The 288,358-nt window shown below is 43.3% G+C and overlaps 8 protein-coding genes across 15 annotated transcripts in view; 3 read left to right on the forward strand and 5 right to left on the reverse strand.

Moving 5' to 3' along the window:
* Positions 1–2,512: 2,512 nt before the first annotated feature.
* On the reverse strand, positions 2,513–12,616 carry SRSF12 (serine and arginine rich splicing factor 12). Of its 2 annotated transcripts, none has more exons than XM_056856435.1 (5): positions 12,541–12,616; positions 7,006–7,110; positions 3,861–3,964; positions 3,546–3,687; positions 2,513–2,871 (listed from the first exon to the last, which is right to left on the reverse strand). In XM_056856435.1, the coding sequence occupies exons 1-5, from the start codon at positions 12,603–12,605 to the stop codon at positions 2,577–2,579; spliced, it is 711 nt and encodes a 236-aa protein (XP_056712413.1). In that variant the 5' UTR covers positions 12,606–12,616; the 3' UTR covers positions 2,513–2,576. The 2 variants fall into 2 exon arrangements, with proteins under 2 accessions (XP_056712413.1, XP_056712412.1); XM_056856434.1 differs by having other exon boundaries at positions 2,513–2,931.
* A 10,353-nt stretch (positions 12,617–22,969) lies between these two features.
* On the forward strand, positions 22,970–42,694 carry PM20D2 (peptidase M20 domain containing 2). The gene is made up of 7 exons (XM_056856436.1): positions 22,970–23,419; positions 25,677–25,825; positions 32,068–32,210; positions 36,504–36,658; positions 38,797–38,929; positions 40,218–40,325; positions 42,304–42,694. Exons 1-7 carry the CDS (start codon positions 22,970–22,972, stop codon positions 42,507–42,509), a joined length of 1,344 nt encoding a protein of 447 aa, XP_056712414.1. The 3' UTR covers positions 42,510–42,694.
* A 23,758-nt stretch (positions 42,695–66,452) lies between these two features.
* On the forward strand, positions 66,453–74,834 carry LOC130483433 (xaa-Arg dipeptidase-like). Its single transcript, XM_056856193.1, has 7 exons — positions 66,453–66,860; positions 68,763–68,911; positions 69,678–69,820; positions 70,173–70,327; positions 73,837–73,963; positions 74,375–74,482; positions 74,645–74,834. Exons 1-7 carry the CDS (start codon positions 66,453–66,455, stop codon positions 74,821–74,823), a joined length of 1,269 nt encoding a protein of 422 aa, XP_056712171.1. The 3' UTR covers positions 74,824–74,834.
* Positions 74,835–77,865: 3,031 nt separating this feature from the next.
* LOC130483617 (gamma-aminobutyric acid receptor subunit rho-1) lies at positions 77,866–116,701 on the reverse strand. 2 transcript variants are annotated; one of them, XM_056856428.1, is made up of 10 exons: positions 116,431–116,701; positions 95,794–95,847; positions 92,431–92,537; positions 88,064–88,131; positions 86,661–86,884; positions 83,701–83,783; positions 82,871–83,011; positions 81,920–82,072; positions 80,746–80,942; positions 77,866–78,252 (listed from the first exon to the last, which is right to left on the reverse strand). In XM_056856428.1, the coding sequence occupies exons 1-10, from the start codon at positions 116,550–116,552 to the stop codon at positions 77,965–77,967; spliced, it is 1,437 nt and encodes a 478-aa protein (XP_056712406.1). In that variant the 5' UTR covers positions 116,553–116,701; the 3' UTR covers positions 77,866–77,964. The 2 variants fall into 2 exon arrangements, with proteins under 2 accessions (XP_056712406.1, XP_056712407.1); XM_056856429.1 differs by lacking the exon at positions 116,431–116,701 and having other exon boundaries at positions 95,798–95,837.
* A 21,230-nt stretch (positions 116,702–137,931) lies between these two features.
* On the reverse strand, positions 137,932–184,033 carry LOC130483616 (gamma-aminobutyric acid receptor subunit rho-2-like). Its single transcript, XM_056856427.1, has 9 exons — positions 183,824–184,033; positions 169,928–170,034; positions 155,955–156,022; positions 151,834–152,057; positions 149,531–149,613; positions 142,593–142,733; positions 141,135–141,287; positions 140,189–140,385; positions 137,932–138,240 (listed from the first exon to the last, which is right to left on the reverse strand). Exons 1-9 carry the CDS (start codon positions 184,009–184,011, stop codon positions 137,932–137,934), a joined length of 1,470 nt encoding a protein of 489 aa, XP_056712405.1. The 5' UTR covers positions 184,012–184,033.
* A 5,311-nt stretch (positions 184,034–189,344) lies between these two features.
* UBE2J1 (ubiquitin conjugating enzyme E2 J1) lies at positions 189,345–204,718 on the reverse strand. The gene is made up of 8 exons (XM_056856431.1): positions 204,682–204,718; positions 198,429–198,502; positions 196,025–196,156; positions 194,591–194,675; positions 194,211–194,316; positions 192,805–192,934; positions 191,208–191,342; positions 189,345–189,789 (listed from the first exon to the last, which is right to left on the reverse strand). Exons 1-8 carry the CDS (start codon positions 204,710–204,712, stop codon positions 189,526–189,528), a joined length of 957 nt encoding a protein of 318 aa, XP_056712409.1. The 5' UTR covers positions 204,713–204,718; the 3' UTR covers positions 189,345–189,525.
* A 3,949-nt stretch (positions 204,719–208,667) lies between these two features.
* Positions 208,668–226,314, reverse strand: RRAGD (Ras related GTP binding D). The gene is made up of 7 exons (XM_056856430.1): positions 226,140–226,314; positions 218,107–218,402; positions 216,535–216,734; positions 215,775–215,889; positions 214,190–214,332; positions 210,650–210,798; positions 208,668–209,056 (listed from the first exon to the last, which is right to left on the reverse strand). Exons 1-7 carry the CDS (start codon positions 226,312–226,314, stop codon positions 208,905–208,907), a joined length of 1,230 nt encoding a protein of 409 aa, XP_056712408.1. The 3' UTR covers positions 208,668–208,904.
* A 40,327-nt stretch (positions 226,315–266,641) lies between these two features.
* The window catches only part of ANKRD6 (ankyrin repeat domain 6), a 40,130-nt gene continuing 18,413 nt past the window's right edge, over positions 266,642–288,358 (forward strand). For 3 of the 6 annotated variants that reach the window (XM_056856355.1, XM_056856358.1, XM_056856357.1), the window contains exons 1-3: positions 266,728–266,864; positions 285,422–285,520; positions 287,153–287,330. In XM_056856355.1, coding sequence (XP_056712333.1) covers positions 285,423–285,520; positions 287,153–287,330 — 276 coding nt within the window. In that variant the 5' untranslated portion in view covers positions 266,728–266,864; position 285,422. Of the gene's footprint in view, positions 266,865–285,421; positions 285,521–286,987; positions 287,331–288,358 lie in introns of those variants that run through there. The other 3 variants (XM_056856356.1, XM_056856360.1, XM_056856354.1) reach the window with 2 other exon arrangements.

Consider the following 288,358-nt stretch of genomic DNA (forward strand, 5'->3'; position numbering starts at 1 on the left):
TTATGGTTGAGATAGCAGACGATCTCATCCTATTAATCATTGGATCCATGTGGGTTTAATGTTGTATGGTTTTTGTAGCCTGCTGGAATTTCTGTGGGGTGCTGCCCCCGGCAAAAATGGTAAGAATATACCATCTTGCTGAAGCTGCCATCAACTGCCAAATTGCAGACTCATAACTAGTAGAGTTTCTTTTTGCTCAGGGAGTATACAAGCTTTGTCAGCTTATGAATCATTGAATATTCTGCCCATCTTTTCTGAACATCGAATAAAGAAGGTGGTAGATAGGAGGGAGAAAATTTATGGAAGAAAATTAACAGGGTGGGATTAAGAGGGAGGAGGGAGTCACAGATTTCTACTTTTGAGGTGGTAAAGATATCCTTAAATCAGAAAGGGGAAGAGAGGAAAGCATGTTAGCTGAGAAAAACATCACAACGTATGGAAATACTTCCACCCTTCTACTGGCAGATAGCCTCTTGGGATGTTATATGCCAACAAAGAAGTGGGAACATACTTAAATTAACAGGAGGAGATAACAGAACAATTCATCCCATGGGGGAAAAGGCAACAAACAATGTTGAAACGATCAACCATGTCACAGAAAGCCACAGGGGAATGATACACACGGGACTCTAAGGTAGACATGTAAAACAATGACTTGTGTAGCTTTGCAATCTCATCCTGTTTTCCGTATGCAAGAAATAATACTGGCCTACTTTTTGCAAAAGGAAACCCAGATTCTTTTTAAAAAGTGAAAGTAGGACTGTGTTTTATTGAAAATAGTTTGTTATGAAATTACAGTAGTACCACTTTCAACATAAAATTGTGTAACTGCTCATGAAGTGAAATGTGATTTTCCTGCCACTACAATTATTTAGTACAATGCAGTGTTTATGCTATCTAACAGATATCACAGCTATCATACATCTAACACACAAATAATAATTTCCAAAACATGACTATACAATACAAATATAATACACTGTCAAATGAACAAAAAAACCCAAACAATATCCTCTGTTACTAGCATTAAACAAGCTAATAATGATTTTATACTCAGATATGCAACTGTTCAATAGTTTCAGGGGCTCAGAGTTAAAAATGCTTCAAGGAGGTATCTTCTACCTTGGTCTCCTAATACAATATTTTGAAAATACAGAATATAATAAAATTAAGATTTTTTACACTACAAAGTTAACTGTTGAAGACAGGTTTACAAAAACATTCAACTACACATGAAAATCATATGCTTTAACAACTCATTAAGTATCAAAAAATGACTTATAACCCCTCTTTTTAATGTCCATTGCATACAAGACCTGTTCTTTTCATAATGATCTGAGAATCATCCAATTTGTAAGAGGCTGCTGTGCAGAATCAAAACCTGACTCGCCCCACCTCCTTTCTGGCACTGTGTCCAACCCAGAAATCCACAGACCAGTCTATGTTTTCCATCCACTTACACTGTGTTCCTGAGATGAGTTACTCCCTTCCAACTCCATTAAATTCAGTGGGTTTAAAAGGGTGTAACTCGGCTTAGCACTGTACCCTGTCAAATGAATGATTAAAGAAAGATGCTCTTCCCTAAGTGCAACTTTCTTTAATCATTCATTTGACAGGGAAATGGAGAACCACAAAAATGGATTCTGGAGCAGAATTTAATTACTTCTCCTAGTTTTCTCTATTTTAAAATAAACTAAGTCTGATAGACAGATAGATGCAAAATTCCCCTACCCTATATTATGCAAGAAATTCCCAACACTACTAAATATTTCTCTAATCTGAAACAATTATAAACCAGTTTGCATTTGGAAAGAGCACTGTAAATTCAACACCTATTAGGGTTGAATTGCATCACTCGAAGAAGACCATGATTACCTGAAGCACATACAATAACGTCCGTCTTCATATTTGGATGTTCTCACAATCCCAACAAAACAGGCACCAAATAATGCCAAGAAAACCTCCTAGTAATATGCTATCAAGAACATAGTTGTCCTCATCCAATCTAGGTCTGTATTAGCAAAACACTATTTATATCTTAACTGTAAGATCTTGAAGCACAAACTTGCTTGTACTGCAGTACTTTTAAAAAGTACCGTGATGCAAGAAAATGATAGCTAGACATCTGCTCTATCTACAATTAAGCACAAGGGGAAGCCCTTGGTACAACCTCTAATCAGTGCTGAGTTGCACTACTATTAGGGTGCAACAGCACTAGGTAGTCCCTCCCCAACCCCCCCCCCAAAAAAATCTTGATCCAGCAGCAGCTGAAACTACATCAGTGCAGGGAATGCCTCCAGCATGCATTGATATAGAGTTTCATTATGGAACCTATGCTGTAACCGAGCACAGAAATGAGCTCTAAGTAAAGGGAAGAGCATCTAGACCAGACAAATGGTTCCAGAGAATAACAGAAATTATAGCTTAAACTGTGTAGCACACTGAAGCAAGGACTGAGAGGAAAATAAAGTAAGACATTTTCTTAAACAAATTACCTTACAGTTTAGATAACCTTTGGACAATGTTTTTTCTACTTTTTTTGTGCTCATTATGTCTGTGTTAAAGAAATAGCAAAATTAATCTTCTTCAGATACTGACTGGTTACTATTTCTCTGATAGAAACTCCTAGAATGTGAACGAGAACTTGAATTAACATGCTTCCGTGGAGATTTAGACAGGGACCTGGTAGGTGAGCCCGAACGTTTAGGATGTGATCGTGACTTTGTTCTTGAATTGGACCGTCTTCGATGGGAACTCGATGGTGATTTTTCTGCGTATTTTGAGCTTCTCTGAGTTGACTTTGACCGCGATCTCCCTCTGGAACCAGAATTTCTCTGGGGTGTGACAGATCGTCTTGGTGAGCTGGAATGCCTTGGAAGAGATTTTGAACGAGACTTAGATTGGCTGTAAGAATGTCGTCTACGCCTTGACCTGCAAATCATCCAAAGCATAAGAGTAATCTCTGATGTTGCTATGTGTTGTGGAGAATGATGACCTCAAGTCTTTGTTTCATTTTCTTGTTTGAGTTGTTTCCCCAAAAAAAAAAAAACAAAGAATAGCAGTAACGAATACCTAAAGTTTCTAATAACTTTTGAACTCAGAAGAACTGAACAAGAAATGTAAGAGCTCTAATAAGGAAGATCTTAGCTCAGTATGTTCCATGAGCAACTTCCCTAGTTGGTATCTGAACAAAGCTTTATACACACTAGAATAATGAGCAATGCAATATTACCCATGCAGCGTTATCTTCTCCAACAAAGTCTGTTTCGCTTCCATAACGCTTTATTTTTCCAGACTGGTGCAATTAGTAGAATGAGGCCCAAAAGATAAATCTTACTCAGCCCTTCAAATCCAACCTAAAGATGCTCTAATCTATATGTGTTGTAGAAATATCCATGTTTTTCCTTCTGCTGCTATCACAGCTGTTTGCAAATACTCCTTTAGAACAGATTATTCATGATCATTACTCAAGGCAACAACATGTGAATGCTCAATAATAAATTAAATAGAAGATAATATAACTAAATAAGTTTTCTCAGACATACTCTTTAAAACTATCAGAGTGTCTCCTGCTCCATCCCCACGAAGAACTTCTGCTACGCGTCCTTCTTCGGCTATGACTTCGTGATCTTCTGTAATCCATTGGAGAACACTGCCGCCGTTCTTTTGATTTCATCTGATTTGGTGCTAGAATTCAAAACAGAACTGGAAGATTGCACAAGAAAGACACCCTCCTTCATATTGACCAAGCATGCAGTTACAGAACTAGTTCTTTGTGCTTACTTATTTTTCTAAATAATATGAAAGACTATGTTTTATGTTTTGCAGGATAAGTAAGTGATGTGCTTATATTCACTTACTTTTGCGATCACCTTGTGCAAACTGTATTTCAATTTGCCGGCCACATACCCACTTTCTATTGAGGTTATACAGAGCATCTTCTGCATCACGAACATCTTCAAACATGACTGTCTGTTAAGGACGCTTTAAACATGCACAAAGCAAAAAATTGTATCATATAATACAGACCAAGACTTATTTTTTTGTAAATCAAGTGATCTTTTGATAATACTACTTAAAAATGAAACTTAGAGCTGCTTTACATTTTATTTGACCAACTGATAACCCAGTGCTCACTGCAATAGATATGTCTAAGCATGAAAGACTGACACCAGAGATATGGAAAACGTTTGTCCCCACTTCTAAAGATTCACAACATATTTCACAAAATTAACAACAATGAATGGGTGCCATGCCAAAACAATATTAGCAAAGTTGGCAGTTTCAATGTTGTAATTAATGTTTTTCAGATGATTAGCCTAAGGAATTGTAAGAGAGTACATATCTGTTTATTAGTTGGGGGCGATAAAACCACAAATACATATAATAATCCAATTTTTTTAAAAGATCAATTCACCTTATAATATGTGCAAGCCAAATCAAATTCTAATTTATCCATTTCTTCTGACATGGTGGAAGAGATATTGTAATGATCAATCTGATATGGAATTAACAAGTAAGTTAAATTATGCTGTGGGAAACGTCAGTGAAACTGAGGTGCCTCAGTGACCTTCATGGAAGAAAGTTTAATGGATGAGTTGGCAACCACATCCATAGCATTTGGGGTGCTAAAGTTACAGCCCATTGCTGAAGGGGTGTGTGTAGCTGTGCTGCTCCTGGCCGCCAACAATAAACTGAAAGGCTATTTTAACGGTTAAATGGGAAAATGCCCCATTGAAAATAGTGACACTGAGCCACCAAAAAAGGTGGCATAGCCATGCCGCTGCTCGAGGGGGCATTCCCGAAGCAAAAGGGGTTTGGAAGCAAACGTCAGCTCCACCCCTTGGAACACCTTGGGAATGCCTCCCCACGCCAGTGTGGGTTTTCCTTTCTGGGAATTCCTTACTGGTGTGGCTGCACTGGTGGTGGCGGCCGGCGTAACTCCCAGATGCCAGCATGCCTGCCCCCACGCCGGCATAGGTGTCACATTATTCTGTGATCAGGTGGCACCTACGCCGGCATGGGGTCACGCCAGCTCCCTAGGAGCGTTGCCCCCCCTTCAGGATTGCAGCCTTAGCGTGTCCACAGTTTTCAGTGCCTTCAAGTTTTTTCTTAAACAATGTAAACTAAGTGCGATTTACATTGTCTTTAAATGTTTACAAGTATTAATCCAATAAAAATGACTTCCACATAAAAATAGGAACTTGTTTGAATATAACATTTAAACCACATTTGAATCCCCCCATCAGATATTTTTGTTCAAGTCATTGGTGCAATAGGAGCATAACATTAAGTACTTTTGAAACATTGTTTACTAAACACAAGTAAAAATAAACATGATAAATCACACCACTATTTAGGATATCAGATTTTTTAAAAAATATTTTCCAGAAAATCCACACAACTGAAAGACACACATCACCAGACACCTAACATGGAGCAAAGACTGGCCCCAATATCCATTATGTGGCTGGGGAAAAGGTTGGTTCCACAGAATAGCAAGCTCATTTGCCAGGGCCAAGACCTACAGAAGGGCCCAAGACCACCTGAAGAAGGCCAAAAGTGTGAAATAATTTGCTATTAGGAAACCCCTCCTCTTTCAAGTTAAGGGGACCCACTGAGGTTGCTTTGCTTTATGTCCCCAAAACGTCAGTTCCATTTAGAAGTAGGTATCCCTCTTTAAACTTCATATGTGTACTACAGTTAACTACCAGACCTGGAGAAAAATGCCCTGCCCTTTAACAGAAGCATAATGTGTCAAAATGAGGAACTGAAGCTTTTCATAGCATGGAGGTAAATAACATCCCCTGGAACATAGCATCACATAAAGCCTCTATTAAAGCGACAGGGCATTTTCCTACAGCAAGCTGGGAACTCTGTCAGTAAAACAGACACAAACCAGTGCTGCCAAGTAAAGACTGAGGTGGTGCACTATTATTTACAAACAAGATTACAATGAATGCCTTTAAAATAGAATTGTCCTCACCCAGAAGCTCATATGTACACTGAAATTCACACATACCTTCTAGGCATCATATAGACTTCCTCATCCATTTTAATGTAAGTGCTTTTCTATGTGTGCACATGGAAATGCTCCCTCCAGTAATATGAATGGCAAAGTCATGATGGTCCATATGATTTTGAAGACCCTACATCTGATTACTGAATCCGGTCATTTAAGGTATACATCTTGTTTTAAGGACCTTTAATTAAATTTGATGCATTATTTTAACAGGAAGATAACTAGATGAGAAAATAATTTGATCAATACTTCTGTTCTATGGCAAACATTGTGACATTTATCAATAAACACCTGGTTTTCCTATTTTTCCTCCCAGTATTTAAAACAGATCACTGTAAAGGCTACAAAAATTGCAGCAGAATCTCTGAATGACGGATACATTTCAGTATTCCATTAAAATTATTCCGATTCATAGAAAAATGAACAAATATTTGCATATAGTTTTCTTGTACCATTGTAAGGAAGCAATATTTTTAAAAAAACATTATAAACAAGCAAGTTCTTGACTGAATTTTAAGCGCTTGAGCGATAAGATACAAAAGGAAACTTTGGCAGTTACCTCCACATCACGTGATCTTGACCTTTACTCTTTAGAGCTTGCTAGATGGACTTGACAAGGGCCGTAGAGCCAACCAAATCAGACTTGGCTTTGACTTTGGAACTCTGAGCAAATGTCGGAAAGCCGAAGCCTTAACTTGGTGCTGTGGCTTTGTCTTTTCCTTGAAAAAGGAGTTCCCCTCTTCCAGTTTTCTTTTTATCTGTTTCCACCCTCCCTCTTTATTCCTTGAAGCTTGGACTTTAAAGGTGTCTTTTGGCTTGCCTGCTTGGACTCTATCTAACCAGGTTCATTCAAACTTTGGGGTGCTTGCCAGCCACTGTGGACTGCTTTACATTTTCTGAGACAAAGAAATAAATACATTAAGTTAGGACGCAGTAACAACAATGCACCTCAATTTTTAAAAAAACATTGAAATAAAGGATATTGTATATAAGCAAATCCTCTTGGGCGTCTTGTGTAGAAGTCAAGCGGAACGTATACGTCTACTACAGGGCCATACCGACCAAACTCACGGCGCAAATCCTCAGGCCTGAAGTGTTTCAGAAATAAGGCAAAAAAAAATGAGTGTTTCTGTATTATGGCACCAGCTTTAGCACCATCCAGCTGCAGCACCCAACAGACTTATCTTGTGTTGTATAATATTAAAGACACACAAAGTATAATCCTACTTTTTGTGCATTTATCTAAAACACAACCACTTATGAATTAATTCTTCATTTATCTGAGGAATAATGGTTCAATAGTAACCATTTTTTATACACTCAGTTTCAACAAGCAGTTTAGATGATGTTCTTGGCAACCTGATGCATTCCAGTGTTTTCTGTGGGTTTCCCCCAATCTTTTTTTTACACTTGATTTGAGTTTTTTCTACATATAGCACCAGGGTGTCCAGCATGGACAGTCAAAGAACTACTAAGCTTTCTCAAGGCTACTCTATCCTCCAGATTACTCACTTATGTCCAGTTTCTCTCAAGGTCTGCTAGTTCTCTCTCAGGGTTCATTAATAAATTTAAATTATCACCTCTTGGGGTGGAGGGGTTACTTTTTTCATGTTGTAGATAACCAAAGGCACAACTTTTAAATTTTTGATGGATGTTGCTTAATCATGCTATATTTTTTTTTATTATGAGCAGTGATTTAAGATAGCTACAAACTGAAAAGCATCATTTTCCCCAAGGCAAAAAGAACTGACAATTATCCCTTGATTCATGATTGCTGGAAATAACCTGTCACCCCCAAGAGAACAGACAGTAATTCAGGCTGAAAACAAATGGATATTTGCAGGGAGAAGCAGAACCTTTATTGAAGGGGACTTATTTCTAAGTACAAATGTAATAGGACTTATATTGTCTTGTGGATCCATCATTTTCTACTAGCAGTTGACTGTATAAAAGTAATCCTTCTGTAGTGCTAACAGATACTAACATAGAACTACCCAAAGTCATAGCACTAAATGCAGAGCCTCTGCATGAAAAGAAAAAAGAGCAATGAGCTTAACTGACTGAAAGTCCCCCCAAATCAAAAATACCCCTTCCTAGAATTACTGCTCTACTGAACTGTTGTTTGTACTATTATCTTGTCCATTTTCTTTGGCAACTTGACTGGCAGCCTGGCTCAAATATAAAGCAACTTCTGTTTTCTGATAAAACAAAAACTTGATAGCATTAGGGGTTTTAACTTAAAATAAACATCCTTTAACACAAATGTGGCAAGGATGGGATATGATCGAGCTTTGTAAAAATTTTAATTGGCGGAGAGCGTGTACACAATTTTTTTCACCCATATAATACTTTTATGTATTTTGTGCATGTAATAATATAATAAGAGCCAGCATGGTGTAGTGGTTAAGAGCAGTGGTTCGGAGCGATGGACTCTGGAGAACAAGGTTTGATTCCCCACTCCTCCACATGAGCGGCGGAGGCTAATCTGGTGAACTGGATTTGTTTCCCCACTCTAACAAAATTGATAATATTCAGAAGAAATAAAAGGAAAACTTGTTCATACAATGCATATTTCAGTCAACTGCCACAAGATGTTGTGTTTTTAATTAACCACACAAATCCAAAAAGGAGGGCTCATATAGATTCTGTGAAACGTATAGAAAAATTATTCGAAATGACCATAGCAGGAGACACTATGTGTATATCAGAGCTGCATGAGTTGCACAATGCAACAGATGTATGCAACAGCTACTAAACAGGAATTTCATAAACAGGAATGCCTACTTACAGTATAGGTCCACTCATTACTTTAGTTATTCCGTATTGCTATTTTATTATGTCAACATGTATTATTTGTTTACTATTTGTATCCCCCCTTTCTGCTCAACCCATTAACGTGGCTATTACAGAGCAGTCCTAAGGGGGGGAGAGTTGGGTTGGGGCCGGGGACAGCGCAGCCTATGAGGCTTCCCGGCCAAAAATAAAGAAGGAAAAAAAGGTGATCCACACAAAAACCCATGAAACCCCTCCATTGCATTTCACAGGGCTACGCCAGCAATTTTGCAGGCAGCTACCACAGCAACGCTACCAGTGAGGCAGTGCCGGCATCCAAGCCTCACAATGCTGCATCATTCCCCGGACCCAGTGTAAGTGGCTCTGCGCCAGCGTCTGTGCCACTTTAGACGACGCATAAGAACATAAGAAAGGCCCTGCTGGATCAGACCAAGGCCCATCAAGTCCAGCAGTCTGTTCACACAGTGGCCAACCAGGTGCCTCTAGGAAGCCACCAACAAGACGAGTGCAGCAGCACCATCCTGCCTGTGTTCCACCGCACCCAAAATAATAGGCATGCTCCTCTGATACTAGAGAGAATAGGCATGCAGCATGACTAGTATCCATTCTAACTAACAGCCATGAATACCCCTCTCCTCCATGAATATGTCCACTCCCCTCTTAAAGGCCTCCAAGCTGGCAGCCATCACCACATCCTGGGGCAGGGAGTTCCACAATTTAACTATGCCTTGTGTGAAAAAATACCGGTACTTCCTTTTATCTGTTTTGAATCTCTCACCCTCCAGCTTTAGCAGATGACCCCGTGTTCTAGTATTATGGGAGAGGGAGAAAAACCTCTCCCTGTCCACTCCCCCCAAACCATGCATAATTTTATAGACCTCTATCATGTCTCCCCTCACTGCCTTCTTTCCAAGCTAAACAGCCCTAAGCGTCTTGACCGCTCCCCATAGGAGCGCAAGTGGCACGTGCGGAGGCACTGGGGTCACACCAGATCTGGGGGCCCCTTCAGGGTTGCGTGATTAATCTAGTAGATCATGAATGATAATCAGAATCTTGCTACTCTCAGATAAGTGGTTGTGGGGTCATATTCTAGGCTTCATTCAACCAAGTATTTTAACTTGCAAGCAATATTATTGGTTGCCAACCAACAATAGTTTGAACGTTAATGCTTTTATCTAGCAAAAATGAATAAATCCAACTTTTACTCATAAACATGATAAAATATACACATTTAAAATACTTTAGGAAAATCAGTCAGAAGTATCATACTTCAAAAAGCATTGTTTTTGACATCACTGATTCAACAGTACTCTTTAGATAATACGAAATTTATTTATTTACCCATTTTGCATTCCACATTTAGACCTGGACCTACAAGTTGTCCCTGAAGTTATTTCTAAAATAAGAGGGGCATTCCAAAACAAAGGAATCTGGTATTCAATGATCTACTAAATAGATTCACACAAAGTGCTCATTCTATGCAAGGGGGTCTCACTGGTTTCTGCTTGTCCAAGACAAAAACATATTTGGTGGCCAGATGCAAAGGAGGACAGGGCTTCTGTGTTTTGTATGCTTAGGCAGAAGAGCACATTTCAGTAAGCATAGCTAATCTCATCCCTGAACTACACCCCCATCAAGCTCCTGAACTTGGATCTCAAACCAACCTGTCAACATTCATTCTGTGTGTGTGTAAAGTGCCATCAAGTTGCAGCCGACATATGGCGACCCCTTTTGGGGTTTTCATTGCAAGAGACTAACAGAGGTGGTTTGCCAGTGCCTTCCTCTGCACAGCAACCCTGGTATTCCTTGGTGGTCTCCCATTCAAATACTAACCAGCGCTGACCCTGCTTAGCTTCTGAGATCTGATGAGATCAGGCTAGCCTGGGCCATCCAGGTCAGGGCAACATTCATTCTAGCACTAAATTATAGGGGGGAAAATAAAGGGGCCCAGCTTTCATTTATATCTGGTTAACTCTAGGAGACCCTCAGTATCATTGCAAGCCCCTTCACTGCCAAACTAAAATTGTGGGAAGGGGGCTTGGAATCCATACTGTACTTTAAAGTCACAGGGAAGAAGACCCATAAAAATGGGTTGTGCAGCAGCCATTGTTTCAGTTTTTGCAGCACTCCTTGCTTCACCAGCTGTTCTAGCAAAGGTCCCAGGTTCCCCACTTTGAAGTGTCTCGGGCTGGCGGGCTTGTAGAGACCTTTTGCCCCAGAGACCTCCGACAGACACAAGCTCACAATCCTGCCGCCCTAAAAGAACCAGCAGCCATTTAACTGAGAGCAATAATAAAGCTCCCAAGCCACCTAGCGCCGCATGAGCTCGAGGCAGGCGCGTGGATGACCACACACTGCAATGCATACATTCTTCAAGAACGTTAACTGGACGAAAGAATCACTCGTGGGCAGTTGCACGATCTATGGCTGTTACCGCACTTGTATTCCCAGCGATGAATTAAGAGCTTGAAAATGTTATAAAAAATACTGTTCGCACTTTCTATATATTCCCACCGAGGTATTAAGAGTTTGAAAACGTCATAAAAAAATACCGTTCGCACTTTGTTTGGCCCCTTTAGCTGTGAAGACGTCTTCCAACCATTTATAAGCCGTGGTATCCAAAAACCCTTTTAAAGCGATGTTTTTTTACAACATTTTCAAACTCTTTAATACATCGCTGGGAATACAAAGTGCAGTAACCCCCACGGTATATGGGCCGCTCAAAGTAGGTTGGGAAGGGGGCGGGCGTTCTGTGAGCAACTCCCACATCCCCTAGCAACTGCCTGGGGACCTCTCTCCCCCGCCCAACACACACACAGCCACTGGAATAAGCAGCGACCACCATATTCTCCACAGTGGGTAGCCGTGTTAGTCTGTCTGCAGTAGTAGAAAAGGGCAAGAGTCCAGTAGCACCTTAAAGACTAACAAAAATATTTTCTGGTAGGGTAGGAGCTTCCGTGAGCCACAGCTCACTTCTTCAGATTCAGATTATCTGAAGAAGTGAGCTGTGGCTCACGAAAGCTCATACCCTACCAGAAAATATTTTTGTTAGTCTTTAAGGTGCTACTGGACTCTTGCCCTTTTCTACTACCATATCCTCCAGTAACCAAATAAATGCATTTTGCTACCGTCGTGCCCTTAGGGCAGGTCGCCCCACCCTTCCGTTATTTGCCATTTGCAGCCCTTTTTTTTTGGTACGGAAATACGACACTGGGGTGGGGGCGGGGGGAGAGAGAGAGCTTCGCTTGCTAAATCTCTAGACGCAGTGGTTCTCCAACCTTTTCGGCTCCGTTCCCCGCCTTTCCCCATTGTTCAGAATATAAATATTTATATAAATATAAATACTAATATATAAATATTTATATAAATATAATATAAATCCCCCCTTCCCAAAATAGTCAAAAAAAAAACTACAATTTTACAGATTGCACACAATCTACAGGACATCCCACTCTGCTGAAGGGGGGACCCAATTCCCCCCTCCCCGGGAACCCTAAGATCCCCCCCCCACCTTGCGAAGAACCCCTGCTCTAGGGCGTCCCTTAAAGGGCTCGTCCCCGCCAAGGCGGCACGCCTGAGAAAGAAACGCCCCCCCCCCGGTTGCTTTGTACCCGCCGGCCTTGATGCGGCCGACGCCCTCGCCCCTTCCGCCTATCTCTGCGGCCAGGCCCGCCGCCCAGGAAAAGGGAGAGGCCCGCAGGCCGCCCGCCCCTCCTCGCCCTCACCTGGTGGCATCCGCCACGTTCCTGACGAACAGCGACGTGTTGGGAGGCCGCGTGTAGCGGGACATGGCGCCCAGGCCCCCCGCGGAGCTCCCTGGCGCGGACGGCGGCGAGGAGGCCAAGGGCGCGCTCCGCCCTCCTACCGCGCAGAGCTCGCGAGGGAGGCGGAAGGGGCCGAGAAAGGCGCTGCCGCAGCTCGGAGAGGCCGGAAGTGACGGGCCAAGGGGCGGGGGCAGCAGAGAGCCGTGGGAAGGGAGAGGCGCTAGGCGGCCCCTCCCGGCCTCTCGCTCTCGCTCTGTCTCTGGCGCCGGGGAGCCGGAGCCCGGCTGCGCGCGCAGGGAGAGAATGGGGCGGCGGCGTTCTCCTGCGCGTCGCTTGCAAGCTGGCGCCTCGCAAGTCCCGGGCCCCGCTCTCTAGGCTAGTTCAAGCTCTCGGGAATGAGCAGCAAAGGATTGGTTGCCAGGAGACAAAGGAGGGCCCTCCCACAACTATAAGGCTATCCTTTAATTTTTTATAAGAAATAAATAAAAAAATTTCCAAAAGAATGCATCAGTGGGGAAAAGGTGCAATTAGAATTTTTGTGAAATAAATGTATATTTTTTAGTAAATACAGTGTACGTATGTGTACATATTACTGGTGAAGTGCCCTGGTTGTCTTACCACAACACTATCCTTTAATTTTTTATAAGAAATAAATAAAAAATTTCAAAAAATGCATCAGTGGGGAAAAGGTGCAATTAGAATTTTTGTGAAATGAATGTATATTTTTGAGTAAATACAGGGTACGTATTGCTGGTAAAGTGCCCTGGTTGTCTTACCACAACACTATCCTTTAATTTTTTATAAGGAATAAATAAAAATTTTTCAAAAAGATGCATCAGTGGGGAAAAGGTGCAATTAGAATTTTTGTGAAATAAATGTATATTTTTTAGTAAATACAGTGTACGTATGTGTACATATTGCTGGTGAAGTGCCCTGGTTGTCTTACCACAACACTATCCTTTAATTTTTTATAAGGAATAAATAAAAATTTTCAAAAAATGCATCAGTGGGGAAAAGGTACAATTAGAATTTTTGTGAAATAAATGTATATTTTTTGAGTAAATACAGTGTACATATATGTACATATTACTGGTGAAGTGCCCTGGTTGTCTTATAGAGTCCAATGAAGACAACTAGGAGGAGGTTAAAATAAGCAACAGTTCTTTATTTAGCTAAACAGAGACCCTGGGGGTGAAATAACCTACAAATAAGATGCAGAGTTACTCACCAGAGGAACAAAGGAAAGTCAGCATCATTTGTGCATTCGCATGGGGCAGGCCCATGGCTGCTGACAAGCAGATTGATACACAAAAGCACCAATGCACATTAAGCGTCTACTTCACTCTAATTAGCATCACCTATAAACATTGGCCGAAGGCGTCACTTAGTGAGTGCCTGATCTTGTGAGCTCGGTAACCAGAAACCACATTCCTAAGGATGAAGGTAATTCAGAGCTCTCTACTGGTGAAAGACCGTACCAAGCACAGAGAGCATGATTTGTTGGTTCATGGCTCCTGGATGCCAACTTCCCAAAGCTTCCATGTGTGTGCGTATGAATACCTAGTGTTCTAAACCAGCCCTTATATCTGGCCATTACACTGGCAGTATACAGCAGATACTAAATGTAAATACAGGTTGATATATGTACATATATGTACATATTACTGGCAGTATACAGTAGATACTAAATGTAAATACAGATTGTTATATGTACATATATGTACATATTACTGGCAGTAAATGTAAATACAGATTGTTATATGTACATATTACTGGCAGTATACAGTAGATACTAAATGCAAATACAGATTGTTATATGTACATATATGTACGTATTACTGGCAGTAAATGTAAATACAGATTGTTATATGTACATATTACTGGCAGTATACAGTAGATTAAATGTAAATACAGATTGTTACACTTGGATTTTTAATTTTTTTATTTTAAATAAATAATTTTAAATAAATCTATTTTATTTTCAAGCTACTAAAAGGTCATTAACATTTTTTACATGTTGTCTGACGTTTAAGGGGGCCCACTTGCCATCGGGCAAGCTGACACCCTGGCCAGTCCGCCACTGGGAATGAGGGCTGACCGAAAAGTTTGTTATTAAAATAATATGGGGGCTGCTGGTCTAATAGAGACTACCTGCTCTTAAAACGTAATGGTGTAATACTTCCAGGAAAGCAAGGGACAGCAGCTGTTGTAAGGGACTGGTGTCACAGTTCATAACTCAGATGCTGGTTGTGGAATTTGCAGAGGTTAACTCGAGAACTGAACTTGAACGGTTTGGCTAGGATTTTGTAGTTAGGGTTGCCAACTTCCAGGTGTTGGCTGGAGATCTCCTGCTATAACAACTGATCTCCAGCCGATAGAGATCAGTTGCCCTGGAGAAAATGGCCATTTTGGCAATTGGATTCTATGGCATTGAAGTCCCTCCCATCTCCAAACCCTGCCCTTCTCAGGCCCTGCCACCACCACCACCCCAAATCTCCAGGTATTTCCCAGCCTGGAGCTGACAACCCTATTTGTAGTGCCTCTCTGACTAGATTGAGATGTCATGAATCTATGCAAAGGCGGGGGGGAAGCTGCCAGAGCATTAACTCTATTTGGGGCAAGCTGGAAGGCTGATCCATAGATTGGTTCTTGACATACTCTATCAGAGGAAGCACAGGCAGACGGTCAGCCTTGCCAGAGTGGAATAATTAGATTATTTACAATGTAATAGCTCAAAGCTATCATGCATTACAATGTTTTCTGTTACAAACACAACAGAGCACAAATGGCATTCATGCTTAAATATTACAGAGCAGGTTGTCCAAAGATGTTTTGATAGCTGATACAGAATATCCTTAGATTAGCAATTAACAGTTAGCTGTCTTTTTTAAATGGCATCCAGTGTTGTTTGGCCCTGACCTGGATGGCCCAGGCTAGCCTGATCTCGCCAGACCTCAGAAGCTAAGCAGGGTCAGCCCTGGTTAGTATTTGGATGGGAGACCACCAAGGAATACCAGGGTTGCTGTGCAGAGGAAGGCACTGGCAAACCACCTCTTAGTCTCTTGCCATGAAAACCCCCCCAAAAGGGGTCGCCATAAGTCGGCTGTGACTTGAAGGCACTTTACATACACACAGTGTTGTTTGAGGCAAACATTTTCCTGTGACTCACAGTAAATATAGCCCTGATTAGGGAAAATCCTGATTTAAAGTAGAGGTTGGCAAAGAATTCAGCTGCACAAAGTCAGCTCCAGTTGCATAAAGTTCTGATTGGTAGAGGGAATGCCATGATATGAAATTCTAAACATCTTCTATTTTTTGTAAATTAAAAAAAAAAAAAAAAACTTGGCAAAGGAAGGAAGAGGCCAGCATGCTTGTACAACCAGCACAATTCCTCTCAGGCCCCCAGCTTGTTGTATGTAACTCAGAGTGAACCATTCAAAACTTTGCGTCATCCTTTTTCTTCTCTTTCATATTGATGTTATAGCAATGAGAAAAAAATTGACCTAGTGAAAAACACACCAGCTTGAATATTGATTTATTTATAGTTGTTGCTGTTGTCTTCAATGTCTGTGCTCATGGGTCTATTCTAATCATATTTTTTTGGAATTAAGAAACATTATAATTCATTAAAATTAAATATAGAATAGTCCAGCATTCTTTTCTTAGTACAATGTGATTCACATACAGTTAATGTTAAAAATAGCAAACCAGTAACCAGAAACTATAGTACTAAACTGCTAAGGTACTGAATGTAGATGTCTTAGCGTAATCACTTATTTATAGTCTGTGATGTCAATTAGTGTTTACAAAGGATGACTACTTCTTCAGTTGCAGACTCTTCAGTTGCAGACTGGGAGATGTTAGGTTGCTTTATGTGGTTGATACTAATGCCTATTTCACACTCAAATCTTAAACATATTTTAAGACAAAAACCCCATCTCAAGTATTGCTGCAGTTACATTTATGAGAAAGGAGTTTACATTACATTCAGTGAGACTTATTTTAAGTAAACAGGTTTAGTAGATATGTCTCTATATTTGGGATTCATCTACGGTTACTATTATTATCACCTTAGTCACAATTCAGCAAATGCATATGAGAGTCAGGGTTAAGGGTAATGCCATTCTGGAAGCTGCTTAGGATGGCAACTAAGCCTCACCTTGGCAAAATGCAGAATCACACTGGTGTAACGCCATGCTGGTGTAAATCTGGTGCAGCTACACTGTTAATTCAGTCCTCTTAAGTAAGAGGTTTCTATTTTTCTACAGGTTCTCACCCCAGTGGGGACATGTTTGTCAGTAGGAAGATGCAGACTCCAAAGTGTTACTGATACGAATTAAACGGTTTATTGAAAGGTGTTACTGAATAATACATTACAAAAACAAATTGCAAACTGAATCGGATGCATGATATAGGAATACATGAAAAGCCATGGATACAAAACCATTAGTCAGATGCAGATGGTTACAGGAAATAATACATGCAATTAAATAGGCAGTGCTGAAGGATGCGTAAGTAAAGGTAAAGGTCCCCTGTGCAAGCACTGGGTCATTCCTGACCCATGGGGTGACGTCACATCCAGACGTTTCCTAGGCAGACTTTGTTTACGGGGTGGTTTGCCAGTGCCTTCCCCAGTCGTCTTCCCTTTACCCCCAGCAAGCTGGGTACTCAATTTACTGACCTCGGAAGGATGGAAGGCTGAGCCAACCCTGAGCCTGCTACCTGAAACCGACGTCCGTCGGGATCGAACTCAGGTCGTGAGCAGAGCTTTTGACTGAAGGATGCGTAAATAAAGTATAATTCCAAATCAGTTCTAAACCATTAGAGGACACACTAGATAGTGGAGAACCACAAACGACACCGAGTCTAAAATCCATTTTGTTCAGAGATGGAGGCTGTAACTGGGCCAATTCAGGGCCAAAAAGGTATGAGTTTTGAAACAAAAGGTTGCAAACATGAGAGCAAATCTAAATGTTAAATCATTAATTGCCATTCTACCACCCTTCTGCCTTTCCAGTTTTAGCTCAGTTTCTTAACATGCAAGCTGATGCAGTTTCATAGCTACCTATCCAAGAATCCAGGAAAGTTGAAGAGGTACAACTCTCATAGGCTTTTGACCCTGAGAATTAGGAGGAGGGGAGCGTAAGGATAGGCCTTTGGAGGATGACCTTAAATAAAAAAAACCTGCTCTTAAATAAAAAGGTTCTCTCTAGGGAGGGGTCTTCTGTTGCAAGAAAAAACAACACAATTTGGACAAGCTTTATGCAAGTTTTGGGTAAGTTGTTCCCCTAACAAAAAACCTTTTCTCAATATTAAGAGGTGCTTTTCCAGTGTTTACAGCTACTTGTAGTTAGATGTTCCATTCTAAGGAGAGTTACACCCTTCTAGGCCCACTGAAGTCAATGGGCTTAGAAGTGGGTAACATCTTAGGATGGTGCTCTCAAGACTGCAGCCACTCACAGCATACCTAACACTAGGCAAAGACAGTGTGGTGTAGTGGTGAAAGTGGCAGGGTAGGATCTGGGAGACCCAGGTCCAAATCCCTACTCTGCCATAGGATTTTGCGGGGTGACCTTGGGCACCCACCCTAATCTACCTCACAGGGTTGTTGTGAGGTTACAGTAGAGGAGGGGAGAATGATGTAAGCCAGTTTTGGTCCTCATTGAAGGAAAAGACAGGGAATAAATGATTTAACTAAATAAATGAAATATAAACCCAAATCAGGACAGCGGTTGATAAAGCACACCTCTCTAATTTCATGTTGTTTACATTTACAGCAACATTAGTGATGGAGACTCTAGTGAGAGGGCATTTAGCACAAACAGACAAGAATGGTAATAAACATGACACACATGAAGATGCCTTATATTTAATCAGACCATCGGTTCCATCAAGGTTACTATCGTCTACTTAGACTGTCAATGGCTCACCTGGATCTCAGGCAGAAGTATTTCATATCACCTACTGCCTGATCCCATTACCTGGAGATACCAGGTATTGAAGCTGGGACCTTCTGCTTACAAAGCAGAAGCTCCTCTTACTGAGCCATCGCTCAACACTGATATACTCAGAACTCTTACCTCACAACACACACCAGCTAGATTGCTCCCCTCCTCCAACTGATACAAGGACAATACACTTCACTCAGGAAATCAAAGAAGGGGATCCCATGCCTTAAACTTTGGGTGAAAACACATGGTCACTTTAGCCTCCTTTATTCCCTGTTTCAGCCAGGATCCAGCCAGGATCAAATGCATGCGTTCGATCCTGGCTGAAACAGGGAATAAAGGAGGTGAAAGCAACCATGTGTTTTCACCCTTTGACTGTTGAAAATGTTACTCACTCTTCTCCCCCTTTGCAACATGTATCTACTTTGCATTGGTTTATCAACCCTTTCTTCCTCAATAACTGCTAACAGTATCCCCCACACATTTAAGTATATATAATGCAGAAGGAGGAATACAGAGAACACAGTCACATTTGTGGTTAACTACCAGGCAATTATTGCCCCCCATTTGGTCAAATATTCATGACCCTTTCTGTTTTGTTGGATCGAAATCCCAGAGTAGTTCAAACAGAAACTTCTGTCTTTCAAAAGGGTACGTGGTTACAGCAGGGGATTTGAGTCCCGTCCTGTAGACATCCTAAGAGTGTGGCCTACTCCAGAGCCCCGTAAAGGAGAAGGTGCATTGTTATTTGTTGTCTGCGGATGAGGGCAGGGCAATGTCATATAGAAACGCCAGATCGGCCAGCACTGTCATGCGGGGGGGGGGGTCACTTCCATATATGACTGACATGGGGATGATTGGTAGTGTTAAGAGAGAAGCCATCTTAAAGGAGTTTTCCCGTTAGTTCTGGCTGAGTTCACTGCTCTCTGATTCTCCAAAGGCCTTAGCCTTCACTGGCAGCTACTCATCAAGTCCTGTTAATTAGCTCACACAGTTCAGCTGTGAATCTGGTATGGGAGGGGGAAGTTGCTCTCCCCCAGGAAACTTCCATGGATACTGGCCAGTGTTTGGTTGAGTTGGTCAAGGGGTTATGGCCAGTGTTTCTCTATAAGTATAGCTAGAGGGATGACTCCCCATTCCCTTTACCCCCTATTACTCCTTGCTGCCAAGAAGATATTTGTATTATGCTTTGGAACTCTTTGCTTTAAGAACTAGCTACACTGTATTAGGACACCATTAAGAAAGACACTTAGTCAGTTTTGTGCATTTCACTGCCATTGGGCTATTGCCTTGTTTTTAATATCTTTTCTTACCGTTCTTCAATAAAGCCTTCTTTTGCTTTATAATGCGTATGGCTCCGGGAGTACTAAGACCAGGCCCAGGTAAAGCTTGGTTATGCTACTGCACCAAGGCAGGGCCAACCTTGACAGGTGGTTATCTGTATTGCTGTGGACCTCGCCTATATTATCAGGTCCTTGAGACTGGGTATTTTTTTAGTATTTCTTTTTCTCTACTGAGAAAGAAACAGACCCAGTAGTAATTCTGGCATCGTAGCAACATCAACAGTACACCAGCATTGTGGATCTTAGAACTAGTCTGTCATTCGAATGGAGGCCAAAGGGAAGCCACCACCCGCTCACCATCCTTCTTTCCCTTCCTCCTCCTAGTTCTGCCCAAGTGCCAGCTGTCTGCCACTGCTGCTCTGCCTCCTCTTCCACCTATTAGTCCTTCTGGGGGAGCGGGATGGGGCTGGAACTGCCTGGGCTATTGTCACTTGCAGCCACTGAAGCAGGAGAATAGGGGTTGTGGCAAAGCAGCAACAGCACCCAATCTGCTCCCACCTCATCTCAGGACGTGCAAGACAAGGCAGAGGCACCTGGTGAAGAAGCAGCAGAATATCTCCCAGCACTGAGTAGCCTCAGCCTGCCATCCTCTCATCCTCCTTCTCCCAGCCCTCCTTCCTCCCTTCACTGGCAGTGCAGAGTGACAGCGCCTCATATTGTTCTGCAAGTTGCCACATGGGACTCGGGGGGGGGGTACTTTGTACAAAAACCAGGCCTTGGCTCAGGCACACCTTGCAAGGCACTGTTTCCTTATTCAGAGGATGCATGAGTTGGTAGGGTTGCCAACCTCCAGGTACTAGCAAATCTCCTGCTATTACAACTGATCTCCAGCCGATAGAGATCAGTTGCCCTGGAGAAAATGGCCACTTTGGCAATTGGACTCTATGGCATTGAAGTCCCTCCCCTCCCCAAACCCCACTTTCCTCAGGCTCTGCCCCAAAAATCTCCAGGTATTTCCCAACATGGAGCTGGCAACCCTATGAGTTGGGGTGTTCCAAAGGCTATTTTGGAGAGTAACCAGCCAATTCCATATTCTTTAGTTCTTAGTAATGCAGCTTGACGGAGCTCCTGGGGTCCCACTTTTGAGCATTTTACACAAAACCCAGGCTTTGAACTGGATACCATTTTATGGCAACTTGTAGAGCACGGTCAATTGGCTGTTTCAATCAAGAACTGCCTGTAGTCTATTTCAATTTCAGTAGATCCAAGACCCACTTGGGAACATGAGTGATTACTTGTTTAAAAAAAAAAAACCCAAAACCCTTTTTGTTATGAACAGATTAAGCCATGCTCACTAAATACATAGTAAGACATGTGAGGGTAGTATTAAATTTGATCTGTAGACCCTGATGACCCCAACAGATGGTATTACTCGCAGACCAATGGAAAACTGTAGAACTTCTCACACCCCCAGCACAAAACTACAGATGTTTACTTGACACTATACACTTGATAAAAATACACTTGCTACCAGGAAAGTAAACCTGATCAGACGGTCACAAGAGTTGCTTCTCAGTTATTTACACCCAGGAGGCTTAAGGGGGGGGGGGAGTGGCACTGAAGATCCCAGTCCTGACAAATTGTTTATTATTTTGAACAAATACCCTAGTTGTTAAGTAGACACCTATATCATTACTCTGACTATTGAGGAGAAAGCAATATTTACTGCTCAGGCCAAGATCAGGTAAAATCCTTCTTTGGCCCATAGCTCAAGCGCCGTGCTCATCTTCCTTCCACAATTATGATGCAAAAACGCATGGGAGATTTTGCCTTGGATTTGCCGCTCTCTAGATGCACATTTTCCCCATCTGAATTCTCAAAACTCTGCACAGGGCGGGGCGGGGGTCTTATTTTTGAGTTTTGAGAATCTGGCTGGGGGGAAAGTGCATTTAGAGAGTGGCAAATCCAAGGCAAAATCGCCCATTCGTTTAGAAAAGGGCAAGAGTCTAGTAGCACCTTAAAGACTAACAAGAATATTTTCTGGTAGGGTATGAGCTTTCGTGAGCTGTGGCTCACGAAAGCTCATACCCTACCAGAAAATATTTTTGTTAGTCTTTAAGGTGCTACTAGACTCTTGCCCTTTTCTACTACTGCAGTCTTTAAGGTGCTACTGGACTCTTGCCCTTTTCTACTATTGCAGTCTTTAAGGTGCTACTGGACTCTTGCCCTTTTCTACTATTGAAGTCTTTAAGGTGCTACTGGACTCTTGCCCTTTTCTACTATTGCAGTCTTTAAGGTGCTACTGGACTCTTGCCCTTTTCTACTATTGCAGTCTTTAGGGTGCTACTGGACTCTTGCCCTTTTCTACTATTGCAGTCTTTAAGGTGCTACTGGACTCTTGCCCTTTTCTACTATTGCAGTCTTTAAGGTGCTACTGGACTCTTGCCCTTTTCTACTATTGCAGTCTTTAAGGTGCTACTGGACTCTTGCCCTTTTCTACTATTGCAGTCTTTAAGGTGCTACTGGACTCTTGCCCTTTTCTACTATTGCAGTCTTTAAGGTGCTACTGGACTCTTGCCCTTTTCTACTATTGCAGTCTTTAAGGTGCTACTGGACTCTTGCCCTTTTCTACTATTGCAGTCTTTAAGGTGCTACTGGACTCTTGCCCTTTTCTACTATTGCAGTCTTTAAGGTGCTACTGGACTCTTGCCCTTTTCTACTACTGCAGTCTTTAAGGTGCTACTGGACTCTTGCCCTTTTCTACTACTGCAGATAGAATAACACGGCTACCCACTGTGAATTATCTTCATGCGTTTAGAGTTCAGCTGCTTCGTTGGCGACGAACCGCATCGCATTGAAACCCTTTCCTCGCAGACACGAGCAGCGCGTATCGCGTGCCATTCCTCCGGCACGGCCGCGCCAACGCGCGGTGGCTTGTGGTCCTAGTGGTTCCCCTAGGAAGAATGTTGATAGAGCCCTAAGGTAAAAAGACTACATTTCCCAGCAAGCCTCAGAGCGAAAAGTCCCGGTTCGGACCTCTCACGGAAGCTATATAAGGCTCCCGGGCGGCGCGGGTTTCAGACGTTTGCCGGCTGTTACCTGAGGCGCCCCGAATCTCTCCTGTGGTTTTTCCCCCCTGCTCCTGTCTTGGCGTCACCCATGAGGCCGAACGAAGAGTCGGAGGTGCCCACCTTGGCGCAGCGCCTGGAGAAGCTGAAGCGGCGGGCGGGCGAGGGCATCGAGGCGTCGTCGTCGGCGCTGGGCGAGCTGGGCCGGGCGATCTGGAGCCGGCCGGAGCTGGCCTACGAGGAGCGGCAGGCCCACGCCGCCCTCACGCGCTTCTTCGCCGCCCGCCCGGCCTGGGCGGTGCAGCCGGCCTACAAGCTGGAGACGGCCTTCCGGGCGGACTGGGCCTGGCCCGGGCCGCCCCGCCACGGCGCCGAGCCCCCCGCCGCCCCCCTCCGCCTGGCCTTCCTGTGCGAGTACGACGCCCTGCCCGGCCTGGGCCACGCCTGCGGCCACAACCTCATCGCCCAGGTGGGCGCCGCCGCCGCCCTGGGCCTCCAGGCCGCCCTCGAGGGCCTCGCCCCGCGCGGCCCCGCCGTCCAGGTGAGGGAAGAAAGTTTGGGGGGGGGGGGAGAGAAAGAGAATGCCGCTTCTTTCTCTGGGCATTTCCCTATCCTGGCATATGTGTGTGTTAAGCGCCGTCCAGTCGCCTCCGACTCATGGCGACCCTATGAATGAAAGTCCTCCAAAATGTCCTATCTTTGACAGCCTTGCTCAGATCTTGCAAACTGAAGGCTGTGGCTTCCTTGATTGAGTCCATCCATCTCTCTCTTTTTATATATATATATATATATACACACACACACACACACACACACAAACAATATAGCAATTTCAATTGGAAGATAAACTCAGTCGAATACAGTAACGTATAACCAGCCTCAATACTGATCAAGTGCAGTATAATATACCTAAAAAAAAATGATTATAAAAATGTAAAAATCATTCAAACTATCAAACTGTTACACATTAAAAGTATATAGTGTGAAGCGTATAGAAGCCCAGAAATTACTTAGCAAATAGTTGAAACATATTAAATAAAGCATTGCCTGTTGTTCATTTTGGTGCTGGTCAGTATGCGTCATTCATTTGATTGACTAGAGGTCATGTAAGTGTAAAATGATTCCCACTTTTCATCAAATTGTTCTGTATAGTCAATCCATCTCTTGTTGGGTTTTCCTTTTTTCCTGCTGCCCTCAACTTTTCCTAGCATGACTGTCTTCTCCAGTGACTCTTTGCGTCTCATAATGTGACCAAAATACGATAGCCTCAGTTTAGTCATTTTAGCTTCTAGGGTCAGTTCAGGCTTGATTTGATCTATAGCCCACTGATTTGTTTTTTGGGGCCGTCCACGGTATCCGTAATCCTCTTGAGGCAGCAGGGTAGACTTCCCCTGACTATGGAAGATCCACTGAATTTACAATAATCTCTTTTCCTTTCTGTAAAATGTATTAGGACAGCGAGGGAATAGCTTGTTGCTGGGCAGGATATCTCTGTGTGTCTGTGTGCTAAGGAATTGGGGCAAGAGTCACGGAGGGTTACAATGAACCATAACAAGAACTGGGTGAAACTGTTACTGTACTGCCGCCTCCATGTCTGTAGTGCTATCAACCCTGAATGTTGATGGGTTGTCATATCTTGAATTTGGATAAATATCCCTTCCTCAGTATGATCGGGGCTCAGAGATTTTACTCGGTAGAGTGCTCTGGGTAGCAGCTGCTCCGAATAAATGTTTTCTTGCAAACAAGGGTCTCGGGTCTCCTTCTCCCCCATGAACCTCTGGTTTACTGCATCACTCTCCTCCAACACCACATTTCAAAGGAATCTATTTTCTTCCTATCAGCTTTCTTCACTGTCCAGCTTTCACACCCATACATAGTAATAGGGAATACGATGGCATGAATTAACTTGATCTTCAGGTTGGGGAGAGCAGGGTAGAAATGTAATAAAATAAATAAATAAATCTTGGTGGCCAATGACACATCCTTACACTTAAGAATCATTTCTGGCTCTTTCATGGCTGCCCTTCCCAATCTCAATCTCCTTCTGATTTCTTGGCTGCAGTCTCGCTTTTGGTTGATGATGAAGCCAAGGAATAGAAAGTCTTCAACAATTTCAATTTCCTTGCATAGCCGGACTATTTTGCTACTTCCTTGGGCTATAGCGGCGCACAAGTTCAGCAAGTTCTTTATTATAGTCCATGACTAGTATATAAATAAAGGAAACGTTAATTACAAAAGGGATAAAAGTAATAGGCAAAAATTCATTAATAAACACAGGATAGTCCTAATGGATACCAGCTAAAACAACACATGTCTGACAACGAATTGGGAGTTGGACACTCTCCTGGGCAAATACTAAAAATTAGGTCATTTCAGTCACGCACAATATTACAAGCCATGACGGGGCTGTCGAATAGACCGGCTTTATTGCCCTTATTTTGTAGGTCGGCCGGGTTGGATCGCCAGAATAGTAATGACTGAACAGGGGTATCTTAAGGCTCCAAGCTACACATTGTTTCTAAACACCAGCCTTGTTTAGTCCTCGCTGTTTCTTTGGGCTTTTTCCCGTCATTGCATAGCCAGACTATTTTGCTACTTCCGTGAGCTATGGTCGCGCGGGATAAACTGTCTTCTATCTTTTTGCATTCATATCCTTACAGTGTCTGTGGGTTTGTTTGGGTCCCCCATCCTCCTATTCCTCACTGAGAAAACCGATTCCCGCGTTGGCTGTTCCCTGGACCTTCTCTTTTTGTGTTGCAGTTTTAATGACTCTGGCCTCTTATTTCCTTTGCTTTCAGATCACGGTGCTGGGCACTCCTGCTGAGGAAGATGGAGGAGGTAAAATAGACTTAATCAAAGCTGGAGCGTTTGATGATCTAGATGTTGTTTTCATGGCTCACCCCTCCCAAGAAGATGCAGCTTATTTGCCTGATGTAGCAGAGCACGAGTGAGTAAACAGAGCCTGAAATGCAACCTTCCCTTTTCGTTAGTTTTTAACCTTTGAGGGCTGCTTAAAAAGCATTCCTTCTGGAGTTCTTTTGTACCATCAATGTACATGGTGCTTTATAGAGCAGCTAGCAAAAAGTGACCCTTGTTCTGAGTGAGGTTTGAGAATCCTACAGCCTAGTTAATAAGTAGTTTTGCTGAAGGGCCGTATGGAGAAGCAATTGAAGGATGGCCAGCCAGCATTTCAGTCTGCATCCTGTTGAATGATCCATCAGCAGTGTTAGCTGTCACAAAGGCCACATTGTCTATGTTTTTTTCACTTCCAGATGGGCAACTGAAGCAGGCCAGGTGGTGGCTCAAAGGCTAGATTTGGCCCTGTCATCTCTAGCTTCTAGCCTTTGTCCTGTATGTTCTAGCATTGCCTGCAACCTGTATATTCTTGCTAAAGTATTGGGTGTAATTGTGGAGGCATATGTGTACTTTATAACAAAATACAGCATATTTTACTTTCTAGGAAAATTAAGCCCCTTAAAATGAGTCTTTTTATTCCAGGGGATAGCTTTCAAGTAGCTTTCAGTTTATTTGAAAGTGGAAGTTTCAAGATTGTTGGCTAGATCTCATGAGTCAGCCAGCCTTTACAAGAATAGGGGATGCTACAGTTTAACAAATTGAAGTTCCTTTTTAATCTTGCTTTAATTTCCCAAAGGCAAATTTTTCAGGTCGTGAAATGCTTTTCTGCTAAAGCTCTTCACAATATAACTTGTATAGTTGGTTCATTATTAGTGCTAGAGGTGTTGATTTGAATGGAAGCAATCCAGTCTTGCTTCAGACGATCCTAAAAGGAGTTTATAGGTATTCTTGCTTTTTTGTTACATAACTTCCAAGAATCGTTAAGTCTGATGTTTATCTGCAACATATAACTGAAACGTCTTATGACTAAAAGGTATATAGCTGGATGTTGAAAACTTTTCATATCTGATGTCGTTAGTGTCTAGGTGACTGTCTGCAAATACAGCTTTTAGGCACAAAAATAAATAAGACAGTTTTCACCTGAATGTTTGCAACTTCATACCTTTCTCATCTCAGGTAATCTTTAGTAGTAGGGTTTTTCCTCAGAAACTAATCCCTAGAACCAGAACACAAAAATTACTATGCTGGTGTCATACAAGTGCCCTGATTATCTTAGTATTCTGTTTTCTGACTATTAACCAGGTGACAGAGAGGTCAAAACAGGAGCATGATATCAGCTTTACTAGTTTCCAGATTTTGGAAGTTAGTTGGATGATTCAGATACAGCAGCTTAGAAGCAAGATGCATTTTTGTCGAAGGCTTTCACGGTCAGAGTTCAAAGGTTCTTGTAGGTTATCCGGGCTGTGTGACTGTAGTCTTGACCAAGTCACACAGCCCGGATAACCTACAAGAACCTAAGATGCATTTTTCCTTGACCAGAAGTTTGATCTTTTCTTCCAAATTATTTTTTACTTGTCCAGCATATCTTGGAATTTTAGTACATCTATGTGTGTGTGTGTGTGTGTGTGTGTGAGAAGTGCCGTCAAGTCGCAGCTGACTTATGGTGACCCCCTTTTTGGGGTTTTCATGGCAATAGACTAACAGAGGTGGTTTGCCAGTGCCTTCCTCTGCACAGCAACCCTCGTCTTCCTTGGTGGTCTCCCATCCAAATACTAACCAGGGCTGACCCTGCTTAGCTTCTGAAATCTGACGAGATCAGGCTAGCCTGGGCCATCCAGGTCAGGGCAGTATATTTATAGGTACACATTTATGAAAGCTGTCTGTTTTTACCAACTAGTGCTTGCTAGATAAATTTCAGCTGCCTTTCCTCATCACTGCTACTCCTTATTTAATATAACAACTGTATTTAGCTTGCTGAAGTGAGCTGTCCAGCACAGGCTCATAGCCCACCTTTGTTCACTGGAACTCAAAGGCAGTACATAGAGTCCTCAGGTAGTCTCCCATCTAGACACTGACCAGACCTAAACCTGCTTACTTTCACTGAAATCCCTGTGTCATGTGCCTTCAGGATGAAAATTGCTTCCTAATTTTTGAAATGAATACTAAGAAACAAACAACTTTTTTTCCTAGCATGTGCGGAATGCATATTACCCCTTTGTATGAATTTATCACTATTTTCAAGTTGGTCTCATTTATTCTGCTTCTTTGATTAGAAGTGGGATGTTCTCAAATGTAAGAAAATAAGTCTTTGTTCAGAGTTAATTGAAGTTCTCATGTAATATTAGAACCTTGTATTAAACATGGGTTGTTTCAAAGCAATAGCCTTTTTGAAGCATATGATATGTATGTGAGCCAAGTAGGCTTTAGTTGGCCTTCTACTAATTTTGTGTTTTTCTCACATCTCATTTTGCAGGTAAAAAATACATAACCCTTTGCCCGTTATCCTCATTGGCAAACCTAACTGTTTTCTGGATACAATACATCTGATGCTTAGTTCTGTGGTTTTGCAGAAATAATTGTGGAATTTGGGAGGAAGGAGGTAGAGTGCATCTGTATACCAAGATGTTTTAGACTAAAATGCTTGCTTTTCTTTGAGAAGATCTCAACTTCTAACCAGCAGTGTTTTTCTTCCCACACATTTTGGTTTTCAAGGTTCAGGTTTGTTGCATTATTAGCTTTCCCACCAGTAAACTTGGTAGAACATACAGTAGAACATTGATTTTGCATTCACTTTTTCACACTTGTTTAAATAGTTTTGCCTTGCTTGCTGATTGGGAAGTGGCTATTGATGCATGTAGCGATAATAGACCTTTTCTTGGAAGCCCAAAGCATTTGTGATTTATGTGAGAACTCCTAGCAATACGTTTCTTAGGCGTGTTTATGACTATAAGAAGTAGGACATGTTTCTTATCCTTTTTGCAAATAATAACTTGCTTCAGTGGGAATTAAGTTTTAGGATAGCAGGCTTGGTATTGCTATGTTCACCAGCAGTAGTGACTCTCATAGCATGAAGCATATGTTACAGAAAACTGTATTACTGCCTTTTCTGACTAGTATAAACTGCATGACTACCTTCTCTGCTCGGGCATTTAAGTAGCGTCCCCTGGTGCCTGGCTAGAGTGGGAGAGTGCTTATGAACAGGCTGGTGGCAGCTATCTGCCCACCTGCCATTTGGTTATCAGTGACTGAGAGAGCAAGAAGATGAGGAGAGGAGCTTTAGCATCGGGTGTCTAAGCAGGTGTTAGGCTGACTTCTAAGTTTGGAGGTTATGCTGACATCTAGACCAGATTTACCCAGGATCAGTTGTCTGTGTGTAATGATTGAAGAATACTGGAGTTTTTAGCCTGGCAATAGGAGTAGCTGCCACTGTGAATCAGTTGGGAGAAACTGGCATCTATCACTTTTGAGTACTTTAACTTAACAGCTGTTCATGATAGTGAACTTTGTAGCCTGCTATGACCCTTACAGAAGCTGGGTGTTGGGTTGGTTTGCATGGGTGTGCCTTCACAGATTGCATTTAGTACGTTGGGGTTAATTTAGGTCATGTTGTGAGCATGCTCTCTGCTAGATGCAGCAAAGCTGCCGGATGAAAGTAGAAGTTGCTGAAAAAGTTGTGTGCGACTTTCTTTATAAATATTAGTTTGGTGTTGGAAGCTCTAATTCTTCAGATAGCATTTTTTAAAGTTGCTATTTTTGGATTGAGCTTTTTGCTATAATTTCCATTGTGTATTTGTTGTGGCTTAGGTAGTTTGTATCTGTTGTAAATCCCTAAGTGTATCAACATCTCATTGCATATTTAGCACAATGAACTTTACAAGGCACAATGAACAATTTAGCACAATGAATACTACAGTTGCAAACTTGGTTGCAGTCTGATAAGTGGTATGAGGGGAAAAAAGCAAGACTGAAGCATTACTAAGTAATATGTACTTTAGATTCATGCTGTGGAAACTGCTGTGTAGAAAGCCTGTTATATATGGGCTTTGGTGCATTTTGTGAGACTCCCAGATTCATGTTAATCCTGAACACTCTGGTTCCTTTTTCATTTCTAATACTCATGGTTCCATGAAAGCAGGGTTTCCTAAATGCTCAACACAAGTACCATTAAAATAAACTTTGAAATGTATTAATTCTCCTAAAATTATTATCTATATTTGGGATTTACTTATTCCTGTACTTGCATATTCAGAGTTACCTGGCCAAAGTCTTGTTGAACACCAGAATATAATCCTCTGGTATAGTGTTTTTATTGAAATACATTTAAATGTATTGAAATGAATTTTGAGACATCATTATACCATCTAATAAATACAATAAGTCTATGGACAATAAATGGCAGAAGTACATTAAAACAGTCAAGAAGGGCAAATATGAACACAGTAGAATTTTTGTGTAAAAATGAGGCATATCATGATCCTCTGTTACATCAGGCAGTCCATTCCTGAAGTGGGTGGATGCGCGGCAGCTGGGAGTGGCACAGCCATGGGGCCTCCACAGAGACTTCCCAGTCGCCATGGGGAAAATAAAGACAATTTAAATAGAAAAATGGGGGAAATGCCCCCATAGAAAACAGCGAGGCTACGCCACTAAAAAAGTAGCATAGCAACACTGCAATTCAAGGGGGAGTTCCTGGGGCAAAAAGGGTTGGAATGCTGTCTGAAGTCAGCCCCCCCCCCCCGAACGCCCCGGGAACACCTCCCAGGACGCTGGCGTGGGGACTTGAGCCACCGGAACACTGCCAGGAGCCAGTGCAAGCAGCGGAGCCCTGCACAGCTGTGTGGCATCCCGAGGCCGACAGGAATGCCCCTGTGCCAGCGTAAGTGCCCCTTATCGCGGGATAAATGGGCACTTACGCTAGCACAGGGTCACACCATCTCCTGTGCCGATTTTCCTCCCACTTTCAGGATTGCCATCTAAGTCTTGCAACTGTACAATTTGAATACGGAAGTACAGGAACCTACAAACCCAGAAGTAGAAGATTGATTCAGGTGTTGGATTTATGGAATCTTCAAAAACCTATGCAAAGGTTTTGTGAATGTTTTGGTTTCTTTAATTACAGCTGGTTCTAAAGTTAAAGGTCTGAAAGGTTACGGAATACTTGTTTTTAATAAATGATCCTCCTTAGTGTTCCAAATCAAAGCAGGTCAACTTATGCAGGTTCCCCATCTTCATTACACGCCAAGAATCGTGAATAGTCGCAGTGCAAAAGATCTTGTACTTTGAGAAAGGATGTGGTGGGGAGAAGCAGTACATTTACTGATGTTTTAGTCTCCGGTGCTTTTATGGGCCTGAGTTATAATAGTGTTTGATTCTATTTCTACACCACTCCACATGTTCCTTGACTTTCTTGGGCTGCCTACATTTCATTTGCTTTTAAGCATTCAGTTATCACTCAGTTATAACTAGATTTTTCTTTAAGATTATATATTGAGAATATGGGTAGCTGTTGTTCATGTATACGAACACCAAGGTACAATGATTAAAACTGTCATTGAAGTGCCACCTATGCTTCCTGCACAACTATTCATGACTGGAGTTTGCAGCTTGTTCTTGGGTCTTTTTAAAGTGAAGAAATGTAGTTGATATTGAAAATATTCCAAAAATTACCCAAATTTCACTTTTGAAGAAGAACCTAGTATTCTGTGTAAATACAGTTGCCTTGGTCCAGAATGGCTTCTCCATTTATTTCAGCATAGGAACTCAGTATAAAGACATTCTTCTGTGCACAGGGATTACCTTTCTCTATTAAGATATCGGCAGAACAGATTGGATGAGGACAGCATGTCTGGCGTTGTGGAAGGAAGCAACTGGAGATGTCAGGAAATCTTAAGTAATGTAGATGCAGCTTTAATGATTTTGGTTTTTTTCCCCCAGAAGGCAGTATAACAGTTCTCCTTTTTGTTTTAGTTGGTTGAGTACAGGGTATCTAGTCCAGTAAAGAAACTAAGGATCGGTCACTAATACATCAGATTATTTCAGTAGAGCGTAATATTTTTATTTGTTTGTATATATTTTTCTGTCTGCTGGTCCATAAAAATGTAAGGCTTTGTTTTGCAGACACTATGTTCAGCTGTGAAGATGGAAGTTCTATATCAAATGCCTTCCCACCCTCAAAATCATATTGATCTTGGTCCCCTGCCATTAGTTTATCTATATGAAGTAATCACAGCATGCACAGTTAATGCCATTAAAACAGAATTCATTAAATAAATCCAAAGGGATCTTTTTACTCAAATAAGTGTTTAAAAACAAGTGATGGCTTTTATTTCCTAGTGTGACTGTGAAATACTATGGAAAAGCTTCTCATGCTGCTGCTTACCCTTGGGAAGGAGTAAATGCATTAGATGCTGCTGTTCTTGCATACAACAATCTGTCACTTTTAAGACAGCAAATGAAACCAACCTGGAGAGTTCATGGTGAGATCTTCATTAAATCTTATGTCCAGCAAATGATACTTCAGATACTGTTTAAGCAAATATAATGCATCTGGCATGTTAACGTTAAAATACAAATGGCTGTTCATGTGTTTGTTTTTCTGACAAATGCACAGTTAGTTGGTAAAAGTAGAAATTTTTAAGTGCTACATGTTTTCCTAATAACTTATGAGTTACAATTCATAACTGAGTGTTCATGTAAGTAGTGGTCAATGTTAAGATTGATATGAATTACTGTTAACAGTTGTTTGCAATATGATATGTGTGTTTACTGCTTCATAGCCTTACTTTAGCTAGCATCTCTAAATGGGACTTTCCATTTTCTGCACTTTAGCGGTCTATTCAGCTCCCTTTAGCCAACCATCTTTGTACGCTTTAGAGCAAGGGTCCCCAACATTTTTGAGCCTGCAGGCATCTTTGGAATAATGACATAAGGTAGCGGCGGGGGCGGGGGAGTCACAGAATGGCTGTTGCAGGTGGTGGAGCCAACCACAGAATGTCAAGAAGTGAGATGTTGAACTGTTACTACTAAAGTTATGCACCATTTCAGGTTGAAACTCTGCTTAACAGGGTGCCTTTTAATCTGCACAGATAATTGGAAGGCAAAATTGGAATTGGAAGGATTTTTGCCAATTTTGGTGGGCAAAAATCCCACCTTGCCCTGCCTACCCACTTTCTAAAAACACTTGGTAGGCACCAGGAAAGGTGTTGGTGGGTACCATAGAACCCATGGACTCCCCATTGTAAATCCCTGCTTTAGAGGTACTTCCAATAATAGATGCTTCCACTGTGCCAACTTATGGTGTAGGTTCAGTCTGTAGTCTCTTTTGAGTTCTTGTGAATACAAATAAAATGTTAAGGCTCCTATGAGTATGGTACTTATATATTTAAACATAAGCTCTGCATTTCATGTAACCAGCACATGTATTTATAGAGTCCTGTCACTATTACATCCCCTAATTACATAAGAGTAGAGGGTCCTACTTTCATCTTGAACAGGCTGTGTGGGGAATGTGTGGTGCAGGTGGACAAAACCATGTGGTACAGGGTTGTAGTGTGGAGAACTGAAATCACCCTTGTCCTTTCCCCCTCAATAAGAAGCTGATAGGGTTCAAGCTCCAGTGACTAATCAAGAAAGCATTAACTGTTGATACCAGAATGGCTTTAAACAGGTGCAGTGGTATGTTAACTTCACAGAAGTTACTAACTATTGAAGAAGTGTCCTTTATAACCCCACAATAAATAACTGCTTGGCTTAAATGAACCAATTCTAAAGCAAAAATATTTCTCAGAAGGGTCTGTGGTTTGATAGTTCAGCAGAACGTTAATCTTAGGATGTCTTGGGTATAGGTGAATCCTGATGGACTATGTAGTCTAGGCATTTTTTTTATGGGCTGTGTAGTCTAGGCCTTGGTGTCATCTAGATGTTACAATAGATTCTTGGGGAAATGCTTTTTTCCTGTGGGTTTTGGGTCCAGGAGAAGACACTCGGTGTTATCCTTGCCCATGTGGTTGCAGGTCATTTTCACACAAAGTATTCGCAATGCAGGCATCAATATGCCAAACAGTGCTTAGCTGTGTTTAAACCAGTGAGTGTTAAAATATTTTTAGATTGCAGATAATTAATATCATTGAGATGGTATGTTTGGCCTTAATTGCTCTTCTGAGCAGTGGTGCCTTCTTGAGACAGTATCAGAAAACATAGCCCTGTTTAGCTGCTCACCAACCAGTCTTCCCATTATCGTGGCAGGTTTCCCAAACGGAGCTGCACAGCATTACTAGTTGCAGAAATATCCAGTAATTGTACTATGCTGGCATATTACTGGTTTTGTTGCTCTTTAGTACTCTAGATTGACTGATCACAGGATACATGGTGGTTGCATTTCAGAAGTCTTATGCATGTTAGCTTCATTGTTGCTAGAATGAGGCACAAACATGGCCACCTCCTTGGTTTAAATGTGTTATGGCTCAAGGTAATCTCTCTGCTTGTAGGAGCTTGGCTGACCTCTTAATGGAAGGCAAAGATGCAGATCAGAGGCTGTGCTGGATTGTCTCATGCTCGACATCTTGGAGCATTTCTGAATTTTTGTAAAATCAGGCTTTCCAGTTCCTGTTGCAACAGCCTTCTCTTGAGTGTTAACCTCCCATCACTATCCCAGGTAGCGGGAGAATCCTAGGTATCCACTAAAATGCTATGTTGTTGGAAACACATTTCTTAATCTATAATGGCTAGTGAGGTGTTTCGTGAAGAGTGACGTGGCTTTTTAACTTGCTGCCTGTCCCTCTTAAGAGAGCCAGCGTGGTGTAGTGGTTAAGAGCGGTGGGTTCTGATCTGGAGTACCGGGTTTGATTCCCCACTCCTCCACATGAGCTGCGGAGGCTAATCTGGTGAACTGAATTTGTTTCCCCACTCCTACACACGAAGCCAGCTGGGTGACCTAGGGCTAGTCATACTCTCTCAGCCCCACCTACCTCACTGGGTATCTGTTGTGGGGAGGGGGAGGGAAGGTGATTGTAAGCCGGTTTGATTCTTCCTTAAGTGGCAGAGAAAGTCGGCGTATAAAAAACAACTCTTCTCCTCCTCCTCTCAGAAGTCAGGCTAAATTTGGGAACTGACATGGTATGAACAACATAGTGCTACCAAATAATGCAGACAAGACTAATGAAAACAACAGTTTTAGTGATACTATTTAGTACTTCATCATACATGTTAAGTGACTTAGGTCAGGGACTTAAGTTCTAGAACAACTTGTAATAACTTGGAACAAAGATGCCCTTTTGGTCATCTTTGTGGAGGTTGTCCATAAGGGAACCATTGAATGTTATCAATCAAACAAAGGCTCTTCATTGGGACAGAATTTTAAGGCATAAATATGCCATACCCTTTTATTCTCTTTTGACTCCCCCCCGCAAATAGTGACTCATTCACCTATACCTTGCTGGTGGATTCCCAAGAAAAGGAAAATATAGTTTTATTGTTCAAAATGATATTGCAGGAAAGGTCAGATTGTATTTGGGGGAAAAGTCAGAGAAGACGTGGCCTTCTCATTTATGAGTTACAGAAGGCAGGATAAAAGTCAGGAGGACTGCAGTCTTTCTGTAAAAGCATTAGTCAAGATTGGAACAATGTTTTCAAGGCAGAGTTATATAGGTGTGATGGATAGATCCAAAGTTCTTCTTCTCTACAAAGATTGCTATTTCTTATTCAATTTAAGGTGCTGTTTTCATCAGATATCAACTGCTATGCCAGGTAACGGTACTTTGTTCCTGATTTTTCCTTTTACAGGAATACCTGATGTTTTAACTTTGATTTCTGGAATATTGTAGGTTGAACATAGTCATGCTCTCAGAAGTTTTGGTAATGGTGATAGAAAGTACCCAAGAACACACAAAAAAGGTCATCTTTACTTCCAAAATAGTTCTCAATTACAAAATGAAGGATTAGGGCGGTATAAGGCAACCTCTACCTTTTCTGAGGGTATTCCATAAGCTGTTCACCACAGAAATGCTACATTCAAACAGGTCTAATTTATTTGTTTTTATTACAGAACTTTTTTCACCAAGCAAACATTTCTTATTTGTTATATTTGATTGTGGTATTTCACTTAGATAATGCTCAGACCCCAAGCTATTTACTTTTATGTAGTCTTTCTCTATCAAAATTCTGTTTAAATTTTAAAAAGGAAAGTGTCCTAGTGGTAATTGATGGAGGGTTACTGTTAATGTTGTATGTATTATCCAGAGCTTTAAAAATATTGGGATTGTAAGAACTTTATTTTTCACAATTCATACAAAGAGTGGTTTAATCCTGGTTCCCAGAAGTTAAAGCCATCTAAGATGCCTAGTTATCCTTGTTCCTTGGTCAGCTTATGGGCTGCAGTATTGTACTGTTAAGTTGATACGCAAGTTGGTTAAGCAGAAATAGTGTGGCATCATTGCATGTTTTCTAGCACTCTGTGTGTTTTATAGTACTCGACCTAAAAGTCTGCTTACCCTGAGGTGTGTTTTCGTAACCTGAAGAGCAAACAGATAATAACGGAGGAATATGAAAACAGGTCTAGCTTTGCATTTTAAAAAAATGAAGTAAATGTTCAAGACACAACATTTTTTTCCTGGGTGAAAGCATGCTTTACTCACATTGTCCTGCTGGAGAACAGAAAGGAGTCAGATCCAGATACATAAATGTGTGTTTCGGTTTAGTTGCCTTGCCTGAAATGTCAGCAGGCTTCTTGTACAGTTCTCTTAAGTTTACTAACATGGTTCTTCTCCTGGTAGGTATAATAAAGAATGGAGGTGTGAAACCTAATATCATCCCTTCTTATGCTGAATTAGAATTTTACTTGCGTGCCCCTTCGCTAAGAGAACTCTCAGTCCTGACAGAAAAAGCAGAGAACTGTTTTAAAGCTGCTGCTCTGGCCACAGGATGTGAAGTAAGGTTCTTAAAGTTTGAGCAAGATTCCTTTGAAGGTTTAATTTTGATTTTCAAGTAAAATTTAAAATGTTGATAGCATCTTCACTATTGTACACAGGACTGAAATAAGCAATCATATGTAAACTTATCCTTTATTTCTCCATCATACTATCTAATAATAATCACAAAGTGTCTAGTCCCCATGCAGATCACAAAAGCAGTGCAGTAGGGTAAGACACAGAGGAGAGGGTGGTTAATACCTATGAGGAAGAAGTCCCAGGTATGCAGAAAAATATTTATTTCACCCTGGATCCCCGTATTGGGGGAAGGGAATCTCAGACATTGGGTTTTGAAAAGTCTGACTAAAATCTCCTGGAGTCTTTCCACAGGCAGAAGGATTTCTGCTCGTAGCATAACATAGAATCATAGAGTTGGAAGGGACCACCAGGGTCATCTAGTCCAACCCCCTGCACAATGCAGGAAATTCACAACTACCTCCACCCCACCCCCAGTGACCCCCCCCCCACTACATGCCCAGATGCCCAAGATGCGTTCCCTCTCATCATCTGCTTAAGGTTATAGAATCAGCATTGCTGACAGATGGCTATTTAACCTCTTCTTAAAACCTCCAGGGAAGGAGAGCTTACCACCTCCCGAGGAAGCCTGTTCCACTGAGGAACCGCTCTGTTAGAAAATTCTTCCTAATTTGCCTCCCCAATAGCCTGAAATGCCCTCAGTAGGAAGGAGGTGAGAAAGTTGTGCTCTTACAGTGCAAATCCTCTGCATGTGGAAAAACTCAGGGGGATCGAAGGCTCCTTGTATACACATGGCTATCACACGGCCATGAAGACCAGGCAGCATGAGGGGGAAAGACATCATTATGTTGCATTGATGGGCTGGGTGAATGTGGAGGTAATCTCTTCCGCATGGCCTGAATCTTAAAAGTAGAAAGCAATTTTGCCGACAAGGAAGGCAACACCCCACTCATTCTGTTGATGCTATAGAGATGCCTTCTGGAGAAACCTTGGCCAGAGCCCCATCAGCTCCAGGTCCCTCCAGGTTCCATACCAAAAACAGCAGCACATCTGGCTACAGAAGTAGTCCAACAGACAATTGCTTCTCTCCTCCCCCAAGCCCCAGGAGGCCTAGTATGAGAAGAAGGAGCTGCACTTGGGCCAGTATGACTGAGGGTGAGGTTTTACATTTCTCCCTTAGACTCGTCAAAATCCTCTTCTAACTTATTTCTTTTCTGTCTCAGAAATTTGTTCTTTCTCTGTCCTTTCTTTGCAAAAATCCCCCTTTAAAGAAAATACGTTGTAAGATTCCCTACATTTTTTGAAACACTACAAACTCTGTTAGCTTTAGGGGAGGCAAGAGACTTAAAAGGGTGTCCTCAGCTTCCACACACCTTGAAAAGCTTATTCCTCATATACCTGTCAGCTACACTTTGTCTATCTGCTTACTTAAATGCAGGCTTACAGAAGGGGTTCCCCTATTGTATTCTAAATTGCCCAAATCTTGATCTTGTGGAACTCATATTTCTGTATAGCAATATTTTGAACATCTGCCTTAGTATTATCTAAGGTTACAATTTTTAGTATCTCTAACATATACGTAAGTGAACATTAAATCTGTATTTAAAGGATCAGCACAAAGAGTCAGCATCAAGCTATACTCCTTACTTATCAAAAACTACATTCTTGCTAGTATTCTGTTTAGATAGATTTCTGGGGGGTTTATCATAAAGAGGAGGCAAAAGGGGGTTGTAATTTGTACCATTAGTGTACCTAGTATATAGAGCTGCACAGGTCAACAAAAAGGGTTCTTGCCTCAAAGACTTTACGGTATAAAATATGACTATACAACCCTTAAAAGCCTGCTTTGTATGAAGCTTCCTTATCTATGGTGGAGCTTACTTTCAAATATGTGTTTAGGGTTAGCATATTGAAAGAATGTTGTTTCAATTTAAATTGACTTTTTTAAATGTCTGTGGTTGACCATGGGCAGTAAACAGAGATTATATGATTCATTGTAAGCTGTTTCCTGCGATTTTGGTTACGGGTGCAGGGTAGAAATGTAGAAGAGCCGTAATCATTTACTAAACACAGACTGAATTAAGGTATTTGGTGGAGAATCAAATGTGTTTTTCTTGTCTAGGTGGAACTACAAGGTGGAGCAAATGATTATTATAATGTGCTTCCTAACAAGAGCCTTGAAAAAGCTTACATAGAGAATGGGAAGAAGCTTGGCATGGAGTTTATCTCAGATGAGAACTTGATTGGGCTGTCAGGTAATACTGGAACTCTTGCTTGCTCACACTTTTTAGATTAGCTTGACTGTTCTTGTGTTTTGCTTTGTTTTTCCCTTTCCATGAAACTTATTGTAAAGGTGAAACCAGATTTTGCAAAAGAAAATGACATGCATCTGATATGATGCCTGGATTGCAGAAATATAAAGCGCTACTAGATTTTTTAACAGTACAGATTCAGAGATGTGTTTAACTGTCATTACATATATTTTCATAGGAAGGAGATTTCCTTTTAATGTTACCCCTTTTTTCTTTCCCATTAAGATTTTTGTTTTGTTTTGTTTTCCACATGGAATAGTAAATATAACAACAAACTCCATGTAACCCTACCTCCCACCCCTCTTCCTGAACATAGGCATCAACAAAAGACGAAAGTAAGAGCAACCTAGAGTAGAGGTTTTAAAAGGGGAGGGGTGAGAACGTGGAGGTGGGAGGCAATAATATGACTCCAGACAGTCTCCAGGTGTACCAGGAATAGGCAGGTTTTTATGCTGTTGCATTAAGATCAGTCCTGTATATTAAGATGCTTAGTACTGTTGCATTAAGATCAGTCCTGTCCAGATGGTAGTAGGTTGGGCCTGTAGAAGCCTGGAGCTCAGTTAGGAGGCTCCGCCCCATCTCCTAATGTAAACACTTAGTTCAGCTTAAGCCATTAAGTAAAAAATGAGAGCCTGATCTCGTCAGATCTCAGAAGCTAAGTAGGATCGGCCCTGGTTAGTATTTGGATGGGAGACCTCCAAGGAAGTCCAGGGTTGCTGTGCAGAGGAAGGCACTGGCAAACCACCTCTGTTCGTCTCTTGCTATGAAAACCCCAAAAAGGGGTCGCCATAAGTCGGCTGCGACTTGACGGCACTTTACACACACACACAAAATGAGAAGTTGGGTTCCTCCTCTCTGCAAATTAACTCTGCCTCCAAAGTATAGCTTTCACCCCCAAATCAGTTTTAGTTACATCCTTTTCCATCCCAGTTGTGCAATTGGAATGAATTAAGTTGGTTGTGCAAAATGCATGTAACTAGCATTTTGCACCCAGTTTTTCAAATGTTTGTTTGCTAGGCCTGGCACTTTTGTTTTGTGCTATAAACAAATCTGTTTTCTTTTGACTTTTACTATGGACTTTTGTATGACAGTTCATGGCTAGGGAGTAGAGCTACTGTCTAATTCAGTAACTATACTGTGTAGTAACTATATAACTTGTGTCTTTAGTAATCTGTCCAGGGCTTTTGTTTTCAGTGTGCATTTAATACTCATAGGCTTTGTCTCTTCTTAGGTTCTACTGACTTCGGCAATGTTACGTTTGTGGTTCCTGGGATTCATCCCTATTTTTACATTGGCTCAGATGCACTGAACCATACTGAGCAGTACACAGCAGCTGCAGGTTAGTGGAAGTGAGCTGTGTTTCTTCAGAAATATACAGGTGCTTTTTACATATAAAATGGGTATCTTGTCCTTCAAGGAGCTTAGTACTGTTTTACAGTGCAACCATAAGCACATTTACACAGAAATAAACTGGGTAGTATGCTTAGGAATGCAGCCTGGCAGAGCAATTCTGAAGGAGGGGGAAGGGGATAGGAGCTGGCGTGACTCCTGCACCGGCATCAGTGCCACTTGCGCTGGCTAAACTGGCACTAATACCAGCGCAGGGACACTTATGCCGGTTCTGGGGAGCAGTGTGGCAGTGCGAGTCATGGGCACCGGCGCAGCTTCACTGCCAGCATTTCTTTGACTCAAGGGCTCATGCTGGCGTCAAAGGGGGCAGTCCAGGGGGAGCTGAATTTAGTCTGCTTCCTGAGCCCTTTCCTGAGCCATACCCACACACACACAGCCCTGTTAAATTGTATGGAGCAATTTAAAGGGGTTTTGCTAAAATGACGTTTTTGGCTTGCTGCAGTGAGGCTATGCATCCCTTTTGCTGGTGCAAGTTTGCGCCGGCAAAAGGGGGCATTCCTGGGGCGAAAGGGCTCAGGAAGCCCTTTGCTTTCTGCGCTGAGGCTCAGGAGGCAACACGGCTGCACCATCCCCAGGCCCGTCCCAACTCCCCCCCCCCCACTCAGGATTGGGCTATTTGCTTCACACAACCCTGTGAAGTAGTTTAGGTTGGGAAGGAGCTTCCTGGGCAAAGTTTTTGAACCTGGGTTCTGACATCCAAGCTGGCACTCGAGCCACTTTCTAGTAGAGTATAGGAGTCTGGAATTTGTTGACACCTTGGTAAAGAAAACCGGTAGAAATTGTGGTTACAGGCGCAATTCGGATAGTGATCCAAGTGATTTCTTGAGGTTATTTTTTTAGATATTTAGGCACATGTATGAACTTTTTGATCAGTGAGGAGAATTGACCATGCAACTACTATTTGTTTGTTTATTTATTTGACTTGCAGTCTGCCTATCTCACTGAAACTCAGGGTGGATTACACAGTATAAAACAATGCAGTCAAATAGCAAGGACTAGCATAACAAAAAGTATTACAGAAGTAGAAAACAGTGCAGTAAAAGCAGGATAATACATATCACTCATAGCGGCACATAGTCCTTTTCTTTTTATAAAACCGCCTTCCTGAACCATTCTGTAATACTATAGCCCTATTCCCTTCATAAAAATGCCCTCCTGGGCAATTCTGCGTGACATTGTTCTGTGACACATTACTATAGTAATAAATGCATCTAGGCATAAATGTGTGCTCCATTCACAGGGAACTCTTGATTTACTTTTAGTGCTTTAAATGGCACACGAAAAGAATTAATGACTTACCTGCGTTCCTGTAGTACATCTAAACTACTAATATAATTTACCGCTTGGCTGCTTCTTGAGTGTAAGTGGCAAATTGCACCTTGGATTTGAATCCGGATCTCCCAGATCCTAGTCTGACACTTTAACTACTACACCACGCTAGCTCTCTCACACATGTGCAGGGGGAATAAAATATCCTTCATTCCAAAGCATCTTGAAGTAAACTTTTTAACAAGGGAAATTCACCTTTCTGCAATTTTTTTTCAGAATTGTAGACCAGCTATACAGTAATTCTTGCTTCTTAAATGTGTTTATTACCTCTCTTGTGGCTCAAATGCTTCTGTTGATGTTCCTGATATAAAGGAATTAGACTTGTTTCAAATCCACTTCAAAAGTGATGACTGGTTGAAAATGATTTACTTGGACCTGAGGACTGTATAGGACTGACTGATTCTATACCTCTGAACTGCAATTCTGAATGGATTCACAAAGACCATTCCCTTGAAAAAGATTTCAACTTGACATGTTTTGGGAACCATCTTGCTACATGGTTGTTTTGGGGGGATTTGCTGCATCTTCATGGTAGCAGTTTTATCTGTTTTTTGTTTTTGGGCTTTAATTTATTCTAGGGTCAGAAGAAGCACAGTTCTACACCTTGCGGACAGCTAAAGCTTTGGCAATGACTGCACTGGATGTTATTTTCAAGCCAGATCTGTTGGAGAGAGTTAGAGAAGATTTCAGAATAGTTAAGCTGAATGAGGAAAGTCACATGAATGCGCCTGAACGTGGAAAAGGGTCTCTTCTTGGTATTGGAGCTGCATGTGCCTCACGTTGAATAACAGCACTTCACAACTTTAAACTCAATAGAATATCCTGAATTGTTCTACTTGAATTCTAGAGAATGTTTAATAGCTGAAAAGAGATGCTGATATTTTAAGTGGCACAACTAAATGACCTCAGTGTACTTCCAAAATATCTGTGGTCTAGTATCATGTAACTGCCCTAATTTGGCAGACAAAATTACATGATGATGTCTCTGCAGTGATTGAAAACGTGCTGAATACCTTAGTCTTGCAGATTTTTTTTGCAATATACTTTTTGAATTGCTAGTACAATTGCTGAAAAGTTGAATAACTCATAGTGAATGCTGCCTTATCAAGGAACTATGAACAAAAAACCAAATGCAAACAATCAGGAAAAACTAGTGTACTTGATACATCTATATGTGTTGAACTGAGGTTTTAAAAGAAGTTGATGCCAAAGGCTAGGTGGCTATTACTTAAGATGTGATCAGGTCAGAAATTTGTGTCTGCTTCCAGATTCTCATATTGTTTGAGACTGAGAGCTCAACATTTGAAAATACAGCATTTACTTTTTGAAGATTTGATTGTTTTTCTGAAAGACTTATCTTCTTGTAATTACTTGACATTTCACTTATAGGCAGCACTCCTATTCTGTACAATCTGTATCCTTTGTAAATCACATATATCCTACAGTAGTTGCACATAGAGAAATCAGGTTTCTTGGTTCTGATGAGCTGCAAGTATAACAGTACAGATCTTTTCCATCTTCTTCCAGCAACACCCATTTGATTGCAAAAACCTGATGCGGGGGAGGGGAGAAGAGCCTTGCAGGCAAAATGCCACAGGAGGCTTCAGAAGGGCAGGAAGCTTGGCTGAAACTGGCCCCAATTCATTTTCACTAGTGGCACTTCCACAGGTGGAAGAGCACCAGTGCAGAAGATGGAAGTGAGGCTGATCTCATCAGATTCTCTCTCCCCATGGTGGCCCTTGTGCCCCATGGTGTTTTGTCTCCCAAGGTTCTCCCATTTCCCCATCAGGTTTTAAGGGGCTGCAGTAGGAAGGTGAAAGCTCCTTCTGGTTGTAGGATCCCAAACCAACGGCGTGGTTCCCAGAGAGCTTTTCATGGGTAGAAGGATTTCTGTCCACAGTATGCAATGTTCTCACCTCCTGTTACAATCCAAAATGCTGCTTACGCAAGAAAGTTACCCTCCGTGGAAAGAAATCCTTCCACGCACAGAAACAGCGCACTGAATCCAACCCCACGTGTATAAAACAAGGTAGCCAGTGGAACCCAGTTCCTTACAAAACGCTCAAGACACCATTTACTTGGAGTTATTGCTTACCTCAGAATTCATTACATATTAAAGGTAGGTGGCTGTGTGAGTTAAAGATGCTTTTTTTGTATTTACAGAATCAAAATAACACTCTGGTAAGCTCACTGCGCCCTGACCTGGATAGCCCAGGATAGCCCGATCTCGTCAGATCTCAGAAGCTAAGCAGGGTTGGCCCTGGCTAGTATTTGGATGGAAGACCTCCAAGGAATACTAGGGTCATGACACAGAGGCAGGCAATGGCAAACGACTTCTGAATGTCCCTTGCCTTGAGAACCCTACAGGGTTGCCGTAAGTTAGCTGTGACTTGACAGCACTTTCCACCACCAAGCTCACTGCAGAAAACACCTTGCTATGCAGTCTTGTCATGCACTGGCACATCTGTAAATGGAAAAAATAATTCAGTTCCTTAATTCAGATGCAATACAGACTAGACTGTTATAAAGAACTGTATGTTGGTGTTATATAGGTGGAAGTATCCTTATGATCCCCCCCATGCAGTGGTGACTTCATATAAGCTGGGGAGTGTGGAATTTTCCATCTTTTTTCTTGTTGCACAAGGGACAGAAGTTTCATGTGTACTACCTGGGATAGCTGCAATCTCCAGTTTTTATCTCCCTCTAATTTTTTCCATATTTATGTTCATTTTTAGAAAGGAACTACCTATAACTTTGTCAGTTTGGCCTCGCTGTGAGACTACCAGCAGGGTTTTTCGAGTTTAGCAGACATCTGAAGAAAAGCCAATCCTCCCCTTCCCAAAACAATTGTATCTAACTCTGCAAGAAACACAGCAAATTTTGAGCCTAGGCTGTTGAACTACAACTGGGTAGACAACTGGGCAAAATGTTATGTTCGTTTCCATGGAAGACACAGTAGGACCTGCTACACATGAGCTTGTGCTCAAACCAGCATCTGGGCCAGAAGTGAACAACCTTTACAGTTTGCAGGTAGCTAGCCTTGTGGCTGTACCTGTCAGTAGTCTATGTTAGGTGTTCCTGTTTCACTCAGATGCTGTCGTTTGTGCCTCTTTTATTTTCTGTTGGTAATGTGGAGATATGCAGATACAATTCTATGTATTTTGTTTAAATCCCTTAGAGTAGTACAAATAAAATGACAAACTGTTGTTTAATATCATTGCCAAGTACAAAACCGATCACCTATGAGAGCTGTCCAGAAATACAGACCATGACTTGAATTACATTCTTTTTCCTAAGAAGGGCAGGTCACCAAAGAGACTGGCACGTATCCTGCTAATCCACTTTAAAAGGCTCTTCCATTGGAGGAAGGCTTCTTTTAGGCTGGAAGAATATCCAGCAGCCTATGGTTGGATACTTGCCACTACATGATATTTTTGGGTTGTGGTTTAAAGTATTGGCTCCCCTTTTCAGTCCAGAATGGATTAGTTTCTTCTGTCCTTTTGGATGCATTAAATACCTTAATTAAAACCAGTGTTCTTTCTGAGCGTCTAGGATGGTTTCCCTCCTTTGTGAAGTAAGGCTGACTTGTAAATAACTGCTCTCCTGGTGCAGAATGTCCTCCCAATCACCAGGCAAGGAATCTTCACAAAAGCTGGGGGTTTTCTTCTTAGGTTACACATGACTAGGTTAGACAGAGGTGGACAGGAGGTGGTAAAATACCTAGTAGTAACTTCTGTGAATATTTGTGAAGTTGGATTTAAGCTTTTACTTACTGCGGCATGAATTAGTATGTATGACATTATTTTCTCATGCAAGGCTAGTAATAGAAAACCTCAAGAAAGTGCTTCAGGAAAATAAAATGTGTTTTATACGCCTTTGTTATATGGCCACTGTTCATTTTGAGTTGCTTACAGGCAGCTCACTGGAAATAACTGTTTTTTCATACTGCCCCAGCAAGGGTGAATTTGCATAGCATTGAAAGTTGAATTGCTAATATGTATGTGGCTGTGTTTATATGCATGTGTATATGACATACAATCAAAGGATTTATCTTGAATGCTGGTTTCACTATGGGATTAGAGATTTCTCACCTCCACTCTGCGATTTCCTTATATAAAAAAAGGTTTCTGTAATCTTGCGCTTATAAATTTCAAACATCAGTCAGTTTACAAACACTGACTACTAGCATGTTTTGAATTATTCTTTGCATTCATGCCTTTAATTGTTTAACTTAATCTTTGTATTTAGTGTCTCTTAACCCATATTACTAAATTAAAAATAATTTATCTAATACACCACTGCTTGTGTTACATATGCTTATCACCTTACTCTCCTTAATGTGCTACATTTTTCTACAAGAAAGTACTCTCTACTCTGGTAGGTTCGTTGTGTTCTAGGAAATATGCACTTCTTTGCTGAGCACACTTGCTTGCCTAACCAGTTTCTTGGTAAAAGTCAAAAGCTTGCATTCACATCTGTTGGTCAGATAAAATGGTATATTCAAGTCCACATTCCACTGCAGTTGATAACAAACCTCTGCTAACTTTCTAGTCATCAACTATAAGGTAATTTGACAAAGCATTTTAGCAAGTCTGACTGTTTAAGCTATAGCTATTTCTGATTGATACAGATTGATATCTGAGAGAGCAACATTTTTATAAACTACTTGCAGTTGCTATTCTGAGTCACAAATTTTTTGAGCCTCATGTTTGCATGTTGGAAGTACTGGAAGCTAATATTAGGAAATTTTTAAAATTTACCTCAGAATTGAAATTTTCTATTATTTTCCTGCCATGCTAGAAGGAGATAATCATTTTTTTCTTGTTAATGTACTACAGATATTTTCCTAAATACTGTATTGTATTTTTTTTTTTTTTTGCTTGGGGGCAAAAATCAGGCAACTCTGAGCCCAGTCTTGGCCGGGGAGAGCGGGGTATTAAATCGAAACAATAAATAAATAATTATGCCTCTGTGAACAATAGGCCAATATTTAGAACTGTGTCTCAAAGTTCAACTTTTTAAAGAGTATCAACTATATCAGAAATTAATATGACCACAATGCATTTTAAATGTTTATTTGATTTGTTTTAACTGTCTTCATCCAGATAGGTAAAAATGGTTTGTGCAATAACAGTTCATCATTTCCCGAAAGGAGAGGAATCTATGGAGCAGGCTCATTCTGGGACAATGGGGTGGGGGCAGAAGCCCATCACAATCACTACCCAGACTAGCACAGCCAGGGTCGTCTATACCTCGTTGTTAAGGCTCCCCAACCTCTCTGTAAGTTATACTTCTGAATGTACCCTACATTAATACCAAAGGGGGGTGAAGTATTTCATTGAGCTCAGGTGCTTTCCTGTTTTTCTACTCAAACAACCTAGCACTACAGGTTGCCACATGGTCTGCAGAGTATTTGTTATATGTCTGTCTCATTTACACTGTTCAGAATAGACAAGGGTTTAAATTCCAGCTTGCAAGATATTAATGCATATTTATGGCTTACAAGGTAGCAACGATAATGCCATCAAGAGACGTCACAATCCATTTATTCCAGGTTACACTCAAATTTTATGGAGAACATTTTATTTAGAAAAGCTCGTTCAGTGTCTTCTGGGTAATGCCAGAGGTATTATTTTGATATTTAGCTTGTCATTATGAAATCAGTACTTTTAGAAGATGTATACATTGGGAGGAGGAGGAAGACATGTTCTGGAATACTTTCTCCTGAACAACAAAAAGCTGCTTTTACTGTAAGTTTCTGTGAAATGTTATAGACTCTTACAGCTTTCCTGGCACAATTTTTTTAATTTCATTTGCTTTGGCTGTACGTTTTATTTTCTACTTCAAAGATCTTTGAAAGATCTTTGAAAACTTACTCTTGTGGCAATAGCATTTCTATTGTTAGTACAGCACAATGTGACACGATAAAAATGATATGCCACATAGATTACATTGACCTTAAAAGAGAGGGCAGATTGCTTTAAAACTTGACTATGTCAGAAAGAAGTATAACTTAAACATGCTAATGCAGCCTTGAAAGCATTGGTCCGTTTGACCCTTGTAGCTGTCATTTTATTTTCATGACTAGCTTTGAATTCAGGGGAATTTGTGTTCAATATTAATATCAATATTAATTAACACACCTGCAGTCAATGGCCTAAGAGGACATGCTACTGGTATGCTAATAGCGTGCGAATGGACATTTTAGTACACAGGGTAAGCCCTTTTTTAAAAATGAGGCAGCAATGATGTAGACCACTTATATGTACAAGTACCTCTTCCAAGTAACACCACTAGCCCTGTTTGCATGTTACAGTGAACACACACATATCCTGCATGTACGTACCTGCTTGTAAGAAAAAGCCAACATCCATTCACCCAGGATGTTGCCTGGAACTATTGCCTGGATAAATGTGCAGTTTCAATCACATATTCAGCTGTACATGTGTTGAATGTAACACGAGAATTACCCAGTATACATATAAAGGACACTGTTACACGAATTGTATGTGCATTCATTATAACTTGTGAGAAGAGCTCCTGTGCCATGCTTAAATTAAGCCAGAGACAATATCTGAAGGGGTGAACCTTGCTTTGTCAAGAATGCTTAGTGTTTTGTTCCTGTATTGTGTACATTTTACTAGGTCATAGTATTTGTCAACACAGTGGCCTGAGATGCCCTGTCAGGTTCCACTGCACTGATTCTGGTATTGTGCAGTTGCTGGTTTCTTTTAATGTTGAGTCTTTCTACCTGAGTTCTACCTGCCCCCCATCCAGTGGTTATGCACCAATGATGTACAGACTTCTTGACACGTATACCACAAGTCCAAAGTATATTAAATTGCCACTTGTGTGCACACTGCAGAACATACACATCCTGTCCTTCCTTTGTTCTTTGTGATTGATTTGCCTCTTTAGTGTACTATCAGCACAGGCGTGCTCGCCTGGTTTCTGTGCCACAGCATGTCCAGGCCTGCTTCAGATTATGCTACCTGTGCCACTGTACACTTTGGGGTCATCTTATTTGAATTTTAGAGTGTTGCTGTAACTTCCTAAATTGACAGCAGCGAGTGTTTTCATGCTTACTAAACAGAACACAAATTCATACTAGACTGTTCTTCAATCCTGGATAACTTACAATTTCATTGTTAGGCTGTGAAACTATTGCGGTGGGGTAGTTGCTTTTTAGTGCCATGAACTATCACTTGCTCTTTATATGTCTGCAGTTTTTAAGAATGTAAACACCCAGTTAATTTAACATCATTTAAAACTTAATGAGCAACTTGATGATTTACTTGAGCATGTACAAATATATTTCAAAGCTTCTGTTCTGAAGACATCTCTGCAGGTTTGTTTTGCAGTGATAATTTCTGGTTCAGATATTTGTGGAAAAGATACATTCAGAGGCTAAAGCAGCCTGTTGTGCCATCTTTAAACAATTTTAAACACTTGAGATGTACAATCTATTGCTGTAAAGTAACTTTGGTAAGCATATTGTATTCACTAAGTGCGCCACTGTTCATGTATCATTTTGTACATTCAGCTTTAATAGTATGTTGTGTGTATGTACTTGCTGGATTGTGAATAAAATAATTGCACAATATTTCTTCATTGTAATTAAAATTATTGAGGGTGGAAAGAGAGAGCATTGTCAATAAGATGCCCCCACCCAGTTAACTGCTAGAGTCTGCTGAGCCTTTGTAATAGTTGGGAGCACCGCCTGGATCTGTATAGCTGGCTCATCTACACAAAGCGGGTCAGCTTGTGGAGCTTCTTGTGAGTTTTAAAGAGACTACAAACTGAACTACCGTAAGTGCAGTTTGTGGGCCCAACAGGTTTTAATAGCTATAATCAGGGCATAGCTTTTTGTAGTGCTGCCATATCCTTTTGGCCTTCTGTATTTCTCATCCCAACTATTAGCCCCTCTGCATTTCTCTGCCCCTTAATAATATGCACATGTTTGTGCTTTAAGTGTTTAGTGGTTTATATTTGCAGGTATAAGCCTATAAAATAGGCCATTGTAATCCACATGTTACAGACAGGTGGAACAGAACACTTTGTGGTTGAGATGAGAATCTGGAACTTTCAAGCTCACATTTAGGCACTATCTTTCCTTTCCTTTTTTGCTCCTATGACCAATAGGCCTGAGCAGTTATTTATTAGAGGAAAATCTGATGGAGAGATATTTGGCCACGGCCAGTGTTATATTTGGATCTCTACCCATCAGCAAAAAGGGGACTATTTTGTCTCGTTATGGGGATAGGAATTCTCGCCAATACGGGAGTGATCCATTTGTCTTGGTAGTGTTTAAAGAGGGTTCATTCCATCATCTTATGAGATAATGTGTCAATTTTCTTTGAATTGCATGAGCAAAATATCTTCATTTAATACTGCTTAGGGTACAGCATTAAACGGGCAAGCATAAAGACTCTTTGGAAGGAAGGGACTGTCAGGTAAAAGTATAGAGTTAGCAAAGGGGGAGGAATGCCAAAGAATTGAGTTTAGAATTTAGGCACTATCTAGCTTTCTGTTCTCTCCAGATAACCGCACTGTAAGCCTGTATTCCTAGTAATGACATTTATTTTTATTTATTTTACTTTATGACCCATCTTTCTCCCTAGGAAAGACCCAAAGCAGCTCACCTTATTCTCTCCACCATGTGATCCTCACAACAACTCTGTAAGATTGGATAGGCTGAATGTGTGTGACTAGTCAGTCACCCAGAATAAGGATTTGAACCTGGGTCACCCAAATCCTAGACCGACACCAACCACCACACCATGCTGGCTTTCTATAGGTATGCTTCTTTCCCATTAGTTGCTTTGAGAGGTTTTGCTGAGGATATTTTTAATAGTCCCTTACTAATAGGAACACTTTATCTCTCAACTGATGCCCTTAGCATTAAGCATTCTAAGTTGTATTCTGGCTCTTTAATTCAACTCAAGGTGCTCTAAATTGGTGTACCTGGAACTTTCTGCTGGTTTGAATCCACGTTCAGCTCAAGGTTCAAGTTCATCTTCACATCATCTGTGCAAGAACACTTCAACGTTGAGATTCTGCAAGTTGCACAAGGCACAGTTATTCAAAAGGGCTTTTGACACTGCCACCTATTTTTTAATTATATATGTTTGTTCGTTTAATGTATTTTAATTTTATATTGTTTTATCATTGTACTCCTCAGTGAAGAGCCCCATGGCACAGAGTGGTAAGCTGCAGTACTGCAGTCCCATCACTGCTCACGACCTGAGTTCGATCCCGACGGAAGTCGGTTTCAGGTAGCCGGCTCGAGGTTGGCTCAGCCTTCCATCCTTCTGAGGTTGATAAAATGAGTACCCAGCTTGCTGGGGGTAAAGGAAAGATGACTGGGGAAGGCACTGGCAAACCACCTTGTAAACAAAGTCTGCCTAGTAAATGGGAAGGGACGTCACCCCATGGGTCAGGAATGACTCAGTGCTTGCACAAGGGGCCCTTTACCTTTTTAATCATCAGTGAGTGGTTTTGGAAAAAGGTGGGTTAAAAATGTTGCAAATCAATGGAAATTCCAATAATGTATGATAAGAGAGTATGAGTGAAATAAAATACATACTGAAGAGGACAACTCTGCCAACTCTGCCAACTCTGCCAACTGAAGAGGTTAACTATGAATCCTTTACATGGAAAATGGTAACTGATTATAGAACTGTTCCAGGCTGTATACTAATATCAATAAATGAATATTGTAGAAGAAACTGGAGATGCAGATCTTTAAGTACATAAGAAAGGCCCTGCTGGATCAGACCAAGGCCCATCAAGTTCAGCAGGCTGTTCACACAGTGGCCAACCAGGTGCCTCTAGGAAGCCACAAACAAGAGAAGTGCAGCAGCACCATCCTGCAGAGCTAAGCATTAATTTAGGGGACTTGCTTCCAAATAATGATGCACAGGGTTAAGCTGCAACGCTGTTTTGATAAAGCCCAAGTACTTCAGTTTGTGTCATAGAAGTGGGCAGTTGAATCCTAGAGAATTTTAAAGTACAGAAATATTACAGGACAGCAAGGAAACTGGCAGAGAAAATAATGCTCTTTTGGGATTATACTTGTGATGTTGTTCTGAAGGCAACATTTAATCAGGCAAGGATGCTTGCCAAAGAAAGGGATTTGCAGTAATTTATTAAATACTCAGCAACCTCCCACATTGTGAAAGGTTAACTGCTGTCAGCCGAATAAGTCATAGCTGCTGGAAGCTCTTTGAATAGTGGTATCTCATTTATTTGGAATATTTCCACTCTGTCCTCATCTCTTGGTGCTGCTTATAATAAAACCATCAAAACATAAAATATAAATGAAAATTGTTATATTTATAGTAAGGTGTGATGAAAGCAGTAAAACCAGGCCACTCAAAGACAAGGCAAGTCTCTCCCTACTGATAAGACCCCTCAAGTATGAAGAAAAATACAAATTTGTAAACAGAAAAGAGAACATTGGTTCTTGTAGGTTATCCGGGCTGTGTAACCGTGGTCTTGGAATTTTCTTTCCTGACGTTTCGCCAGCAACTGTGGCAGGCATCTTCAGAGTAGTAACACTGAAGGACAGTGTCTCTCAGTGTCAAGGGTGTAGGAAGAGTAATATATAGTCAGAAAGGGGTTGGGTTTGAGCTGAGTATTGTCCTGCAAAAGTATTGTCCTGTAAGTATCAAGATAATGTGCTAATGAGGGTATGGTATGTTAATATGGAACCATTGTATCCTGAAGTGATCTGTTAATGTGTGTAATCCAAAGCTAATCTGTATGGCTATTGTTGAATGTTGTCTTTGTCTGGAGGTTTTTCAGGGCAGGAAGCCAAGCCTTATTCATTCTTAAACTCTCCTCTTTTCTGTTAAAGTTGTGCTGATGTTTATGAATTTCAATGGCTTCTCTGTGCAATCTGACAAAATAGTTGGTAGAATTGTCCAGTCTTTCAGTGTCTTGGAATAAGACCCTGTGTCCTGTTTGTGTCAGTCCATGTTCAGCCACTGCTGATTTCTCAGGTTGGCCAAGTCTGCAGTATCTTTCATGTTCTTTTATCCTTGTTTGTATGCTGCGTTTTGTGGTCCCGATGTAAACTTCTCCACAGCTGCAAGGTATACGATATACTCCTGCAGAGGTGAGGGGGTCTCTTTTGTCTTTTGCTGATCGTAGCATTTGTTGTATTTTCTTGGTGGGTTTAAACACTGTTTGTAGGTTATGTTTTTTCAAAAGTTTCTCCATCCTATCAGTGACTCCTTTAATAAATGGCAAGAATACCTTTCCTATGGGAGACTGTTTTTCTTGAGTTTTCTGATTTTTGTTTGGTTTAATGGCCCTTCTGATTTCATTCTTGGAGTAGCCGTTTGCTAGCAGTGCGTGATTTAGATGATTAGTTTCTTCCTTGAGAAACTGTGGTTCACAGATCCGTCTTGCACGGTCCATTAATGTTTTGATTATTCCTCTTTTCTGTCGGGGGTGGTGGTTGGAGTTTTTGTGTAAGTAGCGATCTGTGTGAGTTGGTTTCCGGTAGACCTTGTGACCTAACTGAAGGTTTGATTTACGGATGACAAGGGTATCAAGAAATGGGAGTTTACCCTCAATTTCCTTTTCCATTTCTTGATACCCTTGTCATCCGTAAAACAAACCTTCAGTTAGGTCACAAGGTCTACCGGAAACCAACTCACACAGATCGCTACTTACACAAAAACTCCAACCACCACCCCCGACAGAAAAGAGGAATAATCAAAACATTAATGGACCGTGCAAGACGGATCTGTGAACCACAGTTTCTCAAGGAAGAAACTAATCATCTAAATCACGCACTGCTAGCAAACGGCTACTCCAAGAATGAAATCAGAAGGGCCATTAAACCAAACAAAAATCAGAAAACTCAAGAAAAACAGTCTCCCATAGGAAAGGTATTCTTGCCATTTATTAAAGGAGTCACTGATAGGATGGAGAAACTTTTGAAAAAACATAACCTACAAACAGTGTTTAAACCCACCAAGAAAATACAACAAATGCTACGATCAGCAAAAGACAAAAGAGACCCCCTCACCTCTGCAGGAGTATATCGTATACCTTGCAGCTGTGGAGAAGTTTACATCGGGACCACAAAACGCAGCATACAAACAAGGATAAAAGAACATGAAAGATACTGCAGACTTGGCCAACCTGAGAAATCAGCAGTGGCTGAACATGGACTGACACAAACAGGACACAGGGTCTTATTCCAAGACACTGAAAGACTGGACAATTCTACCAACTATTTTGTCAGATTGCACAGAGAAGCCATTGAAATTCATAAACATCAGCACAACTTTAACAGAAAAGAGGAGAGTTTAAGAATGAATAAGGCTTGGCTTCCTGCCCTGAAAAACCTCCAGACAAAGACAACATTCAACAATAGCCATACAGATTAGCTTTGGATTACACACATTAACAGATCACTTCAGGATACAATGGTTCCATATTAACATACCATACCCTCATTAGCACATTATCTTGATACTTACAGGACAATACTTTTGCAGGACAATACTCAGCTCAAACCCAACCCCTTTCTGACTATATATTACTCTTCCTACACCCTTGACACTGAGAGACACTGTCCTTCAGTGTTACTACTCTGAAGATGCCTGCCACAGTTGCTGGCGAAACGTCAGGAAAGAAAATTCCAAGACCACGGTTACACAGCCCGGATAACCTACAAGAACCAATGAACTCTGACCGTGAAAGCCTTCGACAATATTTAGAAAAGAGAACACCCTCAAAAACAGCCTTATAAAGTCCAGAAAGAACAGAATACTAAGAACAGCAAAGGGGAAGGGGAAATTTGTCAGCACCAGCCCCTGAAAGATAAATTTAGACAGGTGTCAGCCCTTGGCCCACAGAACCAGAAATCACCACAAAGTCAGATAGAGTCCAAACAGATGGTTTTTACTGATCAAATAGGCATACAGCGCAAACGAATAAAATGACAGCTATGAGAGGCTCACTAGCTGGGAGATATTATAAGGCAGGAAAGGCGGGAGATTACACGCATGAATACAGTTTCCCAGGAGCTGAGTTCCCAGGCCTAGGTATGCGACCTTGGGGGGCAGACAATACAGCACAGAGACAGAGGCAATAACGAAACCGAGATAGCAGCCTGACATTCTGCTCCTCTCAAGGCCCCCTCCCAGTTCGCAAGGGGGCTGGCCTGTCCGGGTAAGCAATGTGAAAGGCGTCGACGAGGTCGGGGGCGGAGACATCCCGTGCGCGCACCCATTCGTCATAGGCAGGGGGGAAATGTTTCCAACGAACTAGATATTGCAGATTGCCATGGTGAATACGGGAGTCAAGGATCTTGGAGACTTCGAAGTGTTCTTCCCCCCCCACCATGATGGGTTGCGCAGGCGGTGGGTCCGGATGCCACCGTGGAGAAGCAACATGGGGTTTGAGGAGGCTTATGTGGAAAACAGGATGCACACGCCTCAAGGATTTGGGGAGAGCCAGTTCCACTGTGACAGGGTTTATGACCCGAGTAATGGGGAAAGGGCCAATGAATTTGGCGCTGAGCTTATGGCACGGTTGGGTGGAACGGAGATTTTTGGTGGAAAGGTAAACCAAAGCACCCACTTGCAGATCACCCCCGGGGGAGCGATGTTTGTCAGCTTGCGCTTTGTATTTACGTTTGGCCCGGTCGAGGTTGCTAACGAGCCAGGGCCAGGTGGTACGGAGGGCGTGTGCCCAGGAGGCAACGTCGGGGTTCCCCTCCCCCTCTACATCATCTGTAGGAGCGATGGGACTGAAATCTTGTCCATACACAGCAAAAAACGGGCTAAAACCTGTGGATTGATGCATGGCATTATTGTAGGCATATTCTGCTAAAGGTAACAGTTCCACCCAGTTATCCTGGTGGTAGTTAACATAACAACGTAAATAACATTCAAGTACAGCATTGACACGTTCAGTTTGACCATCAGTTTGAGGATGGTATGCACTAGACAATCCCTGTTCCACCCCCACCAACTTGAGGAAAGCTTTCCAAAACTTAGAGACGAAACCACTTCCGCGGTCACAAATTATTTTACGCGGAAACGAATGTAAACGAAAGATATGCGTCACGAAGAGGCGGGCCAGTTTTTGAGCAGAGGGGATCCCTGCGCATGGAATCAAATGTATTTGCTTAGAAAACAAATCAGTAACAACCCACAACACAGTTTTACCCCCACTGAGAGGGAGATCAGTCATGAAGTCCATAGCAATCACTTCCCAAGGTCTGCTGGGTGTTTCAAGAGGTTGTAGCAGTCCCGGGGGTTTGCCCTGCGATCGTTTCGCAGCGGCACAAACGGGACAGCTGCGGATGAAGGAGTCAATGTCGGAACGCATTCCCCCCCACCAGAACTGTCTGCGTAATAAGTGAAGGGTCTTCAGAAACCCAAAGTGCCCAGCTGTTTTGGCTCCATGAGCTAAATGTAAAACGTCCTTCCGGAGAGCTTTGGGTACATATAATTTTGAGTCTTTGTACCAGGACCCCCCTTGTTCCAAAACACCAGGAGGTAGGGTATGAGCGGAACGTTCTAAAAGGCACTGGTCCCGAAGGACAGTTAAAAAGGATTCGGAGATGGGGATTTTGGAGGGAGCCCCCCCATCGGTCATGGAGATCTGAGAAACAGTTATAGGGCTAGTGCTTACGTGCGGCGGCGCGCAGACTGCAGGCGGCTGAGCGGTCGGAGGGGTAGGAGGGGCGGGAACTCCGGTCTGTTGCGGTGGCGGCTGGGCAGCCGGTTGGGCTGGCGGAGCTTGCGAGTTAGGGAAGGTGTGCTGATGCTGGGATCGGGTTTGCACAGCCAGCATAGGTAGGGCCCCACGTTGCATAGGGGTGAACAGAGAATTGGTAGGTCTTTCGAGTTTTACCGGATATTGTGGTAAACGGGAGAGGGCATCCGCGAGAACGTTTTGCTTCCCAGGGACGTGCTTCAGGGTGAAACGGAACTGAGCAAAGAACTCCGCCCACCGTTGTTGTTTCGCCGATAGCTTATGGGACCCCGTGAGGGCAGCTAGATTTTTGTGATCGGTCCAAACTTCAAAGGGTACTTTAGACCCTTCCAAGAATTGCCGCCATAAAGTCAGTGCATGATGAACTGCAGAGGCCTCTTTCTCCCAGATGGGCCAGTTTAATTGAGCGTGCGCAAATTTTTTTGAAAAGTAAGCGCAAGGGTGAAGAAGACCGTCCGGTCCTTGCTGGAGGAGAGCCCCTCCCATGGCTACATCGGAAGCATCGACTTGCACAATGAACATTTGATTTGGGTCTGGGTGCCGTAGCACCGGCTCCGAAGTGAAGAGGCGTTTGAGGGCCAGAAAGGCGGCTTGGCATTGCTCAGTCCATAGAATTTTTGCGGAGGGCAAGGCAGCCGAGCTTACTTTTCCCTTAGTTTTCAGCAGGTCCGTAATGGGTAGAGCCACTTGGGCGAAGTTAGGGATGAATCCCCGATAGAAGTTTGCAAATCCCAGAAATTGCTGTACTTGCTTACGGTTGGTGGGGGGAGTCCAATCGAGGACGGCTTGGACTTTGGCGGGGTCCATGCGAAGACCTTGGTGGGAGATGATGTATCCCAAAAACGTGAGTTTGCTTTGGTGAAATTCACACTTAGCTAGTTTAGCGAACAGTTGATGGTTACGCAGGCGTTGTAGAACTTCCCTGACCAGAGTCACATGCTCGTCCACAGTTTTCGAATAAATGAGAATGTCATCTAAGTAGACCACCACCCCACGATATAGAAGGTCATGTAGGATTTCATTGATGAGTTGCATGAAGACCCCCGGGGCCCCTTTTAATCCGAATGGCATTACAAGGAATTCATACATTCCGAAACAGCTAGAGAAGGCAGTGAGGTGTTCATCTCCTTCGCGGATACGGACTCGGTAGTAGGCTTCCACCAAGTCTAATTTAGAGAACACACGGCCTTCCTGTAATTGTCCCAAAATATCCAATATTAATGGGATAGGATAGGCGTTGGTCTGGGTAACCGCATTGAGCTTTCTGAAGTCAATGCACAGGCGAAGGTCGCCCTCTTTTTTCCGGACGAAAAACGCGGGGGCCGAGTTTGGGGCATTCGAAGGGCGAATGAACCCTCTGGCGAGGTTTTTGTCCAAAAAGTCCCGGAGGACAGTGCGCTCGGAAGCGCTCATAGGGTAAATCTTACTTTTGGTTAATGTGCAGTCCTTTACTACTTCAATCGCACAGTCTGAGGCCCGGTGGGGGGGTAAGGCATCACATTCCCTAAGGTCGAAGACATCTTCAAAGTCCCGGTATACAGCGGGTAGAGCCGGTAGTACTGGGGCAGTAGAGGTTAATGCTGGAACGGGCGGAAATGGCAGAGCAAAGTTTTGCCGATGCTGGTCGCAGGTGGGACTAGCGAAAGAGATAGTGTTTGTTTCCCAATCAATACTGGGACTATGTCCTTTAATCCAGTTAATTCCCAAGACCACTTCAAATCGGATAGGGGCTATAGTGAAGTCTATTTGTTCCCAGTGGGAACCAATTCCCATTGCCACCCCTATGGTGCGGTGATCAACTGGACCCCCCTGGAATTGGCTCCCGTCCATTTGAGCAAATTGGACGGGGGCGGGTAAAGTCTCTGAGTCGGCTCTGAGTGCAGCAAACGTGGCTTCGCTTATGAGAGTGCGACAGCAACCGGAGTCAATTAGTGCTTTGACGGGGATTTGTGGACCTCCGTTAAGTAGTTGTAAAACTGCATCCACGTAGACGGTGGAGTCCACTTCTTTGATTTTGGTAGGAGCATTCGGTTTGATAGGAAGATCCTGAGAGGTCTGTGGAGATGCTCCATTCACCACAGACCGGAGCCGTTTTTTGACAAGTCAAGGGGAGATTCCAGGTTTAAGGCTGGAGAAATCCAAGGGTTTTCCTCATCCGAAGAGGGAAAGCTGTCCCCCAATGGGGCACTTGTAATCCGAGACCCGGCGGGGTCGTTGGAAGCAGGCAGGGAGGCTGGGTCCCCGGCATGGAGTGCAGAGGGTGTGGGTCTTCCCGGAGCTGCGCTGCGGGTGGCCGCGGTGCCTCTGCGTGATGGACGACCTCGGGCGCGGGTTGTCGTGCTGGGACGAAATAATTCCTGGCGGCGTGGGCAAACGGCTGCAAAGTGGCCCATTTCTCCGCATGTAAGACAGGCACCCCTCTGAAATCGGGCTTCACGTTCCTGGAGCGGACGTGGGGGATTTCGTGGGACGAGCAGTGGTGCCTTGGGTTGAGGCTTTTGGGTGCCCTTCTCCTTGTGCTTTTGACGGACGAGAGAAATAAAGCGGCGGCGGCTTTCGACTTCCTCGGCTAATAGGATCCAGCCTTCGAGGGTATCGGGATCGCCCCGCATGTAAGACCAGTTCAGAATGTCAGGATGCAAGGCTTCCCTGAAATGATGGATTAGGGTGGTCTCGGGCCAACCTACAATTTTACTTGCCAGTCGCTGAAATTCATCGGCAAATTCCCGAACTGTAGCAGAGCCTTGTTTTAATTGTAAGAGTTCCGTTTTGGCTCTTTCCCCCAGGAAGGGGTCCTCAAACCTCCTTCTCAGGGCAGTCATGAAGTTGTTGAGGGAACGAATCGCACGAGAGCGGGTGTCAAACTGGAGGACCATCCAGTCAGCCGCTTTGCCTGTCAGGAGGGAAGCTACGTACCGCACCCGGCTATCTTCCGTGGGGAAAAGTTGACCTTGTTCTCGCATATAACTGTCCACTTGATGCAAGAAACAAGGCAAAGTCTCAAGAGATCCGTCATACGTAGTCCTCAATTTGAGTTGCTTCCAAGGGCCGGGCGCGGGTTGACCCGGTTGCACGGGTGGTCCGGGCGGAGGAGCAACAGGAGCTCCAGGAGGCAAGGGTGGAGCAGGCACATTAGCAGGTGGTTGCACGGGTGGTCCGGGCGGAGGAGCAACGGGAGCTCCAGGAGGTAAGGGTGGAGCAGGCACATTAGCGGGTGGTTGTACGGGTACCCCCTGACCCGGTATCGGAACGGGCTGTCTCTGAGCTATCAGGGTGTGTTGTAATTGCCTGTTCTCTTGAAGCATAAGTTCCATTACTTCCTGGAGTTGATCAACACGGTCGGAGAGCTCCCGATTCTGGGCTCGTAAAAGATGAACCTCCTCACTTGGGCCACCAGTAAGATGAGGTTTACTGGTTCGGAAGCTCGTGGCCCATTGAGAGCTATCCCCATATAAATCCTCGTCTTCAGACTCATCTGAGTCTCGACGTCGGTCAGCCAAACGGCGTGCGCGTTGGGTCGCACGCGACGGGACAAACGCCGGGGAAAAAGTTAGACCTGATAGTCCCAGTACATAGTCCTTGGGGCGCGTGTCCACGTTCGCCTGATTCCTAATCCTTGCTGCAGCCGCCCTGGCTGCTTCCGCCGCCTCTCTCTCTCTTGCGACCCTAGCCGCTTCGGCGGCTTGCTGATCCGCAAGAACTTTGGCGTTCTCAAGTCTTAGGGCAGCCTCTGCCGTAATGCGCGGTAAAAGTTCTGTCTCGAGGAGCAAGAGTATGGGGTCAGGTTCCCCGCCCAGCAGAGGTTGTACTCGAACCGCCAGTGCGGATGCCTCGGCTCCAAACGTCGGGGTCAAAACTTGAGCCAAGGTGGCTACCGGGGTGTCCTTTGTACATTCCACAAGGAGAAGAGCGGTGCTAATAGCGACTCGCTTGGCCTCAGCCTGGCAGCTGGCCGCATCCGGGATCAGGGAAAAACCCTCCGGCGGGGCTCCCGCCATGGTAGAAAGAGTTTGTCGAGAAATAAGATTATCCAAGAGTCCAGTTAATATTTGTAAATCCTCAGTCGCCAATCGGGCATCGTCCAGTAATTGATCCAAGTCCTGAAGATCTAAACGAGCATCAGTATCCTCCGATGTTAACATCCAGAGACGTCCTGTAAGAGATTGCCACTGCGCCTGTACCAGGCCCCTCAAGCGGCAAACCTCTCGGGTCGTCCGGAAAAGTTCAGCGATTAAGTCTTGTAACAGAGTAGGGTCCTCTGAGAAGGGCTCCAGGGTAGTAGATCACCTGGAGAGCTGCACAGCTCCCATCCAAGTGGCAGGCGAACCCCCCTGGGCTCCAGCCTGGCTAGGAGAACGGTGAAGATGAGAGATAGCTGTCATAATGTCAGCCCTTGGCCCACAGAACCAGAAATCACCACAAAGTCAGATAGAGTCCAAACAGATGGTTTTTACTGATCAAATAGGCATACAGCGCAAACGAATAAAATGACAGCTATGAGAGGCTCACTAGCTGGGAGATATTATAAGGCAGGAAAGGCGGGAGATTACACGCATGAATACAGTTTCCCAGGAGCTGAGTTCCCAGGCCTAGGTATGCGACCTTGGGGGGCAGACAATACAGCACAGAGACAGAGGCAATAACGAAACCGAGATAGCAGCCTGACAACAGGGAGATTTGGGGGAATGTCCAAATTGTCCTTGACCCACCCCCATCTTGTTGCTAATAGTACTGCTAAGAGTCAAAATTGCAGGAAGAAGTTATCTTCAAGCAGCATCTGACAAAGTGAGCTCCAGTAGACTAAAAATTAAAGCGCCAAGAGACTGCTGTTTGTTGACGTTCCAGTTGAATTGATCAAAGCTCGCCTGTGCAAACAGGCACTGAGCAAGGGCCATCTCTTGCTGGGTCATGGTGGCAGCAGCGGCAAGGGGGGCAGTGCTTCTCGGGACCCATCCCGGACTTTTGCCCAGGACCCCAGAATCATTAAGATCACACCTGTTCATCCCCATCAATTTCCCACTCATTCCAGACTCCAACGATCCATAAGTATAGACGTCTGCATTCTACAATTTTGTGTAGCAAATTCCTACAGTCCTACAACTCCTACAGAGCCTGCGTGGTGTAGAGGTTAAGAGCGGTGGCTTGGAGCAGTGGAGTCTGTTCTGAAGAACCGAGTTTGATTCCCCACTCCTCCACCTGAGCAGCAGAGGCTAATCTGGCGAACTGGATTTGTTTCCCCACTCCTCCACACGAAGCCAGTTGGGTGACCTTGGGCTAGTCAAACTCTCTCAGCCCCACCTACCTCACAGGGTGTCTGTTGTGGGGAGGGGAAAGGAAGGTGATTGTAAGCCGGTTTGAGTCTCCCTTAAGTGGCAGGAAAAGTTGGCATATAAAAACCAACTCTTCTTATACAAGCGACAAATACTGTTGTAATAATTATAATAATTTTCTTCCTTGAACTCTTGAGAGCAATCCCAAACATCTCACTTAGAAATTAGTCCTATTAAATTTAATAAAATATAAATTAAATGCTCTGATTGAGGGAAGAGAATCCTGCTCGCTGATGCAGATTTGCATCTGGATCTCATTGAAACTGATAATTTGATAGCCAGTTTGGTGTAGGGGTTAGAGTTTCAGACTAGGATCTGGGAAACCCAGGTTCAAATCCATATTCTACCATGGAAATTCATAGGGTGACCTTGGACGTGTCACACTCTCAGCCTAACATACCTTACAGGATAAAATGGAAGAGGGGAGGAGGATGTAAACCACCTTGGGGAGAAAAGTGAGCTATAAATGAAGTAAATAGAATAAATCTAGTGGGGGGAATCCCTCCACTCATTGCTGCTACTGCCAGGCCAGCATGGCTCCAAGCCACCCCCCACCATTGTTGCTGCTGTCACCCAGCTCCCTCATTGCCAGCTTGAGGGAGGGGCAGCAAGGACTGCTACACCGTCCCACCTGACTCCCTGGTTGCTGGCTGGGCGGGGGGCTCGCATACACTCCCAATTTCCTTGATTGCTGGTTCAGCAGGCGGGTGGGGGGCTTGCTGGCTTAGTCGGGGGGGGATGGTGAGGACTCCCATACACCCTGCCCAATTCCCTCCTTGCCAGCTCAGTGGGTGGGCAGACTTGCTGGCTCAGCAGGGGGCAGGAAGGACTCCCCCCCCCAAATCCTTCATTTCTGGCTTGGCGGGGGTTGGGGCAGAAAGAACTCCCACACACACACCGCCAGCCCAGTGGGGTCCCGTGAGACACCTCATCTCCCACCTTTGAGCCCGGCTGCAGCAGCGGCCGTGTCTGGAAGCCACTCCAGGCTTGGAATGGATCCCGGTGTTAGCTGTGGCCAGGCCCAGAGTGTCTCCAGGCATTCATTGCTTACTCAACAAGGCTTCAAGCAAAGTGTAGCTGAGCCCTGCCTGTACACCAGAGTCAGAAAATGGGCCTACATACTGACTTATGTAGGTGACCTGATCCCGGTATATGAGAATCCAGATGACCGTCAAGAAGTGGTACAGGATCTCACCCGTCACGTATAGAGGTAAAGCAACTGGGCCATGTGACACACTATATCACGATCCTGATAGACAGACAAGAAGATGGAAATTATACCCTGAACTAAAGATAAAAGACACAAGAGCTTCTGAGATACATGGGAATAAAAGGTGCCAAATCTGCACCCACCCCTAGGGAAGAAATTTACATGAAGCAGGGTGATGACACAGAGCCTTTGCTAAAACCCAGTAATGAAGCTATTGGCAATCTCCTATACATTAGCACAATTACTAGGCCTGACATATCACAGGCGGGTTGTGTGTTGTGCAGAAAAACTCGGCCACTCACTAGAAAAGATTGGAATGCAGCTAAGAGACTTTTGAGGTATTTAATCAAACTACCTGCCACAAGCAACCCAAGGGTGGTGGGATATGTAGAAGCAGACTGGGCAGAAGACATCACAGACAAAGAGAGTCCACCAGTAGTTACATAATCTTCTATGGAGAGGGGGCCATAAGCTGGTCAAGCAAGATGCAGGTCACAGCTGCACTCTCATTCACTGAAAGTGGCGTATATCTCAGCGGCCCAAAGCTGTTAAGAAATAGAATGGCTGTACCAACTTCTACAATATCTAGGAATAGAGGAGTCAAAGCCTATACAAATCAAGGAAGACAATGAAAGCGGCATCAAACTTTCTGAAACAAAGGTGAATGCACATCGATGTCAAGTATCACCATGTTAGAAAGCTGTGAGCAAATAAATTAATCTAAATGGTTTATTGCTCATCAGATGAAATAATTGCAGACGCACTAACCAAACCACTTTCCAGAATTCATTTCCAGAATCTGAGAGCCAGCATGGTATTGTGGTTAAGAGTGGCGGATTCTAATCTGGCAAACCAGCTTCGATTCCCCCTTCCTCGCATGAAGCCTGCTGGGTGAGCTTGGGCCAGTTGTAGTTTTCTCAGAACTCTCTCAACCCACGCGGAAGCAGGCAAACCACCTCCAAATGTTTTCTTGCCTTGAAAACCCTATGGGGTTACCATAAGTCAGCCGTGACTTGATGGCACTTTCCACCACCACATCTGTGAGCAAAGATGAACCTTGTGTCCTAGCACACACTCCATTGAGAGGGGGTGTTGGAAGCAATGGACGGTGGAATGTCGCTTAATGCTAGCACAGACTTTTGAGACTCAAGAGAGGGCAGTAGAGAATTAGTATACGGATAATGTGCTCTCTGACCTTTACCTTCGTCCACTCCTGCTGCTGTCCCTTTGTTGCCCAGAATGCTGCACTCAGGGGTTCCTACCTTCTAGTCACTTTTCTTCTGTCTCTCTCTGTGAGTCCTGGACATGCTTTCTAGAATCTCTCTCCATTTTACCTTAGATAGCTAGAAGCCTTTACTCTGCCTTTCCTATCTAGTATGGAGTTTTCTCTCAATAAATAACTTTTCTAAGTAACAACCCTAAGTGTGAACGTATTCCTCAAGCAGCCAGACTGTAGAATTCTGCTGTGAGAGACTCAGCTCTGCTTTCACGTTTGATGTTAAATTTTCAAACGAAGGGCACAAGAAGTTTTCTTGTTCTTCAGATTAAAAACAGGTTTTACTCCTAACAATATTTGCACTGCAATCCTTAAATACCCTTCCAACCCCACGGATTTAAAAAGGAGAAACTCTCAGGTATTGTTTACTGCTTTTTGGTTGCAAACTTGCCCAGTCCGTTTGGGAAGAAACCCACAAAGCATAATTTACTTCCGCACAAGCAAGTGTAAACTCGGCCTCTACCTGGTCTCACACTGTGTCATTTGTAAAGGAATAGCCAGGTCTTTGCTTGTTCTTCCTTTGGTTGTAGCTAGGGTTGCCACTGGCAGGAGGTTATTGGGGCGGAGCCTGAGGGGGGTGGGGTTTGGGTAGGGGAGGGACTTCAATGCCATAGAGTCCAATTGCCAAAGTGGCCATTTTCTCCAGGAGAACTGATCTCTAGCGGCTGTAATAGCAGGAGATCTCCAGCTAATATCGAGAGGATGGCAACCCTAATTGTAGCATATAAAGTATGGGCGTTGGATTGGCTCTCCAGGTCTTGGACCATATAAAAATACACAGAAGTCTTGTGGCACGATAAAAACAAAACAAAAATTTCCAACTCATAATGTCTTCTGAAGAAGTAAACTTTCTAGTCCATGAAATCGTATGCTGGGATTGAGGTGCCACAAGACTCTTGCTTATTTTTGCTGCAACTGGCTAGCAAGGCAATGGCTCGAATTACCAGCTGTAGACATTATCAATCAGCGCGTTCTTATATATATTCTGAAGTAACTCTTAATTGTATATTTTGGGGCTTATTCGAACCTACGGGTGTACAGTTTCGTAGCCTCAGTTTGCCTCGCACCTTGGAAAGCACGTGACCCAGCGCGTGGATGACTGTTTAGTGCAATGCCTTGTGGGTTTAGTAGTTCTACGACCAGTTAGAAAGGCTAGGCGGAGAGTAAAAAGAAAACCTGCATTTTGTTTATTGGGAATCCCACAAGAAAAAATGGGTAGTCACGAGAGGGTCATTTGTCAATATAGTTTTGCTGCTGCAAGAATTGTAATAGCTAAAGTTTGGAAACAAGTGAATAAACCTTCAATTCGTGACTGGAGAGGGAAATTATGGATGTATATCAGGATGGCCAAATTAACAGAATTCTTACATGAAAATGATATGGACGCATTCAAAAAAAAAAAAACTTGGGCAAAGGCCATCACATATTGGGATAAAATGGCAAAAATGGATTTTACTATTTTAGTTAGTGAGTTATAGAAACAAGTTTATTTACTTTTTTATTATTACTATTAACAATGTTCAAAACTGTTTAGACACTTCTGCGGAAGTCAGGTGAAGGGCCGCTTTTTGAGGTGGGTGGAGGGTCAAAAGGGTATTTTTGCTTTGTTGAATTTTATAACTTTGTATAATTATAATTGATCCTCGTATAATTGATACTCTTTTGTACTTTCTTTTTATTTTTTGTTTGTTGTTATTGTATTTGTTTATTTTGTTTTATTTAAAAAAATAAAAAAAACCAATAAGAAAGAAAGGCAGGCAGGCAGGCAGGCAGGCAGGCAGGCAGGCAGAAAGAAAGAAAGAAAGAAAGAAAGAAAGAAAGAAAGAAGAGAGAGGAAGGAAGGAAGGAAGAAGAAGGAAGGAAGGAAGAGAAAGGAAGGAAGAAAGAATGGAGAGAGAGAGAGAGGAAGGAAGGAAGAAAGAAAAAGGAAGAGGAAGGAAGGAAGGGAGGGAGGCTAGGCGGCAAATGAACGGGACTGGGCAGAGAACTACGTTTCCCAAGATCCCAAAGGAGAGGGCGGGAGAAAACGCCCCGTGAGACGCCGTTATGAATTCACGCCGGCGGGTCTTCGAACTCCAGTCAGGCTAGGCGAGCAGGTGCGGCGGCCTACCCTGCGACGCGGGCGGGAGGAAAGGCCTAACCGTGACACGAACCGAGCTGGCGGGGATGGCGCTGCTTCTCGAAGAGCTGAAGCGTCGGGCGGGCGAGGGCATCGAGGCGTCGTCGTCGGCGCTGGGCGAGCTGGGCCGGGCGATCTGGAGCCGGCCGGAGCTGGCCTACGAGGAGCGGCAGGCCCACGCCGCCCTCACGCGCTTCTTCGCCGCCCGCCCGGCCTGGGCGGTGCAGCCGGCCTACAAGCTGGAGACGGCCTTCCGGGCGGACTGGGCCTGGGCCTGGCCCGGCGCCGAGCCCCCCGCCGCCCCCCTCCGCCTGGCCTTCCTGTGCGAGTACGACGCCCTGCCCGGCCTGGGCCACGCCTGCGGCCACAACCTCATCGCCCAGGTGGGCGCCGCCGCCGCCCTGGGCCTCCAGGCCGCCCTCGAGGGCCTCGCCCCGCGCGGCCCCGCCGTCCAGGTGAAGCGCAGGGTGGCCAGGCGCGGCTTTATTGCCCGGGGGGGGGGGGGTTCCCGCACTGGTATTCCCAGCGATGTATTAAGAGTTTGAAAACGTTGTAAAAAATACTGTTTGCACTTTCTGTGTATTCCCACCAATGTATTTAGAGTTTGGAAACGTTATCAAAAATACTGTTTGCACTTTCTATGCATTCCCACCAATGTATTTAGAGTTTGAAAACGTTATCAAAAATACTGTTCGCACTTTCTATGTATTCCCAACAATGTATTAAGAGTTTGTAAACGTTATCAAAAATACTGTTCGCACTTTCTATGTATTCCTGCCGATGTATTAAGAGTTTGAAAACGTTATAAAAAATACTGTTCGCACTTTGTTTGGCCCCTTTAGCTGTGAAGGCGTCTTCCAACCATTTATAAGCCGTGGTATCCAAAAACCCTTTTAAAGCGATGTTTTTTTACAACGTTTTCAAACTCTTAAGACGTCTCTGGGAATACAAAGTGCAGTTATTTTGCAGGTTGGCTGGGTTGGATCGCCAGAATCATAATGGCTGAGCGGGGGGTGTCTTAAGGCTCCAAGCTACGCATTGGGCGAAAACGCATGTGAAGTTTTGCCTTGGATTTGCCACTCTCTCCATCAGTGGTTCCCAAACTTTTCGGGCCACCGCCCCCTTGGTTCCGCAAACTTAACCCCAGCGCCCCCTATCCTATTAATAAATATTCAAAATAAGGGTTAGCATGGCGCACTAAAGATAATAACAATACAATTTCAAAAAAAGTAACAAGTAATTGCGCATCAATCCAAATCATATTAAAACTTTTTAGTTGAAATTTATTCAACAAAGTAGATGGACTTGATCCAGTGGTACCAGCTCTTCAACATCTGGAAAAAAATTCTGATCGTTTTCCCCAAATTTGCCAGCATGGTGCCATAGCTTGATCTATTGTAAATTAGTGAACAACACAGTTGAATGGGCCCACCTCTAGCGCCCCCTACTGCTGCCCTCTTGCCTCTTAGTGCCCCCCTAGGTAGTCCCACTGCCCCCCAAGGGGTGGTAATGCCCACTTTGGGAACCGTTGCTCTAGATGCTCGTTTTCCCCATCTGAATTCTCAGAAATCTGCATGGGGGCTTATTTTTGAGTTTTGAGAATTTGGCCGGGAAATGTGCATTTAGAGCGGCAAATCCAAGGCAAGAGCTCCCATGAGTTTTCGCCAATTTGTCTTTAAACACCAGCCTTGTTTAGTCCTCACTGTATTCACGTACGGTTCCGCCCGAGGTCTCTCCTCAAACGAGGCTGAGTGCCAAAATTGTAAGGGCTGGATGGGGTTGGGTTTGCTCCAATAACATGTAAATTGTTGTAAACTCAGCGTCAGCATTCCTGTCTTAGGGGGATCTCATGTAGCTTTCGGGAGGTTCTCCAAAGGAAGTTGTGCCCCCCCTTTAAATGATGTAATCTGCCTTGAGGCTCAGCAAGAAATGTTAAAAAATATGGCTTTATGGGCTTAAAGTGGCCTAGAGAAATTGTGTGGGGAGAAGGGAAAGTCCATGCGTCCCCTTACTAGTCCTCTACCCCGTTCCTGTCTCGGAATGAAGATCACAGGGAGAGGCCTTCCTGACTCGCCCATCAATCAAAGAAGGTCGCTTGGAAGGTACACAAGAGATGGCCTTTTCAGTGGCAGCCTTCCCTCCCCGCGATTATGAAACAACCTCCTCAGGGAGGTGATGCTGTCCCCCTCACTTTTGATCTTTAGGAAGTAGCTGGCGGCAGTTTTATTTAGGACTGCATTTGATTAAAGCAGTCCTAAATTGCATAGCTGGTAGGGTATTTGATCTAAGGAGTTCACAATGTCCTGAATTTCTGCATCCTTTTGAAATAATTGAGAAACCACTTCTCTTCTTCCTAGGTTACTGTTCTAGGTACTCCAGCAGAAGAAGTGGGAGGAGGCAAAGTGCAGCTGATTGAAACTGGTGCTTTTGACAACCTCGATGTTGTGTTCATGGCTCATCCTTTTCAGAAAGATATGCCCTATATGCCTGCTTTGGCAAATCATCAGTAAGTTTGCTGTTCCATTGCTTCCTTTGGTAGGCAGAGACTGTGTCTATCAGTCAAACCTAGCTCTAAAGACTGTTAGAAGAATGCACATATGTATACTATTCTCTGAAAAAAGAGCAATGTATGTGAAAAAAGAGCAATACATAGTACTGCATTCTTGATAGCTGATGGATAGCTACAATGGCTAATGAAACTTGTCATACAGCTTGAAGAAATTAGCTTGACACAGTTCTGGTAATCTGAGTTAAGCAATCTGTGAGTGGTTGGCTCTCTTCAGTTTAGTGGTTTTTGAATTTTTGTATTTGATATGTGTAAGCTGACAGGAAGAAAGTAGATTCTTTTGAAATGTGGAATTAGAGGAGAGTTTTACGGATACCACGGACTACCAAAAAGACAAATAAGTGGGTTCTAGAGCAAATCAAGCCTGAACTCTCCCTAGAAGCTAAAATGACTAAACTGAGGCTATAATTCTTTAGTCACTGGAAAGGCAAATAATGGTAGGAAGAGTTGAAGACAGACCCAACATGAGATAGATTGACCCTGTAAAGGAAGCCATGGCCCTCATTTTGCAGGACCTGAGCATGCCTGTTAATGATAGAACATTTTGGAGGACATTGATTCATAGTGTCACCATAGGTCGGAAATGACTTGGTGGCACTTAATACACACACATGCGTACCTCCATGATTTAACCTTGTGCTTTTCATAGCCTGTATTCTCATGTTCTAATGTTTAGGATGTATAGAGAATTTTTTTTATTTCCTAGTGTGATTGTGAAGTATTATGGAAAAGCTTCTCATGCTGCTGCATATCCTTGGGAAGGAATAAATGCTTTAGATGCTGCTGTTCTTGCATATAACAATCTGTCAGTATTAAGACAGCAGATGAAACCAGCTTGGAGAGTCCATGGTGAGCTATGTAGACAGTGCTATCTAAGTGCTATAGACCTGCACCCCTTATCAAAGTATTGGATTATACCAAATCAGTTCTCTAGTAGATTCACAAGACACAATCCCAAATTCATAAAGCACAATCTCAGAGTTTGTTCACATGCTTGGAAATGGAATGCCCTTAAATTCAAGCAACACATGAAATTTTATTTCAATCTTGCAAATTGAGAATCTGGAAATACAAAATCTGACAAATGTTAATCTTTGTGACAAAGCGGATATGTGAAGAAGTGATACTATAAAGAAGCAAATAGTAACATTTTTAGTATTGTCTATTTTTTCGCTGTTAAAAAATTGCTCTTGTTTTGCAGGTGTTATAAAACAAGGTGGTGAGATAGCAAATATTATACCCTCGTGTTCGGAGCTAGAATTTTTTTTGCGTACCCCTCTGCTGAAGGACCTCCCTGTTCTGACAGATAAAGCTGAAAGCTGCTTCAAAGCTGCCGCTCTGGCCACAGGTTGCAAAGTAAGAGGCTTTGTCCTTTTGGATATTTTTAAAATGGCGTACTAGTAGTCATTAATCTGTTTAACTACTCCTGTTAATGTACATAATGCTTTATAAGCTACAGTCATGTGCAAACTGTAGTTGACAGTTTAGTGCCATTTTCCAGGTGAAAACTGAAATGGAGAGGTACTTGCCTGAAGTCCTCCATTTAGCTGATGAAGAAGAAAAAAATCAGCAAATGTAGATGGCTTGTCATATATGCTAAATGTTAGCTTTTATAGTCATCAGTATTGCAGTCAAAGTAATTGCACAACTCAGATCACAAACGCTTCACACATAAGATCTTTTTGTGAAACCCATTAGCAGAAAAGTCAAATATAAATAACTAAAACAGCAGCTTGATCAGGTTACCTGTAGAGATCACAAACGTTTTTAATTTGTACCATTGTTCTGCATTTTAACAAGTATTATCCCTTTTCCTTCCAGTTTCAAAGGAAGAGTGCTGATCTGTTCGTTAGTTGCTATTGCTTGAGTAACTCCTCAGTCACTCACTTGCCAAGACTAATGAGATGTAATAGAACAAATATATTATCATAGAATCGGAAGGGGCCATACAGGCCATCTAGTCCAACCCCTGCTCAATGCAAGATCAGCCTAGAGCATCCCTGACAAGTGTTTGTCCAGCCTCTGCTTATAGACTGCCAGTGAGGGGGAGCTCGCCACCTCCCTGTGTAGCTGATTCCACTGTAGAACAACTCTTTACTGTAAAAAAACTTTTCCTAATATCCAGCCAGTACCTCTCTGCCTGCAATTTAAACCCATTATTGTGAGTCCTATCCTCTGCAGCAAAAAGGAACAGCTCCCTGCCCTCCTCTAAGTGACAGCCCTTCAGATACTTAAAGAGAGCAGTCATGTCTCTCCTCAACCTCCTCTTCTCCAGATGAAACATTCCCAAATCCCTCAGCCTTTCCTCATAGGGCTTGGTCTCCAGTTCCCTGATCATCCTCGTCGCTCTCCTCTGCACCCGCTCCATTCTGTCCACATCCTTTTTGAAGTGAGACCTCCAGAACTGCACACAGTACTCTATGGCCTGACCAATGCAGTGTAGAGCGGAACTATAACATCTTGTGATTTGGATGTTATGCCTCTGTTGATGCACCCCAAGATCACGTTAGCTTTTTTTGTCGCTGTGTCACACTGGCTGCTCATATTTAATTTATGGTCCACCCATACCCCAAGATCTTGTTCACACACACTGCTACCCAGAAGTATAAGTATGCATGTCCCTCATTTTTGTGACCCAGATGTAGAATTTGGCACTTATCCTTGTTGAATTGCATCCTGTTCACTCTGCTCACTTTTCCAGTGTGATCAGATCTCGTTGAATTCTATTTCTGTCTTCTGGTGTGTTTGCTGCTCCTCCCTATTTGGTGTCATCTGCAGATTTAATGAGTAGTCCCTCCACACCCTCATCCAGATCATTTATAAACATTTGAAAAGTACCGGGCCTAGAACTGAACTTTGTGGCACCCCACTGGACACCTCCCTCCATTCAGATGAAATGCCATTGACAATTACTCTTTGCATGTGGTTCTCCAACCAGCTCCCTATCCACCTAACTATTCTAGGGTCCAGTCCACAGTCCTCTAGTTTACACATCATAACATCATGGGGAACCCTGTCAAAAGCCTTACTAAAATCTAGGTGAACAACATAAACCGCATTCCCTTGATCCAGTAAGCTCCTCACTCAGTCTGGCAGGACCTGTTGGGGACGAATCCATGCTGACTTCCCAGGATCACCAAGTTGTCTTTCAGATGCTCACAGATTGATCTCTTTAATATCTGCTCCAGTAACTTCCCTGGGACAGAGGTCAAACTGACTGGCATGTAGTTTCCTGGGTTATCCCTCCTCCCTTTTTTTTGAAAATTGGGATAATGTTAGTCCTCCTCCAGTCTTGTGGCACATCTCCTGTATTCCAAGAGGTAGCCCAGATGCCATGCCTTCCCTACTATCATCTTTATATGAGCCCATTGTCTTTTTCAGGGGGGAAACTGTAGCAAAATTGGCATTGAGCCTTTCTGCTTTCTCTCTGTCCTCTTGTCAGAGTTACTCCATTTTCACCCAACAGTGGGCCTATGACCTCTTTTCCTTTGCATTTGCTCCTCAGATATCTGAAAAAGCTTTTCTTGTTGTAGTGAGCTTCTCAGGCCAGCATCAGCTTACTGTGAGCTTTGGCCTCTCTGGTGGCTGGCCTACAGTGCCTATCAACCCGCAGATACTCTTCTTTAGAGGTAAGTCCTTGCCTCAATTTCTTGAACATGTCTTTTTTCTCCCTTAGCTCCTCATGGAGTTCTCTGTTCATCCACATTGGCTTCTTGGATCTTCTACCATGTTTCCTTCTTGTTGGAAAAGTGAGGGCTTGAGCGCACAAGAGCTCTTGATTTAGGAGAGCCCACTCGTCACTTGCTCCTTTCCCTTCCAGCAGTCTTGCCCATGGAATGATTCTCATCATGCTTCTGAGTTTATTAAAATCTGCCCTACCAAAATCTAACAGACACATATGGCTACAAACATCCTTGGTCCCCCACAGCAAAAGGAATTCTAGGAAGACATGGTCACTTCCCCCTAAAGTCCCCACCACCTTCACCTCATCTACCATCCCTTGCCTGTTAGTCAATATTATGTCGAGTTTGGCTGTGCTCCTCATAGCAACCTCCACCATTTGATGAAGGAAGTTGTTGGCCAGGCAGGAGAGGAACTTGAGTGACTGTGGGCACTTTGCAAAGTTTGTCTCCCAGCACATATCAGGGAAGTTGAAATCACCCATAACTGCCAGTTCTTGTTTGTATACCCTGTCAAGGAGGGCAGCATCCACTTCCTCACCCTGATCAGGAGGTCTATAGCAGACTCCAACCACAACACTGTCCTTCCTTCCCTTATCCTCACCTCTGTCCTTTTTGTCCTTTTCAGTATATAACACATAATGGGACCTTTTTCATTATAAAGGCATGGATGTTTTCTTGACAGGTGGCATACTTAATTATTTGCTTCTTTCAGTCTTAAAACCGCACTAAGGTAGTGAAGTAGTTCTGGATGCTCTTAAAAGTCTAGTTCAGGGATCCCCAATGTGGTGCGCATGCATGCCATGGCACCTGCTGACACCTTTCCTGGTGCCCACTAAGTGTTTTTAGAAAGCGAGTGAGGGCAGAGGGTGCTCCTGCCCAGCAGAGCTTCTGGTTGAGTGTGCAGATTAAAATAACGTCGTTTCAGCTGCAACTATAGTATATGGTTTTATTCTCTCACTCCTCTTTCCCAGTGTATTTAAAAAAAAACAACACTCCTCTGGTCCCTCGCACTTAGGCTTCCTTTGTGTGCGTTTGTTGTTGTCTCTTCCTCCTATTATGGATCATTTTGTGGCCTGCTTCCCACAGCAGCCATTTCCCCACAGCACCCACAATTCTGTCAGAATTTCACAGGCTCAAAAAGGTTGGGGACCCCGGTCTAATTGGTGCGTTCTGGTTTTCTAGATAGAGTTAAAAACTGCCTGCCCGGATTATTACAATGTGCTTCCAAATAAAAGCCTGCAGCAAACTTACATGGAAAATGGAAAGAGCCTGGGAATGGAATTTTTGGACCAAATGTCTAGTTTTTCAGGTAATTTGGCATTTTTGCCGGCTAAATTTCTTGCGAGAGCAATTTTCATAGTCGGAAGAGGCGCACGACATTTTGTTATGCTTCTGCTGTGCCATTTAAGATTAAGCTTGCTTATACAAGCATTTGTTGATTTTCCTGGTTTTGAAGATGCACATCGTAGTGAAGTAACTTACTGGCTGAAAGCAAGTTAATATTTTAATAGGTTTATTGAAAATTCTTTCAATTGCCAAGCAGTATTTGTATTATAATGTCCATGAGTGAAGCTGGTACAAAAAAAGTTGTAGTGCTGAGGTGGAAACCAAAATAAAATTAAATGGATTTTGTCCTCTTATGCTTTTAGTTTATGTATTCTATATTAATTGAAAATTGCAATCTGCAACTTAAGATCTTTTTTCCTTTTAAACCTTCCAGGATCTACAGACTTTGGAAATGTTTCTCATGTTGTTCCTGGAATTCATGCTTATTTTTATATTGGCTCAGATGCTCTAAATCACACTGAGCAGTTCACAGAGGCTGCAGGTCAGTAGATACTTTTGTTTTGGCATGTTCCCGCAGTTCTTTTCTTTTTTTCTTTTTTTTAAGAGCTAGTGGCATGCAGGCCATTAAATTGCAGAAATTGTGTTTTTCATCTGTGTCGGTTTTGGTAGTTTTATTAATCTGAACATTGGTGTTTCCCTTCAGGGTCCAAAGTAGCCCAACAGTATGCCTTGCGTACAGCTAAAGCTTTGGCGATGACTGCAGTAGATGTTCTCTTTAGACCTGGCCTGCTGGAAAGAGTGAGAGAAGACTTCAGACAAGCCAAGCAAGAAGAGCAAGAGCACTACAGTGTAAAAGAGGAAGATGTGCCCTTGGGATATTGAGAAGACTTGTCCTAAAGTCCCTGGGTAGTGGACTGTATTTGGTCCGTACTGATATAATGAATCCCAGAAACCTTTTTAAATGATGGAATTTTTATCAAACATAATTCTGCACTTGCTTTTTGCGTAATTCAGGGGTGGGCGGGCACAGAGAACTTGCTTGGCAACAAAGTTCTCTTATTTTCTTACAATTGGAAAACTTATTCCAGATCCTGGAGATTTCAGCAGGCCTAAGTCACAGGTTTTTCAAACATATCTTGGCCATAAACGTTCTGTCCCAAATGCTGTACCCTCAGGAAACAATGTTACACCTAATACCATATTAAGCCCTTTTCTGCCTTCTGTAAAATGGCAGACTGGTCGTTGCAGTTTCAAACTAGCTTTTTTATTCACTCTCTCCCCTGAGGAGTCCATGCCACATTTGCGCTTGTCATGCAGAAATGTGTTGTGCCCTCAACTGGAGTGGTGCATCTGGCCAGCTCTGGGTCCTCTTCAGTTGTGACTTGCTCTCTTTAGAATGAGCTTCTTGGGGAGACCAGCCCCAATTCCATTATTAAAAGCCTTCTTTGAGCGAACCAGTTCTTTTCCCAATGTTTAATGACTTGAGTATGCTCACGGTACTGTTTGTGTTGCGTAGGCTGTAAACTGTATGTGAAGATGTGGATTTCATGTACAAGTGATGTTCAAAGCCCGAACTGGAAATAAACATCTTCCATGAGTTCAGTGGCATAGTTTGCATTTAAACATTGCACAAGAAGAGTGCTGAGGTATTCCTTACACCCCTTTTAATTAAATAAAATATTTACATTTAATACAGTTTTTGTGATTTGTATTGAACGACAGTAAAGAACCGAACACCGGTTACTTCTAAAATCTGAAACAAAATGCCAGCTTCTGCATAGGATGGAGCCCCATTTTCAAATATCTGCTCAGACCTGCCCAGGTTGGAGCCGTCCTTTGGGGCCAACTGCTGGGAAAAAAAAGTCTACCTCTGAAGATGTTTGTGTGTGCCTGCGAACAAAATGATGTGTGTGGCAGAGAAAAGGGGGGTTGTCCTTGGCTAGACACCCTGGAATAAGCCAAGCATCTCGGGGATTCACCAGCTGGTGGCCGAGCAAGTCTGGGAAGTGATGACAGGCATGAGCCGTGGTTTTTGCTTTTTCACACTCTACTGGTCCCAGCAGTGGTGCCGGTCCTTCAGCTGCTTGGGCAGAGACCTGACCTGGACTGCCAAGCAAAATGGTCTGGTGCACCGCTGACAGCACACACCAGGGGATACCTACTCTCAAACTAGTATCCTTGTACTAGTCCTCTGTTTGTGCCAAAGGATTTTGAGAGGGCAGAAGCAGTCCCTTCTGCCCGTTCTGAAGGGAGACGCCATTCCTCTCAGGCACCAGGAAGGTTAGTGACAAGATATTGTCAGTGTTTTACAAACGCAAAGGCACTGGAATGGATAATAAACCTAAAACAAAATCTAGTAATGAGCTAATGTGAGGCTGGGAGGAATAATTTGTGGGCAAAGATTAAACCATTTTGCAGTTGCCTCAATCTTAGGCCTAAATTCCCTAATGCGGCTGCTTAAAATGGAAATATATCAGTTGGTTACTTCCTGCTGTATAGAGTCTCAAGCTGTCAGAAAAGAATTTGGTTTTCTTGGCAAGCATCTGTATAAAATCTGATTCCTTTCAATAAAATATTGAAATAGGAGTGGAATAATTATATAAAGTATTGACAGTGAAAGCAATCAAAATGGTTTGTGTGGGAGGGGGGAAAAGGATTGTACAGTTAAGTAGAGCAATTGGTTTGCTGTTGTTTCTTCCAAACTTTTCAATCTGGGCTGGATCCGAATCACCATGAACAAAAAGAGCAAGACTTTCCTGCATTCCCTTACTGCTGAAGTCCACTCATTCCCCACCTCCCAATTCTGCCGGGGGGTGTCAAGGAACCCTCAAGACACCTGGCTCCGGGTTCACCCCACCCCCCCATTTCCAGGACTTCCGCAGGTTTTCAAAGTCCTGCATTGTCCCAATTTAAATGGAAGGAGCGAATCAGGCGCAGGTATTTGCTGGTGTGTTTCAGAAGTATACACCTTGCACCTTGCTTGTGACAGCAGAAAATTACACTAAATATTGTCTGGTGCTTTGAAGAAGACCTTAGCTCAAGGGTGTCGAACTCAATTGTTACGAGGGCTGGATATGACATAAATATCACTTGGTTGGGCTGGGCCATGCCTTGCCAGCCCAGATCAAGAGTGGGGTGTGTGTGGCTGCCTCTGCAGGCTTGTGGGCCAGATAAGAGCTCTCAAGGGGCCGGATCCGGCCTGTGGGCCTTATGCTTGACACCCCTGCTGTAGAGTATTAATTTTGGTGACAACTATAGACTTTATAATGCAGGTGTTCAGGGTATGGGTATGTTTTTATGAAGTTACACCATGTGGAAGTAATTTTTTAGATTGTTTAGCTTTTTCAGCGGGTGATGAAATACCACATATTGATTAATATAGGGGATTACATGCAAAAAAGTTGACTTGTATTAGTTTTAACCAAGGACTTCTGTTGTATGTGGAGTGGTGTAGTGAAAGTGTATAATATTTGAATTTGTAATCTTATGTATACAAATACTAAAATATGTAGAATACTATATGTTTTTACAAATGGAAACAAAATATACAGTCTATCCATTCAGGTTTGCTCCTAATAGTACAGATACCAAATTAGCTGGTTCACATCAGAGCAGCTCAAAAGATTTTCTTGCTTTCATAGCATATCATTAAAGTTCTGTACTTTTCAGTACATTTGCATTTTAAAGCACTGATTAATATCTTTTCTTTTTTGCATTTTCCCTCTTTTTGTTGTGCTGCAGCTGCTGTTTATGATGTCTTTGTTTGTTGTTACGGTTGTAGACCTGCACAACTGTTTATGGTTTTTTGTGCTGGTGAACTTGAGTCTTGTAGGGAGTTCCACAAGAGCGTCCGTAGAATGAATTGGGTACCGCCTTGCATAGCTTTCATGACAAAAGTAGCAGATTTTTTTTGTCAAAGCATAGAATAGTCTATTGTCATTTTATTTTGCTTGGTGGTCATTAGTTTCATACAGTTAACACATGCACCACGTGGAAACTGGCTAAAGGGGGGGGAAACTGTAATTATGAAAAAATAGACCAGTATATCAGGTTAAATAAAATGTATGCTCCGGGGAAAATTATTCTAGAATACTTGTCAATGGCATGAGTATCAATCTTCATGCTGCTATATCTCTGGCTTTTCCTCCTGTTCGAATGTCTTTCTGAACCAAGTGCCAATTGGACCATCATTCTGTCTTGTTTCTCGCCATTTTCAGATACATACTGTCCCAGTTCATTCACTTCCCCATCACTGTAAGTGCCGTCGATCATATTTTGCCTTGGCTGAGGCACAGCACAAGTACAAGGAAGCTGTAGAGAAAAGGGCAAACAATAGTTTTTCTCACAGGAGTGATCTTAATCTCTGGCTGTTTAGATCAGGAGATCTGCAGGACTGGGTAAAAACACTGGGTTGGATCAGCTTCATTGATTAAAGAGGCAAGAAGAATGGTTTGTTTGGGTTTTTTATTTTTGGCCTTCTCCCTCACAGAATCCCACAATCCAGATTTTAAAAGGGCTGTTGGGAAAGGGGGGGGGGTCCCCTGGCCATCTTACTGACAGATTAGTGGATCCAACCCATTTATGTTGAGATATGTATATACTACAGATTAAACTGGAATTGAGTGCAGGGACTATATAACTCCAGTCTTGGCCCATCTGTACTGGCTCCAATTTTGTTTCTGGGCACAATTCAAGGTGCTGGTGTTGACCTTTAAAGCACTATATGGCTTGGGACCAGTATACCTGAAGGACCACCTGCTCCCTTATGAACCTACCCAACTGCGATGGTCATCTGAGGCTCTGTTTTGGGTGCTTTCTAAGATTTGGTGGGCAGCAACCAGGGAGAAGGCCTTTTCAGTTGTGGCACCAAAACTCTGGAACTCCCCCCAGAGAGACTCATCTGTCCCCTTCTGTTGCTGTCTTCCACCAGTAGATAAATACTTTTTTGTTTCTCTTTCCTGCCCTATGATTGAACTTTAAAAAAAAAAATGTTTTCGTACGTGTATGTGCATTTTAGCTTTGGAGTTTAATAACTTTTAAGACATGTTTCAATTATGTATGTTTTTAATTTGTTATTCCCCCCACCCCCGGTGGCCCTGATGAAGGCAGAAACGCGTGGTATAAATTTTGACAATACATAAACTGTTTCTCTCTTTGCTGAGAACCAGGACTGACCGTTCTTGGCATCCTTGCTTGATATACTTTCCAGGATTCTTAGCAAAGAATCATGAAATTTGCACTGACCTAAACACAGTTGATACACCTTTGCTCAAGGCATGTCGGTCAGTTTTATTTTGTGCAAAATGTGGCAAACGTGAACCACAGCAGATTTCATCTTTAAAATGGCCATTTCAGATGGTGCTTTTTTAATTTGCTGGTATGTTGGCTGTTGTACCAAGCCAGAAGTAGGGGAAATGGTATCTCTAGAAAGAGAGACCTGCTATTGGTATTATAGCAGCCCTCTCTCTGCCATCATGCTTACTTTGCTGCTAAGTTTGGACTAGTGGTCAGCAGCAAAGGGCCTGATACTCCTAGTGCGGTTCACAGAGGTAAGATGTTGATTCACTATGCCCACAACTTCCAAGTCTATCTGGAAGCACCCTAAAAATAGTGAGCTAATCAGATCATGGGAGGAGGTACCCACTACATCAGTGATTGACCGAAGGAGGGAGGAGAGTTCTGAGGTGGTAGAAATAGTAGAACTGCTTCAGACTGCAGGATAGGGTCTTTTTTGAAGGCTCCTGAATATATATATATTTAAAATCCTGTAGACAGGAAGCTAGAACAGCAAAGAGCAGTTCTAGTCCAGCCCTCTCCCTTGTGGATGATAACAAGTCTAAATGTAGCTTTTGACAACAGCTTGCCAACCAGTGAGTGCCATCTGTTAATGCCTTCATCACATTCAATTCACCACTGCAGAAATGGAGAACATTCAAATGTGATTTCCTCACTGTAGTCTGAAACACTGGCCTGTATCCAGCCATACACTCCAAAGATTTAAGGGCCCTTACATTTCCTTAAGAAGGGGCAGGGATTTCCACTGATTCCGTCTCACACTATGGACCCCCATTTTAATCTCTAGGGTCCGCTGACCACTTTCCTTGAACAAAATGAGTGGCAGGAAGCGCCGTGGGCTGCAGTAGGACAGCGGGGATGAGCTGGGCTGCCTACCAGCTTCAGGATCCCACCTTCGTTGCCAATATTATGTACGTGTGGGTGAGACATGAGACTGGAGACGGAGTTCCAACAGCAACTGCTTTATTGAGTGAACAGGAACAGAACGGGAGAACTGTGCAACAAACCCCTGCTTATATGCCCGCTTGGCCGCTCAGGGCCACGCCCCCCAAGTCTGTGATTGGGCGGCTGCAACCCTTCCACCCAATAGGGACACACAAGTGCAGGAGCCTGAAGAGGCTCCAAGCTCAAGATGTTCCCAGCTTCCCACTGCATAGAACAGAACAGAAACATTTATTGCGGCATTACGCCAATAAAAAATTAGATTCCCACTGCATACATAACAGCTGCCCCCTCTTAAAGCGTCCTTAAATCTCTGAAACTGTGGTTGAATACAGGCCAATATAATTTGTTTTCACACCTCTGAACTCTGCCAACTCATTCTGCTTCATGCGTAGAGCCAGCCAATGTAAAAGGAACCTGATGTGCGCATATCCTGTTTTATCAGTTTTTTGTGTGTGCATGTTTTATTCTATAGAAGCTTAGTTCCTGTTGGTGTTTTTCTTTTTAATTTACAATGCACCCATTCTGGCATTTCAATTACATAGCACCGATTGACATAAAGCATACCTTGTCTCGTAGCTTCCGTTCTTTTCGTTCTTGCACTGTGGTCAGGTAGTTCACTGCCGCGTACTCTAACACCGAGAGGAAGACAAACACAAAACTGACCCAGAGGTAAATGTCCACAGCTTTGATGTAGGAAACCCGAGGCATAGAGGCATTGACACCCGTGATGATGGTAGACATGGTCAGCACCGTTGTTATCCCTAAGGCATAAAATTATTCATTTTGAGAGACTGAATTTTGAAACAAGTCAATATTGTTTACCCAAAATAATGAGCCAAGTTTTTCTTTACTAAAATCAAATGCTCAGTTGAAGGAGTGAGTCGTCTGAACCACTGGCTCATCTTTCTATAGCTATTATGGCACATGTTGATCCTGCATTTCAGCACAAAATTGAACTATATTATCATTAAGCCTGTCAAACTATATATATGAACTAATCCCCCTAGTTTCCATTATTGAGATCCTGCAATCTGTTAACACCAGCACAAGGGTGGCTACGGAAGAAGAGTGTTTTTGCTGATTACCCTCTCCCAAGCAGGCCCCCACGTTGTCCCTTGTACTGTTCCTAGGGTACCCTTGAAACCCAAAGGTAACATTTCAGGGGATTTCAGGGGCTAGAGCAGAAATGCCTTGCAGGTCAGGAGACTGCACTGAGGAGTGGGAAGGGGATGAAATCCTGTTTCTTCTATCAGCAGAACTGCACTGCGAGAAGGAGATTTCACCACCTTCTCAGTGCAACCTCCCCAAACTGCTGGAGGGAAGGAAACAAAGGAGAGATCTGGCAATCCTGGCACCCATGGATTGCCGGGTCTGACCACACACAACAATGAGGTTCACTATATAACCTTAGTAAGATACTACAGCAATAAACCTTTACCCAATTCCATCTATTAGGTTTTCCATAGGCCAGAGTAAAATACAATTGTGTGTGTGTGGGAGGGAAACACTGCCAAAAATGGTACCATAGCTATGCTTATTGTTAAGAAGTGCTAAAAATTTAGAACAGGTCAGCTAACAACCCACTATTCTAGGTGGAAGAACAGGGGTAGAAGAGACTACCAAAGACATCTCAATTATACCTGCTTTTCTGACAGATTCCCTTGGATTAGAGGTGCTAACAAATCCAAATAAATAAATAGAATAAATAGAATGTGCAGCCACATTTATATTCATTTACCTAAGGGAACTCTTGCAGGCACAGCTCTGCGGTCTATCCAGAAGGACACCCAGGATAGCATGACCATCAGAGTGGCGGGAAAATAGGTCTGGAGCAAGAAGAAGAAGATATGGCGACGTAAAGTGAAGTTAATGTAGAGACGGTTGTACCATCCTACAGGAGAAAGAAGAAAAGAGCTAATTTTCAAGGAAAAGTGCTTGTGATGCCAGAAACAGACACAGAAACACCATGGAGCAGTCCACTGTTTGCTTATAAAAGGATCATTACAAAATATTTTCCCATGGTAATAATATGAACATACAAACAGCAATTAAACTAAGAGCCCATTCCTGGAGCGGGGCCCTGAAGCTCCTTAGGAGCCAGCATGACCTCGAACCAGCATAGGTGCCACCTTATCACGGAATAAGGTGGCACCTATGCCGGTGCAGGGACAAATACACCGGCAGGGCTTTTCCCAAAAGGGAAAGCCTGTGCCCGCATGGGGGGAGGGGATTCCCAGAGTGTTCCTGGGGCAGGAGCTGCCATTAGGCAACTTCCTCACCCCTTTTGCCCCGGGAACGCCCCCTCATGCTGTGGTGGGGCTGCATCACCAAAAAAGGTGGCGCAGCCCCATTGGTAGCAATGGGGGATCCCCCCCCCTCGATTTGATTTTTAAATACCTAAAACTCCCTTTTCGGCGGCCAGGAACCCTTTGGGAAGGCGGCACAGCTGTGCCACTCCCGGCCACTGCAGATCTGCCCCCCCCCGCCCCTCGGGAAAGGATTGGGCTGCCCAGGTTGGGATTTAGGAGCACAACCTTTCTGAAGCTGCAAAGCTTTTGCGGGAAAGAAGTTGCCCAACATCATGCTGTAGCGGCCCCTCTAGTCAGTCCACTGCTAGTTTCTCCAAGCAAAGGGGAAATAGATTCTGCCTGAAAATATGAAAAGTGAGTGTTTACCAAAATGTGCTCACCTGTGCTGCTATAGAAGGCAAGTTTGGTAGTAGTGTGAAACTCTTGTATGAGGAACTGGGATAGTGATATCCTCTCATCTGTTTTTAAGGAGTCATTCCCATTCTTCCAGTACAGCATGAGATCGTCTTCCGTGTAGGCATCTGTTTTGGGGGAAAGTAACTTCTGGTTTCATTGCAATAAATAGGATGATATTCAGTACACAGTTTAGAATGTGGTGCTATTTGACTATCGGACACACACATCATATATTCTAATTAGAAGAGTGTATTTAAATTGGACTGGCAAACTGTTAATCAATTATGACAGAATACTGATTTTCTTGTATAGGCAAATAGCTCCTGTTGACTTTTATGGGAGAAAGTACATGACCTGCAACAGCTGTAAGTGCTGTCAGTAACCTGGATCCCATAGTAAATTTCCACTAATGGAAGGGGAGGGCGATTTTTGCCAATTCCCCCTTCTCACTACAGACCTCCAGATCCTCCTTCACGATGTTCCAGGGGTCTCCTGTCCCTCATGAACACACCATTCCAGGGATCATTTGGGGCTGCAGTGGGAGTTCAGAGACAAGGAAATCCTGTCTTCCATCCAAGTACAAACCAGGGATGACCATGCTTAGCTTCCAGGATCTGATGAGATCAAGCTAGTCTGGGCCATCCAGGCCAGGGCCCTCTCTGTATACAACAGTGAATTTGTGCTTTCAGATTTTTTCCTCATCCCATAGTTCTGAAAAGAACTGAAGAATCGTTCAGAAGAACTGTGAGCAACGCTTCTTCAAAGTCAAATTTGAGACAGTGTTTGTCCTTCTGTTTAAATTTTGTTTACTTACAGCTTTCAATTTCCAATGAACATGTTTGTGTATCAAGAGGAAAGCGACTGAAGTCCATATTACACATAGCTGTCACAGTGACCCTAAAAACAAAATAAGCACAATAAACATGTCATCCTAGTAAGATGGGAAAAAGGGGAAACAAATAGTACAGATTAGGTGCATGTCAAGCAAACTTTCAAGTTTTACAACAAGATTTTGCATACCTAGGTAAACAAATGGGACTACTGGTGTTTTTTTTTTAATATATATATTTTTATTTTTTTTCAATAATAACCAACATTTCATTTAGACATACATCCTCTATATCAATAAAGATAATCATTAGCAATTCATAAAATTATTAGATGTATGTCTTCAAAATACAATCAAAAATAATTGACTTCCCCACCATCTTCCTCTCTAAAATATCTAAGATCTCCATTGCATCCATGCGGGACTACTGGTGTTGATGGGTTGCCAATTTGGCTGGGAAATTCCTGGAAATATGGGGGGTGGAGCTTTGGAGAGAGGGAACTTATCAGAGATGTGATGCCATAGAGTCCACCCTCCAAAGCTGCCATTTTGTCCAGGGAACTGATCTCTATAGTCTGGCATGTACTAGATTAAAAACAACTATTTGATTTTCAGCTACATGGCTTCTTCTATGTTTATTCACACACAAAAGTGTATTCTTACTTACTATACGTCAGAAAACTGCCTAGGTCTGTAATAAAAGGCTTTTCTTGGTAGTGGCACCAAAACTTTGAAACTGCTTCCCAAGGGACATTTGTCTGTCTCCCTTTATTGGCATCTTCAGCCAGTGGGAGAAGACTTTTTTGCTTTGTTTGACATACCTCATGCCCATCCTCCCTGGTTCTGGTGTTGTTTATGTGTTTTTTATTGAATTAATTTATAATTTTAAATGTTGTTAATAACCGTTCAAATGTTTTAACATTTTTATATGCGCCGCCTTGGGGATCCTGATCAGGTGGAAAGGCAGCATTAAAATGTTTTAAATAAATAAACAAACAATAAAAAGCTACTTAAGATACCCCTAAATGCTTGGGCATGCCTAGTATAAATGTTGACTTTTTCCTTTCACAGCAGACCCCGTCCCATATCATAAACTGGTCAAATAACAGGGTGCCAGCAAGGTGTAATGGTCAGGGTGTCAGACTAGGATCTGGGAGACGTGAGTTCAAATTGCCACTATGCTACAGGAATGCAACGGGTGACTTTGGACCAGTCTCTCTCTCTCAGCCCAAACTATTTAACTAGGCTGATGAAGAATAAGTATCCACAGCAGCTATGGGTCCCCATGGGGGAGAAAAGTGAAGTATAATATCTGAATAAATAGTCTTTAAAGTCTGTATGTGGCTATATCATACATTTGTCTCTACAGTGAGTTGCCATGGGGCACAGTGGGCTGCTACTGAGAAGCGCAAGGTCAGAGCTCTCAACTAGTTGCACAGACCTTAGAGTCACAATATAATTTTTGTTGGGGTGTTTTTTTTCTAAAATACTTTGGGCACAATACAGACAGTGTTAAGAACTTTAAAGATAAATTGATTTCAACTGGAGAGTTAAGCGTATGCTAAAATCTCTCCTATTGAAACCAACGAGACTTCAAATTCCTTAACCTTGGCCAGGTATTCTTCAGTGTTTAAAATAATTAACGCTGGTCAGTGAGAAATTACTGATGTAAAAGTTGCCAAAAATAAATGCAATATTCCGGGTACAAGTGGCCATTTGATTATTTGCCTTACCGAAAAGCAGGCAATAGGAATTGGCAGACACCATACCACAAGGGGTGATTCTATTTTTGAGAGCAAAACGACCAGTTTTGTCTTCTGTCCATCCAGCTATTCCTTTCTGAGTGGGTCAAAGGTCCATCTAGTTGTCAAGGAAGCTAACTTGCAGGATTTAGCTCATAAATATTTACCTCATAAAAACTAGAAAGGGCTCCCAAGTAGTTTTAAATAGAAGGTAAGGCTGATAGTTAAGCTACTTCAAAATGCTTATGGAAGTGGACATTTCTTTACATTCCCAGCAACCCTTTTTGGCTTGTGAAACTCTGGTGCCAGAGTCAGGGGACCTGCATGGACTGAAAACTGTGTGAAATGGGGAGGCTCAGTGATAAGAGGGAATGGGCAACAGCTGTACCTCAAGGCTCTTCCGTCAGTGGTGCTTCCACTGGAGCAAGACGTCCATTGGCATAAGTGGCAGAGAGGGGTGATTTTATTTGCTTCCTCCTCACTGCAGTCACTTATACAGCATGTCTTTTCGTCCATGTGGATCCCCCAGCTGCTGAAACCAGCTTTCTGTGAGTCAAAAGCAGCCACTGAAGGAGTATAATGCAGCAAAAGTTCACTTCCATGAGCACCTTCCGTTCACAGTTTGCAAGATCCAACCCATATTGCTGATATGTACCAAGAAACTATGTTTCTGTTGAAAGGTGTACATCCGTTGCCTAGATATTATCTACATGTAGCCATCTTAACCTTAGATCTGTCCCTACATTTCTGCCAAAACTCCTCAACTATATTTCAAACAAAGTGACTCTTGATAGTAACAGAATATCCCTCTACCCTTCCCCAGTTTATTATGGCTTCTCACATACGAAATGTCCTCCACTTTATCCCACCACACATCTGAATCCCCCTTTTCAGCTTGCTCTATGCAAATAGTCAGAAGTAACTTCTGTTTAACTCACTGACTGAGTTGTAAATAAAATCCTATAGCCAGATCACTCAGTGCACCAGAATACTCTTCCTTTCCACATACCCTTATAATTTGTTCTGAATTTGATATCAGTGACACATGCTTTTAAATTCAATAATGAGAAACTTTCTGATTCACCATTTACCTAATGAGGGAGCATGCACAATAAAATATAAATGTCAGTAATGAAGTTAATTTCCTTTCAGTGTCTGAACACTCCTGGGCTAAATCAAAGATGGCTGTAAAAACCACTTTACCTCAGACTGTAAAGCACCTTTCCATCTGGCTGGACGCGAAGCATGACGTTATCAGTAGTGGTATCATGGATAAACGAGCGTTTGGAATGCACAAAGAACATGTCAGGTACCCAGATCTTTTTCACTAGCCTGCCATCAAAGGTCATACTTTGGTTATTCGTACTTGGAAATGATAACCTTTCGTCTTTCCAGTAGTGTCTAAGGTAAAGTGTCATGGTGAAGTCCTAACCAAAAATTGAGAAAGGGATAATCTTATTAACATGACCATTTATGCCTCAGAAATATTACTTGATCACATTTAACAACATACATACACACACATCATCCCGCCTTTTTCACAAGTCTGAAAAAAGGCATTTTATTGAAACTGTACGTAAGCTATGGTTAAGAAATCCTCCATCCCCAATTTTTTGGGTTTTTTTGCTCCTGTGCCATAGTTGAACAGAAAATCTTGTTCACTGGACAAAAGGATTTGAAATTAAGGTACAGTCAACATCTAAGGCTAATTAATGTTTAACTTACCAAGAGTTTGGCAGCTGTGTTTTTGGACAGCATGCACTGTTTCTTTTTAAATGTTTTACAAAGCATTAAGGATAGCAATCAATAACCACCAAAACCAACTTTTTAAATCAGAAATAGACTTTAAGTGCACTTTTATGTGAGTTCACAATATATTTTATGTTTGAGACTGGATATATAGAAGAAGAAGAAGAAGATGGTTTTTATATGCCAACTTTCTCTACCACTTAAGGGAGACTCAAACCGGCTTACAATCACCTTCCCTTCCCCTCCCCACAACAGACACTCTGTGAGGTGGGTGAGGCTGAGAGAGCATGACTTGCCCAAGGTCACCCAGCTGGCTTCGTGTGTAGGTATTCCTAGGTACTGCCAGGTAGTAGCAGGAGATCTCCTGCTAATACAACTGATCTCCAGAGATCAAATCACCTAGAGAAAAATGGCTGCTTTGGCAATTGAACTCTATGGCATTGAAGTCCCTCCCCTCCCCAAATCCCGCCCTCCTCAAGCTTTGCCCCCAAAAATCTCCCGCCGGTGGCGAAGAGGGACCTGGCAACCTTAGGTATTCCACCTGGAGCCAGCACAGTTGTTGAAGCACTGGCAGGATGTGTGCTCTCTCTCGATGGAGTCCCCATAAGGACCCACACTGCAGCATTTTGAACCAGCTGGAATTTCCTAATCAGTCTCAAGGGCAGCCCTATGTGGAGCATCTCCAGTATTCTGTCTTCACCACCAAACTGATCCCCTGGAATGCTGTTTTACTGACACTGTCTACCATTTTAGGAAAGAAAGGAGTCAAAAATATGGCTCATACATTAGTTAATACATTATATCATCCCAGAAGATGACTATGGACTTATTGTACAAGTCATCAGCCCGGCACTTACCATGTCTACCTCTGAAATACTATCCAAGCTTTCAACTTGTACATCTACTCCAACAGGAATTGCAGGGCCTAGAGAAATACGAAAACACAATAAAATCAGAAGGAATATTCAGAAAGGTTGGGAGGGAGAACAGGTTTAGGTTGCAGTGGAGCCCCTGCAGAAAAGGCGCATGACCAAACTGCCAAGCACATTTATTTTGAGCAAATGCTGCCCACCAGGAGACCACATGCAGTTACTGCCTAAAAGATGATTTACAATCCTATGTGGATTGCATATCATTTACTGCCAAGAAAGTAACCAAACAAGGCTGAGATAACTGCCCTCTTGCACCTATGGTTTGGGCTGATTCATGCATTCATTCTGATGGGAAATTTTGTGCATACAATGGGCCACATACATGGCCCATTTCATGTCGTCCTTCCCCCTCCAAAAAGCCAGAATATTGCATTAGTCAAGTGCATGTGCAAATGTAAAAGTAGCTAAGTGACAGAATTACCTTGCATCACCTCTATTCTACAACGGAGGTGTGGAATTTACCTAGCTTAACAGGTCTCAAGTCATTAGACTACAATATGTTCCACCAGACCCAACAGAAATAAGAACTTTATCATGTCTTGCTACCAGCACAGATTTGTAGCAATATGCCAGTTTAGTCCCTCTGGAAAGTAAGCCTCTTTTTTTTCTCTTTAATGGTTTCTTCATACTGAGAACTCCAGGCTTTTCTAAGTTTAGTTCTGCTATGTCTCCCGCCTATTTCCTTCTTATCTACCTTTCCCATCTGCTAAAAATGAAGACAGACTTCAATTTTGCTCCCACAGCAGTGGAGGAAGAAGTTAAGAAGAAGAAGAGTTGATTTTTATATGCTGACTTTCTCTACCACTTAAGGGAGACTCAACCCGGCTTACAATCACCTTCCCTTCCCCTCCCCACAACAGGTACCCTGTGAGGTGAGTGAGACTTGCCCAAGGTCACCCAGCTGGTAGAAGTGGGGAAACAAATCCAGTTCACCAGATTAGCCTCCACTGCTCATGTGGAGGAGAGGGGAATCAAACCAGGTTCTCTAGATCAGATTCCACCACTCCAAACCACCGCTCTTAACCACTACACCACGCTGGCTCTCTAGCAACAGGGCCTGAAAAGGAATGAGGTGGGAGACACTGATGGCATAGATTCAATTTCTGGCAAACCCAAGGGATGGTTCAACATAACCTTGAACCATGGACTGTGGCCAAACCGTGGTTTAGCATTAACATTTGAATGGACAAACCATGGTTTGCAAGTAGCCACTTTGACCAAACTGGTTTGATATTAGGTTCCATTGACAATACGTTCTCAATGGCCTGCAAGAAATGCAAAAATAAACTAAGAATAAGAACATTCTTCAAAGTTATTTCTTTAAAACATCAACCCCAGTCACAGGCTGCTTCCACGAGGGAGGTAGAGAAACCTCCCCTGCTGTGGAACCAGCAGCAAGTGGGGAGGATGGGATATGGATGATGTCTACGTCCCAGGTCTCTACTCTGCTTACTGCTGTCCCCCTGGGAGGAGGGAATAGGGAACTTAGCTCTGCCTCCCCTGGATTGGCTGTGGGTGGCCATCCAAAGGAATACTTCTCTTGCAGCCACCCCTTCACTTCCTCCTATGTACTGAAGCAAAGGAGAAAGCCTCAGTTGCCCTATGAGTTGTGAACAGAAAACACAATGTCGTCTATGAGGTCCCCCACATTTAAAAAAAATCTTTCTCTTAAAAAAAAGAACAAGAAGGGGGGGAATGTGGCACATGCTGCTTTCCATGTGTGGGGGGGGGGGCGCGGCATGGCAGACGGACATGTAGAAGTAGCCATAATACCGATGACTGATTTACACAGGGTTTACACATCCTTCAGTTTCTCATAGCTATCAAACTTATTGTGGTAACTGCCTCATTGAAAAGTTTATTTATTTATTTTATTTACTCTATAAAAAAAGACAGTAGACTACAAGGTATATGACAGTGTAGTAAAAGCTGGTGATCCCTACAATAGTCATTGCAGTGAATATCAACAAAGTTGTGTGAAATCTCAATGTGTTTAACTTGTGAGGGCTGCATTGGACATGCAAGCCACCCATCCACTCATGAACATGCATTTGTGTATGCAACCTTATAAGTGAACAGTTTATTACTTCATGATTTTTTATTTGAAGTTATAGGTCTGGATACCATGGCTCAGTTCTGCAAATGGCAGAACCTCTTGGATCAGGAGAATGCTCTTTGCACTGGGGAACTATGTCCATTAGCAGAATAGATCTGTGGGATCTAATCCAAAGTACTGGATTTTCATTTTCAATAAGGACCACTTTTAAAAACAGAAACACAGGTTCTGCTGCAACAGTTGATGCCACAATTGGAGAACAGGAGATTTGCTAATAGCCTAAATATTAATGAACAGTTCTGAAACAAAAAAACCTTTTACGACTAATTGAACAGAATTGCGTATACCAAGCAATTTAATAATAATAAACTTGCCCAATCAAGGGGTATAATAGTATTTTGGATTTGAATTACCATCTGTCAGCCATGAAAGGGTAGATAAATTGCAATATTCTTTAATCCGGGGGCTGTAAGAAAGCATGCTCTCCTAATCCTCTCGTCTAAAAGCTTGGATGTCTATGGCTCGTGACTACAATGCTGAGAGTGAAACATAATAAAGGACACTATAAATATTCTTCTAATAACAGAAAGCCCAGGAGAGCAAAATGGTGTGTTTGTTGCTTATAGGTACACACAGAAGTGGTTGCAGTTTCCTCATGAAGTCTCTGGTTTATCATTGGGAGGAGGAGTAAGAGAGGGTTTCTGCCCCTCAACGGGCCTGTGCTCCCTCATCCTTTCAGATTCTCCTTGTCTGTCCCTGTTAACCGTGGATGGATGTTAACCACTTGGCAACTGCTTGAAAAGGGGCCAGACAATGAAAAGCAACAGAAATTCTCTATCACTCATAAACGGAACTTGTTTTTCAAACTTGCATGCTCCTTGATCCATCCCACATCCAGCTATCCTGGTTTGCACTTCTATAAGGGACCATTCTGTTGACAGCATACGGTTGCCAGGTCCCTCTTTGTAACCAGTGGGAGGTTTTGGGGGCAGAGCTTGAGGAGGGCGGGGTATGAGGAGGGGAGGGACTTCAATGCCAAAGAATTCAATTGCCAAAGCAGCCATTTTCTCCAGGTGAGCTGATCTCTATTGGCTGGAGATCAGTTGTAATAGCAGGTGACCTCCAGCTAGTACCTGGTGGTTGGCAACCCTATGACAGCAGTCCACTGCTGCTGAGAAGAAGAAATGAACAGTTCCCTTTGTGAGAGCACACAGCCCATTAACAGTGGCCACCCTGCTGAATGATTCTACAAGATGCACACCTGAGCTCCCTGGGTGGGGAACTTCATAGACTTTTGCAAAGTGTCTGCCCCTTTGGGGGTGTGCTTTCCCTCTGAGTTTGGCAAGGGCGAATCATGGGCCTGTGATTTTATTTGGGATGGGGCTGTCAGAAAGAGGAGAATTAACACCTCTGATGAGTGAGAAAACTCTCTGCTAACTATATGGCTCCTGGCCCTGAGCTAAATGCCAGGGAAGATAAGCTGGGGAGCTTGCTCCCTAAACAGAGACCCAGTGAGTGGGGGAAGTCATCAACAAATGGGAAAATCATAATTATTTGTGGGATCCATGCAACCATGAGGTTCATTATAGTCATCTAGAGAGAAATGTGAACTGACCACATACAGATTTTTTAGGAAAAAGTTAAGCTTCACACCATGATTATTTATACCTGACATGTCTATTTACTTTCTTTTGCTAAGAAAATTTTTTAGGACAGGGATAGCCAGCTATTGAATTCTTGGGGGTCACTGCGTTCCTCAGAGAGTAGTCCTGGGGCCAGATGTGTTTTGGTTGTTTGTTTTGCCATGCAAAATGGCCTAATATATGGTCAGGCTGCAACAGTGTTTCATGATTCTGTGAGAAGTATAGCCTTGGCCATTGCATTAAAACAACAACAACAGAGTAGTAACATTAATTGTAGAATGCTTGTTAAACCTTGGAAACTTCTATAACTTTGGACTATACCTGCTTTAAAATATGATAGTGCCAACAGGAAGGAAGGAAGGAAGATAAATTGCTTTTGGGGCACACAAACCATCAGTTGGCTGTTTCTGCCTTACTCACTGAGGGAATTCTTTTGGTACTAAAGAAGTTCCAACATGGGCTAATGAAAATGAGAGAGCTTCCGTGTAAATGTTGACTATTCCCCATGGATTTCTAAAGAAACCAATAAAATATATTTTTATAAACTGCAGTGAGGAAAAGAAGCGTATCAATAGAGCTCTGTGCACCATTACCTCCAAAGCCAGGTCGCATGCTGAAGTCATGGTCATCTATTCTTAGAAGTTGTTCTGACTTTGTCAACGGCGATTTGGTAATATCAGGACTTCGTTTTAGTATTGGGCTATGTGAGGGAAAATCAACAATTATTGATCTGTAATCCATTCTTCCTTAAACTGGGTATGTGGGCTCTTCTAAAAAGTTACGGGACATCAAGCTGGCTAGGGTAGGGAGAAATAAACCAAATCTTTTACATGGGGGTGGTGGTGAAAGGCATATAAACAGTAAAAACTCAGCATTTCTTAAAGAATGATGATATAACCTTACTTGGTTAGGAGTGGTATATCCCTAGTCCCTGATCGTTGTAGGTCTAGTTTTCTGAGTGAGGCAGAAAAGGAAGTAACTTTGGGACAACGTATGCAGGGGGTAGCAGTAAATTAGAAAAAATAACCCCTGATGATTTTTCTAAAAACAGCCATCACAATTTGACATGAATGGTAAAATACATTTCAAATCCTGGTGTCTTTGCTATGGAAAGACAACACAGATTAAAGCATGGGCATATGTGATATCACATATATCTTTCATTGCTGAGCAAATATGGAAGAAAATTAAGGAGTCAGTTGTAAGCATGTCTAAGATAGTTTCGTGGCAGGCATTAAGGAAACAATACCCCAACTAAAAGCCTACTGGCTGCAACCCAGGGACAAAATGAATGAATTAAACCAGCAGGATTGGAGCAAAACGTACAACTTTAGAAATCGAATAAATGATCAACTTCCGTTCCACATTTCTTAAGGGAAGAAAAGGCAAAGTGAGCAGTAAAGGTGGGAGAGGGGAAGAAGCAAAACTATTACTCCCTAGCAGACTGCATGCCTCGTGGCTGACCAAGCTAAAAGCACCATATCAGCCACATATGGCAGGCGACTGGAAACTCTTGTTTTTGGCGCCTACCTGAGACAATCGAAACAAGGGGTAGTCAAGCACCTGACAAGCCACAAGCCACAACTAGTGATGGGTTAGATTTAGCCGGGTGGCTCACAAAGTAGCCTGCTTCAGAAACAAATTTACATGTGCAGCCTCTCTATACAGTGAATATTGTCAGGGTCGCCCACTCTTGTCTCTGAAGGAGAGATGAGGTAAACCACTACTCAGGCCTCATCTTTGACTCTGTGTTTACAACATGCGGATTATTTGATCTGTTGATGGTTATTATGTAAAACATACTTTAAAACAGTCCTTGGCAATATGATGTGTAAGGGTGCTCATTTAAACACTTGCCCTTGAGGAACTTTTTTTAAAAGTTCCTTCTTAGAGGGACAACGGCAGCTGAGGCAGGGGGAAGGGAATGACTGCCCCAGTGGAGAAGGACTGGTACCCAACCTTCTTTTGCTCTCACATAGTTTTGCAATGGGGACCTTGGCTATGATCTTTCAAAAGCTGTACCATTAGAGCTTTTTCCTGGCTTTGATAAACACATTAGCTATGTTTAATTAAAGTGACCAATTACACTAATGCAGGGGAAGCATGAGCTCATGTCTGGGGATTTTTTTGCTTTTAAGTACTTGCTTGTAATTTTCAACTATGAGATGGTGAAATAGTGCACAATAGGAGAATTCCTTATGAATTATCTGTGCAGAGGAAGGCAACGGTAAACCACCTCTCATCTCTTGCCTTGGACACACCCAGATGGGGTCGTCAAGAGTTGGTTGGGGCTCGACAGCACATTATTCATTCATAGAGTGTCTACTCTAGATTTAAAGTACAGGATCAGAATGCAGAAAAAAGAAACTTTCTTCAGATTTTTACAAAAGTAGACCTAAAGCAAATGCATCTGCTGCCAGGATCAGGCTTGAAAGCAAGGGTGGTTGATCAGTGTCTACAAGTAGATTCACATAGCTACAAATTGCCCCGATCTTGTAGCAATATTGCTTGTTTCACCCAGCCATACCAGTAAATGATGAACATTTGGTTACTTGTCACATGTTTGCCCCTGTTTCATGAATGACCATATATAAAATACTTTTGGTAGTTGTGTGAGGATATTTATAAGTATGTGTTTTCAAGAAAGTTTTAAATCCAAGAACTGGGCTGGGAGTTCTTTTGTCTGCTGCACAGGAACAGAAGTTCATGGCAAATCATGCTACTACAACATTAATGAACACTGTAGGAATTTCTGGGTCACTTTGCTTTCCCCTCTTTCCTCCTCTTATGCATAGCCAATAAATTAGTTACCTGGCAAATTACAGTTTCCTACTACATCTGAGCTAGCAAATTATAGTTTGTGTTTCCCATGCCAATTATGATTCCAAACAGTTCTTTTATCCATGTTTGGAATTCTTGTTTGCAGGGAACACTGTAAATAGTTCACTAGTTCAGTTATAATGGCAAACTAAGGTTTGCCATGAAAGTGGGAATAACTAATTAGTGGGCCTTTTGTGATAGGAAAAAGAAGGGAGAGGAGATTCCCTCAGACTCGTTGATGTAGTAGCAAACCATGATTAGCTGGTCCATCTGAACCATGCCACGAAGTGGAGAGACGAGTGCATGGCTAATTTGAAATAATAAAATTGAATGAAGTAGAGCTGGAAGTGTGGATCAAGCAGAACAGATTCCCCCCCACATATATGGTGGTTATGTCACATGGTTAAAACATTCTGGAAGGAAATACTGTATGGCAATATAAATTCATCGAAGATTTAAAATGTCATTAGGTTTGATAAATGATTATGTTCCATTGATGCATAGGAGTGTGATCTTTGATCTTATCAACGATAATTGATAGCCAAATGCTGGGAAAATGTACGAGGCCTAAGTAGCAATACTTGGAGAGAGATATTTGCTCATATATAAAGAGACATTCGGTCAGGCTCGCCATTCGGGTTGTCTGGCAAAATGATGAGATAGATTGAATCAGTAAGATTAAAGGAGCTGGATGTGTAAAAAAATCCCTCTTTTTTTGCCAACCTTTAAAAAAATTTTTGGAGTAAGGAGTTATATTTGCCAATTAACTTATGAATTGTGCAGTCTTTTTGTGAATTGACTGGTTATCAAATCATAATAAATAAATAGTTATCAGATCTAAGAAACAATCACTATTGATCTCTTGATGTTTACAAATAAAAAAGAATTTGAATATGATATAATTGTTATAAATGGTATAATTTAAGATTATTTATTATATTTTTGAATAGTTGTAAAAACAGAAAAGAATGAAGCAGAGTGGCTGCTGTGATTTGTGAATGCCGTACCCACATGCAGAGTCCTTTGTTTGTTTGCAATATTTTTGCTTCAGGCATTTAGCTTTGGCTGCCAATGAGTATGGGAAGCAAGAAATGAGTAAATATAGCTATCATAACACTTTGGTTTTAGCGGCGTACCTGCCTTGCTTGTGTGATTCTCCATGTGTTTCTCTTCTTTGTCTTTGAGGCCGACTATTTAAAAAAGAAGAAGACAAAATAAGGATATAAAACTTCATAATCTGACCAAATGTTGAATTTCTATCTTAAATTTAATCTGTGTATCAACCCAGAAGAAAAAGACAAGTGAAAGATCACTGTGTGTGTAAATATGCATGTAATTTTTACACTTAATTATTTTAAATCTTTATATCCTGTCTGTATGTGTGCTGTTGTCCCATGGAAGTCAGGGTTGTGAGATAACCGACCAGATGTGCCACATCCTTCATTGGACAGAGCTACAGTTTTTAAAAAAGAGACATGAAGTAAATATGAATTCCACATGTGCTTGGGGGGCTTCTGATCATAGCGCTTCTGTGATTTGACAAAAAAAAACACACTTACTGAAAACTGATTCCATAAAAATGGTTGTGAAACTGTGATTGGACTGTCTTTGGGATTGGATTGAGACACTTGGAAGAGCAGAAGGTTAAGCTAGACTAGAGGAATGCTTATGATACTGAAGTAGTTGGTAGGGTTGCCAGGTGCCCCCTGCCTACCAGCAGGCATGCACTGGGGAGGGTTGGGAGCTGGCACAAGGTTCAGGGGCTTGTCCGGTGGGGCAGGAGCTCAGCTGGGCTTTCAGCAGGCTGCCACAAAATGGCTGTTGGTGGGGAAGCTGGTGAAGGAGCCATAGGGCGAAAACGCATGGTCGCTTTATCCTCCTTTAATCCCTGTTTTAGCCAGGATCGAACGCACATTAGGCAAAACGCATGCATTCGATCCAGGCTGAATCCTGGCTGAAACAGGGATTAAAGGAGGATAAAGCGACCATGCGTTTTTGCCCATAGTGTTTCTAACTCCAGCTGGAACTTTTCCTGCCCTGCTGCATACCTTCCTGTCCTGCCCTATATTTCAAATAGGCCAATCAAGCCCTGGCTCAATAGGGGCTGATCCATATGGCAGTCTACAGACCTGAGCTTTTGCACTCAGCCCCACAAGCCAGGTATTTAAGAAACCGTCCCCCTTGCCCAGCTGAGTCTGTTTCCTGATTTGTCCCGCTCTCCCTCCCTATACTTGGACTGTTTAGTTCATCATCATCATTCCTTTATTGGCATAAAGACATAATACACAAAGGGTACAAAAGGAATGGAGATATTAAAAAGTACTCTTTATGGCATAGTTAAAAGACAGTTACATCGAACAGCGCTGTTTGTTGATACTGCCATCTAATTAACAGTTTGGCGGGCTTTGAAAACAAACTTTAAAAACTGTGCCACCGTCTCCAATGTATGGGGTGAACGATTGTTCAATAAATAGGAAACGTTAAAAGAATCTGAGACTTTCGGTCTATTAACCAACAGGGGGCTTAAAAGTTTGTTGCGAGATTCTGTGTAGAAACTACAATAAAATAAGACATGAGCAACCGTTTCAATACAATTGTTGCCACAAGGGCAAAACCTGTCAGACAGAGGGATTTTCTGAAGTCTGCCTTCTAGTAGCGCAGATGGCAAAACATTAAATCAGGCCAGAGAAATGGCTTTACGTTGAGAAGGGTAACACAGGTGAGATAAGTATGGGGAGGGCTGATAAACATCAAAAGGTACCTCTAAATTTGATGGGGAGCATGTTTTATTAGCAGCGCTGTTTAGGTCTTGAAGTCATATATTCAAGAGTCTGCATTTTATCCTTTGAAAAGCTTCTACCTCAGTAAGCATAAGCAAGGAGTTGAGGTTAAAGCCAATAGATTTAATTTTGCTCTCAATATGTTGAAGCCACGTAGAAGCATGTGACTCCATAAGCATATAGTAGATAAGGAAAGAGGAATCTGCCTTAAAATGGAGGAGGGCTGTTTAGTTGTTATGTCAACTTCGTGTAATTTATCACAACTTTTGGCGATTTTGGCATCGGGCTGGATCCAGTTTTAGGGAAAAGGCAGCCTGCATGCCCCCTTTTCCCCATTCTGGGGGCCCCAATAAGGGGATTGAGGGGAGGCCTGGAATAGGGACATACCCAGTCGGGGGCTCTCAGGGTGGTGGCCTCACGCCAAGTGGCAGGGGACCACACAGCAGGCTTCCGTCCAAGTGGGTCCCACATACTGCCATCTCAGGCTACTTCCAGCAGGCGGGCTGGGAGTAGGATGCCTCCCCAATTCGGCCCTAGGTCAGCAAATGCCTTTCAAGCGTTCCCTATAATTAGAACCCTAGATAACTTAGGCTAACTGGCTGAGGTCGCTTCTCTCAAGTTAGCTGTTGTGATAATCTTGCAGGCTCCAAGGACTCCCTGGAATCAAAGCTGCATAGTGCATTCTGGGGAAATCTAGAGCCTGGAGAGGTTTCAAGGCCGTTGATGTCATCCAACAATTATTGATTTCTTTTGCAGGGCATGTACTACCCAATCTAAAAGAGTATCTTCTAAATTAGTCTGCTTGCTCAGACAAGACAAGCAAAATAACCATTTAGTTTCACAAAATCCAGACTTGCTGAATGAGAAATGATGCATCACGTTAGCAGACTCATTAGCTGATCTCTGTTCTTGCCTCTGCCAGTGCAGGTGCGCTCAACATGCTCTTATATAAGCGTACAAACCCAGTAACAAAAGGAATGCGTTATCAAAATAGCTTGGGGTGGAATGACAGAAGGCAGCTCAAAGCATGGAAAAGAAAGTGCAGGGCTAGCCTATGCTCTTGTCTCATAGAATGGCATGAGCTAATGAGCAAATATCTGCCTCAAGAAATGGATAGAAAGAAGAGGCATTAAAGTTGTACCTCCCCAACATTTCCCCGTTTTTTTCTCCTGTGCTAAATTCCATTATACCACCACCCCTTAATCAAAGGTATAATTGTTTTAATTCAAGGAAGCCAAAACCAAAGATACATTGTTCACCCCAGTCAAAAAAGAAAGAAAAATAAATGATTTACCAATTCAGAGTTATGGTCAGATCAACTCATGCAAAACCACTGGTGACTGATTAAAAATGGGTGGTTTAATAGGTCTTTCTAACTTAGTAATGTTTAAGCAAAATGGTGCCCTTTATACTCTTTTATACTCCATGAAGAGAAATGACTAAGCTGTACCCACTCCATCACTTAGATTTAAGTTGCTAACTGCCTGGAGGAAACAATGTCCTCTCCTGGAGATGTTTAACGGCATGTTATTTACCAGGTGATGTCATTTACTTTCATGTGATGTAAAGCTTCACTGCCCCCTTCCACACATGAAACCTCTATTAAAGGGCAGGACTTGGGTTGCCAACCTCCAGGTACTAGCTGGAGAGCTCCTGCTATTACAACGGATCTCCAGCCAATAGAGGTCAGTTCCCCTGGAGAAAATGGCCGCTTTGTCAACTGGACTCTATGCCACTGAAGTCCCTCCCTCCCCAAATCCCTCCCTCCTCAGGCTCTGCCTCCCACTGGTGGCGAAGAAGGCCTGGTAACCCTAGGCAGGACATATTTCTTCAGGTCTGTTGGCAGCCCTGTATAGTCCTTGGTGAGTTGGAGGGTTTAAGAATTTACTTCTGTGTAGATAAGCACTGATACAGCTATAACCATAAAACAATATAAACAATTATGTACTTCCTTACGTTCATATTTTATTGTATATCTTAAGGCAGGGGTGTCAAACTCATTTGTTAGGAGGACCGCATATGACATAAATGTCACTTAGTTGGGCCGGGCCATGTGTACCAAATAAATAAATAAATACCATAAAATGTAATGCCAGATATTGGAGATACAAACTTTATAAAAGAAACAGGCAATTAATGATATTGTTTTTTTTTTACTTAAAACACAAACAAGCTTACAACAATAACATTCTTACATTATTTCCTTTTATTTAACAGTCTTATTGTTATTGTATTAAGTATGTTTGTATTTTAAGTAAAAAATAAAGAAAAATAATATCATTAATTGACTTTGCATGTCTCTTCTATAAAGTTTGTATCTCTAGTCCCTGGCATTAATTTTTTTAAAAAAATTTAAACTGGGGGGGGGGTGACTGCCTTGGCTGATGAGCCTGCTGTGGTCTCGCCAGCCCAGATCTGGACTAGGGGAGGGATGGCTGCCTTGGCTGGTGAGCCCGCAGCCCTCCCCCAGTCTAGAAAGACAGGGAGAAAGAGGGAAGAGAAAGAGAGGAAGAAAGAGTGAAACAGATAGGAGAGAAAGAGGGAGAGGGAGAGAGAGAGAGAGAGAGAGAGAGAGAGAGAAAGGAAAGAAAGAAAGAAAGAAAGAAAGAAAGAGAGAGAGAGAGAAAGAAAGAAAGAAAGAAAGAAAGAAAGAAAGAAAGAAAGAAAGAAAGAGAAAGAAAGAAAGAAAGAAAGAGAGGAAGAGGAAGGAGAACGAGAAAGAAATAGGGATAAAGAAAGAGAGAGGGGGATAAAGAGAGAGAAAGAGGGAGAGAGAAAGAGAGAAAAAGAAAGTGAGGGGAGAGAAAGAAAAAGAGAATGAAAGAGAGGGGGAGAGAGGGAGAGAAAGACAAAGAGGGATGGGGAAGGGCTGCTGGCTGGTCTTGTGGGGCCCGAGCGGCCTGGGAAGCCCAGAAAGGGGAGGGGATTATCTGCCTCGGCTCTATGTGCCAGATAAAAGCCCTCCACGGACCGCATGTTTGACACCCCTGTCTTAAGGCATCTAGATCGTAATTAAATTTCAGGGTCAAAAAGCTTTATTCCATGTGACAGTTTCAGTTTAGCAAAAAGTTCAGGCAGCAAAATATATATATACCAAAATTGAAAAACGTAACATATAGGAATTAATTACAGACATCCAAAGGCAAATGGCTGAAACCCAATTCACACATTACGAAGTCTACATGTTCCTCAAGTGGTCTGTCTACAAATACGTTCTGGGAGTTCTATGCTCAGAATTTAGCTGGGACCTGATTCATACTGGGATGTGGCATGTAGCAACAGCAGGCTTAAACTCCCCTTTCCATATTTCCCAATAAAAAAAGCCCACAAGAAGCCTCTGTTTGGCCTGCTGGGTAAACTTATATGTAATGGTGGCTCCAAGTAACTTTCATCACCAAGGAAAACAGGGCCATTTCGAGTGAAGAGAACAGTATAGGAGGGGAAGACTTAAACTCCCTGTCCCCCACTACTGTAGTTCCAATCCAATTTGGTTTGCAGTTGCCTGGGAGTTAAATTCTGAGCAGGGAATTCTCAGAGTGCCGTTTTAATGGTAAATTCTTGAGGCATAACATATGAATCGGTTTTTATTAATCTCTCCACTATAGTCAATATCCAGGATTAATTTGATCAAATCCATAGGTTTCGCTTCTGCAATTCCCACACTTTACATAGCTTTAAGGAAACCACTTGATGACTATGTGGACCATGACATGGAAAGTGCGTTCATTTCCCAAATATATACACACTTTTCCCCTAAAGAAAGTCGGCATAAAAAAACCAACTCTTCTTCTTCTCCTTTACTTTCAAACAAAATGTCTACTTTAATATTTCTGAGGTCAGATCATTTTACTTTGATGGTAAAATAGTCATGGATGATCAGTAGGGTAGCCAACCTCCAGGTACTAGCTGGAGATCTGCTATTACAGCTGATCTCCAGTCGATAGAGATTAGTTCACCTCCCCTCCCCAAACCCTGCCCTCCTCAGGCTCTGCTCCAAAAACTTCCCGCTGGTGGCAAAGAGGGACCTGGCAACCCTAGTTATCAGCAGATGAATAACACAGCGCAAACAGAAAGCAAGAATACAAACACATCCTTAATGTCCTATTGCTTAGACAACATGCATTTTGAAACAGTTTGAAGTATTATCTTTTACGATGAGGCGTATTTAGACACAAACTCACTTCAGGAGCTCTCATCTTTACTTGAAGCAATATTGCTTCATTTCACTGCTTTGGTATGCATCTGGTTGCTAATAGGAATGCAATCCTGTGTCTGAGAACAGCTGGGTTATTCTGAGACAAATGGATGCTTCATAATACCTAGCTATAGTTTCTGGTTTCCATTCCATTCCTAATCTGCATTCCCTTTCATAAGAAATTCAGAATTGTGCGTTTCTTATGCAATCTTGTTTTTATTTTTGACAAGCAGACAATTGGATTTGAATGGATGTAAACCAATGATAACGGAAATGAGACTTCATTTCCTTCTTTTCCAATTTGAATTTCTTATTATGATTTCTATTAGGATTAAACTGGGATTATTGTTGGAGTTTTTATTCGTAACTATTTGCATAAAGGGTAGCCCTGCCCCTCCTATTTATTTACATGTGGGGGACCCACAAGAATTTGTGGGGAGGCATCTCATTTCCCCCTGAACCCCTTTCCCCACTCACACACTATTTCCCTTTCCCTCCTCTGGCAGTTCCCATAGCCGCTCCCCTTTTCCTGCTTCCCTCTCTCTTGAGTCTCCAGTGGTCATCACTGTGCCTGTGCCTGGCGTGTCCTCTTCCATTACAGAACATGACAAGGGAGGGGAATTGGGACCTTTTCCAGGACTGTTTTCAGTTCCCAGTTCACCCTGCTCCCCCTGCCCTATGGTTTCACTTTACAGAAGTCAATGTTTGGAAGTCTGGGCAATATTGTTGTGGTTGCCATAGCAACCACCAAAATGTCTACAGTGATATCAAAACGTAGTCTCAGTGGGCATTCTTTTCTTAAAGCTACAGGTGTTGTTTCTATTATTTGGGGGAGTTTTAACACCCCAGTGTATTTTTTTATTTTTAGATGTCAGATTTTGCTGCAAATCTGAGGCTTCCTTCAGGTTTCTAGAGTAATCCCTCCAGCTCTATTTTGTATATTTTTCATCCAAATTCTATGGCCTGGTTCAGAATTAGATATATGGTTTTATTAAATAAGATTTAAAAAACCCCGTCAAGTATGATGGGTGTGGGAGGGTTGGGGAGTTTCTATCCCTTCTCCAGTCCTACTCCCCTTCTTCTCTACCCCACTTTTCATTCACCTGCTCATTAATGAGGTATCTCTGGGTAGAGTGATAACTTTTCCCATACAGTTCAATGGAGGACAATGATAACTCTTAACTGGATTCCCTGAATTTGGTTTCTTGATTATTTTGGAGTATGACCAAAGGTTGAGAGAGTGGAATGGAATGTTGGAGATTGGCACATATCTGCTTCTGAACTTGGATAAAAGAATCCACCCAACAAGGCCAGTACAGGTTTGTAGAAAAATTCCAAATGTTTAAAGAATAGGGGTAGGGTAAGCTTCCCACAAAAATAGATAAGTGACCTCCATACATGTCACAACTTCTAAAAAAAAGCTGACAGATTTTGAAAGATTGGGGCTAGTTTATGGATTTGCCTAGCTATTTCATATAACTAGTCATTAAAAAAAATAAGGAGCAGCCAAGGGGTGGTGGAAGAAGCAAGAAGGCCATGGTGGTGGCGGGAAGGCAGGAAAGGAGGCAGCAGGTGACAGGAACAGGAGGGTGGGAGGAGGAGGCAAGCAAGAAGAGAGGAAGTAGGGACCTGGTGGGTGGAGTTCCTCATATATAGGAGCAGGTCCTTATCTTGGGGTGCTCCTTGACCCACACCTACTGCTAAATATGCAAGTAGTGGCAGTGTCCAAGAGTGCCTTTCACCAGCTTTGACTGGGGTTAGCCAGCTGCGGCCTTTCCTACGCAGAAAAGATTTGGCCACTATGGAGCAAGCTCTAGAAACATCTAGATTAGATTACTCCAATACATTCTACATGGAGATGCCCCTGAAGAGTTTTTAGAAACTTCATTTGGTTCAGAATGCTGCAGTCAGGATGCTGACTGGGGTGGGTCATAGAGATCATATAATTCCAGTCTTGATCCATCCACACAGGTTCCCAATTCGTTTCCAGGCCAAATTCAAGGTTTTAGTGTTGACCTTTAACGTCCCATGAAGTTTGGAAGCAGGATACTTTAAGGACCATCTATCCAACCACATTTACCTTCTGAGGCCCTGCTTTGGGAGCCCCCACTTTCCATGGTTAGATGAGTGCAATCAATCAATCAATCAATTTATTTGCAGTCACAGACCATCAAATAGAGCGAATTAACATAACTAAATATTATGGGGTAAAACAAGTACAAAGTACACTTGAAATTAAAATGCTTAAAAATGGCAAAGGTTGCAGAGGTATATAGCTAATTAATATCAAACAGAGAGAATACTAAATATAGTTAAATTTTAATGCTTACTAATAGCAAAAGATAAAGGATAAATCTGTTAAAATAAACATACTTAAGTATATAAACACATAGAGTACATACAGTACACATTCACTATTTCCTTGACTAAATGAGTGCAGTCTGAGGGCCTTCCTGGTTGTGGCACCAAATTTATTGAACACACTCCCCAAAGCTCTTCATCTGTTTCCTCTATCAGTGTCTTCTGCCAGTGGGTGAAGACATTTTTGTTTGGCTGGCATTCCCCTGGTGATGCTCCTTTCTGTCTTTTCTAACTGCTGTCCTTGTGTTTTATAGATGAAAAAGTGGAGGACCTGCAAAGACTTACAGGGGACATATCCTTTCCCTCTCCCTCACGAAAGCCCCCATATTTCCTCCTAGGATTGCCAACTCCAAGTTGAGAAATTCTTGGAGATTTGGGGATGGAGGTTGAGGATGGTGGGGTTTGGGGAGGGGAGGGACCTCAGTGGGGTAGAGTCCACTCTCCAAAGCAGCCATTTTCTCCAGGCAAACTGATCTGTGTAGTCTGAAGATAAATTGTAATTTTGGGAGATCTCCAGGCCCCACCTGGAGCTTGGCAAGCCCAGCCTCTCCCCCTTTCCTGCTTCCTTCTCTCCTTCCCACTCCCCAGCTAACCTACCTTAAGCTGTCCCCTTCAGATTTCTTTCATTCCCTCCCCCTGGCATCCTTTGCCTGGGAAAGTCTGCCCCAGTTGCACAGTGCTGGCCACCATGTCAGGCCCAGTTGTTCAGTGATGGATTCCATACCAGGCCCAGTTGCATTCTGCCAGCCACCAAACCTGGCCTGAGTGTGCAGGGGAAACCCACAATGACTTATGGGGGGCATCACATTTTCCCCTGTATCCCCTTCCCCACTCTATTCCCTCTTTCCCTTCTCCTGGCAATCCCCATACAAGAACTGAATAACTGTAATGTTTCCATTATAAATAGTGACCTTGATGAACTGATGGAGCAACAAAATAAATATATTGAATGAAGAAATGACAAAAGCACTTTGTACTTATATTAGGAGAAAAGCAGCGCTGAAGATGGGCATGTGGAAGCTGTGCCTTTACCTCTGTCAAAAATTATTTATAGCATGTGTTTATGATAAGCTTATAAAAAGAGAAATATAGTATTTTTTTAATGAAAAAGAGAAATCAAAGAGTGTATTGTAAACAAAACTAATTAATGGGACATGTTAATAGTGTACTGGAAATGTTTGGACACAGAAAACACAGAAAACTAAATGCTTTCCCCTTTCCCCTTCCCATTCCCCTTTTCATTTTTGTACCCCTTAATAATTTTTTTTTTAAAAAATATTTATTTATTTACTGATTTGTTTGTTTGTTCGATTTCTAACCCACCCTCCCTGGCCAAGGCCAGGCTCAGGGTGGGTAACATCATTTAAAACCATACATCAAATAACATTAAAGTCAGTAAACATTTAACAATAAACCTAAATTTAAAACCCTTAAAATCCAGAGCTGGCACCCAATTTCCATTGTGTGTAGACTGAGACAAACAGGCCAGCCACCCCTTCAGATCCATACACAGTTATTATAAAAGGAAGAGGGGTGGGGGTAGGGAGACCAGCAAAGATGATACCCGCAGCTGCCCTCAACTATAGGCCTGGCAGAATAGCCCTATCTCATGCTTCATCCTCTAGGGCTCTACCACTAGACTTGCTATAGGGTTTGTCTCCTGACCCACTGAAGTCATTCTGCAAGACTTATAGCCCATTCCTGGGGGGGGCGGGACTGAGCCAGTGGCTTGAGGCAGCGCCGCAGTGCTGCCTCCAAAGGAGGATTCAGCCCCCTCCCCACCGAAGCCAGGAATCCGCCCTTACTTGCAAGCCCTGTGGAACGGCTCCATAGCGTTCCACAGGGCTACGCCACCTAAAAAGGTGGCCGTAACTACAAGAAAGGGCAAAGGGGGTGTTTCTGGCCTGAAGGGGGTTAGGAAGCTGAACTGAGGTGAACTGATCTCTATCAGCTGGAGATCAGCTGTAATAGCAGGAGATCTCCGGTTAGTACCTGGAGGCTGGCAACCCTACTGGCAGCCCTAGATTACTAACACATCACTGTGGCAGCAGTCTTTACCACTCTATTCCAAGCTGCTCAACAAGTTTCTATGAATCTCTTTGGAACCTGCATTTTCCTTCCTGACCCTTGGGGCAGCTGTTGATTCTTATAATCTTCAAATGGGCCTTGTTCCTATAAGGATGTGCCTCTAAATTACAACAATTACTACAAGTGCTGGAAAGGTGATGAGTAGGGTTGCCAACCTCCAGGTACTGTATATACACAAAGTGCAAATATTTATAAGCTACTGAGGTGAAACATAGACCATATACGTGACATATATACAACACAATTATATACAATATGTACAGTTCACACAAAAAATGTAGAGAAATTTCCAAAGGTCTCAACTGAGTACCACAAATATATAGAAGAAGTTCCAAAGGTCTCAACTGAGTACCAAATGAATGCTAATATTGTAATCCTTGTGTAAAGTTCATATAGAGCCACAATCATCGATGGATACGGCCGTTTCAGATCCACAGCAGTGGAAATCTTTCTTCAGTCCTTAATACAAAGTGACTAGCTGCACTATGTGATGTACTTTACTGACGTCTGATTGCTCATACTTACCCTGTGTGGGAAGGAATGATGACTATGTAACAGCACTTTTGTATTAAGGACTGAAGAAAGATTTCCACTGCTGTGGATCTGAAACGGCCGTATCCATCGATGATTGTGGCTCTATATGAACTTTACACAAGGATTACAATATTAGCATTCATTTGGTACTCAGTTGAGACCTTTGGAACTTCTTCTATATATTTGTGGTACTCAGTTGAGACCTTTGGAAATTTCTCTACATTTTTTGTGTGAACTGTACATATTGTATATAATTGTGTTGTATATATGTCACGTATATGGTCTATGTTTCACCTCAGTAGCTTATAAATATTTGCACTTTGTGTATATACAGTTTCCTGTACTGTTTTTCTAAACCTTTTGGTACGAGTACAGAGGTGCCGTTTTTCTCCCCAACCTCCAGGTACTAGCAGGAGATCTCCTGCTATTACAACTGATCTCCAGCCGATAGAGATCAGTCCCCCTGGAGAAAATGGCAGCTTTGGCAATTGGACTCTATGGCATTGAAGTCCCTCCCCTCTCCAAACCCTGCTGTCCCCAGGGTCTGCCCCAAAAACCTCCCACCGGTTGCAAAGTGGGACCTGGCCACCCTAGTGATGAGGCCCTGGCCTAGAAACGTCACTGTGCAGTGGTGGTGGGTACAGAATGGTTAGCAATGGGGGCTTGCCCTGACACAAAGGGAGAGCCAGCATAACACCACCCACCCAAAGTGAGTCCTGCTGGACCTGCCAGAAGGACTTATACAGATTCAGTATAATATTTTAGTTTCTGTTTTATTTTTCTTAATATTGGGAAGAAACACGGCATTAACAAACATATCTGGTTAAAAACATATTTGCTTAAAACAACATCAAGTTTTCTCTCCACCGTCCCTCCAGCACACACACACACACACACACACACATTACTGAGAGAAACAGAGAAACAACGAAGATTTAGTAGAGAAACAAGTAAGATTCAAACACTGGGAGGGAAATTAAGAACTACAGAACGACAAGTCGCTATTGGAGTTAAGAAATTGAGAATTGCCTTGGGATGAATTCAAGACGGAGAAGAAAAGTAATGGTGGAAAATGTACAAATGGTGGATGGTGTACAAATAGTAGGTAGGGGGAGAGGATAGGGTTATGTGATTTACAGAGAAGGTCACTTGAAGTGCATTCCTAAGGAGAGTTACTCCAGTCTAAGCCCATTGAAATGAATAGGCTTAGACTGGAGTAACTCTCCTTAGGAATGCACTGACAGTATATCAGGAGCCATATCAAGAGAGAAGGCAGCACAAAATTCTAATCATTTATTTTTTTTTTGGTCAGAGAAAGGGCAGTTAAACCTCAACTTGGTCTTCAAGAAGAAGAAAACAAGTTCTCACTTTGTATTATTCTGACAACAATGAGAAAGACAAGAAGCTAAGAAGACAGAAGTTTATTAGAGATGACAGCTGCTAGAAGCATTGCAGTAGATAAATGCAGCGTGATGAGAGATAATAAAAAGAGAGGTAAAAATAGAAAGAATCTGGGTCATACTGGGATTCTAGTAGCAGCCCAGGGAGGCAACGGGTCTGTACTAGTGGGACTCTCTCTCTCCCCCCTTTGTTTGCCAGCCTATGTATGTAAAAGACCATTCTCATTTTCAGAAGCCCGTTTAGTTCTTCTTTCCTCCACTCCCAACTTGTGCTGAGGCTGCGTGCAAAAGCCAGATGTTCTCTATTGCAGTGAGGGTTATTTGCATGAAACCTGGAAAGCAGCTGCAGCTCTAAACATCCAACCACTGCCATGACTGGTTATCTATAGCACAATGCCCCCTCTGGGTGCCAGTAGAAGAAGGTGTGAGCCTGTTTATGATTCTGGATATTCTGCTGGGAAAAATAATAGGCTAGGAAAATGGGTACCCTTTAAGCACTGCCCACTGAAGGCATTCAACCTAATAATATGGTAAATGTTCAAAGGTCATTTTGGGGGGTGGCAGACAAAGACGTATTATCCTGTGTTCCCTCATGAAGAAAAGACAGGGCAATCTAGAAAACTCAACTCACAAATAAGGCCTAACTTAGTGACTGATAGTAGCACACCCATGATTTTAAATCTGGGGATGCCCCAATTACAGGAAAAGCAAATGGTCCAATTTAAAGAGCGAAAGTGACATATGGGCAGGAGATGCTGGATTCCCCCCCCCCCCACACACACACACCTGAAGTTTAACTTCTCACAGTTTGGGATACTTCTCGTAGATACTGGGAGTGAGCTCAGTTGAAAGAAAAGTGCTGGGAAGAAGGCTGTGGAGAGGGTTCTGAACTCCTCACTGAGACTCAATGTGAATTTCACAATGTAAGTCAATGCCAACTCCAATGTAAGTCAATGCAGTCAATAGGATTAGCCATCTAGTAAGCAATGGAATAGGACTAGGATTACAGAAATCTGAAAAGCATAAGTATTAAGTATGATGTTAAGCAATGCAGAAAATGGTATTACATAAGTAGAAATTAATGCAGTGTGAGAGAGCAAGATAATATGTACAGCAGCAGATAATACATAATATACAGAGTAGTATAGTCCATTCCCATTCCCTTTATTAAACACCTTCCTGAACCATTTAGTTTCAGTTATTTTAATGGGACGTGAAGTTGCTAGATAAATAGCCAGCAGCAGACTCTTGCATCAACAACCCCCAAACCTATTCTTGTATTAAAGTCACCTCCTAGGATCAGTTGGAAGCTGCGGTCTCGAAAAAGGAGAGATTCCATAATATCAGCCAGTACATCCCATAAAGTCCATGATTCTTGGAACCTAGAACATTTAGGTGGCATATATACATTTATACGTAAGAGGTTACCAAAATGGAAACCTTTCACCAATACAATCTGAAATTTATTACAAGGACTAATATCTAAAACCTGTACTTCCAACATTCAAGTCTATCGATGTACAAATCGTCAAACCTCCATTGCCCCATCCTTTTAGATGGGTTTTAGTTGCAGGCGCAGAAAAGGCCCTATAACCCCGAATATCAGGGAAGTCATGATCCAAAGACCAGGTTTCCTGGAAGAGCAAAACTTCATGCTCTTACAAGAAAGTTTAAAAAATCTGAATTGTGGAGTTTATTCCTCCAACCCCCAATGTTCCAAGACAGCAGCTTTAATTGTCAGGCCGCTATTGAACTCTTATTTAAGTCACCCTCCACGTCCAAAAAAATGCAACCATTTTTAGGTGGCGCCTTTATGTTCTTTACATTGTTGTGGACCAAATTAGATTCAAATTCCATCTGCTAGGAATTAGAAAAGCTATCATCTTGCCCTCTATGGTTTACTACCTCTGGAACCAGTGCCACTGAGGAAGAAGGTTTTAATGTACTTGTTGTGAGAGAATGGTTTCGTATAGGATCTAGAGACTTGTGGGATTAAATCTGTTTTGTTGACACTCAGGAGTTTAAATCTTAATTGGGCCAGTCTATTTGGTGATCTTTGTTCTGTGGAAGGGAGACGTAAGAAAGAGTTTAAAAGATCTTCTTCTATTGAGTTTTCTAGTGAGGAGTCTGTTAAATCCGAGATGTATTGGTTGGGTAGGTCAATCCACTGTATCAGGTTTTGTTGCTGGTCGTCAGTCAAATGTCCTAGCGGCGCTTTGTTGGCATCCTTCGATGGTTTCAAGCATTTAGAATCTTGGGACTTTAGCAAGAGTGGAGATAAAACTAGGTTGCTAAAAACACATGCTGGAAAAATCCCTTTATGGTGCAAAAATGATTTCTGACCAAGTAACAAAGTAGCAATCCTAGGGCTAGCAAATGTGAGTAAAATTCTTTGTGCCTGATTCAGATTGTGGAGTGATTCTGTCGACTTTAGATCAATTGGGGGTAAATTCATGCCAAATAAAGTTCTTAAGTGGTGAATAACTAGTCGTTTAGACTTCCATGAGGGCATCTGACTATAAACAGTTATGCTACACCTTAAAAAGATAAAGGTCCCCTGTGCAAGCACTGGGTCATTCTTGACCCATGGGGTGATGTAACATCCCGACGTTTACTAGGCAGACTTTGTTTTACGGGGTGGTTTGCCAGTGCCTTCCCCAGTCATCTTCCCTTTACCCCAAGCAAGCTGGGTACTCATTTTACCAACCTCAGAAGGATGGAAGGCTGAGTCAACCTCGAGCCGGCTACCTGAAACCGACTTCCGTCGGGATCGAATTCAGGTCATAAGCAGAGCTTTTGACTACAGTACTGCAGCTTATCACTCTGCACCACGGGGCTCTTATGTGCACAGCTTACATGGTTGCAATATAAGGCATCAATTCAGAAAGCACAATCTGCACCATGGTTCAAATTATTTAAAAGTGACCACCTTAGAGCCCGATATCTTATTAGGATTTCAAATTATAACCTCAGAGCAGCATTTTCTGCTCTATGATTTGAAACAAGCCAATGGCTGTTTTAGTCAGGTGGTACAAACAAATCCCCAAGGATCAACGCTTGTGTATCTGCAATACCCGAGTGCGGGAGGATTTACCCCATTATTTACTTTACTGTCCACTCTATGCACAGCCCGGGGTTAAGTTTCTTGAAGGGCTACTAGTACAAACCTCCACTCTGAAAAGGAGAAAATCATATTCTTGTTGTCTGACTCCAAAGAGTATATAGAACCACATTGTTTGCTCTGGCAGCAAGGAAAATAAGGGCTAGGGTAGATAGATAGCTCTAGATCAGAATTCCATAAATGATGTAGTTTTTGGTGGTTTGTATTAATGTTAACTCTTTCAGATTTTATTTTCCTGTACATGTTTTTTTTTTAACAATGTGCTACTTTGTGGATGGTGTTTTGTGAAGGCCTATGGCCACATACAAATAATTTATTACTACTACCACCCTGTGACTCATTCCCTGCTATCATAATGTTGAGATCCAGGTACTACATGGACAAGGTCAGGGTCATTTAGACAGTGGCTCAGTAGCAGAGCATCTGCTTGGCATGCAGAAGGTCCCAGGTTCAATCCCCAGCATCTCCAGTTAAAGGGACTAGGCAGGTAGGCGATGTGAAAGACCTTCCGCCAGAGACCCTGGAGAGCCGCTGCCAGTCTGAATAGACAATACTGACTTTGATGGACCGAGGGTCTGGTTCAGTATAAGGCAGCTTCATGTGTGTTCATGTGTACTTTAGTTCCAAATTATCACCCAGCCAGGAGAGAGGGCAATTATGAGGTGTTAAGGCAGGAGTGGCTAATATTTTGGCTTCAGGGCGACATGTGGAACTTTGTCCATTTTTGAGAGCTGCAGGTTGGATGCTGTTTCCTGCACTGGCAGACTGCTCATGTTGGAAACATTAAGGAGCTAGGGCCTACTGCCCAACCCAGAGCTCTCGCCTGAGCTGATCCTTCCTTCCTCTTTGGCCTTTTATGCAAGGACGTTTCCCCGCACTCACTCCCGTCGACTGCGTCGGGGCTTCCTTTTGATTATGCATGCCTTTTCCACCCGTCAGAGGTCGCCTCACTCTCCCCACACGTTTTGCCTACATTATCCAGATTCTGGCTAAAACAGCATCGAGAAAACATGGGCAAAACGTGTGGGGAGAGTGAGGCGAACTCTGATGGGCGGAAAAGGCATGCATAATCAAAAGGAAGCCCCGAAGCAGTTGACTGTGGGGAAACGTCCCTGCATAAAAGGATTTTCTTCCATCAGCACAGCTCCACTGATGAAAGAGGCAGGAAGGACAATTTCACTCCCTTCCCCCTTTTCAACCCATGTAGCTATTTCTCCATATGAGTCCTGCAACCCCATGAATTGACTTTTGGAGAGTCAGAAGGGATTGCTAGTGAAGTGCCTATATAATTGATATAAAGGCAAGCATAATACTTTATATATGCACACACATACATATATGTAGAGGTAATGCCCAACTATATAAGGCTAGCATTAAAGTATATTATATGCACACATGTACACATGTATAGATGCTTGCAAACGTTGGCAACCATAATTATAAGTTGTCAGCAACTCACACTTCTGCCTGGTATGGCCGTCTACACTAATGAGCATGACAGATCTAATTTAGAGCACCTGCAGCATCTCTTATCTGTCCTTAGGAATGTTAAGTTTCATTTCCTAGTTAGAGACCAGACACTTTCTTATCTTAGGCCTTCGGGCTACGCTAATAGGCTATGCTAATTGATTATCTGAGATACCCAATGTGTATTGGTTCTTTTGTATTACGAAATGCTTCCTTGTAAGGCAAACGCCTTCCCCCCCACCCATCCTAAAGTATAAAGGATCAATCCCATGCTTTGTTCTGGTGTGGATTGCCCCGCGCTTTGACTTAAGGGCACCCCACCCCACTCTGTTTGTTTGGCCAAATAAAAGATCTGTTTCTCTTAACCTCCCCTCGTTATCTTTATTGGTCTCCTATAAGATAACCAGGCACTACACTAGGAGGAGAGGAAAATGGGGAAGGTGTGTAACTCTCAGTGCCTTCCACAGATGGAATGCTAGATCCAACCCATCCTGCATTCCATCTACCAATGCTCCTGAAAAAAATTGTTCAGCAGCTTGAAGGCTAGATAAAAAGCTCCCATGGGCTGGATTTGCCCCTCCTCCCAGTTTATAATCTGCCCACATGTTCAGCCAGGATTGCATGCTTCCCCATGCCCAAAACAGGGGGACTTACACCTGGGGAGAGAGGATTTGATTCACATTGGACCATGGCCACAAAGACCGTAAGAAGAAGACTGCACACTTCAAAAGGACAGACTGCTGGACTTGATGGGCCTTGGTCTGATCCAGCAGGGCCTTTCTTATGTTCTTAAGGAACAAAAAACTTGTGAGAAAAGAGAGCTGTTCCGCTACCCCTTTGCATCATTAAACAACACTGCCAATGAAGAAGATATACAGGCCACTTCTGTATAGGTCTTCCCCTAACAATGAAAAATGCTGCATAGTCACAAACTGGTCTCAGCAAAAGAAGCAGCAGAAGAAAAAGAATTGGGTTTTATATGCTGACTTCCTCTACAACTTAAGGAAGAATCAAACCGGCTTGCAATCACCTTCCCTCCCCCTCCCCACAACAGACACCCTGTGAGGTGGGTGGGGCAGAGAGAGCTCTAAGAGAGCTGTGACCACCCAGCTGACTTAATGTGTAGGAGTGGGGAAACAAATCCAGTTCACCAGATTAGCATCCGCTGCTCATATAAAGGAGTGGAGAATCAAACCCAGTTCTCCAGATCAGACTCCACCGCTCCAAACCACCACTCTTAACCACTACACCATGCTGGAAAATCAGTAAACCGCTAGCGCTTTATTAACAGCTCCCTCCCTAAGGGTCCTACTTATTGCTTTGAGAACCATATATTTTAACAAACAAAAAAAAGGTGAATTCAGACATTCTTTTAAAGCTGTTGTATTGGTCAGATTCTTGAGTCAGAAAAAGGTGCACAACCCCTGTCCAAGGAATGCAGGTTCTTCTAGATGCCAGAAGTAGACCTGGAAAGGGCACAAGAGAAAACTGGCGCAAACCAGTATTTGATGGGGTTGTTTTGCATGTTTGCTTTAAAAATATGGAGAAAATAAAAGGGCTGCAACAGTTACAAAGAGATAAAAAAATAAGACTAAGGCCAATGGTGCAAGTAAAGTAAAAATATATTTTATTAGTTAAAAATTCCCTAGGTGTTTCACCAACAAGCTTCTTCAGAGGAATCTGTTAGTCTTGTACTCTTGTTGAAGTAACACTGAGACTAACAGGGTCCCCTGAGGAAGCCTGTTGGCTAAATGTGTAAGGAATTTTTAGCTAATAAAATATATTATTACACCTACATGGTGTAGTGGTTAAGAGCGGCAGGCTCTAATCTGGAGAAACGGGTTTGTTTCCCCACTCTTCCACATGAAGCCTGCTGGGTGACCTTGGCCTAGTCACAGTTCTCTTCGAACTCTCTCAGCCTCACCTACCTCACAAGGTGCCTGTTATGGGGAGAGAGGGGTAGGGAAGGCTGATTTGTTTTTCTGGCAGTCCACAATATCTGTAACACTCTCCTCCAACACCACATTTCAAAGGAATCCCCTTTCTTCCTATCAGCTTTCTTCACTGTCCAGCTTTCACACCCATACACAGTAATAGGAATAGCTTCCGTAGTGATATCCTATGACAATGACATTATTTAGAATCAGAACATCCTGCGGGCTGCACAACTTGGGATCTATCAGCCCATATCCTTCAGCCAGGGAGGTGTATGACAGCCCTCTTCTTCTTTGCAATCCCAAGCAGGGAGCAAAAACAAAAACAAAAAAAAGACAAATGCTTAGTCCCTGGTTGGCTGAATTTGGCTTGAGAGGTCACAAGTATGAGAGCCAGCTGTACAACCGGATGTCCTTTTGACTTATCCTCTTTTGCCTTATGCTCCAAGGAGGGCAGTGACCACTCGCTACTACTTAAAGCAGTTAATTGTTCCAAATTTCCAGGCAGTTCTAATGAGGTACTGTGCCCAATACAGAATTATTTAGGATCTGAAAAAGGCATTGTGTTGGGGCAAGTAACCATTCTGCTCCAACCAGACCACTTGAACCCAAGTTTCTCCAGTCCTAGCCTGACACTCCATCTATTATACCACTGGCAATAATTGCTAATTCCTCAGAAAATAATTTAAAGCAGAAATTAAAATGAATATGGTTGCCAGCACATCCTATAGTGTGAATTATTTTCATGGCATGAACTTGAATAGGTATTGTCGGGATTTTAAATGAGCAGGGAGAGGACCTTACAATAAATAGTATACCTGTTATTATCACCAATGAGTGCATTTCATGATTTATAAGGTGGACTTGGAATTCTCAGACCTTGATATTGACATTTATGTGTGTTTTCCGTCCTAATCCTGAATCTTTTGCCCTAGCTAAATCAATGGAAGAAGGAGAGTGTTTCCTAAGAACTATGCTGTGAAGATTTTAGATTTTTTGCCTTTGATATTATTTAAATCATGGCCTGTGCCATTAAAGTACTTTTTAAATTAAATAAGGTAATTAAGGGACCGGTTTTAAACAGGTCGTCTCAGAATGAAGCACCATTTTATTCAATGGGGCTTACTCCCAGGAAAGTGCTGTTTGGATTGCTGCCTAAGAATCGAATGTCTGTTTATGAAAACTACGGTGTCACCATCTATGATGTAACCTGTACAAACACATAGTGTACTAGGAAATCAATACCTTCGGCTGGGCAACGTTGATTGTCAATCAATAAAAGATATGAATCATCAGTGACCCTCCCCAGAGGTCAGTCCTGTATATGCTATACATATACTTGCGCTGAACATATCTTATTCTCAAGACCCACCATAGTTTGTAGCCAGTTCTGATTCCCCCCCCCCCAAGGTTTTAAGACACTACAAATGTTAATAATTATAATGGACATATACATGGAAAAGAAAATGTATAATGTTCATGGGAGGAGACTGTCATGAGGATTTGACACAACAGACCTCTTCATGTTGTGGAGGACATCTGCCAGAAATATGAAACTGAAAAAGAAAATACAATATTTCTATCCATTATAGTCTTATTCCTGCAACTAAATCAATAAATTCATGAAAAACAAATGGACTGATGTCACTTTCTCCTTTCTTTTCATCAAACAAAAAAGCAGAAAATCATATCCAGCCAAATTTTTATGCCCTGTATTTTGATGTTATAAAAGTGTGCAACACTTAACCATTCCATGAAAAACATTAAACAAAACATTAAAAGAGAAGAGAGAATCAGTTTTGTACAAACAACAGACTGTTGTTACAGCTGCTATATCCAACAATATTAAATCACATTAACTCTGACACTAGAGAGTCACACGCGTTAACTCACCTGCCTTTCTTATAGACTTCATATATTTCTTTTCCTTGCCGGTGAGCTCTGCATTCTGTGGACAAAAACCATCCCCAAAACAGCAAGAAAATGCTGAAGTGCATTTTATAGACAGTCAACATGATATCCTCTGGTCTTATGTCCAGAAATAGTCCACAAAAAGAAGGAGAAAACAAAAATAAAGATCCTTTTTGATTTGCTTTTTAAGACATTATGAGTCTGTTGGTTTAGGAAGGATGTTTACTCATACACAAAAAAAAACCATCCCACAGTATTTAATCTGGACAGTGGGGAAAGCAATTTCCACTAAACCTATAAATCCCTCGACGTCAGAAGGCAGGGATTTCCGAACACTGCCGAATTCATGAATCTATACGGAACAATTATTATTCTCTCTCTCTCTCCCCCCCCTTTTTTTTGCTTGAAACAGCCTATTGTATAAATTGGTTTAAAATTAAGTGTTCCAGGTATTTTGGAAAATGGTATTTATCATTTCATCTAGGCAAGGAGAGAGAGTTTGGCTGTAGAGAGGTTTTTTGTGGTAGCTCTTTAATCAGTGAGAAAGGATAGGGTGAGCACCTGTTGAGATGCCTTTGTGAACCAGTACTAATTTTAACAAACAGCCATGTCTTGGAGCCTCCATCTTATTCTCATGGTTTCAGTCTTTGTACGAAACATAATAGTTTGATCCCCTGCCTCCCCTTCCCTCCACCCCTCCGGCCCCCGGTAGCATTTGACGCTTGCTGTTTATGAGGATGCCATGGTTGCTTTTCAGGGAACATGCAGGGATTGTGGCATCTATGTCATTGTTGTCTGTACGCCAGGCTGCTTGGATGGCTACAGGCCCCGAGGAAAATTTCCAATTAAGGAGACAAAGATGCACACAAAGTCCACTGAGTATCCTCCCCTGAACTGGATATTTATAAGCCACCATAGCTTCCTTGTTGCTCTCATCTCAGCAAAGTAGACTAGCGGAAAACCCCGCAGCAAAAAGGAGCAGCAAAAGGCTTTAGAGGGCTTAGGTAATAATATTTGCCAGCATTTGGCAAATTGTGAAATGGTTATGGTTGGTAATGAAACGGTGAGAAATAGTGGCTGCTAGAATTACGGTCTTGCTTTAGGTTCCCTTTCCAATTAATCACACCAGTACTTATAAATCATTTTAGAAAGACCCAGATAACTCTGTCACTGGAACCTTCCCCACTGCTACTTTTCATCCCCCCACACTAGGGTTGCCAACCTCCAGGTACTAGCTGGAGATTTCCTGCTATTACAATTGATCTCCAGCTGATAGAGATCAGTCCACCTGGAGAAAATGGCCGCTTTGGCAATTGGACTCTATGGCATTGATGTCCCTCCCCTCCCCAAACCCCGCCCTCCTCAGGCTCTGCCCCAAAAACCTCCTGCCAGTGGCAAAGAAGGACCTGGCAGCCCTACCCCACACAAATTCTTTTGTCCTATCAGCGGTATCCATGTAGGACTCTCTTACAGGGAGCCAGGGTGGTGTAGTGGTTAAGAGCGGTGGTTTGGAGCCGTGGACTCTGATCTGGAGAACTGGGTTTGATTCCCCACTCCTCCACATGAGTGCCAGCGGCTAACCTTGTGAACTGAATTTATTTCCCCAAGGCTGGGTGACCTTGGGCTAGTCGCACACTCTCAGTCCCACCTACCTGACAGGGTGTCTGTTGTGGGGAAGGGAAGGTGATTGTACTGCCGGTTTGATTCTCCCTTAAGTGGTAGGGAAAGTCGGCACATAAAAACCAACTCCTCTTCTTCTCTTTTGATTTACAAAAATAGATAATGTAGACTAAACCAATAGTGTGCGTTCTTATATTTTTTTAAAAATCTTGATTTAAATATAAATCGGGAAAAGAGAATCAGCCTATTAGCAATTCCCACACAACGTCAAACTGGCAACCAACATAAATCTTACCGTAATGCTTAACCTCTTTAGAGCACTGTGGGAGGAAAGGCAGTATGGTATGGCCAGTCTCATCAGAAGCTAAGCAAGGTCAGTATTTGGATGGGAGACCACCAAGGAGGGCTCTGCAGAGGAAGGCAATGGCAAACCACCTCCGTTTCTCCCTTGCCTTGAAAGCCCCTTGCTGGGGTCGCCATGAGTCGGTTGCAACTTGGTGCAGTTGCTATAAGTTTAGTCCCAGCACTTGGCAAGAAACATTTAACACCACAACATAATTTAAGTTATGGCTCTATTACTTCCACAGTAGCCCCCACAATTTCATGAACACGCCCCAATACTCATGGTAAGGAAATCGGGTTTTTTCCAAGCCACCAAGCTTCCTGCCTTCTTCAAATCCATTTTTTCCTGTACCATTTTTACTTCCCCTTTCATATACTGGAGAGCATCTGCTAGAGATCAAGATGTGATTATTTTGTTTGGACTACACCAGGTGTAACTGAAGAAGGTTGGTTATGCCTGGGTACTTTCACTCACGTTCTCCCCCGGTCTGTCTCGGTTGTTCCTTGGAGTTATGCATGAGTTTTCCGTCCATTAGAGATGACCTCGCTGCCAGCCCTCACAAAACCTGGGACTTCCCATCCCTCTATTAACCCAATTCTTCCATCTCCCCTGAGCTCAGCCCTCTTGAAATCCCTATGCATAAGGCAAACCGCAGGACACGGAAGCTATGGGGAGGGACATTTTTTTCACAGAAAGAACTATAGGCAATTACAAAGCATGTCAAGAGGTGGAGATTCAAATGATTCCTGTGAGTTCTTTCTGAGCCGAAGAGAGGCATTTAGAAACAAGGCCTGGGTTTCTCTTCCCACCCCCCATTCCTTTTAGGGAGCTCTGTTTTGGTTTTTAAAATACTCTTTGACCCGGCACTTGGGTTTTGGGAGGGGACGACGACTTCTAAGCACTACAGCCAATTACAAAATGGCATTTCAAGGGGCAGGGACTCACAAGCTTCTTGTTTTGAGCTTGGAGACTGCTGGTGCATAGCTTTGTGAGAAGATAGCGAACAACGAACCTCTTACCTCCCATGCATAACTGACCTTAGAGAACCGCAATCAGGATGGTAACCATATTCTTTATTGTCTTAAATGGACAAAAGTCACAAAGGAAACCCTGAGCTTAGTCCACATTGTAACTAATAATAGTATCATCAATTAATTAAACTGTGTGATGACATTTCCTACATATTTTCCTAATTTTAGGTTGAGGTAAATAACATTTAAACAACTCAACACTGTAAACATCTGGTAGTTCAGTTTATTGTTTGCTCATCTCTAAATTGTAATTGCTTCCAAATTACTCAACTAAAATGGGCAAGAATCTGATTACTAACATCCCTGTTGTCAATCTTGCCAGCTGGCTCTGGATTAGTCTCTTTGCTGAATATCTAGCTACCACTCCCACTTCTGATGATTGGTGCTTCTTAGGGGCTTTGACACATACTGATATTCTTAGCAGTTGATCCACAAGCATTGGAATCGGTTTGGGCATTGTTCTTCCATGTCTGCCCTCCTTCTACATTTTCACAGGTGTAGAGCCAGTTTATTTTCTTCCACACGGGCCTTAAATAATCAGGATTTTAAAGGGAGGGTGCTGTCATCATCGGTGGTGTCACAGAACCCCCCCTTTCTATTTCTTTTGTGTGCTCGTATTGATATATCAATATCATGGCTTATTGTTTTAAAAAGGCACTAAGATATTAATATATGGATATACTGTTGTATTCATAGGTCAAGCAGATTTTCTGAATCCCCAGCTTTCGTTTTTTTAAAGTAAGTCTTATAAAGATATGCCTTTTCCCTTATATCTTCACAAGCAAAAGGGATAGAGACTTACCTTTAAAAAAAATGAAAGCTGGAAATTCAGAGAACCTGCTCAACCTGTCATTGCAGCAGTCATCCAGGTAATGGGTGACCTGGGAAGACCCAGATCTGTGTGCAGTTCTGGAGGCCCCACTTCAAAAAGGATGTGGACAGAATGGAGCGGGTGCAGAGGAGAGCGATGAGGATGATCAGGGGCCTGGAGACCAGGCCCTATGAGGAAAGGTTGAGGAAGTTGGGAATGTTTAGTCTGGAGAAGAGGAGGTTGAGGGGGGACATGACTGCTCTCTTTAAGTATTTGAAGGGCTGTCACTTAGAGGAGGGCAGGGAGCTGTTCCTGTTGGCAGCAGAGGATAAGACTTGTAATAATGGCAAATCCAAGGCAAAACCTCCCGTGCATAAACTGGGGGGAGGTGGCAGGCTCAACCACCGGGGCAGGAGTGTCCCCGGTCCGGGAAAGGGATGGGACGGCTCCACGGCCGGCTTCTCCCGGGAAATGGTGGCGGGATGTGTGGAGGCTGGGAGGAAGAGCCCAGTCCCAAGGGCCCGGCTTCTCCTGGGAAGTGGCGGTGGGGGGAAGGCTGGGAGGGAGAGCTCGGCCCACAAGGGCCCGGCTTCTCCCGGGAAGTGGCGGTGGGGTGGGGGGAGGCTGGGAGGAAGAGCCCAGTCCCAAGGGCCCGGCTTCTCCCGGGAAGCGGTGGCGGGGGGGGGAGGAGGGGAGGAAGAACCCAGCCCGCAAGGGCCCGGCTTCTCCTGGGAAGTGGCGGTGGGGGGAAGGCTGGGAGGGAGAGCTCGGCCCACAAGGGCCCAGCTTCTCCCGGGAAGTGGCGGCAGAGGGGGAGGCTGGGAGGAAGAATCCAGCCCACAAGGGCCCGGCTTCTCCCGGGAAGCGGTGGCGGGGGGGGGGGAGGCGGGGAGGAAGAACCCAGCCTGCAAGGGCCCGGCTTCTCCTGGGAAGTGGCGGTGGGGGGAAGGCTGGGAGGGAGAGCTCGGCTTGCAAGGGCCCGGCTTCTCCCGGGAAGTGGCGGCGGAGGGGGAGGCTGGGAGGAAGAACCCAGCCCACAAGGGCCCGGCTTCTCCCGGGAAGTGGCGGTGGGGTGGTGGTGGAAGGAAGAGCCCAGTCCCAAAGGCCCGGCTTCTCCCGGGAAGCGGTGGCGGGGGGGGGGAGGCTGGGAGGAAGAACCCAGCCCGCAAGGGCCCGGCTTCTCCTAGGAAGCTGCGGTGGGGGGGGAGGCTGGGAGGAAGAGCCCGCCCTTGCAGGGGTTGGCTCTCCCAGGGAAAGTGCGACGGGGGTGGGGAGGGCGCTCCTGGGCAGGGCTGTGTCAGGGAAAGTGGGGTGGGGTGTTGCGGCACAGGTCTTGGCTTGCGGGCCGGAGAACAGCCTTCCGAGGGCCAGATCCGGCCCGCGGGCCGCTTGTTTGACACCCCTCCTTTACATCCTTGCCAGATGTCTATACGGCCCCAACTAGCCTCCCTGAACTATCCTGGACTTTTCCCGCCCACCTGTGGAGTTCCCAAGCCAGTAGGCCTGGCACATTAGCAGCTGCTCGCCAGTAATCCTCTGAGGCACTACTATCCCCCCTCTGAAGAGCACTCACCAGATGTGTTGTCTGAATCCTCTCTTGTCTGATGACCCTTGGATCACTTCTTGCAGTTGGTTTTAGACGCCGATCACCACCCATGACTGGCTCTCGATCTGCTGGAGCTTGATGAACTGGAAGATGGGGAACTTCTCCTCTTCCATCTCCTAGAAGGGGCAGGATTGCTACCCTTCCTTGGGGGTTGGCTGCCACTGGCCACCACCTCTGGACCCCTGTTGTCTGCTGCTGTGAGCTGATCTGATTAATCTTCTAAGCCAGGTGCTCAACTACTTTAGAAAAGCCCACAAAGTGGGCCCAGCTTGCTATGGGGCAGTTGAGGAATAGGTTTGCCAGGTCCCTCTTCACCACTGGCGGGAGTTTTTTTGGTCAGAGCCTCAAGAGGGTGGGTTTGAGGAGGGGAGGGACTTCAATGCCATAGAGACCAATTGCCAAAGTGGCCATTTTCGCCAGGTGAACTGATCTCTATTGGCTGGAGATTAGTTGTAATAGCAGGAGATCTCCGGCTAGTACCTGGAGGTTGGCAACCCTATCGAGGAGCCACCCAACTCTCCTCCCGCAGGTCTTGCAGACCTTTTCTTGGGTGCCAGGCAGTCCCATGACTTCCTGGCTCCCCCAGCCCGTCCCCTAGTGCAGGGGAATGAAGATTCCCGTTCCCAGGACTGCGCTGGCTGGTCTGCCTTCTTCTTGGGAGGCATCTCTGCGAGGGCCTTCTAGCCACAAAAGCAACCTGACCTCAGGGCCAAGAGAATGAAGGTGGGAGAGCAAGGAGGGCAGTGATTTCAGTAAACCTGGCCCGAATGGGCTCCCTTATGCCGGTGATTTCAGCAAGGCCCCCTGAGACTCCTGCGCAAGGCAGGAAGGTGGATGCTTGAAGGGGCAGATGCTCTCCCTGGTGAGGCCGACCTTCCTCCTCCGAGTTCCCTTCTTGTCCCTCATGCCGCAGCTGCAAGCTTTCTTGAAGGCAGTGAACAGCTCTTCTGGTCTTCTGCTTGTCCCGTCCAGCGCTTCTGGTTCACACAGAATCACAAAGCGAACTGATCAGGACATCAAGGCAGCCTGGTATTTAACTAGAGCAGGTGGACCAGACTGAAAACCACAGGTCTGCATTCTGCCTGCTAAGCTCTGCCCCTCTGCCGGCCCCAGACTGACCCATTTAAACTGGAGGGGCAGAAGCTGATTGGCTGGTGGCACTGGAGCCCGGGGAAGCCACGGAGAAGGACGCTGCAGCCACGCAGTTTTTCCCCAAGCCAGCACTATTTAGCCTCTCTGTGGAGATGCCTTGGCCCAACGAGCCATTGACCCCCTTTGCCCCCCTCCCCGCCTGAGCCAGCAAACGGGGCTCTGGGTAAGTACTCTGGATAAGTACTGGAGAGGGGCCATGGCTCAGTGGTAGAGCATCTGCTTGGCATGAAGAAGGTCTCAGGTTCAATCCCCCACATCTCCAGCTAAAAGGGTCAGGGGGTAGGTGATGTGAAGGACCTCTGCCTGAGACCCTGGAGAGCCGCCGGCAGTTGGAGAGGACAATACTGACCTTGATGGACAATGGTCTGATTCCCTATAAGGCAGCTTCACGTGTACTAGAAAGAGAGTGGTGAGAAGATGGGTTAGAAACCGCTGCGCCAAAGGTGGTCAGTATGTCCCAGCGGCAATCCGGCTCTTCAAAGCTAAATTACTATCACAACTCTTCTATGGTATTCCGATTTGGCGTCTGAAATTATCTCCAGCAATTGAGAAAATCCAGGCCACTTTCCTCTGTAAGCTTCTGGGAGCACCAAGATGTATTTCTTACGAGACCCTATGCTTAAAGACTGGTCTGAACCTTTTATCATCCCTTGCCTGGTTAATTATATTTAGATTTTGGCTACGATTACATTATCGAGCAACGCCAGGCAGTCTGATTGCGCTGATGCTTGCTGAAAGCACCTCTACCTGTACTCTACCTGGTACAACAGAATAGTCAAACAACTCCAAACCATTGGGTTACCCATGGAGGAATTATTTAATATGAATGAAAAACAAACTTATACTGAAATAAAGAGACACATTCTTGATAGACTATCAGAGATTAATAGCTGGAGCACGGAAGATCTGCTCGCCACTTTTTTATGATATAATACCTACACGGAACACACTGCCAAAGTACTTCTACGATCTGATTTACCCATCTTTACGACGCTCTTTCATGTTGGCCCGATTGAATACTTTACCGACAGTGGTCACACGTGGCAGGTACCAAAAAATGCCCTACGGGAATAGAGTTTGCAGCTGTAATGGAAAGTCGCCTGAATCCACAGAACATGTGCTATTGTTCTGTGAGAAATATAGAGCCAAACAAGAGAAGTTAATTACCCCATGGATAAAGAATAGCGAGGACAGTGAAAGTAGATGGCTATTAAAGGATCATAACCCTCATCGACTATTAAAGGATCATAACCCTCAGCTTTCTGAAGCGGCTGCCAAATTTCTTACTATTACTTTGGAGCAAGAAGGAGTGTAGTTAATGAACAAAGGACTCAGGTTATATAATGGTCTCCCTGGTCGCTATAAGGATTATTAAAGCTGTTTGTTGTCACTATTTGCACATGTCTGGCCAAAGAATGGCCATTTTAAAATTGCTCTGTATTTGGCACTGGATGCCTTATTTTTGTATTTGATGTTTTTAGCTATCATGCCAATGAATAAGGTTATGAATGAATGAAAAAGAAGAAGAAAGAAACCGCTGCCAGATCTTCCCTGGTGGAGTCTGGAAAGTGTTGATATCTTGGAAGGGCAAGACACCCAATGTGTAGTTAAAACACAGCCCACCTTGACTTGCTGAGCTTATATGTGAATAACCCTTGCTTCTCAGCCATGCATTGAATGCTGCTTCTTGACCCACCACACTGTCATTGCTTAGCACAGTTTTGTGCTGCTGATGCTAACTGGATTTTTAACCTGGGTTTTACTTGGGTTTACAAACAAGATTCCAGTAGCACCTCATTTGCATTTAGCTGGCTCTTAAAAGAAAGGCAGAAATGTCATTTCTGGCCTTTTTATAGTTGCCTTTATTACCTTCTTGTTTTAGTATTTCGTATTGGAAGCCTTCACAAAGGAATAGGCTGGAAGCTGTAGGGTATAAACATTTGGAATCAATAGGTGGGAGAGAGGAATGCAGGTCCTGCTTTGTTGCAACACGCAAGAGAACCTGGTAGGAAGAATGAGGAGAGAACTGGAGGGGCTGTGGCTCAGTGGTAGAGCATCTGCTTGGCATGCAGAAGGTCTCAGATTCAATCCCCGGCATCTCCAGTGAAAGGGACTAGGCAAGTAGTTGATGGGCAAGACCTCTGCCTGAGACCCTGGAGAGCCGCTGCCCATCTGATTAGACAATACTGACTTTGGTGGACCGACCAAGGGCCTGATTCAGTATAAGGCAGCTTCGTGTGTTCTTGTAAAGCAATGTCATTATTATGTTTCACACAAAGCACCCAAGTGCCTAAGGTCAATGCTGGGCTGTTTTGTTGTGCTAGGAATGGTAGCAGGAATTGCAACTGTGAAGCTGATTCCGACTGCCAAGCCAATACGCTGCAGCCTCCCGAACAAGCTGTAAGTGACAGAGAGAAGCTCTGACGTCAGCTCTCCTAAGAAGGAATTATGTTACTTGAGTCTCATGGTCTTAAAGCATGCCCTGCTGTGGTCATGATATTTTCTTTCTGTTTCCCCTTCATTGTATAACAATGGCAATAGAAGGCAAAGGTTCCATGCAAGAAAGCTCCCTATACGAATCGCAATTTGGTTGTCTGTATTACGTATATGCAAGGAATACTACTTCCCCTGGAAAATCCAGTCCTTTAATACTCAGCCCCAAACCTGGAACTTTCCTTATGGTTCTATCTCTTTTCTCTGAACAGGGCAGTATGTGTTGATTTATCAACCTTAATATGGACCAAGCTTTACATTACTAATATTTTACCGTGTGGTGGGGATGGGAACAATCATCATTTTAGCCAAATCAGTTAATTTTATATTAATTCTATTTGTGCCATTACCCAGGTTATACAAATACTTTGGGATCCAGCAGTAATATTATTTCCTGTTATATTTTTACACCGTTCTAATAAATCTTAATTGTTAAGAAGAGCCACGAAACATGGAAAAAATACCTTCTTGGCTCCCTGCTAAGGTGACATGCATCAGAATACTTCTCAAGTGAAAGCATCTAGTGGGTAGTATTTCTGAAGAAAGAAAATGGCTGAAGGACCACCCTACCATGGAAAGCTAACGCTCACCCAATTTGTCATCTTTTTAAAATGCCTTCATTGGATACCTGAAACTAATCAGTCTTGTTTTGCCTGCAACCTTAGTTCCTAGGCTGTAATATTATAGCCAAACTGTGCATTCCTGAGCGAATGCCTGTGCCAGGCTTAGGAGGCAATGCCCTGCGCAAAAAATCCATGCAACCCCACCACCTAAAAGGTGGCGAATCTCGGCAAAAAAGGGGGCGTTCCCAAGCCGTAATGGCTCAGGAGGCCACCTAACGGCAGCCCCGGCACCATAACACCCCGGGAATGCCTCCCGGGACACCGCCATGGCCTTTGCCGACATCCGGACACCAGTAGAAGGCTCTGTCGGTGGCTGGCGACCGGCATCCGGCCTTGCACGCCGGCACTGGGGTCACAAGCGCCGGCGTACGCCGTCTGGACGCCCGTGCTGTGGGCCCTTGCAGTCAGAACAAGAGGGCCTTAAAATGATGGCTACAGTGACAGAGCTGTCCTGGAAGAAAATGCAGTCCGTGTGGAACCCCTCATTTTCCTCTTCAAAACGGAGCCACTGAAGACCTTTCTCAGTGGAGCAAATAGGACTGTGGAGACTATCTCGAATCCTGACAATGGTGACTTCAGGATGAACAATGGCTGGCCTCAGGACCCATAGGAGCTGGAGATGGGGCTTTGGTCAGTGAACAAGTCGAGTCTAGATTGATGCTCCCAGTGCTATACAGAAAACTGCTGAGGGCTTAATTATGTACTGTAGCAGGGAGGAGTGTTTTCTTAGAGGAGGTCTGCTCCTAGTAAAAATGAACTGCTCTATTTCTGAACCAAGGTGATATTGGTAGGCTTCCTGAGGTTCTTGCTGCTGTGCAGGTGAGATTGCCACGAGGTGAAGACATTTCTGTGGAGGAAACATTATTTGCGGTTGTCAGCAAACAGGTGTTTTGGGGTGTCTCTCTGCTGACATCTGCAGGTAACGGAGAAAGAACAGCCCATAGGAGTTGACTTCTCATCATCTGATGTGGTTCGTATTCATCTAAGCCTACATCAATCCCTAAATGGGTTGTGAACTGAGTAAAGAAAAAGAATATGCTAGCCAGAGCGCTTCCAGGGAGCAGAAATCTGAAATGCTCCTGTAACTGACTGTGGGCCAACATGAGGTAAAGCTACTAGATGTAGCTGAACTGCTTAGAAGAACAAATTCCAGTCAAGACATTAATTTCCTCATGTCAAACATTTGTGCCGGGGCTTTCCTCTATATTGTTTTTGTTACCATGGTCTTCATGAAGTGACTCTTAAGAGGTAAATGTTACAGTACTTTGTGATAATAGGCCATTGACCTGAGGGGCTGTCATAGAATATTGTAGAACATTCTGCTTGTAGAACAAGATTTCATACTTGAAGTCTGACCATTAGTGCTGCTTGTATGAGGAAGGTGGACAGGCTATTCAGCCACATGACTTGAAATAGAAAACATATTCTGCCTTTATTTTTATTCAGGTGAGTCTAATGAGTGTATGAATGAAAGAAGAAAGGGGGACTATCATGAGTGAAATCCTGACAATAGATGTTGGACATCTGTATGAACTTTGGCTCTTCTCTGTTCTTATAAGAATTCTGTCACCTCTAGCTCAGATCATATGAGGAACACTTCCATAGCACAAGTTTCCAGTACTCTTGGTGAAAAAGGAGGCAGGAATGCCTGAAGACTAAGAAATCAAGGGAGAAGGGGAACTGACAGTCTGAGAAAATGGTAGGTTTAACAAATTGCGGGCCCAGGAGGCAGGATGACTGAAAGAAGGTCAACAAATAAGACGGTGAGTTGAGTAGCAGAAATCTGTGGGAAGGTGACTGAAGAAGCAACAAAGCAAAAGGTCTTTGGAATCAGGAACAAGAAGGTTCAGGGAACGGAGACTGAGGAAGGGGGGGTAGAACAGAGGGGAAAAGCAGAGTAATGCACTTGACATAGAGGCAGGAGGCAAGCTAAGGCCCAGGCTTTGCCTGATGATGCCTCTTAGTACTGTATTCAGAGGTTTACTGGCTCTGGATGTGGAGGTTCCCTACAGTCATCCTGGCTAGTAGTCCTAGATGGACATAGTTCCCATTAATCTGTCTAATCCCCCTTTAAAACCATCATCCTCTGCAAGCATATTCAGGGCAGATCTTCTAACTCTGAGAGACAGAGCTGCATACAGGTTAGAAAGTATCCCACTGTAATATTATTAAAGAAAAAGTCTGAATAATGCTTGATAGTTATTTTAAAGAAATACTGCTATTTGCAAATGTGCACACTGCTGATCTATATTGACATTAAACTGACCTTTCATGTCCCTTGCTGTAGGGCGAAAGTTACATAGTGTTAAGGCACCCACACTTTGGTATATTTGTGATGTGTCTAAGGTAAGGAATTCCTGGGTCCTGATCCTGGGGAAATTTCAGCTCATATACTTTGAACACTTCATCTGTGTAGTTGGATCTGGACCTTGCCACGCAGGCAACAAAAGTAATAATATTTTTCTCTTAATCTTTGCATAATTTTTTTTAAGTCTCAGGATTCTGAAAACCTATTCAAGGTTATTTCAACCATTGACAACATATTGAGAATTAAAAAGACATTTTGGAGTGAAAGAAAAAATAAAATTGATTGTCTATTGCCCCCTGGTGGAGAAAGCTTAAAACTGCAAATTATCTCCCCAAATTCCTTTAAAATATTCTAATGATAGGAAGATGCAAAAATCAGCCTGAAGGAGGAAAATCTTATATTGCTATCAAACATTTAAAAAGGCATTATGTTTGTACACCCATCTTTCCTTCCTTTTTGCATCCTGTTGCTTCTCAAGAAAGGCATGAGGATTGAGAAGGAATGCATCCAGAAGACAGACGGAAGGGGACTGGGGAAGACAATATTCCTGGGGTCCAAGTTAGCTGGAGGGACCCTGAAGCCAGTCATGCTGCATGCATAGGGTTGTCAGGTCCATCTTCGCCACCAGTGGGAGATTTTGGGGGTGAAGCCTGAGGAGGGCGGGGTTTGGGGGAGGGAAAGGACTTCAATGCCATAAAGTCCAATTGCCAAAGCAGCCATTTTCTCCAGGTGAGCTGATCTCTATCAGCTGGAGAGCAGTTGTAATAGCAGGAGATCTCCAGCTAGTACCTGGAGGTTGGCAACCCTATGAATTCAGATTATAATGCAGTTCTACACTGCAGCCACTAGCAGTGCTCTGCTTTCTGAAAAATGTTTACTACAAGGAGACAAACACTTTTATATATTGCTATACCCATCTACCAGGCCAGTACTGGGCAAGGCAGGACCAGCCATCACAGCTCATGGCTGCTACCATCGTTGCCAGGCTGCAGCCTCCTAGCAAGGTTGTGGTTTCCAGCACCCTGTTTCCCTCTTCCTTCCCTTCCACCCAGTTTCATAGTTTTATCTGCTCAGCCAGATCTTCCTTGTAAATGTGTTTTAAAAAACAAAACCTTTCCTCTTTTCTTCACTTCTTTGCCTCTTTTCCATAATGTTCTCCAGTTTGTTCTTTTCCTTTTATGAGATGCCTTCATTTCTCTCCCCCCCCCACTCGCCCCCCGGCTCTAATTCCCCCATTTGTCAATCTTGCTCTCAACTCTTCATCCTTGTCTTGGTTGGCAACTCAGGTCATTTATGCATGGGTACTTTCACTCACATTTGCCCCGGATGTATCTCGGTTGTTCCTTGGAGTTATGCATGAGTTTTCCCTCCATTAGAGATGACCTCACTGCCAGCCCTCACAAATCCCAGGACTTCCCGTTCCTCTGTTACCCTGATTCCTCCCTTTCCCCTGAGCTCAGCTTGGGTGAAATCCCCGTGCATAAGGCAAAGCGTGGAACATTCAAGCTTGGTTTCTCTCACAGCCAATTACAAATCAGTGTGCAAAGAGGCGGGGATTCAAACGCTTCCTGCTTACTGGGAGCTCTTTCTGAGCAGAAGAAAGGCTTTTTAACAACGAGGCTTGCTCCTTTTTTTGTTTTTTGTTCTTAAAATGCTTTTTTATGCAGCAGTTGAGTTTGGGGAGATTTTCTCTCACAATAAGTTCTACAAATTAAGCCAATTACAAAGCAGCATTTAAAGGGGTGGGTATTTGATTTGAGCATGGAGACTGCTGGTGCATAGATTCCCAGTAGGAAAGTGTGGGTCCAGCGAGCAACGAACCTCAGGTAAAACTCCTATGCATGAACGACCTTAGAAGTAGTTAATAGTAGTATAGCAGCAAACTCTTGTTAATATTATTAACAGAAGTGGGGGGGTAGGGGGAGAGTTAATATTTTGATCCCATAATCTATCAAAGAAGTAAAAAGATGCCCCCCCACATGCATAGTAATGGAATGTTAAGCTGACTTAGTGGTTAAACACATGGAATAGAATTCCTCTGCCTGCCCCTTAATTAGTTTTAATTACATTTTAATTACATTTTAATTACATTTTAAACTGTTCAGGCAGGGGGCTGTCGTTATATTGGTGGGACATCTAATATCCTTTGTAAATGCTACTTTGCTACTGTAGACATTAAGCTTCATGTCATATGACAAATGACATAATCTTTTTAGAATATTTAGAACATCCAGAATATTACACAATCAGTTTGCCCCTGTTTTTGTGCTAGGTAAAGGTACAAGGGTAAATTTAGGATTGCATGGCTAGTCTTTCAATCCAGGCTTTCTAAGAGTGTGGAGGTGAGGTAGTGGTGTATACTCATAGAAATATTTGATTGAGATAGCAGAGTTTGCCCAGGCATAGAAGCGTGATATTGAGTGCAGTAAATAAACCTCCCAAGAAGTCTATTGCAAAAGTAAAACTCATATTTATTAAAGTATGAGGGCATTGTTTCTACAGGAGAGACCTGTAGAGACCTGTGACTCCATGATGAGCATTTATACACACTTAGAGTGATGTAGCACCCCTCAATGTCCAGGCATACTGAATTGCTTGCTCCAACAGTACTATTCCATATTCTCATTAGTAATGGCTCCTCATTTCCAAATAGTCCACCCTACTTTTCTAGACTGGCCCATCCCATCCTTATTTGCTTTTTCTATCATGAGTATTTCTCACATGTTGAAATATTATTGTTTAATGTTCAGACTTTGGGCAGGCTTCTGTTTCTCAGCATCTGTTAGACATGTTTTCTTCTGAAATGCTGTCCTCTTGCCAGCTTCTGTCTTTCATAGCCTGGAGTAGGTCGTCAGAAGGGTCCTCATGGGCCCAACCCTTCGATCCTCTTGAAGATGCTGCAGCAAGCCCCACAGGTTCTTCCTCTGTCGCTCAAAGGTGCCATCTTTTGTGAGAGGCCAGGAACTGCTCCAGTTGCTGCCACAGCTCTGCCCCACCACTGCTGGGCCATCCTTTGGTAGTCTCTTTAAAGGAGAGTCCCTCAGAGGCAGCTGCACACCAAGAACATTCTCAGTAAGTTAAAGGGCCAATCTGCACCTCTAAGTGGTTAGTCCATGCCAACTTCTTTCGTTTCAGCTTATTATTGGTATCTATGGTTTTGTTCTCCAGTATCTCTGAATCTGATTAAGTCAGCAAAAGAATTTGCATCCCCCCCCTTTGAATAACTGGGAGGGTTTGCATACAGAAACAAATGTTCTGTCTACGTTAGCTGCCTCATTGATTATTCCCAAAGCTCTAGGTAAAAGAACAGTTCTGCTTTGCCATCTTACAGCCCATGTACAGCTTACAACCCAAATCTTAATCTCCCGTAATTATGAATGGTTTGGTTTAGGTTGACTGAACTGTAACTTCAGATACGAACAGATATTTTAGGGGGATTTTTTTCCCTCTGGAACAAAGCCGGATTTAAAGGTTTGCTGTGGGTGGTTGATTGCACCCTTGATCCACAGCCAAAAGCATTACATTACATAAAGAGTTTTGTCTTCATTAGGAATTAATCTTTACTAACCAACTGCCAGTTTGTAATGACAGTTTATTAACATGTGGCCCTCTCAGATGTGGCATTTTTAATTGAAACATTTCATTCAGTACAAAATGTTGAAACACACACCTACACACATTGAAATCTAGATTTCCGTCGATGATGCCAGTTATGTGTGTATTTGTGAACTATGGGTTAGATCCAATGGAGTATTTTTGCAAACAGAAGGCTTTCCATCTGTACAGTGCAACTTTCTTGCCTCTTCCTCCTCCTACAGCCCCCCAAACCCTGTTCCAGAGGTCACCTGTCCCCCAAGAGCAGCCTTTTCAAGGGCATTTTGAGCTGCAGCAGAAAGGGGGTGGCGAGAAAGTTGTGCTCTGTGGATGGAAATCCTTCTGTCTGCAGAAACACTTGGATCCAACCCTACTTAAACACAGGACAGCTATGCAAAACGATCTACTCAAACAAACAAGGTCAAAATACTCATCACACAAGATGGCCCCTTCCCTTCCTTTTCATGAACAGGACAATTGTGATCTTCCTGTTCATGGGAAAGAAAGAAACTGTATGTTTGAATTAGGTAGCTTCAGTAGCATCTGTAGAGACAACCGTAGGCTATATGTGTTCATGGCAAGCTATAGTGCCTGTTTTATGTAAGTTTGTGGGAAATCAAAATTAATAAAACCATTTTGAACTTTGTTATTTTAAGAAACCTATTAACCTTTCTCAAATCGAGGTTTTCCCTGTTTCCACCATCATTTTTCTGAACCAGAAAAAATCTGGAGTAAAACCCCAGCTGAATGCCAGGGTCCAAAACTTCCTTTACCTAATAACTCTTCCACTTCCCCTTTTAACTGAAGTATGTGATTATTAACAGCCTGCTGAGCAACGTGGCCAGGTGGCACAGATTTGAATCCTAAAGAATAACCAAAACGAACAATATTAAGGACCCGTGATCCAAAATTATTTCTGACCACCTTTTAAAATAAAACTGTAAATGACATGCAAGCAAAGGCAAATCTACACAGTCGGCACATATTAGTAAGAACGCAGACTTCCCTGGTTGGTGGGAGTCTTTGCCCCCTTGCCCCCGGGCATTCTTTGACCTGACTGGGGCCTGTCTCCTGCTAAATTGTTGTTGGTGACCTCCTCTATGGTGAGGATACTCTGTGCGGTGCTGTTCATATGGACGATGCTCTCTCTGATAAACCTCCCACGCCGGCTTCAAAGACGACCTCTGATAGTAAGATGGCATGCCTGAAGAGGTAATGTCAAGCGACTTCTCTGTGAGCTTGATTTTCTTGATCTGAGCCAATTTCTTATCGGTAGACTCAGAAAATAGCGTGTGCCCTTCAAAAGGTAAGTCCTCAAACAGCCGGCGAGTCTCAGTTGGAGGAGCAGTGGAGCGCAACCACGCATGCCTCCTTAGTGTAACTGCTGTCGCAATTGCCCTGAATGAGGTGTCAGCTGCATGTCATCCAGCATTAACCTGTTGTTTAGACAACCTCACAGCCTCCATATGAATAATACGTACCAGTGACCTTTTATCCTTTGGCAGCATTTCCAAGTATGAGCCTAATTTGTTCAATAAATTGCCATTATAGCCTGGTAATTGGCTATTCTCAGATTCATGGCAGCTGAGGAGTAAAACTTCCGTCCAACTTCCAGTTTTCTCCCCTCTTGTTCACTGGAGCTGCATGGTATGACTGTCTTCCTCTGGGTTGCATTTCCTCTGTAACCAAAGATGATGGAGGAGGGTGCATGCCCACAAAACCTTCCTTATCTAACTTAACTCTGTAAAAGTCCTCCATATATTTTGATGTGGCTGGAACAAGAGCTGGTTTAGCCCACAAATCCAATTTCTAGAAAAGCCTCTAAATTAGAAAAAGCGACCACTTCTGGAGAGTCCAATTAAAGGTGGGACAAAATCTTATCCTTAGGCCTCGGAGAAGACGTGGACACATCTGTTTGCAGGTACTTTGCCATTCTCAACATCTGCAATGCATAGAGCCTTAAATCCTCAAACAGAGACATGGCAGTGGTGACGGATCTAATGGCCCCTCGTAACCAATGTCTGAACCAACAAAAGGCCACCTTCGCCTCCTCCTCTGACTCATAATACCTCATTCTTACAGATGAGTCCTCTGGATCTGGTGAACCCACAGCCGAGTGTTCCGTATACGACCTCAACCGGACAAAATCACTCCCTTCCTGCAGTACTGCAGAAAGTGCACTGTTGCCGTGACCTGGGAGGGCCCCCCAACTTGCCATTCCTCTGGCACATGCGCTGCCAAACAACACTGCCTCGCTTCCAATACTATTCTCGGATCTGACTCCTAATCTGATAAGGTGATGATTGATGCAGGTGACCTGACCAAAGGGGTTCTAGGTGGCGGTGGACCAATTCCTCCGGATCCGGCCTCGATTCTGAATGAATGCTTACCACAAGTTGAAAGTGTAAAAAACAGATGAGAACTTTTCTTAATTTCTTATTCTTACAGTCCTTCTGTGAAGTAGGTCATATTTCTCCTCATTTAACAGACGGGGAAGAGACAAGTGAGAAGGAGTTGCCCTAAGCCACCAAGGGAGTCCGTGGAAAGGTAAAATTTGCATTCAGATTTCTCACAACCAGGGAAGAGTTGATTGATACAAAGTTGGGCAAAATAACTGCAGATGCATGGGATTGGTCTTGTGCTTTATTTATATCCAATACTGAGTCAGTAATTGGAATAAGAAACAGTGAATACATTCTCAAACAAGAGCATGCCTGTATTCAAGATAATCATTGATATATCTAAACACCCCCATGTCTGTACCCAGCATGCATCATTCCATCTTCCAGAAACACTTATTGATATTTATTCTTTCAAAACCTATATTATATACATGTATGTGTGCATATTATGCAAGCTAAGGCTAGACTTTTCAGAACAAAATTCATTATATAGCATTTAAGACAGAGGTGGGGAACCTTTTTCCTGCCAAGGGCCATTTGCACATTTATGACATCATTCAGGGGCCATACCAGGTGTAGATCTCCCGGTGGGGGGGGGGAAGAGGCTAGGGTTGCCAGGTCTCCAGCCACCACCTGGAGGTTGGCAACCCCAGGGGAGGCCACACAGAGAAGGCCTGCAGGGTGCCCCCACTCCCCGCTCCCAGGCGGAAGGGCAGCCAGCAGTGCGCCCAAGCAAACAAGGTGAAGGGGGGCGCAGCCCACAGTCGATCGGCAAGGGAGGAAGGAAAACAGAGAAAGAGGAAAAGGGAGGGAGGGAGAAAGAAATGGAGAGAGAGGGAGAAAGAAAGAAAAGGACGGAGGGAGACAAAGAAAAGGATGGAGGGAGACAAAGAAAGAGACAGAAAAAGAGGGAGAAAGAGAGGGAGAGAAAGGAGAAAGTGACAGAAAAAGAGGAAGAAAAGAGAGAAAAGCCTCCCCCACACACACACACACCCGCGCATGCTGGCCCCGTGCGACTGGGCCCCAGTCTCCATGCCCTCTCCTCCCCAGAGTCCACAAAAGGCCCCCCCCGAAGCCCAATCGGCTCCTGCATGCATGCTCTGCCGCCGGGAGCCGCCAGCCTCTTTCCCCCTCCCTCTCGCTGCTCAACAGCCGACAGTCGGCGAGAGGAGGTCCAAAGGGCGCCGCAGCGCCGCTGTAAGCCAGGAACACCCTCTGGGAGGGCCGCCCTGTGCCCCACCTCTGCAGCAGGGCCCCGGAGATCCGGAGGGCCACAAAAAATGTCCTCGGGGGCCGCATACGGCCCCCGGGCCTGAGGTTCCCCACCCCTGATTTAAGAGATAATGTCTGTAGAACAGAATCTGAACTACTGCCACTGGGTAAATTAAGGGGGACAGTCAATAAAAATAATTAGCAAGATGAAGGCAAAGTATTTATTTACAGAGCAGAAGATATTGTCCTGTATGTACACCATTTACTTAAAGAGATTTTGAAAAACATTTACCTCTAGGGTAAATCCATTGGTTTTGATGGAGATAAACCAAAGGTGACCGTGGCCCCATAACCTCCACAATCCCAAAACAGCGATGCCAACTCCAGGTTGGGAAGTTCCTGGAGATTTGGGGGTGGAGCCTAGGGAGGGCAGGATTTGGAGAGGGGAGGGACCTCAGCAAGGTATAATGCCATAGAGGCCACCCTCCAAAGCAGCCATTTTCTCCAGAGGAGCTGATCTCTGTAATCTGGAGATCAGCTGTAACTCTAAGACATCTCCAGACCCCACCTGCAGGTTGGCCACCCCATCCCATAATTGTGTGTGAAGATGAAACCAGCTTGTCCGCTGGCTCTTTATTGTTAGTGTTGAATTACTAATTTGCAGTGGACAACTTAGCTTAGTTATATGACGTGTATGAACTATAAAAAATAACATTCTGTATATAGAGAGGCCTTGCAGCCAAGAATGGAAAAAAATACTTAACCAAACGTTCCTTATTCAAGCAAGCCTCACAAAACACCTGTGAGGTAGTCTAGTTCATCACCCCCATTTTATAGATGGGGAAACTGAGGCACAGAAGAGGTTCAGTGATGTGCCCAAAGGTACACACAAATCACCCAGTCCTCCTTCCCTTCAGTCAAAAAAAGATTCTGGTAATTCATCTATAAAAATTGATTTCTACCTATGGATTGTCCTGCTGTATAAAATCCAACATGTAGGCAAAAGAGGAGGAAACAATCACATCCAGCACCCAAGGGTGAGTGAACAGGAGTCTCACGCCACTAGCGTCAGTTCTAACAGCCACAACCACCTCTCAAGGAGGTAGTAGGATAATGTGACTGCATCCATTTGCTCCCTTGAAATCCTGCTGCCTTCTGTGCACAAAGATCTCTGCTTTGGAGACTTTATATATTAAAAAGGTAAAGGTCCCCTGTGCAAGCACCAGGTCATTCCTGACCCATGGGGTAACGCCATATCCCGACGTTTCCTAGGCAGACTTTGTTTATGTGGTGGTTTGCCAATGCCTTCCCCAGTCATCTTCCCTTTACCCCCAGCAAGCTGTGTACTCATTTTACCGACCTTGGAAGGATGGAAGGCTGAGCCAACCTTGAGCCGGCTACCTGAAACCAACTTCCGTTGGGATCGAACTCAGGTCATGAGCAGAGCTTGGACTGCAGTACCGCAGCTTATCACTCTGCACCAAGGGGCTCTTTATATATTACAAAATTAATATTAAGTCAGTCATAAACCTATTTTCTACGAAAGGCCTAGCTAACACTTATCTGTAAATGCATGCAATGTACCCCCATTGGCCTTTTTATTACAAAGAAAAGCTGCTTTGGGAGGGAGCACTTGGGAGTGGAGAAGCTGTTAGGATGGGGAATGCTTTTGTCTCTCTCCTCCTTGTGCACCTCCCAATTGCTTCTCTTCCCCACTTCTGATACCTTTTTCTTATTCACATGGAATTTGCCATAGATGTTCTCTTTCAAAAAAAGCACACTACTGTCTCCTCAACACCAGAGTGAGTTCGATACACATGCATAAATAGGAAAGAGGATTTGTGACTTTGAAATTTAATCCTTTCTCTCTTTTCTTAAGAACAGTTCCCCACAGAATGGGCCTGTTTATAAGTGCCATCTGTTCTGTAGGCGAGGATGTTCCAAATGAATACTTTTCCCATGAAACAGAAGAACTTTTCATTATTTCTACAGTACCAATTAAATTCACATAGCAGATCAGATCTCCTCTTCTTCATCTCTTATTGTTGAAGTGTTGACTTGGCAATCGTAGGATCTATTGCAGCGCCGATGTCAACAGGTTATCGTTTCAAGTATGAAAAATGAGACTGACATGAATTAAGAAATAATTGCAAATAGTAATTAACTGGCACAAATGAATGGTATCCAATACAAGTTTGTGAGGTGCAGTGCTTTCTTGTTCCAAAGGTGCAACAGGAGGAACAGATTTATCACTTCTCTCTCTCTTGTAAATAACTGCTTCCGTATATTCAGCAGAAGACAGACCAATATATCAAGTTAAAAAATATATAGGTGCCCGGGAATATTAACCTTGAGTAGTTATCAATAACATGGGTGTTCTGGATGATATGGAAGTTCACATATCCCTTGAGCCCTTTCTTCCTTGATGCATTAGACTCATTATTCATGGTCAAATGGATCACCATCTTGTCTTGCTTATCCTCTTCAGTCACTATCTGGCCTCTTGCATATTTTTCTAGGCTGCTGACATCTGAGTCACTGTAGGTACCGTCCAGCAGCACAGATTTTGTAGAAGATATTCCACATGTACATGGAAACTGGAGAAGAGGAAATACAATAAAAGGGACAGGGAAAAATTACTGGAAGATCATGTTTTTCTACTGCTTTGTTTACTTAGGCTCCCTATTTGCAGATGCCCTATCTGGCTATGCTAATCCATGCTTCAGTAACCTTGAGGCTAGATAACACCAATGTGCTCCGTCCTTGAAGACTAGCTAGAGACTTCAGCTGGTGCAAAATGCAGCAGCCCAGGGGCTAGCCAGTGGGTTTCTGATACTTCTATTCTATGGTGCCTTTACTGGCTGCTTATTCGTTTTTATGTGTAATTCAAGGTGACAGTGCTCACTGTAAAGCCCTTCACGACCGTGGGCCCACATACTTATTTCTTTATTTAAATCAGGGCCCACAAGACAGCAAACATAAAAACATTTAGTAGAAAAGCGCAAGAGTCCAGTAGCACCTTAAAGACTAACAAAAATATTTTCTGGCAGGGTATGAGCTTTCGTGAGCCACAGTTCACTTCTTCAGATACCTGAAGAAGTGAGCTGTGGCTCACGAAAGCTCATACCCTGCCAGAAAATATTTTTGTTAGTCTTTAAGGTGCTACTGGACTCTTGCTCTTTTCTACTACTGCAGACAGACTAACATGGCTACCCACTGTGAATAAAAACATTTAAACAATTAAAATATAAAATTCAATTAAAACACATAAACAAACAATACTAGAAGGATAGCCAAAATCTGTTACTGGGGGTATGCCAGACAAAACAAAAAAGTTTTCACCTGCTGGCGAAAGACACTGATAGAGGAGACAGATGAATCTTCCTAGAGAGGGAGCTCCAGAGTTTCGGGGCCATGATGGAGAAGGCCCTTTCCCAGATTGCCACCAATCTAGCCTCTACTAGAAGGACTGCCGCTCCCCACATGTTCCTGTTGACATCTTGTTCCTTCTCAGCAAGGCCTATTGTCAGGGTCCCTTCTGTCTAAGGTATATTTTATGGCCTCCCCAAACTTGTGGGGAACAGAAGGGGCTTCTACCCTCCTGGCTCTCCAGTGAGGCTGTAAAACAACTATTCCAGAGAGGTTCTGGGGCAGTCTGAGCCCTGGCAAAGAGGGAATATCCTGCTAGTAGGGCGAAGGGTATTTGTAGATTGGTGAATTGCTCAGGTGTATAAATATTCTAAATAAATACATAGCATGAGACTGGAGGGTTTTTTTTTTTTTGCAACTTTTGTTAACCTTGCATCAGCACCTCATTTTATTGTAGGACTCTTTATCTGCAGTTTCCTTTACTCTCTGCATCAAGACAGTTCACTGGGGCCCCAGTGAAGTTTTCTGTGCAGATCCAGCTGTCCATCTGAATTGGTTATGTATGCAGAAGCCTGCTTCTGTGTTTGGCTCTGACTTGCTTGATTTGGGTGTATGTGTGTGAGATACAGTTTTAAAACATATATCTTACTGTGGTGGGGGCTTCACAATTAGGATTGCCGACCTCCAGGTACTAGCTGGAGATCTCCTGCTATTGCAACTGATCTCCAGCCAATAGAGATCAGTTCCCCTGGAGAAAATGGCCGTTTTGGCAATTGGACTCAAGGGCATTGAAGACCCTCCTCTCCTCAAACCCCGCTCTCTTCAGGCTCCACCCCAAAAACCTCCCGCTAGTGGCAAAGAGGGACCTGGCAACCCTATTCACAATTATTCCTTAGCAATAACTAAGGGCATTGAGGCAAACATAGGAAAGTACCATACTGAATTTTCCTCCTTACCCTCCCTATATTGTTCCTGCCAAAATCCTAGGCTTCAGGTTTTCCCAGTTCTGACCTTAATTTCCTTTCCTCTGTTATTTCCCCTATGATCTGTTCCTGCTTTTTGGTCTCAGGGCTTTGAGGTGTCTAGACAAAAATTATTCATATAAACACACACATGGGCACTGGAGTTTTCTCCCTCACGTTCACAAACCTCTAATATATTCAAAGTGTCTCTCACCTTCTCTCGCAGCTTCCGCTGCCTTCGCTCTTGCACTGTGGTCAGGTAGTTCACTGCCGCGTACTCTATGACTGAGAGGAAGACAAACAGAAAACTGACATAGAGGTAGATGTCCACAGCTTTGATGTAGGAGACCCGAGGCATGGAGGCGTTGACACCCGTGATGATGGTAGACATGGTCAGCACCGTGGTTATTCCTGTAAAGGCCACACACAAGGATTTAATACATGCATCAATACATGACATGTATGAGGCCTAATTTGCACCTGGGCTAATAGAAGAAACACCTGTTTTCAAAGCCATCACTCAGTGCGGTACATAGGAAGTAAAATGAAAGTTAGATTCCCTTTGAGCATGTGCAGAATGCCTTTTCCCTTATCATTAACTAGCTCAAGCAAATGACACACATATCAAGGGAAGGCTTTCAGATGAATGGACATGACTTGCAACTGAACACAAGACCCACTTCTTCTATTTTACAAATCAAATACTGATCAGTAAGTGTCCATTATAAAACATGATTTAGTTTCAAAGTTATTTGCTCCTCTTCCTGAATCTCTTCTCATTTCAGGCTGCAGAATGCCATAATTAGCCATGAAGCGAGAGGAATGGTCTATAATTCATCAGGATGAATTGTGTGTGTGTGTGTGTGTGTGTGTGTGAAAATTTACTTAGAGTAACGGCTGACCTGGATAGCCCAGGCTAGCCTGATCTCATCACATCTCAGAAGCTAAGCAGGGTTGGCCCTGGCAAGTATTTGGATGGGAGACCTCCAAGGAATTCCAGGGTCGTGACACGGATGCTGGCAATAACAAACCTCTTCTGAACGTCTCTTACTTTGAAAACCCTCCAGGGGTCATCATAAGTCAGATATGACTTGACAGCAAGAAAAAGCCTTTTTAAATGGTTGTTGCTTCACAATTTCAAGAAGAATAACCATTCTTACCCAAGGAAACTCTGGCAGGCACAGCTCTGCGGTCTATCCAGAAGGACACCCAGGACAGCATAACCATAAGAGTGGCAGGAAAATAAGTTTGGAGCAAGAAGAAGAAGATATGACGACGTAAAGTGAAGCTAATGTAGAGGCGATTGTACCAACCTGTTGGAAGAGAAAAGTATTTAATAACAGCAATAAAAGTGAGAGGTAAACCTTATGGAGACATAAGCAAGAATCAAGTGAGACATATACATAGGGACAAGAGTAAGGCCAGAAAAGGGAGAGGGGTGGCATTGGAAGAAAGACATTTAAAAATGAAGACGAGAGAATCAGATGAGGAAGCATTGCCAATATTATGTTTCACTAGCCTTCACAAAACACTTTTATCCTTATTTTATATATGGGAACTGAGGTTAACCGTGACTTGCTACACAGTGAGCTCAAAGGATCTCTGGGGCCATTTATGCAGGGTCAATTTTGATGCTCACTCAAAGCTCTTTTTTAAAATGCGACCTTTAAAATGCCTATTACGGTCCTGATGCAAAAGGAGAAATTCCATCCCCCCACTTGCCTGCTCCTTTGTTCCTGTTTGCATAGCCGTTAGCAACCGCTGTGTGCATAGCTAACGCACCGCTGTTATTTTGCATGGTTCCTTGAGGGGAATCTTCATGCCGGGAGCAGAGCAAACACAAAAGGTCGCGTTAAAGAGGCTCTTAAGAAATGTGAAGCAGGTATGCGCCGGCTTCGCAATCGCTTCCTGAATGATGGTTCAGCGTGAAAAACTCACGAAGATATGCCGGGCAATTCAGCCTGGAACGCGCTGCTAATTACCAAGCATAAATGGCCTGGGAGTCCATATTAACTACCATTAAAAATGCTACTTTTTATGAACTGTGAGTCATTTGTATATATACGCTGCTTCCATGTGCCTGGAGAAATCATATTTTTAATTTTTGGATATCAGATAACATTCAGCAAGGTCTAGATTTTATTCTGTCAGCTCAACTGCTGGGGGAAAGAAGGCGGAGTCACGTGTGACGACTGTAAAAGAAACACCAGATATATTAGGACATGCATGGACAAAAGCCATGTGGGATGGGAACTGATTAGGGCAAGGCTGAACAGTCAAGCCATTGGCTCCAATTCTCTGCATCCATCATTGAAGTACAGCCTTTTCATATGGGGTAGATTAAAAACTTGTTTTTTTGGGGGGGTTGCATTTCTTTATAATGCAAATGTGAAAACTTTATTGGCTAGAAGGTGTGTTTGATTTAAAAATGGCTGCGAGAGTAACTGAAATATGCTTACTAGAGTTATGTGTGAGAGAATTAATTCATTCTCACATCGAGAAAGAGGGGCAGAAAAAGATCTAGTACAGTTCTATTGGCATTTCACTAAGCACAGGCGTGGGTTTGGGTCAGCAAAGTGACAAGGATGCAAAGAAAAATTAGAACGAAACCCGGATACCTGTGCTACTGTAGAAAGCGAGTCTAGAGGTTGTATGAAATTTTTGTATCAGGAACTGGGATAAGGAAATCTTCTCATCTGTTTTCAGAGATTCATTCCCGTTTTTCCAGTAGAGCATCAGATCTTCATCTGTGTAGGCATCTAGGGAAGGAGGATGGCAGAATGTAAGGCTGTACAGTTCAATACCAAAACAGTGAAACTGACAGATGAAGAACTAACACTGAAGAAAATGTGAGATTGTGGGAAACTGTGATTATTTATTCAATACCAATGAAATATTATACTAACACTTAAGAACACATAACCAAATTGGGTAGTACTCAGGAATACAAGCAAATACCTGGGTGGGAGGAGGTTTCCTGACATGAACACCTGACCTTTTACACTTCACACTAAAACAGGTAGCATATATGTTCCCTCTCTCCAGGGCGGGAAATTTTCGGAATCATTGGTGTCCATATAAGGGCATGCCCTCTCAGCACCCTCATCCCAGGATTCTTTGAGGGAAGCCATAATAGTTATACTGATGTATGTTTATAATAGATTTATATGATATATACCCAAAATTGTTGAAATACGGCATTATTGGTACCAATAACAGAAAGCAAATTAAATAGGATCTTCCCGTGTAGCGTATACCAGCAACATGCACCCCGGGCCAAACTACACATCACTACAGGGCCACTACAGGGACTCACAGCCATATTGCAGCCAAGAGTTCTCAGTGGGAATTCCATTTAAAAGAGCTGCAGGGGCCTACTTTGGATTTTGGCTTGGGAAAACGGTGCAGGAGGAGGGGTTCCTGCCTCCACGTGCTGTCTTCCCAAGCCAAAACAGTGATGGGGGGTATTTGCCCAACTGTGGGGCTTCATGTACACAATGCAGCCCCCTAATGGGGCAAATAATACCCTCTGGTGCCATATCAGCTTGGGAAACTGGTATAGGGAGGAAGGCACAAGCCCTTCCTTCCCCTGAGCCATGGTCCTGATTTCCCCCCCTTTCTTTAAATGGAGTTTCTACTGGGAAATCCTAGTTGCAATATGGCTGTGAGTTCTCATGGCAGACTCACATAAATATGTAGTTTGGTTCTCATTCAACAAATCTTGGGGGGCATTCAGAACTTTTGGGGGCATTCAAGATTTTAAGCAGCCCCTTTCTCCTCTTGCATTGGTTTCTTTCCTTTCCTTCCTTCCTTTTATCCCTTAGAAGCTCCTTGATCCATTGATCTTGAGCAGCATAAATCTAATGTTTGAGGGATATAAGGACTGAAATAAATCTTGCCACTGACAATGTAGCCTTGGGATCCCTGTCACTTAATAAAAAAGCCATTATGTCAGACATAGAGGCATTAGATTTATATGTTAAAAGGGGAGAGATATAATGTGATCGAAGTTCCTCATAAAAGCGGCATTCCAAGAGGGCATGAGCTAATGAATCAATAGAGCCAGAAGAGCAAGGACAGGTCCTGTCTGGGTATGGTATATTCAGAATTCTGCCCTGCGTAACCATAGAGGGGTTAGCATTCAGTCTATGCAATGGTTTCTGACAGCTAACAATTTTATACTAATCACCTTGCGCTGACCATAAAATCTCAGATTCTAGATTTCTTCTCCAGGACATTAAAAAAGGTACACGTCAAGTAAGAATCAAACAAGAATGCCCCCCCACAGAGCAAAGACCAACAAAAATAATACTCATCCAACTATAGAGCTAAATATGTGTGATGTGTTTCTAGAAAGAAAACACAAAAGAGGGCACTATTATAACAAAGACTATCAACTTAAGTATATGCTGCAGAGACTTGCTCAAGGCAGCTCACAAAATAAGGCAAGATAAAACCATAAAAAACAACATCGAACCATTAAAACCCCAGCCAATAAAAACACATAGCATAAAACTGCATAAACCCCAAAGCATAAAACATCTAGCAAGGGAGAAACAGCTTCTATAAAATGTGCCAGGCAGGCTCAAAGTATTACTAAGAGCTTATTTTTCCTGTGTCTTCATTTATTCTAAGTAGGCCTATATTAATAAAGTTGCCTTGTTTGGAGTGCTGTTGTCTGTCCTAATTTTTTTACTTAGAGCTTCATGACATCAAATTATAATGTTGCGTACTTCGTGGGTGGTAGTGGATTAAAGGTTGCTGTAGCCAAGTGCATGGAGGGTCAGCGCCAACAAGCAGATGCAGCCGATTTTAGCACAACCAAGATTCTGCATGTCAGCTGGACCATGGATTAGCAGGTCTGCTCAGAGGATTTATGGAAGACAAAGCAAATAAGAGGCTCTTCTAGAGCCCATGGCTGAGGCATAACTTCCCTAATACATACCTCTTCCTCACCATCAGCACAGGGATGCCCTGATCAGAGGGGAAACAGAACATTTGACCCTTTACAGTATTCTCCTTTGTCCATACTTATAAACCTATCCGTTGCTAAGGGCTTTCACTGTGTAAATGGTAGTTAAGGAGAGTTGTGCGCTCTTGGTTGCATTGGGTATTAATTATCTTCTGGGCAATAATTACCTTCTGGTCTAATATGTTGCACTGTGAGATGTTCCTACAGACCAAAAATGGGAGGGAAGTGTTGAAGGGTGTAGACAGGGCTGAAATGTAAGGGCATAAATAGGGACAGACAGGTGAAGTTGGCAAAAATGTGAAGAGCTCAGCAGAAAGCACCATGCAGGTATTGTTCATATAAAGGCCAAACTGCACTAGGGCTGTCAATTCGGTTCGGTCCGAACTGAAAATCAACCGAATTTCCCCTGATTCGTTGCTTTTCTGTTCGGACGGATCCGAACTCAAAACTGGCGGGCAACCGGGGGGGCCGAATTCAGCGAGTTCGCGAATAAATTCGGCCAATTCGGCTGTCAGTAAGCAGCATAACTGTCAGTAAGCAGCATTCTCCTCCCCCGGCCAATCGGTGGGCAAGCTGGGTCTTCTTCTGGCCAATCAGTCAGGATTGAGTACTGGAGGAATCAGCTGATGTGCGGCCCAGCCAGGGAGAGAGAGAGAGCGAAATCCTCGTGTGTGTGTGTGGGGTGCTTGTGCACATTAGCTCCTTTCTGTGGCTGCAGGGGGCGCATTTTTTGGGGTGCATACACAAAACTTTCACTGGAACTTCAGATGAAGCTTCTTAAGGTACCCCCCAAGTTATGTAAACATTGGGTCAGGGGGTCCCGAGATATGGGCTCCCCCCCTTTTTCTTTCCATGGCTGCAGGGGGCGCATTTTTGGGGGTACAAATCCCAAACTTTGAGCGGAGTTTCAGACCAGTGTTCTTAAGATACCCCCCAAGTTTTGTAAACATTGGGTCAGGGGGTCTCGAAATATGGGCTCTCCCCCTTTTCCCTCCCCCCTTTTCCATTTATGTGGCTGCAGGGGGCGCTTTTTTGGGAATATAGCCCCCAAACTTTTATCATAGCTTCAGTGAATTATTCTTAAGATACTACCCAAGTTTTGTAAAGATGGGTTCAGTGGGGGCAGAAATATCGCCTCCCCCCTTTTCTCTTTCCATGGCTGCAGGGGGCGCATTTTTGGGGGTGCAGACACAAAACTTTCACTGGAACTTTAGATTAAGCTTCTTAAGGAACCCCCCAAGTTTTGTGAACATTGGGTCAGGGGGTCCCAAGATATGGGCTTTCCCCTTTCCCCTATTGGGATAAATGGGGCAGCCGATCCGATCCTGTGTGCATCTCTCCAGAGCAAAATGTTCCGTGCCTAATTGGAATCATCTTGGATTACAGCCCGTCCTGATGGAACAGAAGACAGCCACAGTAAGACCCCTTTGGGGGCTTTAATCTATAATTTTTCTCCTGTGTATGTGTGTGTGTGTGGGGGAAAGCAGAGTCTGTGTGTGTGTGGGGAGGGAGCAGTTTCTGTGGGTGGGGGGGAAGCCAAAGGGGGCTTTCGTCGGTTCTGCCTGGGGTGTGTGTTCCCCCTCGAGTCTCTCGCTCCCTGGTTTGAGGGGGGAGGTTTCAGTTGTGTGTTGCAAAGGTGTTGTTTAACAAGGTTGTGTTTGCAGTTGCTTTGCTAATTTCTCTGCTGTTGTTGGGCTGGGAGCTTTGTGCGTGGGCGGCAAGCTCTGCTGAGAGATGCACAACATTAAGGGTGGGGGGGACCCCTTTCAGGGCCCATATCTCAGCCCCCCCGACCCAATCTTTACAAAACTTGGGGAGTCTTTCAATAAACGTCCTTTGAAGCTCTGCCAAAGGTTTGGGACCTCTAAGCCCAAAAATGCCCCCCCCCAGAGCCGCGGAAAGGCGCGGTTGTGTTTTTAATGGCTTTATTCGGCCGAATTTGTTTCCGAACTTTGAATTCCCGCCGAATTGAACGGATCTGAAGTGGGGGAGTTCGGACTTCAGCACGTACCGAACCCACAAGGGCCAAATTCGGCCGAATCCGAACTGTACCGAATTTTTTTTTTGACAGCCCTAAACTGCACATTATGGAAGATTCATGGGTATCGCTGAGCTGCATTTCTCAATATCTCCCCTGCAACATGTAGCTGGAAAAACAAACATGATGTTATGTCATTGCAAGTGGCAACCAATAAAATGGGGCAGATACAATGTCATTATGTCACATGTTTTTCAGCTGCACATTAGTTAGGAAGACATGAGGAGGCGAAATACACATTGGCAGCATCCAAACATCTCCCCCTAACATCCTGTTAGTGTTACATGTCCCGAAGATACCCAGCACTACCTGCCATTCTCCTCAGATCTTAGGGAGGCAATAACTTGATAAACAAATACCTGGAGACAGTGATAGGTTGAAGGAGGGCAAACAAACAGAAACTTTAATATGGAGATGCCATTACTTGAGTTTCAGTTGTCTCAGGGTGTGATATTCAGCCTGTCTGGGATTTGGTATACCACCCCTGGAGACTCAGGTTTACAGTTTGAAATAGTTCTGGACCCCACTTTGGTACCAGATAGATGGTGGCTGTGGCCAGGAATGCTTTAGACCTTTTATGCATGGGTTGTTTCCGTCGCCATCAAGCCCCGAGTACTTCGGGGCTTTGTTTTCATTATGCATGTATTTGCTGGCTTTTAGAAGTTGCCTCGCTCTCCTCTCGCATTTTCCCCGCATTTTGTGGATGCTGTTTTACCCCGAGTTTAATGTCTGCCTCGATCCCAAATCGAAAGCTGGTCCTGTGCATACTTGTCAATTCGGGAGTTTTCTCCCCATGCCCATTCTCGCTTCTCCTTCCCATTTGTCTTTCTCCCTTATCCAATCCCTCCCCTCGAAGCTGGAATACTATGAGGCTGCTTATTGGTCAGTGTCATCGAGAGTTTTGGTCAGTTTCAGATCTGAGTCTGATAGAACAGGGTTTTTTGTTGTTGTTTGCAACAAGCAAGAATGCTGAAATACTCACAAATGACTTATCTGGTCAAGTTCTCAGCGAGTGTTGGTCAGTTTTAGACCCCTGTGCAGAGTAATTTGAGAATCTGACTGCAAATACTGTGCATCAAGCGAGCAGCATATCCAACAGAAACAGCCCATGCATAAAAGACCGTACACTAATAAATCCTTTCTAGAGAAGTCTGAGCTGACTAGTTACATTAGTCCTGGTGAAATCAGAACTGCAGTATGGCAACAGACTCTACTTGGGTCTGCCTTTGCTCAGTTCAAAGTTCCAGGGTTGACCTTAAAAAGGGCAATCCTAAGAACACTTCCATGGGAGTAAGTCCCACTGAGTAGACCTGAATAGGATTCTGAGTAGACCTACTGATGGCACTGTAAGAGTCCTAAATGCTGTGGAACTCTCTGAAGAGCCACCTGCTCAAAATGAGTCTAGCATGCCTGGAGAGGTCCTGCTCCATGGGCCTCTATCATCAGAGCTTTCCCAAGGGTCTACATATGACAGGGCCTTCTCAGGGATGGAAATGAGATGATGGATTTTTTTTTTTATATATACACGGTGTATCTGGCACCTCCCCTTTCGTCTTTTAGTGCAGTATTGTGAACAACAGGACATATCAGCTTTTGCTTAACTTAAGAAGGGTTTTCATTAAGCTCTCTGACGGTCTCTCGTTCTGCTTGGCCATCTCTTTGTCAGCCTCTTAATCAGCTACCTCAGCAACCCACTTACACATAGGATCCCTACAGGGCCAAAACTAAAAGACATGCAAAGCAGAAACTCGGCCCCCTAGAGCAGGGGTGTCAAAATCAATTGGTACGGGCCCGGATGTGACATAAATGTCACTTGGTCGGGCTGGGCCATGCCTCACCAGCCCAGATTGAGAGTGTGGGGGGTGGCTGCCTCAGCTGGCTCGTGGGCTGGATAAGAGCTCCCAAGGGGCCAGATTCGGCCCGCGGGCCTTATGTTTGACACCCCTTCCTTAGAAGCTTCTTGTACACCTTACAATATTTAGGAAGATCATTCTTTGGTTTATCTTTATTAGTGTGGGTTTGGGATTGTTATAGTTATTGTAATTATTATACAATAATTATACATTGTTGATTACAATTGTAATTATTAGTCTTGGATTTCTGCTGTTGTATTGATGCTCATTTTCAGATTCTAATGTCGAGGGCTTTTATTGCTTGCTCTCTGTTTACTTTAATGATTAGTTTTGTTTGTTACTTGGTAATTTTTAAATTATATTCTGTACTTTGACACTGATTTTATTGTGAGCCACTTTGGAAGAATTTTTTAAAAAACTGAAAAACAAGACGGAGATATTTTATTAAAGTATTATAAGTTTGTTTCTTGAAACATAAACATTATCCAGGCTTCTGTCCTCTGATGCTTCATGTTAGTTTAAATCCTAAAATTCTAAAATACTACTGTAATTCTTATGCTACGATTATTGGCAAATACCATGGATGGGATGGCTTTGTTCACACATACATTTCCCATAAATTCAACCAAAATAATGAGTAATTCAACAGTCGTATAAGAAAGAGTTGCAGATAGAAATGTGAATTCTACATACAGCTTTCTAGCTCCAGAGAACAGGTCTGGGAATCTAGTGGAAACCGGCTAAAGTCCATGTTGCACATTGCTGTCACTGTGATCCTAGAAATGCCAAAAGAATAGTCAGTTCTGGTATATATAGGCAGGCATAGGTAAACACAAATACCAATAGGCTATAAGCTTTAAATGACGGAATTGATAGATTAATATGTCAAAACAGGGGGTCCCCCAACATGGTGCCTGTGGCCATCATGGTGCCTGCCGATACCTTTCCTGGTGCCCACCAAGTGTTTTTAGAAAGTAGGTGGGACTAAGTGGGACTTTTATATAGCAAGGCTTCTGATTGGCCATTGGAGATTTGATTGGCTGTGTGCCAAATGTTGCTTTGGCAGCAGCTGCCAGCACAGCATAAGGATCTTCACTGTGTGACTGAAGGTAAGCTGCAGCAGCCGTTTTGTGGCTGGCTCCACCTCCTGTGGCAGCCGTTTTGTGGATGCGCCCACCATGTTGTATCAGAATTCCAAAGGTGCCCACAGGCTGAAAAAGTTTGGGGACCCCTGCACTAAAACATCAATCGCAGATAAAAATTTGCCCTTCCTTAATTAATTGGTGAGGATGAGATGAAAGGCTAATAGATCAGCTACATCTTCCTGTGTCAGTTAACATGAAAAATTTGGCTTTTTTTTAACAATCGGTATCATACGGAGGAAATATTTTCCATTTCCAGGTGGAACCACTATAAGTTTCGTTCTGGTAATTAGAGCCATGTGCAAATGCTTTTTAAAATATACACTCTGGTCAAAATATTATAATTAATCCAAAACAATCGGTAATTCTTTCTATCACTATGCTGTCTTTAACCCAAACCCGTTACAACTAACCCTTTGCCACACTCTCCTCTCCCTCCCACAGTTTTCAACCCCAGCTCCCACCTGTCAGAGCTTAGCCTGTTTCCAAGCTCCTTTTGGCAGGTTCAAAGCACACTCTTGTTGGCTTCTGCATCGCTGGGGTAATATTCTGTGCTCAACCTGTTGCAATATCGGTCAGCCATGTATGTTTTCAAAAGAGGCCAGAAGACTTTTTGGTGCCAGTCATACATTCTAGGACAGTGTGTCCCATAGTTCGGGGGCTGACTGCATTTTTAAAAATGAAATTACCACATGAGAATCCATGTGCTTATCCATTCCTCTGTTATTAATTGTTTTAAAATAAATTTTATTAATTCTAAAAGAACCCTTTTAAAAAGTGCATAACTTCTTCACAGATTGGGGCTTCTGGACTGAATGCAGTGGGGCTTCTGAACTGAATATCAGCCTCACCATTCTGTATATGCTATGTGTGTCTTCCCCCTTAGCGGAAATTAACATATCATTAAAGTCTGTACTGTCTATGACAGGGCCCCCCAGTGTGGTGCCTGTGGAATTCATGGTGCCTGCCGATACTGTTCTGGGCACCCACCAAATGTTTATAGAAAGCGGGTGGGGTCAGGTGGGGCATTTGTCCAGCAGGGCTTCTGACTGGCCATTGGAGATCTGATTGTCTGGGCAGATTTTTTAGAAGTTGCTTTGACAGCAGCTGCCATCACAAGACAAGGATCTTCACTGCATGACTGTAGGAGAGCCGTGTGTATGCAAGAAAATATGTTAAACAATATGTTCATTTTAAAAGGCATCCTGTTAAACAGCTTCTGCCTGAAATATTTAAGAGTTACTGCAAGTTATGCATGGACTCACTCCCTGACATTTGGTGGCTGGCTCCGGCTCCTGCAGCAGCCATTTGGTGGCTGTGCCTACCATCCTGTGTCAGAATTCCAAAGGTGCCCACAGGCTCGAAAAGGTTGGGGATCCCTGTTCTAGGATACCAATGGGACATGAATGTGTTCATTTTAAATGCACGTATGGCCTTAAATATGCTACTGCGATAAGAAACTCTAAATTCAAGCTATCCTGAATTAATGAAGAAAAAGTTTGAAATGATGTGGGAATAGAGGAAAGGTCTCTATTAATGTGATAATAGCTAATAATGTCACCGGGGAAGTCCATAATAATCACAAGATTCTTGTTCTACCACACTTTTTGCAGCAAACATTGCAGAAATGGATGAGCTAAATGGGAGAAGCACCACTTTTAAATTGCCCCGTACACATACAACGGAAGGCCCCACTGAAAGGATGACTTTGACTGGTTTAAAACAGAAAAGTAACAAAAGCAATTTCTTTATGGAATAAAATCTCTAAGCATTCAGAAAAGACCTTCAGAGGAACTGGAAGAGAGCTGGCCAAAGAATGTCGTGCGACTGATACCAAACTGATCGTGGCTTCACCTCATACTATAGAGAACATGGCCATCTGGGTACACCCGCAACATGATATTCTCAGTAGTCGTGTCATGAATGAAGGATCTTTTAGAGTGAACGAAGAAGACATCAGGCACCCAGATCTTCTTCACTAGCCTTCCGTCAAAAGTCATGCTCTTATTAGTATGACTGGGGAAGGCCAGGCGCTCGTCCTTCCAATAGTGCCTCAGATACAATGTCATTGTGAAGTCCTGAATTAGGAGAGAGAAGATTTATTATGATTATATTCCACACATCCATAAACATTAGTGGAAAGGACCTACACCAAGGGAAAGAAGGAAGAGAGTGAGAAAGATAGCTATGTTATCATTTCCATAAGGTAAAATTTCCTGAGCCGAGTCTTTATATACAATATCTACATGCTCATTTCTTCTCTTTTACTGTAATACCTTAATACTGGGGCAATGCCATTTATTTATCTGTTCTCCAAGCATTTTATGCAACTTTTCAATTTAAAAAAAAAACTACCAAAGGTGCTTACAGTAAAATCATAATTTTACTCAACAGTTGAGAGTTTAGCTAAACACACTTTTAGTAACCCCTGAAAAGACAGTGATGGGCAGGAGCAAACATAGCTATAGGGTTGCCACATTCCCCCCTGGCCACCTCTGGGAATAGGGGGGGTAGGATTGCCAGCTCCAGGTTAGGAAGCTTCTGGAGATTTGGGGGTGGAGCCTGGGGAGGACAGGGGTACAATGCCATAGAGTCCACCCTCCAAATCACCCATATTCTTTAGAGGAACTGATCTCTATAGTCTGGACACGAGCTGTAATTCCGGGGGATCCCCAGGTCCCACCTGGAGGCTGTCATCCCTCTATAGCCACTTGCCTGCTATACTTTCGCTCAGTGACACAGGCAGTCATTATGAAATTGTACTCAAGATTACCCTCACTTAAACTTATCCACAGCTACCTTTGATGGAATGTACACAAATCTCTGAGTATCTTCCTTAGTTCCCATTTTGTCACTGACAATCCATTTTTGCAATAACAATACAACTCCAGACAAACAAAGGGTAACATACAATAGTCCTTTCACTGCTGCGCTCTCTGCTCAGAGCAAAGGAAACAGTGTAGTGTGACTTGATTTGGCACTATCCCTATCAGGGCTTTCTCCCTCCTTTAGGAAGCTGATCAGTCACTTTGGGTAATTTTCAATGTAAAGCAAACATTCATAACTGTTTTACGCCTGACAAACATATGGTTATACTCTTTGGCAGTCACACCTGTATGAATTTAAATGTATTGCCAGCACTATCATTAACTTTATGGCTATGTGCGTGAATTTGCAGGCATCTCCTTTATTAAAAATATCCTTTCTACAAAACTATATTTTTATGGAGGGGGTTTCTACAGCCTTGCAGATGTATTATATATTGGGAGGTGGTTTGCCATTGGCTGCCCCCACATCATGACTAAGGTTGCCAACCTCCAGGTACTGAGATTTAAAGCAAACCTCGTGCTCAAGTAGGAAGCTAAATAAAGAACAACAAGCACTGATGGCACACAACTTCTATTGTGATACAAATTCAATCCCAAATAATAAGTACAATGTACAAAGCAAACCCAGGCGAAGTGGCTCCAGTAGCAGAGAGAGCGAGCTCCAAGGGTAAATGGAAAACCCGGAAGGGAATTCCGTGGTGTGTGTCACTGCAAAGATGAAACAACAGACATGTTGCCCCAATCGGTTCCAAACTTGCCTTTGGGCCACTTTCGCTGTGGGGAATGCAACGTGTGTCCCTTTTCCTTACCTGTGAAAGAATTCAGAAGCACCAGTGCCAACTTTGTATTTAAATTAAAACAATTCTCCAACTGTACAAGCAAAAATTTAATTTACCTTCTCCGGTGCCCCTGTGGGCTTTTGTACGTGGGTAAAACCCATAGACAAATCAAACTAAGGGTAGGAGAACACAGATCTCGAATTAGGAACCACGTGTTAGAAGCACCCTTAGTTCAACATTATTTAGCCATGCATCATCTGGACACAGAAATCCAATTTTTTTGTAATTTGGCAATATAAATCTAAACCATTTACCAAACAAAACATAGATAAAATCCTTTCCCAACAGGCATCACGTTTCATTTTTCTTCTGAATACCATATCTCCACATGGTTTGAATTCTGCTTCCGACTATATGTGTTTTTTGTAAATATAGAATATGAGACTGTACAAAATGCCATATTTTGTATATAATCTTGCATATTGTTGTATATCTGCCTATATTGTTGCATATTCTCATTGTATGTTACTGTACTGTTGTTATTATTCAGTCTCTTTTTATATGTCTTAAGATGGTTAATATGAACCCTTATATATTATTTGGATGCCCCTTTAAGACCGTCTCTTGTGAATGCACCTGCACTGCACCTGCAGGCAATTAGTGCACATAAAGGTTAGGAATTACATTCCCTTAGTAAGATCGCTAGAAGCCATCCTTCGATCTGTAAGCTACATGCTTGTCAGCGTTTGGTACGTAATTCCTCTTTTTCTTGTTTATTATTAATTATTTAATTTGGACCATTCAAATCCCGCTATATTTTGTTATTATAGAGATAGACGGCCATCTCTCGCTATTTCTAAAACTTCCCCGATGGACAAAGCCACGGCGAAATGGGTCTTACCGGTCTCCCATCTCGGGATGAAGTAAATTGTCTAACAACTGCGGCTCATGAATGTACATTGTTTCATCTTTGCAGTGACACACAGCCTGGTGTCTCGCGCCACGGAATTCCCTTCTGGGTTTTCCATTTACTCTTGGAACTCGCTCTCTCTGCTACTGGAGCCGCTTCGCCTAACAGCGCTATATTGTAACCTTGTTACAAACCTTCAGGTTTACTTTGTACATTGCACTTATTATTTGGGATTGAATTTGTATCACAATAGAAGTTGTGTGCCATCAGTGCTTGTTGTTCTTTATTTAACCTCCAGGTACTAGCTGGAGATCTCCCACTCTTACAACTGACCTCCAGGCGATAGAGATGAATTCACCTGGAGAAAATGGCCGCTTTGGCAATTGGGCTCTATGGCATTGAAGTCCCTTCCTTCCCCAAACCCTGCCCTCCTCAGGCTCCGCCCCAAAAACTCCCGCCAGTGGCGAAGAGGGACCTGGCAACCCTATTCATGACCCTGGTATTTCCCATCCCACCAGGTGCTCTCCCCTGGGTCTGGCCTCCCTGTCTGGGCCTTCGTTGTGTCAGGCCAGGTCCCGCCCGTATCCTGTGCTGACTAAGACCTTGGCACATTGCTCAGCTGCTCCTTTGGCCAGGCAGCCTCCAGCTGCTGCCGAGCCGTCCTTGCTGTTGCAATTCTGGTGGCTTCCCTGCTGGGGAGGGGCTGTGGCTCAGTGGTAGAGCATCTGCTTGGCAAGCAGAAGGTCCCAGGTTCAATCCCCGGCATCTCCAGTTAAAGGGACTAGGCGAGCAGGTGATGGGAAAGACCTCTGCCTTGAGACCCTGGAGAGCCGCTGCCGGTCTGAGTAGACAATACTGACTTTGATGGACCAAGGGTCTGATTCGGTATAAGGCACCTTCATGTGTGTTCATGTGAAGTCTCCTGTGGCCATTTTGCTGTTGCTGTGTGCTTCGGTCTCCCCGGCTACATTGGGCTCCTGCAGGACTCTTCTTGCTGCAGCTGGCTCTGAGTTTAGGGAGAGGGGGAGCTCAGTGGGGATGTGATGCCATAGAGTCTGCCCTCTTTAGCTGCCATTTCAAGGGAACTAATCTCTGCAGTCTGGAAACCAGTTGTAATTACAGGAGAACTGCAGGTCCCACTTGAAGTTTGGCAAGCCTAGTAAGGGAGACGGGTCCTAACTTTCTCCCTGACATCATAGTTTTCTATATGCAGGAAAATTTTTGAATAGAGGAGCATCCCATCATTTCAGTCTCCACCCGCAATTTGAGGTGGCATAACCCAGACCACAGTTAACTATTTTAGTAAGAACTACGCACAGATTACTATCACACATTGTCTATAATACATTGGTTTTGTGAAGTATTTGGATATTAACAGAGTAATACCCTTCCCTAACCCGGAACCAAAATTCAACATTTTCCTAAATGGAAATAGACTTTTAAAAAAAAGTTACGTACCATATCGACCTCAGAAATAGTGTCCAAGCTTTCAACCTGCACATCAACCCCAACAGGAATAGCAGGGCCTGTGGGAGAATTAAATTCAGATTTGTTCTTAATAAAACTTTAGACAGCCGCAGGAAAGGGTGTGAATATTTCTACTTACGTTGGTACTTCTGATTGCCATTCCCACTTTTTATTTGTTTTAACAATATAATGCTTAATTTATTAATATTTTAGCATTTATATCCCATCCTGAGAACTTTACATTCCTTACAAAAGTGGCTTCTCTGGGAGGCCTTGGATGAGGGCGGGACAAGTGACAATGGGTGGGGAAGAGAAAATCCGAAGTTGAGACTATGCATGCAAATTGCCTTAATTAGCTTTGCTTTGGGATCGAGGCAAAATTTAAATATGTGATAAAAAAATGTTCCTGAAACCATGGGGCAAGTGCATAGCAGCCATGGGGTGACCCCTGAAAGAAGGGAAAAATATTGAATCTCAAAAGAAGCCCCGTGGCAGTTCCATGGGAATAGTGCCGCTAACCAAGCATAAATGGCCTATTTTTCAGCCTCAGATCCCCATCTGTAAAGTGTCAATGCTGCTTCCCAATGTCCGTAGGGGACACTCCACTAACAGTTTAATTGATTTATATGAATAAAAGGGTGGTTTTTCAATAGTGATAGCTTTAGGTTGTTCTGGGATTAAAGGGAACATAACTGGCTAAAGGACTGTAGCCTTGTTTTTTCCTTATTGCACAACAGTTTTACAGACTAGTTTTTAAGAATGCCAATCAAAATATTAACTGCAGAATTTAACTAGTTAAAGTAAAGAATATGCATTATGTTCCACTGAACTTTTGAACTGGTGAGTCAATTACTATATTAAAAAAATGACACTGATTTTGAGTACTATATATAATATAAATAATATAATATTATATAATAATATAATATATAAATATATTATAATATATAATATATTATATAATAAATAATATAATATAATAATAATATAAATGGACATCTCTTAAGGTAACCATTGCAAAAGGCCTATACAGCATACTTGCAAGGAACAGTCATTTCACAAATCAAAGATGGCTCTCCGAAATGCACTGTGAGGCCTTCTGCAGCCGCCATTTCTCCTGATCACTATGGAGCAGTTTTATAATTATCCAAGAGTTTAGACCGGAGTTGGCTCGTTTTTCTTCTCTCCCTGTCTCCTATTTCTTTTATGTTATATATGTTACATTCTAGTTAATTATTTTGAAGTGTACCACCTTGGATGTAAAGGCATATAAAAAAATAAATCACATGGCCAACTTTTATAACTTTTATAAGAATAAAAAACTAGGTGACTGACCACACAGCACTTACTTTCGTAGTATCTAAAACAAAACACATATCCAGAAGAACCAGCCTCAAACTGTATTTGGGTGTTTTTGGGGGTTGCCCTGGCAGCATACCATACCATTGAATTAAGCATCTGGTGATGAGTCACAGAAAGATCAGGAGATTTTTGATCTCGCTAATCCCTAGTCATTAGAAAGCTGCTAGATTTTTAATCCTGTCTCTACCTCAAACTATACTGGTTGGGTTGCTCCAGATGGTTAACCACATTCTTCACTAAATTAACACCATAGAGGAGAAAACAACATCAAATTTAAAAGTACAGGAAAGGCAAACAGAGAAGCAAAGTTAACAGCCTTGAAAGGGTCTAAAGCACAATCCTTTGGAAATGTCTCTAGCACAGGCCTCGCTGAACCGAACTACAGCCAGCAGCAACACATGTCCCATCTATTTCAACAGGGTTTGTGTGATTGTCATCCTGAGTTGTACATTTTACTCCCATTTACATTTCTCCAGTCTTTCACATGCTTCCTTACAAAACGGGTTTTCTTTGTTTTCTCCTGCTTAATGTCACTCGGTGAGGAAAGCGGCTCATTTGGAATACATTTGCCTTTCTAAGCAATGAAATTCATCATACTACAACTTGAAAATGCACATAACATTAAAAAAAAGTTTACAAAGAGTACAAACCCTTCCAATTATAGTACAGAAACGAACCCTGCCATCATGTTTAATGTATACGCTAACTAGATCCTGTTCATCAGTAGCTCGGTGTCAAGCAAGCCCTAGAGCCCTAGAGCTGTCAAGCAAGCCCTAGAGCAGGGGTGTCGAACTCAATTGTTACGAGGGCAGGATATAACATAAATATTACTTGGTTGGGCCATGCCTCTGGCCATGCCTCGCCAGCCCAGATTGAGAGTGGGGTGGGGGTGGTTGGCTGCCTCGGCTGGCTCACGAGCCAGATAAGGACTCTCAAGGGGCTGAATCCAGCCCTCGGGCTTTATGTTTGACACCCCTGCCCTAGAGGCTAACTCGGTATTTAGGCATCTGCCAATAAACATAAGCACTAAAGGAAAGGAAGATTTCCTTTCAGACATTTAAAGGTGTATGTAGAATCTGTGTGTTATTCGCACAGGCTATGGAGCCAACCTAGAACGCCTTCTGGAGACGGACAATGATATTGCAAGAAGGGAAGGATTCATGGCCTACAAAAATGCTTCACAGGCAGTGCAATCGTATGGGCTGCCTGCCCTGCTGCAGCCAGCTGCTGGTGTAACCATGGTGCTGCTAGTCTGCTCCCTGAAGGCTTTCATTAATGACTGGGCAGCAGGAAAAGGACCATAAAGCTGGGTTTCTGAGGCTGCAACTGTGTCACCATCCTCAGCAACCGCGCTGTACCATTCCATCCAGGTGTTTCATTGCAATGATGGGGCCATGACAGACAGGGCAGGCAGAACCAATCAGGGTTTGGTAGGCCCAAGGGCCTATCCCTGCACTGGTAAGAGGCGAGGAATGGGAAGGGGAGTGGCCAGGGATGGAGGCTCCATGTCTGTGGCACATCCTCCACCCCCTTTAAAGGGACTAAGATGTGCCATCAGTTACGCACAGCTGAAAGAGTTTGCAAGGGCCCCAGTAACCTCCTTCCTGCAGAGACCCCAAGGAGGCCCTTGGCCCATATGGTGCAAAGGGTACCATCACCTCAAAAGAGGCATGGAACACATATGGCACATGAGGTGCCTTACTACCCAAGCATCCAATTGGGACAGCAGCCTCTCTTCCACCCGTAGAAAGGGCTGGCTCTCCAGCAACTGTATTGTCAGAAACCCCTTGTGTTTGAAGGAAGTCCTGGGGCCCCCAATCCACTCTGGCCATGGCAACTCAGGTCCCGGGTCAGGTGACCTCAGAACAGGCAGCCACTTCCTGGTGCCACTGTGGGTTTTCCCTGCAATGTGGGAGTGCTCCAATGTATCTCAAGTAGCCCATGGGAGGCCCTTGGCATTCTAGGTCCCCACCAGGCCTGGAGGTCCAAGGAGACCCTCCACATATTCTGCTGGCCCGTTCCTGTCCTTCGCACCAGCACAGCCTCACTCCTGTCATGCAGATGGAACCCATCAAATGAGAGGTCAACTGTGTTGAAAGAAGTCTGCATTGCCCAAATTGATTGCTCCCAGTTCCCGGGGCGGGGGGGATATGGGCATGGGCTTCAACCCCGGGTTATTTTTGACTTGACTGTTCAAATGTCCCAACCACAAACCTCTATGGGAATGTTTGGACTGGGGGGAGGGGAGAAGGAGAAAGCAGGCGTTAGGATTGCGCAGAAGCATTAAAGTTAAAGGTAGTTTCCTGTGCAAGCACTGGATCATTATTGACCCATGGGGTGATGGTACATCATGATGTTTACTAGGCAGACTACGTTTATGGGGTGGTTTCTCATTGCCTTCCCCAGTAGTCTATACTTTACCCCCAGCATTCTGGGTACTCATTTTACCAATCTCAGAAGGATGGAAGGCTGAGTCATCCTTGAGCAAGCTACCTATACCCTACTTCTGTCGGGATTGAACTCAGATTGTGAGCAGAGAGCTTTGACTGCAGTACTGCAGCTTACCACTCTGCGCCACAGGGGAAGCTGTAGCTGCCGGTTTTTAGCAGTAGACCCAGCTTTTACATAGGAAAAAACTCCTCGTAGGAAAATGGAATGGTTATTCCCCCTCGACTGGCCCCATCCAATGGGGGTTACCGAGGGGGAGAAAATGGCCACTTTGGCAATTGGACTCTATGGCACTGAAGTCCCTCCCCTCCCTAAACCCGCCCTCCTCAGGCTCCGCCCCAAAAACCTCCCGCTGGTGGTGAAGAGGGACCTGGCAACCCTAGGCGACAGAGATCAGTTCACCTGGAGAAAACAGCCACTTTGGAAGGGGGACTCTATGACATTATACCCCATTGAAGGCCTTCCGCTCCCCAAATCCCACCCTCCTCAGGCTCCACCCCCAAAATCTCCAGGTTTGTCCCAACCGGGAGCTGGCAATCCTACAGTGTGCTGACATCACATCACATCCGATCCAACCGAATATGACATCACCGTGTTGCCAGCAATACCATTATATTGCTGGTGAGGTTCCCTCCTCACTGTGAGGTTCCCACTGATTGCCAACCTTCTGCTGGTAACCCTGTCTGAAAAGCAAAAATCACAGGTGTCATCATCACACATTCTGACAAGTTGACCATTCTGACAAGCAATGGCCCCACAACAGAAAACAGTTTAGTTTATTCAATTTATACCCCACTGTTTCCTCACTCTTGCCATTCACCAAAACGAGAAGGCTTTGCATAGAGGGGGTCACTTGAAAAGTGCAAGTGGCACATGGGACAATATCAAGAGGATGAGATCCAATAAGAAGCTTACTGTTTGTATTAGGAGCACATCACAACACTTGTTCCCTTACAACTGCTGGTGTCAAAATACATTAAAATATCACGAGGAAAGCATTTTGGCACCAGTATACATATGACTGTGATGGTAGCCTTTGGATATTGCTTTGTTTCATTAATTACTCTTGTAGTGTGGACACAAGTATTAAAGGTGTGTGCCACTATAATGCATGCTTTCACATGAGTGATCATAGCTATGAGATTTAGGTGTATCTCAAGATGAGCATGCGTCATAATCTTACTTGCTTTTGAATAACCACTTTTTAGTATGAGAATGCCCTGACCTGGATGGCCCAGGCTATCTTTATCTCATCAGACCTCAGAAGCTAAGCAGGGTCAGCCCTGGTTAGTATTTGGATGGGAGACCACCAAGGAATACCAGGGTTGCTGTGCAGAGGAAGGCACTGGCAAACCACCTCTGTTAGTCTCTTGCCATGAAAACCCCCCCAAAAGGGGTCGCCATAAGTCGGCTGCAACTTGACGGCACTTTACACACACACACACAGTATGAGAATGGGTTCTCACTTGGAAATCAATGGGACATATGGAAGTGTTCAATTTTAGCTGGAACTTTCCTGTTTATGGTGGTTCCCATCAAACAAATGAGTTTCATTTAGCAAATACACTCAAATTACATACTTAACTGTGAATAAAAAGATAGAATTTGCTACGTCCATGTTTCAGATTAATGGTGTTGATAAGAATGGACAAGGGTAAACGGCATTACAAGTGAAGCTTCCTTTTGCTTGCAAATCTGGAACAGGGTAGTCACTCAGGTTCCTGCTCTTGGGGTCACACAGCAGAGACAGGTCTATTCAAAACAACATCCATTTATTAGCAAGAAGGTCTCCCCTTGCTAATAAATGGATGTTGTTTTGAATACATCTGTCTCTGCTGTGTGACCCCAAGAGCAGAAACCTGAGTGACTACCCTGTTCCAGATTGGAGCAATTGGGTTCAGGACACAACAGGGGAGCACGATTTTAAGTAGGGACATTTGAACACCCTTTACTTCAGCTCTCATCGTCTTCACCTGTTGTGAACAATGAGCTGTTCTTGGAAGTTTGTCAGGTTGCTTCACAGTATTCCTTCCTTACAGCGCAGCACTTGACATACTTAAAATGGAAAGCACGCATATGCGTGCCCATAGGTCCTTCCTTGCTATTAGTCTTTATGCTTGCCCTTTCATTTTGTTCACAATTATCCATCTGCACTTCGTAGCAGTTTCAAGACATAGCACAGACCTACCCCATTAATATATGCCTGGAAGGGTGCCATGTGAATTGTTTGGCCTTCCATTCAATAGAGTCACTTCTTCATGGGGAACTTTCAAACCCATACAGTGCATTAGTTCTGTATTAAAATGGCCCCTCTGTTTAATTTCTTTAAAACCAGGTTCCCCTCGCCCCGTTTAGTGCATTGAACCTTGCTCCGTCTTTAACAATGTGCCATTACTGAAGTGCACAGGCTACTAATATCAGAATGGTAGGAGACATGAGACTTTTTAGGGACAGCGTTTTGTAAGAGGGGCCTGAGGCTTTTCTCCTTCATATACCATAATTATGCTTCTGAGCAGAGTCTTGAATGAACCCTGAGGGACTCAAGTATTGTTCTCGCTTTTTACGGGCACTACAGAATTACTTCAGCAATTCAGCATGGAAGGCCATACCAAATGGAGGGGGGCCTCGGCCCGGCGGCTCTGAAGAGAAGCTTATGCCGTACCTGCCTTATGCCAAGCGACAGCGTCTAATCCTGCAGTTTTGTGAGCCACGTTTGCTGCAATCTAGTTAGTCAGTTATTTCAAATCTTGATTGAATTTTAGATCTCGGCAAAGAGGCAAGGGATTAGCAGTCCCAGAGACTGAAGTCCACTCCTGCATTTACATGAGGAACTAACATGGCAGCCACCTGTCTGATTGGGCGAAAACGCATGGTCGCTTTAGCCTCCTTTAATCCCTGTTTCAGCCAGGATCCAGCCAGGATCGAACGCACGTTCGGCGAAACGCATGTGTTCGATCCTGGCTGGATCCTGGCTGAAACAGGGAATAAAGGAGGCTAAAGCGACCATGCGTTTTCGCCCATTGTCACATACGCAAAATAACAAGACATCCACAGCAGTTTCAGTTTTGCTTATGCTATAAAATTGTTTCAGTGAAGGACTATATACAGTTTATATCAAAAGGAACACCATTTTAGTGCCACGTGAGACAACTGTACATAGGGTTGCCAACTTCCAGGTGCGAGGCGATTAGTGTGATTTAACACGTTTTCTACCTTGGTTGTTTTGGTTTGTGTTTTTGAATTAATACAGTATTGACACAAAAATTAGAGCTTGGTTCTGATTTTTTTTTTTTGATATTGTTTAATTTTTTTTGAGTCACGGGCTGCCTCTTTATATAGTTGCTACTACTTTCAGCATAGGTTCCTTTCTCTTCCAACTTCCAGGTGCTAGCTGAAGATCTCCTGCTATTACAACTGATCTCCATAACTGGATATCAGAACTGAACCTAGGGTTGCCAACCTCCAGGTATTAGCTGGAGATCTCCTGCTATTACAACTGATATCCAGCCAATAGAGATCAGTTCACCTGGAGAAAATAGTTGCTTTGGCAAGTGAACTCTATGGCATTGAAGTCCCTCCCCTCCCCAAACCCCACCCTCCTCAGGCTCCACCCCAAAAACCTCCCGCCGGTGGCGAAGAGGGATCTGGCAACCCTAACCGAACCTGGAACTTTATACATGCAGAGCCTGAAAACTACTGCTAAACTATGGCTGATCACTGTAGGCCAGAGAATAGCATTGCATAGTTAAGCTGTCAAGGGCTTAATAATTTCTCAACTTGCTTTTGAGCACTGATGTAATCATCAACCTATTTTGAGCTCCTGGTGTGCTTTAGTGTACAGTCAAAAGCCTCTCTGCGCCCAGGAAAGACAGGGCGAGGTGGGTGGGTGGGCGCGCAGGGTCACTCAGGCTTCGCTGTGCCCAGCAAGGACAGGAGGAGGTTGCTGGCTGGGTGAGCAGGGCTGCTGCAGCCCTAGGAAAATCATAAAAGAAGGGGGGAGGGGGGCTGGCTGCCTTGGCTCACGGGCCGGAGAAAAGCCCTCTGGGGGCCAGATCTGGCCCGTGGGCTGCATGTTTGACACCCCTGCTTTAGAGAGCAACAAGATATTTGGGGTATATCTGATGAAGGGAGCGTTGACTCTCAAAAGCTTATACCCTGAAAATCTTGTTGCTCTCTAAGGTGCTACTGGACTCAAATTTAGTTGTTCTATTGCAGACCAACATGGTTATCCTCTGAACATTACCACAATGTTTACTTATTGTATTACATGACAAGGATAAACCATGCATGCAAATAATGTAATGCAATAAAATAAATAAGGTGTTTAAAAGTAAAGGTCCCCTGTGCAAGCACCAGGTCATTCCTGACCCATGGGGTGACGTCACATCCCGACGTTTACTAGGCAGACTTTGTTTACGGGGTGGTTTGCCAGTGCCTTCCCCAGTCATCTTCCCTTTACCCCCAGCAAGCTGGGTACTCATTTTACCAACCTCATAAGGATGGAAGACTGAGTCAACCTTGAGCCAGCTACCTGAAACCAACGTCTGTTGGGATTGAACTCAGGTTGTGAGCAGAGCTTGGACTGCAGCACTGCAGCTTACCACTCAGCGCCACGGGACTCCACAGTGTTTAAATGCTAAACAAATGAAGGGTGGGATGCCAACAGCCTCTCTTGGGATGGCGTTACTCTAGGACTCACCTTGATTCCCTGCATCTTCAGTATGGATAGACAAGATATCTGGGAAAGCTACATGTCACCAGTGGGTTATCTAAATAAGCCTATCCAAAGCAGGAGCAAACCTCCATGCAGAAGCAGATTTAGAAGGAGCCAACAACATGCACAGGCTACTTATGTCATGTGGTAACTTTTCTGTACATACCTATTAAGGAATTACCACTGCAGAAACTAGCGAGTGGTCTTGCAACCAAACTGTAGCCATTTATGCCTCCAGTCTATACATGCTGATTAAATTATGTCCAGTGGGATCTGGCTGGTATTGCCTACTGGGGGCGGTGGTGGATGGGGTGTGGGTAAACTGCATCACAGGAAGCATTAGACTGTTCTTCGATGGAAAAGATACAGCTATTTTAAGTATCAGCTAAAGCTGCTTATTCACTGACTCTCTGTCAAAAAATATGAGATGTCCTAGATGAAATGAGAGTATGAGGAAGGGAGCCCAAATAAACTATTTACATAAGCTTTAAATATTAATATTTGTAGTAAATAATACCTGAACATCTGCTAGTTCCACCAAGGTCACTGGCACTAAGAAAACTCGAAAGGGCCGAAGCAAATGTGATTCATGATGATGATGATGATGATGATGATGATGAAGATGATAATTGAATACAATTACATAAAATGATTTTATAATTATAAAGAGAAAGTTATTTTAGGGCTGGAAAAGGTTGTGTGCTGTATGCAAGAAATAAGTTGTATCAAGTGGACAAAGGTGTTGAATGCCCAGACATATGGGCAGAGATGGTGGTAGTGTAAACAACAGACTTGATTGAGCTAGAGACAGTTCTGGATAGACATGAAGCTGTTTCTCTGTGGGTCATTGGGGGCAACATGTACCTATACATATGTCACTGTGAATGTGGCCCACTTTCCAGTTGGAGCCCAAACTTGCACTAGGATAGTCCAATGGCCCCACCGTTTGCTTTGGTTCCTGTCAAGCCAGAAATGTGCTGGGAGTTCCATGTTCAGAGCTCCCAGCAATTTTTGAATCTTAATTCTCTGACATGTGGGAGCCCAATTCAGATTGGGGGTCCAACACATGAGAAGAGGGGGATTAAGCCTTCCCCAGTCTTGTTTTCTTGACCTGAAATGGCCCAGGGAAACTGCTATTTGTCCTGTTAGGGACACATATGTATACTGATGGGCTACACGTAAATTCTCCAGGACAGTTTCTCAGGAAAAATAGAAGGTCCCCAGGACCATTACAGGTAGGGTTGCCAGGTCCCCCCACACCACCGGTGAGAACGTTGTGGGGGTAGGGCTGGAGGCCGTGACCCCCTACGTGATGAGCACCGGCAACGCGCAGGATGCTCTAGCACATTCCTCCAAAAACTATGGAAACCATAGAGTTTGGCAGCGGGTGCTAGAGCATCCCCATCACATCCCCCTCAGCTGGCCTACTTCCGCCCACCAACCAGCTGAGGTTAAGCAGCCTGGTTAATTGGTGGGCAATTTCCCGCCATAACTGGGCACATGGCGACCCTAATTACAGGCGAGGAAAATGGCATGAGTGAGAAGGCTTAAGCCCTCTTTCCCCATGCAGTGTGGTTCTGATCTAGATTGGACCCCCCCCACCTGATTACACAACATTGATTCGTTGCCATAAATTAAGCTGCTCATTTCTCAGTTCCACTGAAAGATGTATCTAGATTTTCTTTGTGAGTTCTGCCAGTTAGAAAGGGTGGTGACTACTTTCAGCAAAAAAAGCTCTCAGGGGTTATACTTTACTACACAGACATATGCATGCGTGCCTCTATAAAGGATACTTCCAAATATCATGCCTGAAACAAGATGCTTCTAAAGTTCCTCTGAGGATCTGAATTCAATGACATCCCTCAGGGTTCATTTATTTTAGTTAAAGCACATGATTTTGAAGATGCTGCTCCTTTAGAATTTTAAATTCTGAAGGTTTTGTCAATACACTGCAAAAATATTCTTCAAAGAAATCAGCTTGTTTTGTTTGAAGAGATTCAAATGAATAGTTTTTTTGTTTGTGGGGTATTTTGGTTTAAAAAAATTTCTGCGGTTAGAGTATTTGTCCTGCTTGACAGCTCCATTAGGGATGCATGTTTACTAAGTAAGACAACATCTCCATGGAGTTGTGAAGCAATAGCTGCTTCCAGTTTTTACAGTACCATCCAAAGCAAAATTATATCCTTCTAAGCCCATTGACTTCAGTAAAGGATGGCAGTGATAGAGATGGTGATGTACTAACAACACACAAATACTTGTGAATGCTACTATGTAGGTACCATTGTCACAGTCCTATCTGTCACATCGGAACCACTTTTCTGAGATAATCCTGCATATTTCTCTAGTACTCTACATAAGTGGCAAACATCCTATATTTGGCAGACATCCGTTTTCATCATCAAATATTGTGGGTGTAAGGAGCCCAAGAAACACAACAAGGTATAACTCAGCAAAACTAGTGAAAGAATACAAGGCACACATTTGAAAGAAAAAAACACATGGCTACAGTCATGTTAACATTTGACCTAAGTCCCATTGAACTAAGGAAAGATCTTGCCACTGTGGTGCATGTCCTGGTAACATCTAGATTTGATTACTGCAACATACTCTACATAGGGCTGCCCTTGAAGACTGTTTGGAAGCTACAGTTGGCACAGAGTATTCACTGGAGTGGTTTGTAGGGACCATATAATTCCAGTCTTGTTCCCTCTACACTGGCTTCCAGTTTACTCCTAGGCTCAATTCAAAGTGCTGGTACTGACCTTTAAAGCCCTGTATAGCATGGGACCAACATTCCTTAAGGACCACCTCCTTCCATATGGACCTACCCATTCAATGCAGTCATCTGTTGCCCACCCACCCCCACCGGAGGCTAAATGGGTGGTGACTTAAGAAAGGGCTTTCTTGGTTGTGGCTCCAAAACTTTGGAACTCCCTTCCCAGGGAGATTCCTTGGTCTCCCTCTATTGGTGTCTTCTGCCAGCAGGTGAATACTTTTTTTGTTTTATTTGGCATACCCCCAATAACAGTTATTACCCTCCTCCCTGGTTCTGGTGCTGTATGTTTATGTCTTTTTACTGAATTAGTTTATCAATTTAAATGTTATTTTAATTGTTTGAATGCTTCAATGTTTTATGTTTTCTGCCTTGGGGACCCTGATCGTGTGGAAAGGTGGCATAAAAATGGTTTAAATACATAAAATAAACAAATTACATTATTTATATGTAAATATGGGATATGAATATTTTAAGTGACTGGCATAATAATAAGCCTGAAATCCTATGCACTCCTTTTGCTTAACTTTCACTGAATGAGAAACAATGTATTTTAGTCACATATTGGACACCCCTGCAACTCTTTAGTAAAGGACTGAGCAAAGTGTCCAATTGCTGGCGTTGTAACTCACCGGATGCGTCCTGGTCGCTTCCATTCTACTGGCCTCAGTTTTCGTCAAGGAGCCTCGGAAAAACTTATACCTGTCCTTTCTTTCATCTTTGGACATTTTCAAACCCAGGCATCGCTGGGCTTCTTCGATGTGCCAGAGAATCTGTTTGAGAGCCTTATTATTACACCAAGGACCATCCATCCAATCCCTAGCTTTGCAGACTCTACTCATCTTTCCAGCTTTGAGTTGGGGTAGTGCAGTGAATGGTTGGAGAACAGCTATGCAGGAATTAAGACCACTGGGAAAGAAACGGCCACTGTAGGCTGTTAGATCTAAGGGGGTGGTTTTAGGTGTGACAATGATTTTTTTTTAGTTCTTAGGTCCTTTAGATATTATATCAAGTGGGGAAATTAGGGGGGTTGGAGGTAATTTTAAGGGGTGGGAATATCAAGGATAGGTTTATTGTTAGAGTGGGAATTTGTATTGGATTTGTAATTAGGAGTGGTATTGTAGGGAGTTGCATGAGGGCTGATACCTCAGCCCTTTCAGTAAGCCGTGTGTGGGTGGAAGCCAGAACATGGCTCCTGTGGACTGGGAAACTGGCCTCAAATGGAGGGACTAGAAAGACCTCAACAACTTGGCAGGGAGGGTAGCCGGGGGTCAGGGATCCCTGTGATTGGGGGTATGGGAGGTTTGATAGTGAGAGGAGATATAGATATGGAAGGAGACGGAGATATGATTATGCTCGGTCTCCTTCCAATCTCCGTCCCATCCTGAGATACACTGGTGAGGGGATTAAGGCTGTGAACCCTTCTCCGTCACTGATGTTGCTTAATGCCAGGTCACATGCTGGACTTAATCTTTTCAATGGGTGTGGATGTGGGTCTGGTCTCTATGGATAGGGTGCCATGGTTGGACCCCTTTGTCCTGAAGGCTTGTCTGGGCCTCCCAACTCCTCCCTGTTTAGGCAGCAAGCAGATTTATGCTCGCCAATGGAGACTTATGGATCCAGTTTCCAGAATGCTCTGTGGGAGCCAGTATTCCCCGGCAGTTCTTTAGATCAGCTGACGAATGACTGGCACAGTCAAAATCCATCAACATAATTGCTCCCCGACATCCTCTTTGCCCTCATTCTAAGGGAGAGAAAAGGGAGCTTAAACTACTAGAGTGGATTTGGTGTCGAACTCACAATGAAGTGGCAAGAACATCTTATAGGACGTTTATGAAATCATATGAGATGGCAGTGAAGGCCGCTAAGAAGGATGACTATGCGGCCTCCATTGTGTCCGCGAGCTCTCGCCCGATCCAATTATTTAGGGTCATTCAATCACTCACTTCATCATCGAGGGACTCCCAAATTAGTAGTGAATTGGATATTGGCTGTAAGGCATTGGCGAGATTTTTTGCAGATAAAGTCTTGTCTCTCCGCCATGACCTCCCACCAACTTGTGATACAGTAAGTGAACTACAGGCCCCTTGGCTGTCTTTGGATCCAGTGTTAAATCACTTCAGGCGCCTCTCCCAGGCCAATGTGGACAGGATCCTGTCAGCTGCAAAGCTAACCACCTGCCTCCTTGAGCATTGCCTGTCCTGGCTGGTCAAGCCAGGCCAGCATGGGGTGGGTGGGGACAAGCTTCCTTGGAAGACCTTATAAATCTGTCCCTGTCTTCAGGGGTCTTCCGTGTAATGCTGAAGGAGGCAGTGGTCAAACTGCTCTTAAGGAAACCATCATTGGATCCTCTTGATTCCCCCCTTTTTTCGTTACTGGATTTTCAGTTTTTCCCTTGTTCTCCCCATTTTTTGGAAGAAACAAATAAAAAATAAAATATGTATCACTTAAACTGAATAGAATTTAGCACTATGCTGGGGCTGGGAGTAGCATTTCTATGTGCTCCTGGAAAATCAGGATGTCGCCCAACTCCTATTTTCATCATCAGTGGTTTGTCCAGTGCAAGGTAGCCCTATAACAATGTCTAGGACAATGCTGTCTGTTGGAAATGGCATTAGGTTTATGAACAATTCAACTATAAAGGAACTGGTACAAACAATTTCTTACCTCCAAAGGCAGGTCTCATGGAGAAATCATGGTCATCTACCCTCAGGAGCTGTTCAGTTTTTCCTTTCCGCATTTTTGTTATGTCATGGTTCTTTTTATATATGTGACTAAAATGGAAAACAATAGCACCAATTGAAATTTCCAGAGCGCAAACATTACTCTAGAAATAATCCTTAAAAACTGTGGGAAGTTTGTTTAATTTCCGTAATGGTTCATATTTTAAAAGATAAAAACTCTGAAGTGTATTCTACCTTTAAGGAGAATAAGGAGCCAAGTTTGTACATCCCAGCTCGATAACTTTGTGCTCAGCTGGGAACTGATGAGGTCCTTTGAAAAAGCAGGGATTATGCATCAAAACAAAACCCATGGTGTGAAAAGCATCACCTGTACTGGCTCTTGAATTGTTTGTGGGGTCATAAGCATGTTTAAGCTTAGAAACCATACAGCTCATGGATAGGGTTGCCAGGTCCCTCTTCCCACCGGTGGGAGGTTTTTGGGGTGGAGCCTTAGGAGGGCAGGGTTTGGGGAGGGGAGGGACTTCAATTGCTAAAGCAGCCATTTTCTCCAGGCGAACTGATCTCTATCAACTGGAGATCAGTTGTAATAGCAGGAGATCTCCTGCTACTACCTGGAGGTTGGCAACCCTGCTCATGGGAAACAAATACACTGGTTTACATAGATTCATTCCATGATCCTAGATGGTATTCTAGTGAATCTAATTACTTCCAGGCTGGCCATCCAAGATATTACAGTTAGAACAACAGTCTGCTGTATTGCAGTGGGTTCATTATACTACTCTGTGGAGCAGAATGGAATTGGAGTAACAGAATAAAAAGTAAATGACTACTGGGGCAGCAGTCTTGTAAAGCCCTTTATACTGAATTTCTCAATATCAGGACTTTGAATGGTGCCTTGAGGAACAGGAAGCCAGTGCAGAGGGCTAAAACACTGTATTGTATGTCTCATAGTCCACCCTCATCAAATGGCAAGTTATCACATCTTCAAGGACTGACCTGAGTAGACCACAGTATGAAGACATAAATTATTATTGCTCAATTCTAATTTAACAAAAAGATGCATAGTTGATGTGAAATTAACAAGTTGATGTGAAATTACCACAGATCTGCACATTACTACATTTTTTATTTAACATGATCATAGAATTACAAATATTTGTCTTTTTATATACACACACTTTCCCCACTGAGGCAATTGAAGGACTATGTTCAGAAAGTATTCATTAAATTCTATTTAAAACTACTTTCCTCTCATTGAAACAGTATGTGGTTGTATTTACTTGAAACACTCTTCAAAGCATAAACGCATTGGGCCTGATCCAGATCTAAATTAAAGTACTAACGAAATTGTGTATATGCACATTGCCATATATCACAATGGAAGCACACACTCTTTTCCAGGCTGCAAATGACATTCCCAACCTACAACGGATTTGAAGCTGCACACAGATGAATCGACCTGATTGCTCAGAATAAGTTTCCGTGGAAACAGAATTCATTTCCAATTAATGCATTTACATCTGATTGCCCTGCGGAGCAGATGAGAAAATGAGCCCTACAGAATTTGGATGCAATGGAAATTACTGCAGAAATATGGCATAGCAACCTCTTCATTTAAGAGCTACTATAATGTATATTACACAATGGGAATTTAATTACAGTCCAGTAAGCAGTCACAGGGGTCAGTTGGCTAAGAGGGGGGAAAACCCCTAGTTTTCTAATCACTGCTAGAGGATTAGAATAAACTAAGATCCGCAAGCCTTTTGCCCTGGCAGGGAGATCTACAAAGTTGTAAATACCGTTGCGACAGTGATGGACAAGAGAATGTAGAAGAGAACCAAAACCACGTTATCAGGGAAATATTGGCAGGCAGAACACTTTAGTGATGGAATGGGAACAGCTGAGAAGAGTGATGGAAGAAATATGACACTCAGCTAAGCTGAAAATAAGAACAGGATGCCTAAAACATCTGTGCTCAGAGGGTTTTTTTTCCTATAATGGGCAGAACATAAGCAGCAACTTCAATTCAACACGTCTAGGGCTAAGTCAGTGGTTCTCAAACTGTGTGCCAGGCACACTAAGGTAGTGTGAGAGACTTGATGGTGTGCCATTAGAAGAAGGTTCATTAAGTAAAGATTCCTTCTGAGACCTAAAGACACACTTTCAGAAGAAGTTGCATACGGCGACTTTCCGTGATTAATTGATCTGCCCTTGCCTTTTTTTAATCAGCCCCCGCAGGGGTGGGTCATCATTAGGGTTGCCAGGTCCCAATTTGTCACCGGTGGGAGATTTTGGGGCGGAGCCTGAGGAGGGGAGGGACTTCAATGCCATAGAGGTCCAATTGCCAAAGTGGCCATTTTCTCCAGGTGAACTGATCTCTATCGGCTGGAGATCAGCTGTAATAGCAGGAGATCTCCAGCTAGTACCTGGAGGTTGGCCACCCTAGTCGTCATTGCAGGTGTGATTAGATTATTCAGCCACTCCCCATGAGAGATACAGCCAAACTACCCAGCCTCAAAAGGGTCTTGCGCTCTGCCTCTGCATGAGTTCTCCAAGCTCGTTTACTTCCAAATTGGAGGGCACCCTGATCAGTGACTCATGCAGAAACATTATGATGCGCTCTTCTGAGGACAGATAATTGTTACTCTTCCAAACTCTAAAATGAACACTTTTTAGAATAATAATGACGTGTCTGAGGAAAGAATGTGCCTTGGCTATCAGGCTGTTTTAAATGCTGGATTGTTTGGAGTATTAGCTTAATCCCAGAGAATGAGAGGGTTGTATGATTGCACTTAAGGTAATACTTCTTACAAAGGCAGTACCTGTGGGTGAGAGTGAGCTAGTTTTGGGCCTACATTTTCAACTGTTGGCTTCACTGTGTAATTTTTATTACACAGTGTCACGTTGGAGACCCAACGTGACCCACAACATTATTCTCCCTTCCTCCATTCATAATCACAACAACCTGAGAGGTACGTTATGCTCAGAAAGAGTAATAATGACATCCAGCAAGCTTCCATGGCAGGTTTAAATCCAGGTCTTTCAAATCCTTATCTGAAACTCTAACCACTAAACCACAATGAACACACATGCAAAATAAGGCCATTTTATAATAAGGCCACACACTCAAAATGTCTTTGGGACGTATTCACTACATTCCAATGTACCTGTTAGGGGGCTAGAGCACCTTGACTGCCTTTTTTGGTTGATAATGATATGCTCACTTTGAATACAATGCCAACCTGTTCCAGAGAGAAATATTAAAGTTGCATTCCTTGAAGGAGTGCTTTTACAATTTAAAACATATTTTAGTAACAATCTGGTCTCATAGGCACAAAGCCCACTTGGAATACATCTTATAATACATACCTGTGCTGATACAAAATCGTTCTATTTGTTAATGAAGGTTTATGCAGGCATGATATGTTTTACTAGACTACTGAAGAAGGCCTGGGGGTTGAAACATGTTTGGCATGTGGCTTTACATTATCAAATCTGTATTGGTTGCCATAAGAGCTTGTTATGCATGAGTGTTTATCATAAATATATTCCATTGTTTAATTGAATTTTATTTCACCCAACCTTTTGGGTACCCAACTTTGTTTTTAGGTTGGGTAATTTCCCCCTCTGTTTTGTCCCATAGCGGAGAAGCTCCAAATTCTCTCCCCATGATCATGACAAGAGTGTGGAAGTTCACAGCTTGATGTTACCAATCCATGATAGTTTGATCCCGACGGAAGTTGGTTTCAGGTAGTCGGCTCAAGGTTGACTCAGCCTTCCATCCTTCCGAGGTCGGTCAAATGAGTACCCAGCTTGCTGGGGGTAAAGGGAAGATGACTGGGGAAGGCACTGGCAAACCACCCCGCAAACAAAGTCTGCCTTGGAAATGTCGGGATGTGACGTCACCCCATGGGTCAGGAATGACCCAGTGCTTGCACAGGGGACCTTTTTTTACCAAACATTATGGAGGTGAAGGGGATGTTATCACAAGGAGGCCATTTTTGGTGGTATCTCCATGGCAAATATAATTTGTATTGTTTCAGATAGATAGATAGATAGATAGATAGATAGATAGATAGATAGATAGATAGATAGATAGATAGATAGATAGATAGATAGATAGATAGATAGATAGATAGATAGATAGAGTGAGGGGGGAAAGTATTTGATCCCCTGCTGAATTTGCCCGTTTGCCCTCTGACGAAGAAATGACCAGTCCATAATTTTAATGGTAGGTCTATTGTAGCTGTGAGACAGAATGGGTGGGTGGGTGGGTGGGTGGGGACTTTAAAATGAGTAGAATGTTCAATCTGATGCTGAAAAATAGGGCAGCCAGAGCAAAGACTGAAGGAGGTGGGTGGCTGATCACAGTTATATGGATAAAAAGATGCTTTTAAGAAAACAGAAACGGAAGATAATCAGTATGACAGGAAGGAAGGAAGTGCAGTCAATGTGAAAGGTAGAGAGAACATGGACAATTCTTTTAGCTGAAAATGGAAAAGGAAAAGGCTGAAGATCTTGGAGGAAGATTCCATAATTCAATGCCTTCATTTAATACCTCTTCCTCCCAATTATTTTACCATCAGATCTATCAGATTCTTCTCAAAGGCCAAATTGTCTGAGGTAGCAAAACAGCAGCTGCAAATGAATCTGAATGTTCCAGCATCAAGTTCCTTCCATTCTCATGATCCTAAGCCAGGCATACTCACAGAAGGTCAATAGCATAGGTCAATTTCTAAATAGATAAACTATTTTCTCACTATGTAGACCAGTTGTTGGTTTGCATACTACATTAGTAATGATTTGGTACCAGAGACACCATCTTTACTAATATATACTGAAATTGTGAAGAATGATAGTGTTTTGGAGCTGGATTAGTGTGACACACTATAAAATATATGCAGGTGTGGTTTCTAAATGTTAAAAAGGCTACATAGTTACAAACATCTCTTGGAGCATTGCTTCCAAGTATCTGTGTGCCACCTGCCAGATTTCAAAGAAAACCTTGAGAGCCAGTATGGTGTAGTGGTTAAGAGCGGAGGTCTCTAATCTGGAGAACCAGGTTTGATTCCCCCCCTCCTTCACATGAGCAGCAGACTTTAATCTCTCCACTCCTCCACATGAAGCCTGCTGGGTGATCTTGGGCTAGTCACAGTTCTCTCTGAACTCTCTCAGCCCCACCTACCTCACAGGGTGCCTGTTGTGGGGAAGGGAAGGTGATTGTAAGCCAGTTTGAGACTCCTTAAAGGTAGAGAAAATCGGGGTATAAAAACCAACTCTTCTTGCTGAAGCTTTTTCCTCATGTGATATAAAATAGTACAGCCCTTTTCCTCTTACAAACATTAGAAGGCAAGGAAAGGAGGGCTTTATGAAGCCCACTACAGTGTGGAATGCTACTACTATTTGCTGGGCCTGAAAGCATTAATAGATTAACAGCTTCATAGATTAAAATCAGAGCTCCAATTAATCAGAAACTGCCATCTGGGCATTTCCAATGCCACTTACAAGGCCATGACTGTCTCTTCAAATTGCCTCCTCCTTGGTCTTCCCATTGAGGAACCTCCTTTCCTTTCCTTGCTGCTTAGTGAACCTATGGGACTATCAGTAACAGGCCAACAATCCAGTGAGCAGAGATAGGGGCAGGTCACGGTGTACAATGGGGTCAGAATGGATCTTCCTGATGGGACTGAGTGAGCACCACATTTTATCCTTTTTACCTGGAGAATTTCCTAAAAGGATGTCCATGGATGTTTGGGAAGGTACATTGAACGGGTCCAAGAACTGCCTTATGTTGAATCAGACTCAAGGCCAGTATTGTCAGACTGTCAGCAGCTCTCCAGGGTTTCAGGCAGAGGTTTTTCACATAATCTACCACCTGGTCCTTTTAACTGAAGATGCAGGGGACTGAATCTGGGACTTTCTGCATGCCAACCAAATGCTCTACCACTAGGGTTGCCAATCTCCAGGTATTAGCTGGAGATCTTCTGCTATTACAACTGATCTCCAGTTAACAGAGATCAGTTCACCTGGAGAAAATGGCCACTTTGGCAATTGGACTCTATGGCATTGAAGTCCCTCCACTCCTCAAACCCCACTCTCCTCAGGCTCCACCCCAAAAACCTCCCGCTGGTGGTGAGGAGGGACCTTGCATCCCTATCTACCATGGATCCACAGCCCCCTTCACAAACACCTTACTTTGTAGTGAAAGTTCATCTTAGCATGTGGAGAAGCAAAAAGTATGGGCTTATCTTAATGACAAACATGTATAACTTTTCTGGCCAGTTGACTCCCCACCAAATATCCTAGGACTTGTAGCTGGATTGAGGTGCTGAAAATGTTAAGAAATTCCTTCCTATGCTTTCAGACTTGTAATTCGCAGGGTCTTTGGGAGACATAAAATGATACTTAAACCAATTTAAGTCTTTGGCATAGGTATTTGTGCTGTATAGGATAGCATAGTCTATATCTAACTTGTAAATTTATTCATGTAAATAGCAGCACTGAGGGATAGCAGAAATTTGGCTTCATCTGACGTGTGTGTGTGTGTGTGTGTAAAGTGCCGTCGACCCCTTTTGGGGTTTTCATGGCAGCAGTGTGGAAATGGGGACAGCTACATCTGTTGAATTTTCCTAGTTTTTGAAATTGTTATTGACTGTTATCATTTGTATATTTCAAATATTTTAGGATCAGTACATACTGCATTTTAATACACTGTATTCCAACACAGGTAAGCAATTGTAATACCTAATAGTTTTGATTGTGATCTAAACACACTCTGCAACTGTTAAAGGCAAAGCTGATTTCTTTGAGCCAGGAATGTCCAAAACTAATATGGAGTCTATAGATGAAATTCTACAGATGTCATATCTTTTAAAGAGGAAAAATTAATGAATTCCACTATCTCTCAGCTTAACCTACCACAAGGGTCGTTGTTGCTGTGAAGATAAAATGTTGGGGAAGGAGCCTCGTATGCCACCTGAGCTTTATGGAGGAAGGGCAGGAGAAACATGCTATATATGTTGGCCATCAAGTCACACTGGACTTATGGCGATGACGGGTTTCAAGGCAAGAGATGTCCAGAGGTGTTTTGCCATTGCCTGCTTCTGCATCGCAACCCTGGAGTTCTCTGGTAGTCTCCCATTCCAATACTGACCAGGGCCGACCCTGCTTAGCTTCTGAGATCAGGCTAGCCTGGGCTATCCAGGTCAGGGCAATTAAAATTAACGAATTGTACAGTTGCATGGTTATCAGCGAAAACAGAAGTGCTTTCAGGTGTCTCATATTCAGCCAGAGCAGCTCCGTACTTCAGTTATGCTGGGCTGATTTTATGAGGGGAATGTCCCCCAATAATAAAGCATACAATGCTCCGTTTTCTTTCGTTGCTGAAATAAGGTGTCACAAAAAGCCTTTTCAGATGAGAATTTCCTCAAGCATATCTTCTCCACTGCACATTGCATTTGTTTCTGAGCTTTCACATCTCTGAGACACGTGCATGAGAGTAGCTCACCATCGTACTGTTATGCTGCAAATGGTTTTTTATTGGAAGGAGGGGAGAACGTTCCATCTCTTTCAAGTCTGGATGTATGCTATGAGCCCGAAAGTGCTTTTGTGCTGTCCAGCTTTCCTGAGGCATGCTGGCAGAACAGGCCATTTCTGCCACTTAAGAGCACTTTTCAGACCTTTCCCTACTGTTGGTGTGCTTGGGTGAATAAAAGAAGGGCAGATCCGCATGTGCTTGTATTGGGTTTCTGAACTGACTGATGGCCAGGCAGGAATGATTATTTATAAGGTCATTTCAGTCTTCCAGCAGTTTAACATGCTCATGTGATTTTTGTGTGTGAGAGAGAATGAGGTGTTGTTGCTAGATGCTCTCTTGTTTTCTGAACATCATTAAAAGATATATGGTCAAGCGTGGGAGGGCTGCCACCCAGCTATTTACCTTTTTTTCCCCCAGTCCAGTATTTATATACTGCCTTTTAATGGAAAAAAAAGTTCTCCAAGTCATTCGAAGACATCGAGTCTTATTTTGCACAAAATGTAAAGAGCAAAATATGAATGATTTAAAATAGTTTAAAACAAACTCAGAAAAAAGAGTCAGGCAGCCCATTCCTGAAGGGAGGGGCTGCGCTGGCGGCCGGAGGCAGCACAGCGACATTGCCTCCAAAGGAGGATTCAGCCCCCCCCCCCGAAGCCGGGAAGCTGCCCTTGCTTGCAGCCCTGTGGAACGGCTCCATAGCGTTCCACGGGGCTACGCCACCTAAAAAGGTGGCATAAATGGAAGTAAGGGCAAAGGGGGCATTCCCGGCCTAAAACGGGGGTTAGGAAGCCGCCTAAAGGTGGCTCTGCCCCTGGGATGCCCCCTGGGACACCAGCGCACGGATGTGTGCCATCAGGACACCAGCAGGAGGCCGAGCCAGTATCCCAGGGCTGCACTGCTGTGGGAGCGCTGGGAGGCTGGCGTCCACACCCCAACGCCGGCATCCATGCCGGTAGCAGTGGTGCAAGTGGCCCGGGCACTGGTGCAAGCAGCACAGATGCCTCAACGGGCCCTTCCGCATCTCCTAAGACCTTTCGCCCTCCCAGGTGGCAAAAGAAAATACTTCCTGTTAATTCCTTAAGGCCTAATAGAATAAGACAAAGGGGGATTATAAATGAGCATAAAGTGCTACATCTAAGATTTTAGTATCATTGGGGTCCCGCAAAGTACCCATGTCTCTACCTACCATTTCCCCTGTACCTTCGAATGAAGGAGGAAAATGGTCTGCGTCGGTCCCAGCAAATTCTGGTTGCTGTGGCTTGTGAAGTACCTAGGATGATACTAGACATTCCAGAAAATTTGGAAAATTTCCTGGCATTCAGGACCCCACATTTCCCCACAGACTGTACCCTGTAAACTCTGATTGGTGGGAAATGTCTAACCTCTGAAGCCCCGATTGGAATCTTATACTCTGAACAGGGCCAAGAGGAGCGCCTGAATGGTGTTGTGCCTTAGGGACACTATTGTGGTAACGTAAAAAGCATGGGAACCTGTGAACAGCACGGGGCCAGGAAACTACATCCAAATCCCTGCTTAGTCACTGGGTGGCCTTGAACAAGTCACCAGTGAACAGGGTTTCTGCAAGGATAGAAAGGGATAACTCACGTATGGCATCTTGAGCTCTCTGGATGGAAAACAGGGTACAAAAGCTATATAAAACTTTTACATACTTTATTTATAGCCTTCCTTCCTTGCTGAGTTACAAGGGCAGCTCACGCAATGTGCAATAGATGAGACAAAGATGATGACATTGGCAAAAATTTCCACCTGTCTTACACTGTGACCCACAGCTTCAGTAAAGTTGATCTTGAGACAGGCACCTTAATCTCATCTTGCTTGTACCTTTGCTGTAGGGTTGCCAGGTCCCTCTTTGCCACTGGTGGGAGGTTTTGGGGGTGGAGCATGGGGGTGGGGTTTGGGGAGGGACTACAATGCCATAGAGTCCAATTAGGGTTATCATCCTCTAGGTACTAGCTAGAGATCTCCTGCTATTACAACTGATCTCCAGCCGATAGAAATCAGTTCACCGGGTGAAAATGGCCACTTTGGCAATTGGACTATGGCATTAAAGTCCCTCCCCTCCCCAAACCCTGCCCTCTTCAGGTTCCGTCCCAAAAACCTCCCACTGGTAGCGAAGAGGGACCTGGCAACCCTAAGTCCAGTTGCCAAAGTGGCCATTTTCTCCAGGTGAACTGATCTCTATCAGCTGGAGATCAGTTGTAATAGCAGGAGATCTCCAGCTAGTACCTGGAGGTTGGCAACCCTACTTTGCTGCTAGCTGGCTTTCTGCTGTCCTATCCTCACAGCCAGTGCGGTGAAGTACTTAAGAGCGTTGGGCTAGGATCTGGGAGACTCTGACTCAAATCCACACTCTGCCATGAAGATCGCTAGTTGACCATGTGCCAGTCTCTCTCAGCCTGACCCACTTCACAGGGTTGCTGTGAAGATAAAATGGAGGGGGAGGGATACTGTACAATGCCCTGAGATAGTTGGAGGAAAGGCAAGATTCAAGCATACTGAATAGATATTTGGCTTCTTCATCGCAGCTGTGAAGATTGCAAACTTCTGAGCTGCCCACTTCATTTGTGCATTTTGTGCTGCATCTAGCACAAATACTGAAGAGCAATAGTAACAGCCAAATTTCTAGCATTTCTAGAGCATCAAATGTATTATATTAGATTTAGATTGATTCTAAATACCCTGCAACATTTCATAGAGCAAAATAGGGACATGCTTGTGATGACCAAGGGCTATTGTCTTAGAGCCGTCCCCTTATAATGCATTACTTGAGGCTCTACAGTGTGCGTTTCGATTCAGCATTCATTGTCTGTTCAATAACCTGATCCCTACCTACCATCTTAGAACACAAGAAAGTGTTCTTTCGGTTAAACATATAGTTGGAAAATAATTGTTCTATAATTATATTGTGCAATACTTCCCTGTGCCCTGTGGCACAGAGTGGTAAGCTGCAGTTCTGCTGTCTAAAGCTCTGCTCACAACCTGAATTCGATCCTGACAGAGTTGGTTTCAGATAGCCGGCTCAAGGTTGACTCAGCCTTCCATCTCTCTGAGGTTGCTAAAATGAGTACCCAATCTGCTGGGGGTAATGGGAAGACGACAGGGGAAGGCAATGGCAAACCACCCCATAAACAAAGTCTGCCCAGTCATGATGTGACGTCACCCCATGGGTCAGTAATGACCCGGTGCTTGCACAGCGGACTGCCTTTACTTTTAATTCAAGATATGCTTCAGCAACTACAGTGTGTGTCATGGCAGGCTGTGCATTACATGGTGCTTTAGTGTTCATATGCAACAAGATGCGCTCATTACCCCCATTCAAGCACTTCCTTTCTGGAGAATTCTGAAAAATTACAATGCTAGCAAGCCACGTTTCCCAAGAGACAAGCAACAAAAAATGGCAATCACTTAGGGTTGCCAACCTCCAGGTACTAGCTGGAGCTCTCCTGCTATTACAACTGATCTCCAGCCAATAGATCTCAGTTCATCTGGAGAAAATTGCCACTTTGGCAATTGGACTCTATGGTATTGAAGTCCCTCCCCCCCCAAACCCCGTCCTCCTCAGGCTCCACCCTAAAAATCTCCCGCCGGTGGCGAAGAGGGACCTGCCAACCCTACAATCGCTTCTGGTAAATGGGGGCAGCTAGCTTATTATGAACAAATTGTTATTTGACTACATGGTAACTGGGCAGTGTAGCCATATATAACTGACTCTCATTGTTCAAAAATAGCTGATATTCAAATGTGTCACTTCCTGTTCATTCAAACTGACAGTGCTTAACTTCTCCATACTGTCATAAACTGTGTTGTTTTGTTTCTTCACGAGATCTTGCAACCAAGTATATTACAGCATGGAGAAGTTAAGCACTGTGAAAGATCATACACTGTTGCACTATGAGTTATACTTCAGTGAATACACAACCCTGCAAACTGTACCTATGGGCCTGTATAGTGAAGAAAGAAGCAATCACTTAGATCCTTGTTCTGCTGTTGGTTTTTTCCTGGAAAGGATTGGAAAGTAAGTGCCCCTTTTATACACGTCAAAGGAGACTCAGCAATTTAAAAATGATTATGAATGCAACTATGGCACAATTCTAGTGCCATGCTTTTTCATCAGGGAGCAAACCATATGAAAAATGTTACATTTGGATGCAATTGGTACTTGGGTTTTAGTAGATCAGAGAGGAGCAGGCAGGAATCTGGGGGACGATATCATTGTCATCAGTATTTTACCACAGTATTTTTCCAGGAAGGGAAAAATGATATGCAGGAATAAGTCCTTATGAGCCTTAAGTTACACAGTACTAGGAGCTGGCCTCCAGTGTTTTATTATGCACGTGTTAACATAAAGGGGTGGAATTTCGAATAGACACAAAGGGTGAAATCCACTAAGCGCTGCTTCACTGAAACCATCATCGATTTAAGCAGATGGATTTTTTTTCCAAAAAGAGTGGGCCCTGCACAGAATCAGTAAATTGCATCCTAAAATGATTTACTTTTGTAATATTTTAGATTATAAATCATTAATGGGGTTGACAAGTTGTCTTTGAAATCAACAACAGAGTTCTCATTGATTCACAGTGCAATCCTATGCAGAATTACTGCAGTCTAAATCAATTCTAGAAGAAGAAGAAGAGGAGGAGGAGGAGGAAGAGGAAGAGGAGGAGAAGGTGTTGTTGTTGTTTTTTATATGCCGACTTTCTCTACCACTGAAGGGAGAATCAAACCGGCTTACAATCACCTTCCCTTCCCCTCCCCACAACAGACATCCTGTGAGGTAGGTGGGGCTGAGAGAGTGTGACTAGCCCAAGGTCACCCAGCTGGCTTCGTGTGTAGGAGCGGGGAAACAAATCCAGTTCACCAGATTAGCCTCGGCCGCTCATGTGGAGGAGTGGGGAATCAAACCCTGTTCTCCAGATCAGAGTCCACCACTCCGAACCACTGCTCTTAACCACTATACCACGCTGGCTCTAATCAATGGGCTAGGACCTGGAGTAACTCTGTATAGGATTGAACTGTTATACATTAAGAATTTGATCCACAGATATGAAGTTGTCAAGGTGAGGTCTTTCGCTGAACTAGAAAATGCAGATGTTCCCCAACAATGTTGGCCAAATAAAAGGTATCACAACATCCACAGTGTTGATCTTACGTAGTGGGACAATAGCAGCAATAATCCCATGTGCAAAACCCGAGGACAGCGCATCTATAAAGCTAAGCATTTACTCCTGTTAAACAGTTAGTTAGGCTGCAGCCCTGCTCTGGTATGGACTTGCCTGGGATGCTTGTTTTGCACCAGCTGTGTAATATATTAGCAACTCCTCCATGAATGCTGTGAGTTCACAGGGTCATGCCGAACAACACACACCTAATGAATAGATGACGGCCATAGGGTTTCCATGTAATGAGATGGATTAATCCACCGTTGTTTACAAGGCAAATGGTCATATAAGATGCCACAGTCCACTGGATGACATAACAAAGAGAGATAATATACTCAAGCTCGCTTGGCAGTTTCAGAAGATTATCTTTTCTAACATTAACCATTCACCATGCCTCTGTGACGCTAAATCTGATCAACTTTACTAAGACCTTTTAGCTCTTTGGAACATGTTTTCCTTTCCTAACAGTCAAAAATGAAACAAAGGTCCCCAGTTTGCAAAAACAAACAAACCAACCAAAATTGCAAGAGATTTGGGCAAACTCTATACAAGTGCACGGGGGAAACTCTATACAACCTGTCCATCCGTACCAATTAATGCCCATCTAATAGGTAAACACATTCTTTAAAAAAGGCTGCTGTCATTGGCAAAATGTTTTGGAAATAAGCTCCATTGAACTGAATAGTGGTTCTGTCCGAGTAGGCGTTCATATGTTTGGGCAACAGGAAAGGTATTTATAAATATATTTTAGGACTCGAGGTTTGATTCCTTTTGCATTCCTCCAGTCTTTGGCTGTAATGCAGACCAGACCCACCAACTTAACTCACAAGTAATTGCACTGTGGATAATGCTTTCATTGTCAACATTTATGTCCAAGAATCTATTCAATGCTCCATTTAGCTCTGAAAATACTTACAAACATGATCCGTTGCAACAGCTGTCAAGGCATAAAGGAAGTGGTTTAGGATTAACTCAGGGAAACTTCCACCCTGCCTCTTTCTCACACGGACAAATAAATGCCATGTCCTTTATAGAAAAATCTAACACTGCTTAAGTGCAGGGCACCTGTAGATCTCCACGTACTATTTTTTCAGTGAAAATATATAATGAAAACAGGGAGAAAGAGAGAGATAACTTGACTCGATTACAGCTCCTTCCTTACCTCGTCTTCTGCATCTCTATCTGTCCTGTCCATCTCCTCCTCCTGTGCTTTCTGCTTTCCCCAAGAAGGACCAAGCAAAAGATCAACAAAAGGAGTTTTACAATATAAGGCATCTTGTGGGAACTGCTGGTCCACCTTCCTCCTCTCCAGTAACCTCCTGCGGTGCAAGTACACCCTGCTTTAAACATTGAATCGGCTGTGCCTCCAGGGCCTTGCTAGAGTGCTCATTGTTAGAAAACACTGCTTTTCTGATTTAATATTTTAAACCAGCTTTCCATGGCTTCCCACTCAAAAGCTCTTCTTTTTCATCACGGCTCAGCGATTGGCCATCACTCCCAAAGAAGTTAGTCCTGTCTGGGAACATTTCCTCTGGGTCCTAAAGTGTTTTTTACAGAACAGCTACAGATAAAAAGATTTCGGTTCCATCTGCCGGGTTTCTGCTTGAACCATTAATCTCAGAAGTGCACAGTCCGTCTGCCAGACTGTATGTTACAGAGTCTGGGTAGATGGTGTGCTATTACATGAAAGCATTCCTCAACCAGGAAGCGGTGTCTATACACTTATGTTTTTATTCCACTATTCCTCCAAGGAGCATACATAGCTTTTCCCTGCTACATTTTGTCCTCACAATGACCATGTCAGGCAGGTTATGCTGAAAGAGAATGACCGCACCAAAGTCATCCAGTGTCAAAACCAGATGAGATGCTGGGAGTTCCATGACTGAAGCTCCCAGTGTTTTGTTTTTGAAAGGTAGTTATCAGAGGCACAGGAATCAGATGGAGCCCATCATGCAAGGGAGACGGAAGACGTCCTCCCTGTGCCATTTTTTTCCAAGCTAAAATGGCAGTGGGGAGCCACTATTTGCCCCACTGGGGAAGCTTAGGGTGCCCCTATCTGTAGTAGTCTGTTACTTCAGTGGTGCAAATAGTAGTCCTTCGGTCCATTTCACATCAGGAAAATAGCACAGAGAAAGAACATAAGAAAGGCCCTGCTGGATCAGACCAAGGTCCATCAAGTCCAGCAGTCTGTTCACACAGTGGCCAACCTGGTGCCTCTAGGAAGCCCCCAAACAAGACGACTGCAGCAGCATTGTCCTGCCTGTGTTCCACGGCACCTAACATAATAGGCATGCTGATCCTGGAGAGAATAGGTATGCATCATGACTAGTATCCATTTTTACTAGTAGCCATGAAGACTTGAGCCACAGTCCTGATCCATATTGGGATCCCACATGCCTGATAACTGAATTTAAAAAATTCTAGGCGCTCTGATCGTGTAACTCCAGCATGTCATCTAGTTTGGCCCAGTTTTACAGAAAGTAGTGATTTGAACCCAGGTCTCCCCAGTCTTGGTCCAACGAACTAACTACTACACTGGTGCATGTGTTTTTATTCAACAAGTGCTGCATGCAGTCACAGTAGCGTTCTATTTTAATTTCTGAACACCCCTCATAGATCAGGAGTGTTATAAAAGACTGCACATAAGAATGTGAGTGCTATATAAAACAAATCTCTTACAAGTAAAAAAACAAAAAACAAAAAACCCTCTCCTTCGGTGGTACTATCCCAGGAAGGAAGGTTCACTCTAATGTTGGATTGTTAAGTGCAAATGACCAATTGTTTAAAAGAAATGGTTTAAAGTTGTTTAAAACACTCATTGCTGGCTTCTGATCCTAAAAATTATCCATATATCTAATTTCCAACATGGCCAAATCTGTGAATACTTAAATACAGAGACTGGAGCCATGAGCAGACAAGACAAATCTTCCTAAAAACCTGAAAAAGCTCCAGGTTTGCAGAAAAATTTGAATTCTAAAAAAAAATATTTGGGAGTTAAAACACCCCCAGAATAGAAGCAGTGCCTATACCTTTAAGGAAGGAATGCCTTCTTAGTAGCCATGGTAGAGAGTTCCTAGGCAATCAAAATATTGCCAACCTTCACACCTTGGTTTTTGTCAGTAAAAGGCAGGGGGAGGTACCTTTCCAGGGATATTTTGACCTCCCAGTCTACCCCAGTCCCCCTGCCTCCTGCCCAGGAGAGAGGACACCGTGGGGCCTGGCCCTGATCAGCAACCTTTTACCACTCACTACAATGCAATTAAAAGGAGCCTTGTGGTGCAGAGTGGTAAGCTGCAGTACTGCAGTCCATGTTAGATCCCGATGGAAGTCAGTTTCATGTAGCCGGCTCAAAGTTGACTCAGCCTTCCATCCTTCCGAGGTCTGTAAAATGAATATTCAGCCTACAGGGGGTAAATTGTAGACGACTGGGGAAGGCAATGGCAAACCACCCTGTAAACATAGTCTGCCTAGTAAACGTTGTGATATGATGTCACCCCATGAGTCAGTAATGACCCGGTGCTCGCACAGGGGGCTACCTTTACTTTTACCTCCAATGCAATTGGCAGGACTCACCCAGGTGCAGTGGTGACTACTGGATGACTTGGTGCCACACACAGCTTGTCTGGGCCCAGTGGCAGCTCCCACAACTTGCCAGACTTGGATGGGCCTGGCAGCAGCCACCACACAACTCACCTGAACTTGATACCACATGACCTTAGCAACTTGGGAAAGGCTGTTGGGGAAGGGAAAGCTGCGAGTCTGTAAAGTGTAGTGCATAAAGTGTCAGACTGCCATCTGGGAGACTCAGGTTCAGATCCCTACCCTGCCATGGAAGCTTGCTGGGTGACCTTGAGCCACTCACTCCCAGCCTAGTCTACCTCTCGGGGTTGTTGTGATGATAAAATGGAAGGGAATGATGTAAGCTGCTTTGGGTCCCCACTGGGGAGAAAGGCAGGGTGTAAAGGAAGTAAATAAATAAATAAATAAATAACAAAGCTGAAGATTGGGTGGGCAGATAAAAGAAAGGTTGGTTGGGGATGAGAGAAAGAAGCCAGGGAAAGGGAGGGGATACAGAGGCTGCCAGGAGAAGAAAGGTAGAAAATAGTCTGAGGTAGAAAATAGTGTGAGGTAGAAAATAGTATGAGGATAGGGATAAAGACGAAAGTGAAGCAATTTTTTGCGGGTTCCCTGCTTGAAATAATACACAACTCATTACGAGTGCAGGTAATTAAAAATAATTAGTATTTATAGATTGCTTTCTTGAGTTTTCAAAGTTTCACAGGTTCTCTCAGTAATCCCTACAACAACCCTGTAAGGTAAGCCAATGTCACTCCCAAGACTGAGACTAAGAGTGGTGGCTTGCCTGAAGATACCTAGTGAGACTGTCTTAAGTAAGAACCTCCCAGGTCAGTGTTGTCTTATTCTCTACACTATATTTCTCAGATGCATACATATGTCTTGCACACACAGGACCTCAAGTTGTGAGGTAAAGGGCCATATTTATTAAAATGTTAAAACTGACATTAAATATACTTTTTAAGCCATCTTGCAGAGTTATTCTAAGCATCACTGGACATCCAGATATAAAAGATAGCACTGCTCAAACACAGAAGGCTGCTGTGTACAACAAGACAGTTTAGCTTAACGAAGTTTGAATAGTCACAAGTGTGCTTGCTGAGGTTATTATTCTCCTGATAAGACATTTGCTAATGTTAACTTTGCTAACTTCACTGTCCCAAGCATATTTTTTTCTTTAAAAAATCATAATTCACACATTTACTTGCAGGATAGATCAGATGTATAAAATTATGACGCATGCCACTTTCAATATAAGGCCCTCCCCACCTTTTCCGAAACTAGAGAGTATGAGCTTAGGTGTGTGACCTTGCAAGTTATGCACCCACAATATTTCCCCCTCTCCTTATCATCCTGCAGGTCTCTCAGCAATAGCCTTATGCTCAATCCCCACTGGATAATACTGAAATATGCTGGACGAGTGGAGACCTGTGTAAAATTGGAGATATGTTTTTGTGTGTCTAATATCCACTTTGTTTATTCCCGCTTCCTCAGGCACACATATATGTTCAAACACTCACATATATCAACAGTCCTAACAATTAGCTAACTCTTTAACAGTAGTTACTCCTTTGTCTGCTGAACGCTCTCCCACCTACATGTTTTTTAGGCCACAATGCTAATAGTATGTGTAGGTTCTGAGCTGTTGGAATGTCCAAAAACTTTCTGTTACATCTTAGCCACTGACCTAAAAGCGAAGGGCCTTACTTCAGTGAACTCAGTCAGGATTCTTATAACCAACAGCTAAGGTGGTTTCAAAGACTACTTATTTTTTTCCTTTTGTTGAGTTTATCAAACTCTCAGTTTTTGCTTGCTAACAAGTTCTTAAAATAAAGTAAGAACACAATCTTCTCCATACCCTGTGGTCAAGTAACGCACACACATAATCAACATGCAAGTGCATCTCTCTCATGCAGAGGGCATGAGAGATGCCCCATGCACAGGGCAGCTTGAAGGAGAGGGAAGGAAGAGGCAAGGGACTAGGACAAAGAAAGCCAAAACGAATTTTTACAAACCCCTGGCAGCTCCCCCCATGACTAGAGTCAGATAGCAGCTTCCTATCTAGACAGTTTTCTCCCTTATACATCAATATGTTATGATTTTACTCATTTTATATCCTGGATAGTTTTAAAGTGTGGTCATTTACAACTTATACTGACACATTCCAGTAATACTACGGTAGAGCAGACAAGCTCTCCATTACAATTCCAAAGGAGATCACATGGTTGAAAGTGTAATCATGTAATTCAAGAGATCATGAGGAACATGCAGTGCCAGGATCCAGATGCTGGCGAGGAAGAACTGTGGAAAGGGAGTGATCTTAAAATCCCAGGAGTCCTTTCCTTATCAACTAACTAGCTGTTATTTAAATAATGGTCAATGTTGCTCTGTGGCACTGGCAGACTTTTATGGACAGCTACAACAACCTTATTAAAACAAACTTATAGCTGAGCTTATGGACCATAAAATTGCTTTTTGCTTTTTAAAAAAATTATGGGCACATAAAACTATCAATTTGATGCATTAAGTATATTTCTGAAATAAGTTGTAGTCAATAATCTCCAAGTAAATATGACATAACTATTTCCAGATTCTTCAAATTAAATACACACAACTGAATATTAGAAAACATTCAAATCTTGCAAAAGATTATCCTGTTTAACTCCAGGACAACTAAAAACAACCTGGGAAAAGGAAAGCAGGCAACATTCTGGCCCCTCTTCTTCACTGAATATAAAATCCCTACAATTGAAGGGATTTTAAAAATGAATTTATTTTCTAGGAAATAAAAGTAATTACAAAATATTAACAAGCTCCCCTTTCTGATAAATTTAAGAATACTTGCTATGCAAACACATCTGCATTTCAATTTAAGAAGCCCTCAGGCAAACATTTATAATAAAATTTATTATGAATAAGCACTCACTTCCTTCTCTTGCTAAAGCATACCACCATAATTTTATGTCTGTCAATTAAAATTATCCATCAAAGCTCACAAAAGATACTTTCAGTCCCCCACATTAGTTAAATATCCTGCTACTGCAGAAACAGATTCCCCAAATAATTTCGGAGCTGATCTGCTCAGTTTGTACAGATATACTTAACAGTTCACATTCACACCCATATCACGGTGCGCTTTCTTGACAGAAATTAATGTGCCTCATGGTACATTAACATTCAGACTTAAAATGAGTAAATACAAAATGTAATCTTATGTAAACAGTCCTCAAGACATATCTGACAGAATGTTTCAATAAAGCATTCAAGTCACTGAAGAACAAGATAAACTCATAATTCAAATATATACTCATTAGCTAGATATATTCGCCTGAATATAAGGGCCGCCAATGCTAAAACAAGGAGAACAATCAGCATATTTGACCCCATGTGGCTTGTGTTGACTCTCGGCTGCTGGACCTGATTGAAGTTGGTTGAAGAGGGCACCCTTCTCCGCTGTGCACGTCGCTGCCGCGGGCTCATGGATGTACTACTTGACACCGTTTGGGCATGTTCTTCTTGACTGGAAGTGGCTGAATTAGTCTGATTGTCAGACTACAAGAGAAAAGCTGGATTTAATACAGTGGAACACAAAATAGTGTGTATCACAATATTTGCCTGGAAGCTATTGTCCTTGTGAGGTTGTTTTCAGCTCACTACTAGCATGAGCAGCACTTCGGGAAAACATAGTTCCTGACACAGGAACGACAATGGCTGAAGAGGTCCAAACAACCCCAAATAAAAGGTACAATGCCTCCTGACCTACATAACAACAGAGGCAACTTGAATTTTCTAGTCTCTGGGCAAAGGACATTCAGAAAAATGGACAGCCTCTCAAACACAGGCTGGGGTGAAGAGATGCCAGCACATATGGAGATCAACAATATGATTCTTTATAGATTCATCTATTTTGAGTCGATAGTCATACATCAAGTGGAAAAGTAAAAATATGCAAGTTAAAGCTTTTTCTGTTTTGTGCTAAGCACGTATTCTGAAAGATCTAGCAACAAAACTGGTGAGCTGCTAGATGAAATACTATTATAAAAATGGGATCGATGGCTACCTTTTTTTCATTCCCAGTGTAAAATTCAATTAGTATTTCTGATAACTGCAGGGGATAAATGTCTTAACACGAAATTAAAGAACTGGAAGACTTCCACAGGAAAACTAAAAGAAAAATCATGAGGCTTAGTAATGATCTTGCCCACACAGGCAATTACTGAGGAAAGATACATAATATTATCAAGTTTGTATTTCCAAATAGCTGGAAAATGCTCTTCAGTGAACAACAGATGGTCTGACATGATTTTATATGATTTTTTTTAACCAATCTGCAGTCCATGAACACATAAAAAAAATAAACCATACACTCACACACTCAGCTTAGCTGGGATTTGTCTACAATTTATCAGCGAATTTAGATTGCAGCTAGAGCAGTCTCATAGCAGCAGATGCCTGGCCCCATACTAGGCCTCAGTCACTTCCAAAGTAGAAGGGTTACATAAGCACTATCCTTGGCCATATTAATGTGTAAATGCCATAATTAAGCAAACAATTATTTTAAATGGTCAGAATTAATACTGCCCTTTATGTAGGCGAAAAGGAACAAGATAAGCATATTAAATAAAGTAACTGCTGCAAATCACTAAACGTCAAGGATCGTTCCCAGTTTACATAAGACTCTTACGTTTGGAGCAACAGCAAATGTGGCACTGCTGCAAAAAACAACACCACATCCAATCCTCTGTACAAGCCACATGTAGTTCCAAAAAGGTATGACTTTAAGGGCAGAGGTATGTCCTCACTCGAGGAAAGTACACCTTGCCAACTGAAGAATGTTTGAGACGGATATCAAAGCTATGGTTTTCCTGACATACTAATAAGCTTTAACACATGGGTGTGTGAAAGCATCCAGGCAGTTTCAACCTGATTTTTCAAATCCCAGCCTTCATTAATCTTTATTCAGTACCCACCACTTCACTGGAGGGTGCATCCTGGAATGATGGAGCTGTACTTTGCTGCTGGGCTTCAGGGGAACTGGTCAAATGGCTCGATCCAGAGGTATCTGCAGATTCAGCGATGGATTTTCTAGATGAATTTACTTCAGCCTGTATTTCAAAAAGATGTATTATGCAATGCCTCATGTTATCAAAATAATATACTCAGTCTTCATTAGCAGGAATGGACACTGCATTTAGGGTATAACATTTCTAGAACAAGTGTTTCTGAAACTGTCAGGGTTTTTGTTGGATTTCTAGTTTCCACATTGCACAAACAATCTTTACGGCAGCACCAAGTAAGCCGTAGCAACACCACAATGATTCCATCAAAATAAAAACTACAAGTGTCCACAAGTTTTCACAGACAAAATTAAAATACATAATAATTTAGAATACCTCAAAATAAAACATGATAATATACCTTACAAATGTATAAGTAATTTATTAACGCAATGGCTAGTGACCCAGAGTAAAGCAATTAATTGACAAGTCAGCCACATTTTCGTCAACATGTCTCATCTTCATCTTTATAATGGTGGCAACAAACTGCCATTTTTAGTTTAGCTGGAGTGATACCATTTTTTTTAAAGACCAAAAGTAAAACACACCTCAAACAAAAAAAATGGACAGGATGAAGTAATCCTATGCTAGGTGTGATCCAGGGACTCCAACAGAAGGGGGAGCCCCATGGGCTCAACAGTTTCCCATTCTCTTCTAAGAAAAGGGAAACTCTGCATGAATCATGGGAGGATTTCCTTCATATAAAAGGGAATGGGAGACCCTTTTATGCATGAAGCTCTAGAGTACAGAGGCTCTGCTTAAATCACTCTGGTTGACAAAAGCATGATGCAAACATTACACTTGAAACAACCCCACACTTATAAAGTTATTTCACTTCCCTTAAAAACAGGCATGATAGTTATTTATAACACTATATCCAAAAGGGGAGATATGTTGGTAAAACACCACTGGGAGGCAGCGCCGGTGCCTGAGCCCCACGCTGCTGGGTGGCTCCCCAGGACTGACATAAGTTGCCCTCTGCTGGCCCAAGTGGGGTGATGCCAGCTCCTATGTGGCTCCGGACCTCCCCTTCAGGATTGCATGGTTAGTCTCATCATAACCAGACATTTTTGCTCTCTGGGCAGATGTTAAAAATTTGGACACCCACCTTCTCCTAACTTACAAGCAAAAATGACAATTCAGAGTTCAACAACAATACGTTTTATTTCTGCCCTATATATCAATTTTACACATTCTGCCAAGTCCTGATATTTCAAAACAGTGGCAAGGGAAAGGCAGGCAGTGCCTAGTGCTTGCCAAGCAGTAAGAGTATGGCCAATTAATCTCAGTTATAGGCTTTCAGTTTCTCAGCCTATACTGGTCCCGTCCCCCCCGCTGTGACCTGCATTTCTCCGCCTACTCCAGCTATGCTCCTATCAACAGTGCAATCCTAGGCAGAGTTACACCCATCTGAGCTCACTGAATTCAATGGACTCAGAAGGGTACAACTCTGCTTAGGACGGCACTGCAAATTACCTTAGACTAAGAGAACAGCAAATAGTGACTCTACCTTGAAACTAATTTGCCTGGCAAGTTCCTTGGCCTCTTTATCTGCCTGGCTTGAGGCACTTCCAGAAGTCAGGGGCAAGAGTGCTTCCTTCATAAGTGATCCACATCCTTCACAGTAGAAATCCTGAGACCTAATAGTAAATAGAAGCACACTGAATTTAAGCGGGCCAGCAAGGGAGCTCAAAATCTCCAGCATTCTCACTGAATCTTACATTTGTGAAGTGATATCTAACTCAGATGTACCAGTGTAACTGCTGTGCCTGCTCCAAGCTTCCACAATGTTTGGTTGATAATATGATATTGGTAGTACGTGTACAAAACCACAAACGACTAAATGCTTTGCTACAGAGCAATTCTGATCAACAATATCCTACTCTAACTTTCCACCAGTTAAAATTATTCTCCATTCCCCCCTACAAGGTACAATATGTACAGCCAGCATGCCTGTCAACTCAGAAGCGGCTTGATGTTCAATGGACCGTATTCCTAGCAAGCATACACAGAATTACCCAAATCATTAACTGTCTTTAGGGAGCAAACTCAATGTACAAACCCCCCACATATTATGGAGCGTTATGGTAAGGTACAGAAACAAAACATTTATTTAACCGATTGCATAAACCTCAAAGGAAAATTAAATGAAGCATTACAATGACAAAAGGACAAACGTAACACCAATTTGTACAATATCCAATGTACTTGTCAGAATAAGCATGAAAACAGATTCAAATTGTTCCAGATGGCTGGGCGTTTTACTGGCTGCATTTTCTAATCCTTGTTATATTGATGGATTAGCCAGTCACCCCAAAGTTTTCCTTCCTGCCTACTTGGATGGCCTTATATTGGCATCTAGAATTAAAGCTCAAGACAAAACAGAAATTAGAGATGCCGCTGGATTCTACCAGGGAGTGGAACCTTGATAGAAATATAACAAACAAGCAAACACACATGGAGAAAGTGCATGGTAACAAATGGGAAAACATGTAACTTTGTGTGATTCTGGAACCATCTACAATGCAGTAGACTTCATGGTGCACAGAGGTTTTGTATTGTAGTGACACAATACAAAACCCAACCCCGCTGAAATGCTTATGCAGCAAAACCATGTGATTTCAGCTCTCTATAGCAAATACTGCGGAAAGGTCACAGTCATGGTAAAAATGTACTCTTTAAGACTATGTTTAAGAATAATGCTTGAACATGTTAATAGTACCATTTAAGGAGAGTTACACCTTATAAGCCCAGTGGGTTTAGAAGGGTGTAACTCTACTCAGGATGGCACTATTAGTCTCGAAACAGATAAGAGGCCTAAAAATTGAGTTGTTTATTGAAAAGGCAACAACAAAAGTTGTTGTTTGATTGAAGCGTCAATATTGGATGACATCAAAACAAAAAGAAAACCCTTACTTTTTAGCAAGTGCTCTTCTTTCCTCGGGCGTGTAGTCCAGAGATCCTATGGCTCCTTCCCCTTTGGTTGGCATAAATCCAATAATTGCTAGCAAAGCTGTCCTTACTGTAGTTGAAAGAGAAATATGCAGGCTAACAGTTAAGACCGAAAGCACTCACTGAAGTGCTGAGCTGAAGAGAATAGGACAATTCAATCACACACATACACACACACCAGAAGTGTAAAGTTTAGCTGCTCTGTGTCTCCAATAACCAAACGCATGCATATGTGAATTACAAGGAAGTATTGGCTGTAAACTGTAGTGCAGCAGTCTACGGCTTTACTATGTACCAAGGCCCCTTCGCTGGCAGTGCAGTGTGCAAAAGTAGACAGTACTTACTGCTCCATGATGGTTGCCATGTTTCAGGATGATGTCCTGAGATGCTTAAGCAAATTTTCTTTCCCACCTCAAACCTGCCATTGGCCTTAAATGGAGGAGAGAAAGAGAAAACAAACATCAAATAAAATCAAATTGTATTCTCAAATCAAGTTTCAATCAGAAAATGAAGACTTATTTGAAAAAAGTGGTTTCTTGCAGTATACGCAGATTGCAAAGAATATTAAGCAATATTTTACAGTTGCATAATGCTTTGTATATGGTCAGTATATGCTAATGTCAAAGTATAGTTGACATGACATGATTTATTTATTATGGTCAAAGACTAGTACCGAATAAATACATTACCAGAAGTTACATAACAAAAATTAGAAGTATAGTTGAATGTTCATGAAAATAAAAGCTGAAATCTATCTGTAGCAATAGGAATGATCAGTCAGACTCAGATGACATGGCTCCCCCATGAATGCTAATGCTGCAATCAAAGTTTCCCTGAAAGAAGTGGCTGATACAAAAAGCTCCAATGCAATTTGCCTTTGAGGATGTATCTGCATGGGTCGTTTCAGTCTGAATGGACTCAACACGTCCTTTCGACAGTCAATCCCCATGAAGGCCCAAGCTGAACCACAGTTAGTCTGCTTTGAAGGTAATATTGCTAGCACAGAAAACTGCAGTATACAACCAGCAAGAACGTCATGCTATCCTACAGTACATTGCTTCTTCAGAATAAATAACTGACCAAAAATCGTAAGTTAGACACAGATTAACGTCATTATTGCTCATACCTGAATACAACTTAGCACAAAAGCCTTCCAAAAAGAAAAAATGCACTTTACTTTTGTTATATATAGTGTTCTTGGTCTATTCCACATGAGGAAAAGAGGCTTAAATACCTGAGACACTGGAAAATGTATACGGAATTAAGTTGTACGTTTTTATGTCCTACAATACAATGAACAAACAAATAATAATAATATATTAAAACCCCTGCTGGTGTCCTGTCTTAAACAGAAATTGATACCACCCATGATTTAAAAAAATGTAGTTGAAATAAGAAAAAAGATAACGAACTGCGTTAAATATGTTCGAATGTTCCCCAAATGTTCAGGAATCTATAAAATACAACCCCCCCACCCAAATCTCTTAGAATTAACACAATTTTTCTTCTCTAAACACCATGTTTCCAACTCAAATATACCTTTCAGCTGTAAAATAATTATCTTCTAGAAATCAACACTTCTTATACTCCACTATAAGGGCTGGAGCTGAAATTCCTATTAGCCAAATTTGCTTGTAGACAAAGAAAGAAAAACCAAAAAAACGGCAGCTCTTAATTTTCTTAGATATTCTCTTACAGATTGTTTAGAGTAACAAAAACCTTTAATAGTAATCTGACCAAGTAGCCACACTTTAAAGTTAGTGGCTAAACATTCTTACCGTTAAGAGAATAATGCTTGGTGGTTTCATAGGATACTCTGGTGGTAATACTATTCGACCATGATAAACACCTCCATCAAAATCTGAATCTGGAGGACCTCTGACAGTAAAGTGCCATTCAAAAAGGTTGTCCTAGAAAAATACAAATGTACACATGATGTAACAACTAATTACTTGAAACCTATATAGATTGAGTACAAAAATCAGAGGAGTTGTACCCAGCAATCCACACATGCAAGGATCACAGATCCCGCCCCCACCCCTCCAGCAGTTCCTTCCACCTCCAGGACAGTCATGGGACCTACTTGGAAAGCAGCCATGTGGATGAGTTAGTTGCAGGAAGGAAGGAGAAAGGGGACAAATTGCTCTTTATCCCTTCTTCCATTAGTGGAGCTGCACTGCTGGAAGAGGCAAGGAAGGTCGATTTTGCCCCCTTCATTGTCCTCACTGCATGCCTCACTGCGACCCACATGGTTATTACGCTATGCAGGTCTCACGACCCTAGGAAAGATCCATGACTGTATCTTCTGACAATAGATTGCTGGATACAACTTGCCATGTTTCTCACATAACATCTATGAAGACATACATAATATAGATTTGTTTATGATCATCTGCAACGTATGTACACAACACAAAAACAAAAGGAAATTTAGAGTTGGATCCAGTGGGAAAGCTTGAAGACAAAGATGGCAGAATGGTTCTTTCCCTGTCTTCCTCAATGCACAGTGCTGTCTGTTAACACACAGAGAGAAGTTTCACTTTTCATTTGTAATTTGTTTAATGGTTTCTCCACTGGTTGATGTATGCATGATTTTCCTAAAACACTTAACTATGAGTCACATACTCCCTGCCTTCCACTGCTTCCTTCACTAGCATGAATTTCCCCACTGGTCTTAAACATAGTGAAGGCTTCTGCTGGCACTAGCCTTTATTATAACTTAACAATAATTAGGCTGAGCAAGATTTGAAAATATGTTTGGGAGATGGTTTCAAAACCTGGCTGACTAAACCTGTGGCAATGACCAATACTCACATGAATCTTAGTAAAGTTAAGGTCAATCAGTAATATTCACATAGGAGAAGGGCAGGGATGGGAAATGGAAAGCATCACCCTGCTGTCTGCTTCCAACCACTATAGGACTAAGAGTGTGGCATGTGCAATTAATTTCAAGTGCATGAATTTTCACAGTATCATGAACTGATTTTACAAACAGCATGGATTTCCAAACAAACCATTCTTACAATTTTATGGCCTTGGACACCTCAATAAGAAATAACTGTTTAGAAAGTTGCTTTAAAAACAGATGGACAATAATTACCTCGCTGAATCACTGGTGTGAATCCTGCAACTACATCACTTGGTTCATCCAGCCGTCTTCATAGGACTGAAAGTTTATGTCTCTCCCACCCACCCCCCATATGGATGTGCAAATTGATATCCCTAACCCTATACAAACAAGTTGCTTTACTGCAGTGGATAAAGCACACACTGAATATAAGTGGCACCTGAGACTAACTAAACATACAAGTTTGGGGAAATTAGGCCAATGAGCTGGAAACAATCAGGAAAGTAGTCCAATGGCACAAAACTGGTATTTTGATGTAGTACATCTAGATTCAAGCCCAGTAGCACCTTAGATATCTGACAAAGGGAGCTGTGACTCTCAAAAGCTTATACCCTGAAAATTTTGTTGGTCTCTAAGGTGCTACTGGACTCAAATCATCCACTGTTACTTAGCCCCTTGGTAATACTATTTGCCTTAGTAAAGAAAACAAACATTTTATATTGTAGGAAAAACATCATTTATTACTTCAAATATTGTTAGGCTGATCTCTAGCAGTAAGAACAAATGTGGGTTCAAGTTCGGGCAAAATTTGGCTCAGATTAAAGTGAGGCAGAAGAGAGAGGAGAAAGGACTATTCACCTGAAAAGGTCTGAACAATTACAATTATGTTGTAAATAATTGCCAGTTTGAAAAAAGGGGGAATTTTGTTTTGACTTTGTTAACTATAGAATCTGTGAAGGGGGATTAGACATTAAAAGTTCCTATAACATTGTGACCACAAGTTCTATGATCAAAAGAGCGCGCTGAAATAAAAATTAAAGAAGCATCTCTGAATATCTCCCCCTTTAAAATAAAATCCCAGAACAGCTTTGGTTTTTAACCTGTGTTTTCTAAATTCTGAGATCAGAGATCCCCTCCCCACTAAAGAAAGTGCTTGCTAAATTCATATGTGGCAGGTCAGTAAAAATGTTTGTAAGCTTCTCTACAATGCTGACCCAATTTTATCATGCCATCAATATGCTACAAATGACAGGAAAATCTATGTGTGGGCAGGTAGACTTTTAAAAAAATTTGTGGCCTCATTTGCCAGCCTGATACAGGAAACACATACTAACCTCTAAGGGCTGTGCATGATAATGGTCTGTTGGATCCTTCAGTTCAGCAGCCTCTTTCATCAACCGTTTAACAGCTGAAAAAGAAAAAGCATGGGACATAAGAGGTGCCCTATTGGCTCAGACCTGTGGTCCATCCAGTCCAGCATCCTACTTCACACAACAGCCAACCAACATGGCACAGAGGCCAAGGTCTTCCTCTGATGTTATCTCATGGTATTCAGAGGTTTACTGCCTCTGAACACAGAGGTTCCCTTCAGTCATCTTGGCTAGTAGCCATTGATGGACGTTGCCATGACATGGGTGATCAAATCATAATTTACCACCAAAACAATGAATAAAAGGATTTATAGCTATGATTATACATTTGTTTTTTCAAATGTTGTTTTTCAGATATAATGCTACCTGGATATAAACAGTGTGTGTAAAGTGCTGTCAAGTCGCAGATGACTTATGGCGACCCCAGCAAGGGGCTTTCAAGGCAAGTGAGAAGCAGAGGTGGTTGGCCATTGCCTTCCTCTGCAGAGTCTTCCTTGCAAGTCACCCTTCCAGGTGTCGACCCTACTTAGCTTCCAAGATCTGATGACATTGTGTTACACCATGCTGCCTTTCCTCCCGGATACAACTTAAAATATAGTAAAAAAAATTAAAATCACAGTATGTATGACTATAAAGGAGGAAATAGGAGAATAGGTGTTTGGCAGAGTCCAGTCAATTAGAGGACACAGTCAAGCTAAGAGTGGGTTGTTTGGCCTATACAGGATCAATATCTTGGCCAGTGCCCTACATGTCCAACTAGAAAACTAGCAATCTATCTGAAAAAAAGAAACAAGTAAAGCAATCTGAAATTATTAGTTTCTTCAGCAAATACATTCACACTTAACCAGAGTCAATCTCAAAATAAATGGACTTGGCATGTTCCATATCCAGCATGCAGTGTCAACACATCAGCTACAGGAAAGGCTTCGAAGTGTGTATATTTAAGGCATGTCTGCATACAAAGGGATTGTACATTTCACCTTCTGGTTGTAACCATCATGAAACATCAAACAGCGCTTCTGAGGGTCCCATCGGGAATTTGGGTGGCGAGGCTGGGGGGAGAGAGCCTGCAACTGGAATGGGGAATCTGGACAGTTCTGAGGTCAATGTGGAACACCTTACATAGCCCTCTCAAATCCAGCCATGACTATTCAAACTTTTTGTTGTATTATAGATAATGTCCATATTCTAAAGAACATGAAGTGCCACTGGTTTACCAGTAGGATTCCTAAAAGAAGTTTATATCACAATATTTTAAATAGCATTAGGAGTTCTAAACAAGCAGAATTAAATCACTAAATCAAAACATGTTTACCAGTAAATAACAAAAGAAGTCCTGCATGGGCAGAAAGAGCTGTTGAACAATGCCAACAAGTAGGCTTGCTTTTCATAACAAGGAACACCAAAGAGCCACTTCAAGCAGCACGTACTGCCCAGAGAGGAGACTGCCACATACTGGATGACCCATCCTTCCTTCATTTCCTACATTACAAAATTACAGCCTAAAACTATGCAAAAGATGTTAAATAATCGCAATTCTTTGAAAACAGATCTGGGTAAATATAAAAGTATTATTGTTTTAACCGTCATCTGGAATACATCACAGGGGTTTTTTATAACTCAATGAAAAAGGGCATTGTTAAGCACTGTTGTTTGTGCTAGGAAGAGCTTACTTGACAACATACCTTACTTAGGCTGTGGGCGAGAAAAAGGTGTGATGGCATGAGGGCAAACCATGCATGTGCTCCCAGGTGGTTGTGGAAACATGAACAACCAGCATTCACAGGGATGAATAAGCCAACCTAGGGCTGCTAACAGCCTGAAGAAAAATGTCTCTCAATAGAGGCTTCATGTGTGGAAATGGGCAGCTGAAGATTTCATGGCACTGAGGTAAATAACATCACCTGACAAATAACATCCCATTAAGCCTCTATTAATGGAGCAGGACTTTTTTCTCCAGATATTTGACAACCCTAAACCAACTACTTTTTTGTTTAAAATCAACTTGCCTGTTCAGCCATGCTAGGGGCATCAAAGCTACCTCCAACTATGTGTGTGTTTTCTCTTACTTTGTAGGATCATGGAGGTTGTCAGATCTAAGTTTTTCGAATTTTCTATGGATAGATTAGGTTCAGGTGCCAAAGTTCTAACACAGTAAATTTGACATGGCAGAATGCTGAAAAGTCACTTAATGCTGAAACAAAGAAGATCAATTTAGCTACAGAACAGCTAAGCTGTACTTCAAAATAATTTTCTCTTTTTCTTTATTGCTACTCTGAATAAAGTTAACCTTTGTACTACAAATAAATATTGGCTGTTTTATGGAACATTTTTTATTCATGAAATAAACCATAACATTCAGCTATGCATTAACAAACTCCTACGTGGTAATCTGTATGAGTATACAGGTGTTTCCTCCCCCTAAGAATAGTAGGGCATAGAGAAGGCATAGCCAGAATATAGGAATCATCGTGAAAACGGGGGAATAAATAGCAACAGTTTGGATGTAAACACCTCCTTCCATGAATGGAAAGGCACTTCCTCTTGCATGAGGACGGGGAGGAGGATCTCACAGCCTACCAAAGAACCCCCAACCTCAGGGAAGCACAAAGGGCTGCAACAGGAAAAGGGAGGTGGGAAAGCTTCCTTTCACAAGTGGTGCTCCACTTTTGGGTCTTTGGATTTATCCCATTGTACTGTGGAGCCCCGTGGCGCAGAGTGTTAAGCTGCAGTACTGCAGTCAAAAGCTCTGTTCACAACCTGGGTTCGATCCCCACGGAAGTTGGTTTCAGGTAGCCGGCTCAAGGTTGACTCAGCCTTCCATCCTTCCGAGGTCGGTGAAATGAGTACCCAGCTTGCTGGGGGTAAAGGGAAGATGACTGGGGAAGGGACTGGCAAATCACCCCGCAAACAAAGTCTGCCTTGGAAATGTCAGGATGTGACATCACCCCATGGGTGCTATATCTGGCAAACCACCTCCTTTAGTCTCTTGCCATGAAAACCCCAAAAGGGGTCGCCATAAGTCGGCTGCGACTTGACGGCACTTTACACACACACACTGTGCTATATAAACATTCTACTTATCAGGCACAGACCCACGAGCTGAGTTTCCTGGGGAAAAAGAAAGGCCTCAATTTAAAAGACAAATCTTAGTAATCCATATTCCCCAGGAGGAAAGAACATACAAAACGCCATCGAGGGGCATTATCGGGCTATTTTAAATTGTATTTTAAACTATTTTTAATGGGTTATTATTTATTGTGTTATAGACTGTGTAAGCCACTCTGAGCCCGACCTTCGGGTTGGGGAGAGAGGGGTAGAAATGTAATAAAATAAAAATAAAAATCACATCAGATCAGGAACCACGAAGTCTGATCAGAGATGAGGAAGCAGGAAAAATAACTTCCAGCAAAGTTCACTTCAGGTAGCATGAGAAGTACAGCACAAAAGAAACAGGAGACATAATGTTAAACGTCTTCTTGATAATCTGGTTTCTTTCTGATCTTTGGCTTCCCCAACTCATACTTCTTATCACTCTTTCCCAGTGTTTGTGTGTTTTTTTTGGGGGGGGGCTGTTGTTATTCAGCCACACACACATCCTAGTCAGCATTCCTTCACTCTTTGTGAGGGGGAAAATGTGTGCACCCCCAGCCATCATGGTCATAGTACAGAAAATCAGAACTTCAAATGAAGGGTTTATTGCAAATTCGGGCACTTTCACACAGCCCAAATAATGCACTTTCAATACACTTTCAATGCACTTTGAAGGTGGATTTTACTGTGTGAACTGGCAAAATCCAGATCGTTACGGTGCACTGAAAGTGGATTGAAAGTGCATTATTTGGGCTGTGTGAAAGTTGGTGCCTGTTCTGCAGGACGGTAATACTCATATTGAGCATCTGATACCTTCAGTTTGATCAAATGCCACATTACCAAAACCTCCATCATCATTGGCAGATACTGAAGCAATCTTACAAGTGCTCCAGCAGCCCACCCAACTCAGGTTGAATCCTGTTTTCTGCTCAACCAGCTATTGACAGCACAGCATTGGCATGTTAAATAGAAACGGTGCGTGCACACAGACATGCACTCCAGCATGTGAAAAGAGAAATGAATGGATTCATTCCAGAGAAATGAATAATTCATTCAACTCATATCCCAACTTGGTTGTATCAACTATGTACCTAAGCCTTTTATTATAACAGGCATTCCTTAGAGCGCCAAGTTGTCTGGCAGGCATCTATAGCAGTGGCTCCCAAAGTGGGCATTACCACCCCCTGGGGGGCAGCGGAATTGCCTAGGGAGGCACTAAGAGGCAAGGGGGCAGCAGGGGGGGCACCAGAGGTGGGACCCTTCAGCTGTGTTGTTCACTAATTTACAATAGATCAAGCTATGGCACCATGCTGGCAAAATTGGTGGAAATTTTTTTCCCCGACTTTGAAGAGCTGGTACCACCGGATCACGTTCATCAGTTTTGCTGAATAAATTTCAACTAAAAAGTTTTAATTTGATTTTGAATAGATGTGCAATTAATTGTTACTGTTTTGAAATTGTATTGTTATTACCTTCTTTTAGTGCATCACGCAAACCCCTATTTTGAACAATGCTTTTTACAGGATAGGGTAGGGGGGCTCTGAGGTTGAGTTTGTGGATCCAAGGGGGCGGTGGCCCAAAAGGTTTGGGAACCACTGATCTATAGGGATGGACGGGTGTAGGTGTGTGATGGGGGAACGGAAACATACCCGTCCAAAAATAGCAGCAGTTTATAAAACAAGGAATATGAAGCTGTGGTTAGGAATGGACCGAGGCTGGATTGTAGCCCATCCACCCACCCCGGACCATGAATAGGGTTGCCAGGTCCATCTTCGCCACTGGCAGGAGGTTTTTGGGGCGGAGACTGAGGAGGGCGGGGTTTGGGGAGGGACTTCAATGCCATAGAGTCCAATGGGCAAAGTGGCCATTTTCTCCAGGGGAACTGATCTCTATCGGCTGGAGATCAGTTATAATAGCGGGAGATCTCCAGCTACTACCTGGAGGTTACAAACAAGGTGCAGTTTTTATATAAGCGACTGAGATTCCTATCAACATACAATGTACAAATACAAGTAACCACACTATAACCCACACATAGTATGTACAAAATATACAATAAAGGAGCAAAAAATCTTTCAAAGGTCTCAGCAGAGTACCAAGTATGTATAAGTTCAAGTTCAATGTTCAGATGAATAAGAAGCCACAATCTTCAATAGGATATGGCCGTTTCAAATTCACAATAGTGCAGAATCCTTCTCCAGTTTGCTTCTAAAGAGTGTGTAGTCCTACACAATCATTTTCATATACCTTTTGGACGTCTTATAGTAACCTGATTTATACTTACCCTGCGTGGGATATGAAAATGATTGTGTAGGACTATACACTCTTTAGAAGCAATTCTCTGAAGGACCTTTGAAAGATTTTTGGCTCCTTTATTGCCCATTTCGTACATACTAGGTGTGGGTTACAGTGTGGTGACTTGTATTTGTACATTGTATGTTTATAGGAATCGCAGGCGCTTGTATAAAAACTGCACCTTGTTTGCAAATGTTTTTCCCCCCGTTCCTAGACTATTTCCCTAACCTTTGGTATTAGTCAAAAAGGGCCGGAGTCCAGTAGCACCTTAAAGACTAACAAAAATATTTTCTGGAAGGGTGTGAGCTTTCGTGAGCCACAGCTCCCTTCTTCAGATACAGCTAGAATGTGAATCCATCGGTCTTTAAGTAGAGGAGAGTGAATTCAGACAAGCATTAGTATGTAAATGTTAACAGTATGTCAATGTGAATCGCAGGCGTGATGGGATGAGGTGTGATATTTGGTATTAGCACGGAGGTGCCTGTTTCCTCCCCCACCCCCTGGAGGTTGGCAACCCCACCCGTGAGCTCCCGGCGGCCGCCTTTCTGCCCTCCAACGGATCTCCTCACCACCTTGGGAAGCGATGGCGGCGGAGAAGGGAAGGCCCAGGGCCGAGGCCGAGCCCCCCCCCCCCCGTCCCCTCGAGGCCCACAAGGCCTCCCGGCCTCCCTACACAGGTAGGGCGGGCGGGGTCCCGGAGTGTGGGGGGGTCCGGCCTGCACGCGCATCGAGACCACGGGCTCGCGTGATGGCGGAGCCCGGCCCCGACCAGCCCGAGGGCGGCCGCGACCAGCCAGAAAGCCCCCCCCCCTTCCCGCCAGGCACTCACCGGGGCTTTTGAGGTTATAGCGGGTCTCCATGGTGGAGGCCGGGCGGCTCTGCGCTGAAGCCGGGCCACGGGGAGCTGCTTGTCCGCCGCCCTCATCCGCCGCCAGGCCGGAGCAGGGAGGGAGGGAGGGAGGGAGGCGCCTCCCCGCCGGGTCACGGCAGCCTGGAAATCCCCTTGACGTGGCCCTGGCTGGAGGAGGAGGAGGAGGAGGAAGGCGCCGCCGGCTGGCCGGCCGGCAATAACCACTGGCCCGCCCGGCCGCGCCTTGCAAAGCAGCCCTTGAAATGTCGCCGTAGTCTCTGCCCCGCCGCCGCCGCCTTTCTTCCTTGCCTCGCCCGCCTACTGGCGGCCGGAACAATCGCCTCCTTCGTCACGCTCACTGACATCCTTGGCTCGCAGTAACCCTACGGGGGAATAATTAAACCGGCCCTCCCGCCGGTCGCAGTTACGCGCGTTTCCACGGGTACCCAGTTGTTGGAGGTGTGCAAATCCATTATTATTATTTATAGGGCGAAAGCGCACGGTCGCTGGAGCCTCCTTTCGTCCCTGTTCCAGCCAGGATTCAGCCAGGATCGAACGCACGGACGTTCTTCCCTGTTCCAGCCAGGATTCAGCCAGGATCGAACGCACGGACGTTCTTCCCTGTTCCAGCCAGGATTCAGCCAGGATCGAACGCACGGACGTTCTTCCCTGTTCCAGCCAGGATTCAGCCAGGATCGAACGCACGTCCGTGCGTTCGATCCTGGCTGAATCCTGGCTGGAACAGGGAAGAACGTTCGTGCGTTCGATCCAAGAACGTTCGTGCGTTTGATCCTGGCTGGAACAGGGAAGAACGTCCGTGCGTTCGATCCAAGAACGTTCGTGCGTTTGATCCTGGCTGGAACAGGGAAGAACGTCCGTGCGTTCGATCCTGGCTGAATCCTCGCTGGAACAGGGACGAAAGGAGGCTCCAGCGACCGTGCGCTTTCGCCCTTCTACGATTGACCCATCTGGGTACCCGTCACTTTGAACCTGGCCGAATCCTGGCTGGAACAGGGACGAAAGGAGGCTCCAGCGACCGTGCGCTTTCGCCCTATAGTCCACCTTTCTCGCTGAGGCTCGAGGAGGATGACGCGGCGTCAACCAACGCAGTCCATGGGATGATGAGTCTAATAAGCAATGTAATACGACAGGGGGTGGCAGATGTTTTGAAACAGCTGTGGTTTGAACAAAGCATAAACATTGAACACGACGGGTAAACATTGCATTTTCCTGGGCCGATCTCTTATGGCGTCGCCCCGTTTTCTTTATAGAAATGCTCTCCTGATCAGTTTGGTTTGACATAGTTTGTGAAATAATTAAACCAGCCCTCCGCCAGTCGCAGTTACTCGCTTTTCCACTTCTACCGACTTGTGTGTGCAAGTCTATTATTATTATTATTATTATTTATAGCCCACCTTTCTCGCTGAGGCTCGAGGCGCATTACGCGGCATCAACCAACGCAGTCCATGGGACGATGCGTCTAATAAGTAATGTAATAGGACAGGGGGTGGCAGAAGTTTTGAAGCAGCTGTGGTTTGAACAAAGCACAAATATTGACATGTAAACATTGCATTTTGCTTGACGCATGATGCGTCTAATAAGTAATGTAATAGGACAGAGTGGCAGAAATTTTGAAACAGCTGTGGTTTGAACAAAGCACAAATATTGACATGTAAACATGTAAACAAGGGCCATTTGGATATTTATAACATCATTTGCGGACCATAAAAAATTATCAACTTAAAAATTAGCCGACCAAGCCCCAAGCAGGCAGCTGCCCCAGATGACTCCCCTGGCACAGGCAAGCAGGCAGGCATCCAACCAGTGGCGCACTTGCCCACCTGGTGGCACAGGATGGTCTGTTGCACCAGCTGGGCGTAGCAGTCCAGCTACATGCCAGAGTTGCTCCTGCTCTGCATGATCGGGGCCGGATGCTACAGCCGGCTCCTGCAACCTCCGCCTGCAGGGATTAAATGAGGACACACTGGCTAAGAACTTGCCCCCCCAGCGCATTCTGGCCCTGCCCCCTTTATCCCCTCCATTGTTGCCACTTCCACCCCCAGCCCTCTTGTAGTACAGAGGGAATACGTTTCTCCATGGCCTGGGTGGGAAAGGGTTAACACCATTTCTTGGGTGGTCCTAGCAACTCCATAGCTAAGGACTCTTCTGCAAGGGGTGGGGGAAGGTTCCTTTTCTTGGCAAAACAAAACTCACGTCCACCTTGAATAGAGGCTATTCCTGTCCACGGGAGGGGGTGGATCCCCAGTCTTAGATCCCTCTGAGCTAGAGATCTGCCAGGACCCACGAAGGGCCAGACCAAATGATTTCATGGGCCTTAAACGGCCCCCGGGCCTGACATTCCCCACCCGTCCTAGAGCTCTTCAGTTGGCCTTAGTTCATCATCCCAAATAATTTTGTGTCATTTGCAAACTTGGCCACTATACTGCTCTTCCCCAGTTCCAGATCATTTATGAAATAAATACCACCAGCCCCAATACCAATCTTTGTAGTATCCTGTTTACTTCACTCCATTGCAAAAATTGTCCATTTATTCCTACTCTGTGCTTCCGGTCAGTTAACCAATTTTTAATCCATTTAATGGCTGTGCCATTACTGTTGAGCTTGCTCAGGAGTCTTTGGTGAGGTACCTCATCCAAGGCCTTTTGAAAGTCCTAGTAACCAAGGTCTCCTGGGTCTTTTATCTGTGTTATCACTTGCAAATTAAATGTGAATTAAGTACTCCCAACTATAGCTTTCACATTAACCATAGCACAACAATTCATTCTAAAGAAGAGTTTCCGTTAAACATAATCTTGAATCTCTCCCATGAACATTTTTCATTGGCTGCTCTGCCTAAGAAATAGAGCCAGTAAGCTGTACTTAAACAAATAGATTTTTGTTCAGGGAAGAGATTAAAATCTTCCTGTGTTGCACGATGCCTCTCATATACCAGCCCAGAGAAACAGGACATTCAACCAAGGCAAAATGTATCAGTAAGGTGAAAGAATTGCGGGGTTTTTTTTTTTTTTACGTCTTTGCTACCACCATCTGTATAAATGCAACCCATAAGCAGGTAACTAAATGCAAAAAGTACTTATTTATTCAAGTGAAGTCTGACAGCTATGTCAGCTGCTTCCAGGAACTGAGATGTCAGAGAACTAACCAGGGGCTTCTTTTTTAGAATGAAATTGTCTCTCTAAACAGATTATTGTAAATCAAAATGTTTGCATGAAATCTACATGTTTCAGATTACTTGAGAAACCTCCCTGCCCCAGGCCCAGGCAAGTTATTCCTCCAATCAGCACTCTTTGAAATGGAACAGGGACTGCTTGATCCTTCTCCAAGTGGCTCTATGAAACCAGCTGGCAGAAGTATTCCAGGGTCCACTGCTGTTACTACCTAGGATGCTCTCAGACCAAGTAGGCTTACACAGTCCTCTACTATATCCTTCATTTTCTGGTTGTATGCAGATAGTTGGGATCAGGAGCCTCTGGGGTTCTCCAGCAGGAACGTGTGGACAGAACAGAAAGCAAAAGAATGGACAGCACGTCCTGTTTGTACATATTGTGCATTATTGCAGGTTCCCATTTGTTTACATTTCTCAAGTGTCACTAAAAGTCAAGGACTACATGTGCAGAACTGAGAGGACATTATGACAGAGAAGGTGGGTAGCATTTGGCCCAAAGACAGTTTTTACAAAACCTTTTAATGTACCAATAAACACTTCCAAGAAATATTTTTTTATTGCTATTGTACTCCAAAATAAAACTTCAGTTTACAAACTGGAAAATATATATATATAAACATAAATATATATACGTACGGTATGAATATTAACCCTCTCAAGTTTGTAAAAAGTCATCTATGTTGTGATTGTTTAATCATTTGTATGCAGCATGTAGAGAAATGACTGTACACATTCTACCCGACCAAATACACAAAAGTGGCATTTAAAATAACACACCTTAATTCATCAACAGTCCAATTCCATCATGAAACATGAAATGAGTGCACACAGCTCTGCCATAGATATTTCTTAATAGGAACAACTAGATAGGAGATACAATGTTTTTTGGGGGAGGGTAGTGTGTATAAATCCATGTTAAGAGAACATCAGTCCTGATCGTCCTCTGGCTGTGGAACCTTATGGCCTCAATACCTGACGCAAGAAGTCTTACAAGTGAACAGTGGCATAAAATCAGCTAGAGTGGCATTCTAGGTGTGCCGTTAGGGGTGGCCCTCTTGGCTTTCTGCATCTGGTTCTGATTCTTCCGTGCCTTCACTACTTTCATTCTTACTTCAAATACTTCATGTATAGCCTTTCGGAAACAATGGAAGTTGTAGTCTATCAGTCCTAAAGAGATAACAAAATCACAAGAAAAGTAAACTTTTCAAAATGTTATGAACAAATCAATGGCTCTTAGCTTACATCGTTCACTTAATTGACCCCTGGTCACAAGCAGTGAATTCTGGAGGAATGTTAACTAAATTGAATGCAGAAGATCATGAAGTGATCTCTTTTGTAACAGTGTTCATAGGAGGTAAACAAAGGAGACAGAAAAAAGAGGTATAAAAACAAACTAGAGAGAATGATCCTTTAATACTTTACCAGTAACTACAATAGTCTCACCTTTTCAATCCAGTAGTACCTTAAAGACGAACAAGATTTCCCAGGTGTAAGCTTTTGAGAGTCAAAGCTCCCTTCGCCAAATGCTATAAGCGACAAAGGGAGTTTTGACTCTCCAAAGCTTATACTCTGGAAATCTTGATCGTCTTTAAGGTACAACAGGACTCAAATCTTCCTTTTCTACTGCAGACCAACACACCCACCCACCTGAGTACTTAGGGACATCGGCAGATTGGAAAACAAATGCACTTAAGTAACAATTTACCCTATAAGGAACATATGGTTCTGGATGGCTTTAATAGGGACAGGTCTGTTGTAATAATGCCAAGTGACAAAGGGGAAGCACTGGTCATTCAAGACACTACAGAGTACATACAGGAGGTGAGCTAGATTTGAGTCCAGGTCAACCAGAGTTTTTGGGGTTGAGAGTCAAAGCTCCCTTTGGTAGATGGTATCTGATGAAGGGAGCTTTGACATTCTAAAGCCCATATCTCCCCCAATCTATTTGGTCTGTAAGGTACTACTGGACTCTAATCCAGCTGTTCTACTTCAGACCAACACAGCTACTCTCTGAAACTATACTGGAGGTGGAGAGACAACTATCCAAAATTCATAAGCCTGACAAGCCTCCTCCAAACAATTCAACTGTTTCTGGATTCAATTCTATACTTGAGCCTTTGGCCAAATCTTTGGAATATCATCACCCTAGACCTTTTGTCCCTACTATGAGATTTTTTTTCACTTATTTCATTTTGCAATAAGAAGCTATGCAACAGGAGCAAAATCAGAAAGTCAAGATTTTCCTGTACAGCAGCAAGACTTCTGATAAAGCTAATGCAATTAGCGAAACAAGGCTAAGATTCGCGAAACCTTGTAAACTTGCATAGATAATGTTTTGTTGCAACTTGTATAGATTGTTTTGTTGCATAACTTGATTTGTTGGAAATCACGTTTTCGAAATTACACAAACCATTATATTCAGTGTATCAGTGGTACTTTATGTATATGTGTGTTCCAGGTACCACTCCCCTTCTGGTATTGTAAAACTGGGAGATTGGCAGAGAGGCACCTCCCACCAGGAGTCATCAAAAAAGACTAGTGACCTGGGCTGTCTTTAGGGAGCAGCTTCTTCCCACTGGTGACAACTGCTGCACCCTGGACCACCAGAGGAAGTTGCACTCCTCAGATAAGAAACAGGCAGGTGAATCCAAGCCAGCAAGTGAATCTGATAAGCCAACATATGGCTATAAGCACTCATGTTATAAGATGTGGGATAAGAACAATGTCATATCTAACTAAAGTAATGAAGACGTTAAATACCTTTTCTCTCAAAGCTTTCTTCCCTGACAAAACAAACAAGAGCGAGGAACTTTGTCACTTCCTTTAAATACAGGACAGTTGTATTGTTCAGTCTTATTATTGCTGTTGATTCTTTGTCATATGGGGTTCCTGCACCATCATCTTTGAGCCTAAACAGGAAGAGTTTGGGGTAGGGATGGGGAGGGGGTGAACATTGGGGGAAAGTCATATCATTTGCCTCTTCCAGAGTAAAAAGTCTTATTTCCATTTCCAAGACCACATACAATGAATAATCTGGCACCTATGTCAAAATTATAGCTTTGCAACATGTTGTAGAAAAAGTTGTAATAGCGCCATGAACATAGATAAGCTGTTTACATGATGTTCTGGAAGTGTACCATTCCATTAGTTTTTAACCAGGTGTTGCCAATGAACAGAGAAGGCAACACTAACTCAGATCCCAACTGAAACATGTTAAAGTCAGTGGCAAACAAGTCCACCCATTTAGACCACTTTTACATCTAGTCCAATACAATACTCATAGGTGAAATAAGATGACTGCAGATTCTCTCCCCAAACCTCAGTCTTTCAACTGAGAGCGACACCTGCGTTGCAAGATACCTAAGATGTCATTGATTGCTAGGAAGAGGGTGGAGCTACAACTAAGATTCCAATGGTGGAAGTAAACCTCATTTAGAATGTCCCACTAGGCCAGGGATGGGGAACCTCAGGCCCGGGGGCCGTATAAGGCCCCTGAGGACATTTTTTGTGTCCCTCGGGAACTCCGGGGCCCCGCCGTGGAGGCGCGGCATAGGGCGGCCCTCCCTGAGGGTGTTCCTGGGGCCACGGCTTGCAGGGGCGCTGCGGCGCTCTTTAGACCTCCTCTCGCCGACTGACGGCTGTTGGTCGGTGAGAGGAGGGGGAGGGACGCTTCCCCCAAGGCTGCCCCCTATAGCCGCAGCGTGCAGGAACACCGGGGCACACTGTAAACCCCTTTTGCTGCCTGTCGGCTGTTGAGCAGTGAGAGGGAGGGGGGGGAAAAGAGGCCCGCGGCTCCCGACGGCAAAACATGCGCGCAGGAGCAGATTGGGCTTCGGGGGGCCTTTTGTGGACTCTGGGGTGGGAGGGCAAGGAGCCTGGGGCCAGGTCGCGTGGGGCTGCGCCCCCCTGGCACCTTGTTTGCTCGGGCCCACCGCTGGCTGCCCTCCCGCCTAGGGGGGGAGCGGGGCGCCTTCCAGGCCTTCTTTGCATGGCCTCCCCTGGGGTTGCCAACCTCCAGGTGGTGGCCGGAGACCTGGCAACCCTAGCCTCTCCCCCCCACCAGGAGATCTACACCTGGTATGGGCCCCGAATGATGTTATAAATGTGCAAATGGCCCTTGGCAGGAAAAAGATTCCCCACCCCTGCACTAGGCCAACAAGCAGCACAGGCAGCCAGAATCTGTGGGGTTACTGGAGAGAGCCATGAGGGCCTATGACCGTGTTGGCGAACCCATGGCACGCGTGCTGGATTGGGCACGCGGAGCCCTCTCTGTGGGCACGTGCAGGGAGCCATCGCCTCTGCCTGGGGTTGTGCCTTGTTGCCGAAATGAAGGCATTGGGGGAGTTGCTCCTTCTCCCCATGCCCACGCTCCCCATGCCTGCCCTGGCGCCTTCCCTCTCCTTGCGCCCCCGGCAGGCCCCTCCCTCTCTCTTGCCACTTGCCTCTCTGGCTCTGCCCCGCCCCCACTCTGCTGCTGCTCCCCATCGGCGCCTCCGGGGCCAGGCTGGGTGCGGGGCCCACACGCAGCCAGGCCCAGGGGTAGCTCAGGTTGTGCTTGGGCAGGGCTGCCAGTGGGGTCGCCTTTGTCGGGGTGGCGCTGCCGTCGGGGGCCGCGGGGCTGGTCAGCGAGGGGCAGCAGTGCCGGGGGCCCCGGGAGCAGCACTGGCGGTGCCGTGGACGGGGCGGGCGGGGCGCTCCTTCGCTTGTGGCCGCCGGAGCCTTTCTGCGTGGTGGCCACACTGAGCTCCCTTCGGAGGGGGCACCCTCTCCAACGCCTCCCTCTGGAGGCCGGGCGCGGTGGAGGCGCCGCCAGCAGGCCGAGGAGCACGCCAGGCCCCAGGCCGCCGGCGCTCCTCCCACTCGCCCTGCAGCGGCACCTGGAGGGGCGGGCCTGTCGCCTGGGCTGGAGCGAGGGTGGGGGTGTTGCCCCGGGGGCCACACCATCGGCCGCTTGCCTCGCCTGGCCCCCTGGCCCTTGCGATCGCCCTGCCCCCTGTCAGGGAGATGGTGCCTGCCCCATGACTGGGACGGCGTGGTCCGCCTCCTCTCCCTGCCACTCCCCCCAACTGGGTTGCGGTGGGGGCGGGCCGGCGGGCCCCTGTGGCCCCACGGTTGCTCCGCCCGGCCTCCATGATGCTTCTGCATCTCCCAGGGGCCTTGGAGCAGTTGGGGGCGGGGCCGGTTGGCTGCCAACCAGCTGAGCTGCGGCGGGACAGGTGCGGCAGGCAACCGGCGATTTCGTGCCCGACCCGCCTGGCTCCGTCGCTTCTCCCGGGGGCTCTGGGCGGGCCGGGGGTTGGGGCAGTGGTGGGTCTTCCTGCTCCCCGCCGGCGGACATTCCTGCAGGTGGCCGGGTGGGTGCCAGGATGCAGGGGAGTCCTGGGTTGGGCTGGGTCTTGGCGGCCCGCCCAGGACATGCTTCTGGGGGGCAGTCATTCTCTGCCTGAGTCCCTGGAGAGCCGCTGCCCGTCTGGGTGGACAGTACTGATGCACCAATGGGCTGGTTCAGGATAAGGCAGCCTCATGAGGAGGGGCTGTGGCTCAGGGGAAGAGCCTCTGCTTGGCATGTAGAGGATCTAGGATCAGTCCCCAGCTGCTGCAGTTAAAGGATCTCGGGTAGCAGGTGAGCCAGGGCCCCTCCCCTGACTCTCCAGGGTGTTGGGCGGAACGTCTGCTTGGCATGTGGAGGGCATGCCAAGCCTGGAGCTGGGCTGAAGCCTCAGTGTTCGGGTTGAATTGCCATTTTGGCACTTGGCGGTGGATGAGTGGGTTTTGGGTTGCAGTTTCGGCACTCAGTCTCTGGAAGGTTCGCCATCACTGGCCTATGAGCATGGCAATGGAATAGAATCAGAGCCTGTACTACTGTTTGTGTTTTCTATGCTGTACCTGCAAAACCACACCAAGGCATATATACTGAGTTTCACAATAGAAAGTGTGATTTTTCAAATTTGGATTTTTGTAGTGCGTCTTCCTCTCCCTCAGAATTCTACTCAATCACCCCAGTTCAAAACACACACAGCGTGTCGACAAATGTAAGCTTCCCCTTGTTTGTCCAATTTTGCACATCTAACAGGACTGAATATTTTCTATTGATATGTTCAATGTTCTATTCATGATAGTGGTCTCTTACCTGGAGCTGAAACAGAAAGTTAGATGATAACATTGCATGTGCAATGACAAAGAAAAAACCTCTACAGTCAGTATTTATTCATTTGCATTTTCATTGGCGTGTAAGTATTTTTGGCTATACAAATTGCTGACAGGCAGACACAGTACATGGTACAGAAACATTCTACTTACCCGTAGATGCAGGAAATGTCAATCACAACATCTATCATATCACAGCTGAGCTCATAAGTCTGCATGTCCACAGGGGAACTGTCTGTTGCAATATAAATTTTACTGACTACATCAAAGAGAAAGGCTTTCTCAATCCCAGAATTCTGAAAACAGGAAGAATATGAATTTCATTAGAAGGAAACTAATATTTAGACAACAAAGATTATACTTTATTTTCCTCCAGGCATGTTGACAGCAGGTAGGCACTGGTGAAAGATACTACCTAGAAGGGATCTCTTCAACATACACATTCAAGCAAGAATCATAAAAGACAAAACCAGTCAACACAGAAAGGTCTAGCTGCTTTTCATGAGTAAAGCAGGTGGGGACGGTCATCTAGACCTTCCCACTCATTTCATCATGCACTGGGCTTAAAGCATTTTCCCCAGCTCAGCTTCATAACAGAAGTGGAGAGAAAAATTCAAGGTACAAAGTGCAACGAAGTAAGGATTGGGAGGAAGAGGGCATAACTCCGGTTAATCCGCACACTCCATTTTCTGTTTAAACCCAAAGTTATCCTCCTATTTTTACTTTACATGTGAACAGGAGGACCTAAATCTTTGTGGATGCCACCCTCACCTCTAACTTTATCCAAGAGTTTGATCCTTAGTCCCACTGAATACTTAACTCCTATTGATTTCACTGCAACTTAAGTCATGACTAACCTTTGCTGCACTGTCTGCATAGGTGAAATTTTAACTACCAGCTTCATAGCCTATGTGCCTAACAGTCCATTCCTGACCTGAGCGGGCGAAAGCCATTTGGAGGTGCACAAGGTCCTGCGCTGGCACCATAATTTGTGCCAGCGCCTGGGCCACCTGCGCTGCCGCAACGGGCACAGACAGCAGCCTCTAAGCACTGTCATCTAGGGGGGCGTTCCTGGGGTGTAGCCACCTTGAGGCAGCCTCCTAACCCCCTTTAAGGCCAGGAAAAAAAAACCCTTGCCCTTACTTGCACTTATGTCACCTTTTTAAGTGGCGTAGCCCTGTGAAATGCTATGGAGCAGTTCCACAGGGCTTGCAAGGGCAGCTTTCAGCCTTCGGGGAGGGGGCTGAATCTTCCTTTGGGGGCAGCGCAGCTGCCCTGCCTCCAGCCACCAGCGCAGCCCCTCCCCTCGGAATGGGCTGCCCACCATCTAAAAAGAACTGGCACTCTTGTTCAAAGGAGTTAAATCACTAACTCCACTTCTGCTTAGGATGGCGCTGTAAACATTTGCATTTTGTGGCTTGGATCAACCAGACATTTTCTCCTCTTGGTGAAGTCCAAATTCCCCACAAAAAGATGCTCCTGAGGTATGAGCATTCCCCAGGAACACAAGGTGTACAGTGGTTTTTTGTTTTTTTTTATTAAAACCAGATCTCCCCTTCCACCTGTGGAAATCCTAAAATGAATCCAAGACCTACATCCACATGACTGAACAGATTTTCTTAGCATTTACTCTTGAGCCACTGGAATAGCCCCAACAATTGCAATGTTTTTGAAAAATAAAGATAAAAACAAAAGCCATTGTTTCTACACCTTTTACACGCTATGAAAAAGTATTTACCGAGATAAAGATGTTAAGCAGATTCTCCAGTGTTGGAAGCTGGGGGATCAGTTTCTGTACGACTTTGCTAAATGCTTCAAATATAGAATGGTCGTATATACTTGTTAAATAAAAGCTGGGAAAGGAAATAGCATTATTAATTATTTTGTAATGAATAGGTACAGAAACTCCTTTTAAAAACCTAGTATGATAAAATGACAGATAATATTTTGTATTGTTTACACTTTAACAATACCAAGAAGCCAGATACAAACGGAATACAAAGTTTTAAGTAAATAAACAAAATTCCCTTCCATTTGCTAAACCTATCTCTTGATTTTCAGCAATTGCATTTTTAACATTTGGGATTATCAGTACCAGCACGCTTATTCATTTTGAACTTTAACATTCCCTGAAGAGGTATTTTTGCCAGCTGGCATATCTCTGCAGTAAATGGCAAAATTATACTCAAGGTTCTTCCCAAGCCATGCAAGTTAAGAGGGCAGTTTTCATGGCCTCTAGTAATGTGATTAGTACATGTATCTAAATATTTTAAGATGCCTGCACAGAAAATACCAAAATAAAAGCCATTTTGGAACACAACCTTGAACAAAATAAGGTCAAGTTTTATAGTTACTTGACCATTATTTTTTTGATGTACATCACTGCTATCAACTGCTGTTTTCTAAGAATTTACATGAATTTGGCATGATACTGGCTTTCATGCTCTGCAATAGCTATGGTTCCTGTAACTTTATTTTGCAGGATTTATTTTGCTCACCTCAAGTGAATTTTTTCCAGTCCAGCATCTGCTAGATCATCATTTGCCCTCTGGTGAATGTCTCTTTGTGTTTCAATCTTGTGATCATCAGATAAACCATCTACTTTGTGAATAAATATTTCAAAGTTTATGTCTGGATTGACTTTATATGCTCTTGTCACAGTCAGATGCAGTCTAGCCAATGCTTCCATATAGTCATCCTACAAACAAAAATACATAAAAAAAACCCTTCAGTTTTATAAACTAACGAGGAATTAAAATATTATAAATTTTCACATTGTATGTTATCCCTATAAACGACCTTTTTATAAATGTGCATGCTTCAGCTTAAGGGTAAGTTCCTACAGACCTACTCTGCTAATGGTAGAGCTTTCCTCCCCTACAAAAACACTCACGTTGGGAGAAGAGCTTCTTGTACTAGCAAAAGTCTCCCTGTCCTGGATTAAAACTGCAGCATTATAAGGTTTGATCCTACAGATCTCTTATGCAGAGCATGCTGTTAAGAAATGCCGTCTTCATCGGAGCTTTCAGCTGATGGGTGTTCTCTGATGGCCGTTTTCCACAACTCACCAGTCACTGAATAGAACTATACAGTTAGCATAACCATGTTGCACAACTCCTGCCAGACTGTAACACTTCAGTTGAGAGTTGCTTCCTCTCACAACTTCCTGCCTACAGAGAAATAGCAGGTTATGGACTAGGATTCTAGCCGTATTTCTCCTATTGATCCATCACCTGCCATGTTAAATGGCGCACACCAGTATCAGCTGCCCCACATGATTCTGCTGATCATGCAGCTAAGCCTGAATTCAGGCTCCTTACCTAGAACTTTACCACTATTTTAGTAAGCTCACCACTCCTGACTGGCAATTCTGAATCATCATCTACATTTTAAAAAGTTGACAGTGAGTGAAAAGGTGGCAACTTCCTAGTAGTGTCCTTAAATTTTCTCACTTTCCTTGCTTAAATCATTGGGTTCAATTGCCATGCATGAACACGTGAAACTCCCTCATATTGAATCAAACCACTCGTTCATCAAGGACAGTATTGTCTACTTTGACAGGCAGCTGATCTTCAGGGCTTCAGACAGAGGTTTGTCCCATCACCAGCTGCCTGACCCTTTTAAATAGAGATATTGAACCAGGGACTTTCTGTATGCAAACAGATGTTCTGCTATTAGGGCTGCCACTAGGGGACCTCCTGGCAATGCTCCCTCTTCCCTGTCATCACTCAACAGAGCAGCGGGAAGTGGCATCAACACCTGGATGTCACTTCCTGTTTTGGAACAGAAAGTGACGACTCACAAGTCTCCATCCCCTTAATTCTTCTGGGGCTTGCTGGCCAAGGCTGACAACTCTATCTGCCACTGAGCCGAGATTCAAATTTACATTAAACAACATAGATGAAAGCATACTATGGAAAGAGAGGGTAAATGACATTGAATAAAGGTTTTATCATCATCCGTTGTAGTCATTTAATGTGCAGATGGCGTGCTTGTACAAAAGATTACTGGGGAAGAGAGAAGGGCAATAAAAAAAACCCCATCCCAGTCATCTTAACCTTTCCCCTTACCTGAGAATCAATAACAAATATCAGTGCTCCAGTGCCTCGGAATATCATCTCATAGTCAAAGGTTGGGTCAAAAAAGTCAATTTGCCCAGGAAAGTCCCATATCTGAAAGTTTACGAAGGAGCTATTGGAAACATCCTCTCTGCAGATCTTGTTAGTGCTCTCCAAGAAAAGAGTTTCATTTGGTGACATCTTATGAAACACAACTTTCTGGATGGAAGATTTTCCACTTCTCCTCAGTCCCATAAGCAGGATTCTTGGTTTGACTTCAGTATTGAAGGGATCATTGAAATCTAGAACTGAAAGGGAACAATTACCTGTAAAGTACATACTTAGCTAGAAAAATGTGTGTATTCGTCATGCATCTCAATTGTAATGCACTTCTCTAAAAGCAATGTTTTTAAATTTCATTTGAACCTACTCCCATGTGACTGTCTTTTCCAATCTGTGAATTCCTCCCTTTGCTATACCAGAAACATTAATATTAATTGATTGTCTAATTACTAACTGACCTCAGTATCTTTTTTCAAGCTATTTTACTAGCACCATCTGCTGGTTAAAAAGACAAGTCAAAGAATAACCAATTAATTTAGACAACTTGTACTGATCATATAGTTTCATAGTGTTTATCAACATAGAATGCTATTTTATAGGATTGTAGGCTTTAATCACTACATTGATCTACTAAAGCTTTAGTTGATTAAGCGAGGAGCATATTTTGAGGCCGTTTTGGTTCTGGCTTGCTTCTGCAACGAGAAATGAAAATGTCTTCCTTTTAATTAATGGTATAATTTGTTTAATGAGTTATAATGTCTCCTATATCATTTAATACCCCAAAAGGGCATCCATGTTGAAGATTTTGATAATACCCCAACTAAACGTAATTGGCTAATGCAGGTGAAATAAAAGACACATCATCAGCTGATTAGATGTTCTTTAAGTCAGTTATCAACTCTATCCTATCCTGGGTCAGATGTTACAAGTAGGAAAACAGAAAAAATTACAATTTAAAATGCAAGAGGAAAACCTCACCAAAAGCAATACTTTTGTTGCTGAGGTTTAAAGAAATACATCTAAAAGTATACTGGGCAGGATCCAAACCCCATCTTCTGGTCAGTGCAAAAGGAGACTATTTTTGCCAATTCTGCCTTCCCATTGCAGATTCCACGTTATACCCCATGCTGGGCTGGAGAGTTCCCTAATCCCAGCAGCCACTTTCTAGGGAACACAGAAGGCTGCAGCAGGAAGGAGAAGACAAGAAATATCTGTTCCGTAAGCAGAATTCCACTTGTGGTCCTTTGGATCCAATGCATTCTCTTGGAGTTGAAGCTACAATTTTAATACCCATGATTTCAAACTCTACCCCATCTTTTTAGAACTGCAATTGGAAAATGTTTACTTTCCAGGTGCACAGATTTTACTAATGCATACCCAGACTACCACAAATAAGAGACTTGAAACCTTTGCACAACTATGGGCAGCTGCATGCTTGCTGCTAACTGGTCACTCGGGAGGGGCTTATAGCAAGGGGGTAATACCCTGATCCTATACACATGACTGCTGAGTAATGTCTAGTTCTCACAAACAGATCAGGTGGCAAACCTATGTCTAGACTGCACCAACAAAAGTTGAGGGAGCAGCTCTCTCATGAGGCCCCCCTTTACTTTCAAGTGGTGCAGTGTAAACCCAGATATTATGTTTTTAGCACCCTTGCATAGCAAGAGAACCACAGTTCTATGCAGGTAATTTTAATAGCCAGATAAATTAAGTTTTCAGATGTCCTCATTTTCTTATTTATATACAGAGGTGGTGGCAGCGGCATATGGATTTTTAAAGGCTTTGGGCCCTGCACTGGGTACAGGAAGGACATCCTACTTAGAAGTGCAGGAATCTATTTTTGTAAAGCACTCTGGACACCTCTAACTACTCCTCTTCTGTCGCTACACCACCATCTGCACTCACTGGGAACACAATCCAGAAAGAACTGGACCATGAACTATTTTCATACCACTGAATCCGTTCAGAAAAGGAACTAGAAATCTGACACTGTAAACATACCAACTGAATCATGGTACAAAACATCACATGGAAAAGGCAACCTGGCTATGCAAATGAGAAAACAATCTTTTTTTTCCCTTTGAGAAGTTACAAGGGCCATTCTAAAAGACTAATGAAAAAACTGAACTGGTGCCTGAAAAGATACTTTGCTTGCAAATGTTAACATGTCAACTGTGCAAACTTGATAAATATTAGTTTTGTGAACTGAATACCAGTAATAGCATTTAATTAATCAGATTGATGTACAACACATCAAATCAGGTCACATTCAAGAAAACCCGACAGTTTTCAAGCAGTCAGGTTTTTAACGCGTCTCTGCTCTGTAAAACAGAGCGTCATCCAAAATAAAAGTAATTCATGCTCTGCAGAAAGCAACAGGTGCTATACGAGCTACTCTTTTCAATAATCACAAATAAAGATACTTTGCCTATACCATCATATTTGCGCACAGGCACTTAATGAAAACTATGAAAACAGATACTGGAGCAGAGCCTGGTAATACGGGGAATGACATTCACAGCTGCGAAGGAACTCCAAAAACAGAACCCTCTGCAGCTGTTGCCTTTTATGGGCCTAAAATCTGCCTTCTTTGGTTCCGTAGAACTCCAGGGTCACAATACATGGTTCCTACATGGTGAACAAAAACAGGAAGCATTTATTAACAATTTCTCTTCAGATATTGTTTCAAAGACCTCAATACATTTACTAAGCCCTTCTCCTTTTTCCTCTTAAGTAGTGTTCTGCCTGCTTTTGTATCTAAGCTATTTTTCTCATACTTAGTTTTTCATCAACATTTGTCTTGCTGATCCTTTTCTTTCCCGTTTCATATCATAATACCTACACATGACCTGTAGCGAGCTATAGGTGGCCAGTGAAATACCAATAAACTGAGCTGCCACTGATCTTGTTATTTCCATCTGCTTCTTACGCTGGCATGGCTTGTTCCTACTAACCACACCCCACTATCACATGAACGTTTCCTCCCTCCACCCACAATTTTCTTCCTGTTCTGGCAGTATTACATGTCTAATTTTCTCCTCCAAGATCTTCAATCAGTTGGACACAGAGTAAAAGACTCTACAAAGTTAGATCTTGTGTTACTCAGAGGCAGCAACTGCTACTCTTTGCTTCGCCTTGCATATTCAAGGCAGCAACTACTTAATTCCATTTTTTAAAGAAGAAGATTCTGAGGGTTGAGTCTTCCTGAGCTATAACTTTTGATCAGAAAGCCTGCCCCCCCCCCCAAGAACTCAGAAGTGTAGGAGCTGATTGTGGGTATTCAGTAGCAAGGAGAAAGCCACACCCACCCTATTGCTTCTGATGATTCGGGACCGTGTCCTGGCATTGAAAACAGGCCTTAAGCCTTATTCAAAGTAAACCTTAACCGTGCACATATACTGCCAGGCTTGGTCAGACCTGTCTTTATCAATGCTGCTGCAGCGTAAGCGGCCAGGGCTTCAAGAAAGATTATAGTTCCAGTCTCACCTCCTCTCGGTAGCTCTAGGCAAGGCCTTGTTCTTGCACACATGGCTCCCTCTCTGCCGTACTGGTCTAACCCAGGGCCAATTTATACGGGACCTCCAATGAGGCAAAAGATCCATTATTCTGGGTGACCTTGGGCGAGTCACACTCTCTCAGCCCCACCTACCTCACAGGGTGTCTGTTGTGGGGAGGGGAAGGTGATTGTAAGTCGGTTTGAGTCTCCCTTAAGTGGTAAAGTCGGCATATAAAAAACCAACTCTTCTTCTACACATGTTCATACCTCAGAACAACACCCACTCAGGCTACTGGTTTCTTGCATGCTAAGCGCACGTAACAGCCTAATTAAACAAAAGGCTATATGAGAGGGCTACGTGCAAGCACCACATTTAAATAATGGCCTTCACAAGGATATTCCAAAATTTACTGAGGTAATGTATAATAATACCTAGTGTTTTTTTACTGCAACACCAAACACATTCCAGCCCAATATCAGGCCCCTATTAGAAGATGCAGCATAGCTTGGTCAGCCAGTCTTCTCATGAGACCTTCAAAACCTCCAGTATTTCTGCCCCCATGACTAACCCACATTAGGCTTTGGCCGAATGCGTTTCAGAACATCTGTAGCCAATTCCCAGTAATTCACCTCTCTTTCAACCCACCCTAGCATCACTAAAGGCTGCCTATGACCCCGGTCTCCCATCCCTAACTTTATTCAACTACTGAACTCTCTTCTGACTCCCTTCAGCCACCTCTCTCTGCTGTACCCTCTATATTCTCTACCTACACTTATCCCAGCCTACAGACTCCTATCTCCACCCATAGCCTTACCTCTTAATTTCTCACTCACTCAACTCACCGCCCATCCCCAAACCCATATTTCCCCACCTCTCAAACATGCACATCCCCACATCTTTTCTTCCCCCACCCAAAAGATGAAAAATTTCTTAAACACAGTCAGAATTGATGTACAAGACCATGTGTATCTGGAAGGAAGGATTCAGGGATTCCTGGACTAACTTGAGCATCACGGTAGCAGTTCCTAGTGTGTCCAGCAACTATCAGGCAAAAGGTTGAATAGGGAAATGTGTCCCCCCACCCACCCAATTGCAGCTGTTTCCTCAAACTGGGATAAAGGTTGAGTTGGCAACTTCCAGCTGGTGGTTGGAGAACTCTTGGAATTACAACCCATCCCCAAGCAACAGAGATCAGTTCCCATGGAGGATAAGGCAGCTTTCAAGGCTAGACTCTATGCCATAGACTAGAGTCTATGGAGTTCCCTTCCCAAATGCTGCCTTCTCCGGACTCCCCCCCCACCAATATATATATATCTCCAGGAATTTCCCAAGCCAAAACTGAAAACCCTAGATAAAGGAGCCTTCTGGTCCTGTAATATCCCCTCTTCTGTACCGCAGCTCCCTGCGAGGGGCACTTTACATACCCAAGATCTCTGCTGCCTGAGAAAGACGGGGATATATGGCGGAAGGTTTATCTGTGCACACACATGCCCCAAATCCAGGATGACTGAAAATAAGAATTCTAAGGGCGAAAACGCATGGGAGGTGGGTTTACCATTCTCTAGATGCACATTTTCCCCATCTGAATTCTCAAAACTCTGCATGGGGAGGGGGGGTATTGTTGAGTTTTGAGAATTTGGCTGCGGGAAAATGTGTATTCGGAGAGCAGCAAAGCCAAGGCAAAACCTCCAGTGCGTTTTTCCCCTAAAGCAGCGGTTCTCAACTTTTTGCTCCATTCCCCCTTTCCTCATTGTTCAGATTAGAATCCCCCCTTCCCAAGATAGCCTAACTCAAATAAACAAACTACAATTTTACAGATTGTACATAATCTACAGGACATCGCAAAGTTCCATACATGAATAGACTTTGCCCTTGTGAGTATGCTCATGTTGAAACTGTTACTCATGTCTTGTTATACTGCCCTTTGTATGCAGAAATCCGTGTTAAATTCTTATAACCCTTGCTAAGTAAAAAGGAGGAGTCGTCTGATAAATATAAATTATTGTTCTTATTGAATAACCAGCACCCAGACTTACTCAATCGGGTAGCAGAATTCCTACAACGTGCAATAAGCATAAGGGAGCTTGAAACTTGGATGTATTTTAACTGTTCTGATTATTATTTTTTATGTTGATAAAGGTGATGATTGATTGATCTACAGGACATCACACTTTGCTGAACTGTGGTCCTAATTCCCCACCACCACCAACCAGGGCCGGATTTAGGTTTGATCAGGCCCTAAGCTATTGAAGGTAATGGGGCCCTTTATATGTCCAGCTGTCCTTTATCAACAACAAATTGTCGCTGTTTTTTTGTTGAATATATGCTAGATGGTAATTTATGGCCCTAATAGGTATCTAAAGCCCTTTGCACATAACAAAACATGTATTTTATCAAAGTAATTGTTGAACTGAAATACAATTAAGAAGAAGTATATTAATAGTGAAATAATTATTAAGCTCTAACTTAAAATGATTTTTCATTCATAAAAAACTTAATGCAAACACATTGGCATTTGGCAAAAACAAAAGTTCCTTTAGAAACACAATTTATGTAGGTTTTATTTTACTTGTTTTTTATCTTCTATTTTGGAAATGTACATCATTTTTTTCCTTTAAATTTTTTTGGGGGGCCCAAGAGAGTGGGGCCCTAAGCTATAGCTTGTTTAGCTTATACGTAAATCTGGCACTGCCTTGAACCCCTGCCCTAAAGCTCTGATGGCTTTATGCATTGGTAATCTCTCATAATTGAAATTGTTCAAGACTTTCTAATCCTTGGCTCCACCATCAACCAAAACGGAGACTGAAGCCAAGAAATCAGGAGATTGAGACTGGGAAGGGCAGCCATGAAGGAGCCAGAAAATATTTTGAAGTGTAAGGATGTGTCACTGGCCACCAAGACTAGAATAATTCATGCCATCGTATTCCCTATTACTATGTATGGGTGTGAAAGCTGGACAGTGAAGGAAGCTGATAGGAAGAAAATAGATTCCTTTGAAATGCGGTGTTGGAGGAGAGGGTTACGGATACCGTGGATGGCCCAAAAAACAAATCAGTGGATTCTAGATCAAATCAAGCCTGAACTGACCCTAGAAGCTAAAATGACTAAACTGAGGCTGTTGTATTTTGGTCACCCATGAGATGACAAGAGTCACTGGAAAAGACAGTCATGCTAGGAAAAGTTGAGGGCAGCAGGAACAGAGTTGCAAGACTTGCAAGATTGGTCTATGCAGCTAAATGGAAAATGTCTGAGATACCAGACAAGAATGACTGGATAAATAAAATGTTTGAACTAGCAGAAATTGCTAAACTTACTGCTTTAGTAAATCAAAAAGACAATGAAGAATATGTGAGAGAATGAGAGGCATGGATAACATATTGCGAAAACGAATTAAATATGGGAAATGTTAAAGGCTATGATTTAATCTAGTTCAACTGATCAATGTTGAAAGGATGAAGTACTCAATAATTAAAGTACATAGGATGATTATATTTGGTTATAGAAATGATATAATGAATTATAATGAATTAGAAAACAAATACAGAGGGGATTGTATAGATATTAATTTGACAGAGGAGGGGAGAGGGGAAGTCAGAAAAGTCAATACTGATTAGGCTGATTAGTTTGAAACGGTTTTATTTTATGTAACTCTGAAGATGACAATCTTGAAATTGAATGTGACTTAAGAAGAAAATAAATAAATAAATAAATAAATAAATAAATAAATAAATATATATATATATAAAAGAGATGGATGGACTCAATAAAGGAAGCCACAGCCTTCAATTTGCAAGGTCTGAGCAAGGCTGTCAAAGATAGGGCATTCTGGAGGACTTTCATTCATAGGGTCGCCATGAGTCGGAAGCGACTGGATGGCACTTCACACACACACACACACACACACACACACACACACACAAGAGAGTGGGGCCCTAAACTATATGATTAGCACATTACCTTTGTTACTTTTTGCAGGACAATGATTCAGCTCAAACCCAACCCCTTTCTGCCTATATATTACTCTTCCTACACACTTGACACTGAGAGATACTGTCCTTCAGTGTTACTCCTCTGCAGATGCCTGCCACAGCTGCTGGCAAAACGTCAGGAAACAAAATACCAAGCCCACGGTCACACAGCCCGGATAACCTACGAGAACCCTAAACTATAGCTTGTTTAGCTTATACGTCAACCCGGCACTGCCTGCAACCCCTGCCCTAAAGCTCTGGCGGCTGTCTGCCCTGGTCATCTGTCGGCGGTGTTCCTCCGCAGCACCCACACATATAGACACCCCGCCCCTTAACTTCGCCCTCCCCGTTCCTGACCCCCCCAGCCCTCCAAAGACCCGGGGGGCTCCGCTCGGCTTCGCCCTCCTCCAGCTCCCCCCGCCCCAAAACAATGGGGCTAGCGGCGGAGTCACGAGGCTCACCCCCACCCCACCCCACCCCACCTTGCGCCTGTGCAGCAGCAGCAGCCACTTACACGCCTCGTCCCCACCGCTCTCCGGGTCACCGTCGGAAAAGGAGCCCGCCCGCTCGCCATAATCCGACAGCCCAACAATCTCGTCCTCGTCTTCCTCCTCCTCCTCTTCTTCATCTTCCTCCTCCTCCTCCTCGCCGTCCTCCTCTTCCCGCAGCTTGCCCGGCACCTGGCTCATCCTGCGCCTCCGAAACCCAGGCGGTCAATGGGGCGGGGGGGGGAAACGATTCCTCTGACCCCCCCTGGGTTTCTTCTGCAGATCGGCCTCCTCTTCCTCCTCCTCCTCCTCGGGGACCTCGACCCGGGCGGCTTCCTTTTTCTCTCCTTGGCTTCGCCTCCCCCTCGGGCTCCCCGCGGGTCTCCAAGGAGAGCCACCCGAGGCCCCAGCGTCCCTCCCAGAGGAGAGGAGCGGCGTGACCCAAGTCACCTGACACACACACACACACATGCACGCACTCACACAGTGAGTAGCGTAATAGTACGCGTAGAGGAGCGAGAGTCCTGGCCCTGGAGGGAGGGGACTGGCCCGCGCACTTTGCTTGGGTCTTTCTGGGTGTTGTTGGGTTTTTTTGCATAGACCGCGTGTTGCAGCAGGGGCGGGATCGTCGCTTCGTTTCCAAAAATAAAAACGAGGGTGGAGTTTAAATCTCCCCCCCCCCCGAAAGGTACCTTTCCCCACTCAACCTCTTCCCCCCCCCCTCCCCAGGGCCGGGTGGAGACCTTTAGAGGCCCTGAGCACTTAAAAGGTTTTGGTGCCCTCCGTGTGTAGGCAGTTCAAAATAGAAGCAACAATTGGGTGAAAACGTATGGTCACTTTTGTGTGTGTGTGTTAAGTGCCGTCCAGTCGCTTCCGACTCATGGCGACCCTATGAATGAAAGTCCTCCAGAATGCCCTGTCTTTGGCAGCCTTGCTCAGATCTTGCAAACTGAGGGCCGTGGCTTCCTTGATTGAGTCCATCCATCTCTTGTTGGGTCTTCCTCTTTTCCTGCTTTATCCTCCTTCATCCCTGTTTCGGCCAGGAACTCACCAGGATCGAGCTAAAGCGACCGTGCGTTTTCGCCCAATAAACCATTAAATAAAAATGTTATTTTTCGAAATGGAACCAAACTTAGAGGGCGAAAACGCATGGGGTTTTTGTTTTGCCTTGGATTATCTGCTCTTTATTATGGATTGACTCAATAAAGGAAGCCACAGCCTTCAATTTGCAAGATCTGAACAAGGCTCGTTTTGGAGGGCTTTCATTTAATGCGCATTTTCCCCAGTCACCTTCTCAAAACTTTAAAATAAGCCCCTGTTCAGGTTGCCAGGTCCCCCTTTGCCACCAGCGGGAGGTTTTTGGAGTGGGGCTGGGGAGGGTGGGGTTTGGGGAGGGACTTCAGTGCCATAGAGTCCAATTGACAAAGCGGCCATTTTCTCCAGGGGATCTGATCCCTATCAGCGGGAGATCAGTTGTAATAGCAGGAGATCTCCAGCTAGTACTGGAGGTTGCAAACAAGAGTTAGCCTGCTGTAAGTTAGTTAGTAAACAGAGACAGCAGCATAAAACTCAGAAACACTATGATTTGTAACAGTAGTGGTATTCTTGAAGCATATCCACTCAAAGTTACATAAATACAAAAGATACTTTCAAAGTAGTATATACATTGATATACATGGGTCAATTTGAAAGCAAATCCACTTGTACATTGACAAGATTAAATAAATCAAATATACTGATAATTCAGCGTCTTGTGGTTCTTCCATTCAAGAGGTGTAGTTCTTTACAGAGGTCCAGGTTATCTCTCTGTTTCGGCTAAGAAGCCTTCCTCAGGGACCAACGCTGGCAGTTCGTTACTTGTATATACATTGTTCGTAACAATGTATATACTACTTTGAAAGTATTTTTTGTATTTATGTAACTTTGAGTGGATATGCTTCAATAATACCACTACTGTTACAAATCATAGTGTTTCTGAATTTTATGCGGCTGACTCTGTTTACTAAGTACCTGGAGGTTGGCAACCCTATATGCAGAGTTTTGAGAATTCAGATGGGGAAAATGTGCATCTAGGGAGCAGCAAATCCAAGGCAAAACCTCCCATGCGTTTTCGCCCACAGTTAAGATGGAAAATAATGTTTATTTTTGCATACTTCCACTTTATATTTGAAACGTTTCCTCCTACTTTTTGTGGACCATTTGCAGTTTTGCACCATATGGTCCATGGTAATCCGGCAATATTTCTGTAGGGCCCCCCCTTCCCTTGATGCCCTAAGCACGTGCTTATTTTGCTTAATGGTTAATCCAGCCCTGCGCCCCCATATATGGTGTAGTCTAGTAATGGTTCGTAATGAGGAGGGAAGCATTCTGTACATGATCAAAGGCAATGGAAACGTACTATATAGTAAGGGGGGGCTCTTTTAACTTCAATAGTTGTGCAGAAACGAGAATTTTGGCAGAACTGTAGAACTGTGATATGACAAGCTTCACGCAGACCAAAACTCCTCCTGCGTGTGTCAAGTCATTCCCAACTCATGGCGACCCTATGAATCAATGTCCTCCAACACATCATATCGTTAAAACCCTTAAATTCCTCCTTATTAAAAGGTTGGGAACCCTCTCTCTAGTTGCATCAGCCTAGTATTTTAACAGGTACAGAGTACCAATGTGGTCAACTCACAAGCACATCAGGGAATGGAATATTCTGGACATGTTTCGGATCCTTCACTTTATTCTATTTTTATCCAGCTTTTCAGCCAAAATTGATTCCCAAAGCAGCTTAAGTAGCAATAAATTCAAAATCCGATACCCATGTTCCTTGGAGAGGGGGGAGTGCAGCTAGAATGAATCCAGGCTTGGGGCGGGGGGTTCTATGTTTTGCTTTTCTGTGGCCCCATCAATAGAGGCTGGAGGGGGGGGGCTCTAACACCATTTACACTGCAATCCTATTTATATTTATTCTGAAACAAGTCCTACTTTATTCAATGGGTTACATCCACCTGGACACAGTGAGATTTAATAGATATACTTACATTTCACATTATAAGTGTCATTAGAATCATAGAGTTGGAAGGGGCCATACAGGCCATCTAGTCCAACCCCCTGCTTAAGGCAGGATCAGCCTAGAGCATCCCTGACAAGTGTTGGTCCAGCCTCTGCTTGAAGACTGACAGTGAGGGGGAGCTCATCACCTCCCTAGGTTGCTGATTCCACTGTGGAACAACTCTTACTGTAAAAATTTTATTTTTAATATACAGATGGTACCTTTCTGCCCACAAGGAGTCCGGATAAGGGATACTCAACCAGTATGTGTCATTCAAATCAAGAAAGAGACCGTCAACAATAGCAGTAGTTGGCCATTTGTCTAGATTTGATTGTAGGGGTTAGAGTTTTGGACTAGGAGACCCTAGTTTGAATCTCTAGTCTGCCATGGAAGCTTGCTGCATGACCTTGAGCCAGCCATACACTCTTGGCCTAACCTACCTCACAGGGTTGTTGTGAGTCTAACATGGAGAGGAGGAAAACAATGAAAGCCATTTCAGGTCCCCATTGGGGAGAAAAGTGGGATATCAAGTAAGTCACTAAGTTAGTAAGAATTAACATTACTCCTTTTTTATTACCTTTCAATGCTATGCTCATTTAACTATTAGTAAGGGCTTATTGATTTATTTCTTTTGTTTATTTAAACATACATACCTTGTACTTCCTTCCCAGGGGGGACTCAGGATAGCTGCACAACTGTTCGTAGAGTTTACGAACAGATGTGTGCACGCACACACACACGCAAACGTAGACACAGCTTGCATTTTGCAAGCTTTACACACTCCAAGCTCCTCCTCCTTCAAATTACTCTGACTGAAATATGTGAAAAGGCAACAGGGCTATCACACCCAGCATTCCACCCCAGGTGCAGTTAAGTTTTCTCTGTGTGGGAATGCTGGATTCCATTATGAGGAAATGTTCACAGCCCTTGGATTGATGGTTAGGTGCAAAAATGGCTCTTTCAGCCTTATCAAGTAATTTGTGCGCCTGGGGCTACACTGCAGTACCAGATTTCACTTTTGAGGGTTGCCTGGAACTATTGAAAATCTGTCCCACTCAGGAAAAGGGTTAAAACTCTCTCCTTTGCAGACTCTTCTAGTGATCAACACATCCTGAACTATATGTGAGTCAATTTCAACTTTGGGGTGGTATAGAAGCAGTTTAAGCCTTTGGGGATACTACTTGGGTCCCCCATTTTGAGGGAGCAGTATATAAATGTCCCATTTTCTGCTTTTGCTACACATTGTGGTGCCTTAAAGACTATGAGCCCATTCCTGAAGGGGGGGCGAAGCTCCTTAGGAGCTGGCGTGACCCTGCGCCGGCATATTGTCACCTTATTTCAGGTGGCACCTATGCCGGCACGGGGGCTAACATGCCAGCGTCTAAGAGCTGCCGCCAGGGCAGCCACACTGGCAGGGCTTTCCCAGAAGGGAAAGCCTGCGCCGGCGTGGGGGGGGGCATTCCTGGGGGAGGAGCTGCCATTAGGCAGCTTCCTCTCCCCTTTCGCTCCAGAAATGCCCCCTCGTGCTGCAGCAGTATTGCGCCACTCCCACCCGCCACAGATCTGCCCCCTGTCAGGATTGGGCTGCCCATGTGCACTCAATTTAGGGCTCTAGCTCATTGGAAAGTATCCTAACAATGTCAGTATCTTCGTAATACTTGAGCAGAATAAAGCGATACTATCACTTTCCGTGATCTGGACACTATACTTCTGTTGATATAGCCCAAAATCACATTTACCTTTTCAGCTACCACATCACACTGCCGACTCATGTTCAGTGTATGGTCTACTAAGACTCCTAGAACCTTTTCATGCATACTACTGCCAAGACAAGTCTCCCCCTTCCTATAATTATACATTTGCAGATTTAATAAGCATCCCCTGTATTCCTTCATTCATATAATTTATAAGGATGTTGAACAACACAGGGCCCAGGACAGATCCCTGAAACACTCCACTTGTCCCTCCTTCCCAAGAGGACGAGGAACCGTTAACAAGCACTCTTTGGGTGTCATCTGTCAACCAGATACAGATCCACCTAAGAATGGATCACCTATTGACAGCCATGCTTGAGAATATATATGGGGAAAAGGAATTAATACATTCTACAAGCATAGATATATGTTTTTCCCTGTACCTGGAAGGGCTCCTTTCCTGCCAAATTTAAGTTTGAAGAGGCCATGAAATCCCCACAGCTCTGCATACTGCTTCACACACAGCTCGGCTGCAATATAATGCTGGAATGCTGGCTTCCTTTATGAAGGGAACTTCAGGCTCCCTGGTTTTGGCAGCTGGGAGTAAAATGGCTGTTTTCAGATTTTGTCCAGTAAGTGGGTCTTGGGCTTTGGGTGTATGGAAATTAAGCTTTCTAGGTTGCCTGGAAATTCCTGTATTTCAGGGTGCATATTCAGTCCCCCTTTTGATGAAGAGAAGCATAAATGTCCTGTCTCGATTGCTTTCTAATAAACGCAGTATATGTATCTGGACAGTGAGTCTCAATCCCACCTGCTGCTTTCCTATGGTCCTTTGTTTCTTCACTTCCCTCCCTTCCTGCTTCCACCTTGTTAGGTAGTCTTGCTCCAGCTTCCCTTCCCTTGTGTCCAGCTGGACAAATGACTCCTTTGTTTGCTACAGAGATGGGTGGGCTTCTGTGCAAGAGAATGAAATGCCAAGGATGTGGTAGAATGCTCAGGTTGGTAGATTCCAGATAGGGGAGCCCAATTTTGAATTTTTCTTTGCATTAAAATGCCCTGGAAATAGAAAACTAGGAGAAAAGTCTTTTGCCCTTCTTTGGCTGCTGTGATGATTTTCTATTTGCAGGACGTTTTTAAGACAGGGGAGCATTCCAAAATGTTCAACGTTCCTCCACCTACAGCCTCCATTTTTATACCGCTTCATTCCCCCACATGTGCGACCCAGGCCTCATGACACACCTACCTAAGAAACACCAGTACGGGGACTCGGGGGGGGGGGTTACCACACTTGTATTCCCAGCGATGTATTAAGAGTTTGAAAATGTTATAAAAAATACTGTCCGCACTTTGTTTGGCCCCTTTAGCTGTGAAGACGTCTTCCAACCATTTATAAGCCGTGGTATCCAAAAACCCTTTTAAAGCGATGGTTTTTTATAACGTTTTCAAACTCTTATTACATCGCTGGGAATACAAAGTGCTACCTAAGAAACACCAAGAGTCCAGTAGCACCTTCAAGACTAAAAAAAATATTTTCTGGCAGGGTATGAGCTTTCGTGAGCCACAGCTTACTTCTTCAGATACCTGAAGTATCTGGACAGTGTCCAGGTATCTGAAGAAGTCCAGGTATCTGAAGAAGAATTTTCTGGCAGGGTATGAGCTTTCGTGAGCCACAGCTCACTTCTTCAGATACCTGGACACTGTCCAGATACTTCAGGTATCTGAAGAAGTGAGCTGTGGCTCACGAAAGCTCACACCCTGCCAGAAAATATTTTTGTTCGTCTTGAAGGTGCTACTGGACTCCTGCCCTTTTCTACTACTGCAGACAGACGAACACGGCGACCCACTGCGAATTATCTTCTAAGAAACATCAGTATGGGGAGTCGCTTGGATTTCTCAGCACGCGTCTGGTTTCCCTTCGTTCTTCCCCGTCGCTGCCGCTAGATGTCGCTCGCCAGTAACAACCTCCCCTTCAGCCCCCGTCGACGCCTCTACTCCTTTTAGGTATTACCAGATGGGGCCGCTAGGTGGCACTGTTGCAGCGGGTTCCGAAGGAAAGCTCTCTCTCCCCCCCGCCCCCTGCAAAGTTACCTGCGGAGTGACTGCGAGCAAGAATTTGCAGTAACTTTACAAAGCCTTCGCCGGGGGAGAAGCAAGGGCCGAACCGGGCGCTCCCGCGGGGGCAGCTGCAGCGGTACCGGCTCCCCCGCCAGCCCCGCTCGCCCCTGGGGCCTAAACGCATCGCCCGCGCGGGTGAATCGTCTCCTGGGATGGGAGGCGTGCAGCAGGGCGAGCTGAGACCGGGGGGGAAAGGTAGGACTTTTCCAATGCGTGGTTTGTTGGAGCCGCATGGGAGGTTTTGCATTGGATTGGCCACTCTTTAGATGCACTTCCCCCCCCCCATCCGTATTCTCAAAACTCAACGATAAGCCGCCATGCAGAGTTTTGAGAATTCAGATGGGGGGAAATGTGCATCTGGAGAGTGGCAAATCCAATGCAAAACCTCCCATGAATAAATGGCAGGGGTGCCAGGAGAGGCTCTGCGGTCCCATCGCCGCCGGTCCACAGGATGTAAACAAGGACGGAGGGCGGGGGTTTTGCAGCCTGCAAAACCGCAGTTGCATAAGGGGCGCTTCTGCCGGGGAAGGGTGGGGGTTAATGAGCCCGTAGCCCTGCCTCTTTCTCACCCCCCCTCCCATCTCAGTTTCCCAAGACTATAATCCTAGCCAGGACCCCGCCTGCGGTTGGGTTGCCAACCTCCCGGCCCCAGCTGGAGAGCTCCCGCTGTTACAGCTGATCTCCAGCCGACGGAGATCTGTCCCCCCTGCAGAAAAATGGCCGCTTTGGCCGTTGGACTCTATGGCATTGAAGCCCCTCCCCCAAAACCCCGCCCTCCTCAGGCTCCGCCCCCCCCAAAAGCTCCCGCCGGTGGTGAAGAAGGACCTGGCAACCTTAGCCTGCGGTGGCCATCTCTCCAGGATGGGAAACCAAAGGTGTACAAGAGACAAAAATCTCTGGATCCCAGTTTACATGCGTAAATGCAAATTTGAAGAGTATTGTGTGTGTGTAAAGTGCCGTCAGGTCGCAGCCGACTTATGGCGACTCCTTATGGGGTTTTCATGGCAAGAGACTAACAGAGGTAGTTTGCCAGTGCCTTCCTCTGTATAGCAACCCTGGACTTCCTTGGTGGTCTCCCATCCAAATACTAACCAGGGCTGACCCTTATAACTTCTGAGATCTGACTTGAAATAGAAATGTGATTCCCCACAGTGCCTGCCCTGTCTGCCCTCCAGGTGCTAATTGTTGATGGGAGAGCTTTTCAAGGCCCTTCTTATGGCGCAGTCATCTTTAATGAATTTTAGTGGACTTTCTTCCCACTGCAGGTGGTTCTGTGATCAGGAATCTGGCCTTTTTTATTTTTAAAGGGGGGGGACTGTTCTCTAAAAAAGCAGACTTACTGTCACTCAACCCATTGTTGTTCTGAAATGCTGAGGCCAGGTTCATATGAGGTGGCAAGCTCTGAGCATGGACAGAGTGCACCCCCCTCACCAGGCAGTAACAACAGTTAGCTCCCTTTACATCTGAGAGTGGGGGAGGGGTGAAACATGGGGCTTCCAGGCAGACACGTGAGTCCCTTCCAGGACTGATCCGAACCTGTGGTGGCAAGCCCAGCCGCCAACCCTTCTTCCATTAATGGGTATGGTCACAATCCTGTGTAGGCATCATAGAAATGAACCGAAGCTGTATAACGACATGGCTACTGGAAATGGTGCGGGGGGAGGGAGGAGAACAGGAACCCCTCACCCCCTACGTGCATTCTTGGAGGGCCCCGTGATAATTTTAAAAGTTAAAAAAATGTTGTAAAGTGGCACTGTGTCCCCATGGTGGACTCAAGGACATAGTATCTGGTTTGGTCCCCAGTGAGCTTCCAGAGTAGAGTGGGGTCTTGAACCTAAGCCTCCCAGATCCTTGTTCAACATGGTAAGCAATTCATCATGTTGCAGGGTACAGGTGAAAAGAATATCCATTGGCAAAGTAAGGTTGATCTGAATGGCATGTAGATCTATGAGGAGAAGCAACTTCTTTTTGTAGTTGTAGTTCCGGGCAGAATTTTTGTAGCGAGTTCACACACCAAGAAAGACTCTGCAGAGGAAGGCACTGGCAAAACTACCTCTGCTTCTCACTTGACTTGAAAGCCCCTTGCAGGGGTTGTCATACTTTGGCTGCGACTTAGTGGCAGCGACTTAGTTCCTGCACAACTCATCAGCTTCTGGCTGGACTCTCCTTTTGAAATTCTTAATCTGAAGTATTGCAACTTTCACATATGTCGCTGACGGTCCAGGAAGGTTGAAATGCTCCCCCACTGGTTTGTTAGTGTCTCAATTTTTAATGACTTACACTTGCTCATGCTTGTGCAGAGATTGTTGAGTTTGGCTAATGCAGACGGCATGAGGGCGTTGCTGGTTTGTGACAGCGTGTATCACATTAGGGGATGTGCGATTGAATGATGGAATAAAATGTTGCTGGGTTCTTTGAAGGGAACTTGGTTGGGACCAGAGTTTTCATAAGGGCTAATACTCGCGTTTGTGTCTTCTTTGTTACTGCTGAACAGTTGCTTCAGACTAGGGGGAGACTTTCTGAAAGGAAGTACTCCTGTGCCCCTTCCATCTGACCTCTGAGAAGAATAATGTGGAGATGTTTAGCTAGGAGATGGGGGTGACAGCCAGTGTGTGGAGATGGTAACACCTGGTGTGAAGTGTTCCTCATTGGCAAGCAGTCTTCGGTTAAGCGTATCACTATTGTTTGTATGTGAAATATATATTTTTCATGCATATTGCACGCATTTCAGATATGGCTAAACTTCATAAAGAGAACTGGAGTGCAAAAATACAGTTTTTGAAAGCAGTAAGTAAAGGATGAAGATAGTTTAATGTTTTAGACCAAATCTCACTATAAAACAGAAGGCATGTTTTGTGTAGTTTACTGGATTCGTCTTGTGAATTGTGAAGGTGAATACCAAGGATTACCAGGGAAGGGGCTTATATCTCCTGGGTATCTAATGATCTGTCCGCAGGGGTGCTGATCACTTCAGATCTTCCTGAATTCCCATTAGGGATGCTAACCCCCAGGTAGAGCTTGGCATTCTCCTAGAATTACAGCTGATCTCCAGACTGCAGAGACCAGTCCCCCTGGAGCGAATAGCAGCTCCAGAAAGTGGACTTTGTGGAATCACATCCCTGCTGAGTTCCCTCCCTTCCCCCAATTCCACCCTCCCCATGCACTGGCCCCAAATCTTCAGGAATTCCCTAAGCCCGTATCCCAGCAGTTGCTTCTGATCCTGGCAAAGTTGATTTCCAGGTCATAGCACCTGCTTGGAGTAATAGCCATGTGAGCTGATGGACTAAAGAGGGGGCAAAATCATTCTTCCTGACTCTTCCACCAGGGGAAGAAGGAGGAGGGACTGAGTTGTCTCTTTTCTCCTCAGTATTGCTTATTGACTCACATGCTCATTACCTCTCTGCTCCGCCGCTCCTTTGTCTCCTCCGTTCGCTTCCAAAGATGGAGGAACTGCTCCACCCAGGAGATATAAGCCCCTTCCCTGGTTCCATCCTTCTTCGTATGTCAGGCCAGAGGATGAAAAGAGACTGTCTCTCTATTCCTGCCACCGCAGCCAAAATTCGCCCCTCCCCTTACTTCTTTGAAGGTTGGATGGGGAGGTCTCCTCAATATTGCTTATTGACTCACATACAGGTCACACGACCCTGGGAATCAACTTTCCCCAGCATCAGAAGGGATTGCTGGGTGAAAGGGAAAGCGGCAAAGATCCACAATCCTTGCCTGAGCACATCTCTGGATTCACCTGTAAGAGATTACAAACCTCCCTACTCCAATAAGGTCTTCTTGAGACACCTGGTGTTCTGATTCCCTTTGTTTTGTATCGATGATGATCGGTTCCTGAGAAGCACAATTGCTTTAGTACTCTTGCTAATAGCTTGTCAAATTTAATAAACCATCACTGATGTCTGTGTCAGTTCGTTATCCCCATGTAGCCATCCTTGTTCTGAAATGTCAATCAGTCCCTTTAAAAATACCTGTTCCAGTAATGCAAGGATGGGCAAGGTATTTCAAAACGGGCTGCATCTATGCAACCATAATCAGATGAAAGTAGATTCAGAGGCTGTCCTCGACCAGGGCCAGCGCCTTTTCGGCTCTGGCCTGGTGGAATGCTCTGCCTAGTAACATCAGGGCCCTATGGGACCTGAAAGAGTTCTGCAGGGCCTGTAAGACAGACCTGTTCCACCAGGCCTATGGTTGAGGACAGCTGCAGGTGAGACCAAGTGAGATCAGTGCTGGCCTCCCTCCCCCCGCTTCTTTTTAACTTACAGTCAATGTATCGTGGTCAGCATCATCTACAACAGTGGGCACTTTACTTAAATGGCAACCATCGTTTTATAATTAAGGGAATGGTTTTAATGGTTTTATATATTTTATGGTCATATTGTAAGATTTTTAAATGTTGTAACCCGCCCTGAGCCCGGCCTTGGCTGGGGGAGGGCGGGCTAGAAGTATGATTTAATAAATAAATAATTATTATTTGTCCCTTTCACAGAAACCATTTAATCAGTTGATCATATTTATAATAAACAAAAATGCATTCTCTTTAATTACATCTCAGAGCAAGGCAAACATACAAACAAATATTATCAATATCCTGCAGTCTGGAGTAGCTATCAAGGATGTCTGTCAGATGTCAGTTCTAGGAACTTGGGGGTATAACACAGAATACCTGAAGTCGCTGGGTAATATCAATGAGTGACATTCCTTCTTCAGATAAACAATGGTCCTAGACTGGTATGAGAAAACACAATGGACAATTGAATGGGAACTGGAAGGTTTGGCAGACAGAAACCAGCTTAGCAGCTTATGCTGATTTGAGCAATAGCTTTTCAGTACCGCATTTCCAAAGCATGACCCCTTGAGTGTATTAAAATACTAATGGACACTATCTGTTTTCATAAGTGTATAAATAAGGAAACTCATCGTTGAAAATTTCTCATGATTACCAAGTACCGCAATTAGTATTGCCTGAGGTAGCAAATATGAGAGAATATTAAAGCTCAAGATTTCAGGGCCATTTCTCTAATGCGGTCAGAACCGAGAAAGGTGTCAAACAGGGGTGCATACTGGCCCCACTTCTATTTAATTTCTGCATTAATGATATGGTACCACAGCTTCATAACATGAACTTTCATCCCCCAAAACTGGCAGGGAAGCATATTCCAGTGCTGCTGTATGCTGACGATGCAGCAATCCTATCAAGAACACCGATAGGACTCAGAAGAGCCATAGTAACATATTGTAAGGAGGGCAATCTACTACTTAATTACCAAAAAACTAAAATTATGGCATTTGCCAGAAGGCCCAAACTATTATCATGGAACATTGAGGGCCACAAGATAGAACAGGTCAACTGCTTTAAATATCTGGGAGTAATCTTCCATTCCTCTGGAAGTAGAAAAGCCCATGGTGACTATGCAGCTGGGAACTCACAAAGAAGTGCAGCTGCCATATTAAAATATCTTAGGACCAAAGGTGGCCACTACATCCCTGCTGCCCTCAAATTGTCTGAAGCCAAGTCGATTGCACAACTTCTCTATGGTACTCAACTAGGACCTTGTGCGATATATCATCACTAGAATGTGTGCAATCTAAGTTCCTGAGATCAGCCTTGCAAGTCCCAAAACATGTTTCTAATGCCACTTTACGCCTCGAAACAGGCTTCACACGAGTTGAGGCCAGAGTATTGATGGCCACAATTAACACCTGGCTTAAGATATCCTGCCAATCACGAGGCCTTGCTCCCTTAATTTCAAAGGATGACTTTCAATCGTCATGGAAATGAGCAGTGATGGATAAAATGTCAACATTAGGCTTTACACCGCAGGTACTAACTGACATGGGCTATGATTAAACAGCGTATAATTGACACAGAGCGTCAAACAGATCTAGCCAAAACACCAAACTTCATTATTAGCGAATCCTGCAAGTACCTTACTACTCCTATGCAGTATCTAACCAAACTTGAAATTCCAAAACATCAAAGAGCTTTCACCTTGGCCAGATGCCAAGCTCTCCCCTCAGCCATCCAGGAAGGCCGCTACAGGAAGATGCCATATGAGGAAAGAAAATGCCCCTGTGGTTCTGGATACATAGAAACCTTTGAACATGTTCTTCTCCACTGTCAATATTATATAGCTATCTGAGAAAGATTCATCTCGCCATTAATTTATAAATTTTCCAGCCATATGGGACAGTTGCATATTTCATCTCTGTTACAAGATGTAAACTCCGATACAACGTATTCAGTTGCTAGATTCTGTGCCGCTGCAATTGACTTACGACGGAGAAGGGTCTGTGCTACTCAGCAGCTCTGAAAATGAAGGGATACAGTTTTATATGTGCTCCCCTTTCACACCAAGTGGTTTATCTATACCAACAAATTAACCAGCATGTTTTACTCAGATGTGTAGTTTAGACTTATGTAAATTGGTACCTTACCTGTTTTACCTGTGCTGGTCATTGACCGTAATAAAGAATTGTATTGCATTGTAAGGTCAAGATTGGCTGAGTGCTGATCGGTTAATCTGTTGATTTTGTGTAGCTGGTGACCAGTTACTTCCTGGAGATTCCAAAACTGTCTATCTTCTCCACTGACTGCCTTATGCAGCCTAATTATCGAAGAACAATCGAATCCTTCAAATGCTGTATCTGAAAATTCCAAAGGAATTTTCCTATAAAATTCCTTTATAGTGCCTGTCACGAGAGTGTGACAATCTTGAGGATTGTAGTTGCAATTTGCTTCTGGTAGTTTAAATTCTGTATTGAATATGAATGCGGCACAATCAGCATCTACGTACAAATGCAGAAGAAAAGTCACTTGATTTTTTTTAAAGTTTCAAGACTATCACACTGATGGAGCTTCTGGCTCCAGACAGTACTTGGAGGTTGATTTAAAAAAAAACTGTCTCAGTGAATGTGGATATACTTGTACAAAATGTCCTTTGCAATCTACATAGATTTATTATGTAAGTGTACAAATTGCCATAATTGAGAATGGGAAGGTTGAATGCTCTTGTTGCTCTCCTATCAGGTGAAACACAATAGGACTGACATGATATAATCTATGGAGTTAATTTACCGTATATGTCAGACCTCCACTTCTCTTACCAAATAAATTCTCAGTAGATTGAAATTAGTTTTGTCTCTTTTGAATGCTTGGCTTCTACTCAAGGTGCAAAATAAAGTTAGGATTAGTTACAACTTGAAAAAGAAGGCACATCTTGGTGCCAGAATCTGCCAGAGGCGCTGATAGTTGTTATCTGTATGCTTCTTTGAAATGTTTCTTGTTCTCTTGTAAGTATTGAGTTGATAATTCCCATCAAAACATTTGTTCAATGTATCTCTTTATGTTTATTTGTTTTTTTAATGCTTAATCGTCAACAGACATGGATTGGTTTTTCCTCTTTGATTTGTTGAACTGCCTTTCTCTTCAAACATCCTGTCATGAGAGCAGGAATCTTGCTACCACAAATAATATAACAGGGTGCTTTGCTTATCTAACCTTTATCCCTTGAGAGATGCTGGAGCAAGGGCCCCTATTTCCTCTTTATTTTGCAGTATCAATTTAGTGAGGAATAAAACTGCATTCCTGTTTGAGTGGTGGAGGAGGAGAACATAGATGTAGCCTGAGTAACCAAGTCATGGTTAGAAGAATCCAATGGGGGGGTATGTATCTCGGCTAACTTCACCTGGTGATGGGGTCCTTCCTTAACTCTGCTAGACTGCTACAGAGGAGTGTGGGTTAACTATGAACTTCTGTGAGTCTTTCCCTGTTCACAAATTGCAGGAACAAACTGTTGCCAGGTTTGATTGTTCCTTATGTTAGATCTTAGGGATACAATGCGCTTTCTACTTGTTTATCAGCCACTTTGTTCTGTGCTGGGCCCTCTATCGGAGCTGACAGAGGTAGTCTCCAGCTTGGTGCTGGAGACACATAGGCTGATTGTTCTGGGAGGATTTACCATCCCTGCTGAAAGCACCTTGTTTGGGCAGACTCAAGATTTTGTAGCCTCTTTGGCTACCATGGATTTTTCTCAACCTGTGACAGGCACATATTTTAGGTAAAGGTAAAGGTCCCCTGTGCAAGCACCGGGTCATTCCTGACCCATGGGGTGACATCACATCCCGACATTTACTAGGCAGACTTTGTTTACAGGGTGGTTTGCCAGGGCCTTCCCCAGTCATCTTCCCTTTACCCCCAGCAAGCTGGGTACTCATTTAACCGACCTCGGAAGGATGGAAGGCTGAGTCGACCTTGAGCCGGCTACCTGAAACCAACTTCCGTTGAGATTGAACTCAGGTCGTGAGCAGAGCTTTTGATTGCAGTGCTGCATCTTACCACTCTGCGCCACGGGGTTCGTGTTTAGACAAGGACATATTTTAGACTTAAATTTTTGTACTGAACCTATAGGGAAGGTCTGGCCTGGCAGACTGGAGTTCCAGCCGGTGTTGTGGTCTGACCACCACCTCCTCAAGTCATCAATGAATGTGGCTCCGGCACTCCACAGGGTCATAATTCTCTGCTACCATTGCATAAACTAGTTTGTGGCTGGCTCAGTTATTTATAGGGTTGCCAGGTCCCTCTTCACCACCGGCAGGAGGTTTTTGGGACAGAGCCTGAGGAGGGTGGGGTTTGGGGAGGGGCTGGAAATCAGTTGTAATAGCAGGGGATCTCCAGCTAGTACCCGGAGGCTGGCAACCCTAGTTGCTTAAGGCATTTTGGCCCTTGCTGACTCCTAAGTGTGAGTCTTTAACTTCTTAGGAATTGATGATTAGTTGTGACCCTCTGTCGGAGGTTTTTTGCTGATCAAATGTTTGAAATGTGGTCTGATTTTAATGCTGGTTGTAATATAGCTGAGATGGTAGAAATGTCCAATGTACTGCCTGGTCAACTTATGGATCATTGTAACCTTGTGATATATTTGTGGGAGCCCATTTGTGAAATATATCATTCAAGAGCCGAGACTAGTGAACGCTTCAGCATATAATTAAATTCTGGTTTGACCTGGATTTGTACCTGTTATTTTTAAAACATGAGTTGGTGCTCTGTCATTACCTGAACGTTTGTTGCTGTAGTTCACAAGTCTGGTATGCTTGTCTATGTCTGCACTAAGCTTAATTTAAAATGTTAGGTTGCATTTATGTAGGTACAATCCAGTCAGATTTAGAATTTTTAAATCCCGTTGCTTTAAGCACTTATGTAATGCTGTTAATTAATAATCTCATATTAGAGAGGCTCAGAATTGCCCTCTTTCAGTTGGTTCAGGCCCAAAGTGTATCATATATGCTATTTTGGTAATCCTTACAACAGCCCTAAGAGCCCCGTGGCGCAAAGTGGTAAGCTGCAGTACTGCAGTCCAAGCTCTGCTCACGACCTGAGTTCGATCCCGACGGAAGTCAGTTTCAGGTAGCCGGCTCGAGGTCGACTCAGCCTTCCATCCTTCCGAGGTCGGTCAAATGAGTACCCAGCTTGCTGGGGGTAAAGGGAAGATGACTGGGGAAGGCCCTGGCAAACCACCCCATAAACAAAGTCTGCCTAGTAAACGTCGGGATGAGACGTCACCCCATGGGTCAGGAATGACCCGGTGCTTGCACAGGGGACCTTTACCTTACAACAACCCTGTGAATTAGGCCATTATTATTATTTCCTTGGCACTGATTGGGAGCTGAGGCCAAGAAAGTGATTTCATAGCTGAAGTTGAACTGGGGATTTCCTTGCTCTTAATTGTAGCCTGACGCTGCACCAGCTTTCTGTACCATTTACTTAAAATCTGGGATTTGGGATTAAGTCCCATGCTCACTCTGGATTAAGTGAGCAATACATGATTGTTTATATACAGCTGTAGTTCTGATATTGTTTGCATGACTGAGAAAATGTGACATTAGGCAGAAAGCAGGAACAGCTTTTATGGCAGCAGAGGTCAGCTGTGCACAGTAGCCACATCATATTTATTTCAGGTATTCAAACACTCAGAACTTCATGTTCTAACCTGCAGTGTGTAAACTTACTAAAATTGTCAATAATGTAGATAATTCAGTTTGTATTGTGTAGGATGACCTGGCATGTGGTGTTGGCTCTACATCTGGTAAATGGTACAAAAAGTAGACACTGAATGGAGATTTTAAAATTGTGTTTCAACAACAATTAAAAACTGTACAACTTACAGCACGTTCAGTTCTTTTTGTTCCTTGACTTGTTCCTACTTTAAATTAGTAATTATAGGTTTCATCTTTAAATTCAGGAATTCAGGTTAAAAACCAGCTCCACTGGGAATAATTTGTTTTAAATCCAAGTACTTTAATTTATTTGGGTTCTCAATCCAGGTTATAATATGTGTTTAATAAAATGTAATAAATATGTTACCATACATATATCTAAAATTTTGGCAGGCCAATGAGAAGTCTTAGCTTTGAATTGCTTTTTCCACCTTTCTGCAGTAACAAAATTACTTTGTAATTTCCTAACATACTGGACCTCATTAACATTTCCCAAGGCTGGCTGGTCCAAAATAAGCCAAATAAACCAACTAGTTTTTGACATTTATTGATAAAGGTGAGGAACTTCCAGTTACCTTCAATAGGATATTTTCTGTAACTAGCAAACGTTAATTTTAACAAGATGTAAGAAACGCACAGCATTATGAAGAGTATAGAACTAAAAATCAAAAACCATTGCATCACCTAGGGATACCAGCCTCCAGGCCTTGGGATCCCCTGGAATTACAGCTCATCTTCAAACTACAGAGGTCATTTCCCCTGGAGAAAATGGATGCTTTGGAGGGATGACTATGACATTGTACCACACTGAGGTCCCTGACCTCCCCAGGCTCCATCCCCAAATTTCCAGTGGTTTTCCAACCTGAATATCAACCCTACCCCCCACCCCTGCCAGTGGCCAGGGTAAACTTGGCAACCCTAGCATCACCAGACTTTTAAATCTTTCTCATCTCCTTGGTCAACGTTTACATTTACTGTTATCTATGGAATACATTAGCATATGATAATTTAACATTTCTTATTGACCTGCAAAAGGTCTAGATTTCTGTAAATGTTAGCATATATTACCTTTTGGTCATTTCTTTTAGCATACCCCAGTCCATAAGACAAAACCACATTCTGATCAGGCTTCATAAATCTGGACTCATGGATAAACAAGAGACTATTTCTTTATATGGCCGGAAGCTTGTATCTAGCCACAGATCTACATATGAGCTTCCTGTTGTGGGAACAGGCATTGCTGATGCAGGAAAGAGATGAGGTTACTGTCCGTTTTGACAACACTTATCACTTGTGTGGTGATATAATCCTTTTCCCCTGCTAGAATTTCAGTAGGGCTTCTACCCCTCACAAAAAAGAGATCAAGATTAATAGTGTCATCCATAAGTTCAGCCAAGCAGCTCAGGCAGTGGTTCTTAACTAGGTACCCATGGGTGCCATGGCATCTGCTGATATATTTCTTGGTGTCCACTTTTTTCTTAGGATTGCATGAGAGATGTGGCAACTTTTCTCTTCATGGTGTCAAGAAAAAAAAAACTTCATTTCTCTCCCTTTTTAATAAAGTCTGAAATGGCAAATGAATAGGTAATGGCTGTTATATCTAGGGAAAGGACTTCCTTCTTAGGTAAGTAGCTTTGCACTGCCCACTTCCTTCTTCCTCAGAGAATCTCTTTCCTAAAACTAAGAGCCAGTCTTGATTTGACTTCACCTTCATTGGAACAGGAGGTGCTTTAAAAGAGCCCAGGAGGCATTCCCCCTGTGTCTGCAGGGAGCAACCATAGGGTTGCCAGGTACCTCTTTGCCACCAGCAGGAGGTTTTTGGGGTGAAGCCTGAGGAGGGTGGGGTTTGGGGAGGGGAGGGACTTCAATGCCATAGAGTCCAATTGCCAAAGCAGCCATTTTCTCCAGGTGAACTGATCTCTATCGGCTGGAGATCAGTTGTAATAGTGGGAGATCTCCAGCTAGTACCTGAAGATTGGCAACCTTACTGATTGGCCATGTTGGGAGGAGTTCCACCCCCCACCTCCCGCATCATCTGCTGGGAAACGTTCCCACCCACCTTCCTCTTGTACATGGATGGGAGCCAGGAAAATCCCCTGATGGTTCCATTGGTATCACTGGGAGCCATGTTGGGGAAGTCAACAGACTTATATCCTAAAGTGGTCATATATCTTATAACAAAATCCACGTCTACTTTGTCAAAAGACATTGAAAAGGCATTTGCCCAGTTGTTGTTGTTGAATGTTTATTTCACGCTTAAGATTTAATTGACTGTTGAAATGAACTGAAGAATCTTACTTTCAGAATCTTAAGCAGGTGAGCACTCGCACAGTGAGAAAGTTCTGGTCTCTGAAGCAAGTAGCAACAAAATCGCTACTCCCATAGAAAAGCAAAGTCTGTCTTTGTTCCTGTGAATTGCATTTTTCACTGAGGCATTGCACTTCCTGAAATAAAATCTGTTGTATAGATATTAGCTACTATATTTGCCAAATTAATTGCTGCATACAATGTAATCTTAGCTTTGGCTTTATGTCTGTGAAATGTTGAAAACAAAGCTCTTTTGTGTTAAAACGGTGGGCCTGGTAATACACGTAATGATCCTTCTCGGTGGAGAATGTTGAATGAAGTGGTGATTTATGAAACTATGTCTTAAAGAGCTGGTTTTAGTTGGCAGGGTAAAAATTACATCTCTTTTTAAAAATTCCTACATATGGCAGTCTTAAAATGTACATGGGGGGCTGGAGAGAGAAAGGTTTTGTTTCAAAGCATATGATTCTTGTCAGGAGCTAGCGGGCCGGTCTGTGGCAAATACTGCTTTTTTTTGTATGGAGCTGTCTGATCCATTGCGATTAACAGGGGGATGCTTTCTTTTGGAGCTGCAAGGTGGCCTCTACATCTAAAAATCAGTTCTTCTGTAAGGAAGAAAGCAGTTAAGACTGCCCAAATAAAAAGTGTGTGTTTCTTTTGAAAAATGGACCTCAGGGGACTGATCCATAACTGCTTAATAAGGCTCGGTGCTGGTGTCACACTTAAATCCTGCAGTTACAGGAAAGGAATACAGAACTCAAACTTATTGGTGTTAGCAGAAGATTTGCATCTTCAGTCTCCCCGTATTGCATAGTTTATTTGGAGACCCAAAGCGGCTTACGGCATCATTCTCCTCTCTTCCATTTTAGCCTCACTTCAATTACCCTGTGGGGTAGGTTAGACTTAGGGTTGCCAGGTCCCTCTTCGCCACCAGCGGGAGGTTTTTGGGGTGGAGCCTGAGGAGGGCGGGGTTTGGGGAGGGGAGGGACTTCAATGCCATAGAGTCCAATTGCCCAAGTGGCCATTTTCTCCAGGTGAACCGATCTCTATCGGCTGGGGATCAGTTGTAGCGGCAGGAGATCTCCAGCTAGAGGTTGGCAACCCTGGTTAGACTGAAAGAGAGTGACGTGTCCAGTGTCACCCAACAAGCTTCCACGGCAGAGGGGAGATTTGAATGTGGGCCTCTTAGATCCTATTCCAACATTCTACCCACGAGGGGGAGGAAGAGGAGGGAGGGAGGCAGTGAGCATGATAATTAGATTTGTTTGTGGTATCTGATTTAAATGTAAGAGGCTTCTACAGGTTGTTGCGGTCTGTTCTCCTTCCTTTCTCCTTTGCTCAGTAGCAGCAGTCCTGTAATAGTCCATCGATTTTGCTTGGTCAATAGATGCAGCCCAAAAGAAATGAGGTTCCCGAATGATGCTTGCTTTCCTTTTAGCCCCTCCTCACCTTTCATCTTTCAGCATTGGTTGTGTGATACAAAGCAGAGAAAGCAACACTTTACTTTGGTAGGTTTTCTTCAGAGTGTATTGAAAGCAAACATATATTTGGTACATTGTATGGTTGTTGTTGTTTTTTGAATACACCCGTTGTGAATCTTAATTGCCTACTGTACAAAGAATCTGGGAGGCTCAGACAAACTATTTTTCACCTGGACTTTTTTCTGTCCGACCTTAGGTGGAAAAGAAGCTCTGCAGGTGAGAGTAATATTATTTTCATTTTTTGAACAGCTTGGAACAGTGTCTGATGCCTGGAATCGAAAAGATTTTAAGAAGGCTGTACAGTATTTGAACAAATTGAAACTACTATAGACAATAAAAGCTTCTCAGATTCTTTTTGAAGGGCACAACAAGAACAAAGCGTTAACAGGAGTAGGCAAGTCCAGAGTGGACATAATTCTTCAAAACCTTTTCTGTCAGCAAGACAGAACCCTCGTGCATTTGAGCTGTTTCCGGAAATAACTGCAAAACCTGTCAGTTAATGTGATCTTCCTAAGCCTGCAAACACTTTTCCTGTGATTAACTCTAGCATTTTCATCAAGAGCTGATCTTTGAGGTGAATTAAATATCACTGAAGGTGAATTAAATATCACTGCTATTTTCCCACCAGGAGTACGAGATCTCTCTCTCCCCCACCCCCAGCTCCAGTTGCCTGCTGACATTCTGGAGGCAGGCAGGCGGAGCAACGGTGTTACATCGCTTCCAGGAAAAACCTGGAAATGATGTCACGTTGCTCTAGGAATCGCTGGAAACTCTATGGTTTCTCCCAGAAGTGACATAATGCTGTCACCTAGGGTTGCCAGGTTCCTCCTGGCAACTGGCGGGAGCTTAATGGAGGCAGGGTTGGGGGCGGCGATCTGCATACCCAGCATGAAGACATCACTTCTGGGTAGGGTTGCCAGGTCCCTCTTAGCTATTGGCGGGAGATTTTTGGGGCGGATGATGGGGTTTAGGAGGTATCCCAGCTGGGAACCTGTTGACTCTATAGCAGATGCTGTCAATGGTTGGCTGAACAATTGCTGAATAACTGCTAGGATTAAATGATATAATATCCCAATTTGGGAATGTTGGAGAGTTATATATGCAGTTATATCTAGTTTCCCTACAGGGACTTTGTGGAAAATTGTGAAAATATGCATAAGCTGAATTTGGAACAAGTGTATGCACTGTTGCTGATATAAGTGGGACTGAGGAAGACTCCGAAATGATCGTATCCCATGGAAATCATGTTTTGGCAGAATTCAGTTGATTGGTAACCATAGCTTGTCCAATTTTAATATGGTAATCCAAACCAAAGTTTGGGGGGTGGTCTGAAACAGGATTGAAGGGCAGTAACAGAAATGTTTTTAGTGTGTCAGGAGGGTGGCAAATTCAAAGTAGGGTTCAACCGCCTCCTTTTGGAAGCATTCAAGATTAAAAGTTGTAAACAAGCTACGTATTTTAAGTGCATTTTTGTGAATACTCCTTATGGCTCACAACAGCATAGATTTTTTTTTCCCTGAGGGATAATCACATGTGGTCTGAAAAGCAGGAGTGGGCACAGTCCGGCTGGACCCTAATTCTTTATAACCGGATGGGCCTTGGGGACTCCTCTATTGACATGTAAATTGTGCTGCCCTATTATTGCAGTAGGCACCATTCTGTTTAGTCCAGCTGTCCTTGTGTTCTGTGTCATTTCTTGCTTAGTCTCTAATGCTGGAAGATGTTTGGCAAATGCAGGGCTGTGAGGATTTGCTGCTTCTCGGAGTGTAGCAACACATCTCGTGTGAGTACACTGTTGTAAATGCTTAGGTAGTTGTGCGTTGAACAAACAAAAGGCATAGAGTTCTGGTCAGAAGCATTTGGGAAGTCAGCGTTTGCATGCAAATATTTGAAATATGTCACAATTTAAGCCTCAGGAAGAACCATTAAAAGCCTTAGGTAGTAATTGAAGGTTCTTTCCTCTTCAAACAATGAGCCACATTCTCTTCTTCATTGGGAAAGTCTGTGAGGCTTTAAAAGACTGACAAACTGATAACTGGCAAAAGATCCTTTCCTGTATCTGTTGGTTCTTTGCTTTGAATAAAACCATTTATTATGGTTTAACAAGAAGCTTTGTTTTGTTACTAAGCAATGACGCTAGGTGACTGCAAATTTGTTTTTTAATACCAGCTCATCTTCTCCTTAAAAAATAATCATGATCACCAGAGTATTACTGCTTCTAAAATTTGCTTTTGGAAAATATGCAACAGAGAAGGCTAAATTAAAAAAAAAATCACCTGCAACATTGTGATCCTGTTTGGATTTAACGGGAATCTATGAAAATATTTTTAACTTTCTACATTATTTTTGTAAGGAAACAAGTAAAAGTTTATGCATACCTAGTTCCTTATTGGCTGGACAAAGAGGACCGGCGTTGTACTTAATATGTATGGGGTGGCAAGAGAGTGAACCATCTCACAGGCAGTAATGGTAAAACATTGTGTGGTTTTCCCTATGTGGTTATCTGTTTTCTGGCTAATGAGATTTCTATACTTCCAAAGAACAGAGGTGATAAAAGGCTAGCAAACCTAATGAACAAAGTTTGTCGGATTTTCTGAACAGATGTATAAGCAGCAAAGAAGTATGAAATGCTTATTTGCTGCTTTTCTAACTTAAAAAAAATACACATTTTAGACTGTTAATTTTGATTTAGTGAAATATAGTTAACCTTACAGACGATGAGATTGAGAGAAAAGATGCAGTTTCTTCTAGGCCTGTCAAGTTGAAAAGTGAATAAAGCTGAAGGCAGCAGAAAGGATGCCCCAGATGGTAAAAGCGGTGCCAGAGTAAGACAGTAGACGGATGGTATTAAGAAAAACAAGTGAAAACTGAACAAACAGGATTTTTTTGTTTGTTTTGTAAATCAGCCTGGAGCAAATGCATTAGGTATTAAAAACCAGGAAGAGGAATAGTGAGCCTGGTCTGGAAAAGCAGCTGCTGGAGTTGCTGAGATTCACTCATATGTTATGCTTCTGTTTGTGGGTAGATCCCACTTCCTTTGTTCCAGGGCGTACTGAAGAGAGAATTTACATTTCACCATTTAAACTCTAGGACAAAATTCAGTGGTAAAGTTCAAATGCGCTGGCATCAGTTGTGAGTGGCGCATGCACATCTTTGGCTGGGTTTCCTTGCAATAGCCATGAATTCAGGAAAGGGAGAGAATCGGGAACAGCTGTATAGCTCCCATTGTGCTCATCATAGAGACAAGAAGGGTACTGACCTTTGTCCCTCCCCACCGATCAAATTAATCTGCAGTTATTCTCCAGAGACGGAGGTATTCACAATGCTGTGTTCTTCATTTCACATTGATCAGCATGGGATGGAAATTGGAATACCAAATCCAAGTTGCTTTCCAAATCACTAGCCCAGATCCAACTGTACCCTTCAATGACATGGATTGTACATACTTTCAGTCAGGTTGCACAGTTTGTGACCCAACAGTTTGAACATGCATCCTAATTCAATAAGCCTCCTGTTTTTGTTGTCTGCCTGGGACTACAAAAACAGGAGGCTTGTCAAGGATCTGTCAGACCATAATCCATGACTGGGGAGCTGTATTCAGCTTGGTGATCAGGTCACATGCTGTGCATACCTTCCCTTAAAGTGTCCCATGGCTTCTGTAAATGGTGCCAGAGATTTTGAAAAGAACTAGGATTTGGTATCCATTCGCCTTTCTGTGTAGGGCTGGAAGAGGGGGAGTGAATGTTTACCTCCCATATTGTTTAGCTCACTGCTTCTGTCACTTCCTCCTGGGACACCACAGGAGAGGGAGTTTAAGTATGGTCACCACCATCTCTTCTCCAATAGCTAATATGCATCATCAGCCAAAGCAAATTAAATTGTCTTAGTAAACAGGCTTTCATACTTTCCACTAAAGAAATCAAGGACGTGTGTATAAAGCATATGAGTTGGATAAATTATGTTAATTTGTCCAATAAAGTATAGGTTATTTGTTGTGTAGTAATTTTGTATAATTTGTCCCAGGCTAGCCTGATCTTGTCAGATCTCAGAAGCTAAGCAGGGTCAGCACTGGTTAGTATTTGGATGGGAGACCACCAAGGAATACCAGGGTTGCTGTGCAGAGGAAGGCACTGGCAAACCACCTCTGTTAGTCTCTTGCCATAACCCCCCCCCCAAAAAAAGGGGGTCGCCATAAGTCGGCTGCGAGGTGACGGCACTTTACACACACACAGTAATGGGGTGGGAATAGGGAGCTATTGCCCCGGGCAACTGGAAATCTTATCCAGAACCCTACAAATTCACCAAGCTCTTTCATAGAAAAAAAAAAAGTCTAGCCCTTATGATTGCAAATGGATGCTTGAAACAGATGCTTGTCCTTTAAAGCCCTATATGGCTTGGGACTGGGGTATCTGGAGGACCATCTTCTCCCATACATTCCTGCCTGAGCATTAGGTTTACAGGGGGATGGCTCTCCTGATTGTCCTACCAAATAAAGATGCTCATTTGGTAAGTACATGAGAGAGGGCCTTTTCTATGGCAGCCACATACTACACAACAACCTCCCCAGGAAGGTGCGCCTGGCCCCCTCATTGTCGATCTTCCGAATGCAGTTGAAGACAGTTTCATTTTAGGACTGCATTTGATTTATTTAGCTTTTATTATTGGCACTCCTAATTGGAGTTTTTAAATTGTAACTTTGTGTAAAGGTAAAGGTCCCCTGTGCAAGCACCGGGTCATTCCTGACTGGGTGCTCATTTTACCAACCTCGGAAGGATGGAAGGCTGAGTCAACCTTGATCCGGCTACCTGAAACCAACTTCCGTTGGGATCGAACTCAGGTTGTGAGCAGAGCTTTTGACGGCAGTACTGCAGCTTACCACTCTGCACCACGGGGCTCCTTTGTAACTTTGTATGGGTTTTATTATTGTTGTTTTTTGTTGTGTTTTTATAATATTTTATTTACATTGTATGTCACCTTGAGTTCCACAAGGGAGAATGGTAGCTAATATTTTAAATAAATAAATACAGTTAACTTGTGTGTGCTTGTTCTACTTTCTGTGTTTTTTCTTCACTTGCTTGCAATCACAGTGCATGCAAAAAGTACCCTTAGGGACCCTCTTTGGGGGGAAAGGCAGCAAAGAAATGTTTTTTTTTTTAATAAGTGAAAGGTATTATATGGAACAGGACATACTATTTCTGCAGTTGCAATCGAAACTATTTATTTTGAGCTGGTGAATATATATTTTGGAATGCACGTTTTGTAGTGTGTTGAAATGTCTTTTATACATGAAGATGTTTTTCATTTCACTAGATTTAATTCAGAAGTTCTTGTCAGTTTTTCTTGTGCTTGGTCAACAACACTACCTTCTACTTTATATATGAATGTGGCAGAAATGTGGACATGCAAAATTGGTGGTGCACCCCCGTGAAACCTTATGGAGCAGTTTTACAGTTTTTTAAAAATAAATAAATAGCATTTTCAGCTTGCGGCACCTGGCAGCAAGCTGCTCACAAGGTGGCGTGGCTGCCCTGTCCCCGAGCCCGCCCCAACTACCCCCCCCCGGGTTATGCTCACAGTCCCTTAGTCTCTGGCTGGTGGGTTACTTTAGGGAACTGGTGGTAGTGTTACCCTGCGGTTCTGAGGCTTCACACCCCAGCATTTTGTGGTTTTGTATTTGACCAACCCAGACATCCTTAAGGAGACTTTTATGAGTCTTTGACATTCATGCTCCTATCAGGCTACTTTATCTGGATTGTAAATTCACTGACCATCTGAATGCTCTAAAAATTATTGGAAGGAGTAAAAAGTCTTCCTCCCCCATCCACACACTATAATTATCATAACTATATGGACAACAGGGTGATTAAATTTATATAAGTAATTAGCCTGGTAATGAAATAATTCTGCTTGATCAGCAGTTATTTCCTAGGCACTGAGATTCTTGCATGCTTGTGCCCTTTCATTCCTAATTGTTTCCGGAGCCTCTAGTACAAATTGCAATCACCATGGCACACTTGACTCTAACTTGGGTTTGCAACATCACACAACAGTGTCAATGGTAACTGTAAATTGTGCTGCGGGCTTTGGACACAGCTACTAGGTTGTAGTATTCATGTCAGATTAATGACTCTGGAATGAAATAATATGAATCCAAATAATTATTTCTGACAATCCTGTTATACCCTGAACTAATTTTGATCATGCTTTTGTTCATACAGTCAGAGCTTAATTTATGCTGGGTGTCATCCCTGGAATCTGGATTCAGGCACAGGCATTAGGTTTGGGACAAGTCAATAAAACAGGATGTCTCTGTGCAAGCCAAAGATTTTTCCTGAACCAGCCCTCGTACATCAGGGGAGAGAGACTGAGACTCTTTCCAGGTAGAATTTTGGATTGGAACGTGTTTCTGGGAGCCCTATCCCCCTTCTTTTTAAAAAAATACTTATGGAATACAATCAGGGTAGTTAAAACATTGTTGAAAGGATACTTTCCTCTCATATTCAAAATGTTTTTGAAGCATCATATCAATTGATATGTCTTCCATGCACACAACAATAACTTAATCCTTGTACTTCCAAAGGAGAATTTTCATTCAGTTTTTTGTTGGGGTGGGGGTTGCCATAGACTATTGCAGTACCATCAGGCACCATGTACTGAATTATCAGGCACCTATTGCAGTACCATCAGGCACCATGTCACTGAATTATGAGGATTTGTATCGGAGCTGGATTCCCCAAAATAATCGGGTTCTTTTGCTGTACTACTCACTAGGGTTAACAGGTGCCCGGTGGTGGCGGGCAAACCCCCGGCAATTCGCCCTCTGCCCTCGCCCTCTGAGGGTCGGTGGGCAAGTGAGCACAACCGGAAGTGCCGCCTTGCGAGGGGCCTTATATCACTCAAACTCTTAGTTTGAGTGGTAAAGGGCCACTTTACCACTCAAACTGAGAGGCATAAGGCCCCTTGCGAGGCGGCACTTCCGACCTCACCCCATAGCCTCCCACTGGAGGAGAGGGGGGACCTGGCAGCCCTTCTACTCACCCTGCTACCCAAGTTTCCTTCCTCAGCCTGTCTGTGGTGGGTGTTGGAAACTCCCAGGCTTTTTGTCTTGGGGGAATTTCAGCTTCCGCTCTTGCATCTTTGCTGCGTGGAACCGATCAAGATGTTGTGGCTGCAACGGCAGCTGTAGGGCGGTCTCAATATTTGGCAGCATGCACACATCCAGTCAAATCTTGGATTTTTTGTTGGTGTTCTGTGCAAGAGGACAGTCAACAGATGAAGAGTGCACAAGAGATTAACTCATACGATATTTGTTGATCTAGTGGAATTTAAGCGTATTGCTCCTGCGATAGTAGGGATCCTATTAAAATAGTCTGCCCCCAGAGAAGGGTGGATTCCAAAATTTTCGTGAGAACTCTTGGGGATATTTCTTCTTCTTTCCACATGGGGACAGGCTTGTGTGTTTTCCCTGTTGCTGCTTCAGCTGCCAATAGAACCCAGTAACAATGAGGTTTCCAGATGGTAGGTTTCCCCATAATTTCCCTGTCCCAGTCCCCGAAAAGCAGCTATCCTAGGATTGCCAACTCTGGCTTATGAAATTCCAGGAGGTTAGTGGTGGCAACTGAGCAGTGCAGAGTTTGGGGAGGAGAGGGAGCTCTGTGGGGATATGATGCCAAAGAGGCGACCGTTTGAAGTTTCCATTTCTTCCAGGGAAACTAGATTTATTTAATCTAGAGTTCAATTGTAATTCCCATAGAACTCCAGATCCGGAGGTTGGCAACCCTAGGCAATTCCCTTCTCCTTGGTTCCACCAGGTCTTTTTCATTTAAAAATAGAAATTTAATGATGTTATAGCATTATAACAATCTGTATATTAGGTTCTCTGAATTCCCAGTTTTTCTCTTAAAAAATAAAGGTAACTGTAGCCCATTTTGTGGCAGAGATATGCCTTTCCCTTTATATCTCCATGACAAAAGGTACTAGAGACTTTTAAATAATGAAAGTAGGATTTCAGGAAACCTGATATACAGGTTGTTATAATGCTATAACAACGTTAAATTGCTGATTTTAAGAAGCCCCCCTGGCGGCCGGGGGAGGAAATGGCCACTGCTGGGAGAAGGGCAGGGGGAACTTGCCCACCTGTATTGCAGCCATCTAGGCTTTACTGCAATCTTTCCCAGAACTTTCTGGCAAACAGCTTTGGGGGTAGGGGGGAGGAAAACCATGGAAACTCCAAGAGATGAACACAAATCCACAACAATGCTGTGGGGAAGCAGGAAAAGGTTACATTCCCTGGAAGCAACAGTCCCACCATAGTCCTAGATTCCTCACACTCCATGAAGAGGTAGGTGACAGAAGTAGACAGGAATGCCATTTTCCAGTTCCGGCTGCCTATGGTATGATGTCATTTACAGGGAGAACCCAGAAGTGATGTCACACCTCAGTAGGAATTGTTGGAAACGGTGTGATAAAACTATAGAGTTCCTGGTGATTCCTAGAGAGGACAGACATCACTTCTGGTTTTTTTCCTGGAAGTGACATCACGCTGATGGTCACCCCCAACCTATGTCCCATCCTTGTCTACCACCCTATGTACTTCTGTTGTTAAATGTTTTAAATTGCTTTAAAATTCTTGTGAATGGCCTTGAGAGCCTTAAATAGGGACAAAAGGCTGACAGCAAATTAATAAAATAAATAAAAACAATGATTTATTGACCATGTTAAAAAAACCTTATTTTGATATCTGAAATAGTTCCCTGCAGTTAGTAATAATGCACTGCAGTCCTAAGCAAAGTTAAAGTAAATTTTGTCGAAGGCTTTCACGGTCAGAGTTCATTGGTTCTTGTAGGTTATCCGGGCTGTGTAACCGTGGTCTTGGAATTTTCTTTCCTGACGTTTCGCCAGCAACTGTGGCCGGCATCTTCAGAGGAGTAACACTGAAGGACAGTGTCTCTCAGTGTCAAGGGTGTAGGAAGAGTAATATATAGTCAGAAAGGGGTTGGGTTTGAGCTGAGTATTGTCCTGCAAAAGTATTGTCCTGTAAGTATCAAGATAATGTGCTAATGAGGGTATGGTATGTTAATATGGAACCATTGTATCCTGAAGTGATCTGTTAATGTGTGTAATCCAAAGCTAATCTGTATGGCTATTGTTGAATGTTGTCTTTGTCTGGAGGTTTTTCAGGGCAGGAAGCCAAGCCTTATTCATTCTTAAACTCTCCTCTTTTCTGTTAAAGTTGTGCTGATGTTTATGAATTTCAATGGCTTCTCTGTGCAATCTGACAAAATAGTTGGTAGAATTGTCCAGTCTTTCAGTGTCTTGGAATAAGACCCTGTGTCCTGTTTGTGTCAGTCCATGTTCAGCCACTGCTGATTTCTCAGGCTGGCCAAGTCTGCAGTATCTTTCATGTTCTTTTATCCTTGTTTGTATGCTGCGTTTTGTGGTCCCGATGTAAACTTCTCCACAGCTGCAAGGTATACGATATACTCCTGCAGAGGTGAGGGGGTCTCTTTTGTCTTTTGCTGATCGTAGCATTTGTTGTATTTTCTTGGTGGGCTTAAACACTGTTTGTAGGTTATGTTTTTTCAAAAGTTTCTCCATCCTATCAGTGACTCCTTTAATAAATGGCAAGAATACCTTTCCTATGGGAGACTGTTTTTCTTGAGTTTTCTGATTTTTGTTTGGTTTAATGGCCCTTCTGATTTCATTCTTGGAGTAGCCGTTTGCTAGCAGTGCGTGATTTAGATGATTAGTTTCTTCCTTGAGAAACTGTGGTTCACAGATCCGTCTTGCACGGTCCATTAATGTTTTGATTATTCCTCTTTTCTGTCGGGGGTGGTGGTTGGAGTTTTTGTGTAAGTAGCGATCTGTGTGAGTTGGTTTCCGGTAGACCTTGTGACCTAACTGAAGGTTTGTTTTACGGATGACAAGGGTATCAAGAAATGGAAAAGGAAATTGAGGGTAAACTCCCATTTCTTGATACCCTTGTCATCCGTAAAACAAACCTTCAGTTAGGTCACAAGGTCTACCGGAAACCAACTCACACAGATCGCTACTTACACAAAAACTCCAACCACCACCCCCGACAGAAAAGAGGAATAATCAAAACATTAATGGACCGTGCAAGACGGATCTGTGAACCACAGTTTCTCAAGGAAGAAACTAATCATCTAAATCATGCACTGCTAGCAAACGGCTACTCCAAGAATGAAATCAGAAGGGCCATTAAACCAAACAAAAATCAGAAAACTCAAGAAAAACAGTCTCCCATAGGAAAGGTATTCTTGCCATTTATTAAAGGAGTCACTGATAGGATGGAGAAACTTTTGAAAAAACATAACCTACAAACAGTGTTTAAGCCCACCAAGAAAATACAACAAATGCTACGATCAGCAAAAGACAAAAGAGACCCCCTCACCTCTGCAGGAGTATATCGTATACCTTGCAGCTGTGGAGAAGTTTACATCGGGACCACAAAACGCAGCATACAAACAAGGATAAAAGAACATGAAAGATACTGCAGACTTGGCCAGCCTGAGAAATCAGCAGTGGCTGAACATGGACTGACACAAACAGGACACAGGGTCTTATTCCAAGACACTGAAAGACTGGACAATTCTATCAACTATTTTGTCAGATTGCACAGAGAAGCCATTGAAATTCATAAACATCAGCACAACTTTAACAGAAAAGAGGAGAGTTTAAGAATGAATAAGGCTTGGCTTCCTGCCCTGAAAAACCTCCAGACAAAGACAACATTCAACAATAGCCATACAGATTAGCTTTGGATTACACACATTAACAGATCACTTCAGGATACAATGGTTCCATATTAACATACCATACCCTCATTAGCACATTATCTTGATACTTACAGGACAATACTTTTGCAGGACAATACTCAGCTCAAACCCAACCCCTTTCTGACTATATATTACTCTTCCTACACCCTTGACACTGAGAGACACTGTCCTTCAGTGTTACTCCTCTGAAGATGCCGGCCACAGTTGCTGGCGAAACGTCAGGAAAGAAAATTCCAAGACCACGGTTACACAGCCCGGATAACCTACAAGAACCAATTAAAGTAAATTTGTCAATGATTTTAGAAGGGTGTAACTCTGCTAAAAGTTGACCTGTTAATTTTTCTTTTGAATATGACAAAGGCAGCTGAATGTGGTATACTGATAAGGAATTATGTGAATTCTTAACTAAGGAAAAGAGTTATTTATCTACCATTTCAGTGTTTATCTGGGTACTGGAAATAGGTTAAAATCATCTGGTTTTTTCATCTGTACTTCATTGCTTAAGAAAGACAGATGGCTAGAGACTTCTTTAAGGGATGGGAGAAGAAGAAAGGGTAATTGTCCCCTTTGAGGATTAACATTTCAGTGATGCCTTGATCATTAACTACTTGAAAAGTGAAATATAGCAATCTGCCAGTTGTTTGGTTTTAAGTAAATTGAAGCTGTGTTGACATATATGAGACTACTCCAGACTTATATCTACACAAGCAGTTTGTGGGGTCTTGTCCTTAGGGTCACTTTGCCCAACCATTGCTGTTGTAGTTGCATAAACAGAACATATTTTTTAATTATTATTATTGTTAGCCTTAACCTCCTCACTGCTGTGCAGTGATAAAGCCTTCCACATTGGCTGTTGCATAGATTAATCTACATCTGCCAGTTGATATTAGACTTGTTGTTTTCTTGAGTGCATGTTTGAGGGAGAAAGTATTTCCTGTTCGGTAGTCTTAAAAAGAAATACAATACCAATATACTCAGGTGTCTGTAGGGACAGTACCACCATCGTGAGTGGCAATATACTTCTAAATACCACATTGTGGGGGACTCAAAAAGGAATAGCTGTTGTCTTCTTGGCCTACATTTAAGATGGGTCTAGCTACTGCTGGCTACTGTTAGCATGACTTGCCTTATGCTGTGAATCATTACTTTTATCACTGTAATATCCCATTTCAGAGTGGTACTTTCTTTACCCTGATCACACCATAATATCTAGCACTGTTTACCATATGGATCTAGAATTAATGACATAGCCACTAGTAAAATATTTTGCATTCTTCTTGCATTTTTTATTCTTCCGCTGCTTAGAATCCTATGACGGAAAATTTATGTATGTTGTGTAGGTTAATCCAACTCTGTTTTACAGCTCTGGAAGATACTAGTATGTTTGCAAAGTGGAAACATTCAGTTGCATCCTTGAGAAGCTTAGTTGGACCATAGGACACTTGGTTCAACTAATTCCGTGGATACGTACATAATTCTTAAAGAAATTGTGTTTTGTAATCTTTAAGAATTCTTTAAGAGAACAATTTGTAAATGATTTTGAGAAAGTTCTTTTTTGAAAGGAGGTAATATCTGGATTATTATCAAATGTTTGCTATATACACATTATGGTTGTTTACTTTGGAACTGCTGGCACCATGTGGGACGCTCTAGCGCATTCCTCAAAAAACTCTATGGAAACTATAGAGATTGAGGGGGGAGTACTAGAGTGTCACCAGCACTTCTAGGGTGAACCTGGAAGTGACACCATCGCACCGTGCACGTGGGTCATGGACCCCCATCAACTGGCCTACTTCTGCCTGCCAGCCAGCTGAGGGGCGGTGGGCAATTGCCCGCCACCACTGGGCAGTTGGGAACCCTAAACACAGGGGAATTTGGGATAGCATCTGAGGATTCTGCTTGGAGATAGGAAAGGGGGCAAACTGATTACATGCACAATTTCTAAACTGGGTACATAACTTTTGCAATGGAGATTAACAAAATTACAAAAACCATTTGCTCTACATACATTGTGTAGATTGGAAATGGGCATGTAGAGTTGCATGTAGTGTCGATGGTATACATTGTTATTGGCAAATATATGGCTTACATATCTCCACAGTGAAGTCACAACAGCAAAGCTGCATGGGTTGACAAAGGCAAGTTTCTTCTGCTTTTATTGACCTTCTGTCTTCTCAGTGGGGGGGAAACAGTCTGTTTTCCCCTTCTTATGCTAAGTGGTCTGTAGATAGTGTTGGCAGGAATCCAATGCCACCTCCTGGCTGGTGGTCTGCACCTGCTCTAGTTACTGTCTCTCGTTTATATAGAAGGGGAAAATCGCCCTAATGAGCAAAGCTGCTTATATTAAGTGGGGAAATGGGAAGGCGGGATAGAGCAGAAGGAAAAAAGCAACCCCACTAGAGGTTGTTTGGGCCCCATGTTTATGTGTCTGGTGAAATCCTTTTAATCATGGGTCATCCTTTGAAAATACAGGCACACAACTTGAAATTAACTCTCTCTACCACAGGTAATTGAATAACATATTAACCTCAGATGTGACATAAACGTAATGGCTTTCTGTTAGCTACAATGAAAATAGAGGCTGTATTGTACTGCCACTTTTCATCCTAGCTTTTATTGTTACTGTAATTATGGGGCTGAAAGGTAAATGTATTGGAAAAGTGTGGCGGAAAGGGGATTGCTGCTTAGTTTCCCCGAACTATTGGAGTACAATCTTAAACCGGTCTATTCAGAATCCTACTCAGGGGTATTCAGCTGGGCTTATGTCAAGAAAAGTGTTCCTAGGATCGCACTGCTAGGGGGTTACCGTATTATGTATTCCCAGTGATGTATTAAGAGTTTGAAAATGTTATAAAAATACTGTTCGCACTTTCTGTGTATTCCCACCGATGTATTAAGAGTTTGAAACTGTTATAAAAAATACTGTTCGCACTTTGTTTGGCCCCTTTAGCTGTGAAGACGTTTTCCAACCATTTTTTAGCCGTGGCATCCAAAAAACCCTTTTAAAGCGATGTTTTTTATAACAAAACTGCTTTGGCAATTGGACTCTATGGCATTGAAGTCCATCCCCTCTACAAACCCTGTCCTCCTCAGGTTCCATCCCCAAAATCTCCAGGTATTTCCCAACCCAGAGCTGGCAACCCTAGTAATAAAACTTGAATTGAACCCAGTAATTGATCTACCAATGGAGTTTCTGTGGAAAAGGTTGGCGGATGCATGCACGGGTACACATGCTCTACATCTGCATGACTTAGAATCCTAGAAAACCAACTTGTAATTGTGTTGAAAGTGGCTTTAGTATTGCATTAGCCAGTTCACTAGCCAACTTTTTCAGCCAAGTTTACTCCTCTGCCTCATTGCTAGGGTTGCCAGGTTTAGAACCGGAAGTGCTGCATCGCAAAGGGCCTTTACCTCTTAGTTTGAGTGGTAAAGCAGCCCTTTACCACTCAAACTAAGAGGTAAAAGGCCCCTTGCGAGACGAAACTTCCGGTTCTAAACCGGAAGTGACGCGCACGGTATGCACACGGGCGTGCACGTCTGCCCGCCGACCCTCAGGTGTCTGAAAATGTGTGCCAGTTCTAAGTGTCAGACGACCTGGTTTCTGGCTTGTGAGAAATAGGCAGATATAAACCGACCTTTTAAATAAATGGCTGCCTTTTCTAGAATATGTGGAGAAGGGGGCATCACGAAGTGAACAATGCCCATTAAACTATTGTATGATTTGTATTTATTAAGTTCTGCTAAGTGAACACAACAAATGGTATGATTTCTGTAAAAAGCACTAAAGTGTAATAAGTATTGGTCTATATCTCGACTGTACTAGTTTGTTTAACCTACTGTTGTTGTATTTTTTGTTGTTGTTACTGTTATTATAAACTGAACTTTAAAAAAAAGTTCTAAAAAAGATATAAACCCATTCACAAAAATTGATTTACAGTTGCATTTCAAATTTATTTCATTTTGTGATGTATGTATGGTTTTTGGTCTTACTGAGGTGGATGTAATTTTCATCACCGTTGTAACTAGTGAAGGTAGATCAAAATTAAAATTGCCCAAGCTGTTAAAAGGATCAAGTAAAATCAGTTAAAATAATTATAAATAGTTTATCAGGCAACAAAAACCATGTGTGTTTTTTTATCTGTATCACAAATTGCTTCATATTATATTGCTTAAATTATATCATTATAGCTCTGCAAACCCTGGAGAAAATATGAATAATTAAAAAAAACTGCCTTGGAGAAAAATTAACTGTTCTGTCATGCTTGTATTCCTGTTTTGAAAGAAACCAAATTTAATGACTATGTTGAGCCAGATGATATTGCACAGGATGTATTGCTGTTAAAAACAGAATATCCTTTCCCCAGTAAAATCCTTTTCAGTTTGGCAGTCAAACTGCCAAAAGGAGAAAGAGAAAAGGCCACAAATGGAAAGCTATGAAACTTAAGCAAGACTTGTTTGGAAGTACTTCTTACATATTCCATAATGATTAGTTCTTATATATAAAAAGTATAGAGTCAAAGTAATTTTGAAAAAGTGGTTTGAAGGAGTTAAATTATATATATATCTGTACTTACAACCCCCCATTTTATAGAGCAAGAAGGAATAGCTGTACTTACACACCTCATTTTATAGAGCAAGAAGGGGCCGTGGCTCAGTGGTAGAGTATCTGCTTGGCATGCAGAAGGTCCTAGGTTCAATCCCCAAAATCTCCAGTTGAAAGGGACTAGGCAAGTAGGTGATGTGAAAGACCTCTGCCTGAGACCCTGGAGAGTCGCTGCCGGTCTGAGTAGACAATACTGACTTTGATGGAGCAAGAGTTTGATTCAGTATAAGGCAGCTTCATGTGCTCGTGTTCAATATATTAGACCTGGCCTGGTAGAGAGAGTGCTCAGTAGAGTGTCACTGTTCTAGCACGTCCATATCAGTGTTCCTTGCTTTCCTGTAACCATGCAGCACATCCTGGTTGCGCAAAAGTGCTTGTTTATTACCCTGATTTCCCACTAAGCTGGCACAGTTTTTACTTCCCATTCTTGAAACTCCTCTGGCTGTAATCTCAATGTTGCTTGCCAACGTTTTGTGTCCCTAATCACTTGTGCCTGGCCAAGCATATTTCCTCCATCTCCTCCTCCTACCCTCCAACTTCAACCTCAGCCTTCTGTGTTCTAGTAAATATTATGTACCCTCCCATCAGGACTTCATGCACTCTAACCATTTCTATGATGCACTTACTTGCCTGGCCACTTGTTAGTGTTATTGGCATCCTTGCTACCACTGGAACTTATTCCGAACCTAGTAAAGAACATAGCTGAATTCAGAAGGTTACAAGGTTGGGTATTTTTTCTTGCTTTAAAATCAACCCCCCTGCCCCAATACTTTTGTCATTTTGTATGGAGAACCTAAAAAAATTAAAGGCCACCTGAGAGGCACCATCCATATACTTAGCACACTGATTCTCTCCAGGAAGAATCACTACAAAGCCCCAAGGAAGAGTGTCTAGTTTTACAGTATTACAGCTTTATCCTGGTGTGTGTGCTTCATTCTAGTGTGATGATCATCTCCCATACATGGTCATCATTTGGACACTGGCAGGGCGGGTGGGGGGAAGCAGGGTGCAAAGGGAGATCGGTGAGACTATTAATATTGTGACAGAATGTGAGCTTGTCATCTTTTTGAAGTGAATTCTATTTCAAGGTAACAAGGATGTGGTGATGGCTGCCAACTTGGAAGGCTTTAAGAGGGGAGTGGACATGTTCATGGAGGATAGGGCTATCCATGGCTACTAGTCAAAATGAATATTAGCCATGATGCTTACCTATTCTCTCCAGTATCAGAGGAGCATGATTGTTATATTAGGCGCTGTGAAACACAGTCAGGATGCTGCTGCAGTCATCTTGTTTGTGGGCTTCCTAGAGGCACCTGGTTGGCCAATGTGCGAACAGACTGCTGGACCCGATGGGCCTTGGTCTGATCCAGCATAGCTTTTCTTAGATTCTTAAGTTCTTATTTACTTTCTTATTCCAGGCTCCTGAAATGTAGGCTTGGAAGACGTACAGGAGCACTCTGATGCTTGTGTGGATAAAATTGCTTGCATCTGTCGTGACTTAGGTTCCACAATTGGTGCAGTTCAATCTCAGGACGCCAGTGCAGTCTGGTCCTTGTTTTATGGATGACTTTCAGCTGGTGAGAGCTGATGAAGGGAGGCTGCTTAGAAGTGTCTGTCCCACATCTAGACTCAACCCTTGACCTGTGTGGCTGTTGGTATCAAGCCAGGCTGAGTTGGTCAAGTGGGACCAGGAGGTAACAAATGCCCCTCTGTGGGAGGGTGCAGTAACAACCAACTTGAAAAAGGCAGTTATTAAACCCTCTTGAAGAAGGCAACCCTGGACCCCACTACTGCTTAGGGGCCAACGTTCAGTTCCTGGGCAAAGTGCTTGAGCGGTTGGTTGGCTATGCAGCTTCAGGCAATCTTGGAGGAGACAGATTATCTATAGACCTATTTAAGTCCAGATTCTGGCATGGGTTTGGGACAGAAATGGCCTTGGTCATCCTGACTGATGATCCTTGCTGGGAGAGTGACAGAACGAGGGCATCCATGTTGGTATTCTCTTGGACCTCTCTGCAGCATTAAATACCATCAGTCATGGTGTCCTTCTGGAGAGGCTGGCTGAGTTGGGAGTGGGCTGATACCACGCTTCAGTGGTTCTGTTCCTACTTGACTGGCTGACTCCACAAGGTGGTGCTGGGAGATTGCTGCTCGACCCTACGCCATTGAAGTTATGAGAACCTGTAGGGTTTCATCTTGTTCTCCATGCTGTGTAATTTCTACATGAAACTGCTGGGAAAGATCATCAGGGGACTAGGGAGCAAGGTGCCATCAACTTACAGATGACATCCTACTCCTTACAAGCAGAGTCAGGTGGGTCTATGGAAGTCCTTAACAGGTGCCTGGAGACAGTAATGTGCCCTTTGAAAACAGTCTGGAAAGTCCTGTTTGTCCCAAACACAGCAGCCAGACTGTCAGGGACGGATGAGAAACTACCCAGCTTTGTTGTACTGAGATATACTTTTTTACTTTGCAACAGTGAATGAGTCACTGAAGGGTATCGTTGGATTTAATTATCTGGAAGATGATTACATCATTCTCTCCTTGCTGTGGGTCTGCAGTAGTGATTTGTATTGTCAGTTTAGCTATTCTTGTGTGCTTTTATAACTAAGCCCATTTTGTTCTCATGAGTGACTGAAAAGAGTGTTTTTGTTTTCGGATCTGTTGACGTCTTATCAGGCTGACAGTTTTTTGGGGGAGGCTTTCTTTTTTTGCCACAGCTTTGAAGCTGATACTTGCTGGCATCTTTTTACAGTAAGTGCATAATCTCACGTGCTTCTGAGCCCTCTCGTCATGAAAAATTCATATGCTCTAATTCATCACTGCATCAATGATATCCAGAGGCCAATTCATGTGTTATGAATTCCATGTGGTGGCCACATGGTAGCCAAGAAGACTTTAGCTCAAGGTGTGCGCCTGGTACTCCGTGATGGAAACCCAATTCCTAAATGGGGGGGGGGATCCAAACTGGCTTGGGACCACAGAATGCGCAGATGGTAGTAGTTTCTCATCCATCCCTACCTTCCTTGTTTTAGACTTATGAAGAGATTTAGAGCAAAAAAAACAAAACTTTTTTTTTACATGGTGAATGTGGCAAAACAATCTTTCAACACAGTTTGTCGGTCGCCCCTCCCCTCCTCAGTTTGGACGGGGAGGCTGTGGCCGAGCACCTTGCCACGCCCCCCCCCTCTCTTCGGGGAGCCGTGCCTGTCTTCAGAGGGTTCAGTCCTCTCTCTCTCTCTCTCTCTCTCTCTCACTCACTCACTTGCAAGGGTTTTGGGAAATTGTAATTCACAGGAAAGAGGAGACAAGGCTGCAATGGAACAAAAAGCCCCTGTTCTTTTATGGATCCTTCCTGTTCCTCCTTTCTTATTTCCCTGCTTCCAAAAAAACATTTCCCAAAAAAATTTGATGATGTCCTCAAAGATGTCACAAAAATGGTGAATTACATCATGGCTCATGCTCTGAATTGTCAACAGTTTCAAGCACTTCTTGAGGTTCAGGCACAGTATAATTGTTTACTTATGTACAATAATGTCTGGTGGCTGAGCAGAGGACGAGTCCTGGAGAGATGCATGCCAAATGCAAACTTTTACCTTTCAATAAAAAGTTGTTTGTATCATTGAAAGCTCTGTTGTTGTATTTTTCTTTTAACGCAAAATATGTGAATGTATGAGTTGTTTTTTCTAAACTAAAACCTCAGGATTCAGGTTAAATTGCCGTATTGGCACTTGGCGATACATAAGTGGGTTTTGGGTTGCAGTTTGGGCACTCGGTCTCTAAAAGATTCGCCATCAGTGTCAAAGAGGGAACATCAGATTATTATTATTATTATTTTGCTCTTTAATTGCTCTTCTTGAGATGTACTCTCTGGCTGTTAAGGGATCCATACAGTTATGCACTGTTGAGAGTGTGGACTGAGTCAGTTTTACAACATGCATAACAATAAGGAGGCTATAGTCGGAAGGCATTTAGGCATGGGGTAATCGATTGGTGCCTATGTACACTGGAGGTTGCCCCCCTGTGAAAGTGAGCAGAACAAAAAGGGAGGAGACGCAGCGTTGCTGCCCACTAATGGGGAAGGCTCCAGAGGGGGAGAGGGCTTGCAAATGAGCATCCTGGAGCAAATGGGAGAAGAAGGATGGCTTCCGAACAGCGGCGGGGCTCACCTCGTGTTTCACACATTGCTGGGATCTGGGGTTAGGATTATGGTACCGTTTATGTACTGCAATGATTGTTAAACTTGCGGACAAGCAGCAGGGTGTATCAAAAGTCTTCTCTAATTCCTGTCTGTTGCACGTTGAAATCCCAGCCATTCTCGCTTGGTAATTCGTTGTGGCTCCTGCTTGCTTTTCAGAGGATTGTGAAAGAGTAATTGCCGCTGTTTTGTTTCGTTTCCAAGATGTGACTGATGGTTTCTCTTCTCTGCTCCCCCAATCCGTAGATCCAGAAGATGGCATAGCAACGGAGCCAGCCTCCCGCCAGACCGGGGTCCCTCTGTGCTCTGCTGCTGGACTGATGTGAAGGTTTTGTTTTGGGCTGAAGGAGCTTGATCCACGGCTTGTCCTGAAATCCATTCTTTCCTGATTCATGAGCCAGCAGGATGTGGTTGCCGTGCTTTCAGAACGCCTTCTCATAGCTGCTTATAAAGGGCAAGTGGATCATGTTGTGCAGCTTATCAACAAGGGTGCCAAGGTAGCCGTTACCAAGGTAATAGGAGGAAAAAAAACTCCTTGCAAATTCACAGAACTAACCTCCCTCCCGAACCCTCCTCTCTGATAAATGTTCTCCTCGCTTTGAAAATGTAATTGTTCTTAGAAGTGATGTGGATGAAGGTGGGTTATTTTTGTTCTTTTCTTTTGCAGCGGTATTTATATGGCTCCGTTAAGTTGTGAAATATTTTTCCTCCTCTTCTACTGTTTTTTTTTCCCTACTCCAGGAGGAGGCAAACAGCCATAGTTAAAAAATGGGCAGAGTTTTTAAACAATGAAGCAGTCATATTTTTCCAAGTACTCATTTGCATTTTGCAGTGGCAAAATAATTATTGTGGGAGGAGAAAATGAAAAAAGGGGAGGGAGCTCTTGGGCGCTTCTTCAAAAAAACAACACCTCACCACGTATACATCAAAAGGGAGGACAGCACTGCTTAGGGAATGTGACTTCAGTAATAAATAGTATATTTTTGGAAACAGGATTGTGGGTGAAAACTGGGTCCTCTTATTGTTAGTGAGATTCTAGGTATTTTTAATAAACACTTTTACAATGCTGATGTTTTCAAACATCAGGTTTTTTTTGAGGGGGGTGGTTTTTTGCCAGTAGGGGTCAAACCAGCTGAGATTCTGGAAGGTCTATGACTGGCTTTCCAGTGTGGTTTTTATTGGGAAGTAGTAGCTGTGTGTATGGAGGTCTTGATTCAGAGTGGGGCCACGGCCTAGGAGGAGCAAGGGTTAACTGCTCCCTCCCTGCACTGTTTTTCCAAGTTGACCCCCCCATCTGATACTTGCCCCATCTGATACAAGCACCCTGCAGCCAACCTGGATTTCACTTAATGCTGCAAATATTGTCTTGGGGGCCTTGCTGGAAAACCCTGCAGCTGCAGTTTCCAAAAAGAAAGACAAACCTACCTGTAAGCTTATAAAACTTCAAACCAGTATTCCAAGAGGTTCCCAAGTTTTAGCACTATTTAATTTGAAGTGCAACAGCTATCCAACTTTTATTTATTTGGTTCTTGTAGGTTATCCGGGCTGTGTAACCGTGGTCTTGGTATTTTCTTTCCTGACATTTCGCCAGCAACTGTGGCAGGCATCTTCAGAGGAGTAACACTGAAGGACAGTGTCTCTCAGTGTCACACAGCCCGGATAACCTACAAGAACTGATGAACTCTGACCGTGAAAGCCTTCGACAATATATTTATTTATTTATTTATTAAAACCTTTCTGTTGTGCCTTATCGCCTTAGACTCAGTGTTGCCCTGGAGCTAAATAGCTGAGAATGGTGTGCTTTTCCTGTGGCAGCATGGGTTTTAAATCTTTGCGATGTGTGAGATGGCCCATTCATAATTAGTGGCAGGTTCTTTCCGCTGAGAGTTTGCAGTCTTAACTCAGGCTGCCTCAGTATGAATGAAAATAGCTATCACTTGTTCTTAATGGCACATTTTTGTGCTGCATTCTAGCTAGCTTGCTATGGGGTTAAGGCATGCTGGGGATGCCAGAGACACCCTGATTTATCCCTTGTGATGTCAAGCATCATTCACCTGGGACCGAAACAAGAGAGTATAGATTTTGCTTTTGAACAGAGCAGTTTAAAAACGTCCTAATGTTGTGTATTGAAACAGAATCCTAAGAACAAATTGTTACTCTCGCTTTAATAATGGTTGGTGCAAAGGAACGCAGAAGGATTCCCCTGCTTTCTTTCCCCTCCTTATTTCCCCTTTGTGCATGCACTCAACTTCATTTCACAGATTCTTAAGGTTGTGAGCTGCTTGCCGTATTTCTTTTGCATGTAAACTGACATGTCTTAGTTGTACTAAAATATGTAATGTTACAATGTGTGGATGTGACAAATACACGCGCAAGTGTTGTAACTGTTCACAAACTGTATGCTACTAGGGTTGCCAGCCAAGCACAAACTCGGAAGTGATGTCAGCACATCAGCGCAATGCTCTAAGATTCCATCCAAACTCCATGATGTCAGTTTCCTCGTCATTTTTCTTGTGCTGCTGCATGGTATATCAGTGGGCGTGGGGGGACAATACATGAAGCAGCCAATGCTGGCTAAATAGAGCAAGTATTATAGAGATATTGGGGGTCAAATGGTCTACCTATCCACACTTGGCTCCTGTTCCACAAATGGTAGCTTTCAAATGGGAAGTTTAGGGCTGTGTGTCACTCTGGTCTTTTCTAAGCTCTGTGATAGTAGGATTGAGCTTTTTCAGACCAGGGACCCAACTTTAGTTACAACCTGCAATGTGGGATCCGCTTATAATTGTTAGTCGTACACCGTGAAATTCAAGGGTGAAGATTTTAACCATTAAAGCCGTACACAACCTGGGAATCACAGACTTGAAGGCTCACCACTCTTAATAAAATCTCACCCATGCCCAGAACTGACTAAATTCACTTGCTTGAAGCATCCTCTTTTGGGAAGGTGGGTCTCACTGTCACAAGATCTATGGCCTTTTGTTTTTATTGATTGTATTTTTCAAAATGTCTACCCTACCTTCTGCCCTCACAAGGGCCACCAAAGCAGTTAACAAATGTAAACATACATAATAAATCCATATTTTAAAAGCAACTAACCCTTCCAACACATCATCAAAACAACTAAAACCAAAGCTAAAATATATGCAAATACATTTCAATCACTGCAATGGTTTCTTTGATGAGGTGCAAGGGACACCCTCTCGGGGGATATTCAGAAAGCTGTGTCACACAGTTCTGTGCCAGTGTTCTTTTGGACCTAAAACCGTATTGATTTGCCAGTTCTGTTGTAGAAGCTAGATTATGAAAATTGTCATGATAATTTGTCATGATAATTTGCATTTCATTGGGTATGGTTGTGGAGATTCAGGTACTTTAATTTCTGTGCTTTGTTTGAGGAGAAGGTTATAGTTAAATTGGTAATTTTTTTGCTCTATTTTTAATAATGTTCTGTTTGTTGGTTTGATTTTTATGCTGTGTTTTATTGTTGGAAGCTGTCATACACAAAATGAAATGTAGGGTATATGTATTACAAATAAATTAAAAAATAGTTCTTGCTTTTCTATCTAGGGCAGCTGGATGGAACGGAGGGCAGTGCTTCTGTAATAGTTGCCTAGAAGAGGGAGTTTTGTAAGATGTAGATTGTCATGCAGCGAGGAGACAAACTACACAGCAGTGTCATACAGCCTCCTCTTCCTTTGGCCGCCTTCCCTCACTGGCGTTTCTTTGCTTAAAAAAATCTAATAAAAAGATAGCGGTTATGATGCCATTGCTAAGACCCGTTGCAGGTTAAATGTGACCCATTTGTGGATTCTGACCCACAAGTAGAGATGCTAACCTCCTGGTGGGACCTGGGAATTCCCTGGAATTACAGCATATCTCCAGACTACAGAGATCAATTCTCCTGGAGAAAATGGATGCTGTGGTCGACTTAGGGTTGCCAGCTTCGGGGATGGAAATCACCTGGAGATTTTGGGGTGGAGCCTGAGGAGGGCAGGGTTTGGAGAGGGGAGAGACTTCAATGCCATAGAGTTCAATGGCCAAAGTGGCCATTTTCTTCAGGGGAACTGATTGCTATCACCGGGAGATCTCCAGCCACCGCCTGGAGGTTGGCAACCCTAGGTAGATACTATGGCATTGTACCCCACTGAGGTCCCTGTCCTCCCCAGGCTCCATCCCCAACCCTCCAGGAGTTTCCCAACCCGGATCTGGTAACCCTATCCCCATCCCCTGCTGGGGGACCTGGCAACCCTAATCACAAGATCAGTTGTACATTGCAACCCGCAGCATGAGTATGACAAGTAGGCCCAACAAGTGGGAGTCTGTGACACTCCTGTATAGGAACAGGGCTCATAAGCATGGCTGTGTCAGAAACAGTCCTACCTGCCTCTCCTGCACTGCACTGCTGCTTGTTACTCAGCTCAGTAGGCTAGAGGTGAGAGCAGAGAGGGGTGCTCAGACTGGAGATGTCTAATACTTCGGCACTGCTTTGTAATACAGTTGCCAGAAAGGTTGCCTCTCGCTGTGGTGTGTGTGACAATTTGGGTTTTTCATTATGGCTGCTGCCGGTGCTACCGCCATCATCCCATGCAGATTCTGCTAATACTTTGGGAATAGTAACAGCCAGCACTGTTGATGTCTAGTTTGCAGGTGTCTGTCATGTTGTATCATCAAACTGGTCACCTGCACAAACATGATGGTTGCTGGAAAAAGTTCCCTTAATAATCCTGGTGTTCTTGTTCTATCATTCTGTTTCCTCTGGGCCTTCAGCCATCACTGGGACCCCCAGTGCTAAAACAATACATTTGAATCACAACAACACCGTTTGTTGTCATAGCGGTTTTATATTTGTAAATGTATTAATATTCTGTGGAAAATAATAAAAGGAAATATTTAAGGCTCAAAAAGAATAATAGATGAAATAAAAGGCTGGGCGGTTGCCAACCTCCAGGTACTAGCTGAAGATCTCCTGCTATTACATCTGATCTCCAGCCGACAGAGATCAGTCCACCTGGAGAAAATGGCCGTGTTGGCAATTGGACTCTATGGCATTGAAGTCCCTCCCCTCCCCCAGACCCTCCCCTCCTCAGGCTCTGCCCCAAAAACCTCCCGCCGGTGGCGAAGAAGGACCTGGCAACCCTAGGGTAGTGGGGATGTAAAGATTTTAAGCTCTTTCTGTTTAGATTTTAAGCTCTTTCTGAGGTACAGATAGTTTGTGGGGGAAGGAGGAAGCCTGGCTGCCTTCTGTAATAAGCTCACTTTGCTTGGCTTCCTCTGTTCGTATAATATAGACAGCTGGCCGTTTGCTGATACGTTGCTACCTGGGTCATAGGCCATCATCCACATTTTTTGTTGTTGTTTATCTATAACCTGAATTAAAAGACTGTTTAGTATGACTTTTTTTGTCCCCGCCCAAGCACCTATATTTTCTCATTCCAGAGACCTAGCTGAGTTATAATACCAGCCTAAACAGAATCATACCCTTCTAAGCCGATTGACTTCTATGGATTTAGAGGTTTATATAACTCTGCTTCGAACTGCACTATCAGTCTATTAAAGTAAAAAAAGATAAATAAATACCTTAAATACTGATTAGATTCAAGTCCAGTAGCACCTTAGAGGCCAACACAACTTTCAGGGTACAAGTTTAGAAGAGTCAAAGCTTCCTTCGTCAGATACAAACATTATATATTTATTGACGCACAAGCTTTTGTGGAGTGGATTTCATGCAGTCGGATATGTGATTCTGCCTCAGTTGGCAGAAATATACATGGGCGTAGAAGAAAAAAATGCTCGACGATGGAGGCAAAGGGCCATGGTGGTACTCTGTGACACTTCAGTATAAAACTAAAAAGGATGATAAGTACAGTGACTGTTCACATCAATCATGTGATCATTCACATTGGTCTTAATAAAAAAGCATCACACTATTTTACTTTTTATAATTTTTTTGTGAACCTACACTCTTTTCCTATCCACATTAGTAGTAATTGGACACAACACAGCCTTCGTAGTTTGGTTAGGTTAATTTAACACTAGTGATGGCTGTAGAAACCTTCTTCTTGGACAGATGTAGACAAATACAGGCATATTTCCTGGATAAATTCTAATTCAGCAATTTCACGCTGGAATCTGCCTTTGGGATTATCGTAGTTAATAATGGTGACTTCCAGGTCAGCTATTAAGCATCCCAGGAGGCTGAAATGTTCATCTGTTCATTGCTCCAACTACACTGCCTCCCAATTTGCTTCTGGTACCAGTTCAACTTGGGGTAGAAGCAGAAATTCAGCAATGTCAGCTGTCTTGCTAAGATCTCCAAGCACATCAACTGAAAGAAAAAACAAAACCCAACTCCTAAAAAACCGATCTGTGCTTGCTTTAATTCTCAAGGGTCAACTATGTTTCAGGTGGATTGAAAGTGTATAGTTTGATTGTTAGGGTTGCCAGGTCCCTCTTTGCCACCAATGGGAGGTTTTTGGGGAGGAGCATGAGGAGGTCGGGTTTGGGGGAAGGGAGGGACTTCAATGCCATAGACTCCATTTGCCAAAGAGGTTAGGGTTAGGGGAACTGATCTTTATCGGTTGGAGATCAGTTGTAATAGCAGGAGATCTCCAGCTAGTACCTCGAGGTTGGCAACCCTATTGATCGTCATTGTTTTAAGCAAGGCTGAGTATGTTGACAGTATTAAAACAGCCAATAGGGAAGGACTTGTTAGTCAGACACCTATGAATGACAGTACTGTCACTTTGGTGGACTAGGGTGGTTCATTACTGTCAAGGGCATGTAAAATGAACCAAAAAATTAGCTGTTAACTAGGAAGGACTACGAAGTTTGTAGCTGAGAGTTTCAGACCATGAAAGAAACTCCTCATTTCCAGTATCAGAGAGAGGCTTTTGGGGCCTAACTCCAAAATGAGATTAAGTTGTTTCAAGCATTATCTTAGAATGGCACTCGAAAGAAAGCAGTACAAAATAAAACAACATTTTCTGCAGTTCGGTTTGTGAAACATCCAGACTGACAAACTAGGTTGTGCCAAAACAGAATCAGTAAAACATAGTTTGCTCAAGCGAGAAGGTCATCCATATAGTGCCAAACAATGGTTTGTATTGCTTCTGAACTGAATTCCTATCTTGTCTCTCTATTTTTTACTCTGGGTTTAAGAGGGAAATGCTTGTTTCTGTTTTTTTCAAGCAGGATATTGTCGCTGGATCATAATTACAGATAAGGCTGCCATCCTACGCACACTTAACCAGGAAGTGACTTAGTAACAAATGTGCAAATGGGCCGCACATAAATGCCTGCTGCTTTAGACTCTTTGTCTTTGATGGTTTTGAAAAATCTACTGAGTGTTCTGTCAAATGCTGGCAGACTTGTTGCCCTGAAACCCACAACGTGGCACCTTGCCAGTTTAGACACTTTTAGATACATTGGATGCTGAGGAGGAAAAGTAAATCTTCTTTGATTACAAAGAGGAAGTAGCCAGTGAAGCTGTGTTCCGTGGGAACAACTTTGTAAAATTTAGAAATGCATTCACCATCCATTCTTGATTGAACTAAAGAAAATAAGAGAAAAGAAACATGCTCAAAGTATTATAGTTCTAGGCATAGGAAACTCATGCTGGAATACAAGATCATGGAAGCAGAAACTTTAATCATTAGCTGTAGGTGTGGAAATATGATGATATTGGCCTGAATTGTAATGAAGTTATCTTAAATTTATGTGCCTCTGTCTTCACCACTTAATACCTACATGAGTTTAAAAGGATATCGAGTAGGTTCTCCAACCCCAAGGTTTAGCACAAAGTTTGCCTTATCCAAGTGTCTTGGTCAATGGCAGACAGAGACGGCCCGCAATGAGACGCAGGCACTTCATAGTTCATTTTAGGGTGAGCATTTGACTAAGGATAAAAGACATAGGTAACTGGTTCAGAAACTGCATTATGCGCAGGAATCCTGACATGTCAGTGATTCTGCTGTTTCCAGTCATCCTTTTATTACATCATATTGACAAAAACTATAGATGGAACCTGAGAGACTTTCAGCTTTCTGAAAAACAATCACAACACTTTAAAAATAGGAAACCCTATCAATTTCTCATTGAATTATGCTGCTTGGAGGTTCTGCAAATCTGGATTCAAGAATAAAAGATCCTTATGGAAAATGTGGTTTTCCTGTGATTGCTTTTGAAATGTATGTTTTGGCACAGATTTATTACGTTGATCTTTTGGTTGTGAGAACTATATAGTTTATTAAGCATATGTATAAAATGTACAAGAGAAAAGGTGGTGGCAGCATTAAGCTTTTCGGATCTCTGGGAGGACGTGTGATGTATATTTCTGTTCCAAATTTGATTGTAAATCCCATCAGAATCTTATAGATCTCCTTAGCAAGTTACATTAAATGTAAACAATTTAATGTAAATCTAAATCCAAGAAACCTAAGTGTAAATCAACCCTAAATGTAAATTAAAGAAGCCTCTGAGAAAATATCGGTAGGCATTTAAGTGTACTTTTTTCTAAAACATTAAATCCCTTCTAATTCAAGTTTTAAAGCTCCAGTTAATACGATCAGTACTCTGTGTACAAAAGGAGAATAGGAAGAAAAATGGCATTTTGGAATTCTTGTTTATTGAAGCAGCTACAAATCAGATCATGTGGCTTTTCATAGGCTAATAATACAGTTGTCTAGGCTTGCCAACATTGAAAAGGTTTCTGTTGTGGTTTTTTTTTATTTACTGGAGCCCAATAAATCTAGCCAGACTGAAGAAATTTAGCATGTCTGGCATGATTGTTTAGATCAAAAGATACTTCAAGTATGAATAGTCTTGTAAATATCTTATAAAAATCTGCCTGTGCTTGTAGATATAGACCCAAACTTGTTATGAACCCTAATGTTGTCGGAATGAATAAAGGCATAAAGGGTAGTCTACACACCGTTAACAGCATTGGGGGATTGTGTGAACTAGTTTCCACACTGAAGCTGCTCTATGCAATGATTTCAACAGGTGATGCAGAAAGACTCATCAGGATCATTCTCATTGAGGACTAGCAAATATACCCTCCTTCCTCAACAACTGTGCTCCTTCAGTTGAGAGGAAACACTACATCTTTACATATGCTACAGCTTATATTGAGATAACTTTGGCGAAGGTATCCAACGAAGGCTCTTCTGTGTAATAAGTATAACTTGTAGGCCAACCTTCAAAGCCAATTCACAACAAGCACTCTTGGGGCTTCTTTAGGAATCACTGGTCAAAAACGCATGGTCCCTTAACCCACTTTATTCCCTGTTTCAGCCAGGATCAAATTTACCCGGGCTGGGGGGGAAACTGTACACATTACCTTGAAAAGCTTGGACGAAACTGTGCCAATTGATCCATGTAAACAGAAAATGCGGGAGACATTAAGTTTCTGGTTAGTTTGGCACACACCTCACGCCCCCGGAGATTGGTCATTTCAAATTGACCAATGAGGGCCCTGCCCTGGGAAACAACCAATCATCGGGGGCAGGGGTGTTGCAAGCTAAACAGGAACTGTGCATGTCTCCCACATTTTCTGTTTACATGGATTTGCTCACAGTTTTGCCCCTGCTTTTCAAGGTAATTCGTAGAGTTTCCCCCCAGCCCGGGTAAATTTGATCCTGGCTGAAACGGGAAATAAAGTGGGTTAAGGGACCATGCGTTTTTGGTCACTGTCTTTAGGAACTTTGGCCTGTTTACTATATTACACAAACATACACACACACATTTTTTTGGGCTCTAGGAACTAGTCTCAGAATCTAGGAGTCAGACTCATTTTTCAGCCTTCAGAGTTTTGTATTTTAATAGCCATATTTACTCATTATTGTGACCACGAAACTTAATTGTCATGATAACAAGGATGTAAGGTGCTTTGAAGCTTACCAGGAGTTCCTAGGACTGAGAGGAGCTTGCTTTCTCTGGGAAGAGAGCCATAAAATGCACAAAAGCATCAGTAAGAGCTGCATTTCTTCCAAAAAAAGATTAGTATTTGCTCTACCTGCCAGGAAGGGCAAGATGGATAGCTGTTGTTAAAACATGAGCTACGTGTGAGTGACATGCTGTTTAATGATTGGGAGGGGGCGGGTCACCATCCCGTGTGGGAGCAGGCTCCCTGACTCTGGATTGGCCAAGGGCGGGAAGGGTTAATAAGGTTTGACCATCTAATTAACCCTGTTCAAATGCTAGGAATCTGAGTCCCCTGCATGGAGCAGGTGTGGATTAGAATTAGTGTTTGCTCTACAAGCATCCACAGGGGAGCTGCAAAGGTAACTTCTGTATTGTCAAGGTTAGCTTAGAGATATTATTTTTCCTCTTCTTTTTTAGATCTGCTGTAGCTAGTAGGTATGATAGTCATTTTCCCTTGTCTCGTGCTCTAGTTTTAATAATCTGCAGGTAATGAAGTATTTGCCCCGATCTGGATAGCCCAGGCTAGCCCAATCTAAGAAGCTAAGCAAGGGTCAGCCTTGGTCAGTAATTGGATGGGAGATCATCATGGAATACCAGGGCTGTGCCATGGAGGCAGGCAATGGCAAACCACTTCTGAATGTCTCTTGCCTTGAAAACCTCACAAGGAGTCACCGTAAGTCAGCCGTGACATCATGGCCAAAAAAGGCCTTTCCTGTTTAAGAGAGCAGATGGTGTTTCTGATACTTCCCTGTGTGCCTGACCTTCTCTCACCAACTCATGGTTGCACAGGGGAAGGGGTGAAGTAATTGGGAAACTCTGTCCTTTGTACATGCTCAGAGGCAGCCTTCACTAGTGTTCCCCAAGCCACTGGTAAATGTTGGAGGATGGATTTAGTTAGGGATGCTGGCACTGAAGAACACACATGCATGCAAACACACGAACCCAGGGTGGGTTTATGACCTATTCACAGTTTCTTGTAATGTTCTTAAAGTCACAACAAAAGTACACAAAAGGGCATACAGAGGTAACCTTGGTTGTTGTCATCACCACCACCACAAGCTAACCTTGTTTCTCATAATGCCTAACCCAGTTTCTCATAATGCCATTATAGCTTTAAATTTTTCTAGTTAATTGAAGTTTGGAGCCAGTATAGAAAGCAATCGGTTAAGAGCTGAATTTATCAGCCACCAATGAATGGTGTAAAAATATGTTTCCATATAAACAAGTAATTATGAGAACTATATGTATATTTCTGTCTCATACAGCAAAACATGCTAATGAAAAATGATAAATAAGCTTTGTATTTACTTCCACCAAGAACTGAGAGCTGCTACAATAGAGTCATTGCTGAAAATAGTATGTGCCACAGTGACACTTCTAATTGCTATGGCAACCAAGCATTTGGGATTTGCTTTGTGTGTATATAAACACACACACACACACACACAGGTGTCCTACTCCAGCAGAGACCTTCCCTCCCCACCCCGGTTCTGCCTGCTGCCATCCAATTGGATGGTGGTGGTGAGAAATAGTTGGGGAAATTGGGGTGTGTGTGAGATCAGCACTGCGTGATGCCATGACATCACTTCTGGCATGACCCAGACATGATGTCATTATTGGGCAGTGCTTTAGCATTCGCCCCAAACGCTCCCAAAACTTTAAAGTAAAACAGAGCTATAGTGACATAACAGAAACCTGGTGGAAAGGAAAGATCCGGTGGAATATAGTCATCCCTGGATACAAACTCTATAGGAACAACAAGGAAGAGCATATTGGAGGGGGTGTTGCTGTGTACATCAAAGAGGGAGTAGGTTCTAAGAAACCTGGAAAAGGGATCAGCTCCTCCACAGAATCATTGCGGATGGCAATACCAGCTCCCCAAAGTCATTTAGTACCGGGGACATGCTATCAGCCCCCTGGCCAAAATGTTCAGAATGACCTTGAGATGGAGAGTGAAATCAGCAAAGTATCCAAAGGAGAAAGGGTTGTAATAATGGGCAGGTTTAACTACTCTCATATTGAGACCACACTGTACCGTTCTGGTCACTGCACCGGAAAAAAGGTATCGTAGAGTTTGAGAAGGTGTAGAAAAGAGCAACCAAAACGATCGAGAGGCTCGTGCTGCTGCCCTATGAGTATCGGTTTGAAAGCTGTTTAGCTTAGACAACAGGCGAGTAAGGGGAGACATGATAGAGGGCTATACAATTATGTACCTTTCCCCACAACGGGGACCCAAAGCACCTTACATCATTCCTCCTTCATTTTATTCTCATAACAACCCTGTGAGGTAGGTTGGGTTGACAGTATATGACTGGCACAAAGTTAACCAGTTTGCTCCCACGGCAGAGTGGGGAATCTGAACCTGATCTCCGATATCCTAGTCTCAGACTCTAACCACTACACAAGACTGGCTTCCATGAGGTAGCTGCTGTTGAACAGTAAGAAGCAGCTGGCCAGGATGAGTCGTGCAAGTCATGTGGTAGCAAGTAACTCCGTTGTTGCTGCTAGCCCTGGCCCCCATGAGTCCTTCTTCAAAAGCCAAAACAGCCCTGGAAAGGGCCTTTTACGGATAGAAACAAAGGCTTGAAGGTTGCCTAGCAATGGCCACTGAAGGCAGATGGGTTTTAAAGCTACAGGCTCTGTTTCTATTATTGGGGTGGGTGGGTTAACCCCCCAAAGTAAGTTTTTAAGAGTTCAGATTTTTCTGCAAACCTGGGGCTTTTTCAGGTTTGTAGAAAGATCAGTCTTGTTTGTTCATGCCTCCAATCTCTGGATTTAAGTATTTACAGATTTAGCCATGTTGAAAATTACGTATAATGAGCTGGGGAATTGCAAAGGGCTTGTGGGGGGGGGCACATCATTTCCCCCTTATCCCCCTCCTCATGCTATTTCCTCTTTCCCTCATTTTGGTAGCCCCCATACCCTCACCTTTCTCTGCTCCCTTCTCGCCTTCCTACCCACCAAGCTTCCATGCTCCCCTAGTCTTCAGTTTTCTTTATTATTTATTTATTTCATTTATATACTTCCTTTCTTCCCAGTGGGGATCCAAAGTTACTTATATTGCTCTCCTTGTATCCATTTTATCCTCAAAACAATCCTGTGAGGCAGGTTCCACCGAGAGTGAATGCCTGCCTGGGCCAAGGTCACCAATTATAGCACAATGTGGATTTGAATCTGGGTCTCTTAGATGCTAATCTGACACTCTTACCTGAAGAACACACTGGCTTTCACACAATGACAGCTGTTGCAAAATACTAAGTCACCAAGTGGTTGGTGCTGGGCCTGGGTGATTCATGTAGGTTGTGTGGCCCCAATGAGTCCTCCCTCCAGGGCTGGGAGTGGGGGGGCAGGGGTGGCCTGCAAGGCCAAAACAGCCTTGGAGAGGGTCCTGCCCCTCGTACCATTTAAGGACAGAAACTAGAAGGCTGGAAATATTGTGGTGGTTGCCTAGCAAGCCTCATTATGGCCACTTAGAGGGCATTGATTTCTTAAAGCTACAAGCAGTCCTTCTGTCATTTGGGGGGGGGGTTCCCCAGATTTCAGATTTTTCTGCAAACCTGGAGTTTTCTCTCAGGTTTGCAGAAAGATCTGTCTTCTCTGTTCATGGTCCCAGTCTCCGGATTTAAGTATCCACAGATGAGGCCGCGTTAATAATTAGATATACTGATTATACAAATTGATAATACAAACACAATACCAAGTAAGCAAAAGCAATGACTCTGAAAGCACTGCTGGACGAGTGATGATTTAATTTTGCTTGTTTTTAGAACTTTCATCATAGTACCTTTATGACATAGGCCAGGGATCTGGCCCCTTGAGAGCTCTTATGCAGCCCACAAGCCAGCCGAGGCAACCACCCTCTCCACTCTCAATCTGGGCTGACAAGGCATGGCCCTAGGGTTGCCATCCTTCAGGTGGTTAGGAAATCAGTACAGGAGCGAGAAAAACATAGAAGGTGCAAAAAATATTTTATATGCTACTGTGTCTAATCATATACGCAATTGTTGACTACAAAATGTAAGCCACACATCACAAATGCAACATGCAACAAACATACAAAACCATCTCAAAAGTACACATATCAGAGGCACTGCATATATGAATTGAACTGTTCCTTTCTTCCACCATCATTGAGATGGTTTTGTATGTTTCTTGCATGTTGTATTTGTTGTATTTGTGATGTGTGGTTTACATTTTGTAGTCAACAATTGCATATCTGATTAGACACAGTAGCATATAATTTTTTTTTGCACCTTATATGTTTTTCTCGCTCCTGTACTGATTTCCTAATCTCCCGATACTAGTACAGTGGTGTCTATTTTCTCCCCCCATCCTTCAGGTGGTGGCTGGAGATCTCCCGCTATTACAACTGATCTCCAGGCAACAGAGATCAGTTCCCCTGGATAAAATGGCTGCTTTGGCAATTGGACTCTATGGCATTGAAGTCCCTCCCCTCTCCAAAACCTGCCCTCCTCAGCCTCCACCCCCAAAATCTCCAGGTATTTCCCAACTCGGAGCTGACAACCCTACATGGCCCGGCCCAACCAAGTGATATTTATGCCATATCCGGCCCTCATAACAATTGAGTTCGACACCCTGACATAGGCTCTCCCCACTCCTTTTATCTCTTTATTGCGGTCTCACAAGACTGTACCCACTTCTCCACTATTTGTGTTCATTCTTCCTGTTCTCGTGATATTCGTGTCAGCTTGGCAGGAGAGCTACCTGGTCCTCCGGTGAATGGTAGCACATAAATCTCTTTCTAGGCCCTACAGGCAGACAACACCATGCTGTTTACTTACTCAGCACCCTTTTTTCCTGACATGCTCAACTCCTTGATTTGTGATGGCTGGCTCTGTGCCATTTTCTCCTGCCTCAGCTCCTGCCCTCCCTTTCTGCTAACATAATCCTGAGATATCGAAGAGAAAAACAGGCTCATTTCTTTTATGTTTGGTGAATAATAAGGTCATCAAACGATAGTGACTTTGCTGTTTTAATACTCATTGGTGGCATGCATAGAAAGTTAATAATAGTGGAGGGGGGGCCACCTGTTTTTGAAGAAAGGTGGCTTATAAATACAGGCATAAATATGAACCAGGAAGACTCCAGATTTTGCTTCTTGTCATCAATTGACTAGATGGTTTTAGACAAACAATAATCTCTCAACCCCACCCCACTCCTGTTTGCATGGTCTCCATGGCAAGGCTACCTGCAGTGGATTGATTTTGTCCTGAGATAAATGGAGTCTTATTGTGAGGAGCCTTTCTCTAGAAGAGCCTCTCCTTCCAGGGAAGGTTCTTGCTCCAAAGAAAATCTACACACTCCTCTGAGTGGAGTGGTAGAATCCAAACCAGTCTACATTGGCAGCCATTGATAGCATGGCAGAAGGTGTTGGGTGGCAACGTTTTCTTCATGAAGAATCTATGTAATCCCATGATCATTCTCTTTTGATATCACAAGGACAAACTGCCATATATAAAATTGCAGCAGCTCCTACTTAGTACTTCGAGACAAAATAAAGTTTAAGGAAGTTTGTGCTGACCACAAAATTGATTAAGCCCTGTCAGTTAACTTTTCAGCTGGTTTCCTGTGACAGTTGTATAACATGTCAAGAAACGACTCACTCTGGTTTATTTATTCCAACTAAGAAGCCACGGGCCTAAACATGTAGGAATGCATAATTATAACCTTCATCTCATGTCTCAGAATTATTTATCAGTTCAAGCTCAGTGTACAGTGCAGAAAAGAGCAACCAAAATGATTAGGGGACTAGAGCAACTGTCCTATGGGGAGCGGTTAAGACACTTAGGGCTGTTTAGCTTGGAAAGAAGGTGGCTAAGGGGAGACATGATAGAAGTCTATAAAATTATGCATGGTTTGGAGAGAGTGGACAGGGAGACGTTTTTCTCCCTCTACCATAATACTAGAACACGGGGTCATCTGCTAAAGCTGGAGGGTGAGAGATTCAAAACAGATAAAAGGAAGTATTTTTTCACACAACACATAGTTGAACTCCCTGCCCCAGGATGTGGTGATGGCTGCCAGTTTGGAGGGCTTTAAGAGGGGACATATTCGTGGAGGAGAGGGGTATTCATGGCTATTAGTTAGAATGGATACTAGTCATGCTGCATACCTATTCTCTCTAGTATCAGAGGAGCATGCCTATTATTTTGGGTGCAGTGGAACACAGGCAAGATGGTGCTGCTGCACTCGTCTTGTTTGTGGCTTCCTAGAGGCACCTGGTTGGCCACTGTGTGAACAGACTGCTGGACTTGATGGGCTTTGGTCTGATCCAGCAGGGCCTTTCTTATGTTCTTACATGTGTGTTTTAATATTGCATAGAGACATGCGGAGACGTCTTATGGTGCAGTTGTGTGTGTAAAGTGCGATCACGTTGCAGTCAATTTGTGATGACCTTGTAGGGTTTTCAAGGCAAGAAACTAACAGAGGTGGTTTGCCATTGGCTTGCCTCTGCATAGCAACCCTGGAATTCCTTGGTGGTCGCCCATCTAAATACTAACCAGGGCTGACCCTGTTTAGCTTCTGAGATCTGATGAGATTGGGCTAGCTTGGGCCATCCAGGTGAGGGAAACTATCTAATTACCTGAAACTAAAGTGAAGCCCAAGATCTCTTTCAACTTTAAAATTATATAAAGAACAAAGCTTCATAAAACCAAATTGCTACATAAAATAGACAAATCAGTCCAATGGCATACTATAGGATAGGGTTTCTCACAGTGGGATTAAAGCAACATTCAGCTATGAACCAGTACCTTCAAATTTAAAAATTGTTTTAGTCAACCGTCTAAAAATAAGAGAGTTAAAGTGCCACAGAAACACTGCCACAGAAAAAGCTCTGCTTCAGATTAATTGATCTACTGATATAAATTAGTTGATGACCTCAGCACAGGGAGAGGATTTATATGGGGGAGGTATTTGCTTAAGTAAACACCAGTTTCATATTTGAGGAGTCTGCACTTGAATACTCCTGCTTTTTCAGTCCGGTTTTCTTTCCATGGTATTATTCCATTGCTGTCTCATTAGGGGGAAATTTTACCTATAAATACATAATGGTGTCTTATTAACCTCAAACATTGATTCCACTCATCTTTTTCTAGGGGTCAGCAAAAATTAAAATAAGCAATTGGGAACCCACAATGACTTGTGGGAGGAATCTCATTTTCCCCTCCTCCCATTTCCTCTTTCCCTGTCCTGAAAGCCTTCATAGCCTCTCCCCTTTCCCTGTTTCCTCCTCTCCTTCTAGGGTTGCCAACCTCCAGATAGCGAAGGCAAAAACAGACACCTCTGTAGACTTATCAAGAGGATGAGTAAATCAGTACAGGAACATAGCTGTTAACAATGCCAAATATATTGTAGCTATATTTTTCACAGGTGAATCCTTACCTAGAGTGGAAGGAATTCAGCATCTTACCCCTTTTGGGAAGTGTAATGCACTTTACTCCGGAAAAGGTTATTCGTTTGAAACCAGATATTATGGATGGTGATATATAATTCCATACATTGTATTTTTGAAGAACTGAAGAAGAATTGGGCTTCATGCTCCGAAACGATCGTATTCTCCTTGAACATTCATTTTGCAGCTGTTATATTGAGCAAAAACATCTAAGGGAATCTTTTCAATGAACTTTGTTCCATCACTTACCTGATAAGAGGAATTTATTGAGACTTACCTGTTAGGATATTTCACAACAATTAAAAAATGCACATCTCTTCATTGTAGTATATATATGTGTTATTGGTGGACTTATTACCACATACTGTGAAAAATATAGCTACAATATATTTGGCATTGTTAACAGCTATGTTCCTGTACTGATTTTCTCAACCTCCAGATAGCAGCTGGAGATCTCCCACTATTACAACTGATCTCCAGCCGATAGGGATCAGTTCACCTGGAGAAAATGGCTGCTTTGGCAATTGGACTCTATGGCATTGAAGTCCCTCCCCTCTCCAACCCCGCCCTCCTCAGGCTCTGCCCCACAAACCTCCCGCTGGTGGGCAAGAGGGACTTGGCAACCCTAGTTGCCAACCTCCAGGTGAGGCCTGGAGATGTCCTGGAATCACAACAGTTATCCCAACTACAGAGATCAGTTCCCCTTTAGGGTTGCCAACGCCAGGTTGGGAAATTCCTGGAGACTTGGGCATGGAGCCTTGGGAAGGTGAGGTTCAGGGAGTGAAGCAGGGTATAATGACATAGAGTCCATCCTCCAAAGCTGCTATTTTCTCCAGTGGAACTGATCTCTGTTATCTGGAGAGCAGTTGTAATTCTGGGTGATCTCTAGCCCCCACCTGCAGTTTGGCAACCCTTGTTCCCCAGGAGGAAATGGCTGCTTTGGAGGGTGGAATCAATGGTGTTATGGCAAAAAAAAAAACATCCCTCCCTCTTTTGGAATTCTTCTTTGTCTTCTTTCCCCTCTCCTTTGGGGAGCAGGGCCATGGGTTGTTGGGTTTATGTCAAGTGTGGGGCCCAGGGAAGATGCCCTGTTGCCCACTAGCCAAGACTGACCCTGCTTGGTGAGAGTGTTTTTTCGGGGGAGGTAAGTTTATCAGACTAAAAAGTGATAACATCATAAGGATCTGCGGCATTTTGGTGTGTGTGAGTTAACGTTTTCCATTGCATGCTGTGAAACAAGGATGAAATACTAAAAATGGGGCATCTGATAATCCTAGATGGAGGTATAGGAAGAGGAATATTTAAAAAGGCCACACATGTGCTTATTCTGATGTTAAAGGTAAAGGTCCCCTGTGCAAGCACCGGGTCATTCCTGACCCATGGGGTGACGTCACATCCCGATGTTTCCTAGGCAGACTTTGTTTACGGGGTGGTTTGCCAGTGCCTTCCCCAGTCATCTCCCCTTTACCCCAGCAAGCCGGGTACTCATTTTGCCGACCTCGGAAGGATGGAAGGCTGAGTCAACCTTGAGCCGGCTACCTGAAGCCGACTTCCATTGGGATCAAATTCAGGTCCTGAGCAGAGCTTTTGACTGCAGTAGTGCAGCTTACCACTCTGCGCCACGGGGTTCCTTATTCTGATGTTACTAAACACTTATTTAATAGCAGTCTGTGCACAAGCAACTGGCTTTGAGTTTTTTGGTTTCAGAAATTGCTTTCTTCTGGTTTACAGCATGGGCGCACAGCTCTCCATCTTGCAGCTCACAAGGGCCATCTTGGCGTTGTCCAGATTTTACTCAAGGCAAGCTGCGATGTGGACCTTCAGGATGATGTGAGTAGCCGCAAACCACCACTCTCCCCCCTCCCCGAGGAAAGCCCCTCCTTCACATTAGTATTCCAAAGGCCTCAGCAACAAGTTGTCTCTTTTGGAGTCTGCTTCTGTTTAGAACAGATGTTTGCTTTGTTTGCGTCCTCTGAAGCTTTATAGGTCAGCATGCAGGGCGGGATAAAGACAATGGCATTGTGGATGAGTGCCTTGGGGGTTTGTTTTCAAGACCCCGGTCTCTTAAAAATATCTGCAAGCAGCAGGAAAGCATGATGCCGAAGTGCAACCTGCTCATGGATACAGTGTCAAACATATTCGGTGTTTTAAATAATTGTATTCAGGAGGCCTCCTTTGTTTCAGGAGGCCTGAATTAGACCGCTACTTTTACATGTGCAAACACCGAGTGCAAAATTAAATCTTTGGAGGGAATTGAAACCCCCCTTCAAAAAAAAACTTATTTGCTTTATTGGTGATGTCTGTTTGGGCTCATCTCCACTCAAGGCACACACTGCAAGCACCATCACTGTGGCCATTTATGCACGAGATAGTTTGCCTTGGATTTGCCACTCTCTAGAGGCACATTTTTCCCATCCGAATTCTCAAAACTCAAAAATAAGCCCCCCGTGCAGAGTTTTGAGAATTCTGATGGGGAAAATATGCATCCGGAGAGCCTCAAATCCAAGGCAAAACCTCCCATGCATAACTGGCCTGTGTGTGAAACAAGTTGTGTTTTCTGGCAAAGAGATTACTGGCCATTTTAATTTATGGGATGTTCCTTGCCATTCACGGGTTTACTACCTTGTGAACAGAAGAAGCACTGACAGATAGCCCTGCTATTTTCATGCTATTGGCAGAGTTTTAAAGTCTTAAAGTCTGTGCAACATGCAAAACAACCCCCCCCCAAACTGTGCAGACTCCCCCAAAAATGTAGTATTGTTTGTTTGGGGGATGGGAGATTCAAGTGAATTTAATCAAAGAGCCGTTTTATATCTAAGATGTGCTCTGCAGGCTTTTTCATTTGAATCTTTGCTTGTAGTCCCCCCCCCAATACTTCCCCCCCTTTGCTTTAGATGTAATATGATAGCCAAATTGCCCTTTTCCCCAGATAAAACCTCTGTGTTGTTACTTCGTTGCTTTAAAAAAACATTTATATCACTGCTTATATACTTATGTCACTGTTTATATACCTTTTGTGGCCGAGAGAACTTTATATCACTGCTTATATATACCTTTTGTGCCAGAGAGAACTTGTTTTCCAATGTTTAGGACCACTGGTTTACTGCCTATTCTCTCTCAGTTGGCTAATCATATTCCTGGCTTTCAGACTGCTGTTTGTCCGGCTGTTTTTCAGTGAGCCATGAAAGTCAGTAATAATTTTAGTTTTGAGTTCTATCGTATAGCAAATAGCTAGGTAGAATAGAATGCAGAAACTCTGTTGGGGAGAATTTAAAATTCTGACTTCATGTTCTACAGATATTGATCCTTAACATATGTTGTAAAAGACCTTATCATTAGTTGAAGAATGACCTCCAGTGGCCTTGAGTGGGATTATTATGAATTTCTGCCTGTGGAGACCAGCTCTCTAGAGTATGAAACCCCAAGAAGTAATTCTTTCCTTCTCCCTACTAATCCTGCAAGTCCTTATTGGAATCCTGATGCCATCTCTGATTGGTCAATGAGTGTTCACACAGCACGCACCTCAGAAATAGACAAAGGAAAAGTGGCCCTGGTAAAAGAAGTCAAGGAAGAAAAAGATAAGAAAAAGCAGAGGAGAAAGGCTAGAAAAGATCCTAGAAGATTGCAAAGAGAGAAGGAGGTTAGCCCTTTTAACTTTAGCTTCTCTCTGACACAGCTGCATGCAGCGTTTCGATTGGCCATCTGGCATGTCAGAGTTACTTTAAAAGTGCATGGTTGCATGTCTGGCTTTCTTGCAATGGTTTGTCAGAAAAATACGTACTGATGTATTTGTTAGATAGAGTCCCGCTAAATGTTCTCTGGGTACAATATCTATATGAAATGCTTCTTGGGAACAGTTTGCACAGTCAAAATCAAGAGGGTTCTATCTCAATTTATTTGGATAAATTAGGGTAAATATTGTTCACATAAACAAGGGATCTGAGGCTCTTTCAGCCAGAAACAGTTTTCTGACTACTTGAGTCATTCACTGATCTTTGTGTTGCTCTATGGAATTCTGCCCACAGGGGATAACAACTCTGATGTTGTTTACATTGTGATGTTTTGGGATGTTTTGGGATGAACGAGAAATAAGCCAAGAGTTCTTCATCTTGAGAAAAATGCATTTCAACACCCCGTGGTTGACCCCTTGAACATTAATTTGTTTGATATTCTGTTTTCCGTTCAGCAAGAATAGCCAAGGTGGTGGTGGAAAGTCCTGTCAAATCACAGCTAACTTATGGCGACCTCGTAGAGTTTCCAAGGCAAGAGACGTTCGGAAGTGGTTTGCCATTCATTGCCTGGCTCCGCATGGGCTGAGAGAGTTCTGAGAGAACTGTGACTAGCTCAAGGTCACCCAGCAGGCTTCATATGGAGGGGTGGGGAATTGAACCGAATTCTCCAGATTTTAGTCTGCCACTGTTAACCACTACATCATGCTGGTTCAAATAGCCAAAGTAGATAACAAATTTAAAACATCCTAATAAAATAATATGAGTGTCAATTTGTTAGTCAAAATTAATTTTAAAAAATCATCAGGTTACTGCTCATTTGAGGGCTTGAGCAGCCAGGCAGCATGACCGAATAGTTGGGAAACCTGAGTCCTTGATGGAAAGTTCTTCCACGCAAAAGTTAGTACAAGTAATATGTAAACAAAGAAGAAAGCAAAGT

This window comes from Euleptes europaea, chromosome 10 (assembly GCF_029931775.1).
Source record: "Euleptes europaea isolate rEulEur1 chromosome 10, rEulEur1.hap1, whole genome shotgun sequence".
NCBI classification, from domain to species: domain Eukaryota; kingdom Metazoa; phylum Chordata; class Lepidosauria; order Squamata; family Sphaerodactylidae; genus Euleptes; species Euleptes europaea.

Bases quoted from the DNA above. Each gene is read 5' to 3' on its own strand.
- LOC130483616 (XM_056856427.1), bottom strand. From the start codon at position 184,011: ATGTTTAAAGCAGGGTGTACTTGCACCGCAGGAGGTTACTGGAGAGGA. The intron at 142,734-149,530 runs GTATGTAGAATT...CTCCTTCCCTAG, and splicing joins TTCTCTGGAGCTAGAAAGCT to ATGCCTACACAGATGAAGAT. The intron at 138,241-140,188 runs GTGAGAGACACT...CCTCTTCTCCAG, and splicing joins AGCGGAAGCTGCGAGAGAAG to TTTCCATGTACATGTGGAAT.
- LOC130483433 (XM_056856193.1), top strand. From the start codon at position 66,453: ATGGCGCTGCTTCTCGAAGAGCTGAAGCGTCGGGCGGGCGAGGGCATC. The intron at 68,912-69,677 runs GTAAGTTTGCTG...TTTATTTCCTAG, and splicing joins CCTGCTTTGGCAAATCATCA to TGTGATTGTGAAGTATTATG. The intron at 70,328-73,836 runs GTAAGAGGCTTT...CTGGTTTTCTAG, and splicing joins CTCTGGCCACAGGTTGCAAA to ATAGAGTTAAAAACTGCCTG.
- UBE2J1 (XM_056856431.1), bottom strand. From the start codon at position 204,712: ATGGAGACCCGCTATAACCTCAAAAGCCCCG. The intron at 196,157-198,428 runs GTTAGTATGTGT...GTATTTTTCTAG, and splicing joins ATCATGCACAGCCCTTAGAG to GACAACCTTTTTGAATGGCA. The intron at 189,790-191,207 runs GTGGGTACTGAA...TTTCTCTTGTAG, and splicing joins ATGCACCCTCCAGTGAAGTG to TCTGACAATCAGACTAATTC.
- PM20D2 (XM_056856436.1), top strand. From the start codon at position 22,970: ATGAGGCCGAACGAAGAGTCGGAGGTGCCCACCTTGGCGCAGCGCCTG. The intron at 25,826-32,067 runs GTGAGTAAACAG...TTTATTTCCTAG, and splicing joins CCTGATGTAGCAGAGCACGA to TGTGACTGTGAAATACTATG. The intron at 32,211-36,503 runs GTGAGATCTTCA...TTCTCCTGGTAG, and splicing joins ACCAACCTGGAGAGTTCATG to GTATAATAAAGAATGGAGGT.
- RRAGD (XM_056856430.1), bottom strand. From the start codon at position 226,314: ATGAGCCAGGTGCCGGGCAAGCTGCGGGAAGAGGAGGACGGCGAGGAG. The intron at 218,403-226,139 runs GTAAGTGGCTGC...GTTCCCTTTCAG, and splicing joins GAGCGGTGGGGACGAGGCGT to TTCTAGATTTCAATGATCCC. The intron at 216,735-218,106 runs GTAAGGGGAAAG...TTTTGTTTGTAG, and splicing joins TATTTGTTATTGATTCTCAG to GATGACTATATGGAAGCATT.
- LOC130483617 (XM_056856428.1), bottom strand. From the start codon at position 116,552: ATGTTGACTGTCTATAAAATGCACTTCAGCATTTTCTTGCTGTTTTGG. The intron at 95,848-116,430 runs GTGAGTTAACGC...TTTTTTAAATAG, and splicing joins GAAGTCTATAAGAAAGGCAG to TCGGCCTCAAAGACAAAGAA. The intron at 83,784-86,660 runs GTAAAGTGGTTT...TTTTGTTTTTAG, and splicing joins AAGGTGCTTTACAGTCTGAG to GGTCACTGTGACAGCTATGT.
- SRSF12 (XM_056856434.1), bottom strand. From the start codon at position 12,605: ATGTCCCGCTACACGCGGCCTCCCAACACGTCGCTGTTCGTCAGGAAC. The intron at 7,111-12,540 runs GTGAGGGCGAGG...GAAACACTTCAG, and splicing joins AACGTGGCGGATGCCACCAG to GCCTGAGGATTTGCGCCGTG. The intron at 3,688-3,860 runs GTAAGTGAATAT...TTTGAATTCTAG, and splicing joins TGCACAAGGTGATCGCAAAA to CACCAAATCAGATGAAATCA.